General features: G+C 39.8%; 2 protein-coding genes and 1 long non-coding RNA gene across 4 annotated transcripts; 1 reads left to right on the top strand and 2 right to left on the bottom strand.

The window, feature by feature from the left end:
* Window positions 1-82,957: 82,957 nt before the first annotated feature.
* XKR9 (XK related 9) lies at window positions 82,958-240,651 on the bottom strand. Of its 2 annotated transcripts, none has more exons than XM_053715115.1 (4): window positions 240,539-240,651; window positions 220,335-221,133; window positions 128,012-128,217; window positions 82,958-83,654 (listed from the first exon to the last, which is right to left on the bottom strand). In XM_053715115.1, the coding sequence occupies exons 2-4, from the start codon at window positions 220,598-220,600 to the stop codon at window positions 83,020-83,022; spliced, it is 1,107 nt and encodes a 368-aa protein (XP_053571090.1). In that variant the 5' UTR covers window positions 220,601-221,133; window positions 240,539-240,651; the 3' UTR covers window positions 82,958-83,019. The 2 variants fall into 2 exon arrangements, with proteins under 2 accessions (XP_053571090.1, XP_053571091.1); XM_053715116.1 differs by lacking the exon at window positions 240,539-240,651 and adding an exon at window positions 231,000-231,106.
* Window positions 211,348-211,711, bottom strand: LOC128660991 (uncharacterized). The gene is made up of 2 exons (XR_008402599.1): window positions 211,539-211,711; window positions 211,348-211,461 (listed from the first exon to the last, which is right to left on the bottom strand). It is a non-coding gene; the product is annotated as an uncharacterized LOC128660991 (long non-coding RNA).
* A 21-nt stretch (window positions 240,652-240,672) lies between the features above and the next one.
* LACTB2 (lactamase beta 2) lies at window positions 240,673-275,793 on the top strand. The gene is made up of 7 exons (XM_053715117.1): window positions 240,673-240,873; window positions 246,736-246,899; window positions 254,514-254,640; window positions 256,678-256,856; window positions 264,912-265,060; window positions 266,881-266,962; window positions 275,431-275,793. Exons 1-7 carry the CDS (start codon window positions 240,749-240,751, stop codon window positions 275,472-275,474), a joined length of 870 nt encoding a protein of 289 aa, XP_053571092.1. The 5' UTR covers window positions 240,673-240,748; the 3' UTR covers window positions 275,475-275,793.
* Window positions 275,794-288,358: the final 12,565 nt, after the last annotated feature.

The following is a 288,358-nucleotide window of genomic DNA, read 5'->3' as shown; positions in this document are numbered from 1 at the left end:
CTCATTTCCTGCACACCCTCTTATGGCCAGACGGGTGTACATCATCCGTGTGAGACAGGTTGAAGTCTCAGAATTGTGATGTCATCAGTTATTATTTAAAGTGCCTCTGTTCAGTATGCTTTGCCCTTGCGTTGTCTCAGACTTGTTTGTGAGGTACAGTTCCTGTGTATTACCTGGCTGTCTGACGTCCCTTCTGGTTCCTGATCCCTGGTTTGTTCCTGACTCTGCTGTTCTCCTTGTTCCTGATTCCGGCTCGTCTGACAGAATCACCGCCTAGATCAATTTGCACTAGCCCTGCAAAGCCTGCTGACTTGCACTGCACATTTGGACCAAAGTGTCCCGCAAGTTATGGCTGCTCCTGTTTCCGCTGCTGCACCTAGTCCTACCAGGAGCATGTCTGGTTCTGCACCTCTACCTCAGTGATATGGAGGTGATCCTATTCAGTGCAGAGGGTTTTTGAACCAGGTGGGTATTTACTTTGAGAGGTTACCTCAGGCGTTTCCCTCTGACAGAGCTAAGGTGGGATTTCTCATCTCGTTACTCTCTGACATAGCTCTTGCCTGGGCTAATCCCTTATAGTAGACTAATAAACCTGTGATTTCTAGGAGCGCTTGTGGAAGCCTCCTGTTCTGTTGTCTCCTACATGTTCTTTCCCACCCATGCCTTCCGCTCCTCCCATACCTCCTGTTCCTGAGTCATCAGGTACTGCTGAGCCGATGCAGTTGGGAGTCACGCGTTTCTCCACGGCGGAGAGTGTCTTTTGGAGGAGAGAGGGGCTCTGCCTCTCTTGTGGGTTACAGGGCCACCTTTTAAAGTCTTGTCTTACATGGCCGGGAAGCGCTCACACCTAAGGTCCTATCCTCATCCCCGGAACCGCTAAAGGAGAAACCTTTGGTCATGGTTGTTCTTTACTGGGTGGACTCCTCCATAGTCACCCAGGCTCTTGTTGACTCTGGTGCTGCAAGCTATTTCATTGACAGTGCTTTTGTATCAAAGCACTCCATTCTTGTTTTGCCTTGGTCCATTCCGCTTGCTATAGAGGCCATTGATGGCAGTCCCCTTCAGCCCACACTTGTTACTCACAAAACCATTTCATTATCCATGGCTGTTGGGGCTCTCCATTTTGAAACCTTCCAGTTCCAGGTGATAAACTCTCCGCATTTTCCAGTTGTACTGGGTTATCCCTGGCTCCAAACGCACAATCCCAGTCTCGACTGGCGCAGGTCCGAAATTTTGTCATGGTCTCCGCAATGTATTTCCACTTGTTTTCGGAAACCAGTTAAAGTCTTGTGCACTTCTTCGGTATCTCAATTGCCAGAGGAGTACTGAGAGTTCCTAGACATTTTTGACAAGGTGCGTGCCAGTACGTTGCCTCCTCACCGGTCTTACGATTGTGCCATAGACCTGCAACCCCCCGGAGGCATTCCTCCTCAGGGCTGGGTTTACCCTCTGTCTGAAAATTGTGCTATGGAGGAGTATGTTGCCAATGCTCTGTCACGGGGGATCATCCGCAAATCCTGCTCTCCTGCAGGGGCTGGCTTCTTCTTTGTGAGTAAAGACCATGCATCGATTATAGGGTCTTAATCATCTCACAATTAAGAATGCTTACCCTATTCCACTCATTACGGAACTCTTTGCCTCAAGGGAGCTACGGTATTTTCTAAACTTGATTTGAGAGGAGTGTACAATCTTGTTAGGATCAAGGAGGGCCACGAATGGAAAACAGCATTTAGCACCAGGAGCGGGCATTATGAGTATCTTGTAATGCCCTTTGGCCTATGTGATGCTCCTGCTGTTTTCCAGGAATTTATTAATGATGTCCTACGAGATATGTTGCAACAGTGTGTTGTGGTGTACTGAGACAACATCCTCATACACTCACCCACACTTGAGGCTCATCGTTCTGATGTTACACGGGTTCTTCAGAGACTATGTGAAAATGGCCTGTTTTGTAAACTCGAGAAATGTGAGTTCCATCTGACTCAATTAACCTTCCTAGGTTATGTTATCTCCATTGCAGGGTTCTCCATGGATCCTGACAAGTTGTCTGCAGTTCTGCAGTGGCCTCGCCCAGTTGGTCTTTAGTCTATTGAATGTTTTTTGGGGTTCGCCAATTACTATAGAAAGTTTAATAAAAACTTTTCTTCCTTGGTCAAACCTATCACAGACATGACCCCTAAAGAGAATGATCCACTCCATTGGACACCTACTGCCATTAAGGCCTTTGATAGTCTTAAGACTGCCTTTGCTGCCGCTCCAGTTCTGGCTCATCCTAACCCTGTCCTGCCTTTCGTTCTTGAGGTTGCATCTGAGACTGGAGTAGGTGCCCTATTGTCTCAACGTCAGTTCCTTGCATCCGTGCGGTTTCTTCTCTAAGAAATTGTCTCCAGCGGAATGAAATTATGAAATTGGCGACAGGGAATTACTGGCCATAATTTTGGCACTGTCCAAGTGGTACAGCACTAAGATAGCAAGGTGGTGCAAGCTGTAAGGGTACCACACAAAACCCTTAAAATAGTAACACAGTCCAAAGAATTCAGCAGCACTCACCACTATGCAAAAAATTCCATCTTTTATTGGGATATTCAAAGCAGAAAAGACAACGTTTCGGACCTCTAGTCCTTAGTCATGTCAGTACATAAATGCAGGTAACACACCTTAATATAGGGATGGGGGTTAAAAAAAACCACACCTACTTAATTAACATTTCACATGTGAAGTGCAGAGCTACATTACATATAAAAATATGGGATGTTACCCATGTTTAGGCTGTGCTAGTTGTAATAGTATGGTGAAGGGTAAATTCTTCTATCATCCACGCACAGGCAAGAAATATAACATCAGGGGTTTATTTACATGTAAAACCACATTTGCCATTTATATGATTAAATGCCCATGTGGGCGGAGCTACATCGGAGAGGCCACTAGGATGGTCCGTGATAGGATATGTGAACACAAATCTGATATCAGAAATGGCAAAATAAAAAATCCAAGGTTTTACAAAACAAAACTTTCTTACCTCAGATTGCTCCTCTCCTTAGTAAGTTCTTCCAAGAAGTACTATCAGGTAACCCTCTTGCAGCTGAATTTCTAGAAGCTACTATAGTCATCATTTTAAAACCTGGTAAACCGCCTGATCTTTGCAGCAGCTATCGGCCAATCTCATTGATTAACATCGACACAAAAATATATGCCAAACTCCTTGCTAATAGGGTCTCAAGAGTTATTCCCCCCCTTATAGCGAACGACCAAGTTGGTTTTATCCCGAATAAAGAAGGAATTGATGCAACCAGGCGAATCCTAGATGTCCTCCATCTTGCAGATTGCCGAAAAATCCCCTTCCTGGCCCTGTCACTAGACGCAGAAAAGGCGTTTGACAGGGTCAGGTGGGAGTTCCTATGGGAGGCTATGACCATCTTTGGCTTTCCTACCTCCTTTGTAGGTGCAGTTCAAGCCCTCTATAATCATCCAACGGCCACTGTTCGTGGGGTGGGGTTCCAATCTCCCAAATTCACAATTGTAAATGGCACCCGACAGGGGTGTCCCCTCTCCCCACTATTGTTTGCCCTCACTATAGAGCCCTTAGCTCAATCTATCAGATTAGACCCTCAGTCCATAGGATTGACCATAGGACCACATGCCCATAAAATCTCCCTCTATGCAGATGACATCACTCTCTTCCTCACCTCTCCTGACACTTCTCTCCCTGCAGTCTTCGCTCTTAAGGAGAAATTCGGCTCACTATGTTTTTATAAACTGAATGTAACCAAAACTGAGGCCCTCCCCATAAACATTCCTCCACAAACTCTCTCCATACTACAGTCCACATATCATTTCCAATGGAAATCTTCCTCGCTCAAGATTCTAGAAGTTCACCTTAGCCCAGATCCCCTGACCACCATATCGCAGAATTATACCGATAGACTCCCGGAGTTTGGGAGGCTTCTTGATTTGTGGGAATTTCGGGAGATCTCTTGAACAGGCCGCATTGCCGCGATAAAGATGTCCTTTCTTCCCAAGGTTACATATCTCTTTAGATCTATCCCTTACAACATCCCGAGACCACTCCTTAACAGATTCCAAAGTCTAATCACTTCATATGTCTGGAGAGACCGCCGACCGAGGACATCGGGTCGCACACTTGAAAAACCGATCTTACAGGGAGGCCTCGCTCTCCCGAATATGATCTCATATTACAATGCCGCAAGACTCTCACACATTCTTCGTTGGAATGATCCTGAGAGACATCTTAGCTGGTACTCTATAGAGTCCTCACTCCTGCCCTCAAACTTAACCCTCTCCGACATAATCTGGATCCCCCCCACCATAGACGAGACGTTGACGGCCTACACCCCATATTCAGGCATACACTTCGATTTTGGGATCAGATCAGACACCACCCAGACATATCCCCCCATCCCTCTCCCGCCATGACAATCCCTGCTGCTCTTTTCTGCCTCCCAGATTCCCACTATGACCTATGGCCACAGGCGCACACACTACAGGTCTCCGACCTCTATGAAGAGGACATATGGCTCTCGCACCCAGCAATGTGCGCGAAATTACAACTCCCACCCAGGTTGCACTTTGAGGGATTCCGACTGAGCACCCGCTTACGTACATGGGGTTACCCCAAACAAACACTACGCCCTTTAACCACTTGGGAGAGAGCGTGGCGGGGAGCTCACGCTCTCCGACATCTCCTGTCCCTTCACTACAATATACTTATCAACCCGACTCCCTCACACAAAATCTCACAACACCAGGTTTGGGAGAGAGAAATTGGTCTCACTCTTACTCTAGAGGATTGGCATGCCAGAATCAAAATAACCAAAAAGATCCTCCATTGTGCCACACTCTGGGAACTACATTATAAGATAGACCTATTAATCATCTCCCACTCTCTTGTTCCTGCACCCCTTTTCCCTTTTTTTTTTTTTTTTCTCTTCTCTCTTACCCTTTATCTCCGTCTTATATAAATCCCCACATGTCATATCTGAATGATGTTGAGTACCAATTGCATCTTTAGACACAGACTCAATATCTAAACCCGTATCTGCAATACGTTACTTCCAGAAAAGAGACCCATCTAATACATAGACTTGCTCTCATCCTTATTTTCATTTATCTTCGCTCACTTTTTTATAAAAGTATTCAATTCCTTGCATTTAATTGTATATCTCAATGACATTTCAATGTACCTTTAATTCTGTATTTGTTGGCAATATTGTTGTAAGTTGTCTCAATAAAAAAAATTAAAAAAAATAAAAAAAAAATAAAAAAATCCAGTAGCAGAACACTTTGTTCAGGCAGGACACAGGGTATGTAAACTTAGGTTTCAAATAATTGACCAGATTAGTTCACCCAGAAGGGGTGGTAACAGAGAGCTCTTGTTAAAACAGAAGGAAGTATTCTGGATTAATAAATTGGAAACCATGGCACCTGTTGGCATGAATAAAGAATATGATTTATCTGTTTTTCTGTAAATATTTTAATAGGATTAGTCTCTGTATCTAATACTCTGTAATTGTTGCTATTTTTTGCAACAATATGTAATAGTTATTTTTTTAACATGTATTATTATATATCTACCACTAGATGGCGCATCCTCCTCTAGGACAAGTAACACTGTAGAAATGTTTGTGTATTCACAGGTGAATTGTTAATTAAGTAGGTGTGTTTTTTTAACCCCCATCCCTATATTAAGGTGTGTTACCTGCATTTATGTACTGACATGACTAAGGACTAGAGGTCCGAAACGTTGTCTTTTCTGCTTTGAATATCCCAATAGAAGATGGAATTTTTTGCATAGTGGTGAGTGCTGCTGAATTCTTTGGACTGTGTTACTATTTTAAGGGTTTTGTGTGGTACCCTTACAGCTTGCACCTCCTTGTTATCTTAGTGCAGTACCACTTGGACTGTGTTATATTGTTACCACACTGGTAATTTGCACTTGATACTATGGATACAGTGACAAATACAGTCACAAATCATGGAGATATACATTCAAAGATGTTTGCCTACACTGAGATGGAGGCTGCACGAATCACCACCCTTGCCCGTGGTTCCAGAGATTTTTAAAAAATTCTGCCTGTGGAAGTTTCCTCTAAACAGTTTGATAAGGTGTCTAGAAAAAAGCTTGCCTGAGAATTACATTCTACTACACTGGCCGAATATCACAGAGTGGGGCGCATTCCCCGTGGCCTAAGGATGAATGTGAGACCAACCCTCATGCTTAACAATGCTGAATACTGTGAGAAATTTGAGTATATCTTGAACAAATGTTCATTTGATCTGATGGTCTTAACTGTGGACTGTTTACAAAAAGAAATTGACACACAGCAGTCTGAATTGTTAAAACTTGAGTTGGAATTAAAGGCAAGCTTGAAGATGGACGATCTAAATAAATTGATGGAGACAACTAATAAAGCTGTGGCTGTGGAAGCACGGAAACCTACCAAGTTCCTTCGCGATGAGGAAGATTATTCACTGGGGACAGTTTATCGCTGGAGATCGTAACGGACCGGAAATGACGTCAGAGGAACTTCCGGTTATCGGAGACGGAGATACAACAGAGCCGACATGGCGGAACATTGAATACAAGCCAGGATTTGGGGCGCTCAACGGGGGACTCGGAGACAGACGCAGGATCAGACGTGGGGGCCGGAGACACAGGCATGGTACCCCGAAGGAGCAATCGGAACAGACGGGGAGCAAGGGTGAATCATTAGTTTTAAATTTATCAAAGGTACAGATTACAGAGACTGAATCTTCATTATTACAACGTGGACTTTCTTTTTGCCCTTTTTCCAAATGTGATTTTTTTGAGATAGAGAAAGATTTATTTAAATTTTTTAGAACATTTAAATTAAAATCTATGTTTTCCAATGATGGTTACGGTGATAAAGCTGATAATGCTGTAGTAAATTCGAGTGAGTTACACCTTAAAAATCTTGGTCTTAAGGTTAAAAGTAAATACATGCCAGAAAATTATGATAGTAGTATTGACATCTTTTCCAAACTGGTATTAGATGATGTGAAAAATCTACAACATAAGGTACTTAAAAAGACAAAGGTTAATAAATATGCAGCCCCTCAGGGTCAGAATAAGAATCATTTGGATAATAGGTCTATAGAAGCTTTAAAATCTTTACAAATGAACAAAAATGTCATTTTGAAATCTGCAGATAAGGGCGGAGCAACAGTTCTTCTTGATAAAGATTACTATGTGAAAGAAATCAAGTCCCAATTATCTGATAACGAGGTTTACCAATGCTTACCATATAATCCTATCTTTAATATTGAAAAAGAAATTAATCAAAAGGTTTTATTTGCCTTTAAAAATGGCATCATTGGTAAAAAGGAAATTATGTTCCTATCTCGTGAACATGCACAAACACCAGTACTATATACCTTACCTAAGGTCCATAAAAATTTACAGGCCCCCCCCAGGGCGACCTATTATTTCCAGCATGAATTCAGTGTGTTCTAATATCTCTATCTATCTCGATCACATTTTAAGACCTTTTGTAGAACTATCTAGCTCTTATATTAAAGATACCAGTAATTTTTGGTTAAATTAAATGATTTAAACATTGCAACTGAGAAAAGTATCTTATATACTCTAGATGTATCAAGTCTATACACCTCTATAACACATGCATCTGGCATAGGAGCAGTAAAAAAAGTTTTGCAACAATTCAGCACGTTCAATAGTTGTCAAATTGATTTTGTTCTGGAACTTCTTGAAATTGTGCTTAGGTGTAATTATTTTCTATTTCAAGATGAATTTTATATTCAGAGACAGGGTACGGCCATGGGATCCAATGCCGCCCCAACATACGCAAATATATTTATGAACACCTTTGAGGAGAGATTTTTCTTTGAGAACAATCTCTTCATTCTATGTGGCGCCACCTGGTGGCGCTACATAGATTATATATTTGGAGTGTGGTTGGGCGACATTGGATCTCTATGGGAGTTTGTCAATCAGTTGAATAGTGCAACTACACACATTAAGTTTACACTAAAGCACAGTGAGGAAAGTATTGAATTTCTTGACACCAAAGTCTATAAATTAGGCAATAGTTTTGGAACAGATCTGTTTACTAAGTCTACTGACAAAAACAGCCTGCTTCACTTTGATAGTTTTCACCCAGAATCCCTTAAAAGGTCCTTACCTCGGAGTCAACTCTTGAGAGTAAGAAGAATTGTGTCAGAGGACAAACTGGTAAGACAGAGGTTGAACCAGATGGGTGACAAATTTAAGGTGAGGGGTTACCCTACTGATTTAGTTAACAAAGAAATTGAAGAAGTGGCAACAGTGTCACGTAATAGCTTGCTTGAGACAACAAAACCTAAAGTTAAGATGAAGCAGAACCATGTTGTCTTTGTTACTAAGTTTAACTCATTAAGCAGTAACATTAATTCTATTCTTAGGAGACACTGGCACATATTGAGCCAATGTAACCCTCATGTAACTGAGTTTCAGTCAGGATTTATGCCGGCCTATAAGAGAAGTAAGAATCTTAGAGATAGGCTAATTAAGACCGATATAGGGACTTCTAAAACTAAAGTGCAGAGCTACATTACAGATAAAAATATGGGATGTTACCCATGTTTAGGTTGTGCTAGTTGTAATAGTATGGTGAATGGTAAATTCTTCTATCATCCACGCACAGGCAAGAAATATAACATCAGGGGTTTATTTACATGTAAAACCACATTTGCCATTTATATGATTAAATGCCCATGTGGGCGGAGCTACATCGGAGAGACCACTAGGATGGTCCGTGATAGGATATGTGAACACAAATCTGATATCAGAAATGGCATAATAAAAAATCCAGTAGCAGAACACTTTGTTCAGGCAGGACACAGGGTATGTCAACTTAGGTTTTAAATAATTGACCAGATTAGTTCACCCAGAAGGGGTGGTAACAGAGAGCTCTTGTTAAAACAGAAGGAAGTATTCTGGATTAATAAATTGGATACCATGGCACCTGTTGGCATGAATAAAGAATATGATTTATCTGTTTTTCTGTAAATATTTTAATAGGATTAGTCTCTGTATCTAATACTCTGTAATTGTTGCTATTTTTTGCAACAATATGTAATAGTTAATTTTTTAACATGTATTATTATATATCTACCACTAGATGGCGCATCCTCCTCTAGGACAAGTAACACTGTAGAAATGTTTGTGTATTCACAGGTGAATTGTTAATTAAGTAGGTGTGGTTTTTTAACCCCCATCCCTATATTAAGGTGTGTTACCTGCATTTATGTACTGACATGACTAAGGACTAGAAATCATAATTTTGGCACTCAAGGAATGGAGGCATCTTCTCGAGCGTACTAGTGTACCAGTGCTCATTCTTACTGACCACAAGAATTTAACTTATCTATCAGAAGCAAAACGTTTGTCACCCTGACAGGCCAGATGGGCGCTATTTTTGTTTCGGTTTATTTATGTGGTCTCCTACCTGCCTGGTAGTAAGAATGTTAGGGCTGATGCCCTCTCTCGACAATTTTCGCCTCTTTCCAAGGAAGAGTCTGTACCTACTCCAGTTATACTTCCTGACCATATTTTGGTTACCATACGTACTAATTTGACTTCTCCCTTGGGGGAGGAGATCCTGGCTGCACAAACCAATGCACCTCCTTACAAACCTAGGGGTAAGTATTTTTTTCCTGAGAATCTTCGAACTAAACTTTTGCACACTTACCACTATCCTAAAGTCGCAGGTCACCCGGGCAAGAACCAAATTATTTGGTCTGTCACTCGACAATTCTGGTGGCCATGTCTTTGTTTTGATGTTGCTGCGTATGTTGCCTCCTGCTCAGTTTGTGCACCGTCTTCCTGTGGGTCTTCTTCAACCTATTCCATGGACTTCATTGTCGAGCTCCCTGTTTCCAATGGCAATACTGTTATCCTTTTCTAAAATGTCACATTGCATTCCCTTGAAGAAGCTGCCTACCGCTCAGGAGCTTGCTTCAATTTTTGCCCGGGAGGTCTTCCGTTTACATAGGTTACCCAAGGAGATAGTGTCGGACAAGGGTAGCCAGTTTGTCTCCAGATTTTGGCGTTCATTTTGTGCTCAAATGGGAATCCAGCTTTCCTTCTCCTCTGCATATCACCCTCAATCCAATGGGGCTACGGAACGGTCTAATCAAGCTCTGGAACAGTTCCTCCGTTGCTATGTCTCAGATCACCACAATCATTGGTCTGAACTGTTACCTTGGGCAGAGTTTGCTCGTAATAGTGCTATTAATGCTTCCTCACAGTTATCCTCATTCATGGCGAATTATGGGTTTTAACCATCCTTGTTGCCTGATTCATTCATGTCTCAGGGTATAGGCTTTGGAGGAGCATCTCCGGCAACTCCGTTCCACGTGGGTGCAGATTCAGGATTGCCTTCATCATTCTATACAGCGCCAAAAGTTCCAGGCTGATCATAGGCATCTGCCTGCACCTTCCTACCAGGTTGGTGAGAGGGTTTGGCTGTCTTTCCGCAACTTGAACCTTTGTGTGCCTTCCAATAAACTGGGTCCCCGTTATATTGGTCCTTTTCAAATACTCTGACGGGTAAATCATGTGGCCTACGCTCTTGACCTTCCTCCTGCAATGCTCATCTCCAATGTTTTTCATATCTCCCTCTTGAAACCATTGGTTTGTAATCTTTACCACTGTGTTGCCTCATCCCTGTCCTATCTCTGTTGACAACCATTAAGAATATGTATGTCCAGGGGCCGCGTACAGTATTTGGTTCACTGGAGGGGCTATGGTCCGGAGGAGCGTTCATGGGTCCCCTCCTCTGATGTTCATGCTCCCACCCTCCTCCGTGCCTTCCATGCCCATTTCCCCAATAAGCCTTTTGTCCTCCCACAAGGGAGGGGTCATTGAGGGGAGGGTACTGTCAGAGTTTTTTCCCTGATTTGTTTGTCATGTGCTGCTGGCAGCCATTTTACTCACCTCTCTTGCTGAGTCTGGTGCAGAGTGTGTAATGCTGCTCATTTCCTGCACGTCCTCTTATGGCCAGACTGGTGTACATCATCCGTGTGAGACAGGTTGCAGTCTCAGAATTGTGATGTCATCACTTATTATTTAAAGGGCCTCTGTTCAGTATGCTTTGCCCTTGCGTTGTCTCAGACCTTTTTTTGAATTCCAGTTCCTTTGTATTACCTGGCCGTCTGACATCCCTCCTGGTTCCTGATCCCTGGCTTATTCTTGACTCTGCTGTTCTCCTTGTTCCTGATTCCAGCTCGTCTGACTACTCGCTTTGGCTCCTGACTCAGCTCGTCTGACTATTCACTTTGGCTCATGACTCGGCTCGTCTGACAATCAGCTCTGGCTTTGACTCCTGGCTTGTTGTTTGACTTGTGGACTTTTTATTATTTTTTGTTATTAATAAAGGTATGATTATTTTTGCACTTCTCATCTAAGTCTGATTCCTTGACAATTACTAATTGGCAGTGATCTAGGGAGTTGTTCTGACTAGTGTGTGCCATTCATACTCAACGTTTTAATATAAATATATATATATATATATATATTTAAAAATATATACACACACATAAATCAGCATATCTACATGTATGGCAGCCATTCCAGCGTTTGTGAATTCCAACACAGGCACACCTCATTCTTCTTAACAAGGTACTGGTTAGGTGATCACCTGAACCAGATCTTATTTAATGAGGAAAAGAATAAAAATCACTGCAGTGGTCATCACTATCCTCTTGCAATAGGACCCGCTGGTTGTACCTCATGCTAAAAGAGTTGAAAAGAAATATTTTCAGTGAGGAAAATAATAGTTAAATTCTGGCTTTTCTGGCAGAGGTATACAGTGAGCACCAGGTTGCTTCCATTCTTAAAATTTCGAACACGGCAGTTCATGAGAACAAGGTCAAGCAGCAGACATTGGGGACAACAAAGCTACAGACCAGCATAGGGCGAAAACGACTCTCCACTGATCGGGATGACTGCCAACTCATTTGAATGTCACTCAACAACTGTAGGATGACATCAAGTGACCTACATCATGAATGGCAAATGGCAGCTGGGGTGAAGTGCACAGCAAGGACGGTTCAAAACAGGCTCCTAGGGGCAGGTCTAAAGTCATGCAAAGCTAGAAAAAAATCTCTTCATCAATGTTAAGCAAAGAAGAGCCTGGCTGACGTTTGCAAAATACCATAAGGATTGGGCCGTAGAGGACTGGAGTAAGGCTATCTACTCTGATGAGTACACTTTTCAGCTTTTCCCAACACCTGGTCCTCTAATAGTTAGACAGAGACCTTGAGAGCCTACAAGCCACAGTGTCTCATACCCACTGTGAAACTTGGTGGAGTATCAGAAATGATCTGGGGGTGCTTCAGTAAGGCTGGGATCAGGCAAATTTGCTTCCTTCTGCTCTGACAATGTTCCCCAACTCTGAGGATTGATTTTTCCAGCAAGACAATGCTTCATGCCTCACAGTCAGGTCAATCAACGTGTGGATGGAGAACCACCAGGTCAAGAACCTGTCATGGCCAGCCCAATCTTCAGACCTGAAACCTATTGAAAACCTCAGGAATGTGATCAAAGGAATATGGATGGTCACAAGCCATTACACAAAACTGAGCTGTTTAAATATTAGCCCCAGGAGTGGCATAAATTCACTCAACAGCAATGTAAAAGAATCTAGTGGAGAGCATGCCAAAATCAGGTTTATTCCACCAAATATTGATTTCTGAACTCTTTTACTAAACCATTAGTCTTGTGCTGTTTAAAATTTATATAAAATTGTTTTGTTTGCATTATTTGAGGACTGAAAACACTGCATCTTTTTTGTTATTTTGACAAGTTGTCATTTTCTGCAAATAAATGCTCTAAATGACAATATCTTTATTTGGAATTTAGGAGAAATGTTGTCAGTAGTTTATAGAATAAAACAAAAAATGTATTTTACTCAAACACATACCTATAAATAGTAAAACCAGAGAAAGTGATACATTTGCAGTCGTCTCTATATACAGTATATAGAAAAAGAAAAGTACCCAAGCAATGCCATCAGTATGGGAGTGTTTATAAAAAATTAACCAATACACTTAGAAAAGTAGCATGCATCACTAGGTGCCATTCGGGTAATCTGCTATAGTTTGCAGCTCCCGAGCTAGCTGAAGCTCTAAGTATGAGGTAAGGGGAATATCTAAAGCCAAAGCAAACAGATACACTCAAATGGTGCTGTTTACATTTATTTCAGCAATTTCCCGCCTAGTCTTTTTTCTCACAGTATTATAAGCAGGTCAAAGTTTTGTTCCTTTCATAGATTCCTATAATTAATTAGTAGACGTGCACAGAGAAAAAATAAATAAATAACAGACAAATCATGTCAGAAAATCCTATATAATAAATGGCCAAGTATGTTTGTCAGATGCAGTCATGCGCAGTAGAGACTGCACGTGACAAACATACCTGGCCGTTTGGATCCTGACACTCAGCACTCAGCACAGAGCAAGGCTGAAGCGGAGTGTCAGGGAGCGTGGCCCACGGGAGCGTCACGATAGGGGCGTGGCCGGGCGTTGCGAGGGGGCGTGGTCGGGGCGTCGCAAGGGCATGATCGGGTGGGGCTATGGGCGTGGTCGGGCGGATGTCGTCGCGATGGGGCGTGGCCGGATGGGGTGCCATGATGGGGAGCACGAGAGGGGGGGAGAAGGGCCAAAGAGGGGGAGAGAACCAAAGGGGGGGAGAGAACCAAAGTGGGGGGGAGAGAACCAAAGGGGGGTAGGAGCCAAAGGGGGGGGGAGAGCAAAAGAGGGGGGGGAGAGAGAGACAAAGAGGAAAAAGAGCCAAAGAGGAGAGAGAGCCAAAGAGGAGAGAGAGTCAAAGAGGAGAGAGAGCAAAAGAGGAGAGAGAGCAAAAGAGGGGAGAGAGCCAAAGAGGGGGACAGAGAGAGCCAAAGAGGGGGGGAAGAAAGTCAAAGGGGGGGGGGGAGAGAGCCAAAGGGGGGGAGAGCCAAAGAGGGGGGGAGAGCCAAAGAGGAGGGAGAGCCAAAGAGGGGGGAGAGAGAGAGCCAAAGAGGAAAGAGAGCCAAAGAGGAGAGAGAGCAAAAGAGGGGAGAGAGCCAAAGAGGGGGGAGAGAGAGCCAAAGAGGGGAGAGAGAGAGCAAAATAGGGGGGGAGAGCCAAAGAGGGGGGGAGAGCCAAAGGGGGGGGAGAGCCAAAGGGGGGGGGAGCCAAAGAGGGGGGAGAGAGAGAGCCAAAGAGGAGAGAGAGCCAAAGAGGAGAGAGAGCAAAAGAGGAGAGAGAGCAAGAGAGGGGAGAGAGCCAAAGAGGGGCAAGAGCCAAAGAGGAGGGAGAGCCAAAGAGGGGGGGAGAGAGCCAAAGAGGGGGGGAGAGAGGCAAAGAGGGGGGGAGGGAGCCAAAGAGGGGGGAGAGCCAAAGAGGGGGGAGAGAGAGAGCCAAAGAAGAAAGAGAGCCAAAGAGGAGAGAGAGCCAAAGAGGAGAGAGAGAAAATGAGGGGAGAGAGCCAAAGAGGGGGGAGAGAGAGCCAAAGAGGGGGGGAGAGAGCCAAAGAGGGGGGAGAGAGCCAAAGATGGGAGGAGAGAGTCAAAGGGGGGGAGAGAGCCAAAGGGAGGGGGGAGAGAGAGCCAAAGGAGGGGGGGAGAGAGCCAAAGGGGGGGAGAGTGAGCCAAAGAGGGGGAAGAGAGAGAGCCAAAGAGGAGAGAGAACAAAAGAGGGAAGAGAGACAAAGAGGGGGGAGAGAGAGCCAAAGAGGGGGGGAGAGCCAAAGAGGGGGGGGGGGGAGAGCCAAAGAGGGGTGAGAGAACAAAAGAGGCATGAGAGAACAAAAGAGGGGGGAGAGAGAGCAAAAGAAAGGAGGGAGAGAGCCAAAGAGGGGAGAGAGAGAGCAAAAGAGGGGGGGGGAGAGAGCCAAAGAGGGTGGGGAGAGAGCCAAAGAGGGGGGGAGAGAGCCAAAGGGGGGGAGAGAGCCAAAGGGGGGGAGAGAGCCAAAGGGGGGGAGAGAGCCAAAGAGGGGGGAGCCAAAGGGGGGGAGAGCCAAAGAGGGGGGAGAGAGAGAGTCAAAGAGGAAAGAGAGCGAAAGAGGAGAGAAGCCAAAGAGGAGAGAGAGCAAAAGAGGGGAGAGAGCCAAAGAGGGGGGAGAGAGAGCCAAAGAGGGGGGAGGAGAGAGCCAAAGAGGGGGGGAGAGAGCCAATGGGGGGGAGAGAGCCAAAGGGGGGGAGAGCCAAAGAGGGGGGAGAGAGAGAGCCAAAGAGGAAAGAGAGCCAAAGAGGAGAGAGAGCCAAAGAGGAGAGAGAGCAAAAGAGGGGAGAGAGACAAAGAGGGGGGAGAGAGAGTCAAAGAGAGGGGAGAGAGAGCGAAAAAGAGGGGGGGAGAGAGCGAAAAAGAGGGGGGGAGAGAACCAAATAGGGGGGAGAGAACAAAAGAGGGGGGAGAGAACAAAAGAGGGGGGAGAGAGAGCAAAAGAAAGGAGGGAGAGAGCCAAAGAGGGGAGAGAGAGAGCAAAAGAGGGGAGAGAGAGAACAAAAGAGGGGGGAGAGAGAGCAAAAGAAAGGAGGGAGAGAGCCAAAGAGTGGAGAGAGAGAGCAAAAGAGGGGAGAGAGAGAGCAAAAGAGGGGAGAGAGAGAGCAAAGGAGAGGGGGGAGAGAAAGCAAAAGAAAGGGGGGAGAGAAAGCAAAAGAGAGGGGGGAAGAGAGAGCAAAAGAGAGGGGGGAGAGAACAAGGAGTGGGACCGCTGTACTGCAAAAAATGGCACGTGTACACAGGCTTTAGTACTAGTATATAAATATTTTGATTCTTCTGATATTCGCTCTTGGGGTTGTCTGAAAATGCTAACAAAAATCTGCAGCAGAGGAGCAGCTGGACAGAAACTTAAATTAAAAGTAGTAGCTGGTGCTACTGCTAAAAAACAGACATATTAAAAAAATATAGAAAATTTTATAATGTCTAGAAAATGCCCACGTATAGTTATTAGCCAATCAGAATTAATGTGGAAGGTCTTATTGACATACCTGAGCATCATTCCTTTCTGCTGATTAGTTATTTAGTTGAGTAAACTTATTGAAGAAAGATCAGATAAAAATGATCCACCTCACTAAGGGCAAGATTACAAGTCACACAGTAAATCTGTTTTTCGCAATTGCAAAAACTGCGTACGTTAAAGTTTTTCACATTTGGTTGCGCAGGTATTAGAAGTTGCAAAGTAACTTATTTTGCACGTGCCTTAACCTGCATAATCCAAAAAGCCAGATCGTGTGCGCGTTCATATATTTCCCTATAGAAGCCAATGGAGAAGACAAAAAGAAAAAAAAATACCCTAATCTGTTGCGCAAAGCCCATGACGTAGTCTCCTCGAAAAATGTACATGAAAATGCGAATATTTTATATTGCAAGAATGTTTTGATTTACGGAATATGTTCTATTTATTTGTAAATAAATATTTATATATATATATGATGATTTTGGACAGATATATATATTTATAGCAAGATATGTACTGTGTATATATATATATATATATATATATATATATATATATGTCTAGATATCTCTAGATTTATATGTGAATATATCTTTGAAAATACTTGTGAGATATAGTTTAATGTGCATAAGATTGTAATGTTAAATCTTTTCATTATCTCCATAGTTAAACATATCTCTATACATATAAATCCATGTTTCTCTATATATGTGTATGCATGTCAATGTAAAATCTCATCTGCATTTTTTTTTCTAACACCCGAGATCTTTGAGCTCTTATAACTTTTCTGTGCAATATATTTTTAAAATGATTTTTACCAGACAGTTGGCTAGATTACGAGTCTTGCGTTAGGCTTAAAAAGCAGAGTTGGCCGGTCCCAAAGCTGCTTTTTAACGCCCGCTGGTATTACGAGTCTTGAAATGACAGGCTCACCGCTCACTTTTTTGGCCAGACTCGGAAATACAGCAAATCCACTTACGTCAATTGCATATCCTATATTTTCAATGGAACTTGCATAGCGCCGGTATTACGAGTCTGACAAAAAGTGAGCGGTAGACCCTCTCCTGTCAAGCCTGGTACCGCATTTTAAAGTCAGTAGTTAAAGGGACAGTCTAGGCCAAAATAAACTTTCATGATTCAGATAGAGCATGTAATTTTAAACAATTTTCCAATTTACTTTTATCACCAATTTTGCTTTGTTCTCTTGGTATTCTTAGTTGAAAGCTTAAACTAGGAGGTTCACATGCTAATTTCTTAGACCTTGAAGGCCACCTCTTTTCAGAATGCATTTGAACAGTTTTTCACCACTAGAGGGTGCTAGTTCACGTATTTCATATAGATAACACTGTGCTCGTGCAGGTGAAGTTATCTGGGAGCAGGCAGTGATTGGCTAAACTGCAAGTCTGTCAAAAGAACGGAAATAAAGGGGCAGTTTGCAGAGGCTTAGATACAAGATAATCACAGAGGTTAAAAGTATATTATTATAAATGTGTTGGTTATGCAAAACTGGGGAATGGGTAATAAAGGGATTATCTATCTTTTAAAACAATAAAAATTCTGGTGTAGAATGTCCCTTTAAGAGTTTTACACTACAACGCTGTAGCATAAAACTCTTAACTAAAGTGCTAAAAACTACACTAACACCCATAAACTACCTATTAACCCCTAAACCAAGGCCCCAACACATAGCAAACACTAAAATAATTTTTTTAACCCCTAATCTGCCGAACCGGACATCGTCGCCACTATAAAAAATATATTAACCCCTAAACCGCCGCACTCCCGCACTGCAAACATTAGTTAAATATTATTAACCCCTAATCTGCCGTCCCTAACATCACCGCCACTATAATAAAGTTATTAACGATTAAACCTAAGTCTAACCCTAACCCCTCTAATTTAAATATAATTAAAATAAATCTAAATAAAATTACTACAATTAACTAAATTATTCCTATTTAAAACTAAATACTTACCTATAAAATAAACCCTAAGCTAGCTACAATATAACTAATAGTTACATTGTAGCTATCTTACGGCTAGATTTAGCGTTTGGCGGCCAAAGGGGTGCGTTAGCTACGCGTGCTTTTTTTCCCCCGCACCTTTTAAATACCGCTGGTATTTAGAGTTCACAGAATGGCTGGGTTTTCAGTGCGTTAGGCTCCAAAAAGGGAGCGTAGAGCATAATTTAACGCCACTGCAACTCTAGATACCAGCGGTGCTTACGGACGCGGCCAGCTTCAAAAACGTGCTCGTGCACGATTCCCCCATAGAAAACAATGGGGCCATTTGAGCTGAAAAAAAAACTAACACTAGCAAAAAAGCAGCGTTCAGCTCCTAACGCAGCCCCATTGTTTTCTATGGGGAAACACTTCCTACGTCTGCACCTAACACCCTAACATGAACCCCGAGTCTAAACACCCCTAACCTTACACTTATTAACCCCTAATCTGCCACCCCCGCTATCGCTGACACCTGCATATTTTTTTAACCCCTAATCTGCCGCTCCGTAAACCGCCGCTACCTACATTATCCCTATGTACCCCTAATCTGCTGCCCCTAACACCGCTGACCCCTATATTATATTTATTAACCCCTAATCTGCCCCCCTCAACGTCGCCTCCACCTGCCTACACTTATTAACCCCTAATCTGCCGAGCGGACCGCACCACTACTATAATAAAGTTATTAACCCCTAATCCGCCTCACTCCCGCCTCAATAACCCTATAATAAATAGTATTAACCCCTAATCTGCCCTCCCTAACATTGCCGACACCTAACTTCAATTATTAACCCCTAATCTGCCGACCGAATCTCGCCGCTACTGTAATAAATGGATTAACCCCTAAAGCTAAGTCTAACCCTAACCCTAACACCCCCCTAAGTTAAATATAATTTAAATCTAACAAAATAAATTAACTCTTATTAAATAAATTATTCCTATTTAAAGCTAAATACTTACATGTAAAATAAACCCTAATATAGCTACAATATAAATTATAATTATATTATAGCTATTTTAGGATTTATATTTATTTTACAGGTAACTTTGTATTTATATTAACCAGGTACAATAGCTATTAAATAGTTAAGAACTATTTAATAGATAAAATAGTTAAAATAATTACAAAATTACCTGTAAAATAAATCCTAACCTAAGTTACAATTAAACCTAACACTACACTATCAATAAATAAATTAAATAAAATACCTCCAATTATCTACAATTAAACCTAACACTACACTATCAATAAATTAATTAAATACAATATCTACAAATAAATACAATTAAATAAACTAACTAAAGTACAAAAAATAAAAAAGAACTAAGTTACAAAAAATAAAAAAATATTTACAAACATTAGAAAAATTTACAACAATTTTAAACTAATTACACCTACTGTAAGCCCCCTAATAAAATAACAAAGACCCCCAAAATAAAAAAATGCCCTACCCTATTCTAAATTAAAAAAGTTCAAAGCTCTTTTACCTTACCAGCCCTTAAAAGGACCTTTTGTGGGGCATGCCCCAAAGAATTCAGCTCTTTTGCCTGTAAAAAAAAAACATACAATACCCCCCCAACATTACAACCCACCACCCACATACCCCTAATCTAACCCAAAACCCCTTAAATAAACCTAACACTAAGCCCCTGAAGATCTTCCTACCTTATCTTCACCTCGCCGGGTATCACCGTTCGGTCCTGGCTCCGAAATCTTCATCCAACCCAAGCGGGGGCTGGCGATCCATAATCCTGTGGCTGAAGAGGTCCAGAAGAGGCTCCAAAGTCTTCATCCTATCCGGGAAGAAGAGGCGATCCAGACCGGCAACCATCTTGATCCAAGCGGCATCTTCTATCTTCATCCGATGAGGAACGGCTCCATCGTGAAGACCTCCAGCGCGGATCAATCTTCTTCCTCCGACGTCCAACTGAAGAATGAAGGTTCCTTTAAGGGACGTCATCCAAGATGGCGTCCCTCGAATTCCGATTGGCTGATAGGATTCTATCAGCCAATCGGAATTAAGGTAGGAAAATTCTGATTGGCTGATGGAATCAGCCAATCAGAATCAAGTTCAATCCGATTGGCTGATCCGATCAGCCAATCAGATTGAGCTCGCATTCTATTGGCTGATCGGAACAGCCAATAGAATGCGAGCTCAATCTGATTGGCTGATCGGATCAGCCAATCGGATTGAACTTGATTCTGATTGGCTGATTCCATCAGCCAATCAGAATTTTCCTACCTTAATTCCGATTGGCTGATAGAATCCTATCAGCCAATCGGAATTCAAGGGATGCCATCTTGGATGACGTCCCTTAAAGGAACCGTCATTCGTCGGGAAGTCGTCGGAAGAAGAAGATGGGTCCGCGGTGGAGGTCTTCAAGATGGAGCTGGTCCTCATCGGATGAAGATAGAAGATGCCGCTTGGAAGAAGATGGTTGCTGGTCCGGATCTACTCTTCTTCCCGGATAGGATGAAGACTTTGGACCCTCTTCTAGACTTCTTCAGCCGTCGGATGATGGATGTCTAGCCCCCGCTTGGGCTTGGATGAAGATTTTGGAGCCTGGAACGATCGGTGATACCTGGCATGGTGAAGACAAGTTAGGAAGATCTTCAGGGGCTTAGTGTTAGGTTTATTTAAGGGGGGTTTGGGTTAGATTAGGGGTATGTGGGTGGTGGGTTGTATTGTTGGGGGTGGGGTATTGTATGTTTTTTTTTACAGGCAAAAGAGCTGAATTCTTTGGGGCATGCCCCGCAAATGGCCCTTTTCAGGGCTGGTAAGGTAAAAGAGCTTTGAACTTTTGTAATTTAGAATAGGGTAGGGCATTTTTTTATTTTGGGGGTCTTTGTTATTTTATTAGGGGGCTTAGAGTAGGTGTAATTAGTTTAAAATTGTTGTAATTTTTTTCTAATGTTTGTAAATATTTTTTTATTTTTTGTAACTTAGTTCTTTTTTATTTTTTGTACTTTAGTTAGTTTATTTAATGGTATTTATTTGTAGGAATTGTATTTAATTAATTTATTTATTGATAGTGTAGTGTTAGGTTTAATTGTAGATAATTGTAGGTAGTTTATTTAATTTATTTATTGATAGTGTAGTGTTAGATTTAATTGTAACTTAGGTTAGGATTTATTTTACAGATAATTTTGTAATTATTTTAACTAGGTAGCTATTAAATAGTTATTAACTATTTAATAGCTATTGTACCTGGTTAAAATAAATACAAAGTTACCTGTAAAATAAATATAAATCCTAAAATAGCTATAATATAATTATAATTTATATTGTAGCTATATTAGGGTTTATTTTACAGGTAAGTATTTAGCTTTAAATAGGAATAATTTATTTAATAAGAGTTAATTTATTTCGTTAGATAAAAATTATATTTAACTTAGGGGGGTGTTAGTGTTAGGGTTAGAATTAGCTTAAGGGGTTAAACAATTTATTAGAGTAGCGGTGAGCTCCGATCGGCAGATTAGGGGTTAATACTTGAAGTTAGCTGTCGGCGATGTTGGGGAGGGCAGATTAGGGGTTAATACTATTTATTATAGGGTTATTGAGGTGGGAGTGAGGCGGATTTGGGGTTAATACATTTATTATACTAGCGGTGAGCTCCGGTCGGCAGATTAGGGGTTAATAATTGTAGGTAGCTGGCGTCGACGTTGTGGGGGGCAGATTAGGGGTTAATAAATATAATATAGGGGTCGGCAGTGTTAGGGACAGCAGATTAGGGGTACATAGGGATAACGTAGTTGGCGACGGTATACGGAGCGGCAGATTAGGGGTTAAAAAATTTAAATATAGTGGCGGCGATGTGGGGGGACCTCGGTTTAGGGGTACATAGGTAGTTTATGGGTGTTAGTGTACTTTAGAGCACAGTAGTTAAGAGCTTTATGAACCGGCGTTAGCCCAGAAAGCTCTTAACTACTGACTTTTTTCTGCGACTGGAGTTTTGTCGTTAGAGTTCTAACGCTCACTTCAGCCACGACTCTAAATACCAGCGTTAGAAAGATCCCATTGAAAAGATAGGATACGCAATTGATGTAAGAGGATCTGCGGTATGGAAAAGTCGTGGCTGAAAAGTGAGCGTTAGACCTTTTAATGACTGGCTCCAAATACCAGAGGGCGGTAAAAACCAGCGTTAGGAGCCTCTAACGCTGGTTTTGACGGCTACCGCCCAACTCTAAAAGTAGGCCTTAGGGTTTATTTTTATTTTACAGGCAACTTTGTATTTATTTTAACTAGGTAGAATAGTTATTAAATAGTTATTAACTATTTAATAACTTCCTAGTTAAAATAAATACAAATTTACCTGTAAAATAAAACCTAACCTAAGTTACAATTACACCTAACACTACGCTATAATTAAATTAAATAAATAAATTAAATACAATTAATTACAATTAAATAAAATTATCTAAAGTACAAAAAAACACTAAATTAAAGAAAATAATAAAATAATTACAAGATTTTTAAACTAATAACACCTAATCTAATCCTCCTAACAAAATAATAAAGCCCCCAAAATAAAAAAAGCCCTACCCTACACTAAATTACAAATAGCCCTTAAAGGACCTTTTGCGGGGCATTGCCCCAAAGTAAACAGCTCTTTTACCTGTAAAAAAAAGTACAAATCCCCCCCCCAACATTAAAACCCACCACCCACACAACCAACCCTACTCTAAAACCCACCCTATCCCCCCTTAAAAAAAACTAACACTAAACCCCTGAAGATCACCCTACCATGAGACAACAACATATTTATCAGAGATATTAGCAAAGGGCTACAGGGGAAAGTATGTATGTTTGTAGATGATACAAAAATTTGTAATAGAGTAGTTGTTCCAGAGACAAAATGAGAAGTGATATACAACAATTGGAGGATTGGACAAATGACTGGGATCTAAAGTTTAAAACTGCAAAGTGTAAAATTATGCATTTAGGGAAGAAAAATCCAAACGTAGGACACTTTACTAACTGCTACAAATGAGGAACGGGACTTGGGAATTGTTATTTCAGATGATTTAAAATTTAGTAAACAATGTAGTACTGCAGCGAGTAAGGCCAGCAGAATTCTTGGATGTATTGGTAGAGGTATTTGCAGCAGAAATAGTAAGGTTCTTATGCCACTTTACAGATCATTAGTTAGTCCTCATCTTGAGTACTGTGTGTCGTTCTGGAGGCCATATCTTTAGAAGGATATAAACATACTTGGATCTGTGCAAAGGAGGGCTTCCAAAATGGTACATGGTTTAAAAAAATAAAACGTACCAGGAGAGGCTCAATTACCTAAATATGTATAGCTTAGAGCAGGGGTGGGCAGACTTTTGTAAGGCAAGGGCTACCTGTAATTTTATTCCAAGTGACGTGGTCACCTAACTAAAAAAAAAAAACAGTCGCTGGCTAAAAATTGTATTTTTGCCACAAATAGGACCTGTTGGCTGAAAATTGTATTTTTGTCACAAATAATACAGCTTTAAAAATCAGCTACGCTCTTTAATAATAAATACAGCCGCTCTCTTTACTTATTGCGAGAGCTCTTTCTTTACGTCACGCTGGGACCATCATGCAACCTTATCTGTGTACCGCACAATCAAGACGGCTCAAGTCTAGGGCTAGCGGAGTAGTCAAGCCTAGAACACATTGGAAACCCACAGCTCATGTACAATGATGACAATGAACTATTCTCAGCCAATCATAGACAGACTCATTCTACAAAATAATTTTATTGGCTGGACGCCATGTCAGGTTGATTAGGGGGCAGGTCCTGTTAGTTGCTCTCCATCCGTCCTCTACTAGCTGAAGACTATTGCAAATAGTTGGGACAGTGAAAGCAGCAGGACCTGCAGGCTCTGTACCGCCTTACACAGCAACCAGAGACTGGTATAACAGCAACAGCACTGACCTGCACAATTTGGTGACAAATTCTAGGGACAGAAAGCTGCAGAAACTAGCACAAAGTATAGCTAATATTAGTGTGTCAGAGAAAATATCAGAGAGCAGCATCAAAGCCTGGTACAGAGTAAGTAAAAGAACCTGAGGGGGAGTAACAGACCCTGGGGAAAAAAGCACTACCAGACCATTCACCCAGCAGAGCCTGCTGACAAGTAACGGAGGACAGAACTAGAAAGTAGCAGCAGAATATCAGACAGAGCAGGAACTGGAACGGCCAAACCCAGGGATACCAAGCAGAATCTCAGCCTGGCGCATGAAGAGTCTGTACTATGGACTGACCGCTCTTGAGACGAAAAGTAGGAGAGTTTGGGACAGGCAGTAAAAAAAGCTGGGGCAGCGAATTCAGCTACAGCCGCATCCCGCATGCTTAAGTTCACATACCCCTGAGAATAGAATGGAAAGAGGTGATATGATAGCCATTTTAAAGTATATTAAAGGGCTTAGTAAAGCTGAGGCTGTGATTATTTTACATAAAAAGAAAAATTCAAGAACAAGGGGTCATAATCTCAAGCTGAAGGGTAGTATATTCAGGAGTAATTTGAGGAAGCACTTCTTTACAGAAAGGGTAACTGATTCATGGAATAAACTTCCACAAGAGGTAGTAATGACAAACACTGTGGTGGACTTTAAGAATGCCTGGGATAAGCATAAGGCTATCCTACAAACTTGAAAAGTTTATACTTTTAGGAAATATCAGGCAGACTTGCTGGGCCTATGGCTCTTATCTGCCGTCAATATCTATGTTTCTATGTTTCTCACCAACAGTACCCGCTGGGTATCCGGTGCCTGCTGAGTTTTCTGTATCCTGCTGTACCAGTAGCAGCTTACCTGTATCCCACTGTACCTGCTGCATTCACATGGTATCCCGTGAAAGCCACACCAACAGTACCCAAGGGATATTCTGTGCCTGCTGAGCCTCCTGTGCTTGCTGTACCAGTGGCAGCTTACCTAAATCGTGCTGTACCCGCTGCACCTACCTATAATCCTGTGGCAGCCTCACCAACAGTACCCACTGGGTATCCTTGGCCTTCTGAGACGCATGTACATGCTGTACCAGTGGCAGCTTACCTGAATAATTTTTTCACTTCTGCATCTATCTGGTATCCTGTGCCAGCCTGTCCACCTTTACCTTCTGGAATTTGCTCTTGTTTGTTCATTTGTACCTACATGCTGGACTGATCTCACAGTACCTGACCTTTCATCTGTTCCTGAAATCTGCTCTTGTTTGCCCCTTGGTACCTAGTTGTTGGACTGATCTCAGGGTACCCAACCTTTGTCCTGTTCCTGGACTCTGCTCTTTTTTGATTTGCCGCTAGTAGGGGGTGTCAATCAACCCGATATTCGACCGGGTTGATTTCTGGGGATGTCTGTCCGCCGCCTCAGAGCAGGCGGACAGGTTATGGAGCAGCGGTCTTTAGACCGCTGCATCGTAACTTGTGTTTCCAGCGAGCCTGAAGGCTCGCCGGAAATATGCCCCATTATCTCTTAAAAGGTTATATAACAAATAAACATACATATAATCACAATGAAGTAAATTATGGAATACAAACTTAAAGGGACACTGTACCCAAAATATTTCTTTCATGATTCAGATTGAGCATGAAATTTTAAGCAACTTTCTAATTTACTCCTATTATCAATTTTTCTTCGTTCTCTTGCAATCATTATTTGAAAAAGAAGGCATCTAAGCTTTTTTTTGGTTTCAGTACTCTGGACAGCACTTTTTTATTGGTGGATGAATTTATCCACCAATCAGCAAAGACAACCCAGGTTGTTCACCAAAAATGGGCCGGCATTTAAACTTACATTCTTGCATTTCAAATAAAAATATCAAGACAATGAAGACAATTTGATAATAGGAGTAAGTTAGAAAGTTGCTTAAAATTTCATGCTCAATCTGAATCCCGAAAGAAAAATTTTGGGTACAGTGTCCCTTTAATATAATAAGATATTAGTAAGCAAAAAATAATAGTAATGAATATAGCTAAATAACATGATGACACAAACATGAAGTACTTTTTTTTTTTTTTGGCCCTAGCAAATGTAACAGTGTCAAAGAGCAAAATAACTGCTAATACATAACCATTCCCCAATGGAACCTAATAAGGGAAGAATATAATACTAATATTAAAAGTATCAATGTTCAAAATTATTATAACCAAGGTTTGGATATCTGAACATAACAAAAAAAGAGGTCCTTGTAACCACAAAAAGAAGGGTAATAGATAAAAGAGGTAAGAGGTAAGACCAAACTCAACTGGGAGTAAGAAAAAGGTATTAAGGGTGTACCTGAATCAGTGAGAGTATGAGTATATAGCAAACGTAAGAAGAGACTAATATAAGTTTCTGCTGTCTCCCATAACTCACTCTTTCACAGCAATGCAGGTAAGAAAACAAGGGCTTATCATTCATTTATCTGAATCTAATCTACTTTACCAAACAAACTCAATATTTTAAAAATTAAAAAAAAAACACATTTCCCATTATAGCAGTTTACTAACCATTCGAGGGATATTGTGTGTTCTACTTGGTTGAGCCAATTAGTATAAGTAGGGATTGTGCACAGGTACATTTAGACATTAATCAGCAAGCACTACTCAGGTGCTGAACCAAAAATAGACCGGCTCCTGAGCTTACATTCCTGCTTTTTCTTCTTTTAATCCAAATTCTTTTTATTGAAGAAACATTTGTCAGTACATTGTAATACAGAATACAACACCTGAAATTGAATCCAAGCACTTTTGTCAATGCAACTGAAGATTCTCAATTTTATAATATCAAAATAAACTTTAAACATATAAACATAAAATAAAAGAACAAGGCTTGCTCCTGCTTTGCCCACACAGGCATATGGGTTAATTCTATGAATATGAGATGTGTTCGTCATGTATATACGGTGTTTGAGCAGAGTACGTCTAAGCACACCTAAGACAAACTAAGTGCTCTCTCCCTAGTAAAAAGACAGTAATCCTTGGGTCCTGATTGAGGTTATATGAAAAATGTATCTGTCTAATGTTGGCTTTGCCTTAGGTATGTTTCCCAGATAGCTTGAGATTCAATGAAAGTGTCCCTTGTGTCTAATTTGATCTATATTCTTCTAGCTCTATCAAGTCCAGTTTTTAGCTATGAGTGTTTTTGCACTATTTGTAAAGATTCAGAATAAAATTTTGTGGGCCTTGGAGGGGAGTTTTGTGTGTTTATTAAGCAACATTATTAGTGGGTCCAGGGGAATGATCACTTGGAAAGCTTTTTCAATGTCCTTGATTATGTTCCTCCAGAACTGATTTAGGCTATTACACCACCACCACATGTGTCCCATCCCACTACCCACATGACCCCACCTCCAACACTTGTTATTGGTTGAAGGGTATAATTTATGTATTTGCCTGGACGTTAGGTACCAATTGTGGATTATTTTGAAATTTAATTCCAAGATGGAGGCTGAGACAGAGGATGATTTGGTATTATTAAATATGTTGGTAGCTGTTTGAGGAAGTATAATAACCCCTAATTCCTTTTTCCATGATTCTATAGATTGTGGTAGATTACCTGGTGGGGGTGCGGTAATGAGTCAGTGGAGTTTAGATAACGTATGTTTAAATGTTTTTTTTTAAACAAATAGTCTCTCTAAGTTGGTAAGGGGTCTGAACATATTGTTTCTGTGTTTGTGTGTCGTCAAGTAGTGATGCATTTTTCTATATGTAAACCAACTCTGGGCCCATGTGTATCCCTTTTCTTGGAGTTGTGCCTGGGAACAAATGCGTTCTTCACTTATTAATTCATGAATGACCACCTCTGTATTTGTCCCTTTCGGCTCACAAGGCACTCCCAAGTGTGGTAGAGAAAATTTGTTATTATGAAGCAGGGAAGTCAAAGGGGATGGTCTTGAGGAGATATAAGGATTTCGCCTATTTGCTTTCTCCCATTGAAATGCCATTTCTTTTGTGATAGGATTCGCTATCGATTTAACTATTTGACTAAAATTTGGGTGCCAGCATAAGGTGGCTAGATTTGTCCCTAAATTAAGGTTTTCTTCAAGTTCAATCCATCGCTTCTGGTTCTATGTATTTTCCAGTCCAGAATACGCTGGAGAAATATAGCTGTCCTATAGGAATTTATATTGGGTACTCAGACCTCCTTGGCTTTACATTCCTGCTTTTTCAAATAAAGAAACCAAGAGAATGAAGTAAAAAGTATAATAGGAGTAAATTATAAATGTTATGCTCTATCCAGGGGCGTATTAAGGCATAGGCCAACAAGGCCGGTGCCTAGGGAGACAGATTTTTAAGGGGCAGCAGAATTTTGAGTCCCTAGGGCTACTCTACTGAACTCAGGGCCGGGTGGCTAAATCAACCAATTACAAATGACTTAAATGGCTGGCCCAGCTATTGCTATCCTATGGGATTGTATGTGGATGCGCATGTCGTGGTGACAGTGGAGGCGGAGCTCACTTGCGCAGCCTGGCCAGGACTGAGAGGGAATGTGGTATTCTTCCTGGCTCCACCGCGTGATTGAGACTCACACAGACTACACAGTGCAGTGTGCACTACACCGTGACCACTGTGAAACAGCGTATGCCTTTCTCCCTTCAATACATCTTCATTAGGCATTAAAATACTTAAACGGATTAGTCACTAAATACTTGTACATTTACTGTTTGTCTATCTGTCATACATGCAAAGAAAAAGTATTTATTACTGAATCTATACAACTATGTGACTTAAAACACAACTGAAAATATGTTGTATGCATTTAATACATTCAGAAACAATACAAGTATATACTTTATTATGATTGTATCATTTGACTTTATCCCCTAGGATAAAATTCCTAAACCTATCATAACTACTGTTGTATTTTTAAAGTACTTTTAAAGGCCAGTTTGTATATTCATTACACATTTATCCAAGCAGATATTTTGCTTAAATAACGGTCAATCACCAAAGAAGATGTTTAAGGTTAAACAACTACCTACTGACAAACTATCATACAGTGAAGGATATTTTTTTCTGATATAAACACTTTAATCATCTGACTTGCAAAATAATGTCTTTATATATATATATATATATATATATATATATATATATATATATATATATATATATATATATATATGTGTGTGTGTGTGTGTGTGTGTGTGTGTGTGTGACCAGAGTGAATGCAAGCCCTGATGAACATCTACTTATAAAGACATTATTTTTTTAAATTTTTTACACCCTGCCCCAAAAATATTATGTCTAAAAAAAGGCCTTAAACTGGGGTGGGGGGCAGCAGAATTTTGAGTGCCTAGGGCAGCACAAAACCTAAATACGCCCCTGGCTCTATCTGAATCATAAACGTTTAATTTTGGCTAGATTATTCCTTTAAGTAGTTTGCATCCGCAAATAAAGTAAAGTGTGCCTACATTAGTGAACTTGTTAATTGGAATTAACATTCGTTAACGTGAGTTGTTGAAAAAGTGACTTGAAAATATATTGTGATTGCTGAGAACATGTGCCATCAGCTAATAACAGACTCATATACATATACACTGTTGGCTCAGCACACTGATAATTTAAGTAAAATAAAAATTGTTGTTTAAAAATTGCATGATCTCTCTGAATTACAAAAGTTTAATTTTGAATTTATTGCCCCTTTAAGACGGCAAATGTAGGAGTTAGTTTTGACAAAGCCTCTTGGATTTCAAGTAAAAAGCATAAAAGACTTTTTCCTCTCCCAGCTTGCCAAATCTCATTTAAACTGTCTTGGATTATATGGTGTGTATGTTTGGTAACTGCGTAGACTACAATGATTCAGGCTGGTTCAGCAAACCTGGTTGATTACTTTCATCTTGGATTATTGCAACACTGTATATTTGTTCAGGAAAGAACTGGTATGATAGTGTAACACTCTCATAAAGACAGCAATGAATAAATGTGTTTTGTTGCTCTTTTGTATCAATGACTCAGAATTTATAAGCTGATACCGTGAGCTAATTTATAAGAGTAGTTAAGCAAATGTGAATTGAGAACTCAGAATAATGTAATACAACTGAGTGGTTCAATTCAGCAATGAGAATCAGGTCAGTTAATGCAGCTGGCAGAAAAATGATACAGAGTTTTGGATCAGGAACGCTACTGAGTAAATGCACAGTTTATGCAGCTTGCCTGAATAAAGTTTGTCTGATCAATTTCACTTCACACACTCACACAGTTAAAATCTATTTACATTATGAACCGTAAGGTTAAAAGTAAAGATTTCTCCCTTGCGGCATATCCACAGTGAACAGGAATTCAAAGTAAAGTCACAGACAGTAAATTCGATGGAAGTGTACAGTTCTACGTTGAGAAAACAAACTTACCGCTAAACAGGTTGAGCACAGCTTTTCTTAGATAGCAAAAGTAGAAAGCGCTGCTTTGCTTCTTACCAGAGCGGAATCTGAGAGTCAGAGGTGCTGGGCTGTGTGAGCATGACTTACTTCCGGTCTTCGGTAGGGGTTCCGTCACAGATGAAATCTACTGGAGGTGAGATCGGTTGCACAGAGAATGAAAAAGGCAGAACTGGTTTCCGATATTTCCTGAAAACAAGTATAAGCTGAAGGCAAAGTATTTTAACTTTATCTGCAAATACAGAATAAAGGATTAGGTTGAATTGACCTGAACAATCTAACGAAGTATATACCACACTTGGTTTGAGCAGTAGGTTAGTTTACTTCAATTAACAGGCAGTTTGTGACTGTAGAAAGAGCGCTTAAATAGAAAAAGGATGTAGATGGGAGGGTTCCTCCTTAAAGGTATATTACATCTCCCCCCCCCCCCCCCCCGTCAAGGGAGCACCCCAGGAGAACCGGGATGAGGTTTGAGGGGGTAGCGACGATGAAACTTCCTCAAGATGTCAGGAGCATGAATCTCGGATGCAAACTGCCAGGAATCCTCCTCAGGACCATAACCTTTCCACTTTATGAGGTATTCCAGTCTTCTTCTCTTGATTCGGGAGTCCAGAATTCTGTCTATCTCAAACTCCTCATGATCTTCTAGAATGGTTGGAGGAGGTGAGGTTATATGAAATCTGCCTAGATCTGATGTGTAAGGTTTAATAAGAGATACATGAAAAGTATTATGTATTTTGTATTGCTGTGGAAGCTGAAGTCTGTCTGCATTAGGATTTATGACTTTATCAATGCTGAAAGGTCCTATATACTGATTTGCTAGTTTTTTGCTGGGTATTTGTAATCGTAAGTGTTTAGTAGAAAGAAGTACTTGATCACCTATCTTATAATCTGGTGAAGGTCGTCGTCTTTGGTCGTAGTAAAACTTTTGTCTGTCTTTCGCTTCAGCTAGGTGGGATTTTAATGTTTTTAATTGGTCCTGTAGGTTATTGAGGTAAGTAGAAGCACTTGGAGAGTTAACTGCTGTATTAGCTAAAGAGATGGAGATCGGGTGGTAGCCATAAGTGGTGAAAAACGGGGTCATCTTTGTAGAAGATGATTCAGAATTGTTATAAGAAAATTCTGCCATAGGGAGATAGGAAACCCAGTCATCCTGTAAGTGTGTAATGTAGCATCTGAGGTACTGCTCTAACGTCTGGTTAAGACGTTCAGTCAAACCGTTAGTTTGGGGGTGAAATGAGGTGGAATACCTACTATCAATTCTTAATAATTTACATAGTGATCTCCAGAAAGCGGAGGTGAATTGGGTCCCCCTGTCTGTAATAATGGTAGTTGGTAACCCATGTAGTCGGACAATGGATCTTATGAAAGCTTTAGCTGTTACCATAGCACTTGGTAAAGATTTAAGAGGGGTAAAGTGGGCAAGTTTGGTCAACTGATCAACAACTACAAATATAGTGTTATAGTGTTGTGAGTCAGGAAGTTCTACAATGAAGTCCATGGAGATGGTTGTCCAAGGTTTATCAGGAATTGGCAGGGATGTTAATAATCCAATAGGCTTTTTGTGTTCAATTTTGTTTCTAGCACAAACGTCACAGCCCATGACATATTCCTTAATGGAGTGATCCATCTGTGGCCACCAGAAGTAGCGTCTTGTCAATTCAATTGTTTTTTGGATACCGGTATGACCAGATAGTATGCTGTCATGGGTGTGAGATAAGATGAGTGCTCTTAAAGAGTGTGGGATGAATAGTCTTCCCTTATGATACAACAGTCCCGAAACAGTGTCCTTTATACAATTGGGAGGTACATTGTCTTCTTTGTTCAAGGTTGAAAGGATTTGTGTCTCCAAATTTGTGAGAAGTCCCAGGAATTTCTCTTCAGGTATTATAGGTCTCAAGTTTGTGGAGCTTTGATGGTGTTCATGTTGCCTAGATAAGGCGTCAGCTTTTACATTAGCGCTTCCTGGTCTGTAGGTAATTTGAAAATTAAACCGATCCATAAAAAGGGCCCATCGGACTTGACGGGAAGAGAGGGTCTTGTTATTTTTTAGGTATTCTAAATTTTTATGATCGGTATAAACCAAAAAAGGTTCGTATGTTCCCTCTAAAAGATGTCTCCAGTGCTCTAGAGCTCTTTTTATTGCTAACAATTCCTTATCACCAACAGAGTAATTTTCTTCTGCTGGTAGGAAGGTTTTTGAATAGAAAGCGATTGGATGTATTTGTTTTGTGGTGCAGTTTGGTTGGGATAACACAGCACCAATGCCGGAATTAGAAGCATCAACCTCTAGGATGAAGGTTTGAGTATAATCTGGTAATGCTAGAACTGGTGCTGTGGAAAAAAGACTTTTCAAGTTTGTAAAAGCTTCCTGTGTCTCTTTTGTCCATAGAAATCTTCGTTTGTTACTAGTTAACTGAGTTAGAGGTCTTACAACAGAGGAGAAATCCTTTATTAATCTCCTGTAAAAATTCGCAAACCCCAGAAACCTCTGGAGTGTGCGTACGGTGGTGGGTTTTGGCCACTCCATAACAGCTTTGATTTTTTGAGGATCCATTTCAATTTGATTGGGTGATAGAATATAACCCAAGAACTTGATTTCTGATACATGAAACAAGCATTTTTCTAATTTGGCATATAATCTGTGTTGTCTTAATCTTGTTAATACCCAACGGACATGTTTCTGGTGGTCTATTAAATTCTTAGAGTAAATTAGAATATCATCTAGATAGATGATTACACATATATCTATGAGATCCTGAAAAATCTCATTCACAAAATGCTGAAATGTTGCCGGAGCATTGCATAGTCCAAAAGGCATGACATTGTATTGGAATAGACCATACCTGGTGCGGAATGCAGTCTTCCACTCGTCACCCTTTTTTATGCGGATGAGATTGTAGGCACCCTTTAAGTCTAGTTTCGTGAATATTGTAGCTCCGGTTAATCTTTCCAGTAATTCGGGGATTAAAGGCAGTGGATACCGATTTTTTATTGTTATTTTGTTTAAGGCTCGATAATCAATTATTGGACGCAAAGTCCCGTCTTTGTTTTTGACAAAGAACATCCCAGCTGCTGCTGGGGAGGTGGAATGTGAGATGAAACCTTTCCTAAGATTTTCATCCAGATAAGATCGTAAGTCTTGTAACTCTTTTTGATTCATGGGGTATATCTTCCCATGTGGAATTTGTGAATTGGGGATTATGTCTATAGGACAATCAAACACCCTATGTGGTGGTAGATTCTCTGCATCTTTTAGATTAAACACGTCAACCAGGTCCTGATAAACTTCTGGAACCCCTTGATCTAGTGCTGCTATTGTACAGTGTGGGTAACAAGTATTGGTACAGTATGTTGACTTGAGTTTAACTGTTTGGTTTTTCCAATCAATCTCAGGGTTATGTGTTTCCAACCATAAATACAACAATTGAATGGTGGACTATAGGTAATATATCAAAAGATAGATATTCAGTGTGTCCCCCTGATGTAGTTATTAACAACGGTATGGTGTTATGAGTGATTGGTCCTTTCTGTGTGAATGTACCATCAATGAACCTCACAAAAACTGGGTTTGGTTTACACACCGTGGGAATTTTATTAGTCAAAACAAAATCAGTGTCAATATATATACCCGTCGCCCCAGAATCTATGAGTCCTTCAGTCTGTAGGTTGTATTGATCCCACTGTAAAGAGAAAGGTAGAATTAGCTGATGGGTCTTGTGGGTGTTATGCGTTTGTGTAATTGAAAGTATCTTACCCTTTTTCTGTTTGGCTAGAAGAGGGTGGGCACTCACTGAATGTTCCTTATGTGCACAGTATAAACATAGGTTTGAGAGTTTCCTCCTTATCTTTTCTTCAGGAGTGAGAGGTCCTCGAATAGTACCTATCTCCATGGGAGTAGAATGAGATGAAGGTTTTTCTTGAGAAACTTGGATAGGGTAAATGCGTCTTGGGGCACTTTCAAACGCCATCCTCTCAGCCTTTCGCTCTCTCAATCTTCTATCTAGTGTGATACATAATTTAGTGAGTGATGATAGAGTTTCAGGCATGTCAAGCCTTGATAGTTCATCCTTGAGGCTTTCTGATAATCCAAGCCTGAACTGGTTTCTCAGGCTAACCTCGTTCCATAATGAGTCTGAGGCCCACATCTGGAAGTCAGTGATGTACTCCTCGACTGTTCACTTCCCTTGTTTGAGGGCACGTAATTTTGATTCAGCAATAATCTGAGTATTTGTGTCCTCGTATAAGGTAGACATGGCGGGAAAAAAATCTTGTAGCAAATCCAGTATTGGATCGTTTGCTTCGAACAATCTGTTGGCCCAGGTCCTGGGTTCCCCTAAGAGGTAGGAAATGGTGGTACAAACCTTTATTCTCTCACAATGGTAAGTCCTGGGCCTGAGGGAATAAAGCAAGTTGCAAGCATTCTTAAAATCTCTGAATGTTGCACGTTTGCCTGAAATAGGAGCAGGAGGCTGAATCTGGGGTTCAGGTATATCCTGCTCTTTTGGTGACAGGCATTCTTTGATGAGTGCTTTTAAAGCAGTATTCTCTGCACGTACTTCACTTAACCCATGTGCCAAGTAATCCAATTTTTGGTGTATATTTGAGATTTCATTTTTAATCTCTTGTGGATCCATGGCTGGTTAAATTCTTATGCAGAGCCAGGGCCTGTTAATTCTGTAACACTCTCATAAAGACAGCAATGAATAAATGTGTTTTGTTGCTCTTTTGTATCAATGACTCAGAATCTATGAGCTGAAACAGAGTGCAGATACGGTGAGCTAATTTATAAGAGTAGTTAAGCAGAATGTGAATTGAGAACTCAGAATAATGTAATACAACTGAGTGGTTCAATTCAGCAATGAGAATCAGGTCAGTTAATGCAGCTGGCAGAAAAATGATACAGAGTTTTGGATCAGGAACGCTACTGAGTAAATGCACAGTTTATGCAGCTTGCCTGAATAAAGTTTGTCTGATCAATTTCACTTCACACACTCACACAGTTAAAATCTATTTACAATATGAACCGTAAGGTTAAAAGTAAAGATTTCTCCCTTGCGGCATATCCACAGTGAACAGGAATTCAAAGTAAAGTCATAGACAGTAAATTCGATGGAAGTGTACAGTTCTACGTTGAGAAAACAAACTTACCGCTAAACAGGTTGAGCACAGCTTTTCTTAGATAGCAAAAGTAGAAAGCGCTGCTTTGCTTCTTACCAGAGCGGAATCTGAGAGTCAGAGGTGCTGGGCTGTGTGAGCGTGACTTACTTCCGGTCTTCGGTAGAGGTTCCGTCACAGCTGAAATCTACTGGAGGTGAGATTGGTTGCACAGAGAATGAAAAAGGCAGAACTGGTTTCCGATATTTCCTGAAAACAAGTATAAGCTGAAGGCAAAGTATTTGAACTTTATCTGCAAATACAGAATAAAGGATTAGGTTGAATTGACCTGAACAATCTAACGAAGTATATACCACACTTGGTTTGAGCAGTAGGTTAGTTTACTTCAATTAACAGGCAGTTTGTGACTGTAGAAAGAGCTCTTACATAGAGAAAGGATGTAGATGGGAGGGTTCCTCCTTAAAGGTATATTACAGATAGCTGGGATAGGACAGTGTGAGTATTGGAGGAATATAAGGAATGGTGTGGATGAACTGATGCTATATTAGATAAATTGCATTCTTTCTTGTTTGAAATTAAATACAGTTAATTAGGCTTTTATTAAATTTTTAAATCTCAGACTGGTATTTTTTATTTATTTTCTACAGGAAGTCAGTAATATAACCATAAAAGAACATTAAACACCTCTATTTTGTTTAAAAAAAATGTGCTTGCCCCACACTCCCTAGAGAGGTTAAAGGGCAAAATCTCTAACAGTGCGACTCTCGGCAGGGCCCTCTACCCATTTGATCCCTATAAATGCTACCTTGTATACCGCCTTTTGCACTCTACAAATAACCGATAATAATAATAAATGATAAAAATAATAGGATTTCAAAAGTTGCTGAAACCAGCTATTTGATTTGTAGCTTTTGTAGGTTACAGAATATGTTTTGTCCTTTCCAGGGAGGGTAAGAAAATTACAATCTTCATTGGACCAATATATTCGCAAATTATTTTGTGCGCAAAGGACCAGAGCTTTTTTGCTAACTTTGACATGTTTATAGTCAACCATGATTCTCTGCTTTTATATTTAGTGCACCCAAATATATTATATGTTGTTTTTTAAGGACTGATAGGGCTTTCTTATAATAGTTGTTATACATTTACAGTCATGGCCAAAAATGTTGGCACCCCTGCATTTCTGTCAGATAATGCACCACTTTGCCCAGAAAATTGTTGCAATTACAAATGTTTAGGCATCCTCATGTTTACTTCTTTTGTTTGTATTAGTATGACACAAAAAAGTGGAGAAATAAAATCTGTAATCTGACACATTCCACGCAAAACTCAAAAAATAGACTGGACTAAATTTTTGGCACCTTCTCAAAATTGTAAGAAATAATTGCATTCCAAGTTTGTGAAGCTTCTGTAATTTGTAATTAAACTCACCTGTATCAATTAACAGATGCTGACAATATAGAAATCACAGTTAAAATGGTGAAAAATAAACTCAACCTTTCTGTTGTGTGTCTCTGTGGGCCACACCGACCATGGAGAAAAGAAAGAGCAGCAAAAAATTGTCTGAGGAGTTGAGAATAAAAATTGTGGAAAAACATGGACAATCTCAAGGTTACAAGTCCATCTACAGAGATCTTGATGTTCCTGTGTCCACTGTGCGCAACATTGTCAAAAGGTTTACAGCCCATTGCACTGCAGCTAATCTCCCTGGACATGGACGAAAGAGAAAAATGTATCAAAGATTGCAACAAAAGATTGTTCGAATGGTGGATAAAGAACCTTGATCAACTTCCAGAAAAACTCAATTTGACCTTCAGGGACAGGGTACAAATGTATCAGCTTGCACTATACGTCGCCATATGAATGAAAAAGGACGCTATGGTAGAAGGACCCCACTGCTGACACAGAAACATAAAAAAGCCAGATTGGAGTTTGCCAAAACTTACCTGAGAAAGCCAAAATCATTTTGGGAAAATTTGCTGTGGACAGGCAAAACAAAATTACAGCTTTTTGGTAAAGCCCATTATTCTACTGTTTTCATAAAAAGAAATTAGGCTTTTAAAGAGAGAAAGGTTCACTGATGTTTTGGGGTTGCTTTGCTGCTTCAGGCACTGGATGTCTTGACTGTGTGCATGGCATTATGAAATCTGAAGACTACCAAAGAAAGTTGGATCTCCGTCAGAGGTCATGGGTCTTACAGCAGGACAATGACCCAAAGCACATAGCATATGATTAAGGGCTTGCAGGCCTGAAACGTCATGTTTTTTGTCCTCTGGAAACAATAAAAGATATATGAGATATCATAATTGATGGTGCTGCTGATTACTCAATTTAATATATGGTAGCACACCCCTTGGAAAAAATTACGGAAATCAATCGCTTCCTGTAACATCAATGAGTGCTTCTGATTTTTCTATAGATTGGATATTTGTGGGGCCTTGGCAGTGGCTCTAAAAGCTTGCACATCACTATCTGCAGGAGCTGATGAGACTTTATATTGCATGTAAATATTAAATTGAGGGTGCCAATAATTTTGTCCAGTCCATTTTTGGAGTTTTGCGTGGAATGTGTCAGATTTGGCTTTTTTTTCTCCACATTCTTTGTGTCAGGTCATACAAACAAAAGAGACAGACTTGAGAATGCTTACACATTTGTAATTGCAACAATTTTCTAGGCAAAGTGGTGCATTATCTGACAGAAATGCAGGGGTGCCAATAGTTTTGGCCATGACTGTATGTCATCATTTACTGTGAAAAAAATGTAAATAAATGCGAAGAAAAAAAAATATACACAAGTAGTGCAGCTTTTGAAAAAAAATACCTCAAAATAAATGCATTTATTTATCCTGATTTTGGGAATACTCACATGTGTAGGATTATCATCTATTTTTGGCACTTAAAGGTCACCTACCACAAGAAGTACATTACTGTTTCAAAACTACAATTTTTCAAAATGTAATATGCTGGCATTGTAATTAAACTTTTACACAATGAAAATTGCTACACAAGAGTATATATTGTTTTTAAAGAAAACATCTCAGAGGTTTTACATTTGAGGGGTTTGACACATTTCATATGGTCGTTTGCTTAGCAATATCTGCCAGAATATGGGATAATATTTTTTTTTATTTTTTTTGTGTTTTACCCACAAACTCACACAATATTTTATTTTCATTGTGAATATTGAAATCCTGATATGTACCACTGCAGACAAATTCCTCAATTTTTGTTTAGCTATATATTCTGAGTCAGGCAGTATCCCACATGTATAACTGTTTGGGAAGTTATAGTTATAAGTTATTAGGAACTTGCCCCTTTCTGTTTTCAAAGCAGGAATTTTTACAGATGCATTTCTTAGGCCCATGTTGCATTTAGAGTAGTGCAGTAGCCTACCAGCTCAAGATACTCCCACAATGCATAACATTTTCAAATATAGACACCTCAGGGAATCTGAATGTTTAGCACACAAGTTAGATATAAGTAAAGTTACAGGGTTAAATTAGGGACCAGACTTTTTTATTTTTGAAATTTGAAATTTGGATGCTAGGCCTCTCTGTGATTTTGGGGAATTTAGAGAAGCTCAGAAAGACCAAATACACCCACATATTGGATTCAGTTTACTGGAGTTTATTTTTTTCATCAGTTTCTTTCACATGCTGCCATTCTTAGACAATTTTAATAGGTAGTACTCCGTTGTAATTTAATGGCTCTGTGTCTGATATTGTCAGATTCACGAAATCTCCTTCCTCAATGGATCTAGTAGCAGAGGAAATTATATCTAAGAATCATGTTCCTTTCATTTTTAGTACAAAAATAGTTTCCTAGAGCACAATATATGCTAGTCATTAGCACTCAAGATGAGGTTAATAGATTTTGTTGCTGGAAGTGTCAAGCTTGTGATGAAGACAAGCGACACTTTAAGCAATTGGTTTCCTGTTATAGCAGCAAACATTAGTACATATAGTTAAATGTACCAACTACTCTGCAAACATAGTTGCAACATAAAAGGAGATACTAATTAGAGAATATGTTTCCAGTAATTTATACTAAGATTAACTATAGATAAATGTAGTATAAGGTAATGCGCTAAAACAAGATCAGGTACTTGACACACGGAGATGTTGATTTTCAGCATTCCGGTTTAGGCAGAGAGGAGTTACTGGAGTGGTAAGTACTTCGGAGTAACAGCTGAGAATGCTCCTTGCTCTCTGACACTATCCATCCTAGTTGCACGTTGTAACCTGTTTGGTCTCGTAGTGAGCCGATCAAGTGTTGGGCCGGATCACCTCTTACCCGTGCTGGATGTGGCGTAGGATGGTGGAAGGAGTAAAGGTAAGAGCCGGAGCTTAAGTGTGTGGAACGCTGTAGAGATACGGACTAGAAGGGGTCCGCAAGGTATAAGAGCCTGATGGTAAGAGGTCTTAGTACTGTTACGAGAAGGAAGTCTGAAATTAGAACTTGATTAGACAGCATGTAGAGAGGCTAATCTCTGGAAGACTGAACTCCATGAATCAGTGCAATGTGAGCATGACACAAAAGATACCAAGTACTGAAAAGAAAGTGGGTTGTCCTTAAATACGCAGAGAGCCATAACGAGGATGTATATAACTGCAGGCAGGATGTATTCATTACAGATATTGGGGTATTTAAAATTAAAAATTAAAAAACTTAAAGGAAGCTTTGGGTGTTTTTTGGAGTTTTTTAAACTCTAATATCTGAGGTGTGAGTATGATCTGAGTAGTTGACAACGGTTTGGTAGTCTCTTTATTTGCTGCAGACTCTGCAGTGTTTTTTGGGGGCTTGTTTGCATGAAGAGGGAGGATCCTACTTGGGAAATGCCTTACAGAAAGTCTCGGGTTGAAGACACTGGGTGTTTGGGGGCTTCTGCTCAAATAAAATGTTTGAGACTATATTTATTAAGTTGTGTAGGTAAGTTACTTTGTGGTCTGTGCCTGACTGCTTGTATAATACATAGGAGTTAAAGACTGCCATTTGTGTGAAGTATATGGCAACTTTTTTATACCAAATGGTGGTTTTGCTATGTACCAGGTATGGCTTCAAACAATGATCAGACAGGTCAACTCCCCACATTTATCTATTGTAATCAAGGACCCCCTTTGGTTTGCTGATTGGCTCATGCCCTCCACTTTTACGATGCTGGCTCTGTGGCTTCAGTTTGCATCAAGGATAAAAAAATGACATCTTTCTTGTCCTTAAATCTGAGTGCCAAAAGTTCACCATTTTAGATTGTGCCACAAGCACAAGTGTCAAAATAAAAAAAATGTTTAACTCAGAACTTGTATAAAAATTGTCCAGGTATTAATGGTAGCCTTTGTTAAGGTACGGTCGGATAAGGTCCCATACTATCTTTCCACTTGTGCTAATAGATTCTGGACAACTTGGTGGATCTAACATGCTGTCTCTTCCTGTATATATTCTGAAGTCACAAGTATATCCTGTTGTACCTTCACACAATTTGTAAAATTTCACCCCATAACGAACCCTTTTTGAGGGTATGTACCATAACTCTAATCCAAACCCACCAAAACCCAAACCCTTCTAGCAACCCTAAATACCTTAGGACTGTGACAGGCTGCAATCAGGCTTAACACTCGTCAAAACCCTCAAATTGCCCCCAAATAATTATTACATTAAAGCAAAATGCGAAATAAATTTTAAAATTAGTTTTAAAAAGTCAGGCCTGATCACAGTGAAGGTTCTGTGATCAAAGGGTTAACGCTACTCTTAAACCCTGAACCGTTACCCTAACACTAAATCAAGTATTATTAACTATTTACGGTATTATTAAAAGTATTATTAACTATTTAAAAAAAAAATGATCACCACAGATCACAATGCTGGCTGTAATGATCACAGTGAAGGGTCTGTAATCAAAGGTTTAGCATAAAACCCCAAATCCTTACGCTCACAATAAATAAAATATTATTAATTATTTAAGGTATTATTAAATGTATTTTTAACTATTTCAAGCACTGTTCACCACAGATCCCAATGATGATTGAAATGATCACAGTGAAGGGTCTGTGATCAAGGGTTAGTGTTACTATAAAACCCCAAAGCCTTACCCTTACACTAAATAAAGAATAATTAACTATCAAATTTGTTATTAAAATTAACTATTAAAAAAGTGAGCCCGGATCAGCACAGATCACTTTAATAACCACAGTGGTAGGGCTGTTGTTAAGGGGTTAATTATTTTTTAGGTATTTTTTGTACATGTATGAGACACTTTATGTAGCAACAGCTTTGCCTCTTTCAACTCTCTCTAGAAAACTGAGATTGAGAGAGGCGGAGCTGCACTTCTAATGTTAATGTTATGGATATAGTAACATTGTGATCAATATAATGTTATGGATATAGTAACATTGTGATCAATATAATATGATTCGCTATTACAGCAATCACATGACCACCTGAGCTGTGACTGACCCCGGACACATTGCCTCAGTTGCGATGCATGTTCTGGGGCTGAGGGCGGGCAGGATAAGCCAACAATCTCTTAGAATACGGAGCAAAAGGAAGGACATAACATTATGTCACGAGGGTCTTTAAGAGCCGGTATTTTCATGACCAAATGGTACATCTGATAATCCAAAGGGGTTAATGTCCTTTTGAATATGTTTTTGCTATTTCAGAAATTATAACAAACAGCTTAAAGATGGGCCAATTGCATAAGCACTGCAGTTTTTATTATTAAACCACTTTTTGACACTCCAGGGCATTATGAGGTATTACACACAACTGTCAAGAGTCTATAGATTCCCTCACCAATCTTGAAAAAGTTATAGCTTAATTCCTGCCTTGTTACCAAAACCCTTGAATGATTTTCTTCACTCTCTAAGCACAAAATGCCTGACTGTTGTAAAGTCATACTTTGCAACCAATTTACAAAATCCAAGTCAGTTGGCCCTTGTTTAATTTTTATATATATATATATATATATATATATATATATATATATATATATATACAGTATATATATATACTGTATATATATATATATATATATATATGTACTGTATATATATATATATATATATATATATATGTATATATATAAAACATGGAAGGGAACTGCACTCCAAGACCGGACCAGGTACACATCCAGTGACTCAGCAACATCCAGGCCTGGGTGCTAAATAGCACTCCAAAAAAGCTGTGATGTCACCAGAGCCACAGGCAGTTAACCCCAGTCCGGAATGGGTGCAAGAAAGGGAGATTACAAACAAAAAGTAATACAACACATAGAAACACCCAGCACTCACCAGCTAGCGCACAGCTAAGATAAAATCACAACTGGAAAGGTTAGTTACCGCATCTGGCCAAATGGGAAAAGCTCAGGCACCACGTCAAGGTCCTTTCCACTGCCTGAGTCCCTAACACAGCCACACCATGCGAGCTCACAAAGCCAAACAAACTGAGAACAAAGGAGGGGTGCACAGGTGGATGTAATCACCCAGAGAAATACAAAACATGGATGGGAACTGCACTCCAAAACCGGACCAGGTACACATCCAGTGACTCAGCAACATCCAGCCCTGGGTGCTAAATAGCACTCTAAAAAAGCTGTGATGTCTTCAGAGCCACAGGAAGTTAACCCCAGTCCAGAATGGGTGCAATCAACAAGGGGGATTACAAACAAAAAGTAATACAACACGGGGGCGTGTCCAAGCAGCGATCCTGGATGGTCGCATCTTCTTGAGCTCTGATAGAGACACTGAGAATCTGCCGATTATCGGAGTAATTTTACAGCAAGATACATCAGATTATATAATAACCCACAGCTCTCATCTGTGGGAAACTTTACTTAACCATCTGAGCTGTGTTATTGACATCAGAGCCCAGAATCGGACAATAGAGGCCTAGAGCGGCAGCTCACAATAGGCAGCGCTTCCCCCTCGGATTACCGAGGTTTTTGCCATAACTGGCTGCTACGCAGTACTCTACAAAGTACACCTCTTCATCCTAAGCATAAAACCTAACATAGCAAATAATGGCTTTTGCAGGAGAACACAATTTACAGGATCGTCATGATCAGCAATTTGCAAAAATAGAAGGCCTGCTGCATCGCATGATGGAAAAAGCCCCTTATGACAATCTAATAGGCTTCTTTACCTGCAGAGGCGCAATATCGGAGACGCCTAAAAGACCGGCAGAGCCAGGCACTTATGTGGGTGATAATACCTCTCCATATACGGCTGGTTTACCTTCTCAGCAGAAGAGATCTCGAGCTACGGACCCGACTCCCGGCCACATACCGGACCCACAGGACAAGTCTGTCGCAACAGCTATACAACTGCAGCCAGGGGGCCTGAAAATTGCTGAAGCGGACGTGCAGAAACTGGCTGATTGCAACATAAGGAGGGCTCCTGAACATCCCGTATTGAATGGAAGGGGCCTTGTGGGGCCGAGATCAGGGCAGGACTCACATGTGTATATGGCGATCCAGCTGCCTAGCTTGCGTGAAGCCACAGTGGTATCAACAGACTTAACAGACGCATTGTGCAAGCTGGTCGACAACGCAACACCTGGTGGTTCCATTGCCTCCCAGCCCGATAACATGTTTGCTACGAACGAGACGACCAAGAGTAAAAAACTTGTACGCCGCCATTCCAAACCGGCTTTTGCTCGGACGCCATCTTTGCAGCTGGACCCTGTTGATTATTCATGCAGCTGGAGTGGAGGAATTTACAACTGCCTGACGGACAATAAGGGAGCCCCATGGTACCACAACATAATGTCTTATATAGCAAGCACTGGCAAGCATGGTATAGCTGAAATGAACTCTTACAGCTATCATTATAGTGGACCTAGCCTTGTATCAATAAAGGTTTGAATCACGCTGATATACCAGTATAATTTGCATTACCTTTGCTAGAAGCACACGCTCTGATAGCTATAGTTGAGTATATTGTTCACATGTTTATTTGTAATTATGTTCACTCTTAGATGGTCTCCCCCCCATATTAGATATCTAAAATTACCTAATCCCACATCCCATATGTAACCCATACATAATATACAATACCAAGGGGACGTAGGACTTCATAACCATGAAGCCATAGAAATTGATGTCATGTTCTACCTATATGTGGGAGATTTCCAAAGCCTAACTATGCTAGTGGAACAACGAATACTCGCCTTCCTTACTAACACCTACCTATAAATATTAATAAGTCCTTATATGAAGGTAACCCCTAAAGTCAACTAACATATGGGCGCTGGCTTAGCTGCCTGAGGCCGAGACAGCGGCCAAGGGCCTAACATTTTTATCTTTCTTAGGTAGCAAATTACATCCCAGTTTATATGAAAATAACCGCTTGTTAAACATGTATAATACCCAAGCGTTAATCATTGGGATGATGGCGCTTTCCTGCGCTAAACCCTCTTAATATATCAACAAGACTTGTTAGTTGAAACAAATATGGAAGTCTAATTTTCAATTTCATCTGCATAATTGTGCTATATCTAATGATATTGTACTGTATTATTGTATATGCCACCTTTGTGATCAGTTATGGTTCACGGCACCCTTTTTGTTTTTTTTGTTTTTCCTAACCCTGTTTTCACAAAGCTGCTATCTCCTAAGATGCATTTTGTTATGTTTAGCTTATCTTGTTCTTTTTTAACCCCTGGATACAACTCAACATTGTTTCATGGGCCCAAAAGTGACCCATCATGTCAAGGAAAAGGGGAAGAAAAATGAGGACTGTAATATTGTTATGGACAATTTGGTCAATCAGTTATGATGTGAATGTTTGATATAATGACTGTACTATGTGCTGATTGTGAAAACACTGTTATGCCCTCAATAAAAAGAGTTTTTAAAAAAAAAAAAAAGTAATACAACACATAGAAACACCCAGCACTCACCAGCTAGCTTACAGCTAAGATAAAATCACAACTGGAAAGGTTAGTTACCGCATCTGGCCAAATGGGAAAAGCTCAGGCACCACATCAAGGTCCTTTCCACTGCCTGAGTCCCTAACACAGCCACATCATGCGAGCTCACAAAGCCAAACAAACTGAGAACAAAGGAGGGGTGCACAGGTGGATGTAATCACCCAGAGAAATACAAAACATGGAAGGGAACTGCACTCCAAGACCGGACCAAGTACACATCCAGTGATTCAGCAACATCCAGCCCTGGGTGCTAAATAGCACTCCAAAAAAGCTGTGATGTCACCAGAGCCACAGGCAGTTAACCCCAGTCCGGAATGGGTGCAAGAAACAAGGGGGATTACAAACAAAAAGTAATACAACACATAGAAACACCCAGCACTCACCAGATAGCTCACAGCTAAAATAAAATCACAACTGGAAAGGTTAGTTACCGCATCTGGCCAAATGGGAAAAGCTCAGGCACCACGTCAAGGTCCTTTCCACTGCCTGAGTCCCTAACACAGCCACACCATGCGAGCTCACAAAGCCAAACAAACTGAGAACAAAGGAGGGGTGCACAGGTGGATGTAATCCCCTACAGAAATACAAAACATGGAAGGGAACTGCACTCCAAGACCGGACCAGGTACACATCCAGTAACTCAGCAACATCCAGCCCTGGGTGCTAAATAGCACTCCAAAAATGCTGTGATGTCTTCAGAGCCACAGGCAGTTAACCCCAGTCCGGAATGGGTGCAAGAAACAAGGGGGATTACAAACAAAAAGTTATATAACACATAGAAACACCCAGCACTCACCAGCTAGCTCACAGCTAAGATAAAATCACAACTTGAAAGGTTAGTTACCGCATCTGGACAAATGGGAAAAGCTCAGGCACCACGTCAAGGTCCTTTCCACTGCCTGAGTCCCTAACACAGCCACACCATGCAAGCTCACAAAGCCAAACAAACTGAGAACAAAGTAGGGGTGCACAGGTGGATGTAATCAGCCAGAGAAATACAAAACATGGAAGGGAACTGCACGCCAAGACCGGACCAGGTACACATCCAGTGACTCAGCAACATCCAGCCCTGGGTGCTAAATAGCACTCCAAAAAAGCTGTGATGTCACCAGAGCCACAGGCAGTTAACCCCAGTCCGGAATGGGTGCAAGAAACAAGGGGGATTACAAACAAAAAGTAATACAACACATAGAAACAGCCAGCATTCACCAGCTAGCTCACAGCTAAGATAAAATCACAACTGGAAAGGTTAGTTACCGCATCTGGCCAAATGGGAAAAGCTCAGGCACCACGTCAAGGTCCTTTCCACTGCCTGAGTCCCTAACACAGCCACACCATGCGAGCTCACAAAGCCAAACAAACTGAGAACAAAAGAGGGGTGCACAGGTGGATGTAATCACCTAGAGAAATACAAAACATGGAAGGGAACTGCACTCCAAGACCGGACCATTATAGCACCCTGGCAGTTGTCACTAACGGTGAGAGTGCATACACCATTTTGACTTTATATATATATATATATATATATATACACACACACACGCGCGCACACACACAGCTTGAAATTTTCACTAGCCCACTAGTCACAAACGAGTATTAAATTGCAGTAGACTAGAAACTTTCTCCCTCTGAGCTAGTAACTTTAAACCCCTGACTAGTAAACTACAGTATTATATATACTGACTTGCAAGTGTAAGCATAGCAAGTTAACTATCCACAAAGCACAGATTTACATTCAAACTGATTTAGAGTTTGGCGTTAGCCGTCAAAACCAGCGTTAGAGGCTCCTAACGCTGGTTTTGGGCTACCGCTAGTATTTAGAGTCAGTCATGAAAGGGTCTAACGCTCACTTTGCAGCCGCAACTTTTCCATACCGCAGATCCCCTTACGTCAATTGCGTATCCTATCTTTTCAATGGGATCTTTCTAACGCCGGTATTTAGAGTCGTGGCTGAAGTGAGCATTAGAAATCTAATGACAAAACTCCAGCCGCAGAAAAAAGTCAGTAGTTAAGAGCTTTCTGGGCTAACGTTGGTTTATAAAGCTCTTAACTACTGTGCTCTAAAGTACACTAACACCCATAAACTACCTGTGTACCCCTAAACAGAGGTCCCCCCACATCGCCGCCACTCTATTAAAAAATTTTAACCCCTAATCTGCCGACCGCACACCGCCGACACCTACGTTATCCCTATGTACCCCTAATCTGCTGCCCCTAATACCGCCGACACCTACATAATATTTATTAACCCATAATCTGCTGCCCCCGCTATCGCTGACACCTGCATATTTTTTTAACTCCTAATCTGCCGCTCCGTACACCGCCGCAACCTACATTATACCTATGTACCCCTAATCTGCTGCCCCTAACACAGCCGACCCCTATATTATATTTATTAACCCCTAATCTGCTGCCCCTAACTTCGCCTCCACCTACCTACAATTATTAACCCCTAATCTGCCAACCAGACCACACCGCTACTATAATAAATGTATTAACCCCTAAAGCTAACCCTAACACTAACACCCCCCTAACTTAAATATAATTTAAATCTAACGAAATAAATTAACTCTTATTAAATAAATTATTCCTATTTAAAGCTAAATACTTACCTGTAAAATAAACCCTAATATAGCTACAATATAAATTATAATTATATTGTAGCTATTTTAGGATTAATATTTATTTTACAGGCATCTTTGTATTTATTTTAACCAGGTACAATAGCTATTAAATAGTTATTTACTATTTAATAGCTACCTAGTTAAAATAATTACAAAATTACCTGTAAAATAAATCCTAACCTAAGTTATAATTAAACCTAACACTACACTATCAATAAATTAATTAATTAAATACAATACCTACAATTATCTACAATTAAACCTAACACTACACTATCAATAAATTAATTAAATACAATACCTACAAACAAATACAATTAAATATAAAGTACAAAAAATAAAAAATAACTAAGTTACAAAAAATAAAAAAATATTTACAAACATTAGAAAAATATTACAACAATTTTAAACTAATTACACCTACTCTAAGCCCCCTAATAAAATAGCAAAGCCTCCCAAATAAAAAAATGCCCTGATCCAATCAGCCAATCAGATTGAGCTCGCATTCTATTGGCTGTTCCGAACAGCCAATAGAATGCGAGCTCAATCTGATTGGCTGATCCAATCAGCCAATCGGATTGAACTTGAATCTGATTGGCTGATTCCATCAGCCAATCAGAATTTTCCTACCTTAATTCCGATTGGCTGATAGAATCCTATCAGCCAATCGGAATTCGAGGGATGCCATCTTGGATGACGTCCCTTAAAGGAACCTTCATTCTTCAGTTGGACGTCGAACAAAGAGGATGGATCCGTGCCGGAGGTCTTCAAGATCAGCCGCTCTTCATCGCATGGAACAACATAGAAGATGCGGCTTGGATGAAGATGTTTGCCGGTCCGGATGTCCTCTTCTGCCCGGATAGGATGAAGATTTCTTCCCAAAGATGGACTTCTTCATTTGCCGCTTGGATCAAGACTTCAGCCGGAGGATGGACATCACTCTTCCGCCCCCGCTTGGGCTTGGATGAAGACATCGGAGGCTCTTCTGGACCGATCGGTGAACCCGGTGTGGTGAATACAAGGTAGGGAGATCTTCAAGGGCTTAGTGTTAGGTTTATTTAAGGGGGGTTTGGGTTAGATTAGGGGTATGTGGGTGGTGGGTTGTAATGTTGGGGGGGTATTGTATGTGTTTTTTTACAGGCAAAAGAGCTGAATTCTTTGGGGCATGCCCCGCAAATGGCCCTTTTCAGGGCTGGTAAGGTAAAAGAGCTTTAAACTTTTTTAATTTAGAATAGGGTAGGGCATTTTTTTATTTTGGGGGGCTTTGTTATTTTATTAGGGGGCTTAGAGTAGGTGTAATTAGTTTAAAATTGTTGTAATATTTTTCTAATGTTTGTAAATATTTTTTTATTTTTTGTAACTTAGTTCTTTTTTATTTTTTGTACTTTAGTTAGTTTATTTAATTGTATTTATTTGTAGGTATTGTATTTAATTAATTTATTGATAGTGTAGTGTTAGGTTTAATTGTAGATAATTGTAGGTATTGTATTTAATTAATTTATTGATAGTGTAGTGTTAGGTTTAATTGTAACTTAGGTTAGGATTTATTTTACAGGTAATTTTGTAATTATTTTAACTAGGTAGCTATTAAATAGTAAATAACTATTTAATAGCTATTGTACCTGGTTAAAATAAATACAAAGTTGCCTGTAAAATAAATATTAATCCTAAAATAGCTACAATATAATTATTCGTTATATTGTAGCTATATTAGGGTTTATTTTACAGGTAAGTATTTAGCTTTAAATAGGAATAATTTATTTAATAAGAGTTAATTTATTTTGTTAGATTTAAATTATATTTAATTTAGGGGGGTGTTAGTGTTAGGGTTAGACTTAGCTTTAGGGGTTAATACATTTATTATAGTAGCGGTGAGTTCCGGTCGGCAGATTAGGGGTTAATAAGTGAAGTTAAGTGTCGGCGATGTTAGGGAGGACAGATTAGGGGTTAATAATATTTCTTATAGGGTTATTGAGGCGGGAGTGAGGCGGATTAGGGGTTAATACATTTATTATAGTATCGGTGAGGTCCGGTCGGCAGATTAGGGGTTAATAATTGTAGGTAGGTGGAGGTGACGTTGGGGGCGGCAGATTAGGGGTTAATAAATATAATATAGGGGTCGGCGGTGTTAGGGGCAGCAGATTAGGGGTTCATAGGGATAACGTAGGTTGCGGCGGTGTACGGAGCGGCAGATTAGGGGTTAAAAAAAATATACAGGTGTCAGCGATAGCGGGGGCGGCAGATTAGGGGTTAATAAGTGTAATGCTAGGGGTGTTTAGACTCGGGGTACATGTTAGGGTGTTAGGTGCAGACATAGGAAGTGTTTCCCCATAGGAAACTATGGGGCTGCGTTAGGAGCTGAACGCTGCTTTTTTGCACGTGTTAGGTTTTTTTTCAGCTCAAACTGCCCCATTGTTTTCTATGGGGGAATCGTGCACGAGCACGTTTTTTAAGCTGGCGGTAAATTATGCTCTACACTCCCTTTTTGGAGCATAACGCACTGAAAATGCAGCCATAAAATGATAAATTGTGTATATAGAAAAAACTCTGCAATTTACTATATATCATTATTTATTTTGTCCTCTTTTCCTGTAATTCCATTTTAAAATTGTGAGCTTTTCAGTTCCTGTTAGAAATGGAAATGCAGAACACTGTTATATTCTACACAGCCATTGGCTGCACACCCTTGTGACCTATTTCTAACTGTCCCTAATTGGCCACAGCAGAGAACGTACCGTAAGTTACAACATGGCAGCTTCCATTGTTTTATAGACACATAGAAGCCTATTTATCAAAGGTCTTGCGGACCTGATCCGACAATGCGGATCAGGTCCGCAAGACCCCGCTGAATGCGGAGAGCAATACGCTCTCCATATTCAGCATTGCACCAGCAGCTCACAAGAGCTGCTGGTGCCACGCTGCCCCCTGTAGACTCGCGGCCGCAAGCAGGGGGGTGTCAATCCACCCGATCGTACTCGATCGGGTTGAATTGTGGCGATTCCTGTCCACCTCATCAGAGCAGGTCGGACAGGGATATGGAGCAGCGGTCTAAAGACTCGCCAGAATGGGCTCCTAAACCTTGACACTTATTTTGTCAATGTTTAAACAGCTAATGAAACCTAAACAATAGATCTACATGTTATTCCCAGACTAATCTTTTCATTGAATGCATCATTCTATCTAACATTTATTTGGTGTCTAATGTCCCTTTAAACACATTATAATATTACATTTATATTGTAATAAAATTAAATAATAATATATATTGAAGCAATTAAAAATATTTAAAAGTATATATTTACTTTAATATTATTTATATTTAATATATAACTGGATAATATTACTTTTTTACTGTAATATTATTATTGTATTTGAATTTTGCTAAATGTTATAATTGATGATACAAAATGGAAAAAAATAGATGTTATAGATGTCATTTTAATTAACAAACTGGGTATGTCATCCTAAATTGTCGTGTTTTAAGGTGTATGAATACTAAATGTAGAACTGAAAACATGAGCACTCAGCATGATACCTCATATTTATTGGAGTTAACAAATCTTCAAAATCTACTTAGTAAGTCAAAAGTATCTTGGACTAACCAAAACAATGAACTTACTTTGTACTGAGTCTTTGATTAATGACTATACTAGAATTTGGCAAACAATTGAAGTATAATTCATAAGTAATCACTTGGTTTTTAAGGTTACTAAATGTCACTCACATTTATTAAAATCAATTAATTCAGATGGCATTTTAATACTAGGTAGTAGAAGCCAAAAAATGAAATACCTTGAAATAAATGGTCATTCAAATTCCATACAAAAGTATGCACAGCGCAAGCAAAGAGATTTAAATGATAAATAGACAGGATTTTTTTTTATTCATTAGTTTGTTCTAAGTAAAACCTATATTTTATTGAACTGGAAGCTGGGATATGTTTGCTTATTTTTGTTATTTGTAGTAATTTTTTATTTCTTTATTATTGTTAGTAACAATATAAATAGTTTATTAAGATTTGAAAGTCACTTGTGTTTATATTATCAATGAAAAATGTATATTTTAGTTTTTTTATATATAGAAAATAAAATTGTTCAAATGAACATAATAATTATTTTTTCTATTTTAAACAATAGTATTTATAATATGTATTACAGTATTTTGTTTTTAGAAAAATAGATGGTGTTATGGTGAGCAAACCGACGCTTAGTATGTGAATTCTTGTCCCTCTCACCAAGTTGCTTTGTTTACACTGTTCCTAAGGACAAATCTTTATTTTCCTCCTTATCTCTGTACATGTTCCCTTTTGGACAATTTACTAACAATTGGAAAGTTCAGTGCAACATGGTTCCATAATAAAATAAACTATAAATCCATAATTATAGTTCAGAAGTTGGACCCACAAGGGCTGAGATTCAGCAGCAGAAATGAAAGCAAGAATGTAACAGAAAATAGAAATAGTAGCGTAGGGTTGATAGCTGAGAACATGTAATGAACAGAACTGGAAGAGCTAACAGACTCAGAGCCCACAAAGTTGTAGCTATCCAGAAGTGTGTCCAATAACAAGCCTGGTCATACAATTGAGGTCAGGATCAATGGCAAAATCAAAATCCCACTAAGAGACCAGGAACCGACTCCAGGTCATACGCTTGAGATCAGGGGCAAGGGCAAAATCTAATTTCAGCACACAACCCAGGAATAAAATTCATATCATACTTCTGAGGACAAAGACAAAAAATGCAATGGCAAAAAAGTGAAAGAATGCAGACATGTTATGATACGCTATGTAAACACAGTTTTTCATAGGCCATGAATTGGATATATGTTCATTTTCATAAGCATTAGAATTTTTACAGCAACTGTGAATTTCAGAGTATCTGTAATAATGGCAAATAATGTGACTGACTTCAAAAAGTCTGTGCCCCTCTTACAATGCTGAGAAGAATTCTACTTTACAAGAGAATGAAAAATGGCCGCTTATTGGATATAAACCTTGACTCCAACTTCAACTAAATAAATGTCATATACCTAAGAAATTACTAATCTTTGAAATAAATACATCTATGATGTAAATTAATTTTAGCTTTAGTTAAATGTGTCAATGAAGAGTTAGAAAATAAGTAAATGTTAAAAGTAAAAAAAATAAAATGTATTAGGACTTAAAGGGACAGTTAAGTCCAAAAAAAACTTTCATGATTTAAATAGGAAATGTAATTTTAAACAGCTTTCCAATTTACTTTTATCACCAATTTTGCTTTGTTCTCTTGGTATTCTTAGTTGAAAGCTAAACCTAGGAGGTTGATATGCTAATTTCTTAGACCCAGAAGACTGCCTCTAATCTGAATGCATTTTGACCACTGGAGGGCATTAGTTCATGTGTTTTATATAGATAATATTTAGCTCATGCACGTGAAGTTACCCTGGAGTGAGCACTGATTGGCTAAAATGCAAGTCTGTCAAAATAACTGAAATAAGGGGGCAGTTTGCAGAAGCTTAGATACAAGGTAATCACAGAGGTAACAAGTGTATTTCTATAACAGTGTTGGTTATGCAAAACTGGGGAATGGGTGGGTAATAAAGGGATTATCTTTCTTTTTAAACAACAAAAATTGTGGTGTTGACTGTCCCTTTAAGGCTAGCAGATCATTTTTTTTAGTCTTGTTTCATTGATTCATTTCATATTGTGGCCTACAAGTCCCAGATATCACTGGGTTGCTGTAACCTCAGAAGGCAACCAAATCCATAACTGCAAATAAACTACTTTACAAAGGAATCTTTAAAATAATGGAAGTCTTAGGCAAAAAAAAAGAATATTTTTCTGAGCTTTTCATTATTGTAATGATTTATAAATATTGTTGTAGTTTGTTTCTTGCTTTTTTTAAATGTATAATCAACTAATACTGCCATTTTTGTGGAACTACTAAGCATAGCATATCTGATTTTATTTATTATTATCACCCTTTATTTGTAGTGCATTAACATAATTTTGCAGCACAATAAAGGGTATAATCTAGATATAAAAATAAAAATAGACCACAACTGTTCCTTAACTTTAAACATTTACCGTGATAGCCCTTTTGGTTCTTATCTGCCTCAAACTCTATGTTTCCATGTTTACCACCTAACTTGTCTTATCCTCATTACGTATTAAAATAAACTGAAATAGGTAAGCAGTGTTGCAATGCTTTAAGTTATGTTTTGGCAAGCTATGGGGATTACTGATAGGGAAAACAAGCACAGACACATCACTCACTGAGTAGGCAGTGACCATTAAAAGTGATACATAGTAGTTAGTATGGGGTACTTTCCAGGTCGGTGACATAAAACCCAAAATAAAGCATTGGAAACCCAAATCAAATAATACTCTAATTTTAGCTGAGGAATAACATAGGCCTGAAGTTTAAACAAGGAAAATGTAAAACACTTAACATGTAGAATTCATTAGAATTCTCATTAGAAGTGTGTGGGCTATAAAATTAGCTTAGTGGGTGAACAAATTGTGTTGGAACATATAGCTCTAGCTTAAAAAATGACAGTTGTTTTATGACTATAAAAACAGGAAAGTTAATCAGAATAGGTAGTATAATAATCACAGAATATGTTTGTGCTTTTTTGGAAACTAAAACAAGTGAATTTCAAACTATTTTTTGTAACTTAAACAATTCTATTTTGAGTTGATATTAAAGGGATAGGAAAGTCAAAATTAAACGCATGATTCCGATAGAGCATGTCATTTTAAGACACTTAAATTCACTTCTATTTTCAAATGTGTTTTGTTCTCTTGGTATCACTTGTTGAAAAAGAATACTCACATAGGCCTCTAGTTATCAAGCCGTCAACCGCAAATACGCTGGAATTTTGCAGCGTATTTGTGGCGAGGCTGATTCGCCATAGTTATCAAAGGCTAGAGACCGGCAAAAGTAGAATATAGTGACGTAAGCTACGATCCGCCGGTCTCAGTCCGACACAGATCGATTCTTACGTCACTCCAGATGTGCCGAACGCAAGTTCGGCACAATCTGACTACTTTTGCTAGTTATCAAATAACTAGTAGGTACGCTCGGCACTATTCCGGCCCAGCGTACCTGGTTTTCAATGGGCGGCGGATCCCATAGGAATCAATGGGAGTCTGACAGCAGCGAAAGCTCATGTTCGCTGCTGCCCGATATCCCATTGATTTCTATGGGAGATGTCTGCACCTAACACCTACTTTATACTTATTAACCCCTAAACCGCCGCTCCCGGACCCCGTCGCCACTATAATAAATATATGAACCCCTAAACTGCTGCTCCCGGACCCCGCCGCCACCTACATTATACCTATTAACCCCTAATCTGCCGCCCCCTATACCGCCGCCACCTATATTAAAGTTATTAACCCCTATCCTGCGGATCCCGGACCCCTCCGCAACTAAATAAATTGTTTAACCCCTAAACCGCCGCCCCCGGACCCCGCCGCAACTAAATTAAATGTTTAACCCCTAAACCGCCGCTCCCGGACCTCACCGCCACCTATATTAAACTTATTAACCCCTAAACCTAAGTCTAACACTTACACCCCCTAACTTAAATATTATTTAAATAAATCTAAATACATATTACAATTATTAACTAAATTATTCCTATTTAAAACTAAATACTTACCTGTAAAATAAACCCTAATATAGCTACAATATAACTAATAATTACATTATAGCTATTTTAGGATTTATTTTTATTTTACAGGCAACTTTGTATTTATTTTAACTAGGTACAATAGTTATTAAATAGTTATTAACTATTTAATAACTTCCTGGTTAAAATAACTACAAAATTACCTGTAAAATAAAATCTAACCTAAGTTACAAATACACCTAACACTACACTATCATTAAATTATTTTAAAAAAATAACTACAATTACCTAAAATTAAATACAATTAAATAAACTAAACTATAGTACAAAAAACAAACACTAAATTACAGAAAATTAAAAAAATTACAAGAACTTTAAACTAATTACACCTAATCTAAGCCCCCTAATAAAATAAAAAAGCCCCCCAAAATAATAAAATGCCCTACCCTATACTAAATTTCAAAGTAATCAGCTCTTTTACCAGCCCTTAAAAGGGCTTTTTGCGGGGCATTGCCCCAAAGTAGTCAGCTCTTTTACCTGTAAAAAAAATACAACCCCCCCCCCAACATTACAACCCACCACTACTCTAAAACCCACCCAAACCCCCCTTAAAAAAACCTAACACTAACCCCTTGAAGATCACCCTACCTTGAGCCGTGTTCACCCAGCCGGGCCAAATTCTTCATTCATGCGGGGCAGAAGAGGTCCTCCATCCGGCCGAAGTCTTCATCCATGCGGCGTCTTCTATCTTCAATCATCCGGAGCGGAGCCATCTTCCAATCGGATTCAGCCAATCGGAATTAAGGTAGGAAAAATCTGATTGGTGGATTTAATCAGCCAATCGGATTGAAGTTCAATCCGATTGGCTCATTGGATCAGCCAATAGAATGTGAGGTCAATTCTATTGGCTGATCCAATCAGCCAATCAGATTGAACTTCAATCCGATTGGCTGATTAAATCAACCAATCTGATTTTTCCTACCTTAATTCCGATTGGCTGATAGAATCCTATCAGCCGATTGGAATTCGAGGGACGCCATCTTGGATGACGTCATTTAAAGGACCAGGCATTCGGTGTTAGGACGTTGTTGGAAGAAGATGGCTCTGCGTCGGCTGGATGGAAGATGGCTCCGCTCCGGATGATTGAAGATAGAAGACGAAACTTGGATGAAAACTTCGGCCGGATGGAGGACCTCTTCGGCCCCGCATGGATGAAGAATTCAACCCGGCTGGGTGAACACGGCTCAAGGTAGGGTGATCTTCAGGGGGTTAGTGTTAGTTTTTTTTAAGGGGGGTTTGGATGGGTTTTAGAGTAGGGGTGTGTGGGTTGTATTGTTGGGGGGTTGTATTTTTTTTACAGGTAAAAGAGCTGATTACTTTGGGGCAATGCCCCACAAAAAGCCCTCTTAAGGGCTGGTAAAAGAGCTGATTACTTTGTAATTTAGTATAGGGTAGGGCATTTTATTATTTTGGGTGGCTTTTTTATTTTATTAGGGGGCTTAGATTAGGTGTAATTAGCTTAAAGTTCTTGTAAAAATGTTTTATTTTCTGTAATTTAATGTTTGTTTTTTTGTACTATAGTTTAGTTTATTTAATTGTATTTAATTTTAGGTAATTGTAGTTATTTTTTTAAATTAATTTAATGATAGTGTAGTGTTAGGTGTATTTGTAACTTAGGTTAGGTTTTATTTTGCAGGTAATTTTGTAGTTATTTTAACTAGGTAGCTATTAAATAGTTAATAACTATTTAATAGCTATTGTACCTAGTTAAAATAAATACAAAGTTGCCTGTAAAATAAAAATAAACCCTAAAATAGCTACAATGTAATTATTAGTTATATTGTAGCTATATTAAGGTTTATTTTACAGGTAAGTATTTAGTTTTAAATAGGAATAATTTAGTTAATAATTGTAATATGTATTTAGATTTATTTAAATAATATTTAAGTTAGGGGATGTTAGTGTTAGACTTAGGTTTAGGGGTTAATAAGTTTAATAAAGGTGGCGGTGGGGTCCGGGAGCGGCGGTTTAGGGGTTAAACATTTAAATTAGTTGCGGAGGGGTCCGGGATCCGCAGGATAGGGGTTAATAACTTTAATATAGGTGGCGGCGGTATAGGGGGCGGCAGATTAGGGGTTAATAGGTATAATGTAGGTGACGGTGGGGTCCGGGAGCGGTGATTTAGGGGTTAATATATTTATTATAGTTGCGGCGGGGTCCGGGAGCGGCGGTTTAGGGGGTAATAACTTTATTTAGATGCGGGGGGCTCCGTGAGCGGCGGTTTAGGGGTTAATATATGTATTATAGTTGAGGCGGGGTCCGGGAACGGCGGATTAAGGGTTAATAACTTTATTTAGGTGCGGGGGTCTCCGGGACTGGCGGTTTAGGGGGTAAAACAGTATAGTATAGTTTGGGCGCTTAGTGACAGGGTAGCAAGAAAGCTGCGAAGAAGCCGATGAGCAGCGAGATCGATGACTGTAAGTTAACAACAGTCCGCTGCTCATTGCTCCGTACTTGGTGCGCGGCTTCTTGACAGCTTTCTTGATAACTTTGGTGAACACATTCAGGTCTGCGGCAGCGATGTTAGGCGAGCTTAAGTGAGCGTATTGGGCCGGCGAATGCAGCAAAATACGGAGCTTAATAACTAGAGGCCATAGTCTACACTAGTGTGACTTGTTGCTAATTGGTGCCTGCACATATTTGTCTTTTGTGATTGGCTAACTAGATGTGTTCAGCTAGCTGGCAGTAGTGCAATGCAGTTCCTCAGCAAAGGATAACAAGAAAACAAAGCAAATTTGATAATGGAACTAAATTGGAAAGTTATTTAAAATTGTATGTTATATCCAAATTATGAAAGAAAATGTTGGTGTGTCCTGTCCCTTTAAGTTTAAAAATTGAAATATAAAATAATTATTTGAATATAAATGTTCAGCTAAGTGATACATTAACAAAACACTATAAAACTATCTAATGGTATAGTTAATAGAATCAAAATAAATATTCCACACAGAAGTCCACACAAAAAGGTAAAGAAAAAGCATAAAAAATAATTTCTGAATTTAAAACAGCTATACATCTTATACGTTTCTTTAAATGTAAAATGGCCTAGCTGTGTACATTATTTAGAAATGTCTTTCTGACCTTTCAAACACTAGTTCTTGTATACAAAATGCTGAGTTTGAAAAACTGTCAGATAAAATATAGAGATGACATAATAGCTAGAGATATTAAATAGGCTCCTAGTAAGCTAACATTATCAGGTTTCAGAAAAATACTGTGTGAATTTATCCCGTTCTTACATCCCTTTGTTTTGTAAAATATCCGTGCAGACGTACTGCCCTCTTCTGGTAGACATTCGCTATATCATTTTCTAAATGAAATGTGTGCAGTACAAAACATTGCTAGATTGTTTAATATCAATGAAATCTTGTATTTAAGGCAGAAAGCTTGTGTTTTAACTCTTTCAATGCAAAGCCATTTTTTAACTTTGAATTGAAGCAGTATTTAGACTGTGAAAATTATTTAAATCAGGCCTCAATTTCCCAGGTGCCTGAGCACCATGAGCACCCTACAATTTGGGCCAGGAACCTACATTATGGGGACCTGGAGTCCCTTACATTGGCCCTTTGTCTGCTGAACAGATGGTCAAATCTGCTAGTTTTTGTGGTTTATGGCCTAGCAGTACGTGTTTTTGTGAACTGGGAAACTACAATTCGCATAAATTACGTTCCTGAGATATTTGCGCATTCTCACACGTATGTATTAGGTGCTGAACTCTCTTTGGTTCAGTAGTTGGACCAGGAGTTGCACATTTATGTATTAACAGAATACTTCTGGAGTGCATATTTAATTCAGTGTGTGTGCTAACAACATACTGCTCAAAGGTAACAACACGTCAGCCACTATGAGGACTTTGTTAAAAAGGTGTTTGCATTTTGTAATATCATATTCCTGCATCATGTAATAACAAGGTAACTCATATACCTCCATCATTTTGTAAAGGGACAGTGTACAGTAAAATGTGTTTCCCATTAATATTTTTAGTGACTTGTTATACACTCTGCAGAAAATAAAATTCACTGAAAATTGTTCATTTAGGTTATTTTTTGTATATTAAATAGCTACTTTTGTTAACTAAAACCACAACCTGTTTAAATGAGCTGAGCTCAAGGGAGAGCAGAGCCCCTTATATTATATTTCTTTCTAAAACAAAGTCCTTCTTAGCTTATCTCTGTCTGTATAAACAAACGGTCAATATTTAGAAAGAGCTATTGAAAATGAACATTTTAGCACCTATCTAAAATGTGATTTATTTTGCTGCTTCTTGCTCATGTACAAAAAAAATTACAGTACATTGCCCCTTAAAAAAATAAGCGAGAATTGGTTGTTAACTAATGCAGGCATATAGTTTAGCAATTAACGCTGGGACATAGCTTACTTTTTTAACAAATGATGCCCTGGTGATGAAAACATAGCTAAATCCACAAGAAATTGCTTTTTTGGCCTTCTCAGTCTCCATGAGTCTGGTGTTATATTCCAAAAAAGTGGGCTGCACCTCTCTGTTCTGACGAGTGGCGATGTGTCTCTTATAGGAAATAATAGGGATCGCAGCTTTAGCAAAAGTTGGCCCATATCGCCACTTATCTGCAATCTCGGCGGGGTAGGGGGCTGTATTTATAGTATGTTTACACAACATAGATTGTGCATTCACTAAAACAAATAATGGTTTTGGTTTAGTAACACTTCAAATTATGCATATTTCAATTAAGTTTGACTGTAAATTCACTATATTTCTTGCAATGGAAATTCTCGCCACTGAAAAGCTGGCGAGACTGATATGTTTGAAAAGGTGCTTCCAAGACGGAGGACAGTGCTTTGAATATTAGAAACTCACAGCGATGTTTCCCAATTAAAACAAGTTACTCCCATGAAATGTCCATCAAACTCCCATGGAATGCCTATATATTCCTTATGTCTGCAATCTCCATTGTTAATAAAGTACTAATAAACAAATAGAAGCAGTGGCATTGTGGGTATATTATACATGCATATACAAGGTTTTATTTATAGGTATTTTATTCAGTAATGCTATAATATAGTATTTAAACTATTGTTGTCGTTTTAAAAATAATGTATTTTTGCTTTTGGAATGTTTTTGGGTTTTTTTTAGAAGAAGATTTAATGTTCATGATATTGATATTTCATAGAAGACAGTAGCCGTGACTTTCTAGTTTTATTGTGTTCGCAATACTATAAATATAACACGTTCAGAACAGTGAGAACTTATATCGGAAATAAAGAAATAACTAGAATTTTGTGGCTTCCGTCTTGTATGAAATATTAATATCACAAAATCTTCTTCCTAAAAAAAGATAAAAACACACCAAAAGCAAAAAACACAATTTTTAAAAACACAACAATAATTTAAATACATATAATAGGATTATACAATAGAATACATATAAATAAAACATTGTATACATATGTACAATATATCCACAATCCTTTAGCTCCTATAGGTGTATTATTGATGTTCTAGTTTCACTATTGTAATGTAAAAAAGGGGGTTAAGTTTCGGCTGACACATGTAAATTATATTGTCATACAATACTGTGTAAAGGGATCATTTACATTACACCTTTACCGTAGGTGACAATGCTGCTTTGAATATATCTCCAGCATCGCCACTCATTGAGATGTTGCTTCATAACATGAAAATGCATATTGTGAAATAAATAATATTACATTTTAATTATCTTAAATTAATGGATTAAATATTCACCTTTTTTTATCAACAATACAAGATTTTGGGGATGAGGTGATCATTTATTTAAAAGGGGAGTATCATCTTGGGGATTAAAAAGATATATAATTTATTTTTACAGAGGAAGTCAGTTTGATACCCATACAGAGCAAGTAGATTAGGACAGGTTAACCTTTACAATATTTCCCTATTCCTCAATCATTGAAACATAACACTTTGATTGAAGCATAATTCTCTGCACCTTAGGGAAATAACAGCATTCCCCTGCCTTGATTTTACCTTCTATCTAAGGATGGATTGCCCATTTATACTGACCTGCCCTCTCTCAAAACTGTGCACTGGCCCAAACTCTCTGAATGGATTTGTATCTCTCACCCATTAACAAAAGACTTTAAAGTTCCACACTTTTTCTTAGAAAAATTAGTGAGTTCAGCCCTTGTGAAGTCTACACTATAATTTCTCTCCAAAATAGATAATCTTTGCTTATCTGGCCCATAGAAAGTAGTGAAGTTCTCTGGAAAACTGAAGCTGTCAGTTTTTTGTTTTATTTTAAATAGAACAAATACAAAGTGCAATGCAATTTTTAAAAGATACACAAAAATATACAAAGTATGATCGTAATTTGTTACAGTTACGCAGAAACTGTCAAAGCACAATAAGAATTTGTAAAGTCACAATCCTAAATACACTGCTGTATATAGTGCATTGCAAAGTAAAATACAAAATAGAAAGTGTAAAGTGTAAATTTATTAAAACATAATCTGAACTTTAAAGCAATATAAAATACAAAGCACAAACTGTAAATGCAGCAGAACTTTCATGTTATGTAGTGCTTTATTGCACTGGATTTGTCTCTCTTTCACATACAGAAATGCAGGGAATGCCCCTTGGAGAAGTATAGCAAAATCTTGCAATACTGGAAGATCATTTTTTATTTTTTTTTATATTTGATATTTATTGACTTTGAGAATTGTACAAATCCAAATATTTCTGAAAAGATACAGGAGTTAATAAGTACAATTAATGGTATACAAGAGTCAAATGTCCAAGAAATAAGAACTCTGTAGATTCAGGATGTTGCTGAGTCTTTCAATGTTCTCAGTCTCTTTCTGTTCTTCTCATAGTCAACTTTTATAAAAAAAAAAAAATAAGGGTTGCAGCTCTTTATTTGTTTTCTTTGAAATTATGAAACAAACAAATTTACTCAAGAGAGGAAAGAGGGGAAGGGAAGGAGGTAGGTTGGGGTTCCAGTATTAGCTCTCCTTTTTCTGCTAGGGTGTCTGATTGGTGTCTAAGTGTTATGTTGGGAATACAAATGATCTTCCCAAATGAATTTTAGTTCAGGGAAGGGAGTGTGTTTGTTGAGTCTTTTGTGGCCATACTCTTCTAGAGAGATTAAGTCCTGTGTTCTGTCTATCCACATTGATTCTGTGGGGGTGAATATTGATTTCCAATGTCTTGCTATGATGAATTTTGCTGTGTTAATACCTATCGGTAGTAGAAGCAATCTTAATTTCCACGGAAATTTCGGAAGGTCATTTAATAGGATGTTTTTAGGAGTTAAGTTAAGGTTTATGTTCATTATTGTTCTAAAATGTTGTTCTAGTGTCCGCCAAAGTGTTTGAATTTTGTTGCATTCCTACCACATGTGTATTAAAATTCCCTTTTTCAGTTTGTGGAGGTTCCTGGATAGATGCTATTTAATCTAGTAGGTGTGAGGTACCACCTAAGAAGGATTTAATAGTTTAGCTCTAATATCTGGGGGAAGAAGAGGATTGTTGTGTTGATTTTGTGATTCTGTCCCAGTCTTTTTTTTCAAGTTGTATACCTAGATCCTTTTTGCCATCTGTCAAAGTATTCGGGAAGATTACTGTGCCTATTAATTTGTGTCACCCGGAGAGGGAGAGGTGGTGTTTTATAGGGGTTTGTTTGTAACACAGTGATTCAAACATCATCAGGGATCTAAGAAAGTATTTTTGTGTGGGCTTAAGGCAAGAAAGTGTGAGATTTGAGCATATTTGAGCCAGTTTTTGGCATAGTATTCAGTTTGGTTAGGTAAATTTTCCCTTTCCATTAATTTGCCTTCCATTAGGAAGTTAGCCAGAGGGGTGGTGATACCACTCTAGCAGTCTCTGGTAGCCCCTATCCAGGCCTCCCACAAGTTCCACGTTCAAGGGTATAGGAAACATAGGGGAACGTTTGGTAGCTATATTATTGTCTGTTTTATTGATATGGTCCCATAGCTGGAAAATATGCTTATGGATGTCTAAGCAGTAGCATTGTGGTGGCCTAGAGTCTTTGGGGACCAAACACAAAGCTCCTACTCTAGGGGCTTTTAGTATGTTTGAGTCTATGGCGGTCCATGCTTTGATATCTGTAGAGGTATGGAGGATCATTTTATACCATCTCATGCAGAGTTCTATATCATTCATCATGCCCTAAGGCATCACTCTCATCTTATCTTTACTCCCACTGGCTGAACATCTCTCACCTGACTTATAATAGCCCATCCCTTCTAACTGAATACATCTCAGTCCTCTCTTGGAATTGGCTAACTGACTAACCCATTTTGAACTAGATTACGAGTGGAGCACTATCTTAACATGCACCCGTAAAGGGGATATTGATACCGCACCCTGCGCTATCGATAGCACTTCACGTGTAATCTAGGCCACAATGTCCTAAACTTTAGGAATGTATTACAAAATCCTTATTGGTCTTTCAACCACTAGATGACTCACAACAGACAGTAAAATTCTCCAGCACAGCATTAACCAGTTTAACAAACAACATGTAACTTGTTTTTCTGATTAACAACAGCTGTTCCAGTTCATTCTTTATGTGTTAGATAGGATCAAAAGAGTTATGATCTGCTGGCCTTTTTTATTGTTGCAGGTTTATTCCCAAGAATCATCAAGTAACTACAGGTGAGGTATGGCCCAATGAAACAACCTGAGTTATACACACAAAAAAAAAAATCTGTAGTGTAAAAGGAAGCATACTAATGTTAAGAAAGACTTACAAATGCTGTAATGCACGTCATACCATAATAAATAATTGTGCCCTTTATATCTAATCAAACCTTTTCCCAGCATGCACCACACCCATATTACAAAACCGTCTAGTGAAATGTATCTCCAGAATCTATCTAAGGTCATTTATAGCATTCTTTTAAGCATGCAAGTTGAGAATGTTAATTGTGATTAGAAAAAGTGAGAATCTTGCCATTTTATAAATCACTGATTATTAGGTATAGTTGAATATTTATAGTTGAATATTGTGTACAGTTTTGAAACCCAACATATCTACAGAATGATACAAATACATTGGAAAGTGTTTAAAGGAGAACTATTAAAATGATGCATGGGGCTCCATTTATCAAAGATTAAACTGTTAAATTGCAGAAAATATGCGTCAAATTACTGTAACATACACTCCAGCGATATACATTTGATGTAAATTAATAGCAATTTTATTTGAGCATAATGATACTAATCCGCCCGTACATACGACTTTATTCAACAAAATTTAAATTTTTTAACTGTCAACTGATACATTTGCGTCTCAATTGTTACTAGGCTATAAAAGGGTGTGAAAAAATGTACTAGATATTATCATATTATAAAGTAGATCGATAAATACAAGTACATAATAAGATAATGTAACAAATAGTGACGCTTCATAGTAATATATATATATATATATATATATATATATATATATATATATATATATATACACAAGTATATATGCTAATAAAATACATTTTTGAGACATTGATTAATCAAATTTTCTAAATAAAATATTTTAAGGACGCACCAAGTACTCAAAATTAAAATTACCCTTTAGAACTGTACTTATTCATGAACAAGAATAAAATTAATTTGTAAAAAAACGGTATAAAAAAAGAAGATGGTCATGTGATTGAAATCGAACTAAATTCGTGGTAGATTAAATGGTAAATACGTGACATTGATAATTCATATTTATCATCGACACAATGCTCTTCACATCATAAATGACACGCGTGTGTTAGGACTTTTTATAAATTGTGGCAGCGATGTACAGTGAGCGTACTTAACCTAGCAAATTTTACCAGGTTGTCTCTTTGATAAATTGAGCCCTTGGTTTTAATATGTATAGCTTAGAAAAGAGAAGGAGTCGAGTGATATAAAATAATATAAAACTTGAAATATGTAAATGGGTGTAATAAAGCATATAATAAAAATCTTTTTCACAAAAAAGCAATCATAGAACAAAGAGTCATGATCTCAAATTGGAAAATATTAGGTTCTGGAGTAATTGCATAACCACTTCATTATAGAAAGGGTCATTGCTTCAAGGAATTGCCTCCAGTTGAGGTGGCAAGGACAAATAGCATAAGGGAATTTAAAGATGACTGAGATATGTATATGGCTAGAATTAGGCTTACCAGAAGTCCCACTTTTACTGGGATTGTCCCGGTTTGGAGGCGCTGTCCCAGTGTCCCACCCGGTTGTTCATTCTGTCCCAGTAGGGTTGCCAGCTCCAGGTTTCAAATCATGTGTCCGGGTTTCGGACCACCTGAAACCCAGACACATTATTCAAAATGACTGGACTATGGCTCTCCAGCATAGTTGGATGCTGGTACTTTGTTTCATACAGCCCTGCTTAGCTTAACGTTCGTGTCCTTCAAAGTTTACATTTAGTAATACAGGCTGAGTGAGCAGCATAGGGTTTTTTTTAATTTTGTAGTACTACTTGGTTTATTTTTCTAAGAATTTAACACTCCCCCGACCCCTGGTGACATTGCCGGTAATACACCTTTAGGGGAATCATATGGGTATGACTAGGAAGTACAGACAGGAAGGATTTTTGGCCTGGATCTTGCTTTACTTCATGCAGGATAGCATTTTGGCTATAATCTTCCTGCATTATGGTATAGAGTAGCCTCTTAAACAGCTTTAGCAGGTACGTGTTTCTTTTTTACTTTCATTCAATGTTGTGTTTATGCCTTATCAGTATTTGGCTCTGTTCCTTAATTAGACACATAAAACACATATTACACTGCAGATATTAAATTGTGAAATTGATAATTATGAAAGTGATAATTATGCTTGATGTTTGGCATTATTTAGAATCTGAGATTTAGATTTTTAGATTTAATGATTTATTTGCCATGACAACGTAATGGTGCCTTTTTTACTAGGGGGTGGTGTTATGGTCTATTTAAACTGTGTGATTCACTTGTTTGACTGAGGAAGGGTAGAGTATCCACGAAACATTATACACATGAAAGCTACTACTTTAAAAGGACTGGTAAAAGGACTGGTAATTGCCACGCCCCTTGACCACGCTCCTGACCACACCCCCACTGGCACCGCACCAGGTGGTCCCAGTTTCACCTCTAAAAATTATAGTAAGCCTAGCTAGAATAAATCAGGCAAACTCAATAAGCCCTAGTTCTGCCGCCAAACTCTGTCTTCTATATTAAAACATTGCCTCCTACCCAGAAAAACTGTGATCATATAGAGCTCAATTTATCAATCAATGGTGGACAGAGGCATACATATTTGTGCAAACCTGCAGTCAAAGTGGAGAAAAGGGCTTGATAAATCTTGCCCATATTGTGGTTTTGAGGTCTACTTACATGCAAACTATGTTGGTGCTTTAAGATAGTGATTTATTGTTATAGATTATTATTATTACTGTTATTATTAGTAGTAGTAGTTCTATTTTGTTTGTACTTATTTGTATATTATTTATAAGGACTAAATAATACAGAGTCTGCAGACCTTCTATAAATATAACTTAAGAGAAATCATTCAATTGCTCTCAGATTTTTATAAATTTCTAGAAACATTTTTAGGTGCTTTTAAATTAGATTTTGGGCATCTTCATCATAAGTCCTACCTCAAATTGCAAGAGACAGATCTACATTTCATAAACTAATTTTACATAAACAGAACACTAGGGAAAGGCTCCTAAAGTTATAATCCATTGTAAAATGATTATATATTCTTACGTGAAAGCCTTAAAGAACAATCTAAAGTATGTATATGTACAATTGCCCTAGGTACAGTTGTTGATCTAATTTGATCTAAAAGTGTTTAGTAATAATTTTCACTGCTTTCTTGTAGCTGTAAAATAATTCCTGGTAAAAATAAACAGAAGAGTGAAATAGCCAGCATTATCTGTATATTTATCATTCCACTCTAGCAGGAAGTATGATAAATCAATCATAGCTTTAAAGCTGACAATAAAGATTATAGCTGCCGATCAATGAGTCAAAATTGTATTTTCTCTTTCAGCTTGTAAAAAATTGCAAGGTTTTTACATGTTTCCTGCCATATTCACTGCTAGCTGCATTATATGTGCTATTTATTTTAATATTAGTGACTTTTCTTAAAGGGATATGAAACCCAAATTTTTTCTTTCATGATTCAGATAGAGCATGCAATTTCAAGCAACTTTCTTATTTAATTTTACTATGATTTATTTTTGTTCTCTTGGTATCTTTGTTGAAAAGCAGAGACGTATGCTCAGGAGCTTGCACATGTCTGGAGCATTATGTGGCAGCAATTATGCAAGAATATTATCCATTTTCAAAACACTATAAGGCAGCACTATTTCCTGCCACTTAGGGATCGATTTTTCAAGCTGGAAATGGCAAAACACATGTTTCTTTATTTTTCAAGGAGACTCTAAATATACATTTTCATGTCTGTAACATCTATGTTTTTTTTTAGATATAAGTATCCCCCCTCTTGTGACCCCCCCTTAAGTGGATTTTGGGGAATTAGTAAAACACGTGTTTCTTTATTTTTTAAGGAGAATCTAAATACAAATGTTCACATCTGTAACATCTTTGTTTTTTGAGACATAGGTATCCTCATAAATCAGCCCCCCCCTTTTGACCCCCCTTAAGTGGATTTTGGGGAAATGGTAAAATACGTTTCTTTATTTTTCAAGGAGAATCTAAATATCAATTTTCACGTCTGTAACATCTATATAGGTATCCTCATAAATCAGACCCCCCTCTTTTGACCCCCCATAAGACTATTTTAGGGAAATGGTAAAAGGAGAATCTAAATACCAATTTTCACGTCTGTAACATCGTCGTTTTTTGAGATATAGATATCCTCATAAAAAAGTTCACCCCCCTTTTTCACCCCCTTAGGGATGTAATTTCCAAAAATCCTTCCTTAGTGGGTACCTACGTCATAAAAACAACGTAAGTTCCAAATTTCACGTTTCTAGGTTAAATGGTTCCGCAGCACAGTCCATGGGTACAATTCATTTAGATAAAACAATGTTATAAAACTTGTAAGAGACAAGACAAAATTTTACAAACTGATACAGGAGGAATTAGGGACCATATTCCCGTGGGAACTTACAATCTAGAAGGGTAGGAGGTTGAGAAGCAGGAGGTGAGGACTGCAAGATTGAGAAAGATGTTAATGCAGAGTTAGATGAGGGAAATGTTGTTAGGTAAATAAAATTAATTTATTATTGAGTTGGGTAGTATGCTTCTCTGAACAAAAAAGTATTCAGGGAGCATTTTAAAAAAGAAAGATTAGGGGAAAGCCTGGCAGGACGAGGGAGAGTGTTGCAGAGGGTAGGTGCTGCACGACAGAAGTCCTGCAATCTAGCATGGGAAGAGGTGATAGTTGAAGATGCAAGGAGCAGGTCATTACTGGATCTTAGTGGGTGGGCTGGAGTATACTTGTTGATTAGAGAGGATAGGTAGTGGGAAGCAGCATTGGTGAGAGCTTTGTATGAAAGGGTGAGAATTTTGAATTTAATTCTGCTGTGAATGAGGAGCCAATGAAGGGACTCGCAGGGAGGTGCAGCAGATACAGAGCGACAGGAAAGGTGGATTAGCCTGGCAGAGGCATTTAGGAGGGATTGAAGGGGGGAGAGGCGGGAAAAAGGAAGGCCAGTGAGTAGGTTATTGCAGTAGTCAAGTCGGGAAATAACATGGGAGTTGATTATTTGCTTTGTGGTGTTAGCGCTCAGAAAAGGGCGAATCTTGGAAATATTGCATAGGTGGTTGCAGCAGGATGAAGAAAGCGATTGGATGTGGGGGACGAAGGATACATTTGAGTCAAGTGTAACTCTGAGGCACCGGACATGGGGCGATAGGGAGATGGTGATGCCGTCAACAGAGATAGAAAAGTCATACGTTGGCATAGAGCTTGAGGGGGGGATTAGGAGTCCAGTCTTGGACATGTTAATCTTTCGGTGGTGAGAGGCCATCTAGGAAGAAATACCAGATAAGCAGTCGCTGACATGAGAAAGGAAAGAGGGAGAGAGAGCGTGGGTGGACAGGTAGATCTGGGTGTCATCAGCATAGAGGTGGTATTTGAAGTCATAACTGTTGATAAGTTTACCTAGTGAAGAAGTATAAATGGAGAAGAGTAGAGGACCCAGAACAGATTCTTGAGGTACTCCAACAGACAGAGGCATTGGAGAGGAGGAGTCACCAGCAAATGACACAGAAAAAGACCTGTGAGAAAGATAAGAGTAAAACCAAGAAAGAGCAGTGTCACAGAGGCCAAAAGAGCTAAGGGTCTGTAGGAGGAGGGGGTGGTCAACTGTGTCGAAGGCAGCTGAGAGGTCAAGTATGATGAGTATGAAGTAGTGGCCATTACTTTTAGCAGAAAGAAGATCGTTATTAACCTTGGTAAGGGCAGTCTCAGTTGAGTGTTTGGGGCGGCATCCAGATTGTAGGGGGTCAAGCAAGGAGTTAGTGGACAGGAAGTGGGTTAGGCGATTGTAAACTAGTTTTTCAAGGAGTTTTGATGTTAGTGGAAGCAGTGATATGGGGCGGTAGCTTTCAGAAAGTGTTAGGGTCAAGGGAGGGTTTTTTGAGTATGGGAGTGACCTTTGCATGTTTGAAAGAAGATGAGAATGAACCGGTAGATAGAGATAGGTTGAAGATGTGAGTAAGAGCAGGAGTGAGGGTGGAAGACAGGGGTGGTATTAGATGGGAAGGGATAGGGTAGAGCGGGCAGGTAGTGAGGCGTGAGAAAGATAGTAGCGAAGAGTTCTCATTCTCAGCGGTTGGATGGAAAATGCAGAAAGTGGCAGAGGGAGTAACTGGGCCTGTTATTGGAAGTTTGCAGGTTGGTGTTGGGGTGTTGTTTCAATGGATGAATGGGGGGAAATTAACTGGTGTCTTCAGTGCACGAAAATCCTTAATAAGTGTTATTAAAAGAAAACGTGATATTACACAGTGGTAAACAGTCAACTGTCCCAACTTTTTTGGAGTGTGTTGCAGTCATCAGATTTGAAATTTTCAAAAATACATTAATTTTACAAAGTAAAACATCAAATAATGTTTTAATAATGTGTTTTCAATATAATACAGGGTGAATTGAATTTTCAAATGACTCTTTTTGTTTTTGCATTTTCCATACTGTCCCAACTTTTTTGGAATTGGGGTTGTATAAAGAGTACAGTTCCTTAAGTCAGTAGCCAGGTAATCAGTCCACAGTTCAAGGCATAGGCAAAGGTGAAACAAAGAGCATAAGCCAGGAAACATCTCAGGATCAGGATCAATGGTACAGGCCATAATGAGGAATGCCAGGAAGGACATCCATGAAGAGCAACCTAGTGCAGATGTTAGCGAGGGCCTTTTAACACCTCCACCATAGGTCTTGGTGCCAAAACACCTGCAGGGTCACTTCTGACATCTGGATCACAAATATTGCTAGCCTTAGCATAGGGGACACAGGAAGCATAGTTAAAAGACGAAGACTAAGGATCCTGTGCATTACTTTCAGCACGCCTTGCTGAGACCAGCTTCAATAGGGTAAGGTATATAGCACAACCTGCAATCTTAACTGCACTAACCCAAAGCCTCTTAGACTGGCCCGGTCTTCAGCAGTTAAAGTATCTCCCAGCTTAGTCTGGCCTCAACATCTCCTTATTCCCTGGCCGCCAGACTTAGTATGGTCTCTAGTGTGCAAATAACAACATAAATGCAATACTGATTGTATTCATTGCATACAACATGAGTTGTGATGTTCATATCTGCTCTCCAATAGCTATCTTTCCCTTATATAAAAAAAAAAGTAAGTTTGAGGACAATATTATTCTCATTCATTCTATTAACATCATGCAAACAATAATGTATTGTCATGTTTCTTCATATTTAGCAATGATAAAAAAGGTTCATATTTTAATGATGTTTATTTTTATGTGGAATTATTCTCAATTACCTAAATTACGAGTGGTGCGCTAACTGTAGCGCAAGTGCAATTTCCTTTTTTTTTTAGGCTCCCTAGAGCGTCTTCAGTCTCTCTAGCCTCACCAGTCCTTATGTTATTAAATACTATTTAAGAACATAAGGACTGGTGAGGCAAGAGAGGCTGAAGACGCTATAGGGAACCTAAAAAACTAAATCGCACTTGCGCTACAGTTAGCGCACCACTCGTAATCTAGGCAATTGTCATTTATATATGCAAAGGTATTAACCATGCATTAAAAAATTAAGTCAAGTATATCTATAGATTAAAAAACACAGAGCTACAAAAAAGTAAAGCAGTTTTTTTTTTTTAGGATTTTCTTTACATTATACAATGTATATGTTTAGTGACATTATACCTTGTAAGAACTCCCATTATTACGTGGCTGTCCTATCATCGGTCCGGTCATTCAGACTCATCCCTATTATCAAGTCAAAATACAGGTTTCTTCTAGTAGGCTATTGCTTTGTGCCATGTCTGTAAACTGCAAGACACCAAGATGATATTTCTGACCTTCTGAGTGAAGCACTATAAGGTTCTACCTGAATAGTGCAGGCACCAGAACCATGATAAAAATACCAAATGTGCACTCTAAAGTATCTGGTCCTAGTATGTAACATGGTGTGTTTAATTCAAACATTGTAGAATTGTTTCAGTGTTATATGTTTAAGTAGATTGTGTTTCTGTATTCTTGCGACTTAGTTGAAGATCATATACAATTTTGGCAAAATCTGAGGTTAGAGTTATAAATTATTTTCTATTGGGAGCTAGCTGCTATTGGTGGCTCTTTTCATTGGGTCACCTGATGTGTTCAGGTAGCCCTTAGGAGTGCATTGCTGCTCCATCAACAAAGGACACAAAAATAATGAAACAAATTGATTTTATTTATGCTTTCCTGATCAATTATTTTCTTTCAGAATGATGATGGTCCATAGTCCTCTAAAACATATGGGATATATTTCCCGCCACTAGGAGGAAGTCAAGAACCCATTTCAGAGTTTAAAATCCCTCCACCTCCTATCTCTCTCTTAGTTTGACATATAGCTGAGTAGAGAATAGGAAACATATAGGTAGGAAAGACAAAGCAGGGTCTATAGAGGTGTCATTAGAACTGTCACCCAAAAATTGAACCGGGCGGGGTGTGTCGACCATCATCATTCCGAAATAATTTATCAGGTAAGCATACATTATGTTTTCATTCGCAAAATGATGATGGTCCACAGTCCTCTATAACAAATGGGATTAATACCCAAGCACATGGTCTATGTTACAGAATGGGTGGGACAATTTTTCTTGCAATTCCTATTTAGCCAACACTGCGGCCTGAAGGATTTTCCTGCCAAAAGCTGCTTGCGAAGAAACGAAAACATCAAAGCGATAAAATTTGGAAAAAGTAAGTAGAGAAGACCATGTTGCAGCTTTTCAAATCTGCCCCAAAGATGCATCATTTTTAAAAGCCCACAATGCTGCAACTGATTTTGTAGAAAGAGCTGTAATACACATAGGAGGTGACTTTCCCACCACCAAATAAGTCTTGTGAATCATTTGTTTGAGCCAAGAGGCCAACGCTACCTTAGTAGCTTTCTGCACCTTACGAGTCCCAGAGTAGTGAACAAACAGACTAGAAGTTTGCCTGAAATCTTTAGTAGCCTGGAGATAGAAGCCCTGACTACATCAAGATTATGTAATAGTCGGTCTTTAGATTTAGAAGGATCTGAACACAATGAAGAAACAAAAAATTATTCATTGATATTTTCCACAGAAACTACCTTAGGAAGAAAATCATATTTAGTACGAAGCACAGCCTTATTCTTGTAAATAAAGACAAATGGAGACAAGACAAGGTTAACAACTAGAAACTTTCCTGACAAATATGTTTAGGGCTGTTAAATTTAGGACCGGATTGTAAATCCCTTTGGACAATGAACAGATTAGGGTAAAACCCTTGACCCTGAGGTGACACTGGTACTGGGATTAATTATTCCCATATCCTCCAAATCCTTTTATAAAGGCTGCCACCTTTGAAATATTTTTGGCAACATGAGATAGAAGCGCTGGTCAATAAGGAGGACTCTGCTTCAAAGAGAACAAAACTCTCTATCTCTTGAAGTACAAAAAGAATCAGTCCGGATATCCAAACTACTTTTCCTGATGAATCCTAAAGTATGTAAATTTATACATAAGTTTATACAAAGCAAATTTGCCTCTGTACAGGCACATGTTAAAATAGCGGTCCACTTGTAATCTAGCCCTAAATGTTAAATAATTTAATGAAACCATAGTTAATATTATTTAAATTTACATGTTTTTTTAGAATGTTAGAGTCTATGAGGCCGAATGATCAAACCGTCAAATATGCTGCATTCGGCGGCACCAATACACTCGCCTAACATCGCCTAACATCGCGGCCGCGGACCTGAATACGATCTCCATATTTATAAAAAAAAAAGGCATCAAAAAGCCGTGCACCAAGTACGGGGCGATGAGCTGCTGACTGTTGTTAACTAACAGTCATCGATCTCGCTGCTATTCTGCTTTTTCCCAACTTTATTTATACCCTGTCACTAAACAACACCACTATACTAAAATGTTTAACCCCTATCCCGCCGCTCCCGGACCCCGCCGCAACTTTAATAAAGTTATTAACCCCTATCCCGCCGCTCCCGGACCCCTCCGCAACTAAATAAATGTATTAACCCCTATCCCACCGCTCCCAGACCCCGTTGCCACTAAATAAATGTATTAACTCCTATCCCGCCGCTCCCGGACCCCACCGCCACTAAATAAATGTATTAACCCCTAAACCCTTGGCCTCCCACATCACTACCACTAACTAAACCTATTAACCCCTAAACCGCCAGCCCCCCACATCACCATAAACTAAATTAAGCTATTAACCCCTAAACCTAACAACCCGTTAACTTTACATTATAATTACCTCATCCCAATCTTATAATAAATTTAAACTTACTTTTAGAATTAAAATAAACTATATTAAACTATTAATTAACCTACCCTAACTATTATACTAAAATTACATTAAACTATATTAAACTATTAATTAACCTACCCTATTATACTAAAATTACATTAAACTATATTAAACTATTAATTAACCTACCCTAACTAGTATACTAAAATTACATTAAACTAACAATTAAATTAACTATATTACATATTTAAAAACCTAACCCTACTCAAATTATTTAAAACTACTATTAAAAATTACTAAATTACAAAAAATAACAACTAAGTTACAAAAAATAAAAAACAATAAGTTACAAAAAATAAAAAACCACAGTATCAAAAATAAAAAAGAATTACACCTAATCTAAGAGCCCTATCAAAATAAAAAAGACCCCCCCAAAAATAAAAAAACCCTAGCCTACACTAAACTACCAATGGCCCATAAAAGGGCCTGTTGTGGGGCATTGCCCCAAAGAAATAAGCTCTTTTACCTGCAAAAAAAAAAACAAACACCCCCCAACAGTAAAACCCACCACCCACACAACCAACCGCCCCAATTAAAACCCTATCTAAAAAACTTAAGCTCCCCATTGCCCTGAAAAGGGCATTTGTATGGGCATTGCCCTTAAAAGGGCATTTAGCTCTTTTACTGCCCAAAGTCCCTAACCTAAAATTAAAACCCACCCAATAAACCCTTAAAAAAATCTAACACTAACCACCGACGAGCCACTTACAGTTTTCGAAGACCAGACATCCATCCTCATCCAAGCGGCAGAAGTCCTCAGCGAAGCCGGCAGAAGTCTCATCCAAGTAGGCCGAAGTCTTCATCCAAGTGGGCAGAAGTCTTCATCCAGACGATCCACTTACAGTTTTCGAAGACCAGACATCCATCCTCATCCAAGCGGCAGAAGTCCTCAGTGAAGTCGGCAGAAGTCTTCATCCAAGCGTGCCGAAGTCTTCATCCAAGCGGGCAGAAGTCTTCATCCAGACGGCATCTTCTATCTTCATCCATCCGGTGCGGAGCGGCTCCATCTTCAAGACATCCGGTGCGGAGCATCCTCTTCTTCCGATGGTCAACGACGAATGAAGTTTACCTTTAAGGTACGTCATCCAAGATGGCATCCCTTACATTCCGAAAGGCTGATATAATTCTATCAGCCAATAGGAATTAAAGTGGAAAAAATCATATTGGCTGTTGCAATCAGCCAATAAGATTGAGCTTCCATCCTATTGGCTGATCCAATCAGCCAATATGATTGAGCTTGCATTCTATTGGCTATTCCAATCTGCCAATAGAATGCAAGCTCAATCCTATTGGCTGATTGCAACTGATAGAATTCCATCAGCCAATCGGAATGTAAGGGACGCCATCTTGGATGACGTATCTTAGGGAAACTTGACCATCGGAAGAAGAGGATGCTCCGCGCTGGATGTCTTGAAGATGGAGCCACTCCGTGCCGGATAGGTGAAGATAGAAGATGCCGTCTGAATGAAGACTTCTGCCCGCTTGGATGAAGACTTCGGCCCGCTTGGATGAAGACTTCTGCCGGCTTTGCTGAGGGCTCTTAGATTAGGTGTAATTCTTTTTATTTTTGATACTGGTGTTTTTTATTTTTTGTAACTTAGTTGTTATTTTTTGTAATTTAGTACTTTTTAATAGTATATTTAAATAACTTGAGTAGGGTTAGGTTTTTAAATATGTAATATAGTTAATTGAATTGTTAGTTTAATGTAATTTTAGTATAATAGTTAGGGTAGGTTAATTAATAGTTTAATATAGTTTAATGTAATTTTAGTATAATAGGGTAGGTTAATTATTAGTTTAATATAGGTTATTTTAATTCTAAAGGTAATTTTTTATTTATTATAAGATAGGGATGAGTTAACATTTAATGTAAAGTTAGCGGGTTGTTAGGTTTAGGGGTTAATAGCTTAATTTAGTTTATGGCGATGTGGGGGGCTGGTGGTTTAGGGGTTAATAGGTTTAGTTAGTGGTAGTGATGTGGGAGGCCAGGGGTTTAGGGGTTATTCATTTTATTACAGTTGCGGTGGGCTCCGGGAGTGGCGGGATAAGGGTTAATACTTTTATTTAGTTGTGGTGGGGTCTGGGAGCGGCTGGATAGGGGATAATACTTTTTTTTAGTTGCGGTGGGGTCCGGGAGCGGTGGGATAAGGGTTAATATATTTATTTAGTTGTGGTGGGGTCCGGGAGCGGTGGGATAGAGGTTAATATATTTATTTAGTTGCGGTGGGGTCCGGGAGCGGAGGGATAGGGGTTAATACATTTATTTAGTTGTGGTGGGGTCTGGGAGCGGAGGGATAGGGGTTAATAACTTTATTTAGGGGCGGCGGGGTCCGGGAGCGGCGGAATAGGGGTTAATAATATTATGTAGGTGGCAGCGATGTTGTGGCGGCAGATTAGGGGTGTTTAGACTCAGGGTTTATGTTAGGGTGTTAGGTGTAAACTTTACTGGTTTTCTAGCATAGAAATCAATGGGATATCTGGCAGCATTGAACATGAGCTTTCGCTGCTTTCAAACTCCCATTGATTCCTATGGCATCCGCGGCCTCCAGGGTGGCGATTGAAAACCAGGTACGCTGGGCCGGAATAGTGGCGAGCGTACCTGTTAGAAATTTGATAACTTGCAAAAGTTGTCAGATAGCGCCAAATTTGTATTCGGAACATCTGTAATGACGTAAGCATCGATCTGCTGTGTCGGATTGAGACCGGTGGATCGTATGTTATGTCACAGATTTAAACTTTTGCCGGTCTTTAGGCTTTGATAACTAGGTCGAATCAGGCTCGCAACAACGTTTTTTCACCCTACAGGATATCACACACTGTCGCAGTTGAATATTATGTCTGTTAAGGAAATAACCTTATGGACTACTACTGTCTGAAAAGTCCACATGAGTGTACATCATCTACGTGGCTACTATATTATTTTAAATCTATTGAATATTTTGGTTTTGGGACTAGTATGTTGGTTACTTCAATACTGGAACTAATTATATTGAGGATTGGTAAATTGCAGTCACATTTTTACATTTGTATAATACAAAATTCAATATTTATCAACATAAAAACAGAGAGATATATCAGGATATAATCCTAATCCCAAAACGGAAACCCTTTTTGGATATTGTACATGCTTTATTAGCCAATTAAATATATACAGTATATATCTTGTAAAAAAAAATAACATAACAGGGGTAAGGACAAAAGAGACAGCTAAATATGTTATTGTGGAATTTTCAAACTATTTGGAATGGGTTCAAATTCGAGAAGCTGATGTAATGCCCTTTGCCTAAGAATTCTGATTGTGTTTCGTAATAAAATATATTTACACTGCAATGTCCTTTTAACCTCAAGTCTAGAAAAATAACTCTTGCAGCAGTTTATCTAAAACTATATCATTGATGGGGAAAACCCAGATCAACTTCCACAAACTATTGATATGGCATCAAAATGATCTGCCTACAATATGACAAGTCTGGTCATACTAAGATTAAAAATAATCATAGGTGGTTTCCATTTAATATTCAAGTAACATTTTATTACAACTCACCCACACATCACTTCATTCCTTTTTATATGAAAAGTGGACAACATCCTAAACTGAACAGAAATTATTTAAAGTAATAAAAGGTTGTTAGAGAAAAAAAAAAAATATATATATATACTAGGTTGTCCTTTAGTGTTTAAAACTACTTTTGAATTTCTGTTTGGACAATTCCTATTCCCCTAAAGTACAAGCAAATATAACAATTGATATAACCTACTCATCAGTTTGTTTGAGATCTATACAAAGAAGCAATAGCGGCTTGTCTACTGGGTTGTTGAGTGCTATACCCATGATGTACCTTCTCAAAACTACAGTATATAAGCAATATAGATGATAATTTTAATGCTTCTATTTTATTAAATTAAATAGTATGTTTTCTTCAGCTAATTAGAAGCTTCATCAGTTGCTGTATACTATTTTATTAAATAAAGACACTGATCCATTCCAATCTATTGCCTAGAAAGCATGCTGAGATTCTGGACTCTCCTCTTCAACGGAAAAGCTTTAAAGTGACTGAGTTATACAAGGTGTTACATAAAAGATTTGAGCAAAGTACTAAACTATTCACTGTTGGCTGTTGGTAAGAATTCTACTAATAGGAACGCACTTCTTTGTCAAACTCATAGCCCCATCCTTACCATGTTCCAACCTAAACAGCACTTGGGTTTTACCAACTTTACTATCCTCAGTTCCTCACCTACATTCAGCTTATTTTACCTCCTTTGCCATCTCATATTTATTAATTCAGACAAATTAAAACCAATGGCTACACAAAAACAATCAAGGAAAATATCTCCATCTACTTTCACTAAGCATTATACTAGTCTTAGTAGCTGGAAATGTCTTCCCTAATCCTAGTTTTGCACAAACTTCTACTCACAACCTCACATCATCAAACAAACATATCTGGGAAAACCAAACTTTTCCTCACTTTCTCTCATACAACAAGCATTCTAGCAGATGAAAATATTCCAGTTGACAACCCTATGACTCCTGCAGCCTTCAACCTACTTTCTCTATCCACCTCATTCAGCCTTTCTAAAGTAAAGTGAAGTGAGTTTGTGTTATTCTCATCATGACTTTGCGCTAAGAATAGCTCACAATCTCGTATGACAAGTGAATGGTAAACATTTTTTACTGGAAAATCTTAACTCAGACATTTATTTAGAACACTTAGCGCACCCTTTACTTTTATTAGATAGGATAGGGTGCGTTATTCTCTGTAAGCTCTGTTCCTACTAAAATACAAACCGCATGGTAGGGACATCACTGGTGATACCTTCCTGGGATTGAACCATGGACTCCAGGTTCAGAGTCTAGTTTGTTCTGCCTGTGCCACTGGAGGATATTTACTTGCAGAGGTTTATGCAGGAATATTATCAGCAGTAAGTGTGTCTCTCAGCTTCACCTTCCATGGATGCTACCCAATCAGGGAAGTGCTCTCTGACTACATATTGAGCAACCTATGCCTTCACTCTTTGTTTTGGAATTAAAGTTTATCCTGTTCCTGCTTCCTGTTTGTTTTTTTACTTCCTGCTGGTAAAAAAATTTTTTACCAGAGACTTAACTCAGAGATTTATTTAGCAGACTTAGCTCACCCTTTACTTTTATTAGATAGGATAGGGTGTGTTATTCTTCCTCATATTACAAATGGTGAGTTAACAAGCTCAAGAGCAACACAAGATAGAGCAGGAAGCTTTAGCACTTTTGGAGACCTGAAGTAAAGTGTCAGTGCTTGTATACATGCATAACAAAACACATATATAATATATTCAAATAAAGTATTTTACTCATATGTATACATTATAAATACAAAATTATGGTTTAATATTAAAAAAGGGATATGGTATATGACAAGGTGTTGTACTGGTGTGTGTATGTGCGTGTGTATGTATATATATATATATATTAGGGCTGGGCAGGCGATATGGGCAAAAATGAAAATTGCCATTTTGTACCCAAAAAAATTGCGATTGCGATTTAATCGTGATTTTCTTATAAATGACTATAACACCTTAATTTTTCAATAAAAAATAATTTAAGGACTACAGAATCTTAATGTACATGTTTCTAAATGTCCAATACACTCTGGGAGCATAAAAATACAAACCACATATCATTTTTTCTTCTTTTTTTAAACATTTTATCTTGACTGAAAATTAGCCCTGCTCCTGTTCAGGAATCCAATACAGGCATATAGCAGTAGAGGTGGGGGGTTGCTCCTTTTAGAAATGCTGTTCCTTGCTGATATCAAATACATTGTAGATGCAGTTAACCCAGCAGCTAGCTAGTAGAGGGGACTGCAGTTTTAGCCATTTTGGCAGCTGTGGGATTAACTGTATCCGCTATGTATTTGAGCCGTTTCTCAGAGAGCAGGAGATTGTGTGGGAGGTTCCATAATGCTTACATACCCTAAAGGGACAGTCTAGTCCAAAATAAACTTTCATGATTAAGATAGGGCATGTAATTTTAAACAATTTTGCAATTTACTTTTATCACCAATTTTTCTTTGTTCTCTTGGTATTCTTAGTTGAAAGCTTAACCTAGGAGGTTCATATGCAAATTTCTTAGACCTTGAAGGCCACCTCTTTTCAGAATGCATTTTAACAGTTTTTCACCACTAGAGGGTGTTAGTTCATGTGTTTCATATAGATAACACTGTGCTCATGCACGTGAAGTTATCTGGAAGCAGGCACTGATTGGCTAAACTGCAAGTCTGTCAAAAGAACTGAAATAAAGGGGCAGTTTGCAGAGGCTTAGATAAAAGATAATCACAGAGGTAAAAAGTATATTAATATAACTGTGTTGGTTATGCAAAACTGGGGAATGGGTAATAAAGGGATTATCTATCTTTTAAAACAATAAAAATTCTGGTGTAGACTGTCCCTTAAGTTTCAGACTGCAGACGTCCCTAGGGGGAAATATAAGTAAGTGGCTTTCCCTCCTCTTCACATCTCCTGCAAGGGCTCTGCTTTTAGACTTCTATAGATTGATCGGCTGCTACTGAGATCACAAACAGAAAGTGAAAGTAAAACAGCCATTTTACAAATTTGTGCTAACAGCAACTACTAGATGGAGCTGGTTTGCAAGAAATCACATACAAATCAATGCAGTACAGCCACATCTGAGAATTTTTTCTAACAAAAAAATCGCTTACTCTCGTGTTTTTTAAATTGCGGCGATTAATTGTGCAGCCCTAATATATATATATATATATATATATATATATATATATATATATATATATATATATATATATATATATATATATATATATATATATATATGTGTGTGTGTGCGCGCATGTATGAGTAAGTGTATACATATTTATTTATGTATGTGTATGTATGTATGTATGTGTGTTTATGAATGTGTGTATGTATGAGTATGTATACATATTTATGTATGTGTATGTATGTATATGTGCAACGTTTTAAACATATATTTCAATAAAATAACATAGTTTAATGGTTGGTGAAGAACGTGACTATTTGACTGTCTTAGCAGACTTTAAACGTATTGCTCTAGCGTTAATCAACATGAGGTTCTCAGCACACCCCATAGAAGTCTATGTTGTGAGGGATTTAACGCACATATGCTATCCAATATCCAGATGTTAGCATGTCTCAGACTTTCACTCAAGTGCCTATATATTACTTTCAACTTGTAATATGAACGCTATTGATTTTACTTGAGCGGTGTTAGCACACAATATTGTTCCACTTATAATCTAACCCTTGTAATTACAACATATCAGAAGAGTTTAAACATTATTAGAATAGATTAACAGCTTGCTTGGTGCAACAGTTTTTCGATGGTCAAACTCCACCAACCACTTTGCTTATTTGAAGGAGCCAATCAAGACTAGAGTCTGGAGAAGACAAGGCCATTGCCATTGGGGTAACAAAATCTACATTTTATCGCAGTAGCATCAAAGCTAAGATAATAAACTGCAAATTAGGGATAGATATGTAGCAAGGCTAGCCTTTTAAAAATCTGTCATGTGTTTATGGATGTATCTTGCAAAGTTATTCCACTATGCATAATTAAGCACTTTATATTACAATCTGAAAGTAATTACTGTCCCTTCTAACATCTTTTTAATGTACCTCTCATGACCCTTTTAAGCGTGCACTGCACTTATCACACCCACCCTAAAGAAGCAGTCCCTTTTTCTCATCCAACATCAACCAATCTCCTTACTACCCTTTCCATCCCCAAACTATTTGAAAGTGTGGTGGGCAATTATAGATTAACCATTTTCTCATCCAGCTCCTTGTTTGACCCCTATCAGTCTGGCTTCCTTTCTAAACAATCCCCAGAAATGAAACTAAAAAGGAAATACGTTTCTTGTAAAGTAACCTTTGGTTTCTTTGTATTCTTGTATCTGATATAAACAGTGACATTTATTTCCTGTCTCATAAAACAACTGGAGGGTCCAGTACATCTGCTTTTATAACGTTCCTTTCTTTTGCAATTTATTGTTGGCTGCTCTGGCACTATATGCCTCAATCTGACGTTATTGGAAGTCTTTTAAAACGTGAGAACACATTAAAGGGACAATTAAGTCAACATTCAGCTATCTCCCAGTAGTGCATTGCTGCTCCTTCAACAAAGGGAACCAGGTGAATGAAGCAAAGTTGATAATAGAAGTAAATTGGAAAGTGGTTTAAAAGTATATGCTCTATCTAAATCATGAAAGAGAAATGTTGGGTTTCATGGCCCTTTAAGTAATATAAACGCAATCTAAAACAGATAAATATAATGTTATAAATAATGCATGAAATTAAATATTTCAATATGTTTCTGTCAAATAACTGATCTACAACTCTTAATATTGATTTAAATATTCAAATGATTTAATGCATTTTAACTATGAATATTTACAGATTTTCTTTGTTAAGGCATAATAAAATAGTTTATCCTTTGCCTTTCTTCACACTTTAATCCATCAGCCACATCTTGTAGATTCTGTTCTTTGCTGTTAAGTGTTGGGTGGAAAAACCCATAATAAAGGATCAATGAAATGATTCCTAATCCCAAAGAAAGAACTACAACAATACTAAATATAGTAAACAAAATAGTTTGAGTGAATGGAGGTTTAAAATAAAAGCACAAAAAAAGAATACAAGCTGTTAAAAAAGCCCTGAGACTATAATAAATAGAAATGTGGATTTGTGTACTTTGTCCTTTTACATTGAAAAAAGTAAATGAAAGAATGAGTCCAACAACAATTCTGTACAATATCTCCAAGCGGTTTGTTGTACAAAAGTCTGTGTGCTGCTTCCATGTCCAACCAATGCCTGCTGAGCACAGAATTATAAGAGCCACAGTCAATATGTATACATTATAGACCAGAAGAAAGACTAGGCTTAATATCCATGAGGTCAACGTGAAAAGTTTGTAAAATAGATAAGTGAACATAGGTAATCCAACACTAATTCCTTTTTTTCCAGGCAGAGATTTTCTTAAGGACATTTGATAGTCAACGGTAGACCATGATACACTGCCAAATGATAACATAATGGATGCATCTAAAAATAAACAAAGCCATATTGTTAGACATGCATGATTACTTAAGTAAAGGGACATTAAACTCAAAATGTAATCCCCCCATATGCTGTTTAATTATGCATAGTATAATCACCCCCAAGATAATATGTAGTGCATTCCGTAGAAAGCAGAACATTGACCCCATATAACTGCTGCCCTGTGATTGATTGAATTGTGCAAGAGCTCATTTATATGTGTCACTAACTGCCCAAAGCAATCTTAGTTTTTATGTCTATTTAGAGTTTTTATGTCTATGCCTTTCATTTTGCTTGCAAACTTTCAGTATATGGGTATCAAAAGAGGAGTGCAAGTAAACGCCAACTACTGCATTTCAAGAATCTGATCTTGGTAAAAGGGAGCAAAATCATCTTTAACCTCCTCACACGTGCAACTTAGAAGATCACATGACAAGATCACATGACACCTCCTTGGAACAACAGCCATCTCTTCTTGTGGCACATTTGGTTAGCTGTCAGTTTTTTAAACTTTTAGACACCAGGTCTAGAGTAGTAACGTGAGAGGGCTCTGAAACTGCTCATTTATAGTAATAAACGGGGAAGGTGCTGGCTGGGGGTATATAATAATGCCTTATTCATGTTACAGATTCATATGGTGGCATAACATTTATTGTGGTGTTTGGTGTGTTCAGTGGGGCAACCTTTTATTGTAATGTTGGTAAATGGCAACAAAATGCTCCAGTACAAAATTAATTTTGTGTGCTATATGTGCCAGTGATGGAGGATAATGCCACTAGAGCAGGGTTTTGGTTCAGTGCTGGTCATTGATCTCGGTGACACTGGTAATCTCTTATAGGATGAGATCAGTCTAATTTTTTAGTGTAGCATACACATTACTAAAAAGTGCCAGTTGCCCTAAATTTGCAAGTTAGTGCATTTTAGATATTGAGTGCTCCACATAAGACAAGGAAGAGGTGTAAAGAAGAAAAGAGAGGGGTTTTAAAAAAAAAAAAATATCGGCATGAATATAAAGTAGAAAAAACATAATTTATGCTTACCTGATAAATTTATTTCTCTTGTAGTGTATCCAGTCCACGGATCATCCATTACTTATGGAATATATTCTCCTTCCCAACAGGAAGCTGCAAGAGTCCACCCACAGCAAAGCTGCTATATAGCTCCTCCCCTAACTGCCATATTCAGTCATTCGACCGAAAACATGCAGAGAAAGGAAAAACCATAGGGTGCAGTGGTGACTGTAGTTCAAATGAAAAAATTACCTGCCTTAAAGTGACAGGGCGGGCCGTGGACTGGATACACTACAAGAGAAATAAATTTATCAGGTAAGCATAAATTATGTTTTCTCTTGTTAAGTGTATCCAGTCCACGGATCATCCATTACTTATGGAATACGAATACCAAAGCTAAAGTACACGGATGATGGGAGGGACAAGGCAGGTACTTAAACGGAAGTTACCACTGCCTGTAAAAAACCCTTTCTCCCAAAAATAGCCTCCGAAGAAGCAAGGTATCAAATTTGTTAAATTTGAAAAGTATGAAGCGCAGACCAAGACTCCGTCTTGTAAATCTGTTCAACAGAAGCCACATTTAAAAAAGGCCCAAGTGAAAACCACAGCTCTAGTAGAATGAGCTGTAATCCCTTCAGGAGGCTGCTGTCCAGCAGTCTCATAAGCTAAATGAATTATGCTTTTTAACCAAAAAGACAGAGAGGCTGCTGAAGTCTTTTGACCTCTCCTCTGTCCAGAATAGACAACAAACAAGGTGAACGTTTGATGAAAACTGTAGTAGCTTGTAAGTAAAACTTTAAAGCACAAACCACGTCCAATATTGTGTAATAGACGTTCCTTCTTTGAGGAAGGATTAGGATACAAGCATGGAACAACTATCTCTTGAGTGATGTACTTGTTAGATACCACCTTAGGAAAAAACCCAGGTTGGTACGCAGGACTACCTTATCCGTACGAAGGACCAGATAAGGAGAATCACATTGTAACACAGATAACTTGGAGACTCTACGAGTCGAGGAATTAGCTACCCAAAAGGAACTTTCCAAGATAAAGATTGATATCTATGGAACAAAAAAGGTTCAAACGGAACTTCTTGAAGAGCCTTAAGAATCAGGTTTAAGCTCCATGGCGGAGCAACAGTTTTAAACACAGGCTTGGATCTAACCAAAGCCTGACCAAATGCCTGAACGTCTAGAATACCTGCCAGACGCTTGTGCAAAAAAACAGACAGAGTAAAAATCTGTCCCCTTTTAAGGAATTAGCTGACAACCCTTTTCTCAAAAACATCTTGGAGAAAAGATAATATCCTGGGAATCCAGACTTTACTCCATGAGTAACCCTTGGATTCATAACAATCAGATATTTGCACCATATCTATGTTCAATTTTCCTAGAGACAGGCTTTCATGTCTGTATTAAGGTATCAATGACTGACTCGGAGAAGCCATGCTTTGATAACATCAAGCGTTCAGTCTCCAGGCAGTCCATCTCAGATTGATTCTATTTAGATGGTTGAAAGGACCCTGAGGTAGAGGGACCTGTCTCAGAAGCAGAGACCGTGATGGAAAGGATGACATGTCCACCAGATCTGCATACCAGGTCCTGCGTGGCTACGCAGGCACTGTCAAAAACACCAAAGCCCTCTCCTGCTTGGTCTTGACCTCCGGAGGAAATCCCACTCCCCCGGAAGAAAAGTCTGACGACTTAGAAAATCCACCTCCCAGTTCTCAACACCTGGGATATGGATAGCTGATAGACAAGAGTGAGTCTCTGTCCAGTGAATTATTGTAAGACTTCTAACATCGCTAGGGAACTTCTGTTCCCCCTTGATGGCTGATGTAAGCCACAGTCGTGTATATTGTCCGACTGAGTATGATGTACCTCAGAGTTGCTAACTGAGGCCAAGTCTGAAGAGCATGGAATATCACTCCCAGTTCCAGAATATTTATTAGAAGGAGGGTCTCCTCCTAAGTCCACTATCCCTGAGCCTTCAGGGAGTTCCAGACTGCATCCCAACCTAAAAGGCTGGCATCTATTGTAACAATTGTCCCATCTGACCTGCGGAAGGTCATACCCTTGGACAGATGGACCCGACATAGTCACCAGAGAAGAGAATCTCTGGTCTCTTGGTCCAGGTTTAACAGGGGGACAAATCTGTGTAATCCCCGTTCCTCTGACTGAGCATGCATAGTTGCAGCGGTCTGAAATGTAGACGTGCAAACGGTACTATGTCCCTTGCCGCTACCATTAAGCCGATTTCATTCATGTACTGAGCCACCGAAGGGCGCGGATGGGATGAAAAAACACGGCAGAAATTTAGAAACTTTGACAACCTGGACTCCGTCAGGTAAATTTTCATTTCTACAGAATCTATCAGAGTCCCTAGGAGGGAAACCCTTGAGATTGGGGATAGAGAACTCTTTCCTTGTTCACTTTCCACCCATGTGATCTCAGAAATGCCAGTACTACGTCCGTATGAGACTGGGCAATTTGGATGTTTGACGCCTGTATCAGGATGTCGTCTAAATAAGGGGCCACTTCTATGCCCCGCGGTCTAAGGACCGCCAAAGCGACCCCAGAACCTCCATAAAGATTCTTGGGGCTGTAGATATCCCAAAGGAAAGAGCTACAAACTGGTAATGCCTGTCTAGAAAGGCAAACCTGAAAAACGATGGTGATCTTTATGCATCACAATGTGAGGATAAGCATCCTTCAAATCCATTGTAGTCCTCTATTGACTCTCCTGGATCATAGTTAAGATGGTACGAATAGTTTCCATCTTAAATGACGGAATTCTGAGGAATTTGTTTAAGATCTTTAGATCCAAAATAGGTCTGAAGGTTCCCTCTCCTTGGGAACCACAAACAGATTTGAGTAAAAACTCTGTCCCTGTTCCTCTCTTGGAACTGGATGGATCTCGTACACAATGTAAGAATGCCTCCTTCTTTATCTGGTTTGCAGATAATTGTGAAAGGCGAAATCTCCCCTTTTTTTGGGGGGGAATCTTTGAAATCCAGAAGATATCTCTGGGATATAAATTCCAATGCCTAGGGATCCTGGGCATCTCTTGCCCACGCCTGGGCAAAGAATGAAAGTCTGCCCCCTATAGGATCCGTTACCGGATAGGGGTCCGTTCCTTCATGCTGCCTTAGAGGCAGCAGCAGGCTCCTTGGCCTGCTTATCTTTGTTCCAGGTCCGATTGTCTCCAGACCGCCTTGGACTGAGCAAAAATTCCCTCTTGTTTTGCCTTAGAGGAAGAGGATGCCACACCTGCCCTGAAGTTTTTAAAAGGTACGAAAATTAGATTTTTTTTATTTTATTTTTTTTTTTTTGCCCTTGATTTAGACCTATCCTGAGGGGGCTGACCTTTTCCTCCAGTGATATAAGCAATAATCTCCTTCAAACCAGGCCCGAATAGGGTCTGCCCCTTGAAGGGAAGTTAAGTAGCTTATTTATTAAAGTCACGACAGCCGACCATGATATAAGCCATAGCGCTCTGCGTGCCAGTATAGTAAAAAACAGAATTCTTAGCCGTTAGTCTAGTCAAATGAACAAGGCATCAGAAAACAAAGGAATTGGCTAGCATAAGCTTGTCAAATATATTCATCCAATGGAGTCGCTTAACTGTAAAGCCTCATCAAGAGACTCAACCCAGAACGCCGCAGCAGCAGTGACAGAAGCAATGTATGCAAGGGGCTGCAGGATAAAACCCTGTTGAATAAACATTTTTTATCCATTGGATCTAAAAAGCACAACTGTCCTCGTCAGAGGTAGTGGTACGCTTAGCTAGAGTAGAAACTCTTCTCTCCACCTTAGGAACTGTCTGCCAGAAGTCCTGTGTGGTGGTAACTATTAGAAAACATTCTTCTAAAAAATAGGAGGGGAAGAGAACGGCACACCTGGTCTATCCCATTCCTTATTAAAAATTTTTTAGTAAACCTCTTTAGGTATTGGAAAAACATCAGTACACACCGGCACTGCATATTATTTATCCAGTCTACACAATTTCTCTGGCCCTGCGATTGTACACATTCATTCAGAGCAGCCAAAGCCTCCCTGAGCAACAAGTGGAGGTTCTCAAGCATAAATTTTAAATGTAGAAATATCAGAATCAGGTTAAATCATCTTCCCTGAGTCAAAAAAAAAAAAAAAAAAAATCACCCACAGACTAAGCATATTGTGAGGTAGTATCATACATGGTTCTTAAAGCGTCTGTATGCTCTGTATCTACCCCCAGAGCTAACTGCTTTCCTTTAATTTCAGGTAGTCTGACTAATACTGCTGCCAGAATATTATTCACCACCTTTGCCATGTCTTGTAAAATAAACGCTATGGGCGCCCTTGATGTACTTGGCGCCATTTGAGCATGAGTCCCTGAAGCGGGAGTCGAAGGGTCTGACACGTGGGGAGAGTTAGTCAGCATAACTTTCCCCTCGACAGAATCCCCTGGTAAAAGAAACGCTATGGGTGCCCTTGATGTACTTGGCGCCATTTGAGCGTGAGTCCCTAAAGCGGGAGTCAAAAGGTCTGACACGTGGGGAGAGTTAGTCGGCATAACTACCCCCACGACAGAATCCTCTGGTGATAATGTTTTTAAAGACAAAAAATGATCTTTATTGTTTAACATGAAATCAGTACATCTGGTACACATTCTAAGATGGGGTTCCACCATGGCTTTAAAACATAATGAACACAGAGCTTCCTCTATGTCAGGCATGTTAGAACAGACTAATAATGAGACTAGTAAGCTTGGAAAACACTTTAAATCAAGTTAACAAGCAAATATATAAAATGTTACTGTGCCTTTAAGAGAAACAAATTTTGTCAAAATTTGAAAAACAGTGGAAAAAAAAAGGCAGTAAAACAAACGAAATTTTTACAGTACAAGTAATAAGGTAACAGAGCATTGCACCCACTTGCAAATGGATGATTAACCCCTTAATGCAAAAAACAGATAAAAAAAAAAAAAAGACATAGACGTTTTTAAAAACAGACACAACAAACTGCCACAGCCAACAGTGGGAAGCTTCAGTTAACTGTTTCTATGCAAAATTTAAGCCAGCCATGTGGAAAAAACTTAGGCCCCAATAAGTTTTATCACCAAACATATGTTAAAAAACGATTAAACATGCCAGCAAACGTTTTAAAACACATTTTTACAAGAGTATGTATCTCTATTAATAAGCCTGATACCAGTCGCTATCGCTGCATTTAAGGCTTTACTTACATTACTTCGGTATCAGCAGTATTTTCTTAGTCAATTCCATTCCTAGAAAAATATTTTACTGAACATACCTTATCTGCAGGAAAACCTGCACGCCATTCCCCCTCTGAAGTACCTCACTCCTCAGAATGTGTGAGAACAGCAAATGGATCTTAGTTACGTCTGCTAAGATCATAGAAAAACGCAGGCAGATTCTTCTTCCAAATACTGCCTGAGATAAACAGCACACTCCGGTGCCATTTAAAAATAACAAACTTTTGATTGAAGAATAAACTAAGTAGAAAGCACCACAGACTCTCACGACCTCCTATCTATGTTGAGGCTTGCAAGAGAATGACTGAATATGGCAGTTAGGGGAGGAGCTATATAGCAGCTTTGCTGTGGGTGGACTCTTGCAGCTTCCTGTTGGGAAGGAGAATATATTCCATAAGTAATGGATGATCCGTGGACTGGATACACTTAACAAGAGAAAGAGGTCCACCACCATTATCAAAGTGCATCTTGATTTTACATTTCTTATCACCTTTGTTAGCTCACCCACATTGTATGGTCTAAAACCATCTGACTAAGAGCAAGGTAAAAAATTTAGGGTGACTTAACAACTTTAAAACATTTAAGGAAAAACTACATTGTGTGGCTTAAAGTAATATTGTAGTACAATGGATTATTTTTTATTTCTTTAAAATATGCATGTTTCTGACTTGAATGGACTACATTTGTCATTATGGTTGAGTTATGTTCCTCTCCAGTAAATATCAGCCTGTGAACAAAAATACAACAGTATCAGTTGTTGTCCTGCTAGCTCCAGATTACATTTAAACAGCTTTTACTTACCTTTTTAATTTAAAAATATTTTATCATGAAGCATAAAAGAAAATATTTCATCAAGAACATAGCAAAAGATTTTGCTTTTAATAATAAATAGTAAAGTCGTTGGAAGACTTTAATTTGTTTTATGTCTCAGTCTACAACTTTTATATAGTTCAGCTCTCTTATGCACACCTTCAACAATGACCAGGAAACAATAGGAAAGATTACAAGTGAGATGCAACGGACTTTCGCCATTGAGCTAGTGCAATAGTCTTTTCCGCTACAATCCATACCGCGATCTAAGAGCTCTGGTAAAGTGTGTTCAGTAATAAAAAAGTTGCACAAAACACAACAAAAATACATTACAAAGTACACTTACACCCATAAACTACACTATTAACCCCTAAACCGCTATCCCTCCACATCGCAAACACTAAATAAAAGTATTAATCCCTAAACCGCCATCCCCCCACAACCCAAAACTATTTAAATAAATTATTAACCCCTAAACCGCCATTCCCCCACAACAAAATCAATCTAAATAAATTATTAAACCCTAAACCACCATCCCCTCACAATGCAAAGTAATAAACTAACAACTAAACCCCCTAACCTAACACCCCTAGCTTAACCCCAATTAAAATACCTGTAAATTAATTAAAAACTATACTAAGTACATAAAAAACTTACCTGTAAAATTAGATTAAAATCTAAGCTTACCCTAAAAAAAATACATTACAAAAAATAAAAAACCTAACATTACCCAAAAAAACTACCCTTTACAAAAAATTAAAAAACCTAACATTTACACCAAAAAAACAACAACCAACCATTACAAAAAATAACAAAAGCTCCCCTTACAAAAAAATAACAAACGAAATTACCAAAAAGAAAAAAAATATTCCTATTCTAATACCCTACAAAAAAATTTAAAAAAACTAATCTCAAAAAAAAAACTAAGTCTAATCCCAAAATTGGTACTCACCAATAATGATGGGCACTGAGAGTAGCACAGCACTTCTGTCAGGTGCATGCCAATGTAAGGGTGCTGTAACCACTTATTGGTCTACAGTTCACAGACGGCAGCACCTTCCAATATATAAAAGTCTTTTTATTTCATCATACCAGGATTACAAGAAATGTGACGTTTCGGGTATATAACCCTTAATCATACATAGCTACAAACTAACAAGTGCGCTCTTATATAGGCCCACTTACACTCAGGTGTTCAATTAACACCTCAGTACAACACCACCTAGTGGTTACATCTTGTTACAAAGATATAAATCCCAAACACTTGTTACATTTAAAGTACACAGTGCAGATCAAACATTAAAAACAATATACAAATATCATAGCAAATGTGTATACAGATATGTTAATATACGCTGTCAATTTTAAAGACACTCAGCAATGGAACACATTCATAGGAAAAGAGTTACAAAAATAAAGAAAAATCTAATTCTTTATTTAAACCCTGGGGTTGCATGTCATTTAGTTTGTATATTCAAAATGCCTCTTTCCTTTTAAGCAGTAACTCTCTGTCACCTCCCCGCCTAATTTACTTCTATTGTCTAATTTGTTTCATTCTCTTGGTATGCTTTGTTGAAGGAGCAGCAATGCATTAATGGGTTCTAAATGAACGAAAGGGTGAGCCAATGACAATCGGTATATATATGCAGCCACCAATCAGCAGCTAGAACCTAGGTTATCTGCTGCTCCTGAACTTGCCTAGATAAACCTTTCAGCAAAGGATAACAAGAGAAGTAAGCAAATTAAATAATAGAAGTAAATTGGAAAGTTGTTTAAAGTTGTATTCTCTATATTAATCATAAAAGAAACATTTTGGGTTTCATGTCCCTTTAAAGGGACAGTCAACACCAGAATTATTTTTGATTTAAAAGACAGATAATCCCTTAATTACCCATTCCCTAGATTTACATAACCAACACAGTTATAATAATACACGTTTTACCTCTGTAATTACCTTGTATCTAAGCCGCTGCAGACTGCCCCCTTATTTCAGTTCTTTTGACAGACTTGCATATTAGCAAATCAGTGCTCACTCCTTGGTAAATTCACGTGCATGAGCTGAATGTTATCTATATGGCACACATGAACTAATGCCCTCTAGTGGTGGAAAACTGTCAAAATGCATTTAGATTAGAGGTGGCCTTCAAGGTCTAAGAAATTAGCATATGAACCTCCAAGGTTTAGATTTCAATTAAGAATACGAAGAGAACAAAGCAAAATTGGTGCTAAAAGTAAATTGGAAAGTTGTTTAAAATTACATGCCCTATTTGAATCATGAAAGATTTTTTTTGGACTTGACTGTCCCTTTAAAAGTGCATTCAGGTTTTTTACAAGACCATTTAATCCCTAATTTAAAAAAATATAAAAAAATAAAAAAAATCCTAAAACTAACCCCCAAATAGGTACTCACCGTTCCTGAAGTCCGACGGAGGTGTTCTTCCAGGCGGCTCCATCATCTTCTATCTTCATCCGGAGCGAAGGCGGCTCGGAGCGGAGTTGTGGAGCTGGCTTCCCCGATGCACAGATCCTCAGCAGCGGTCCTCAGCAGCGGTGGTCCAAAGCTGCATGGAGGCTCCTCTTTATGCGATCGTCCACCGCACACTGAAGATTAAATGCAAGGTACCCCATATTTATTGGGGTACTTTGCATATCTATTGGCTGAAATTTTGAAATCAGCCAATAGGATGAGAGCTACTAAAATCTTATTGGCTGATTTGAACAGCCAATAGGATTTCAGTAGCTCTAATCCTATTGGCTGATTTCAAAATTTCAGCCAATAGGAATGCAAGTTACCCCAAATTGACTGCGGTACCTTGCACTCAATTTTCAGTGTACGCCGGAGATCAGATGAAGAGGAGTCTCCACGCCACCGAGAATCGCCGCTGCTAAAGACCGCCGCTCAGGACCGCCGCTGAGAACCACCACTGAGGACCGCCGCTCTGTATCCGCGAATCGGGGAAGACCGCTCCGCACCTCCGCTCCACGCCACCTTCACTCCGGATGAAGATAGAAGATGATGGAGCCAACTGGAAGAAGACCTCCGTCAGACTTCAGGAACGGTGAGTATCTATTTGGGGCTTAGTTTTAGGATATTTTTTATTTTTAAGATTAGGGATTTAATGGTCTGTAAAAGAGCTGAATGCCCTTTCTCCAACATAGGTGTGTCCGGTCCACGGCGTCATCCTTACTTGTGGGATATTCTCTTCCCCAACAGGAAATGGCAAAGAGCCCAGCAAAGCTGGTCACATGATCCCTCCTAGGCTCCGCCTACCCCAGTCATTCTCTTTGCCGTTGTACAGGCAACATCTCCACGGAGATGGCTTAGAGTTTTTTAGTGTTTAACTGTAGTTTTTATTATTCAATCAAGAGTTTGTTATTTTGAAATAGTGCTGGCATGTACTATTTACTCAGAAACAGAAAAGAGATGAAGATTTCTGTTTGTATGAGGAAAATGATTTTAGCAACCGTCACTAAAATCCATGGCTGTTCCACACAGGACTGTTGAGAGCAATTAACTTCAGTTGGGGGAACAGTGAGCAGTCTCTTGCTGCTTGAGGTATGACACATTCTAACAAGACGATGTAATGCTGGAAGTTGTCATTTTCCCTATGGGATCCGGTAAGCCATGTTTATTACGATCGTAAATAAGGGCTTCACAAGGGCTTATTAAGACTGTAGACTCTTTCTGGGCTAAATCGATTCATTATTAACACATATTTAGCCTTGAGGAATCATTTTATCTGGGTATTTTGATATAATAATATCGGCAGGCACTGTTTTAGACACCTTATTCTTAGGGGCTTTCCCAAAGCATAGGCAGAGCTTCATTTTCGCGCCGGTGTGGCGCACTTGTTTTTGAGAGGCATGGCATGCAGTCGCATGTGAGAGGAGCTCTGATACTTAGAAAAGGCTTTCTGAAGGCGTCATTTGGTATCGTATTCCCCTTTGGGCTTGGTTGGGTCTCAGCAAAGCAGATACCAGGGACTGTAAAGGGGTTAAAGTTCAAAACGGCTCCGGTTCCGTTATTTTAAGGGTTAAAGCTTCCAAATTTGGTGTGCAATACTTTTAAGGCTTTAAGACACTGTGGTGAAAATTTGGTGAATTTTGAACAATTCCTTCATGTTTTTTCGCAATTGCAGTAATAAAGTGTGTTCAGTTTAAAATTTAAAGTGACAGTAACGGTTTTATTTTAAAACGTTTTTTGTACTTTGTTATCAAGTTTATGCCTGTTTAACATGTCTGAACTACCAGATAGACTGTGTTCTGAATGTGGGGAAGCCAGAATTCCTATTCATTTAAATAAATGTGATTTATGTGACAATGACAATGATGCCCAAGATGATTCCTCAAGTGAGGGGAGTAAGCATGGTACTGCATCATTCCCTCCTTCGTCTACACGAGTCTTGCCCACTCAGGAGGCCCCTAGTACATCTAGCGCGCCAATACTCCTTACTATGCAACAATTAACGGCTGTAATGGATAATTCTGTCAAAAACATTTTAGCCAAAATGAACACTTATCAGCGTAAGCGCGATTGCTCTGTTTTAGATACTGAAGAGCATGACGACGCTGATAATAATATTTCTGAAGGGCCCCTAACCCAGTCTGATGGGGCCAGGGAGGTTTTGTCTGAGGGAGAAATTACTGATTCAGGGAACATTTCTCAACAAGCTGAACCTGATGTGATTGCATTTAAATTTAAGTTGGAACATCTCCGCATTCTGCTTAAGGAGGTATTATCCACTCTGGATGATTGTGACAAGTTGGTCATCCCAGAGAAACTATGTAAAATGGACAAGTTCCTAGAGGTGCCGGGGCTCCCAGAAGCTTTTCCTATACCCAAGCGGGTGGCGGACATTGTTAATAAAGAATGGGAAAGGCCCGGTATTCCTTTCGTTCCTCCCCCCATATTTAAAAAATTGTTTCCTATGGTCGACCCCAGAAAGGACTTATGGCAGACAGTCCCCAAGGTCGAGGGAGCGGTTTCCACTTTAAACAAACGCACCACTATACCCATAGAGGATAGTTGTGCTTTCAAAGATCCTATGGATAAAAAATTAGAAGGTTTGCTTAAAAAAATGTTTGTTCAGCAGGGTTACCTTCTACAACCAATTTCATGCATTGTCCCTGTCGCTACAGCCGCATGTTTCTGGTTCGATGAGCTGATAAAGGCGGTCGATAGTGATTCTCCTCCTTATGAGGAGATTATGGACAGAATCAATGCTCTCAAATTGGCTAATTCTTTCACCCTAGACGCCACTTTGCAATTGGCTAGGTTAGCGGCTAAGAATTCAGGGTTTGCTATTGTGGCGCGCAGAGCGCTTTGGTTGAAATCTTGGTCGGCTGATGCGTCTTCCAAGAACAAGCTACTTCACATTCCTTTCAAGGGGAAAACGCTGTTTGGCCCTGACTTGAAAGAGATTATCTCTGATATCACTGGGGGTAAGGGCCACGCCCTTCCTCAGGATCGGCCTTTCAAGGCAAAAAATAAACCTAATTTTCGTCCCTTTTGTAGAAACGGACCAACCCAAAGTGCTACGTCCTCTAAGCAAGAGGGTAATACTTCTCAAGCCAAGCCAGCTTGGAGACCAATGCAAGGCTGGAACAAGGGAAAGCAGGCCAAGAAACCTGCCACTGCTACCAAGACAGCATGAAATGTTGGCCCCCGATCCGGGACCGGATCTGGTGGGGGGCAGACTCTCTCTCTTCGCTCAGGCTTGGGCAAGAGATGTTCTGGATCCTTGGGCGCTAGAAATAGTCTCCCAAGGTTATCTTCTGGAATTCAAGGGACTTCCCCCAAGGGGGAGGTTCCACAGGTCTCAGTTGTCTTCAGACCACATAAAAAGACAGGCATTCTTACATTGTGTAGAAGACCTGTTAAAAATGGGAGTGATTCATCCTGTTCCATTAAGAGAACAAGGGATGGGGTTCTACTCCAATCTGTTCATAGTTCCCAAAAAAGAGGGAACGTTCAGACCAATCTTAGATCTCAAGATCTTAAACAAGTTTCTCAAGGTTCCATCGTTCAAGATGGAAACCATTCGAACTATTCTTCCTTCCATCCAGGAAGGTCAATTCATGACCACGGTGGATTTAAAGGATGCGTATCTACATATTCCTATCCACAAGGAACATCATCGGTTCCTAAGGTTCGCATTCCTGGACAAACATTACCAGTTCGTGGCGCTTCCTTTCGGATTAGCCACTGCTCCAAGGATTTTCACAAAGGTACTAGGGTCCCTTCTAGCTGTGCTAAGACCAAGGGGCATTGCTGTAGTACCTTACTTGGACGACATTCTGATTCAAGCGTCGTCCCTTCCTCAAGCAAAGGCTCACACGGACATTGTCCTGGCCTTTCTCAGATCTCACGGATGGAAAGTGAACGTGGAAAAGAGTTCTCTATCTCCGTCAACAAGGGTTCCCTTCTTGGGAACAATAATAGACTCCTTAGAAATGAGGATTTTCCTGACAGAGGCCAGAAAAACAAAACTTCTAGACTCTTGTCGGATACTTCGTTCCGTTCCTCTTCCTTCCATAGCTCAGTGCATGGAAGTGATCGGGTTGATGGTAGCGGCAATGGACATAGTTCCTTTTGCGCGCATTCATCTAAGACCATTACAACTGTGCATGCTCAGTCAGTGGAATGGGGACTATACAGACTTGTCTCCGAAGATACAAGTAAATCAGAGGACCAGAGACTCACTCCGTTGGTGGCTGTCCCTGGACAACCTGTCACAAGGGATGACATTCCGCAGACCAGAGTGGGTCATTGTCACGACCGACGCCAGTCTGATGGGCTGGGGCGCGGTCTGGGGATCCCTGAAAGCTCAGGGTCTTTGGTCTCGGGATCTCTTCTACCGATAAATATTCTGGAACTGAGAGCGATATTCAATGCTCTCAAGGCTTGGCCTCAGCTAGCGAGGGCCAAGTTCATACGGTTTCAATCAGACAACATGACAACTGTTGCGTACATCAACCATCAGGGGGGAACAAGGAGTTCCCTAGCGATGGAAGAAGTGACCAAAATCATTCTATGGGCGGAGTCTCACTCCTGCCACCTGTCTGCTATCCACATCCCAGGAGTGGAAAATTGGGAAGCGGATTTTCTGAGTCGTCAGACGTTGCATCCGGGGGAGTGGGAACTCCATCCGGAAATCTTTGCCCAAGTCACTCAGCTGTGGGGCATTCCAGACATGGAACTGATGGCCTCTCGTCAGAACTTCAAAGTTCCTTGCTACGGGTCCAGATCCAGGGATCCCAAGGCGGCTCTAGTGGATGCACTAGTAGCACCTTGGACCTTCAAACTAGCTTATGTGTTCCCGCCGTTTCCTCTCATCCCCAGGCTGGTAGCCAGGATCAATCAGGAGAGGGCGTCGGTGATCTTGATAGCTCCTGCGTGGCCACGCAGGACTTGGTATGCAGATCTGGTGAATATGTCATCGGCTCCACCTTGGAAGCTACCTTTGAGACGAGACCTTCTTGTTCAGGGTCCGTTCGAACATCCGAATCTGGTTTCACTCCAGCTGACTGCTTGGAGATTGAACGCTTGATCTTATCGAAGCGAGGGTTCTCAGATTCTGTTATCGATACTCTTGTTCAGGCCAGAAAGCCTGTAACTAGAAAGATTTACCACAAAATTTGGAAAAAATATATCTGTTGGTGTGAATCTAAAGGATTCCCTTGGGACAAGGTTAAGATTCCTAGGATTCTATCCTTCCTTCAAGAAGGATTGGAAAAAGGATTATCTGCAAGTTCCCTGAAGGGACAGATTTCTGCCTTGTCTGTGTTACTTCACAAAAAGCTGGCAGCTGTGCCAGATGTTCAAGCCTTTGTTCAGGCTCTGGTTAGAATTAAGCCTGTTTACAAATCTTTGACTCCTCCTTGGAGTCTCAATTTGGTTCTTTCAGTTCTTCAGGGGGTTCCGTTTGAACCCTTACATTCCGTTGATATTAAGTTATTATCTTGGAAAGTTTTGTTTTTAGTTGCAATTTCTTCTGCTAGAAGAGTTTCAGAATTATCTGCTCTGCAGTGTTCTCCTCCTTATCTGGTGTTCCATGCAGATAAGGTGGTTTTACGTACTAAACCTGGTTTTCTTCCAAAAGTTGTTTCTAACAAAAACATTAACCAGGAGATTATCGTACCTTCTCTGTGTCCGAAACCAGTTTCAAAGAAGGAACGATTGTTGCACAATTTGGATGTTGTTCGCGCTCTAAAATTCTATTTAGATGCTACAAAGGATTTTAGACAAACATCTTCCTTGTTTGTGGTTTATTCCGGTGAAAGGAGAGGTCAAAAAGCAACTTCTACCTCTCTTTCTTTTTGGATTAAAAGCATCATCAGATTGGCTTACGAGACTGCCGGACGGCAGCCTCCCGAAAGAATCACAGCTCATTCCACTAGGGCTGTGGCTTCCACATGGGCCTTCAAGAACGAGGCTTCTGTTGATCAGATATGTAGGGCAGCGACTTGGTCTTCACTGCACACTTTTACCAAATTTTACAAGTTTGATACTTTTGCTTCTTCTGAGGCTATTTTTGGGAGAAAGGTTTTGCAAGCCGTGGTGCCTTCCATTTAGGTGACCTGATTTGCTCCCTCCCTTCATCCGTGTCCTAAAGCTTTGGTATTGGTTCCCACAAGTAAGGATGACGCCGTGGACCGGACACACCTATGTTGGAGAAAACAGAATTTATGTTTACCTGATAAATTACTTTCTCCAACGGTGTGTCCGGTCCACGGCCCGCCCTGGTTTTTTTAATCAGGTCTGATAATTTATTTTCTTTAACTACAGTCACCACGGTACCATATGGTTTCTCCTATGCAAATATTCCTCCTTAACGTCGGTCGAATGACTGGGGTAGGCGGAGCCTAGGAGGGATCATGTGACCAGCTTTGCTGGGCTCTTTGCCATTTCCTGTTGGGGAAGAGAATATCCCACAAGTAAGGATGACGCCGTGGACCGGACACACCGTTGGAGAAAGTAATTTATCAGGTAAACATAAATTCTGTTTTTAAGGGTAGTAAAGTATCTGTATGCCGTTTTAAGGGCAATGCCCATAGATATGCCCCTTTAGGGGCAATGGGTAGCTTAGGTTATTTTAGTGTTAGTTTTTTTTTATTGGGGGGGCGTTGGTTGGGTGAGGTTTTTTTTACAGTTAGGGGGTAATTGGTAATTTTTGTTTAAGTAAAAGAGCTGTTTAACTTGCATTGGTAGTTTGGTATTTGATTAGGGGGTGTTTTTATTTTGGGTTTTTTTTAATTTGTATAGGGATATTAGTTTAAGTTTAAATGTTTTATTTTGTATGGCTTTGTTTATTTTTTTCTGTAAAATTACTTTTTTTATTTTTTGTAACATTAGCTTGGGGGTTTGTATTTTTTAAACATAGACTGCTCTCTGGGCAGGCTTATCGCCTAGTAAACACATGAATACATATGAACACACATATACATACATATAAATACAGTACATATACATATTTAGACATGTATATGTATGTATATCTATGTTAAAGCCCTTTGCCGGTCTTTTTTTTCTAACACACAAACAGACATGCATGAGCATTGGAGCCCTTTACAGTCAAGTAGAGGAAACCACGAAAGATCATATGTATGCAATATTTATATTTAATAATGTCACAGTGTGTATTTACTGTAAATATTTTACATTTCAATGTTCTGCACATAGCAGAATATGCTCAAAGTATTTATAAATAGATATTCTTATATATATATATCTGTATATATCTATATCTATATATATAATCATGTTTATATATAGGTATACTGTAGATATATATTTTAGGAAAATACCATCAGATATATTTCTTTAAATTTAAAAAGATAGGCACTAAATATATGAGTCTTAGTGTAAAAGACAGGGAATTCAGCACTCTTTTTGATAAATCTATCATTTATTATATGTATATTATACAACTGAGGAATATCCTGTCATCTTAGCAAACATACACATATCCCTACATGCAAAGTGCAAGAAAGTGCTTAGACATAAAGTGCTTAGACATTTATAAATAAATATACACAAAAATATATACAACAAATATGGACAGATCACGTCTGATGTACAAAAGAATCACATATCATGCAACACCCTGCTGAATCAAACGCTATGCATAATAGGACTTGTCTGGCCTGGTAAACTTGGGGATCTATGCATGCACAGTTATCACAGAGATGGCGTTAATATTGCTATTATACAGCGCAGATAATAGTATGCTCAGTTTCCATGTTTAACAGTTGGCGTGGCTACATGATCTGATGTCGAAAGACTTTGACACTGATGGCGCTTAAGCAGAGTCTCTCTTTCCAAGCACGCATGTTTTTTCCATGAAAAGTCGATGGTAGCTGTTGACTAATACTGGTGCAAGCACAGGATCCATGCTTCATCATAGAGTATGATGACACGCAGTCATAAGGAGAGGTATCATTCGAGTCATAAACGGAACCGCTAAATGTGGAGCCTGTCTGTCTGTATGATTGGCAGGTGTTCCGGAATACACTATTTGCCTCCTGTCTGTACTTCTTATGTTTGCATGGACCTTTTCAAGTCTTTTAAAGTGGAACATTTATATGTATGCTTGCTTCTACACCTCATGCTACTAATTACATTTCCTGGCTACTTGCTGGATATTTAACCACTTGCTTAATGCTTTTTGCTGACTTGGCATGGATATGTGCGTTTCCTATAGTTTACTAACAAATGACATTAACAACGGAACTGTTAAACATGAAAATTGGGCATACTATCATCTGCGCTGTATAATAGCAATATTAACGCCATCTCTGTGATAACTGTGCATGCATAGATCCCCAAGTTTGCCTGGCCAGACAGGTCCTATTACGCATAGGGTTTGGTTCAGCAGGGTGTTGTATGCTATGTGATTCTTTTGTACATCCATATTTGTTGTATATATTTTTGTATATAAATGTCCAAGCACTTTATGTCTAAGCACTTTCTTGCACTTTGCATGTAGTGATATGTGTATGTTTGCTACGATGACAGGATATTCCTCAGTTGTATTATATACATATAATAAATGATAGATTTATCAAAAAGAGTGCTGAATTCCCTTTCTTTTGCACTAAGACTCTCATATTTTAGTGCCTATCTTTTTAAATTTAAAGAAATATACAGCCAGATTACGAGTTTTGCGTTAGGAGTTATGCGGTGCTAACGAGCAGTTTGGCTCACCGCTCACTTACCTGCAGCGCTGGTATTACAGGTTTTTACAAACCCGGCGTTAAAAGGCAAGAAGTGAACGTAGAGCAAAATTGTGCTCCATACCACACTCCAATACCAGTGCTGCTTAAGTCAGTGGTGAGCTGGTTATACGTGCTTGTGCACGATTTCCCTATAGACATCAAAGGGGAGAGCCGGCTGAGAAAAAGTCTAACACCTGCAAAAAAGCAGCGTAAAACTCAGTAACGCAACCCCATTGATTCCTATGGGGAAACACATTTTATGTTTACACCTAACACCCTAACATGAACCCCGAGTCTAAACACCCCTAATCTTACACTTATTAACCCCTAAACTGCTGCCCCCGATATCGCAGACACTTGCATTATATTTATTAACCCCTAATCTGCCGCTCTGGACACTGCCGCCACCTACATTAACCACTAAACTGCTGCCCCCAACATCGCTGACACCTACATTATATTTATTAACCCCTAATCTTCAGCCCCAATGTTGCCGCAACCTGCCTACACTTATAAACCCCTAATCTGCCGCCCCCAATGTCACCGCCCCTATATTAAATGTAACTAAGTCTAACCCTAACTCTTATACCCCATAACTTAAATATATTTTAAATAAATCTAAATAAAATTACTATCATTAACTAAATTATTCCTATTTAAAACTAAATACTTACCTATAAAATAAACCCTAAGCTAGCTACAATATAACTAATAGTTACATTGTATCTAGCTTAGGGTTTATTTTTATTTTACAGGCAAGTTTGTATTTATTTTAACTAGGTAGAATAATTTAATAAGTACCTAGCTAAAATAAATAAAAAATGTACCTGTAAAATAAAACCTAACCTAAGTAACAATAACACCTAACACTACACTATAATTAAATCAATTCCCTAAATTAAATGCAATTAAATAAATTAAATTAAATTAGCAAAATCACAAAAAAAACACTAAATTACAGAAAATAAAAAACAAATTACAGATCTTTAAACTAATTACACCTAATCTAATAGCCCTATCAAAATAAAAAAGCCCCCCCAAATAAAAAAAAAACCCTAGCCTAAACTAAACTACCAATAGCCCTTAAAAGGGCCTTTTGCGGGGCATTGCCCCAAAGAAATCAGCTCTTTTACCTGTAAAAAAAAATACAAACACCCCCCAACAGTAAAACCCACCACCCACACAACCAGCCCCCCCAAATAAAATACTAACTAAAAAAACCTAAGTTCCCCATTGCCCTGAAAAGGGCATTTGGATAGGCATTGCCCTTAAAAGGGCATTTAGCTCTATTGCGGCCCAAAGTCCCTAATCTAAAAAATAAACCCACCTAATACACCCTTAAAAAAATCCTAACACTAACCCCCGAAGATTCACTTACCGGGAGAAGTCTTCATCCAAGCAGCAAGATGTCCTCAACGAAGCCGGCAGACGTGGTCCTCCAGACGGGCAGAAGTGGTCCTCCAGACGGGCAGAAGTCTTCATCCAGACGGCATCTTCTATCTTCATTCTTCTGGCGCGAAGCGGGTCCATCTTCAAGACATCCTACGTGGAGCATCCTCTTCAAACGACGTCTTCTTCGTAATGAATATCACTTTAAGTGACGTCATCCAAGATGGCGTTGCTTAGATTCCGATTGGCTGATAGAATTCTATCAGCCAATCGGAATTAAGGTAGAAAAAATCCTATTGGCTGATGCAATCAGCCAATAGGATTGAGCTGGCATTCTATTGGCTGTTCCAATAAGCCAATAGAATGCAAGCTCAATCATATTGGCTGATTGGATTAGCCAATAGGACTGAAGTTCAATCCTATTGGCTGATTGCATCAGCCAATAGGATTTTTTTCTGCCTTAATTCCGATTGGCTGATAGAATTCTATCAGCCAATCGGAATCTAAGGGACGCCATCTTGGATGACGTCACTTAAAGTGATATTCATTACGAAGGAGACGTTGTTTGAAAAGGATGCTCCGCGTCGGATGTCTTGAAGATGGACCAGCTCCACGCCAGAAGGATGAAGATAGAAGATGCCGTCTGGATGAAGACTTCTGCCCGTCTGGAGGACCACTTCTGCCCGTCTGGAGGACCACTTCTGCCGGCTTCGTTGAGGACATCTTGCTACTTGGATGAAGACTTCTCTCGGTAAGTGAATCTTCGGGGGGTTAGTGTTAGGATTTTTTAGATTAAGGACTTTGGGCCGCAATAGAACTAAATGCCCTTTTAAGGGCAATGCCCATCCAAATGCCCTTTTTCAGGGCAATGGGAAGCTTAGGTTTTTTTAGTTAGTATTTTATTTGGGGGGTTGGTTGTGTGGGTGGTGGGTTTTACTGTTGGGGGGGTGTTTGTATTTTTTTTACAAGGAAAAATAGCTGATTTCTTTGGGGCAATGCCCCGCAAAAGGCCCTTTTAAGGGCTATTGGTAGTTTAGTTTAGGCTAGGGTTTTTTTTATTTTGGGGGGCTTTTTTTATTTTGATAGGGCTATTAGATTAGGTGTAATTAGTTTAAAGATCTGTAATTTGTTTTTTATTTTCTGTAATTAAGTGTTTTTTTGTGATTTAGCTAATTTAATTTAATTAATTGTATTTAATTTAGGGAATTGGTTTAATTATAGTGTAGTGTTAGTGTAGTGTAACTTAGGTTAGGTTTTATTTTACAGGTAAATTTGTATTTATTTTAGCTAGGTAGTTATTAAATAGTTAATAACTATTTAATAACTATTCTACCTAGTTAAAATAAATACAAACTTGCCTGTAAAATAAAAATAAAGCCTAAGCTAGATACAATGTAACTATTAGTTATATTGTAGCTATCTTAGGGTTTATTTTACAGGTAAGTATTTAGTTTTAAATAGGAATAATTTAGTTAATGATAGTAATTTGATTTAGATTTATTTAAATTATATTTAAGTTAGGGGGTGTTAGGGTTAGACTTAGGTTTAGGGGTTAATAAATTTAATATAGTGGCGGCAATGTTGGGGGCGGCAGATTAGGGGTTAATAAATATAATGTAGGTGGCGGCAATGTTAGGGGCGGCAGATTAGGGGTTAATAATATTTAACTATTGTTTGTGATGCGGGAGCGCGGCGGTTTAGGGGTTAATATGTTTATTATAGTGGCGGCGATATCGGGAGCAGCAGATTAGGGGTTAATAAGTAATTTGCTCTGTTTAGACATCAAAAACGTGTGAATACAGTGAGCAATCAGCTGACAGGACTACCTATCACTGTGCTGCAGATGCCAAAGGTCTTGACAGTTTATTCTGTGTCAGTTATTGTGAATCACAGAGTGAGTGGTACCATTTGCAGGCACATTGCTCTGTATTGCTGCTGATTGCTGCACGCTTAAGAATCTCTGACACTGAGGTCTGTAACACACAATAGTGGCTTTAGAGTCTACACTAAACCATATAATTTAAAGGTACAAAAAGTTCACCAGAAAGAAAAATGTTACGGGTGCAGGGTACTGGAAGACAAGTAATCTTCTACAGTTTTTTTATTTGTAAGATTAGGAGGTACACTATCCCCCCAATACCCCCTAGAACTGTCACTGGTGCCATATGACTGTGACCCTGCTTAGCACAATGCTGCTGGGTCTTCAGACTCCCTGAGCACTTTTTGGAACGGATGGTTCTAATTGTATTTGGGTGAGTGAGCAAGGCAAAGTATAATGCAGCATAAAAACAAGTGACGCCTTGGGGGCCAATTTATCATGCCCCGTATGCATCTTAATGGTTCCATTTCCGCGCGAGCCCTCAGGCTTGGCGGAAACAGGAGTTAAGAAGCAGCAGTCTTAAGACCGCTGCTCCTTAACTCGTCCGCCACCTCTGAGGCGGTGGACAGCAATCAGCCCGTTGGGATTTAATTGAGTTGATTGACACCACCTGATAGCGGCCGATTGGCTGCGATAGTGCAGGGGGTGGCATTGCACAAGCATTTCACTAAAAATGCTTGTGGAATGATAAATGCCGACCGTATATGCTGTCGGCATTTTTCGATGTGCTGCAGACATGATCTGCTACACATTGTTAAATATTAGCTGACTTAGCCTTGAAGTGCAACTGCGCACGCGCAGCTCGCTATGCTAGATTACCTGTTTACAGTAAGCAGCCTCACTGTTTCAGTTGCGCAAATAGCGTAGTGAGCTGCGCATGCGCAGTTGCACTTCAAGGCTAAGTCAGCTGATAGTTAGAAGCACAGGAGCGTGCTGTAAGTAAATTATATAGGGCGCATTGTGAGGCTCCTATTGGCTGGAAGAGCTGCCAGTCAAATACCACACTAAGAAAATCTATGACAGAGACTGCATTAAAGCAGGTAACGGAGCCTCACAATAATGGTGTTTTATAGAAGTTGTATTCGTTTTTGAAGAAAATAAGAACCTCAATATGCTTATAATTACCAGAGCTTTCAATATATCTAAAGTTAGTGAGATGAATTTACCATCACTTTAAAGGGACAGTCTACACCAGAATTTGTATTGTTTTAAAAGATAGATAATCCCTTTATTACCCATTTCCGAGTTTTGCATAACCAACACAGTTATAATAATATACTTTTAACCTCTGTGATTATCTTGTATCTAAGCCTCTGCAAACTGCCCCTTTTTCAGTTCTTTTGACAGACTTGCAGTCTAGCCAATCAGTGCCTGCTCCCAGATTTCTTTACGTGCATGAGCACAGTGTTATCTATATGAAATATGTGAACTAACACCCTCTAGTGGTGAAAAACTGTTAAAATGCAATCTGAAAGAGGTGGGCTTCAAGGTCTAAGAAAATAGCATATGAACCTCCTAGGTTAAGCTTTCAACTAAGAATACCAAGAGAACAAAGCAAAATTGGTGATAAAAGTAAATTGGAAAATTGTTTAAAATTACATGCTCTATCTGAATCATGAAAGTTTATTTTGGCCTAGACTGTCCCTTTAAAGGGACACTGTACCCAAAAATGTTCTTTCGTGATTCAAATTGAGCATGAAATTTTAAGCAACTTTCTAATTTACTCCTATCATCAAATTTTCTTCATTCTCTTGGTATCTTTATTTGAAATGCAAGAATATAAGTTTAGATGCCGGCCCATTTTTGGTGAACAACCTGGGTTGTCCTTGCTGATTGGTGGATAAATTCATCCACCAATAAAAAAGTGCTGTCCAGAGTACTAAAACCAAAAAAAAGCTTAAATGCCTTCTTTTTCAAATGATAGCAAGAGAACGAAGAAAAATGATAATAGGAGTAAATTAGAAAGTTGCTTAAAATTGCATGCTCTTTCGGAATTACAAAAGAAAAAAATTGGGTACAGTGTCCCTTTAAGTAGTTCAGTGCTTTAGACACGGCAATAGGAAGTGTTGTCGGGGGAGGGAATATTCTACGTGCTACGCACAGCTAAATAAACCGGCTATGAGGGACAGTAGCTGACGGTGCTCCTGTCAGAGCTTAGTGCAGGCAGATTTCCCAGTGAACTATCCCACTCAATGGCAAAAAACTAGCAGTTAGTAAGTTACATGTAATTAATATTTTTATGTTTATTATGTCTTACAGTCTTATTGCTTAATTTTCCTCTTAAAATATTAGGATGTCAGCAAGTGAATTAAACTTGTTTGTTTTGTTAAAGGGACACAAGTATTACAAAACCCATTTTTAGTAAAATAAAAGTAGTTTTGTTTTTAATTTTTACTTTAAAAAGGAGTCAAAAGTGAAGTTAAATTATGTACACTTTCTGTGTTACAAGTTCTGTTTAAATTTTTATTTTGCTTGCTAAAGAGCTTCCCACCAATACCATAGAATAACATAGAGTAAATTTAACCTCACTGTTTAGCGTCATGTCTATCTCTTTTAACACATTGTGCATATAAACTGGAAATAACATTTCAGAACAGAGATTGACAAATATGTATTAAAAGAGAATGATATGAGGCCCCTACACAGACATCAGGTGGAGAGAAAGAACATACAAGATAGAGAGCTGGGCAGAAAGGTCATTAACCCCAAAACAACTCCCTTACTACACATAACAGCAGAAGATACGAAGGGGGGTGCAACACAGCAAGGGGATTGGGCCCTGAGAAAGGAAAAATTAATTATTGGAAAGGAGGTAATCAATTCACATTCAGAAATGATGACGCCATGTGAGGAGTAAAACCCAATGGCCTGAACCCCCCCCCAATGCCCCAATACACCCTCGCCTGAACAAGCACAGCGACATTCCTATAATGGTGAAGACCAAGACCTCATTGAGAGACTAACATAACCTACCAGGACTACAGATACTCCTATAGGGCCAATTACACAAGGGGTGCAGCCGAGCAAAGGGGCATACATATCTCCCTTAGAACTCTCACTAACCCGATTCATGGTTTAATAAGAAGCTCAATTGTCAGACAACTGTATGCAAAAATATTATCATAGCTTCAAAAAAAGAACAGAAACCATGACATCCAGGAACAAAACTGCAGAGCGCAAAACAAGGCATTTGGCAGAAATACATGCGGAACCCAACAATGAAGACGCAACATTTGACTCTCAATTACATGACACTCACCCCATAGTCTCTCAGTTGTCAGCGTTGTTCCTCCCAAAGATTGAACAGCTCCAAAATGGGATGGACTCACTCTCGTCTGAATTCAAACACTTCTCAACAAGATTGACACAAGTTGAACAAAGAATCTCAGACACAGAGATCAGACAACGGGATACCAACACGAACGTCACACAACTTCAGAGACAAAATTCCATACTGCTAGCAAAAGTGGATGACCTGGAAAACAGGTCGAGGAGGAACAACTTGAGGGTTGTGGGGTTGCCAGAGTCAGTTCCAGGCACAGATCTGATACATTTTGCAGAGGTTATATTACCACAAACACTACAAATTCCAGAAGCCAACATACCGTGTGTAGTGGAAAGGGCTCACAGAGTAGGTAGGATGAGAGAAATGGACAATAAAGAAGCACCACCTCGGCAAGTTATGATAAAATATTTAAATTTTAAAGACAAAGTACAACTGTTGAGAGCATACAGACAAGTTGGACCCATCCAATATGAGGGCAAAAAACTACACATCTTTCAAGACTACTCAGCGGATGTGACCAGGAAGAGGAGAGAGTTTTCCCCATATTGTCGACAATTCATAGAAAAAGGAATCCCAGTGGCATTATTATACCCAGCAAAACTCAGGATTCAAACACCTCAGGGCCCAAGACTCTTTGACTCAACGGGCCAAATACAGAAGTATCTCAGACAAGCTGCAGGAGGTGGAAACCAGCAGGAAGAAGAAGAGCACGACCTACCGGTAGAGCAGTAAAAATGACACTGTATCAACATCCCTATAGGTCAGGTTTCATACAAGCAAGGCAAGACCCGCTATAGGACTGGTAGAAACACCAAGAGCAAAAGGAGAAGAAAGACCAAAGGTCTTCACCTAAGGACTTAAATAAGACACAGCAATGAACAGTTATTATAAGTATCACAGTTCAAGTTATTGGGGGGGGGAGGGGCTTGTTACTTAATTGTTATTTAATAGATACATCGTTTTCTGTAAAGTATATGAAGGTTGGGTGTTGGGAGACTAAGGTAATCAAGACAAGCTATTATTTAAACTGTTTTTCTCTTATCCTCGACAAGCAGGTTGGAATCAGCTCACGGACTCCCCTGGGACTCAGCTACAATTCATAGAAAAGGAAAATAAGTAGGCCATAAACATCTTTAAATACTTCTGGTGAACACAACAAGGGTAAGCGCTTACTAGACGAACACACATACCATACAAACATACATAAAAGATACATTTCATTCATAGCACAATGGCACTAAATCAGATCAAGATAGTAGCATGGAATGTGGGTGGGGTCACGTCACCCGTTAAGAGAAAAGCAATTCTTAAATACCTTAAAAAACAAAGAGCAGACATTGCAGTGTTGGAGGAGACACATTTATCCCAAGGAGAACACAGGAAACTCCAACAAGATTGGGTGGGGGAGGTCACCTTCACACTATATGAAGCTAGAAGAGCAAGAGGGGTAGCCATTCTATTCAGAAAACAATTACCATACAAGATAACACACAAGGAAATAGACAACGAGGGTAGATATATCATTCTAAATATAGAAGTGGAACAAACGACATTTACTCTATGTGGACTGTATGGCCCCCTACACAGGAAGGCTGAATTTTGGCAAACATTACAAAGAAAACTATTGACTTATACAGGGACACAACTAATAGTGGTAGGTGACTTTAATATCGCACCACAGGTACCAGCGGACAGATTCCCCAACCCAGACATTCTAGGGAACAAAAAACAGCCAGCCATATACTGCAAGAGAGACACAAGGATACTGAACAAATTTAAGAGGGCATTGAAAGTGACAGACATCTGGAGGGCAAGGTACCCAGACAGTAGAGACTACACATGCATATCCCCATCTAAGCAGACACTATCCAGGATAGACTTCTTTCTCACATCATACACTTTGGGCACACAGATTATGGACACTAAAATTGATACAGTCACAATCTCAGACCACGCACCAATTTCCATGACCATGACGATAGGGCCCAGGCGACCCAAAAGAGAGGGTTGGAAATTCCCATACTATTTGTACAGAGACGCTAATCTGCTAAATCACCTCAAAGGAGAATGGCTGCATTATGCAGAAGCTAACAAAGCACATATGACAACACCGGCCCTATTCTGGGACACAGCTAAGGCGGTTTTAAGAGGAGTCATAATGTCATACGCATCAGGGGTTAACAAGAAATACAAACAAAGGGAGGACATACTACTACGACAAATCACGAACGCATACAATAAATATCTTAGAGCCCCGAACACAGAGAACAGGCAAAAATATACTGAAGTTAAATTACAAAGGGACACATTTTTGATGCAAAATGCTAAAGGCACCATAACCAGAGCCAGGGCACGTTTTTACAGATATGGCAATAAGATAAGCAGCACCCTAGCCAACATCACAAGGTTAGTGAGAAAACCTAACGTAATACAGACACTGAAGATCCAGGGCAAAACTTTAATCACGGAAGATGAAAAGCAGCAGGCATTCAGCGAATACTACTCAGAACTATATACACCACATTCAGTAGACAGAAGACACAGAGATCAGTTTTGGGAAAACATTAAATTACCCCAAATCACGGAGGAGAACCTCCAACTATTAAACGCACCAATCACAATACAGGAAATACATAAGACAATAGGACAATTACCCCTAAATAAGACAGCAGGACCTGACGGCTTACCCAATGAATTCTACAAACTGATGAAAGAGGAAATATTGGCACCACTAGTCACGCTATTTGATAAGATAACAGGAGGGGAGGAGCTAAGTGACAGATTCACAGAGGCACATATCTGTGTCCTCCCAAAACCAGGTAGGGACCCCACAGCCAGGGAATCATATAGACCCATATCACTATTAAATAGTGACTATAAAATTTTCACAAAAATTTTGGCCAACAGGCTAGCTATAATACTACCATCCTTGATCCACAACGACCAAACAGGGTTCATCAAGGGCAGATCATCAGTCCTCAACATCAGGAAAGTACAATTAGTTTTACAACATTACTGGAACACTAGAAAGGGAGGAAAAACAGACACTCCATCACAAAAAGCATGTATGCTGGCGATCGACGCGGAGAAGGCTTTTGACAAGGTGCTGTGGGAACATTTATTCCACACGTTGACTAGATATGGAATTAAGGGCTCCTTCTTCGGGTCGGTCGCCAGCATTTATAGATCAGCTCAGGCAGCAGTAATCATAAATGGCACACTCTCTCCAAGATTCCGACTGGGAAGGGGGACGAGGCAGGGCTGCCCTCTGTCCCCTCTCCTTTTTGACTTGGCCATGGAGCCGCTAGCATTCAGAATTAGGGCTGACACACAAGGAATAAGGGTGGGGAAGGCGACATTGCACCTATCCCTGTACGCAGACGATATGATAGTATTCATATCAGACCCAGAAAGGGACACACCACGACTAATGTCTATTATTGAGGACTTTAGCAAAATCTCGGGGTACCAAATTAACAAAGATAAGAGTGAGATCTTGTGGCTATCTCCATCTGGCTATAAAGAAGACCTAGGATTTAACTTTAAAATACTAGAGGACACTATTAAATACCTGGGGATTAGTTTATCAAAGGACCCAGCCAGATGGTATGCACTTAACTATAAACCGATAATTAACAAAATTATAGAGGATCTAGAAAATTGGAAGGCATTACCGATATCAATGTCAGGTAGAATTAGCCTGATAAAAATGATCCTGTTTCCTAGACTTATGTATCCCTTCCAGATGCTCCCCATGCTAATGCATAAGAAAGATCTGAAACATTTAAACACACAATGGGCGAAGTTTATATGGTCAGGGAAAAAAACACAGGCTTAGCCTGGAGAAGATCATGTGCTCGGTTCATGCAGGAGGCTTTGGTCTACCAAACCTGGAACTATACAATTGGGCCACAACTAGCAAATACGTCTTGGACTGGCTAAGCAACACAAACCATTTCACACACAAGGAAATAGAAAGCAGTATGGTTCAGCCATGGGCATTAGCTATGTTACCACACATGGAAAATCACAAATTACACACATGGTCCAAGGACTTTCCAATCTTTGGGGAGTCAGTAAGGGCCTGGACGAAAATGTGTAAGTGGATGGGGGTATCACATACACACACGAAATTTATACCCATGGGGGGGAATCTGACGACAAAGCCATTTCAACAATGGAAAGACAAAGGCTTACACACTGCTAAACAGTTGGTATCGGAGTCCACAGGACTGATCCATACATTCCAAGACCTACAAAAAGAATACACACTACCTAGACAACACCATTTTGCATACTTGCAAGTCAAACACTACGTTACACAGTTACAGAAACACATAGATTTCACAGATCATACTGACCCGATATCAAAACTGGTTGCTCGAACATCCCAAGGGGGTCACTCTGTTTCCCCAATATACAAAATGCTGATAGAAAAGCCAAACCAAAAGCACAAGGCAAGCCTGGGCGACAAATGGTCAGACATACTGCAGACACCAATTTCGGAGGAACAAATTACAGAGAGCATAGAAAAAGTCAGGAGAGCCACCATAGGAGCAGACATAAGGGAGATGCACATCAAAACGATTCATAGGGCACATATCACCCCCAGATTATACAGTAAATGGGCGAAGGACACAGAAAATGTATGTGTCAAATGCAGACAGCCAGACCCTGAATATATACACTTACTTGAGACTTGCCCAAGACTGACAAAATTTTGGGCCATGACGGAAAGATGGATAAACAAGATGTGCTCCACACAGATTAAACTAGATGGGAAAGCTATAGTACTTCTTGACATCACAGCTAAACTAGGCACACAGAAAAGACTTATACATAACATAATCCTTACAGCAAGGAAATTAATCCTCAAGGAGTGGAGGAAGAGGGAACCGCCAACACTAAGACAGCTCAAAAGTGCGCTACGGCAACAAATGATAATAGAACAGTTTGATACCATGAGTGATGTAAAAGATAGGGTAAAGGTTTTCATGAGGAAATGGGAGAGGCTGATCCTACAACAGTCAACAGAGATACAAAAACAGATATTGCACCCTTTCCGCAACTCAGAATACATTTTAACTGCACAACTGAGAGGGGAATGGACCATACTGTAAACACTACAAATTGAAAAAGCGAGTCCCAGGGGGGAAAGGAGTCCACTGCTGAACATTAAAGTGAGGAGGTAATTAACTGCAGAATACTAACAGCAAAGAATCATAATGGGCAAGAACTTTTACCAACCTGAAAGACACAAAACGTTATACATGCAGAAATGATAGGAGAAGAAGGGGAGAGGAGTATAAGGAGCCTCAGAAAAGGAGGGGCAGAGATAGAGAGGATAATTGAATAGGGGAGATGGTTGAAGTTAAATAGGGGAAGGGGCGAGATATAATGAAGAGGGGAGGGCAATTCAGCAGCAAAAATGGATCATAAGTACTGTTGTTGAAAGTATAACATGTTTTTCGATTTTATTGTTATCACGTGACTAAAAGTTTGTGAATGCGAATGCTGTTGGAATTGTCACCCAATAAAAATCTTATTTAAAAAAAAAAAAATAGTTACAAATGATTCAAATATATGGGCAAAAATGCAGGATAACTGGGTTTCTTAGAACACCAGCCCCAGGCTTGGCAAATAATTGCAAGCTAATAAATAATAGCTAAGGTACTCAATTTATCAACCTGAGGAGGATGGAAGTCTCAGTTGACCCTTTCAGGACAGGAACATGTAATAATGAGACTTTGAACAGGAACTGTAGTTGGTTAATTAAGGGGACACTGAACCCAAGTTTTTTCTTTTGTGGTTAGGGTTGGGCATGCAATTTTGGGCGGCTTTCTAGTTTACTCCTGTTGTCGATTTGTCTTCGTTCTCTTGCTGTCTTTATTTGAAAAAGAAAGTCCAGAACCTTGGACAGCACTTGTTTATTGGTGGATGAATTTATCCACCAGTCAGCAAGAACAACCCAGGTTGTTCACCAAAATGGGCCGGCATTTAAACTTACATTCTTGATTTTCAGGTGGGGATACCAGGGGAATGAGGAACATTTGCTAATGGGAGTGAATTACAAAGTTGCTTGAGATATCGTGCTCAATCTGGATCACAGGGGAGGAGGGTTGGGTTCAGTGTCCCTTTAAGCAAATATGCTATTTCATCTGTTTACATGAACTTTACTGGTATAAAACTTTTTTTAAAAAAAACTATCATATTTTCTTAGAGGGACATGAAACCCACATTCATGGTTCGGAAAGAGCATTTGATTTTAAACAACTTTCCAATTTACTTATATTATTTGGTTTGCTTCCTTCTCTTGTTATTAATATTATTATTATTATTTTTTATTTATGAAGCGCCAACAGATTCCGCAGCGCTGCCCATGGGTACAAGGATAAAAGTACAACGGAGAAACAATATAATAAAAGACAAAATTTTACAGACAAATACAGGGGGAATTGAGGGCCCCATTCCCGTAGGAATTTACAATCTAGATGGGTAGGAGGATGTTATACTTTACTGAAAGGTTTATCTAGGTAAGCTCAGGAGCAGCAGAGAACCTATGTTCTAGCTGCTGATTGGTGGCTGCATATATATACCGATTGTCACCCATGTGTTCAGTTAGAAACCAGTAGAGCATTGCTGCTCCTTCAACAAAGGATACCAAGAGAATAAAGCAAATTTGATGATAGAAATTTTATGTTCTACCTAAATCCTGAAATAATGTTTTTGGGTTTCATGTCCCATTAACTACAGAATAATAAACTATTTGAAAAATATGGGCAACTGAATTTGTGAAAGACTTGTTATACTATAGCTATATTTTCTGTCTAATGTGAATGATTGATGGGGGAGAACAATTCCCTATGCACTTTATATGACTTTCAATGGCTTGAAGAGACAGTAAGCACTTTGAAATTGTAAAATAAAATGTTTTATTATACACAGTAAAAAAAAAAAAAAAAAAAAAAAAAAAAAAAGAATGATATAGCTTGCTTAATTGGTTAAAAAGAAAAAAAATTAACAGGAATGATGACCTATGCATCTTAAAGTACTTATTTGGTTTCCATTGTAAATTGTATAGTTCGCTCTCACCTAGATTACAAGTTTTGCGTTCGTGTTTTAACGCTGAAAAAAAATGGCCATTTCAGTGTTAAAACAGCACCGCAGCCATTACAAGTCTTGTCGGTATAGCTGTACAGCAAGCCTTTTAGCCTGTAACGCAACGTCAGTCCCGCACACGTAAAAATTATGTTTTTTCATGGGACTTCCATTGCACTGCCATTACGAGTTTTGCAGTGAGGCTAAAAAGCTAGCGTTGCAGCTTATACCAACATGATCCGTTTCGCAATCTAAAAGCAGTAGTTATGAGTTTTATGCTACAAAACTGTAACATAAAACTCATAACTAAAGTGTTATAAAGTACACTAAATACCAATAAATTATTAACCCTTAAACTGAGGCCCTCCCACATTGCAAATACTATTCTAAACTTATTAACCCCTAATCTGCCGCTCCCGACATCGCCGCCACTAAAAATAATTATTAATCCCTATTCTGCCACTCCCCGACATCGTCAACACTATAATAAAGTTATTAGCCCCTAAACCGCTGCGCTTCTGCATAGCAAACACTATGTAAATATTATGAACCCCTAATCTGCCATCTGCCCACATTGCCCCCACTGTACTAAAGTTATTAAGTCTGTTACGGTTACCCTTAGTCTCGCTGAGAGATGGACCGCTTAGTAGCCTGGATCCCTATTGCTAAAGAGGGGAGAAGCTGCTTTCCATAGTATTCTATATGAGTCTCGCAAATATAGAATAATCTCCCTTAGCTGCAGTACAGCTAGGATACCCTTCTGCCCACAAAAACGAGTCAACGCTGCGATTGAGGGTCAAACAAGAACTCAGGACTGGGATGCCCAGCCTGCTTTTTATTAAGGTTACATGCACACAGGGCACTCCCAGGGGGAGAGGGGGGGAAGCACAAAATCCCCCATCACACATTTAGATAGAGAGCACTGTCCTTTGACAGGCCACAATAGGATTACAGTACTTAAGATAACAAGTTTACAAGTTCATCTTATCAATTAGCAGTCTGGCTCCAGAGGTGATTAGACAATAGTTTCTAAAAGCTGAACAAAAAAAAGAGTTAACTCTTTATGAAATTATACTTGTTACGGTTTTCTTGGAGCCCTTCTTAGGCGCTGGCTTGCTGGTTCAGGCATTGCTGCTGGGAAAAAAGCTCTTCACAACAAAATAACTAATGCTTCTGTAACAGTGCTCCCTTTCTGTGGAACACTCTGGCAGACACGGTCTGACCCCTTTTCGGGGCAGACTAAGGCTGTCCAGACCGCTGGTTATGCGGGGCTGAGGTCGGTTTGTCTGGACAACCCGTCGGCGTTGCCATTCTGTTTCCCAGGTCTGTAAGTAATGGTGAAATTGAAGGGTTGCAACGATAAGCTCCAACGTAATAGCCTGCCGTTATCTCCAGAGACCCGGTTCAGCCACACCAACGGGTTATGGTCGGTGACCAGAGTGAACTCCTGACCATATAAATAGGGAGTCAATTTCTTTAATGCCCACACCAAAGCCAAACACTCCTTTTCGACCGCTGCATAGCTGACTTCGCGGGGCAGGAGCTTCCGGCTGATGTAGGCAACTGGATGCTCCCCTCCATCTTCGCCTACTTGGCTGAGGACGGCTCCCAGCCCGAACATGGAAGCATCTGTATGGACGATAAAACGTTTGTTAAGGGCTGGGGCCGCCAAGACAGGAGCGTTAATTAGAGCATTTTTGAGAGCCTGGAAAGCCGTTTCACAGTGGGGAGACCACAGGACCTGTCGAGGTAAGTTCTTCTTGGTCAAGTCAGTCAGGGGTTTGGCAAGTGTGCTGTAGTCTGGTACGAACCGTCTATAGTACCCTGCCGTGCCCAGGAAGGCTAGGACCTGAGTCTTAGTGATGGGGGTGGGCCAATTGGCGACAGCTTCTATTTTGGCCGGCTCTGGTCGCTGCTTTCCACACCCCACCCGGTGACCCAGGTACTGTACCTCGGCCATCCCAAAGTGGCATTTTTCTGGCTTCAGAGTCAGGCCAGCAGCCCGGATCTGATCCAGAACCATTCCCACATGAGCTAAGTGGTCCTCCCAGGACTCACTGTGGATCGCTATGTCGTCCAGGTAGGCGCAAGCAAAACTCTGGAAGCCATCCAGGAGCCTATCCACCAAGCGCTGGAATGTAGCTGGGGCATTCTTCATCCCAAACGGCATTACCCTAAACTGATATAAGCCGAATGGAGTGACGAATGCCGACTTGGGGATAGCCTCCGGGGCCAGGGGAATCTGCCAGTAACCTTTGCAGAGGTCAATAGTGGTCAGGTAATTTCCCCTGGCTATACGATCGAGTAGCTCGTCTACCCTGGGCATAGGGTAAGCGTCCGTCACGGTCTTTTCATTGAGCCTCCGATAGTCTACGCAGAACCGGGTGGTCCCATCTTTCTTGGGCACCAAGACAACTGGGGAGGCCCAGGGACTATCGGAGGGCTCAATTACCCTGAGCTGGAGCATCTCATCGATCTCCTTCTTCATTCCTGTCCTAACTGCTTCGGGGATTCGGTACGGAGCCTGGCGCAAGGGAGCTTGTCCCGGAGTATCTACCTGGTGGGTGGTTAAAGTAGTGTACCCTGGCTTCGGGGAGAAGGTGAGGTGTTTGGACTGGAGGAGTTGGTTGAGCTGCTCCCTTTCAGTGGGGCTAAGTCGGTCCCCTATCTGAACCTGCGCCACTATACCTGTGGGGAGGCTCTTTTCTAATAGGTCTGGAATGGGTAAACTGTCGGGGTCTTCCTGAGGGGAACAACATACGGCCGTCACGTTCTCTGGTCGCTCAAAATATTCCTTGAGCATGTTTACATGGAATGTCTTTCTAAGATTGTTGTCGTGGCAGCTAGCTATCACATAAGTGGTGTCTCCCCTTTTCTCTACGATCTGGTAGGGACCCTGCCAGGACGCCTGCAATTTGTCTGTCTTCACCGGCTTAAGTACTAACACCTTTTGTCCTATGGTGAAGATTCTCTTTCGGGCCCCCCGATCGTACCATACTTTCTGTCTTCTCTGGGCCAACTGGAGATTAGCCCGCACGGATTTGGCTAATTGCTCCATTCGGTCCCTGAGTTCCAGCACGTATGGCACAATTGGGACACCGTCAGCCTCCATCTCTCCCTCCCAGTGCTCCCGGATCAGGTTTAGGGGTCCCCGTACCTTTCTTCCGTAGAGCAACTCGAAGGGAGAGAACCCTGTCGTTTCCTGGGGCACCTCCCGATAAGCAAATAGGAGGTGCGGCAGGAAGCGTTCCCAGTCTCGGTATTCCTGAGTGAACGTCTTGAGCATTTGCTTGAGGGTCCCATTGAACCTCTCACACAGCCCGTTCGTCTGGGGGTGGTATGGGGAGCTCAGGAGGGACTTAATTTTGCAAACCTGCCAGAGTTGTTGGGTCAATTCAGCCGTAAATTGGGTGCCTCGGTCGGATAGGATTTCTTTTGGAAATCCTACCCGGGAGAACACCTGTACTAGTGCATTCGCTACCGTATCCGCTTGTATGTTGGATAGGGCGACAGCCTCTGGGTACCTGGTAGCGTAGTCCACTACGGTAAGAATGTATCGCTTACCGGAGGGACTAGGGGTAGCCAGTGGTCCCACTAGGTCAATAGCAACCCGGCTGAAGGGTTCCTCTACAATGGGCATATTTACTAGCTGGGCTTTAGGGTGATCGCCTCGCCTTCCTACTCGTTGACACACATCGCAGGTGTTACAGTAAGTTCTAACGTCAGCGTGCACCCCTGGCCAAAAGAACGTGTGAGTAATGCGGTGTAGGGTACGGGTAACGGCTAGGTGGCCTGCTAAGGGGATGTCGTGGCCTATTTTGAGGATTTCTTGACGGTATTTGTGGGGCACTACCAGCTGTCGCCTACGCTGTCCCCTTTTCTCTGTCCAGCGGTATAGTTTCCCTTTTTCCCATAAGAATGTTTCGTTATCTGCCCCGCCCCCTCCGGTCTCTGCTCGTTCCCGGTACTTTTGTAAGGTCGGGTCAGTCTTAGACTCTGCCTCGAAAGCATCTGGGGTGTCCCAGGGTATGGGGCCTAACCTGTCAGGCAAGGTCGGGGTAGGTCTTACCTGTGTCTCCCGCACTGGTGAGAGCTCTCGCTCCGTCCGGGCTTGGGCCCGTGTAGTCACTGGGTCCGCCTCGTTGTTGCATACTGGAGCATAGGCAGAAGTCATGGGGCCCAAATCGTTGCCCAGTAGTACTTCGGCAGGTAAATTATCCATTAGGCCCACGTTCACAGCCCCCTTTCCCGCTCCCCAATCAAGATGCACTTTAGCTGTTGGAATTTTGTACACATCCCCCCCCGCCACTCTAATGGCCACAGTCTGTCCGGATCGCTTGTGCTCTGGCACCAAATGACTCTGTACCAGCGTGATAGTAGCCCCTGTGTCTCGCAATCCCTCGGTAGATCGCCCCTCGAGCCATACCCTCTGCCGATGGTGCTGGCGGTTATCTGAGGCAGCATATACAGGGTCTGCCTCGTGAAGCGGCCCCACATATCCCTCCATAGGGGCCTCTTGGTTAACACAGAGGGCCCGGGCCGGACGATAGGACCCAGAGGGGTAATTGTAATTCCTGGGTGTCTGGTGCGTATTAAGGGGGCAGCTAGCCATGAAATGCCCTGGTTGCTTGCATCGGTGGCAAGTCGGTCTGGGACGCTCAGAGCTGTTATTGGGTGGTCCTGAGTGTCGGACGGGCCCTGTGGGCACCGGGGCTCGGAATTCAGCACGAGGGGGTGCACGGTAAACCTCTCTGGGTTCGACCCGTGCTGGAGCTCGGTAGTTCATGGGTTCGTGAAGACGGGAGTCATAATGTTCATCGGCCAATTTGGCTGCTTCTTCTAAGGTAGAAGGCCGCCTGTCTCGCAGCCATTCCTTCCCTTGCTGTTCCATGCCATTATAAAAATGTTCTAAGAGAAACAATTGTAAAATTTCCTCCCCAGTCACCGCTTTACTTTCGCTCAGCCAGTGATTTGCCGCTCTCCGCATTCGGTGCGCCCATTCCATATGGGTATCGTTAGGCTTCTTTTCCGTGCCCCGAAACTGTCGGCGATACGTGTCCGGAGTTACAGCGTACCGTCGCAACAGTGTCTCCTTAACTAGCTCATACTGTGTCACTTCCTCAGCACCCAGAGTACGAAAGGCTTCCAGGGCTCGCCCGGATAGTTTCCCAGACAATATCGTGGGCCACTCTCTGTTGGGAATCTGGTGCAGGGCACATTGCCTTTCGAAGTCCGCCAAATATTCATCAATCCCTGTCTCGCTCTCTAGGAAGGGTCGAAATGCCGCATAGGGTATCTTGGGCCTCCCAGCATTTTCGACAGGGATGATTACCTGCGGGGCTTCAGCATTGCGGTGTGCGTTCGCTAGGTTGAGTTCGTGGGCTCGAGTCTCTCGTATATCCTCGTCCGCCTCCGCCATCAACTGCTGTACCAATTCCATGGAGGGGTTCGGCCCGTATAATGAGAGCCTTTCTCGAACAATCCTGGTTTTTTCGTCACTAATCGTGGTCGGTGTTTCCGCCATTGTGAAGCTCTGATCCAGTTCGGTCAATTCTGCGATCAGCTCTCTCCTCGGCCGGTTGCTGGCGTACCCCCCTCTGCTTTCAAGTAAATCTTTTAGGGTTGTACGCTTCAATTTTTCGTAAGCGCTCTCCATCCGTTCTGTACCTCTCCTAGGAAATCCAGGAAAATCCCGCCGCTGCCGCCAAATGTTACGGTTACCCTTAGTCTCGCTGAGAGATGGACCGCTTAGTAGCCTGGATCCCTATTGCTAAAGAGGGGAGAAGCTGCTTTCCATAGTATTCTATATGAGTCTCGCAAATATAGAATAATCTCCCTTAGCTGCAGTACAGCTAGGATACCCTTCTGCCCACAAAAACGAGTCAACGCTGCGATTGAGGGTCAAACAAGAACTCAGGACTGGGATGCCCAGCCTGCTTTTTATTAAGGTTACATGCACACAGGGCACTCCCAGGGGGAGAGGGGGGAAGCACAAAATCCCCCATCACACATTTAGATAGAGAGCACTGTCCTTTGACAGGCCACAATAGGATTACAGTACTTAAGATAACAAGTTTACAAGTTCATCTTATCAATTAGCAGTCTGGCTCCAGAGGTGATTAGACAATAGTTTCTAAAAGCTGAACAAAAAAAAGAGTTAACTCTTTATGAAATTATACTTGTTACGGTTTTCTTGGAGCCCTTCTTAGGCGCTGGCTTGCTGGTTCAGGCATTGCTGCTGGGAAATAAGCTCTTCACAACAAAATAACTAATGCTTCTGTAACAAAGTCCTACACCACCGCCACTATAATAAACCTATTAAGCCCTAAACCGCAAGCCCCCCACAACGAAATATACTAAAGTAAACTATTAACCCCTAAACCGAAGCCCCCCACATCGCAATAAACTAGTAACCCCTAAACCTAACGACCCCCTAACTTTATATTAAAATTACAATTTTCCTATCTTAAATTAAATTAAAATTTACCTGTCAAATTAAAGGAACTAAGTTTAAACTAACAATTAAACTAATATAATTATTAAACTAAAATTAACTAACTACCAATTAAATAAAACTAAACTACACATTAAAAAAATCCTAACACTACTTACAAAGTATCTAATTACAAAAAATAAAAAAGACTAAATTACAAAAAATAACAAGCACTAAATTACAACAAATAACAAACGAAATTATCCAAAAAAAATTACACCTATTCTAATAGCCCTATAAAAATAAAAAAGCTCATCCAAAATAAAAAAAAAAAACCTAGCCTACAATAAACTACCAATAGCCCTCAAAAGGGCATTTAGCTCTTTTGCTACCTAAACCCTAATCTAAAGAAAAAAAAACACCCAAAAAAACCTTAAAAAAAAAACTAACACTAACCCCCGATGATCCACTTACACTTTTTGAAGTCCCACTTGAACAATCTTCATCCAGGCAGCTACAAGTCACACACACATATACGTTTAAAACTTGCTCAGATAGTGAAATTGTCTAGAATGCACCTGTTCAATATTAATTTGTTACTCCCAAGTGATACATATAACATCTGTGTTTATACAAATAATTAACCCTTGGGGGTAAACAGATTGTTGTAAGCAATAGTGGCGTGAGGTGTCTAATATATTTGTAAGCTTTTTACTGAAAAGCACCGCCCTGTTGTGAACAATACCTAATAAGATGTATATATTCGTACCTTATAGTGTAAATCTCTTGAATAATCCAAAAGACACACCGTGTGAATATATAGATAATTCACTTCCATGTAAGAGTAATAGTTTCAATATTTTTTGGGCTTTTCTTATTTACAAATATTACCAACTGTAGTAATCTTTAGAGAACCTTAATTGTTGTTTAAGCAACACCTGTGATAATCATACTATGTGGTCTATGCCTTTAAGGTCAAAAGGGGTTATGAGCTGTGTATTACAAAATTTGCACAAATTGTATCAGACAACATTTAGTCTATGTATATCTATTGTTGCAAAGATTATCGATACAATAACATGCGCCAACCCAATAGTATAAGACAGCAATATTGTGTTTGTATATTGGTAAAAGATTTAAATAATATATTAATTAAACACCTGCAAACATTTCTTGCATGGATCAATACTCTATATCATAAGAGCATAAGAATTTGACAGTTTTGAGTAGTTCAAATATCTCAATACCGCTTATGCCCATTAAATGTGCGCTTGACCAAAAAGACAGAAATAAATATCGATTCCTGTATCAAACTAGCCCTAACCCTCAGTGGAGGCTCCTCTATAGGAGAACTTGAGCACGTGAACCCCCCAAAAAAGAGTGAGAAATAAAAAAAAAAAATTAGAAATTAAAAAAACGAATTACATTTTTAAACTTTATTTGCTAACTAAATAAAAAAAGCCTCCAGGCTCCACTGCAGTTTTGACATAAAAACCATTAAAATTTCAGTTTTTAATTCTTTAGGCTGAAGTGGAATGGGCTTTTGCCTAATACTTCTATCTATCGCACATGCTGTGCAGTGCGATAGATAGAAGTATAGGCATTGACTGCAGCGCCACCTACAGGCCAGCCCATAGCTTTCCTAATCTCAGAGCTCTTAGTGTGCGAGAGCCAGATGTCATGTGACATTCGCACACTAAGAGCTGTGTGTGTGTGGGAGCCGGAGGAGGAGCATCGTGGGCTTCAGGGCGGAAGTGGAACTAACTAATGGTGATGTAATGCAAAGGTCGCCATTGCGACCGGGCTCAACTCCTCGAGTGGCAGCCGCAGAGAAGAGACTGAGTCTGACTGAGTCTGTGAACAGTGTGAAGGCGCACAACGGTGAGCTCAGGGTGGCTGAGGGAGGCTGAGGGAGGCCGGGGGGCAGCAGCCGTGTGACCATGTCGGCTGAGGCTCTGGCTGGACTACTCGAGACGGAGTCAGTGTAGCACTGCAGCTGCTCGAATCATGGTGTAAGCGTCGGAACTACCCGGCCGTAAGGAACACTACTTGACAGACTATTAGGTATTGGAATCGCTTTAACAAATTAACTGATAATTCTACTTATAAGTTATCTGTGGCTTTTTTCCTGGCATTAGATACTGTGAACTGTGAAAATGAATGTTCTTGCAGAGAAAGGGAACACAGAACTAGTATAGCCTTACAAGCTCAGTGCATTAAATATTGAATGACACCAGATGAAAAGTAGCTTGTTGAGGAGCGCTCAACCTCAAAGTCTTTCTTCAACTTTGTCTTCTGCGTATGTTGAACTGTTTGGGATTGTGTTAATTAAGTCTGTGATTTCACTAACCTCAAGCTTTGTATAAATCTATGATGTTGTCAAAAGTCAAAAGAATGTTGAACCCAGAGGCTTCTTCAGTTATTGGTTCTTTATTTTATATATACTGTGCATATTTAAAATGCCTTGCTTGTTGTTTTTTTTAAATTGTGATTATACAATTGAAAAGGGTGGAGTTGCTGTACCTGGGCTATCTATCTATCTATATATATATAGAGAGAGAGAGCCATCTGAGGGGAGGGGTCTTATTTCAAGGGGTGTGACCAGGGGTGGGGCCAAGTGCACCTCCATTTTCATAATTCACCAGCCGCCACTGCTAACCCTATACCTAACATGACACCAAACCCTAATTTTAGACCTAACCCTCTCTCTCTCTATATATATATATATATATATATATATATATATACTGTATATATATATGTGTGTGTGTGTGTGTGTGCACACACTTTGCAAAAACAATTGTATAACAGTGTAAATTTGCTGTCCCCTCAAAATAACTCAACACACAGCCATTAATGTATAAACCATTGGCAACAAAAGTGAGTACACCCCTAAGTGGAAATGTCCAAATTGGGCCCAAAGTGTCAATATTTTGTGTGGCCACCATTATTTTCCAGCACTGCCTTAACCCTCTTGGGCATGGAGTTCACCAGAGCTTCACAGGTTGCTACTGTAGTCCTCTTCCAGTCCTCCATGACAACATCACGAAGCTGGTGGATGTTAGAGACCTTGCGCTCCCCCACATTCCATTTGAGGATGCCCCACAGATGCTCAATAGGGTTTAGGTCTGGAGACATGCTTGGCCAATCCATCGCCTTTACCCTCAGCTTCTTTAGCAACACAGTGATCATCTTGGAGGTGTGTTTGGGGTCGTTATCATGTTGGAATACTGCCCTACAGCCCAGTCTTCGAAGAGAGGGGATCATGCTCTGCTTCAGTATGTCACAGTACATGTTGGCATTCATGGATCCCTCAATGAACTGTAGCTCCCCAGTGCCGGCAGCACTCATGCAGGTCCAGACCATGACACTCCCATTACCATGCTTGACTGTAGGCAAGACACACTTGTCTTTGTACTCCTCATCTGGTTGCCGCCACACACGCTTGACACCATCTGAACCAAATAAGTTTATCTTGGTCTCATCGGACTACAGAACATGGTTCCAGTAATCCATGTCCTTAGTCTGCTTGTCTTCAGTAAACTTTCTTGTGCATCATCTTTAGAAGAGGCTTCCTTCTGGGACGACAACCATGCAGACCAATTTGATGCAGTGTGCTGCGTATGGTCTGAGCACTGACCGGCTGACCCCCCACCCGTTCAACTCTGCAGCAATGCATCTATTTCCCAAAGACAACCTCTGGATATGACGCTGAGCACGTGCACTCAAGCACGTGCACTTCTGAGTGGAACCTGTCCTGTGAAACCGCTGTATGGTCTTGCCCACTATGCTGCAGCTCAGTTTCAGGGTCTTGGCAATCTTCTTATAGCCTAGGCCATCTTTATGTAGATCAACAATTCTTTTTTTCAGATCCTCAGAGAGTTCTTTGCCATGAGGTGCCATGTTGAACTTCCAGTGACCAGTATGAGAGTGTGAGAGCGATAACACCAAATTTAACACACCTTCTCCCCATTCATACCTGAGATCTTGTAACACTAACTAGTGCCAACGGTTTAGAAATTAATGGCTGTGTTTGAGTTATTTTGAAGGGACAGCACATTTACACTGTTATACAGGCTGTACACTCACTACTTTACATTGTAGCAAAGTGTCATTTCTTCAGTGTTGTCACATGAAAAGATATAATAACATTTTTACACAAATATGAGGGGTGTACTCACTTTTGTGAGATACTGTATATATATATATATATATACACTAGCATACATAGCTTTTATGGGTTAAAAAACAATTTGGGTGGAGTCATCTGGGGGTGGGGCTTTTTCAAGGGGCGGGTTCTAGTGCCCCACCAGTTTCAAAATTCACCAGCCGTCACTGATCCACCAGTGTTATAGTTAACTGGGTTAGAAACTCCCTGAAATGTTGTTTACTATGACCAGCCGTCAGATACGGCTACTATTTAGAGAGTGTAAATATAGTATGTCGCTAAAATAAATACACTAAAACAGAGATAGTATGGGATATAGGTCTGAATGCTTCTTTCTGTTAGGGTGTTTTCATGTCTGTGAGTCTGTGCCAGTAACTTATGTGTTTGTATGTCAGTGTGTTTGTTTGGTTTTTGTTTCTGTTGGTGAGTTTGTGTGTGAATGGCATTATATCAGCTGTCATTTTGCAAGTTGGCCATAGGCGTGCGCACAGAGTGTGCCAAGTATTCCCTGGCACACCCTAATCGTGCTGTGTGCAACAGCAGTAGCGCAATGGCAGTGACTTTAAATCAGGGCCATTTAAAAGGCAAACAGGGATCCTAGGCAGGAAAAAGTATATACTGAACTGTGTACTGACCGTGGGACTAAAGCAGCATTTGAGAGGAGCGGTGCAGTCACACTACTGCAGCTGCATAGTTTACAAGTTACTGTAACACTAGAGCAGTTGCACACAGTTCATGCATGTGATAAGAAGCAGCCAGCAACTATACAGTATTTCCATGCAGGTGGGCTGGTTCAGCTCTGTGTGCTACGCTGCCTGCTTTCTTTATTTACTCCTCTAAACAGTGCAGCACACAGAGCCAATCAGCTCCTGTTTAGCTTCAGCTAAGATATGTGTCTCACTTCTGATCTGTTCTCCGTGTGACAGTGATTTTGTGTCTTTGTGTCAGTTGCCTGTGAGTGTGAGTCTATGTATTTTGTCTGAGAGGTAATGTCTATGATTGTAAAATAAAATGTAAGTATTCCCTTAGCTTATTCCTAAAAGCAAATGTCTCATCTACATAAACGTTTGCATGTTTCACATTACATAAAATAATTCAGCTATTACTGGTAGTTTGTGTAAAATGAGATTAAAAACATTTAAACAAAAAATAAATACTGGAAAGTACTGGCTGGGAAATTGGAGCAGCAAGAAATCCGAGGTGATATTAGATACCTCCCAACTGTCCTGATTTTATGTGGGACATTCCCGAATTCAGAGGTCTGTCCCACTGAGACAGCCAGAGAAGTGTCCCTTTTGGCTCTTTCAAATGTTAGGAGGTATGCAGAGAGGCAGCATTGAAGGAGGGAAGCGTCATTTTGTTGTCGGACCCAGGCAGCACAATGACTTGAGCCAAACCTGCGAGTGATTCCTGACGCTCGCAAAAAACGTACTTCTAGCAGAGTTAGCGCTGGAGCATTAAATACCGCTCCACTTGTAATCCGGCCCTAAATATATTAAATCAAAATACAAGAGGTAAAGAAATACCTTCTAGCATATATATTGCTTTTCACCACAGTGATACAATAGTTCTCCAAACCATCTCAGAATAGGAGATCTATTGCTAGTGTACCTTTTCTATTAATGCCCTGAGTTTACAAACCTGCAAAAAAAAATGCCCAACCATTCATCTGCACTGCCCAACCAAGCCTCTTGACTCCCATATACAAGCTGCAGAAAGTTATTAAAGTAATATAATATAATATGATTTAATTGAGAAATGTGTAAATAAGCAGTTGACTACACCCCTATTATTATGAAGAAATATATTGTACTTACATTGAATTAGACTTATCTGTCCATGCTCCATTAGAATGTAAAGCTGAAGAATAAGCTGCGGTGTGCTCTCGAGGTAGGTCTTAAAGCATCTCAGCATACTCAAGTCTGTCATAACATATACTGCTTTTTTGTTAACACCGTCATCACTTTTTCTTTTGGCAGTAGATAATGTCGCTTGATATCCATAGTAAACAGCATACCAATACCTTTATGTATAAAAAAAATATATATATAAGTTAAAAAACTGAACTGTTTTATAAAATATTAGACAGCTGGCAACCCTATGCCTTAATCGATAGTATTTTAAACATGCGAAATGTCCTGTAGTTCTGAAATATCCCACAATTATGAGTGCTTCTCCAAATATAAATATAGTGTGCACTTACCTTTTTTTAACTGTTCATTTTTCCAGATAGAAAAACTAGAAATATTTTCAGAGTAAACTTACTGCTTATTAAACTTAGTGCAGAGTCAAATAGACAGATATGATGTTGGAAGTATCTTAAAAAAAATACCTCTGTTCCTGAAATCAGTTTACATCTCACACAAGAAGATGATGTATCATCTTAAATAGTCACAACCAAGTAGGATACCATGTTAAACATAATATGAGTGTGTCATCACACCTCTCCACGAAATTACAAAGCTAAAATGATTGCAGTTTACTTGCCCTTATATTCGGTACAACTGATTTTATATATATATATATATATGTATATATATATATATATATATATATATATATATATACTGTATGTATATATATATATATATATATATATATATATATATATATATATATATATATATATATGTTGTTGCCATGGACTACAATTAGCCACCAATCAGCAAGTGCTACCCAGGTGCTAAAAAACAAATAATGGGCCGGCTCCTAAACTTACAGTCCTACTTTTTCAAATAAAGATACCAAGAGAATAAAGAAAAATTGATAATAGGAGTAAATTAGAAAGTTTCTTAAAATGGCGTGCTCTATCTGAATTATGGAAGAAAAATTATGGGTTTCATATCCCTTTAATGAAACAACTTGTGCAATATATTTTGATTGTTTATTTTGCCTCCTCATCACATAATGTAGCTCTCAAAATTGAGCAATTTCTAATTCCCAGAATTTAAACTGCATCCTGCTGACTTCTGGAGACTAATTCTGCTAAACATCTTTCACTAATTGGCTTCATGAGATAACAACTGCAGAACGATGCACTCCATACTAACATTATAGCCAGGGCTAACCTTGTTGTCTGTGGACTAAAGCCCAGATTGGCTCTTCCAAATAAGCTAAATGGAGGGTGGAGCTGGGCTATTGAAAACTAATTGCAGTAAAAAGGATGTTAATTTGTTTTAAAAAAAACTTTACGGCTTGGCTGATATGTTATTCTATAGCAACACAAAAGAAATGTCTTGTAATCGCAAGGTGTTTACTGTCCCTATAAACACATAGCTAAAACCCGCTTGGCAGCCACAACACATTGCCTATTCAGTGTAGGACATGGCCAGTAACTGGCGACTACATGTGTCTGTTGCTCTAATTGGCTGTCTCTAGCCCAGGGGCTGCTGTGTGTTGCATCTCCCGAGCTGGACTTTACCTAATGTTTACTTAAACTTTGTGGGTTGTTACAGCAGCCGGGTTTACCTTTGGTCTTCAGTGCATGATATTAATACTCAAAGCTATCAAACTGTATGCAACATGAGACACTGACACTGCTCAAATAGGAGCCAGGGGTGGACTGAGCAGTCGAGCAAATAGGACCTGGACCAAGGGCCCAGCATGTAATGGGGGGCTCATCTGTGGTGTCATCAAGGGGGGCGCCCAGAGTGCTGTGCTGCTTATGCTCACAAATTTTTGCCCTAGGGCCCTGGTTGGTCTCAGTCTGCTACTAATGGGAGCTTAGTTTTGTGTTGGTGTAATAATCATCATAAGTAAGACTTTATTCCATTGCGCATTAAAACACAAGTAAAGCTATTAAACATCTTAGGTAATGCGCTCAGTTTTAGACTTATTATACTTATACATATGCAAAACCATTATTTAATTAAAAAACATATTACTCGGTACTCGTTAAGTTGAAATGTGCAAAATTCAATAAGCGAAAAATGGCAAGTAAATGTGTAGTTTATTATTGAGAATTTGAATTATGATCACAAAAACAGGACTGGCACATGTTAAAGGGACATTATACACTCAAAATGTATAGTTTTCCTTATTTTTAAATAATATTGCTCTGATTTTCAGACTCCTAACCAAGCCCCAACGTTTTATGAGAATACCGTCAGCTACCTACTCCAGCTTGCTCCTGTTTGTGTAAAGGATCTTTTCATATGCAAAAGAAGGGTGAGAGGGGGGAGTATCTTATTCCCCACTTGCAATGGGATTTCCAGCTACATTTTCAATAGAACAAAACTGAGAGCTTCTAAGTAAGTTTTTAAACAGTTTTATACTGGATTTTTATATCAGTTTCTGTGCATCTTATTCTTTATAGTAGGGTCTATTACATACAGTTATATGAAAATGAGTGTATACTGTCACTTTAAGTATAGGCTGAAACAATAATAAAAAAAGTGCTGCCAATAAAATATGAGAATGGCAGATTATGACTTTGTCAACATGCAATATGGCTTATCAGCAGCAGAGAATTATCAAACAACAGATCCACCCGATATTTAGTAAGGACACAACAAATTAAATTACAGCATTTTATTTTTGCATTAGATTGCTCCATTAAGGTCTAGCCCCACCTGTGGTAGTATGTTACCTAGCATTTTTGTGACTACCAAAGAGTAATTTTCCTTAGCTTATTACTGATATCTTAGCAAATATGAACATGATAAAGGTCAATAGTGCTTAGCATTTTATAGAGATGAAAATATATAATACCGCAACAGTTCAATTGTCGTTATAATACCATCAAATGCAACTGATGTGAAGGTTGTCACAGGTATAAAATAACACTCTATAGCCACCTATATAAAAAAAACAGGAATGCTATACTCCAAATGCTCCACTAGATGGCAAAATATTAAACCTAAGGATGTTGCCTGTTTAAATGGACAGTAAAGTCAAAATTAATCCTAAATGAATTGGTAAATCATGAGATTTTAAACAACTTCCAATTTACTTAAATTATTAATTGTGCTTAGATCTCTTGGCATTCATTCATAAAAGTTAATCTTAGGTGTCTTTAGCCAGCTGGCAGCAGTGTTTTGAAACAATGCTTGTATGCACAATTGCAAATGACACACACACACTCCTAAACTATGCTTACTCTTCAACAAAGGACACCAAGAGAATAACAAAAAATGTGAAAATAGAATAGGGTGAACAAACGTCCCTTTATTTTAACACACTGTTCCTTTGTTCCCATAACTTTTTGAAGGGATGCCAAAACATCACAACACGAAAGAGAGAGAGAAAGAGAGAGAGAAAGAGAGAGAGAGAGAGAGAGAGAGAGAGAGAGAGAGAGAGAGAGAAACAGCAGAGATTACTCTATGAGTTTGTAGTAAATAACTACTAATGTACTTTATTGTAAAGCAATATTTGTTGTTAAAGGGGCAATAAACACCAATTTTAATTTAACTGCATGTAATAGACACTAATATAAAGAATAAGATTCACAGATACTGCTATAAAAATCCAGTATAAAACCTTTTAAAAAACGTACTTAGACACTCCCAATTTAGCACTGTTGCAATATTTCGTGTGAAGTTTTTCATTAATAACAGTTAGCTAGATTACGAGTTATGCTCGCTATAGGGAAATTAACGAACGCAACAAAAGTTGCGTTATTTAACCCCCTATAGCGCAGCCTATACAAGTTTTCAAACAGCCGGCTTGTGCGGGCGATATGGTTGCGTTGAGCTCCATACCGCACAAAATACAAGCACTGTTTTGACGTGCTCGTGCACGCTTCCCCCACAGACATCAATGGGGAGAGCGGGACAGAAAAAAGCCTAACACCTGCGATCGCGGAATAAAAAGCTCCGTAACTCAGCCCCATTGATGTTTATGGGGAAAATAAAAGTTAAGTTTAAACCTAACACCTTAAAATAAACCCAGAGTCTAAACACCCCTAATCTGCCGCCCCAACATCGCCGCCAACTACCTACAGTTATTAACCCCTAATCTGTCACTCCCGATAGCGCCGCCACCTAAATAAAGTTATTAACCCCTAATCTGCCACTCCTGATATTGCCATCACCTAAATAAAGTTATTAACCCCTAATCTGCCGCCACTATATAAAAGTTATTAACCCCTATTCCGCCGCACCCCAACATCGCCGCCACTATATTAAAGTTATTAACCCCTATTCCGCCATTCCCCGACATCGCCGCCACTAAATAAAGGTATTAACCCCTAAACCTATTCTAATCTCCCTGACTCCTACCTTGAAAGTTATGCCTGTGATCTTTAGCAATTATTTAAATGCATCATTTTCATTTCCCATTTTTGGTTTACAGTACGGTTTATATTAGCATTTTACTGTGACTGAAAATTGTATTACTTGCTGGGACTTTTCTGCTCACTTGATTGAACTACAAGTTACACATCTTAGCCTTACACAAAAAAAAGTGTGTTTAAAGGGCCCTCGTGCTCTGCAAATTACTAATGCTGATATATACAGTTAAAGGGATATGGAAATGACTAAAATAAATGCGTCAAATAGAGTGCATTAAAGGGACATGCAACACATTTTTCTTCTTTCATGATTTAGACAGAAGATACCATTTTAAAAGTGTCCAGCTTACTTCTACTGTCAAAGTTCTCTTGGTATACTTTGTTGAAAAGGTACTTAGGCTCATTAGTGTGCACGTATCTGGAGCACTATATAGCAGCAATTTTGTAGGAATACTTTTAACAATATTATAGATTTGCAAGAGCACTAGATAGCAGCAGTATTTCCTGCCATGTAGTTCTCCAGACACGTGCACAGTGACTACCTAGGTATACTCTAACAATAAATACCATGAGAACAAAGCAAATTTGATAAAAAAGTAAACTGAAAACTATTTTAAAAAAATAGTGTGCACTCTATGAGTAACAGAAGAAGAAGTGTGGGTTTCATGTCCATTGAAAGCAAGCAGTCTATGGGATATATGAGATGGTGCATGAGATCTTTGCTCCAGCAGTTGCATTGTTAATTTTACTACTATTGTTATTCTCTCTTACGTCTTTTAACATAGGGACCCACTAGGTTCCCATAGGTTGTGTGATACATTATTGTTACTTATTTATTCTCACACATTCTAAACCATAGGTGGTGAATCTATATCACTAGTGACCAATTTGGCAGTAAAACAATTTTCCTGGCACTCTGCTTCTGGCTACCAGCACTGTTATATTAATTTATAAGTGCACATAGCTTCTGGTCACTGGTTCAGGATTGGAAAGCACAAATGGTCTGAGGTTAACGCAATGGATTTGATTCTATACATACTCTAAATCCACTAATACCAACATTATACTGACTCCTCAAAATCTATGAAAAAAATAATGCTTACCAGATAAATTCCTTTCTTTTCTGGCAGGGAGAGTCTACAACTTTGTTCATTACTGTTGGGAATATCAAATCCTGGCCACCAGGAGGAGGCAAAGACACCCCAGCCAAAGGCTATAAATATCCCTCTCACTTCCCCTATCCCCCAAGTCATTCGGCCAAGGGAACAAGGAAAAGCAGGAGAAATATTAGGGTATAGAGGTGCCAGAAGAAGAAAAAAAACAGGGAAGCCGCCTAAAAAATATTACAGACGGGGTTGTGGACTCTCCCTGCCAGGAAAGAAATCTTATCAGGTAAGCATACATTTTGTTTTCTTTCCAAAGGCAGGGAGAGTCCACAACTTCATTCATTACTGTTGGGAACCAATACCCAAGCTCTAGAGGACACTGAATGATAAAACGGGAGGGCAAAAAAGAAAAGGCAGGCCCTAATCTGAGGGCACCACAGCCTGTGACACTTTTCCCCCAAAAGCTGCCTCCACAGAAGTAAAAACATCAAATTTATAGAACTTTGAAAAAGAATTTAAGGAAGACCAGGTAGCCGCATTACAAATCTGATCCATAGAAGCTTTGTTCTTAAAATGCCAAGAAGAAGAAACTGCTCTAGTGGAATGAGCCGTTATCCTCTCAGGAGGCTGTTGTCCAGCCTTCTCATATGCCAAACGGATGATACTTCTCAGCCAGAAAGATAATGAAGTCGCAGTGGCCTTCTGTCCCCTGCGCTTACCAGAGTACAACACAAACAAGGATTGCCTGAAATCCTTAGTAGTCTGAAGATAGAATTTTAAGGCACTTACAACATCTAGATTGTGGAGCAAATGTTCCTTCGAGGAAGAAGGATTAGGACAAAGGGAAGGAACAACAATCTCCTGATTGATGTTGCGATTCGAGACTACCTTAGGTAGGAAACCTAACTTAGTACGTAAATCCGCCTTATCAGCATGGAAAATAAGGTAAGGCGGATCACACTGTAAAGCAGAAATCTCAGAGACTTTGCAAGCTGAGGTGATAGCCAACAAAAACAAAACCTTCCAGGATAGAAGCTTAAGATCAACAGAATGCATAGGCTCAAAAGGAGCCTGCTGCAAAACATGAAGAACAAGGTTGAGGCTCCAAGGAGGAGCAACAGGTTTAAACACAGGCCTGATTCTAGCCAGAGCCTGAACAAAGGACTGCACATCAGGAAGATGTGCAGTAAGACCGACAGGGCAGTAAGACCGACAGGGCTGAGATCTGACCCTTCAGAGAACTGGCGGATAGACCCTTTTCCAAACCATCTTGGAGAAAGGATAGAATCCGGGTGCCCTTCACCTTGTGCCATGGAAGACTGCGTTCCTCACACCAATGAAGGTAAACAACGGCATACATTGTGGTAAATACGGTGAAAGACCGGCTTGCGAGCCTGGTTTAAGTGTTTATCACACTATCCGAAAAACCTTTCTTGTATAAGACTAAACGTTCATTTTAAACGCAGTCAGTCTCAGAGAATTGAGATTTTGATGTAGGAACGAACCCTGAGTCAGACAAGGTAACCTCCACGGAGGGGAGGAGGACATTCTTATTAGATCCGCAAACCAAGTCCTTTGTGGCCACAATGGAGCTATAAGTACCACTATTCGAGGAAGAAGGGCCAATGGAGGAAAAAGATATGAGATTGAACCTCCATGGAACCGCTAATGCGTCTACCAATTCTCGACCCGTATCTGGGTAGCTTGGAGTTGTGACAAGAAGCCATGAGGTCTATCTCTGGAACCCCCCCCCATCTGAGAGTTATCTCTGAGAACACTTCAGGTTGGAGCGCCCACTCCCCCGATTGAAAGGATTGTCTAGTGAGGAAGTCTGCTTCCCAGTTGTCCACCCCCGGGATGTGAATCGCGGATAGAAGACCACTGGGAAGTTGTGATATTCCGCCCATTGAAGAATTTGAAACACCTCTATCATTGCTAGGGAACTTCTTGTTCCTCCCTGGTGGTTGATGTAAGCCACCAAGGTCATATTGTCTGATTGGAATCTTATATACTGGGCAGAACAGAGCAGGGGCCATGCCCTTAGAGCATTGTAAATCACCCGAAGCTCCAAGATATTGATCGGAAGAGCTGATTCTTCTCGAGACCACGTCCCCTGAGCCCTCTTGGGACCCCAGCCTGAGAGGCTGGCATCCATAGTCACAATCTCCCAGGATGGTCTCAAGAAGCATGTGTCTAGGGCCAGGTGATCTGGAGAGAGCCACCAAGAGAGAGAGTCTCTCGTTAGATTGTCCAGACCAATTTGTTGAAACAGGTTTGTGTAATCTCCGTTCCACTGCCTCAACATGCATAGTTGTAGAGGTCTGAGATGGAATTGAGCAAAAGGAATAATGTCCATGGAGGACACCATGAAACCAATTACCTCCATGCACTGAGCCACAGAAGGATTTAGCGTGGTCTGAAGGGATAGGCATGCTGCCACCAGCTTGGAGTGTCTCTGATCTGTCATAAAGATCTTTATGGACAATGAGTCTATGATAGTTCAGAGAAAAAACCACCCTGGTACTCGGAAACAGGGAACTCTTTTCTAGATTTATCTTCCATCCGTGAGTTCGGAGAAGAAAGAGAAGGGACTCCGTCTGATATCTTGATAAAGGAAAAGATGGCGCTTGCACCAAGATATCATCCAGGTACGGGGCTACAGCGATACCCTGAGACCTGGCCACAGCTAGAAGAGCTCCCAAAACCTTTGTGAAAATTCTGGGAGCAGTAGCTAAGCCAAATAGCAAGGCTATGAACTGGAAGTGTTGGTCCAGGAATCCGAACCTCAGAAACTGAAAATGATCCTTGTGGATCAGGACATGAAGGTATGCATCCTTTAAGTCGATTGTGGTCATGAACTGCCCTTCATGGATCAAGGGAAGGATGGACCTGATAGTCTTGATTTTGAAGGAGGGGAACCTGAGAAACCTGTTGAGACATTTTAGAATAGGGAGATAAGTTCCCTTGGGAACTACAAAGAGGTTTGAGTAAAACCCCTGACCCCTTTCTGATGAGGGCACCAGGACGATTACTCTCAAGGAGAGGAGATCTCAAACGCAGTCTAAAAAGGCTGCTCTTTTCTCTGGTCTTGTAGATAATCTTGAGAGAAGAAACCTGCCCCTTGGGGGATGAGATTTAAACCCTCTCTTGTAACCCTGGAAAAACAACGTCTAATACCCAGTGTCAGATTTAAAGGAATATGGTAAAGTAATCCTATGAATAAACAAAATGTTTGGTTTGTAGCTAAAGTATGCTAGGACCCAAAATAAGACTGAAACAGAATTTGGGATAATCAACATTCAGCAATTAATACAGAAAAGTATTATTCTTATACAGAGAGTAATGAATCTGAGTATAAGATTTAAGATTGTATAATGTCCAGGGTAATTAGTACTCGTAGAAACCTGCAGAATGCTTTATAGAGGATAAGTTGAAAAAGAGGCTATGCTCAGCATTACAGGCGGATGGTAGTAAATGCAGCAAAAAGAAAAAGGTAACAAAGTACTTGCAGTTAACTTGATACTTACAACAAACAGGTGGTTAATGGTATAACAGAAGGAAACAATGTATCAGCTTGTTACCGGTATCAGAGGTAAAAAGTACTTGCGGTTTCTTAAGCAGTTAAGGCTGGAAGGCTTTGTGCTGCAGTCGAGTACAGGGAAATCCGTAGGGATATCGTAGCCAGGGAGAGAGGATTTGTGAGAGGCAACCTGTGTCCTGAGGATAATGGATTAGCAAAGACTTCCGGAAAAAGCAGCTTCACGGACAGGTAGGAAAAGGCACTGTAGTAATTACACAAGGAAAGACGACAGAGACCGTGTCTGACAGAGTACAAAATGAAAATTTAGCTTGAGGATCCACAATTCAGAGTAGTGCTCAGAGGTATTCCAGCTGTAGGCAATATGACCAGAATAATCAAGCAAAGTTACTAGGGGGAAGTGAGGTTAAATAGGCTGGTGAGTGAAAAAGGGAGGACCCATTTTAAAGGGATATTACACCCAGGGATCCTGAACGTCTTGGACCCTAGCCTCTATGAAAAAAGACAGTCTGCCCCCTACTGGATCTGGTCCCAGTTCGGGGGCTGGCACTTCATGCAGATTTGTTATCTGTAGTCTTCTTGACCTGTTTGGAATTGTTCCAGGAGTGGTTGGGCTTCCAAGTACTCTTGGACTGTTCAGGCTTGGAGGAGGACTGAGTCCGCTGAGGTTTGTCTGAGCGAAAGGAAAGAAAATTGGAGATTGACGACGCTTAGTTCTCGACTACTTATCCTGGGGAATGAAAGCTCATTTTCCTCCTGTAACAGTGAAGATGATGGAGAATAGGCCTGGCCCGAACAAAATCTTCCCTTTGAAAACTTGAAGCCTTAGCATTCAGACGGACAATTTGCATATTAGCATCACAAATAAAGGAGTTAGCTATCTTGAGAGCCTTAATTCTGTCCTGTATATCCTCCATGGGGGATTCGACTTAAATTAGTTCTGATAATGAATCACACCAGTAGGTGGCAGCACCTGCGACTGCTGCAACAGCGGCCACTGGCTGAAATAAGATACACATATGTTAAAACATCTTTCTGAGATAGCTTTCAACTTCCTATCCATGGGATCTCTAAAAGAGAAGCTATCCTCTAGAGGGATAGTAGTATGCTTGGCGAGAGTAGAAATGGCCCTGTCTACTTTAGGGATAGAGTTCCATAACTCTAAATGTGATTCAGGGACCGGAAACATCTTCTTAAAAGGTAGAAGAAGGGGAGAAAGGAGTTCCAATCTTTTCCCATTCTCTAGAAATAATTTTTGCCATTCGCACTGGTACCGGGAAGGTTTCAGACCCTATCTATGTTATGGATAATAGGTTCCTCAGGAAGCTTAGCATCCGGAACCTCAAGGGTAGACAATACTTCCTTTAGAAAAAAGTGAAGGTGTTCAAACTTAAACCTAAAAGTTGGTTCCTCAGGAGTAGGAGGTTTAATTTCAGATACCTCTGACTCCGAAAGATCTTCTTCAGGTGCAACCGAGGTTAGATCATCCTCAGAAAGGTGAGACAAACTAGTCAACTCAGACTAAATAGAGGAGTTAACCCCCAAGACAGTGGAACTATGCTTAAACTTTCTCTTACGTTTCCCAGAGATAGGCAAGGCGTTTAATGCAGCTGATACTGCAGATTGAAGCTGTGAAGAAAAATCTGCTGCCAAAATATTACATCCAGCCGGAGATAAAGTTGTGCCACGGGGCACTGTCTATATCATAGGGTTAAAGGGGGACTGCAGATGAAGAATAGGCATCTTATGGACAATGGAGTCCTGAGAGGTAGAAGGCTCAAAGCGCATAAAAATACCAGGGGATAAACCAGATTTAGACACCTTCTTGGCCTTTAACACAGAACATAAGCAGACAGAACAAAATTGTGCAGGCGGGCAAACCATAGTATCCTCACAATATAAACATGCATTTGTTACACTGATCGCTGAAACAGAACCCTCTGAGGGGTTAATATCAGTATCCTTCGTAGCGGGTTTAAGGTCTCAATATCGTTAGTGCAACAAAAATAAATTTTAACTTTAGTGTAGCACCCCTACCCTCAGCCTTGGCTGAGGTACTTACCACCTCCTAGCTATATAGGGGTGACCGGAATGAAGTTGGATCTTTTCCAATGCCTGCTGCGAACTCTGTATGCTGATCGCTACCCAGGAGCAAACTTCCATCCAGCCTCAGCAAAAAACTACGCCCTTGTCACATGGTGCGCATCTAGAGACTGCCTCCAGCTAGAAGAAAAAACACGCGAAGAAGAATATTAGCTGCGTAGCGGTATAATGGCCCCAGTGGGAACTCTTCCCCAAACTGTCCTGCATTCTATCTGCGTTCCGTATGAGCCCAAAAAAAAACTTACACACGTGCTCCGGTTGGCAAGGAACAAAGAAACACACATAGCTTGGCCCCAACTGCTCAATAAAATAACCTTCTATTATAAAAGGTATTAAATGTTCCCATATCCGGAAGAGAAATAAAAGTATCACACAGTGAACTGTTTACTTGAATGTCCCCATAACCTCAGGGAATTTGCAGCCCTACTAGGCATACTCCCTCAAGTAATATAAAGGACTTACCCTCCGGTATCAAAGCTGTGGAGCAGGCACAGCGTCTCAATTTCTGACAGTCTCACCAAACACATCTGACAGGGACCTGAAGAGAAGGAGAAAACAGTGTAAAACGGTAACACTGATTTCCCAGGAGGTGATAGCTTTAAATCTAGATAGTGGTCAGAGAACGTTCCCTGCGACATCTAGAGCCAGCTTTCACAACAGCTCTCACTGAGAGGATTACATGGTTACTCCGACACCACAGCCCACAATTGAAGGGAAAGTGCCCATTAATGGACTAAAATTTTCTTTTTACACTTCTCTGCCATCCTCCTATTGTGACGAAAGGCAAAGAATGACGGTGGGGAAGGGGAAGTGGGAGGGATATTTATAGCCTTTGGCTGGGGTGTCTTTGCCTCCTCCTGGTGGCCAGGTGTTGATATTCCCAACAGTAATGAATTAAGTTGTGGACTCTCCCTGCCTTTGGAAAAAAATCTAAATATCTTTCAGTTACCTCTAAAAGTAGTGATGTAATAACACATTTAACACTGCTCTCACTGTTGACATAGTAACCTCGCTCGTTTGGATATGATGGCATATGTGCAGTCTTAAACCACACACAAGAGGTGGTGAGGGAGATTGTGGTCAATGATTGAATATTCTCCTCACCCTTTTCAGCAATGATGCGGGATGGGGGATAGAGAATGGTCGGTGGGTAGACCACTTTTATATATTTATGAGTAGCCCTTCCAGTCTCTACATGTATTACATTTGCCCCGTTATGTGTATATCCCTGGGGTAAATATTTAATTGTTGTTGATAAAGTTTATAAGATTATAATATTTTTTTAAAAATATACTGCTTATTTTCCTGTGATCTTTGTACTTATTTGTAATCATGATAATTTGTAATCCTGATTACTCTCCTGGGATCCTTGAACTCATTTGTAATCCTTGATGAACAATATCCTTTGTAATTGCTTTATGTTCTGTAACTATGTCTGTGTTACCAAGTTTTGATTTCAGGTAATTGGCTAGTGATGCCTGTGCAGCATTGGCTAGTAAAGCCTGAAGAGTAATTATTGCAAATAATGTAGTCTAGATGCTCTGAATAAAAAATATACAGGGTAACATTATGCAGAGCCATATATTGAATGATTATGCCATAATCGGCTAGTGATGCCTGCACAATACTAACTGCACAGTATTACATTCCCTGAATATGGATTATAGTAGTAATGTGCAGCGCTTTTATATAGTATTTAGAAGGCGCCATTACGAATCAAACATTGAGAATAAAAGTTTGATTTTATAATTAGGTTTGGATTATGTATTTTTTTAAAGGAATACTGGTTTTAATTGGTGATTGGATGAAGTCACTGTTTTATAGTATATAATTGTGGTATTAGTTCGTTTAGGATTGGTCTGAGGAAGAAGCTGGTTAGCTCCGAAATGTTACCGTTTTTCTAAGCAGTTTTTGCAAATAAACATTTTTGCTATATGAAGAACCAGTGCTTTTATTTATTGTTTAATATTGCACGCTGGCACTGAGTGTATATATACCACAGTACTGTGCAAAAGTTTTATACAGGTGTGAAAAATGTTGTATATTAAGAATGCTTTAAAAAATAAAAATGTTAATAGAGTATTTTTATCAATTGACAAAAACATAAATTATGCTTACCTGATAATTTTATTTCCATCGTGGGGAGGAGAGTCTATAGCTTCATTCATTACTTGTGGGAATTAAGAACTTGGCCACCAGGAGGATGCAAAGACACCCCAGCCAAAGGCTTAAATACCTCCCCCACTCCCCTCATCCCCCAGTCATTCTGCAGAGGGAACGAGGAACAGTAGGAGAAATATTAGGGTATAAATGGTGCCAGAAGAATATATTAAATTTAGGTCCGCCCATCGAAGATACGGGCGGAGGCCGTGGACTCTCCTCCCCATGATGGAAAATAAATTATCAGGTGCGCAAAATTTATGTTTTCCATCTAAAGGGGAGGAGAGTCCACGGCTTCATTCATTACTTGTGGGAAAAATATACCCAAGCTCTTAGAGGACACTGAATGAAACCCGGAGGGTAAAAGGCAGACCCCTACTCTGATGGCACCACAGCCTGTAGAACCTTTCTCCCAAAAACAAAGCAAAAACGTCAAATTTGTAAAACTTAGTGAAGGTATGCAAGGAGGACCAGGTAGCCGCCTTGCAAATCTGCTCCATAGAAGCCTTTTTTGAAGGCCCAAGATAAAGCTACCCCTCTAGTGGAATGAGCCATAATCCTCTGGGGAGGCTTATGTCCCGCTGTCTCATAGGCCAAACGGATCAAGCTCCTCAGACAAAAAGACAAAGAAGTAGCAGAAGCCCTCTGACCCCTGCGCTTCCCTGAATACACGACAAAAAGAGACTTAGATTGTCTGAAATCCTTTGTGGCCTGAAGATAGAATTTCAAAGCACGAACCACGCCCAGATTATGAAGTAACCTCTCCTTAGGAGAAGAAGGGTTAGGACATAAAGAAGGAACAACTATCTCCTTATTGATGTTACAGTTAAGACACCACCTTGGGGATAAACCCCAAGCCTGTGCGATGAACAGCCTTATCCGCATGAAACACCAGATAAGGGGGCTCATATTGCAAGGCCACCAGCTCAGAAACTCTGCGTGCCGAAGCAATGGCCAACAGAAAGAGAACCTTCCATGAGAGAATTTTTATGTCAGGAGAATGCATAGATTCAAACAGAACCTTCTGCAAGACCCTAAGTACCAAGTTTAAGCTCCAAGGGGGAGCAGTCTGCCTAAAAACAGGCCTGATTCGAGACAGAGCCTGAACAAAAGATTAGATGTTAGGGAGATAAGTGAGTCTCCTGTGCAACAGAACTGATAAAGTCGAAATTTGTACTTTTAGGGAACTAGCGATGAGACCCTTCTCCAAATCCTCTTGGAGAAAAGACAAAATCCTGGATATCCTCACCCTGTGCCAAGGGTAGCCATGACTCTCACACCAGGACAAGTAAGTCCTCCACACCTAATGATAGATGCGTTGAGTGACCGACTTTCTTGCCTGAACTAGAGTGTCAATCACATTTTCAGAAAAAAAACTTTTTGCCAAGACTAAACGTTCAATCTCCATGCAGTCAGCCTCAGAGAATCGAGATTTTGATGTTGAAAAGGACCCTGTTCCAGTAGATCCCTGCGACAGGGTAACTTCCACGGCAGAGAGGATGACATCCCCACCAGATCCGCAAACCACGTCCTCCTCGGCCATGAAGGAGCAATCAGAATGGAGGATGCTCTCTCCTGCATTATACGAGCCACTACACAAGGAAGAAGCGGTAACGGAGGAAATATGTATACTAGACCGAACCCCCAAGGCATCGCCAATGCGTCTATGAGCTCTGCCTGGGGGTCCTTTGACCTTGATCCATATCGGAGAAGCTTTCAATTCAACCTTGATGCCATGAGATCGATCTCTGGCCTCCCCTATCTGAGACAGATCTCGAAAACACTTCGGGGTGAAGAGACCATTCCCCCAGTTGAAAAGTCTGCCTGCTGAGAAAATCCGCTTCCCAGTTGTCTACACCCGGGATGTGGATCACAGAGAGCGAACAATTGTGGGTCTCTGCCCACTACAGGATCGGAGACACCTCCCTTATGCTCCTCGTGCCCCCCTGGTGGTTGATGTAAGCCATTGAGGTAATATTGTCCGTCTGGAACCTGATAAAGCTGAAGTCCCCCAGATGAGGCCACGCCTTCAGAGCATTGAAGATCGCTCAAAGCTCCAGAATATTTATCGGAAGAAGAGCCTCTAAGTGAGACCACTTCCCCTGTGCCATCCTGGCACCCCAAACAGCTCCTCTGTGTTATCATTATATAAAAATGAAACAATCTTACCAGAATCTACGCCGTGGAACAGGAACATGGCCCTTTAAGTGTGACAGGTGATAGCTGCACTCCTGACATGGACTTGAGAGAAGAACGCAATCTGCAAAACTCGTCAACGCTGATTGCTATAGGAGCTGTTAATATGAGTCGGGATGGTGTCGCAAAGGGAAGTTCCCTCTGCATCTCTGGACTCTAACATTCACCCAGGCCCTCAACTGAGAAGCTTGAAGGGCTACTTAAACTCCTGTCCCATAGTGAAGGGTAGAACCCCTCATAAGAGACCTGTGATTTTCCGGCACCTCTCTGCCACCTCCTGTGACAAAAGGCAAAGAATGACTGGGGGATGAGGGGAGTGGGGGAGGTATTTAAGCCTTTGGCTGGGGTGTCTTTGCCTCCTCCTGGTGGCCAGGTTCTCAATTCCCAAATTAAGAAATTAAGAAATGAATGAAGCCGTGGACTCTCCGTCCCTTTAGATGGAAATGCAAAGTAAGTGAGCAGAAGAAAATCTCAATCAAATCAATATTTGGTGTGACCACCTTTCACCTTCAAAATAGCACCAATTCTTCTAGACGCACTTGCACAAAATCAGGGATATTGTCAGCATATAATCAGAAGCATTATTAAACAATTATACCAAACAGGTACTAATGATAATCTATTTAATATGTAGGTTAAAACACAATCATTAACTAAAATAGAAACAGCTGTGTCGGAGGAATAAAACTGGGTGAGGAACAGCCAAACTCTGCTGATGAGGCTGTTGAAGGCAGTTTAATGTCAAGTCATACAGCATGCAAGACTGATCACAGACGCAAGACACAAGGTAGATAGATATACTGCATCAGCAAGATCTCTCTAGGGCAGAAATGTTAAGGCATGCAGAGGTCTACAAATGTGCTGTCCAAGATCTTCTGAAGAAACAGAAAGAAACAAGTAAAAACCAATGGGACCCTGGTACACCCATCTACTGTTCAGAGAAATCTAAAGTGGCCTTGTGGATCAATTGTGGCCAAAAAGCCATACCTCCAACGTGGAAACAAGACCAAGCAACTCAACTCCACTAGAAGGAACCATGCATATTACATGTTGAAAGAAAAAAGTTTTCGATCGCGCGCTAACCTGATGCACAAAAAAATGCCTGAAGTTAGAATATCGCAACCACGTTAACGTACTCCCCCACATGGGCGTCCACAGAAAATTCTCTAGAGGGGGCAAACCAAAATTAAATGGACGATTATCTACAGCACTTATTTCATATTTGCAACAAAAAAAAGTGAAACAAAAAACACATACAGTAAGAGAAATAATAAATTAAATATATTTATAATAGTACACTACACTTTATAAAACTCTAGAACTTGTGATGTCAGATCTGACAGGTGTATATGTTTTTCACTGGTTTATGTGAGGTCAAGGAAAGTAGTCCTGAGCATGGGCAGTCATTGCCACGCACAGCTAAATAAGCTATAACAGGGACATTAAATAATCTGTGGAGTGAATAATTGTGAAAGAAAGCAGAGAACTGTAAAATGCAGGTGCAATTTCTATAAGCTTGTGAGATAAGAGAATGTTGTCATTCAATTGTGAGAAAAAGCACATTACAAAAAACCCAGTCATCAGATTGTCACACAATTGCAAAGTCACATTGTCACACACACTCTCACACGGTAACACATAGGCCCCGATAATCGAAAGTGCTACAAGATGACAAAATATTCAAAGGGATCTGCTGTTATGTTGAGTGAGTCTGTCGAAATATATCAAGCTCCCAACATAGTGGCATCGCCGAGAGGCATTTACTATACATGCTATTAGTCGGTGATGCTAGCTATAGACAACACCCAGCATCGCCAACCATATTGGCAATTTATAGTAAAGGGATCACTGGAATATAACTGCCATGCCTAACCACTAATCCTAATACCCCTAAACCGAAGTACCCCACGATTGCAAACTAACACTACACTAACAAAGATCAAAACCATCACATACCTACCGCAAGTACTAAAATATTAACCAATATGCCGTCACATTCATACCCATCGCAAGCCGCTATGTATTAACCCCTATGCCGCCACATACCCACCGCAAGTGGCTCGTAACCCCTATGCCGCCACATACCACCCGCAAGTCGCTAATTATTAACCCATATCCAGCCACTTACCCAACGCAAACAAAAATTTAAGGGCTAGATTACAAGTGGAGCGCTATTTTAACATGCTCCCGTAAAGGTCTGTCAATGCTTTGAATATCAGGCTATAGTCTCACACTGTCACATACACTCTCATACAGTGTCGAATTTGCCTCTTTACGGGCACACGTTAAATAACCAGCCATTACAAGTGGCTTGTTAATGCTCCTGCAAGCTCACGGTTTCACTTTGCCCCAATTGTCCCCCAAATACAAAGGACAGTAGTTCAAAATAAAATAAAAATATGTGCATCTTTATTTTAAAAATGAAAAACTGCACAAAGCAGTTATAAGGGGTTAAAGTGAGGGGATGTAGGGTGTTAGAAAAAAAGCTCCTGCAATCTTCATTAACATTTTAATGCATCATTTTAAATATTGAATATTTATGTTTAGGGACTTATCTTCTTCAGTTTGTTTTAGGTTATGGCAGTTTAGGTTCAATATTTTAATTATATTTATAGTCATGTGCAATGCATATTGTTTAAAGTATTGTATATCTTAAAAGGGATTTAATGGTTGATTGCTATTATTTTAACATAAACATATATTTTGAAATATATATTTATGTTTGAAATAATATCAAGGAATTAAATCCCTTTTAAGATATCTACAATACTTTAAACAATCTACTTTGGATAATCTACATTATACACGACAATGCATATTTTGTCAAGGTGATGAAGTAAACGCAGGAGGGCCTGCAAAAACCTCACCGGCCTAGCGGGCTTCTGGAGCTCAACGCCGGACCAGAATCGAGCCCCGGTCCACTGCTTCTTAAAAGGGGTGTTGATCGAGTAGGGAGAACCTCCCAGAAGGTAGCACCCCCAAACAAGTGGTAGGTGCCTCATCAAATTGCATACAGCATATGAAAAGGGCAATTTGATCCCCTGTACCCTACTCAATCAGCACGCCTTTAACAAAGCGGTGGCCTGGGGCTCAATTCCGGTCCGGCGCTGAGTTTCAGGAGCCCATCTAGGCCGGCGAGGTTTTGCCGGCCCTCCTTTACTTCATCTACTTGACAAAATATGCAGCGGTTGGCTGCCGCCGTTTTAGCGCATCTATTTGACACATTATTTATACATTGATTATAACTTTAGTAACATAGCTTCATAGTTATAATAGGGAGGTTTATTATTTATAGTATAGTTTATTATAGTGAGTTATTTTTTGACAGTAGGCTGTATGTGGGACTTATGCATAGTATGTACTTAGCTCAGGATAATATAGTGGTTAGGACAAAAGTTAAACAATCAGTACCGGTGCTTAGATCTAAACATGTAATATAAAAAAAAAATGAAAGAAAGAGATCTCACCAAAGCACTCTTGTCCAATTATTTAAAATGTAATCACAACCTCTGAACAATTACAGCATTAGCAGAAAAGGGGATAATTTACATAACAATCAAATTATTCTCTTGTACATAAAAAATACAGCAAAGTACTTTATAACTGTGCCTGATAATAATGCAGTAAAGATAGGGCACTTGGAAATTACCCACTAACACGACATATCAAAGACATAGATACTTAAGCTCAGGAACTGAGCTCACTGGAACAATACGCCCTTAATAAAAAGGCAACAGTCCAGGCTCAGTCCTCCTTGAGAATCTTGCTTGTAGGTCCTCCCTTGGTACGGCTCACGTTCCTCAGGTGCCGAACACAGCAGGTCACTGCAACTGATGGGTAAGCCCTAGGGGAGTGTGCTAAACCTCATTCGCGGTTGATAGCTGGTATGAGTCAGCCAATCCTAGCCGCGGAGATATCAGGTAAGTAACCGATACCTTCTCCCACAGTGGGCTCACCCGTAGGCGGCTGATGTAAACAGCTGAATAAGAATATACGCTAGCTCTGTTAATGAAAGGGAGGGCACGGTATAGCTCAATGTTAACAGCCAAAAGGGAATTACCCCTACTGGGCTAGAATAACAAATGAGAGCAGTGTTAGGCCGTGAGCATTCTCCCAAACCAGGCTAAATGCTTTAACTGCTAAGAGCTGTAAGCTGTAAGCAATCAGCTATCAGCCGAGTATAGTAGGTACTTGGTGTAGGAAAAACTTGCCTACATACATTTCACCTAATTAAAAGCTTATTCCGGGTGTATCTATATAGACAGGCCTCCTCCTTATAAAGGGATGCCTCTTTTATGTCCTCCAGAATATGTTGCCAGTGAATATTGGTCCCAAGTAAGTTCTGAGCACTCAATTAGCCCCAGAATATTCATAATTAATATAGGTAATTTCTTACAGTTATGTACAGAAAATTAAAAAAATGTAATGCACGCTCAACTGGCACAGCAGGATAAAGATTCATCTCTTAATTAGATTGGAATATTTTATAAACTATAAAATAGAACTTTTGCATTTCATTAATTCATTGTTTTGTTTGCAACCTTTTATGCTAAAAAGCTACATTTTTACCAAGCAATCTGTATCACATTTTGGCAATAGATTAACACTTAATACAGTTGATAATATTACAATGGAGAATTTTCACTGTTATAATCAGTTTCCAATCAAAATATTGGGATAAAATACTGGCTTGAAATATTTAGCTTTTACAGAACGTTTCTGTTATGACTCCAGGTTGCCATGACACTATTTTGATGCTAAGTTGCTCCGTCTTGCGTCACCTGTGGCGTATTGCATCACCTGTGGCGTATCAAGTAACCTGTGGCGTATTGCATCACCTTTGGCGCACTTTTTCCTTTAAATGCCATTCAGTTTCTCTATTTCATTGCCCTTGTATTGAATTTATCTCTGGGTGTATTTTGTGCTATATATTTGGATATCGCACTTTGGCATGTGACCTGGACCTCCTTTGACTATTCTTCTACCTGCTGATTTCACCTTGTTTGTTGTCCGATTGGTTCTGACCTTGGATTTCCCTGACTACTCTTTTGGATTCTGATTCTGCTTCCTGTGACTGTTTGGTTTGACCCCTGGCTTGTCGACTCCGCTTTGGCCTTTCCGGTCTCTTCCTGGTATTCAGTTCCTTATTATACTCCTGTACAATAGTCATCTTCCTCCTGGGTCCTGTTGCTACTATCCTAATAGATTTTTCGTTACCACTTGACACCGGGATAACAAGACTACCGGCCCGGATTGGTTTGATAGCAAAATATCTGAAAGGATCCTAACAGAATACAAGGGACATGACTAGCCCAAAAACAGAATTTATGTTTACCTGATAAATTTCTTTCTCCAACGGTGTGTCCGGTCCACGGCGTCATCCTTACTTGTGGGATATTCTCTTCCCCAACAGGAAATGGCAAAGAGCCCAGCAAAGCTGGTCACATGATCCCTCCTAGGCTCCGCCTACCCCAGTCATTCGACCGACGTTAAGGAGGAATATTTGCATAGGAGAAACCATATGGTACCGTGGTGACTGTAGTTAAAGAAAATAAATTATCAGACCTGATTAAAAAACCAGGGCGGGCCGTGGACCGGACACACCGTTGGAGAAAGAAATTTATCAGGTAAACATAAATTCTGTTTTCTCCAACATAGGTGTGTCCGGTCCACGGCGTCATCCTTACTTGTGGGAACCAATACCAAAGCTTTAGGACACGGATGAAGGGAGGGAGCAAATCAGGTCACCTAAATGGAAGGCACCACGGCTTGCAAAACCTTTCTCCCAAAAATAGCCTCAGAAGAAGCAAAAGTATCAAACTTGTAAAATTTGGTAAAAGTGTGCAGTGAAGACCAAGTCGCTGCCCTACATATCTGATCAACAGAAGCCTCGTTCTTGAAGGCCCATGTGGAAGCCACAGCCCTAGTGGAATGAGCTGTGATTCTTTCGGGAGGCTGCCGTCCGGCAGTCTCGTAAGCCAATCTGATGATGCTTTTAATCCAAAAAGAGAGAGAGGTAGAAGTTGCTTTTTGACCTCTCCTTTTACCTGAATAAACAACAAACAAGGAAGATGTTTGTCTAAAATCCTTTGTAGCATCTAAATAGAATTTTAGAGCGCGAACAACATCCAAATTGTGCAACAAACGTTCCTTCTTTGAAACTGGTTTTGGACACAGAGAAGGTACGATAATCTCCTGGTTAATGTTTTTGTTAGAAACAACTTTTGGAAGAAAACCAGGTTTAGTACGTAAAACCACCTTATCTGCATGGAACACCAGATAAGGAGGAGAACACTGCAGAGCAGATAATTCTGAGACTCTTCTAGCAGAAGAAATCGCAACTAAAAACAAAACTTTCCAAGATAATAACTTAATATCAACGGAATGTAAGGGCTCAAACGGAACCCCCTGAAGAACTGAAAGAACTAAATTGAGACTCCAAGGAGGAGTCAAAGGTTTGTAAACAGGCTTGATTCTAACCAGAGCCTGAACAAAGGCTTGAACATCTGGCACAGCTGCCAGCTTTTTGTGAAGTAATACCGACAAGGCAGAAATCTGTCCCTTCAGGGAACTAGCAGATAATCCTTTTTCCAATCCTTCTTGAAGGAAGGATAGAATCCTAGGAATCTTAACCTTGTCCCAAGGGAATCCTTTAGATTCACACCAACAGATATATTTTTTCCAAATTTTGTGGTAAATCTTTCTAGTTACAGGCTTTCTGGCCTGAACAAGAGTATCGATAACAGAATCTGAGAATCCTCGCTTCGATAAAATCAAGCGTTCAATCTCCAAGCAGTCAGCTGGAGTGAAACCAGATTCGGATGTTCGAACGGACCCTGAACAAGAAGGTCTCGTCTCAAAGGTAGCTTCCAAGGTGGAGCCGATGACATATTCACCAGATCTGCATACCAAGTCCTGCGTGGCCACGCAGGAGCTATCAAGATCACCGACGCCCTCTCCTGATTGATCCTGGCTACCAGCCTGGGGATGAGAGGAAATGGCGGGAACACATAAGCTAGTTTGAAGGTCCAAGGTGCTACTAGTGCATCCACTAGAGCCGCCTTGGGATCCCTGGATCTGGCCCCGTAGCAAGGAACTTTGAAGTTCTGACGAGAGGCCATCAGATCCATGTCTGGAATGCCCCACAGGTGAGTGACTTGGGCAAAGATTTCCGGATGGAGTTCCCACTCCCCCGGATGCAATGTCTGACGACTCAGAAAATCCGCTTCCCAATTTTCCACTCCTGGGATGTGGATAGCAGACAGGTGGCAGGAGTGAGACTCCGCCCATAGAATGATTTTGGTCACTTCTTCCATCGCTAGGGAACTCCTTGTTCCCCCCTGATGGTTGATGTACGCAACAGTTGTCATGTTGTCTGATTGAAACCGTATGAACTTGGTCCTCGCTAGCCGAGGCCAGGCCTTGAGAGCATTGAATATCGCTCTTAGTTCCAGAATATTTATCGGTAGAAGAGATTCTTCCCGAGACCAAAGACCCTGAGCTTTCAGGGATCCCCAGACCGCGCCCCAGCCCATCCGACTGGCGTCGGTCGTGACAATGACCCACTCTGGTCTGCGGAACGTCATCCCTTGAGACAGATTGTCCAGGGACAGCCACCAACGGAGTGAGTCTCTGGTCCTCTGATTTACTTGTATCTTCGGAGACAAGTCTGTATAGTCCCCATTCCACTGACTGAGCATGCACAGTTGTAATGGTCTTAGATGAATGCGCGCAAAAGGAACTATGTCCATCGCCGCTACCATCAACCCGATCACTTCCATGCACTGAGCTATGGAAGGAAGAGGAACGGAATGAAGTATCCGACAAGAGTCTAGAAGTTTTGTTTTTCTGGCCTCTGTTAGAAAGATCCTCATTTCTAAAGAGTCTATAATTGTTCCCAAGAAGGGAACCCTTGTTGACGGGGATAGAGAACTCTTTTCCACGTTCACTTTCCAGCCGTGAGATCTGAGAAAGGCCAGGACAATGTCCGTGTGAGCCTTTGCTTGAGGAAGTGACGACGCTTGAATCAGAATGTCGTCCAGGTAAGGTACTACTGCAATGCCCCTTGGTCTTAGCACCGCTAGAAGGGAGCCTAGTACCTTTGTGAAAATCCTTGGAGCAGTGGCTAATCCGAAAGGAAGCGCCACGAACTGGTAATGTTTGTCCAGGAATGCAAACCTTAGGAACCGATGATGTTCCTTGTGGATAGGAATATGTAGATACGCATCCTTTAAATCCACCGTGGTCATAAATTGACCCTCCTGGATGGAAGGAAGAATAGTTCGAATGGTTTCCATCTTGAAAGATGGAACCTTGAGAAACTTGTTTAAGATCTTGAGATCTAAGATTGGTCTGAACGTTCCCTCTTTTTTGGGAACTATGAACAGATTGGAGTAGAACCCCATCCCTTGTTCTCTTAGTGGAACAGGATGAATCACTCCCATTTTTAACAGGTCTTCTACACAATGTAAGAACGCCTGTCTTTTTATGTGGTCTGAAGACAACTGAGACCTGTGGAACCTCCCCCTTGGGGGAAGTCCCTTGAATTCCAGAAGATAACCCTGGGAGACTATTTCTAGCGCCCAAGGATCCAGAACATCTCTTGCCCAAGCCTGAGCGAAGAGAGAGAGTCTGCCCCCCACCAGATCCGGTCCCGGATCGGGGGCCAATATTTCATGCTGTCTTGGTAGCAGTGGCAGGCTTCTTGGCCTGCTTTCCCTTGTTCCAGCCTTGCATTGGTCTCCAAGCTGGCTTGGCTTGAGAAGTATTACCCTCTTGCTTAGAGGACGTAGCACTTTGGGCTGGTCCGTTTTTACGAAAGGGACGAAAATTAGGTCTATTTTTCGCCTTGAAAGGCCGATCCTGAGGAAGGGCGTGGCCCTTACCCCCAGTGATATCCGAGATAATCTCTTTCAAGTCAGGGCCAAACAGCGTTTTCCCCTTGAAAGGAATGTTTAGTAGCTTGTTCTTGGAAGACGCGTCAGCCGACCAAGATTTCAACCAAAGCGCTCTGCGCGCCACAATAGCAAACCCAGAATTCTTAGCCGCTAACCTAGCCAATTGCAAAGTGGCGTCTAGGGTGAAAGAATTAGCCAATTTGAGAGCATTGATTCTGTCCATAATCTCCTCATAAGGAGGAGAATCACTATCGAGCGCCTTTATCAGTTCATCAAACCAGAAACATGCGGCTGTAGTGACAGGGACAATGCATGAAATTGGTTGTAGAAGGTAACCCTGCTGAACAAACATCTTTTTAAGCAAACCTTCTAATTTTTTATCCATAGGATCTTTGAAAGCGCAACTATCCTCTATGGGTATAGTGGTGCGTTTGTTTAAAGTAGAAACCGCTCCCTCGACCTTGGGGACTGTCTGCCATAAGTCCTTTCTGGGGTCGACCATAGGAAACAATTTTTTAAATATGGGGGGAGGGACGAAAGGAATACCGGGCCTTTCCCATTCTTTATTAACAATGTCCGCCACCCGCTTGGGTATAGGAAAAGCTTCTGGGAGCTCCGGCACCTCTAGGAACTTGTCCATTTTACATAGTTTCTCTGGGATGACCAACTTTTCACAATCATCCAGAGTGGATAATACCTCCTTAAGCAGAATGCGGAGATGTTCCAACTTAAATTTAAATGCAATTACATCAGGTTCAGCCTGTTGAGAAATGTTCCCTGAATCAGTAATTTCTCCCTCAGACAAAACCTCCCTGGCCCCCTCAGATTGGGTTAGGGGCCCTTCAGAGATATTAATATCAGCGTCGTCATGCTCTTCAGTAACTAAAACAGAGCAGCCACGCTTACGCTGACAAGGGTTCATTTTGGCTAAAATGTTTTTGACAGAATTATCCATTACAGCCGTTAATTGTTGCATAGTAAGCAGTATTGGCGCGCTAGATGTACTAGGGGCCTCCTGAGTGGGCAAGACTCGTGTAGACGAAGGAGGGAATGATGCAGTACCATGCTTACTCCCCTCACTTGAGGAATCATCTTGGGCATCATTGTCATTATCACATAAATCACATTTATTTAAATGAACAGGAATTCTGGCTTCCCCACATTCAGAACACAGTCTATCTGGTAGTTCAGACATGTTAAACAGGCATAAACTTGATAATAAAGTACAAAAAACGTTTTAAAATAAAACCGTTACTGTCACTTTAAATTTTAAACTGAACACACTTTATTACTGCAATTGCGAAAAAACATGAAGGAATTGTACAAAATTCACCAAATTTTCACCACAGTGTCTTAAAGCCTTAAAAGTATTGCACCCCAAATTTGGAAGCTTTAACCCTTAAAATAACTGAACCGGAGCCGTTTTAACACGTTAACCCCTTTACAGTCCCTGGTATCTGCTTTGCTGAGACCCAACCAAGCCCAAAGGGGAATACGATACCAAATGACGCCTTCAGAAAGTCTTTTCTAAGTATCAGAGCTCCTCTCACATGCGACTGCATGCCATGCCTCTCAAAAACAAGTGCGCCACACCGGCGCGAAAATCAGGCTCTGCTTATGCTTTGGGAAAGCCCCAGAGAAATAAGGTGTCTAATACAGTGCCTGCCGATATTATAATATCAATAAAACCCAGATAAAATGATTCCTCAAAGCTAAATATGTTTTAAAACTGAATCGATTTAGCCCAGAAAAGTCTACAATCTTAATAAGCCCTTGTGAAGCCCTTATTTACCATCGTAATAAACATGGCTTACCGGATCCCATAGGGAAAAATGACAGCTTCCAGCATTACATCGTCTTGTTAGAATGTGTCATACCTCAAGCAGCAAGAGACTGCACACTGTTCCCCCAACTGAAGTTAATTGCTCTCAACAGTCCTGTGTGGAACAGCCATGGATTTTAGTTACGGTGCTAAAATCATTTTCCTCATACAAACAGAAATCTTCATCTCTTTTCTGTTTCTGAGTAAATAGTACATACCAGCACTATTTTAAAATAACAAACTCTTGATTGAATAATAAAAACTACAGTTAAACACTAAAAAACTCTAAGCCATCTCCGTGGAGATGTTGCCTGTACAACGGCAAAGAGAATGACTGGGGTAGGCGGAGCCTAGGAGGGATCATGTGACCAGCTTTGCTGGGCTCTTTGCCATTTCCTGTTGGGGAAGAGAATATCCCACAAGTAAGGATGACGCCGTGGACCGGACACACCTATGTTGGAGAAAGAAGTGGCTAAAGCTGTAACACACCAAGGTCAGTTGCTTGGTGCTCATGCTGCACAATTACAACATCTGGATTCCAAGTTGGACCTGAGTTCCACCTTCTGCACCTGTACCTCCAGGGAGAGAGTCTGTCTCTGCTACTGAGTCTACTTCTCTCAAAATTCCTTTGCCAGAGAAATTCAATGGGAATCCAGTGAACTGCAGAGGTTTCCTCAATCAATGCCTGCTACACTTCAAATGTAATCCTTCAGTGTTTTCATCCTCTTCAACTAAAGTCTCTTTCATAATCTCTCTTCTGAAAGGCAAGGCTCTGACCTGGGTATCTCCTCTTATTGAGAAAGATGATCCAGTACTTAACCACTTTGAGACTTTTCTTTCTACCATAAAGAGTGTCTTTGATATACCTGGAAGAACAGTCATTGCTGAATTATCTATTCTGGATCTTCAACAGGGTAACTGTCCAATATCCCAATATTCTATTGAATTCCGGACCCTTGCTGCTGAGACAGGTTGGGATAACAAAGCACTAATATCTGCATTTCGGAAGGGGTTATCTGACACAGGTGACACAAGAGAGAGCAACCTGGCATCAAAATAGTGTCATGGCAACCTGGAGTCATAACAGTACCCCACCCTCAAGATACTTAGAAAGAGGACCCAGGGCTATTGGGATGGGAACGGTGAAAGGAACGAACCAACCTAGGAGCATGAACATTGGTAGCAGGTATCCAGGTACGATCCACCACAAATAACCTTTCCAGTCTACCAGATACCACAACTTGGAGCCACGGAGTTTGGAGTCCAGAATACGAGACACTTTGTATTCCTAAAGACCATCAAACACAAGAGGAGGAGAACGATGGACTGGACGGAAGTACTGTGAGGATACTGCAGGTTTGAGTAACAAGACATGAAAAACAGGGTGTATTCGGAAGGCAGAGGACAAGGCTAGTTTAAAGGAAACAGGACCCACTTTCTGTAAGACATGGAATGGTTCAAAAAACCATGGACCGAGCTTGGCTTAGGATTGCTTCAACTTCAAATGTCGGGTAAAGAGCCATACTTTACTGCTAACTCGAGGAAGGACACAAATAGATCTGTGACGATCAGAAAAAGTCTTGGCTTTAGTAAGGGAATGGAGTAAAGACTGACAAATGTTTCGCCAAGTGTCTGATGAGAGAGCTTACTCTTTGGGAAGCAGTAGGAACCTTTGAATCCAAAGACACCAGGGGAAAGGTTTGAGTTAGATATCCCAAAGCTGCTTGGGCTGGAGTAGTTTTTAGGGAGGCATTGGGTGTTGTGGGCTAATTCAGCCAGAGGTAACAAGGAGGACCAATTATCTTGATGAACATTTACATAGTGTCGGAGGTAAACTTCCAAAGACTGAATGGTATGCTCAATGAGTCTATTTGTCTGCGGATGGAATGCTGTGGAATAGACACAAACTGAGTTCCCCGATCAGAAACAATATCAGTGGGAAGACCATGGTGACGGAGGATATGTTGGATGAAGAGGCCGGATAGTTTCTGTGCAGTAGGTAGACCAGGTAACGCAATGAAGTGGGCCATACGGGAGAACCGGTCAACAACTACCCATACAGTAGTATCATCTGAAGGAGGCAAATCAGTGATAAAGTCCATAGATATAGGCGTCCAAGGAAGATGAGGAACAGGAAGTGGATGGAGAAGACCTGGAGGTGGTTTTCTGGAGGTCTTATTAGAGTTGCAGACAGAACAAGAAGAAACATATTTTTAGCATCATTTTGTAACATCGGCCACCATACATGCCTTCTCAGCCTCTTCAGGGTATATTTGATTCCAGGATGTCCAGAGATTTTTTTGTCATGTGCTAGAGGAAGAAGTTTGACACATAGCTTCTTAGGTATATAAAGATAATTGGTAGGTAGATAAATGTTAGAGGGAATTCGAGTTTGTGCAGACCTAAGACTCTTGAGAGCAGAAACATCAATATGAGCGATTATTATTATCTGGAAAGATGATGGTCTCGGAAGAAGACATTACTTTAGAAGGGAATTGTATGGATAATGCATCGGCTTTGACATTTTTAGTACCTGGAACAAAAGACAACACAAAATTGAATCGTGAAAAAAATAACGACCATCTGGCTTGTCGGGCAATTGAGACTTTTGGCAGATTGGACATAAAAAAGGTTTTTGTGATCAGTGAGAATCACAAAAGGAACATGAGTCCCCTCTAATAAGTATCACCATTCTTTCAATGCCAATCACATCATAGTGTTGTTCGTAAAGGGAGAATTTTCGAAAAAAGAAAGCAGCTGGATGTATTCGAGAGGTTTTTGGATCTCTTTGGGAAAGGATTGCACCAGCTCTAACATCAGATGCATCCACTTCTAAGATAAACTGGTTTAAGATGATGAAGTACTGGGATGGAACAAGAGGCCTCTTTAAGGAGTTTGAAAGCTTGGATGGCAGTCTCAGACCAATTCTTTACATTGGCACCCTTACATGTTAGATTGGTAAGAGGGGTACAAATCGAAGCAAACTTCTTGATGAAATTTTGGTAGTAATTGGCAAATCCCAAGAACCTCTGTAACTCTTTCAAAGTAGTGGGTTGCGGCCAGTCAAGAATGGCAGATAATTTACCAAAATGCATCTTAAATACTAGTTTGGATATGATGTAACCCAGGAAAGGTATTTTCATTTGATTAAAGGAACATTTCTTGAACTTGGCAAAAAGATGATTATCCTTGAGTTGATGAAGGACCAAACGAACATGCTTAATGTGATCCTCTGGGTTTGCAGAAATGATCAGGATATCATCTAAATAGATGATCACAAATTGATTCAAATAGTCTCTGAATACCTCATTCACAAAATTTTGAAAGACTGCTGGGGCATTACATAGCCCAAAAGGCATCACAAGATACTCAATGTCCAAACTTGGTATTTAAAGCAGTCTTCCACTCATCTCCTTCTCGGACACGGATCAAGTTATAGGCTACCCTAAGGTCCAATTTTGTGAAGATAGTAGAACCTTTCAGATAGTCAAACAATTCAGGTATGAGGGGTAGGGGATAACTATTCTTGATGATAATCTTAAAGGGACACTGAACCCAATTTTTTTTCTTTTGTGATTCAGATAGAACATTCAATTTTAAGCAACTTTCTAATTTACTCCTATTATCATTTTTTATTCATTCTTTTGCTATATTTAATTGAAAAAGAAGGCATCTAAGCTTTTTTCTTAGTTCAGAACTCTGGACAGCACTTTTAGTTGATACATGGACGTAATCGTTCATCTTGTTTAGAGACGAAAAAGAATCCTGCCCCTGCCGGTAAATAGGATGGACGAATAAAGCCTCTCTCAAGGTTTTCCGAAATATATTGCTCAAGGGCTTTAGTCTCAGGAACAGATAATAAATAAGTCTTACCCTTAGGTAAAGGGGAGCCAGGGAGGAGATCAATAGGACAGTCAAATACCCAATGAGGAGGTAATTCTTCGGCTTTAGATTTGGAGAACACATCAGCAAAATCTTTGTACTATGGAAGTAATTCTGGATGTACGTAGACAGAGGCTATATTGCAGGAAGGTCTTTTGAGTGAAACAGGACTACAGTGGTCAATGCACTGAGCACCCCAGAACAGAAGACCAACAGAAAATAGGATCATGATACTTGAGCCAAGGTAAACCCAAGATTAGTGGGTATTGGGAAGAAGAGACCAGGTTGAAACTCAAGAATTCTTTATGAAGTACTCCTACGGTAAAATGCAAAGGTTTGGTTTCATATTGGATGATGCCAGTACCCAATGGTTGACCACTAATAGTGGATACTCAGAGAGGAACAGTCCTGAAGATAGTAGGAACCCTATTCCTAAAGGCAAATTCTTCATCCATGAAGACTCCTGCAGCTCCTGAATCAATCATGGCTTGTAAGTGAAGGGTAGTAGCATTAAAGTGCAGGGTTATAGGAACAGAAAACATTGTTTGGGAAGAGATAGAAGATTTGGTATGACTTAATTCAGCTCCTTCCACCTTAAATGAGCTTTGTCTTTTACTGGACAGGTTGGACAATTACGTAAAAGGTGACCCTTTTGTCCACAATATAAGCATAACCCCAAGCTATGCCTTCTAAGTTGCTCAGAGTTAAAAAGGTGAAGAGAGCCGACTTCCATAGGTTCTTCAGTCTTTTCACCAGATGAGCTGGGGTATGTAGGTGGTTGAAGGAACAGGGTTGAAGGAACAGGGTTCTATTGGATTGTCTGCTGGGCCTTTAAGATCTTTTGTGTTCTTTAATCCTTTCTAGATGCCGATTATCTAATCGGATACACATCTCGATGAAGGAGTTAAGCAATTTGGGAATCTCTCTATAGACCAATTCATCTTTCAGATGGTCAGATAACCCCTTGCGAAATGAAGATTTTAGTGCTTTGTTATCCCAACCTGTCTCAGCAGCAAGGATGCGGATATCAATAGCATATTGGGATACTATAATTCAGCAATGACTGTTCTTCCAGGTATATCAAAGACACTCTTTATGGTAGAAAGAAAAGTCTCAAAGTGGTTAAGTACCGAATCATGTTTCTCAATAAGAGGAGATACCCAGGTCACAGCCTTGCCTTTCAGAAGAGATATTATGAAAGAGACTTTAGTTGAAGAGGGTGAAAACACTGAAGGATTACATTTGAAGTATAGCAGACATTGAGGAAACCTCAGCAGTTCTCTGGATCCCCATCTAATTTCTCTGGCAAAGGAAGTTTCAGAGAAGTAGACTCAGTAGCAAAGACAGACTCTCTCCCTGGAAGTTGAGGTGCAGAAGTTTGACCTCCAGCTGAAATGAGGGTCTGAGATAGATTCTGAAACATAGCAATAACTTGGTCCAACTTGGAATCCAGATGTTGTAATTGTGCAGCATGAGCACCAAGCAACTGACCTTAATGTGTTACAGCTTTAGTCACTTCTTCTGGGCTAGTCATGGCCCTTATATTCTGTTAGGATCTTTTCAGATATTTTGCTATCAAACCAATCTTGGCCGGTAGTCTTGTTATCCCGGCATCAAGTGGAGTGATAACGAAAAATCTATTAGGATAGTAACGATAGGACCCAGGAGGAAGATGACTATTGTATAAGAGTATAATAAGGAGCTGAATACCAGGAGTCGACAAGCCAGGGGTCAAACCAAACAGTCACAGGAAGCAGAATCAGAATCCAAAAGAGTAGTCAGGGAAATCAAAGGTCAGAACCAATGGGGCAACAAACAAGGTGAAATCAGTAGGCAGAAGAATAGTCAAAGGAGGTCCAGGTCACAAGCCAAAGTTCGATATCCAAATAACATAATTTATGCTTACCTGATAAATTTATTTCTCTTGTAGTGTATCCAGTCCACGGATCATCCATTACTTATGGGATATTCTCCTTCCCAACAGGAAGTTGCAAGAGGATCACCCACAGCAGAGCTGCTATATAGCTCCTCCCCTCACTGCCATATCCAGTCATTCCACCGAAAACAAACAGAGAAAGGAGAAACCATAGGGTGCAGTGGTGACTGTAGTTTAATTAAAATTTAGACCTGCCTTAAAAGGACAGGGCGGGCCGTGGACTGGATACACTACAAGAGAAATAAATTTATCAGGTAAGCATAAATTATGTTTTCTCTTGTTAAGTGTATCCAGTCCACGGATCATCCATTACTTATGGGATACCAATACCAAAGCTAAAGTACACGGATGATGGGAGGGACAAGGCAGGATTAAGCGGAAGGAACCACTGCCTGAAGAACCTTTCTCCCCAAAACAGCCTCCGAAGAAGCAAAAGTATCAAATTTGGAAAATTTGGAAAAAGTGTGAAGCGAAGACCAAGTCGCGGCCTTGCAAATCTGTTCAACAGAAGGCTCATTTCTAAAGGCCCAGGTGGAAGCCACAGCTCTAGTAGAATGAGCTGTAATCCATTCAGGGGGCTGCTGTCCAGCAGTCTTATAGGCTAGGCGTATTATGCTCCGAAGCCAAAAGGAAAGAGAGGTTGCCGAAGCTTTTTGACCTCTCCTCTGTCCAGAGTAAACGACAAACAAGGTAGATGTTTGACGAAAATCTTTAGTAGCTTGTAAGTAAAACTTCAAGGCACGGACTACGGCCAGATTATGTAAAAGACGTTCCTTCTTTGAAGAAGGATTAGGACACAATGATGGAACAACAATCTCTTGATTGATATTCTTGTTAGAAACCACCTTAGGTAAAAACCCAGGTTTGGTACGCAGGACTATCTTATCTGCATGAAAAATCAGATAAGGAGAATCACATTGTAAGGCAGATAGCTCAGAGACTCTCCGAGCCGAGGAAATAGCCATCAAAAACAGAACTTTCCAAGATAAAAGTTTAATATCAATGGAATGAAGGGGTTCAAACGGAACTCCTTGAAGAACTTTGAGAACCAAGTTTAAGCTCACGGGGGAGCAACAGGTTTAAACACAGGCTTAATTCTAACCAAAGCCTGGCAAAATGCCTGGACGTCTGGAACCTCTGCCAGACGCTTGTGCAAAAGAATAGACAGAGCAGAAATCTGTCCCTTTAAGGAACTAGCTGATAATCCTTTGTCCAAGCCCTCTTGGAGAAAAGACAATATTCTAGGAATCCTAACCTTACTCCATGAGTAATTCTTGGATTCACACCAATAAAGATATTTACTCCATATCTTGTGGTAGATTTTCCTGGTAACAGGCTTTCGTGCCTGTATTAAAGTATCAATGACTGAGTCGGAGAAGCCACGCTTTGATAGAATCAAGCGTTCAATCTCCATGCAGTCAGTCTCAGAGAAATTAGATTTGGATGATTGAAAGGACCTTGTATCAGAAGGTCCTGTCTTAGAGGCAGAGTCCATGGTGGAAAGGATGACATGTCCACTAGGTCTGCATACCAAGTCCTGCGTGGCCACGCAGGTGCTATCAGAATCACAGATGCTCTCTCCTGTTTGATTTTGGCAATCAGTCGAGGGAGCAGAGGAAACGGTGGAAACACATAAGCCAGGTTGAAGAACCAAGGCGCTGCAAGAGCATCTATCAGCGTCGCTTCGGGGTCCCTGGACCTGGATCCGTAACAAGAAAGCTTGGCGTTCTGGCGAGACGCCATGAGATCCAACTCTGGTTTGCCCCAACGATGAATCAACTGAGCAAACACCTCCGGATGGAGTTCCCACTCCCCCGGATGGAAAGTCTGAAGACTTAGAAAATCCGCCTCCCAGTTCTCCACGCCTGGGATATGGATTGCTGACAGGTGGCAAGAGTGGTACTCTGCCCAGCGAATTATTTTTGAGACTTCTAACATCGCTAGGGAACTCCTGGTTCCCCCTTGATGGTTGATGTAAGCCACAGTCGTGATGTTGTCCGACTGAAATCTGATGAACCTCAGAGTTGCTAACTGAGGCCAAGCCAGAAGAGCATTGAATATCGCTCTTAACTCCAGAATATTTATTGGAAGGAGTTTCTCCTCCTGAGTCCACGATCCCTGTGCCTTCAGGGAATTCCAGACTGCACCCCAACCTAGAAGGCTGGCATCTGTTGTTACAATTGTCCAATCTGGCCTGCGAAAGGTCATACCCTTGGACAGGTATACCCGAGACAACCACCAGAGAAGAGAATCTCTGGTCTCTTGATCCAGATTTAGCAGAGGGGACAAATCTGTGTAATCCCCATTCCACTGACTCAGCATGCATAATTGCAGCGGTCTGAGATAAAGGCGTGCAAATGGCACTATGTCCATTGCCGCTACCATTAAGCCGATTACCTCCATACACTGAGCTACCGAAGGGCACGGAATGGAATGAAGAACACGGCAAGCATTTAGAAGTTTTGATAACCTGGACTCCGTCAGGTAAATTTTCATTTCTACAGAATCTATAAGAGTCCCTAAGAAGGAGACTCTTGAGAGTGGGGATAGAGAACTCTTTTCCTCGTTCATTTTCCACCCGTGCGACCTCAGAAATGCCAGAACTATCTCTGTATGAGACTTGGCAACTTGAAAGCTTGACGCCTGTATCAGGATGTCGTCTAGATACGGAGCCACCGTTATGCCTCGCGGTCTTAGAACCGCCAGAAGTGAGCACAGAGCCTTTGTAAAGATTCTCGGGGCTGTAGCCAACCCGAAGGGAAGAGCTACAAATTGGTAATGCCTGTCTAGAAAGGCAAACCTTAGAAACCGATGATGATCTTTGTGAATCGGTATGTGAAGGTAGGCATCCTTTAAGTCCACTGTGGTCATGTACTGACCTTCTTGGATCATGGGTAAGATGGTCCGAATAGTTTCCATTTTGAAAGATGGAACTCTGAGGAATTTGTTTAAGATCTAAATTGGTCTGAAGGTTCCCTCTTTTTTGGGAACCACAACCAGATTCGAATAAAAACCCTGTCCTTGTTCCGTCCGCGGAACTGGATAGATCACTCCCATAACTAGGAGGTCTTGCACACAACGTAGGAATGCCTCTTTCTTATCTGATTTGCAGATAGCCTTGAAAGATGAAATCTCCCTTGTGGAGGGGAAGCTTTGAAGTCCAGAAGATATCCCTGAGATATGATCTCCAACGCCCAGGGATCCTGAACATCTCTTGCCCACGCCTGGGCGAAGAGAGAAAGTCTGCCCCCTACTAGATCCGTCGCCGGATAGGGGGCCGTTCCTTCATGCTGTCTTAGAGGCAGCAGCAGGCTTTCTGGCCTGCTTGCCTTTGTTCCAGGACTGGTTAGGTTTCCAGGCCTGCTTAGATTGAGCAAAAGTTCCCTCTTGTTTTGAAGCGGAGGAAGTTGATGCTGCACCTGCCTTGAAATTTCGAAAGGCACGAAAATTAGACTGTTTGGCCTTTGCTTTGGCCCTGTCCTGAGGAAGGGTGTGACCCTTACCTCCAGTAATGTCAGCAATAATTTCCTTCAAACCAGGCTCGAATAAGGTCTGCCCCTTGAAAGGAATGTTGAGTAATTTAGACTTCGAAGTCACGTCAGCTGACCAGGATTTAAGCCATAGCACCCTACGCGCTTGGATGGCGAATCCGGAATTCTTAGCCGTTAGTTTAGTCAAATGAACAATGGCATCAGAAACAAATGAGTTAGCTAGCTTAAGTGTTCTAAGCTTGTCAATAATTTCAGTCAATGGAGCTGTATGGATGGCCTCTTCCAGGGCCTCAAACCAGAATGCCGCCACGGCCGTGACAGGCGCAATGCATGCAAGGGGCTGTAAAATAAAACCTTGTTGAATAAACATTTTCTTAAGGTAACCCTCCAATTTTTTATCCATTGGATCTGAAAAAGCACAACTGTCCTCAACTGGGATAGTAGTACGCTTTGCTAAAGTAGAAACTGCTCCCTCCACCTTAGGGACCGTCTGCCATAAGTCCCGTGTAGTGGCGTCTATTGGAAACATTTTTCTAAATATAGGAGGTGGGGAAAAAGGCACACCCGGTCTATCCCACTCCTTGCTAATAATTTCTGTAAGCCTTTTAGGTATAGGAAAAACATCAGTACACACCGGTACCGCATAGTATTTATCCAGCCTACACAATTTCTCTGGTAATGCAACTGTGTTACAGTCATTCAGAGCAGCTAATACCTCCCCAAGCAACACACGGAGGTTCTCAAGCTTAAATTTAAAATTAGAAATCTCTGAATCAGGTTTCCCCGAATCAGAGATGTCACCCACAGACTGAAGCTCTCCGTCCTCATGATCTGCATATTTTGACACAGTATCAGACATGGCCCTTACAGCATCTGCGAGCTCTGTATTTCTCCTAACCCCAGAGCAATTGCGCTTGCCTCTTAATTCAGGCAACCTGGATAATACCTTTGACAGGGTATTATTCATGATTGCAGCCATGTCCTGCAAGGTAATCGCTATGGGCGTCCCTGATGTAATTGGCGCCATATTAGCGTGCATCCCCTGAGCGGGAGGCGAAGGGTCTGACACGTGGGGAGAGTTAGTCGGCATAACTTCCCCCTTGTCAGAATCTTCTGGTGATATTTCTTTTATAGTTAAAGACTGATCTTTACTGTTTAAGGTGAAATCAATACATTTAGTACACATTCTCCTATGGGGCTTCACCATGGCTTTCAAACATAATGAACAAGTAGTTTCCTCTGTCTCAGACATGTTTAAACAGACTAGCAATGAGACTAACAAGCTTGGAAAACACTTTAAACAAGTTTACAAGCAATATAAAAAACGTTACCGCACCTTTAAGAAACACAAATTTTGTCAAAATTTGAAATAACAGTGAAAAAAGGCAGTTACACTAACAAAATGTTTACAGTGTATGTAGCAAGATAGCAGAGCATTGCACCCACTTGCAAATGGATGATTAACCCCTTAATACCCAAAACGGAATAATAAAAGACAAAAACTTTGGGTTTTTTTGTTTGTTTTTAAACAGTCACAACAACTGCCACAGCTCTACTGTGGCTTTTTACCTCCCTCAAAAACGACTTTGAAGCCTTTTGAGCCCTCCAGAGAAGTCCTGGATCATGCAGGAAGAAGCTGGATGTCTGTGTCTGTAATTTTTGCTGTGCAAAAAAACGGCAAAATAGGCCCCTCCCACTCATATTACAACAATGGAAAGCCTAAGGAAACTGTTTCTAGGCAAAATTCAAGCCAGCCATGTGGAAAAAAACTAGGCCCCAATAAGTTTTATCACCAAATACATATAAAAACGATTAAACATGCCAGCAAACGTTTTATATTACATTTTTATAAGAGTATGCATCTCTATAAATAAGCCTGATACCAGTAGCTCTCACTGCATTTAAGGCTTTACTTACATTAGTTCGGTATCAGCAGCATTTTCTAGCAAATTCCATCCCTAGAAAAATATTAACTGCACATACCTTATTGCAGGAAAACCTGCACGCCATTCCCTCTCTAAAGTTACCTCACTCCTCAGAATATGTGAGAACAGCCATGGATCTTAGTTACTTCTGCTAAGATCATAAAAAACACAGGCAGATTCTTCTTCTAAATACTGCCTGAGATAAACAGTACACTCCGGCACCATTTAAAAATAACAAACCTTTGATTGAAGAATAAACTAAGTATAAAACACCACACTCCTCTTACGACCTCCATCTTGGTTGAGGCTTGCAAGAGAATGACTGGGTATGGCAGTGAGGGGAGGAGCTATATAGCAGCTCTGCTGTGGGTGATCCTCTTGCAACGTCCTGTTGGGAAGGAGAATATCCCATAAGTAATGGATGATCCGTGGACTGGATACACTTAACAAGAGAAATATAGCACAAAACACACCCAGAGATAAACTCAATACAAGGGCAATGAAATAGAGAAATTGAATGGCATTTAAAGGAAAAAGTGCGCCAAAGGTAACGCAATAGTCCACAGGTGACGCGATATGCCACAGGTGTCACGAAATGGAGCAACCTGGCATCAAAATAGTGTCATGGCAACCTGGAGTCATAACAGCCACTTTCTGTAAAACCTAAATATTTCAAGCCAGTATGTTATTCCAATATTTTGATTGGAAACTGATTATAACAGTGAAAATCCTCCATTGTAATATTATCAACTGTATTTAGTGTTAATATATTGCCAAAATATGATAGCTGATTGCTTACAGCTTACAGCTCTTAGCAGTTAAAGCATTTAGCCTGGTCTGGGAGAAGGCTCACGGCCTAACACTGCTCTCTTGTTTTTCAAGCCCAGTAGGGGTAATTCCCTTTTGGCTGTTAACATTGAGCTATACCATGCCCTCCCTTTCATTAACAGAGCTAGCGTATATTCTTATTCAGCTGTTTTCATCAGCCGCCTATGGGTGAGCCCGCTGTGGGAGAAGGTATCGGTTACTTACCTGATATCTCCGCGGCTAGTATTGGCTGACTTACATCAGTTACCGACTGCGCATGACATTTAGCACACTCCTCTAGGGCTTACCCGTCAGTTGCAGTGACCTGCTGTGTTCGGCACCGGAGGACCTACAAGCAAGATTCTCGAGGAGGAAAAAGTACCTACAAGCAAGATTCTGGAGGAGGACAGAGCCTGGACTGTTGCCTTTTTTTCACTATAACAGATATATTTATTGTTTTATTATTTTTATTGAGGTTCAGTAAATGGCATACATAGAAATACAAGACACTAGAATATTACAAAGATAATTTGATGAAGATCATACAACTAACATACATTTTAAACAAGAAATATAAGAACGTATGACAAATTTTAAGAGCAATTTTAAACAACTTTCCAATTTACTTTTATCACCAATTTTGCTTTGTTCTCTTGGTATTATTAGTTGAAAGCTAAACCTAGGAGGATCATATGCTAATTTCTTAGACCTTGAAGGCCGCCTCTAATCTGAAAGCATTTTGACAGTTTTTCACTACTAGAGGGCATTAGCTCATATGTTTCACATAGATAACATTGAGCTCACACACGTGAATTTACAAAGCAGTGAGCACTGATTGGCTAAAATGCAAGTCTGTCAAATAAACTGAAATAAGGGGGCAGTCTACAGAGGCTTAGATACAAGGTAATTACAGAGGTAAAACATGTATTATTATAACTGTGTTGGTTATGCAAAACTAGGGAATGGGTAATAAAGGGATTATCTATCTTTTTAAACAACAAAAATTATGGTGTTGACTGTACCTTTAATTATATTTGTCACTTGCCTATATACCTGCATACCTTCTAACCAGATTATAATGCCACTTTTGGACCTCTTAGAGTTATAGAAGATGTTAATTAACAGAAGGTAATTTTTTAAAAAGAGGAGACCTCATTTGGGTCTTGGGTGGTGAACCTCTTTTTTATTTTTCTTTAGTAAGTAAGCTTTAAAAAGAGATGTTTGATATATCATCACTAAGTGTAAGCAAGTTTTCAATTGCATAAAACAAGATAAACAATATTGGGGTAATATATGTGATTATAAATAATAATTTGTAGATTTTAAGCGGTATTTGCAAGATGAACCGCACTGTAATTCTCTGGGTTCACTTGGAAGGTACCAGAGAAATATAATTTGGTGGGGGGAAGGAGTTAAGAGTCAGCCTTACATGACCTGATATAGAGCTAAGCACAGTGGTGACGGACTGCAATCTCCGGCCTTTATTAGGGGTTGGCAGGCGTTGGTATGGGTTTAGAGATTGTAGTGGGCTTGAGTGTCGATCACACAATTTTGTTTGCTTATGTAACATATGGGCATTTTCCATGAATTTTAGTGCCAGAGGAATCCATATAGTCTGACTATGTCAGTAGGATATTGTGTCTTTACTAGGACTGTGGGTAAATGTAAATTATATGAAGAGATCTATGTCTGAGGACAGTGTGTTTTAAATATTTCTCAGTTTTCAGACTCTATATTTATGTTGTGAAACAAAACATAACAAAAACATAATTTATGCTTACCTGATAAATTTATTTCTCTTGTAGTGTGTTCAGTCCACGGGTCATCCATTACTTATGGGATATATTCTCCTTCCCAACAGGAAGTTGCAAGAGGATCACCCAAGCAGAGCTGCTATATAGCTCCTCCACTCACATGTCATATCCAGTCATTCGACCGAAACAAGACGAGAAAGGAGAAACTATAGGGTGCAGTGGTGACTGGAGTTATAATTTAAAATTTAGAACCTGCCTCAAAAAAGACAGGGCGGGCCGTGGACTGAACACACTACAAGAGAAATAAATTTATCAGGTAAGCATAAATTATGTTTTCTCTTGTTAAGTGTGTTCAGTCGACAGGTCATCCATTACTTATGGGATACCAATACCAAAGCTAAAGTACACGGATGATGGGAGGGACAAGGCAGGAACATTAAACAGAAGGAACCACTGCCTGTAGAACCTTTCTCACAAAAACAGCCTCCGAAGAAGCAAAAGTGTCAAATTTGTAAAATTTGGAAAAAGTATGAAGCGAAGACCAAGTTGCAGCCTTGCAAATCTGTTCAACAGAGGCCTCATTCTTAAAGGCCCAGGTGGAAGCCACAGATCTAGTGGAATGAGCTGTAATTCTTTCAGGAGGCTGCTGTCCAGCAGTCTCATAGGCTAAACGTATTATGCTACGAAGCCATAAAGAGAGAGAGGTAGCCAAAGCCTTTTGACCTCTCCTCTGTCCAGAGTAAACGACAAACAGAGAAGAAGTTTGTCGAAAATCTTTAGTTGCCTGTAAGTAGAACTTCAGGGCACGGACCACGTCTAGATTATGCAAAAGACGTTCCTTCTTTGAAGAAGGATTAGGACACAATGATGGAACAACAATCTCTTGATTGATATTCCTGTTAGAAACAACCTTAGGTAAAAACCCAGGTTTAGTACGCAGGACTACCTTGTCTGAATGAAAGATCAGATAAGGGGAATCGCAATGTAAGGCAGATAACTCAGAGACTCTTCGAGCCGAGGAAATAGCCATCAAAAACAGAACTTTCCAAGATAAAAGTTTAATATCAATGGAATGAAGGGGTTCAAACGGAACACCCTGAAGAACTTTAAGAACCAAGTTTAAGCTCCAAGGAGGAGCAACAGTTTTAAACACAGGCTTAATTCTAGTCAAAGCCTGACAAAAGGCCTGGACGTCTGGATTCTCTGCCAGACGCTTGTGTAAAAGAATAGACAGAGCAGAAATCTGTCCCTTTAGTGAACTAGCGGATAAGTCCTTTTCTAAACCCTCTTGTAGAAAGGACAATATCCTAGGAATCCTAACCCTACTCCATGAGTAACTCTTGGATTCACACCAATATAAATATTTACGCCATATTTTATGGTAAATTTTTATGGTAACAGGTTTCCGAGCCTGTATTAATGTATCAATAACCGAATCCGAAAACCCACGCTTTGATAGAATCAAGCGTTCAATTTCCAAGCAGTCAGCCTCAGAGAAATTAGGTTTGGATGGTTGAAAGGACCCTGAATTAGAAGGTCCTGCCTCAGGGGTAGAGACCATGGTGGACAGGACGACATGTCCACTAGGTCTGCATACCAGGTCCTGCGTGGCCACGCAGGCGCTATCAGAATCACAGATGCTCTCTCCTGTTTGATCCTGGCAATCAGTCGAGGTAGCAACGGAAAAGGTGGAAACACATAAGCTATGTTGAAAACCCAAGGGGCTGCTAGTGCATCTACCAGCACCGCACCCGGGTCCCTGGACCTGGATCCGTAACAAGGAAGCTTGGCGTTCTGGCGAGATGCCATGAGATCCAGATCCGGTTTGCCCCAACGATGAATCAGTTGAGCAAATACCTCCGGGTGAAGTTCCCACTCCCCCGGATGAAAAGTCTGGCGACTCAGAAAATCCGCCTCCCAGTTCTCCACGCCTGGGATGTAGATCGCTGACAGGTGGCAAGAGTGAGACTCTGCCCAGCGAATTATCTTCGAGACTTCCAACATCGCTAGGGAACTCCTGGTTCCCCCTTGATGATTGATGTAAGCCACAGTCGTGATGTTGTCCGACTGAAATCTGATGAACCTCAGTGTTGCTAACTGAGGCCAAGCTAGAAGAGCATTGAATATTGCTCTTAATTCTAGAATGTTTATCGGGAGGAGTTTCTCCTCCTGAGTCCATGATCCCTGAGCCTTCAGGGAGTTCCAGACTGCTCCCCAGCCTAGTAGGCTGGCATCTGTTGTTACAATCGTCCAATCTGGTCTGCGAAAAGTCATTCCTTTGGACAGATGAACCCGTGATAACCACCAGAGAAGAGAATCTCTGGTCTTCTGGTCCAGATTTAGCAAAGGGGACAGATCTGAGTAATCCCCGTTCCATTGACTTAGCATGCATAGTTGCAGCGGTCTGAGATGTAGGCGCGCAAATGGCACTATGTCCATTGCCGCGACCATTAAGCCGATTACTTCCATGCACTGAGCTACTGATGGGCTTGGAATGGAGTGAAGGACACGGTAAGCATTGAGAATCTTTAATAACCTGGACTCCGTCAGGTAAATCTTCATCTCTACAGAATCTATAAGAGTCCCTAGAAAAGGGACCCTTGTGAGTGGTAACAGAGAACTCTTTTCCACGTTCACTTTCCACCCATGCGACCTCAGAAATACTAGAACTATCTCTGTATGAGACTTTGCATTTTGAAAACTTGACGCTTGTATCAGAATGTCGTCTAGGTACGGAGCCACCGCTATGCCTCGTGGTCTTAGTAGCGCCAGAAGTGAGCCCAGAACCTTTGTAAAAATTCTCTGGGCCGTAGCCAACCCGAAGGGAAGAGCTACAAACTGGTAATGCCTGTCTAGAAAGGCAAACCTTAGGTACCGATAATGATCTCTGTGAATCGGTATGTGAAGGTAGGCATCCTTTAAGTCCACTGTGGTCATATATTGACCCTCTTGGATCATGGGTAGGATGGTCCGAATGGTTTCCATCTTGAACGATGGAACCCTTAGGAATTTGTTTAAGATCTTTAAGTCTAAGATTGGTCTGAAGGTTCCCTCTTTTTTGGGAACCACAAACAGATTTGAATAAAACCCTTGCCCCTGTTCCGTTCGCGGAACTGGGTGGATCACTCCCATCACTAAGAGGTCTTGTACACATTGTAGAAATGCCTCTTTCTTTACTAGGTTTGTTGATAACCTTGACAGATGGAACCTCCCTTGTGGAGGAGAAGTTTTGAAATCCAGAAGGTATCCCTGAGATATAATCTCCAACGTCCAGGGATCCTGTACATCTCTTGCCCAAGCCTGGGCGAAGAGAGAAAGTCTGCCCCCCACTAGATCCGTCTCCGGAAAGGGGGCCCTGTGTTCATGCTGTCTTAGGGGCGGAAGTAGGCTTTCTGGCCTGCTTGCCCTTGTTCCATGACTGGTTGCCTTTCCAACCCTGTCTGTAAGGAGCAGTAGTTCCTTCCTGTTTTGGAGCGGAGGAAGTTGATGCTGCTCCTGCCTTGAAATTACGAAAGGCACGAAAATTAGACTGTTTGGCCTTTGATTTGGCCCTGTCCTGAGGAAGGGTGTGGCCCTTACCTCCAGTAATGTCAGCAATAATTTCCTTCAAGCCGGGCCCGAATAAGGTCTGCCCTTTGAAAGGAATGTTCAGTAGTTTAGACTTAGAAGTTACATCTGCTGACCAGGATTTAAGCCATAGCGCTCTGCGCGCCTGTATGGCGAATCCGGCATTCTTAGCCGTAAGTTTGGTTAAATGCACTACGGCATCCGAAACAAACGCATTAGCCAGCTTAAGGGTTCTAAGCTTGCTCAAAGACTCATCCAATGGTGCTGTGCGAATCGCCTCTTCCAGAGACTCAAACCAGAATGACGCTGCAGCAGTGACAGGTGCAATGCATGCAAGAGGCTGTAATATAAAACCTTGTTGAACAAACATTTTCTTAAGGTAACCCTCTAATTTTTTATCCATTGGATCTGAGAAAGCACAGCTATCCTCCACCGGGATAGTGGTACGCTTGGCTAAAGTAGAAACTGCTCCCTCCACCTTAGGGACCGTCTGCCATAAGTCTCGTGTGGTGGCGTCTATAGGGAACATTTTTCTAAATATCGGAGGAGGGGAAAAAGGCACACCGGGTCTATCCCACTCCTTGCTAATAATCTCTGTAAGCCTCTTTGGTATAGGAAAAACGTCAGTACACACCGGTACCGCATAGTATTTATCCAGCCTACATAATTTCTCTGGGATTGCCACCATGTCACAATCATTCAGAGCCGCTAACACCTCCCCTAGCAACACGCGGAGGTTCTCAAGCTTAAATTTAAAATTTGAAATTTCTGAATCCGGTCTCCCCGAATCAGAACCGTCATCCACAGAATGAAGCTCTCCGTCCTCATGTTCTGCAAATTGTGACGCAGTATCAGACATGGCTCTCGTGTCATCGGCGCGCTCTGTCCTTAACCCAGAGCTGTCGCGCTTGCCTCTTAACTCGGGCATATTGTATAATACTTCTTTCATAACATTAGCCATATCATGTAAAGTGATTTGTAAGGGCCTTGATGTACTTGGCGCCTCAATCTCACGCACCTCCCGAGCGGGAGACGAAGGTACTGACACGTGAGGAGAGTTAGACGGCATAACTTCCCCCTCGTTGTCTGGTGATAATTTCTTTATCGGTACAGATTGACTTTTATTCAAAGTAATATCAATACAATTAGTACACATATTTCTATTGGGCTCCGCATCGGCTTTTAAACATAATGAACAAGCAGATTCCTCTGTATCAGACATGTTTAAACAGACTAGAAATGAAGCTAGCAAGCTTGGAAATTACTTTCAATAAGTTTACAAGCAATATAAAAAAACGCTGCAGCGCTTTTTTAAAAACACAGTTGAATAACAAAGAACTTATTCAGTTATAGTCAACCATTCTTTAAATGTATTAATTAGCAGAGGATTGCACCCATTAGCAAAAGGATGATTAACCCCTCAGTACCCAAAAAAACGGATATCAAATTAAGATTTAACGTTTTTATCACAGTCAAACACACTGTCACAGGTCTGCTGTGACTGATTACCTCCCTCAAAAACGAATTTTGAAGACCCCTGAGCTCTCTAGAGACGTCCTGGATCAAGGAGGAAGAAGCAGGAAGACTGTGCTAGAATTTTAACTGCGCAACAAGGCGCTAAAAAAGGCCCCTCCCACTCATTTACAACAGTGGGAGATCTGATATAACGGTTTCTATACAGAAATATACGTTAGCCATGTGGAAAAAAAGAAAAAAACTCATGCCCAAAAGGATTTATCACCAAAGTACCTCACAAAACGAATAACATGCCAGTAAACGTTTTAAAAACAAACTTCTTTTAATGTCATGCAAAGTTATCACTAAGCCTGCTACCAGTCGCTTCCACTGCAGATAAGGCTTAAGCATTATTTCAGTATTAACAGTATTTTCTCAGTCAAATTCTAGTCCCTAGAAAATAACTCTACTGTGCATACATTTATCAGCCTGATACCAGTCACTACTACTGCATTTAAGGCTGTACTTACATCATACAGGTAACAGCAGTGTTTTCTTAGTCAATTCCATTCCCAGAAAATATTGTACTGCACATACCTCATTTGCGGGGGACCCCGCATGCTATTCCCATGTTCTGAAGTTACCCCACTCCTCAGAATGTCGAGAACAGCCAGTGGATCTTAGTTACGCCTGCTAAGATCATAGAAAACGCAGGCAGTTTCTTCTTCCAAATACTGCCTGAGATAGAAAAAACAGCACACTCCGGTGCCATTTAAAATAACAAACTTTTGATTGAAGAATAATTAAGTAAAAACTCCAACTCCTCCCGCGACCTCCTTCTTTGTTGAGGGTTGCAAGAGAATGACTGGATATGACATGTGAGGGGAGGAGCTATATAGCAGCTCTGCTTGGGTGATCCTCTTGCAACTTCCTGTTGGGAAGGAGAATATATCCCATAAGTAATGGATGACCCGTGGACTGAACACACTTAACAAGAGAAAGTGTAATTTGCAACTCTGAATTATATCAGGTCCTCGGGGGCAGACTCATAATTAATGTGTGAACTTATAATGTATTGCTCTTATTACTACAAAGCTACAGTTATCTTTGAACATATACAAATAGAATATTGTGTGCAGTGCAGTAATATAATAAATCAGAAGGCTTATGGGATAACAGATACAATCATGAACCATAAGAAAAATGTCTAACTGTGGTTGCTGTGGAGTAATAGAAGTAAAGTTTTAGTCTGCTCTTTAATAGGTTTACAAGGTTGTGTTAGCATCTCCATCAACTTTATTTTATTTTTTATGTTCCTTATAATTTGTTTGCCTTTCTCTTGTATTAGCTACACTGTCCGGGGCCATAGACAGCACAGCATAATTACTTATTGTAGACAACCAATATCTCAAGGAAATAAGATGTTAACTATATAAACTGTTAGTACTAGGTTTAAAAAACGGCACTAACATGTACCCCAGATGGTGTATAAACGGCGAAGACTACTAGATGTCTCAGAAGTATAAATATATAAACAAGTAGAGCGACATTTTATCTTATCCCTACAGTGGTTTGAGAAATGCATTCTGTCTATGAGGGTTCAAAACTAAGATAATGCTTATTTGGTTGCTCAATATAAGTATACTAAGACACAGATTTGCAGAACAGTCAAAACGAGTGGTATATAACATCAAAAAGGGTAAACAACAGAACTAACATGCAAAAAGATAGTGATGCAGAGACCATGTTCAACATAGTTAACCTGATGAACTGATTAGTCTAACATAACATTAATGTTATGTGCTCTAAAGGTTTTGCCTACACCTGAGCGTCCCTGAGCTTTCTGAAGTCTTATCAAAGGTGACCTGCCTTTAAAGCCTCGTGAGCCAACACAGTTCATCAGAAACTTGGGGTAGAGGGCTTTTGCCAAGGATCTTACATTCCCTTGGTTATCTATATCAATTTTCTGCACCCCATAAATGAATTGCCAAGCTTTTACACCATCTATCTTTCCACGTCTCTTTTTTCCATTTCGCTGTGTTGAAGCTGCACCAAGGGAAAAGTGTTTTCTGCTGAGCTGTAGTTGTTGGCGGGTAACCAACCTTGTTCGCTCATCTGAGTGTGATATTTCCACCATGTGGTAAGACTCCATACCGCGTGAGGTAGGGCTTGTCATTGTAAAGTGCCCCTGGGAAGATAAGCTCATTAAACATTCCTGCTGTGGGTCTTCACTTAATGACACATGCCATTTCTTCAAAGCATTAGCTGATGCCTGTTCTTTCTGTGCAGTGACAGAGTTGACAAATAGTGGACTCATGGCACTAGTTTTAAGAGCTTTCTTATTATTCAGTTCTCGTCTAATATTAGCTGGCAGTTTAGAGTCTGAATGCAAGAGAGCCAAGATCGATCAAAGTTCTCTCCTGAGATCTCTAAAGTGTTGGGTTATCAGCCCCTGCATATTCTGTTCCCATACCTCTACGGCTCTCATTATATTAAGTCTTCTGCTGCTAGTTTTCAGAGTAGACATTATTCATTCTATATATTGAGCCACTGATTAGAGTCACCTCAGCTGTTTTTTGCATCCGTTTTGGGGCTTTATCCTATGTAATGTAGCGGAGTTATGTTTGAGTATTGAATGCCGGAGGGAGGAGTTCAATTAGTTGTAAGGCATGTGCGGCTCGTTAGCTGTAGGCCTTTTACCTAGTATGCATTTTAATAAGCCTTATGTAGGGTGTAGTGTCTTACTCTGCATGGGAGATCAGATGAGGAAAGCTTTTCTCTAAGACTTGGTGTGTCCTCTTTGTTCCCTGTCGGAGTAGTTGAGCTGGGTTGATTGCCAGTTAGGCTGAGAGGTGTTGTGAGTTAGAAACTGCCGTTGCATATTCTCAACACTCGGCTGATGTACAGGTCGCTGCCCAAATATGAATGCGAGAGGGGTGTCTCCGTGTTGGTAGTAGGTTTAGAAGGTTACCGCTCAACTTTTTAGCATGATTGTGTGCTATAAAGGTGCGCATTAAGATCTTTTTGGATTCTCCTTGCACAAAGCCTCTCTGTTAAGCGGCCATTCCTGACGGCGCACGCCTCCTCCCCTCTCAACTGTTGCCTTTTTATTAAGGGCATATTGTTCCAGTGAGCTCAGTTCCTGAGCTAAGCATCTATGTATTTGATATCTCGTGTTAGTGGGTCATTTCCCAGTGCTCTATCTTTACTGCATTATTATCAGGCACTGTTATTAAGTACTTTGGTGTATTTTTTATGTACAAGAGAATAATTTAATTGTTATGTAAATCATCCCCTTTTCTGCTAATGCTGTAATTGTTCATCACTTACAGGTTATAAATGCCTGTAGTGATTAAATTTGGAATTATTGGACAAGAGTGCTTTTGTGAGATCTCTTTCTTTCTTTAAGGTTTTTTTTTCATAGTATGTTGGAGTTAGCTGGGGAGTAGGTTAGGTGTGATGTAGGTGTAGGCGGTCAGGGAGAGTTAGCTGGGCGGTGCAGAGGGAGTGTAGGTTAGATGTGAAGTAGGTGTAGGCGGTCGGTGAAAGGTAGCGAGGCGATGCAGGGGTAGAGCAACTTAGGCGTGAAATAGTTATAGGTGTTCAGGGGGAGTTAGCGGGGTGTGCTAGTGGGTGTAGCCTGCACTTTGATTTGGATACATCGACACAAGATCAATATGTTTGAAGCAGCAAAGTGCAGGTTGCGAGGAGGGTAGCAGCCATGTTTGTCTCGCCAGCTATGAAACCGCCTGAGCTAGTTAGTGTAGGTGTAGTAAAACTTAGGTCCCTACAACAATATTTTAGTTTCAGTGAATGCACTGTCTGCACCGTATAGTCACACTTCAAATAGGGCTCCTGCCTCAGACAAATGCAGACGAGCGGTGATGTCAGTAGTGTGGGTGGTGACGTCACACTCCGATTGACTTCTATCTCGACAGATCGTCGGATTGCGAGGCCGACGAGGCCAGCGAAGAAGTATTTCCGATGGCCTGTCAATGCTTTGAATATCGGGACCATAGTCTCACACTGTCACATACACTCTCATACAGTTTCATCACACACTCACACTCTCTCTTGCACACTGTCACACACATACTCACAGTCTCACACTCTTTCACACACTCTGTATGCATATGCAAGTGTACTCAATAAAATAAAGCTTACCAATAGTATGGCACATTAACATCTGTATCACCTGTTCTGACAAAAGAAACACATTGCCACAAAACAACATAACCATACTCAATTTAAAAACAATTCACATTACTTAAATACAAAATACAATATTAAAAACTATACTGCTCAAAATATTTTATTTAAGCTCATATAATGCATATGTAGTATTAATTTCCAAATTCTACACACCATTTTCAAAGCCAAAAATTTTTTATCCAACATTTCTCTAATTCTCTCACAATGAAAGGGTTAGGATTGAGCTTTCATCCTATTTGCTGTTCCAATCAGCCAATAGGATGAGCTCTCATTCTATTGGCTGATTGGAACAGCCAATAGGATGAGAGCTCAATTCTATTGGCTGATTGGAATAGCCAATAGGATTTTAGCAGCTGTAATTCCTATTGGCTGATTAAAATCTTTCAGCCAATAGGAATGCAAGAGACGCCATTTTGGATTGCGTCACTTGCATTGAAGAATCAGTGTACGGTGGCGACCATATAAAGAGGATGATCCGCGCCGGATGTCTTCATGATGGACCCGCTCCGCGCCGGCTGGATGAAGCTAGAAGAGGCCGTCTGGATGAAGACTTCTTGCCACCTGGATGAGGACTTCGCCGGATGTATGAAGATAGAATAGGCCGCCTGGATGAAAACTTCTTGCCGCATGGATGAGGACCTTGCCGGCTGGATGGATCCTTCAAGTGGGACTTCAAGAACTGTAAGTGGATCGTCGGGGGTTAGTGTTAAGTTTTTTTAAGGGTTTTTGGGTGGGTTTTATTTTTAGATTAGGGTCTGGGCAGTAAAAGAGCTAAATGCCTTTTTAAAGGCAATGCCCATACAAATGCCCTTTTCAGGGCAATGGGTAGCTTAGGTTTACTGATGGGGGGAGTGTTTGTTTGTTTTTTGCCAGGTAAAAGAGCTGTTATTTTTAGGGCAATGCCCCACAAAAGGCCCTTTTAAGGGTCATTGGTAGTTTATTGTAGGCTAGGGATTTTCTATTTTGGGGGGGGGGGGGCTTTTTATTTTGATAGGGCTATTAGATTAGATGTAAAAAAAATATTTTTGATAATTTGGTTTGTTATTTTTCGTAATTTAGTGTTTGTTTTTGTAACTTAGTTTTTACTTTTTTTTGTAATTTAGGACTTTGTAAGAATGTTTAATTGTATATATTTTTTTAAAAAAAAATATTTATTTATTGAATTTTTAATAAGTTACATAACAACAAAAGAAAAGTGTACATTTACAGATATCAATAACATTTTGCTCATTGGAATGAAATACAGAATTGAGTCTCTTGGTCCCCTGTTAACATTGGAGCATCTGTAATAAACAAACAAACAAATGTAGAAAATGATATTAAATAAGTTTCATGTGTTCAGGGAGAGTACGCTTGCTGTGTCCGACGTTAAAGTATACCTTTGGGGTAACTGCAGTGTACATAGAGAAAACAGTTTGGAAGAGCAATAGGAATTGTTACAGTAGCAATATCTGTATAGGTGTTGAACTTAAATTTGGTCGTAGAACAATAAACAACTTCTTGGCTTTAAATTACCCAATGTCTACCTACATGAATGTACATATAGTCACAGCAAAATATTTTCTGGACCTAGTAAGTGTAGAAGAAGTGAAGGTAGCATTGGGAGAGCAAGTGCAAGTAGATTAAGCACCAGTGTGAGAGGCTAACTTGAGGGGGAGATTCTTGTTATTATGGAGTGTACTATACTGGAAGAAATAGGGTGTAAGGAAAGGCAGAGTAGGGGCTAAGAAGACTGAAGAGAAGAAGACAAGAGTGAGAGAGAAAAAAAAAGGTGGGTGAATCGCGCCCACAGCCCTCCGCTGGCTCGGCCCCTCCCATAGGTTCGTGTTTAGATCCAAAATTAGGACCTCGCTTAGAGTTGCCAGTTTACATCCATCTCTTTGTCTCTGCCAGAAACTACACATTCCCTAGGGTACGGCTCCACAAATCCCAACTCAGACAATAAGTCTCTATTTTATTATAAGTTGCAAAAATTGTGCTTTCCATTGATTCTATGTGAATGAGATTGTTTAACACCTGGCACCACCTAGGGCCCTTAGGCTGTCACCAGGATTTAGCAATAGCCATTTTAACAGCCATAAATAGATAAATGATCAAGTTGAGTATGTACTGTTGTGGTTTGTCTGGGAATATGCAGAATAGCCCTGCCTGAGGCCTTTCTGTAATGGCAATTTCTAAATTTTGAACAGTAGTGAAAATTTCTAGCCCATAGTCGCCTAATTCTAGGGCATTCCCACCACATATGAGCCACTGTTCCTATTTTCCCACATCCCCTCCAACACAATGGCGAGTGGGACAAAGCCCACCTGGTCAGGGTTAACCAAACAAGGAATGACATGTTGTAATCTATTAGCTATAATCTTAGCATACAGCTTGATGTCTATATATAAGAGTAATATGGGCCTAAGGTGTGTGCATGTATCTGGTGTTTTATCCGGTTTGGGTAAGGTGATAATCGTGGCTTGAATTTGGGAAAGATCCTGACTGCCCTGCTTTATTAAGGACCCTCAACAAAATGGGGACTAACTGAGGGGAAAAAGATTTATAAAAAAGGTCAGTATATCCATCCGGACCTGGGAATTTACGAGGTTTCAACTTGGCTATTGCCCTACCAATTTCCTTTGAACTAAAAGGGGCGTTCAATGTGGCAATCTGTTCTTGTGTAAGGCTTGCTAAGTCTAAATATGTGAGAAATGAATTAATTGAATCCTTATGGGGTTGGAGTTGGGCATTGGAGGTATGGAGATTGTATAACTGAGTGTAATAATTTGCAAATTCTTTTCCTATATACTGTGGGCTAGTAACCCTCCGTCCCTTGGTGTAAAAATATGGTATCCTGGTTTGCATAGCGTGGTCTCTTATTTTCCTAGCAAGAAGGTAATCTGCCTTGTTCCCTTTTGAATAGAACAGACATCTAGTTTCTCTTATTTTATCCTGTACTTTCTGGTTTTCTAGGACCTGGAGATCATGTTTGGTCTGTATAATTTGTTGTAAAACATTTGGGTCCAAGGAAGATTTATGTTGGTTCAATAAAAGGCGTAAGGTCTGGTGTAAAGAAGCCACTGAAGACGTGGATCTTTTTCTAGAATGTGCTGAAGCCTTGATAAATACTCCTCTAAGGTAAGCCTTTAAACTTCCCAGAGTGTGAAATCACATACTTCTCCCTTATCATTAGCCTGCAAAAAATGGGCTATTTCCAACGCAATAGTGTCTTTAAAGCCTGGGATAGACAATATAGAATCATGTAGCCTCCAAGGAGGTCTGGTAGTTGGAAAGGTCAGCATTGAGAGTTGTATTGTGATCGGGAAGTGGCCTGACCAAGTGCAGTCACCTATTTTGGCGTCTTTAATCTTGTCCAGCAACCATGGGGCACATAAGAAAAAATCTATCTGAGAATACGAATCGTTTGTTTGGGAGTAGTATGTGTAGTCTTTAGCAGTTGAGTGTATAGAGCGCCACACATCATAAAGGTTAGCCTGGGTTAAAAGTGATTGAAACTTCTAGGAAATGGAAAGAGTGGACCTGTCTATGGTTCTAGTTTTGGGTATGCGTTTATCCATCACAGGGTCAGAGACCATGTTAAAATCACCAGCAACGAGTAAACTGTCTTGTTTAATTTTTTCCAGATGTTTAAGGAATTTTTTGAAGTGTTTAATGTGTTAAATATTAGGGCAATAGTATGATGCCAGAGTGTACAGGTTTCCGTCTTGTTTACAGACCACTATTAAACTATTAAGAAGTATCCCTGCTTGTCAATATAGGAGCTAATTTTCTTGTATGCAATATCCTTATGTATGAGTGTAACTACCCCTCTCGATTATTTAGTATAGGATGCTGTTTCAATTATTGGAAAAAGTGGGGATCGTAATGGGGGAGGATCTTTAGCCAACCAGTGGATTTCCTGTAAAAATATTATTTTCACTTGTAGGTACTTAATGGGGCAAAATAGCAAGCTCCGCTTGGTTGGGGAATTAAGTCCCCTAACATTATGGGAAACACAAGACACTGCCATTAAAGAACCGCAGGCGGGGGAAAGAGGGAGAGATAACACCAAAAGGGCAAGAGGGTAGGGGAAGGGGTTCCTAAATCAATACGGTATCGTACATTTCTAAAGCTCCCCCTCTCTATGTAGATGTCAGGGTTTCAGCCTCCACAACAAAGGCCTCGCTTCCATTGAGTCGCTAAAAATGGAGCCGTAAGCTACCGAAGCGGCCGACAGCTAAAAGTAATTTATGGCTCCATTTTAGTACCAGGTTTCCACTGAAATATTTTGCGGATAGTGTGCAGTCACTCTTTTTGTGTAGCTGTAAGTTAATGCTTCCATCTGATGTCGGATTTCTTGAAAATCAATTAGTTGCTAAGGTAACCCGACCTTACGCTATAGAATTTACGTTTAACGTCCGTGCTCCTTACTGGTGAGCACCTCTCAAGAAAAATAAAGATACACTTATCCATATTTTTAATAATCAAATACTATTTTTTAATATAATTATATTTACCACTTCATAAATATAAGTAATATGTATTGCTGCCCTAGGCATAGGTCTAGTTTGCATTCTGTAGATATGTTCTTGCATATATTATTATATTTAAATATATACTGATATTTCTATTAGAATATAAGTTCAACTATTTCTATACATGAGACAACAATAAATATTACTTATAGCAATTTATTTCTACATTAAAACACTTGCATTATTTGCAAGTTTTATAATTTCAATAGAAAATAGGTCTCAAAAAGCACAATTTTCCTCTTTTACACCTAGTTGAGCTGGGTGTAATATTTCTCAATGTATCGACAGCCTCCGACAGTATATTAACGGTTTGCGCTTTCATTGGAAACCTGGTATCATTTATCGATTAACGGCTTCTATTACTTTCTATGGGACGCAAAGATTTTTTCGGCAGCCGGAGTCCAGCTGCCGACATTGAAGTATAACGCGCCATTGGAAACAGTCGATAAACGATATTGCTTTCGACAGCATATTTAACGGTTTGCGAGTGCACGCAAACTGAATTACGACTCAATGGAAGCGAGCCCAAAGTTGGGTATCGTATAATAAAATGGTGCCGTTAGGAAAATAAGAAGTGTTATAGGAGTATTATTAGTATGTATTAATAGCGGTGTATTTCAAGGTAAATCGAAAAATCAGCCTTTGGCTAGAATTAAATTAGCCAAAGTGCTATATATTCTTGTTGGGGGTGAAGTAAAAGAGCCAGCCAAGGCTCTGCGTACTATGCAAGTGCTGAAGTGAGATAGAAGGAAGAAAAAGAGTAAGGAACAAGAAAAGAAGAAGAAGAGGAAAAAACGTATGAGATGGGCAAGAAATGGCTGTTGAGGGGACTACCAGGTGAGACCAACACACCTAAGGCTGCAAGAGCTTCATGACATGTAAAGGAAACTTAGGTCACTTGCAGCAATCTGTCTGGGTGTGTAGCGTGTAAGAATCTATGTGAGTGCAAAACATCCAAATGAGTCTATTTTGATGATGTGTAAGAGAAACAGACATGAATATAAGTTCAATAACAGTGTATCATACACAACCATATATAACAGATAAAGTGGTTCATTCAAATTTTCATAACATTTTAACTCAAACTGACCATATCTAAAGAAGAAAGCCATATAACCTTGAACTAGCATAGTTACTGTTCTAAATAAGCAAGTACCGGTATTGCAGTAGCTGTTGTTAACACAATATAACCTTGGGACCTTTAGCGAATGACATAAGTTAAAGTGGAGTCGGCCTCCTTGTAAAATAGGCTAACACTGTAAAAGGCCACAATAGTAAGAGCGAAAGTAGGGAAATATCACGTAGGCCTGGTAAACTTAATTGTGCGTATAGGAAACAATTGCTATACATGGGTTGATGTCTAGAGTAGTTGTGAGGCCTATTAAATGTCTGTTATTTTCTACTAAAAATAGGGAGGGTAGGCTGGTAGTCAAAAGTAGGTGGTTCCAACCCAAACTCTGTCTGAATATGTATACCTGTGCCATATGAGTCCTATCCCCCTCCACCGATGTCTATTATATTTGGAACTAACATGAGTGTTGCTCTTGATAAACCAGTGCAAGTACCATAGCAACTGTTATTCATATAATAAAACATTGGAATCTTCAGCAAATGACATAAGTTAGAATGCAGTCAACTTCCTTGTAAGCCAGATTAACACTATATTAGGTCACAGCATTAAGAGCATGGGTAGGTAAATATTGCATAAACCTAGTATCCCCATTTGCACCTATAATAAGTAGTAATTAAGCACGGGATACTGTCTAGTGTAAATGTGAGGCCTATTATGTTTCCGGCATATTCTGCCTCTAAGGGACAAGCTAAGTATTTAAAGCCGTTGGCTCTGCTTTAAGTGCCAACCAGGTATATATATGTGCTATGTGAGTCCTAGCATCCTCCGAATAGTTAAACCTCATTATAGTATCTCTAGCTGTTTTCAGTTCAGCCGAAACTACGTGCAGTGTCATGCGTTTGGTGTAATGCAATGTTTCCATAACAGGGGGGGGAAAGACAGCGCTCGGTTGTAGCATTGTTGTATCTTATAAAAGTTGTGGCAGGGAAAACATAAGTTGGATCACCCATTAGACCCGCCACAGAGTATGCAGAGTTGGATGGGAGTGAACTAAATTGTAATGTGGTTCAGGAATTAGTGTAAGTCATTCTTATAACCTAAAAGGTACCCATAACAGCAGAGCATCAACAAAAATAACAAGTATAACATAGATTTACAAAACCAACTCAGTAGTGAATGAGAACAGGAATAGTGAAACCTTTGAGGTGGCTCTAACCGGTGCTTGTTAAAGCTCGGTCACTCCATCTCGAACTAAAACAAAAAATGTTCAGTGATACTTATCAGTCTATGGTCATCAACTGCATTCCCTCTCTGTGGATGCTTGGCTTCGACGTAGTCCTACACCTTAAGTGGTGGTATCAATCATGCTGGGTTCCGGCATCTGAATCTTGTCTCCTTCTCTGTGGTTTAGGTTCCCAAGCATGTGCCCCAACTCGCAATGGGCTCTTGGGAAAGATGTGAGAGAATGAAGAAATGTCTGCAGATGCATTAGAAATGAAGGACGAAGAACTTGGAAGATGGTGTGGTGACCTGACGGGTCAGTGTCCTTTAGTTTCCAGGACTGTATTTTGAGCCTTGTGCCACATCTGAAACTACATATGTTTGATCTCCCTTCATAATAAAGAGTTTTGTTGGGAAACCCCAACAGTAAAGAATATTGTGGTTTCGCAGCTCCCTTGTGATTTCTCCAAAGGCTCTCCGTTGCTGAAGTGTTCGCGGAGCTAGATCAGGAAACATTTTGAGATCCTTGAATTTCTCTGGTAGAGGTAGATTCTGTGTGCCGGCCTTCTGTATCCGCTCTTTATAGGTATAAAATTGAAGGCGTACTACTACATCCCTGGGCTGGGTAGTAGAGGGTCCTCTAAAACTAGGAACCCTGTGTGGCTGGTCTATCAGATTTTCAGAGTTGGTGAGTGGGGCTGCCAGCAGGGTAAAAAACTCAGTCAGGTATTTTTAGAGGTCTGTAGCTGTAATTTCTTCAAAGATACCCTTGACTTTTAGATTGTTTCAACGGGACCTGTTTTCCAGGTCCGTCAGCTTGTCTTCCAGACATTTGGATTGCAAGGTTTTGTGTGTAGCTAGGAAGGTTAGATTGGTCCACTACCACATCTTCTTGCTTTCTCTTGAGTGTGTCCAACCTCTCATTGGTAGTGGTTAAATCCTTCCTGAGGTCCGCAATGGCTGAGGTTAATTTATCATTAAAGGAATCATGGTGCGTATCCAGAAGTGACTTCAGGGATTGCAATATGAACGTAGGGGTTACAGAGGCCTGATCTGCATTTTGGATATCTTTAATAATCTCCTCAGATAAGGAATGCTGTTCTGGACTTGAGGGATGCGAGTTTCTAACCTCTTGCATATATGTGGGGGAGCTGGAGGTGGTTTTAAAGTGGTATATCACAGTTCGTTTAATAGCATTGGCTGCTTTAGCTCTCTTTTTCTGCGTTTGGGACATGATAACTTGTGTAACTGCAGATAATAGCGTGATAGTGGCTCACAATTATAATAGGGAGGCCTGTATGGAGGAATAAGCGGAGCTCCACCACACCAAATTCAAGATTCCCACTTACAGAAGTGTGTAGGGTCTCCCAATCCGTCCCCTCTCAAGGGTTAAATTATGCTATCATATTGATATAGTACTTTGCAAGTAAAAGCAAGCATGCGTACACAAGAGGAAAGGCCCACTGTAAACTTTCTTAAGGCCCCTTGAGTAGTGGTAGTATATCTGAGCCTTGATGAGAATAAGGCTACAACAAAGGACCTAATATATATTTTTCTCTATATTGGTTAAAAGTCCATCTTCTGTAAAGAGTCCACTAATGCTCAGGTTCCCTTCTACTAAACCGCTGCCAGGGTTTTATATATAGCGTGGGAACTCGCCAGCTCTATGTTATCACAATACTGCTAGGTGGTTCCCCCAGATGAGCTTTCCCTGAATGTATGAGCACTTATTTGGGGTATCAGTGTGCAAGGAGAAGCCCTCCAATTACCTCAAGTGATAGGTTGTTTGGGAGTTTCACTTGTACCCGCTTATGGTCTGCTCCAGCAGTTATGTTTCCTGTGGGTGTAAGTGCGCCACAAGTTAAAATGGCAACCGCACTATCTCTCTATACAATCCAGAGTCCGGTCAGCCCACATATATCACTCACTCTACTCAGTGATTCCACCGTTCCAGAGGTCCCCACAATCTCCTGAAGCTCACCTAGAGGTGTAGACCGGGCCATCAAGAAAAACGGTAAGTTTGCAGCAGCCCAGGGTGACTTGTGCCTTTACTCCCAGGTAAGTCTCTCAGCTGGTACCCGTAACTACTTTAGGTACTTTCCTGTAGATGTAGCAGTGAAAGTTACGCTCCGGAACCTGGACACTTAACTATAAAACGAGTATAAAAAGAGAAAGACTCACAGACCTGATGTGAGATGCGTCTGCTCACTTGCCCGGCTGGCTTCGCCCCCTTTAATTGTATATTTAAATCATTTTAGTAGGGTTAGGTTTTTTTTTAATATGTAATTTAGTTTATTTAATTTGTAGTTTAATTTAATTGTAGTATAATAATTAGGATAGGTTAATTTATAATTTAAAATTATTTATTTTAATTCTACAGGTAAGTTTTAATTTTTTTGACGATAGGAATGTTGTAATTTTAATTTAAAGTTAAGGGGTTGTTAGGTTTAGGGATTAATAGTTTCATTTAGTTTTTTGCGATGTGGGGGGCTGACGGTTTAGGGATTAATAGGTTTAGCTAGTGGTGGTGATGTGGGAGGCCAGATGTTTAGGGGTTAATAAGTTTATTTAGTGGCGGCGGTGGCAGGGAGCGGCGGAATAGGGGTTAATAACATTATGTAGGTGGCGGCGATGTTGGGGGCGGCAGAAAAGGGGTGCTTAGACTTGGGGTTTATGTTAGGGTGTTAGGTGGTAAATGTAACTTTTTTTCTACAGTAGAAATCAATGGGGTATGCTTCATTCTCTTGCAGCATCGAACATAAGCTTTCGGTGCTTTCAGACTCCAATTGATTTCTATGGCATCCGCAACCTCAAGGGTGGCGGATTGAAAACCAGGTACGCTGTGTTGGAAAAGACGCGAGCGTACTTGTTAAATGTTTGATAAATGGGGAAAAGTGTCAAATAGAGCTGAATGTGTATTCGGAACATCTGTAATGACGTAAGCATCAATCTGCGTCGGATTGAGATTGCGGGATCGTATGTTATGTCACAAATTTCAACATTTGACGATCTTGAGGCTTTGATAACTAGGTCGGATCAATCTCGCAACAATTACGATGCGGAATTTCAGCATATTTTTGGTTGACACTTTGATAAATAGGCCCCTTAGATACAAGGTAATAACAAAGGTAAAAAGTATATTAATATAACCATGTTAGCTATGCAAAACTGGGGAATGGGTAATAAAGGGATTATCTATCTTTTTAAAAAATAACATTTTTAGAGTTGACTGTCTTTTTATCATCATTTGCTTACAAACAAACCTTTACCCTTCCACTAGAAGAAGATTTACACTAGCTTTTTAAATAAGCATAATGACAAAGACAGCCCTGTATTTATCCTAGAATCCTCTACTTAATAACACCCTGGGTTCCCTGATGTACTAGAGTTTCCCCTGCCGCATGGCCACCTTCAAGTAGACTGCAGTCATTTCAGACCTCTATGTGGGGCTTGAGTGCGGGGTTTACAGGGAGCTGCAGGGCAGGAGTGTTCTTTTCCTGTCACTCAGACTTAGGCAGCCTGTGAGCTGCACTGTGCACCTTCCCTCTGCCCTGCTGCCCTGTATAATATATCTAATGCAGATATTACAGGCTGCGCTTATTAAAAAAGACAATGTTTTTGAGGAACAAATAATTACACATTACACATGTATTTTTATCTGTAATAATTTATGTGATTTGTTTTACTATGAAGACTCACTAAATACTTTGCTAATAACTACATTAAAGACTTGCACTTCTCCCCAGTACCCCAGCCAATGCTATACTGAATCTGCCAATGAGTTACATGCCTTATCGCATTGAGTGAAAGAAGAGCTGTGACACAGCAAACTGCAGGCTTACATTAGGCATGTTACTCATTGGCAGATTCAGTTTAGCACAGGAAAAAGTAGTTTTGGGATAGTGAATGAGAAATGGTGGAGACAGGGAGAGGAGTGTTATAAATATTGTAGGGGGAACATGGTTTGTACAGAAAATGCAGTTATGTGGGGTTGTATCCTCCATCCATAGCATCTGCAATATCAAAGTACTTACAAAGAAGTTGTGCAGCATTTCCTACTGAGCAGCTAAAAATAATTATGTAGAGGCATAAAAATTGAGGGAAGGGGCACTTGCCCTCCCTTGCCACCCCCCACCCCTGGACACCCATGCTCTCCCTAGAAAAGTGGGGGGGGAATACACCCTACTTGCACGCAAACCTGATCTCATTTTCTCAGGTGCCCTAACCCGACATGAAAATATTATTTTTTACATTCCACTGTTCTTCACATAGCAGAATATGTTCTATTTATTCCTAAATACATACAACCCCAATTCCAAAAAAGTTGGGACAGTATGAAAAATGCAAAAAAACAAACAAAAAGAGTCATTTAAAAATTCAATTCACCCTGCTCTATATTGAAAACACATTATTTCATCTTTTACTTTGTGAATTTAATGTATTTTTTAAAATATACACTCATTTCAAATCTGATGACTGCAACATGCTCCAAAAAAGTTGAGACAGGGGCCATTTAGGACTAATAGCGATGTGACAAGTTGAAATAAGAAGGTGATGTGACACAAGTGAGGCAATCGTGTAATCATACTATATAAGGAGCCTCCAAAAAAAGGCCTAGTCATTCAAGAGCAAGGATGGGTCGAGGCTCGCCAATCTGCCAACAGATGCGTCAGTGAATAAGTCAATAATTTTGAAAACAACATTCCCCAAAGACAAATCGGTAGGATTTTGGGCATTTCACCTTCTACAGTGCACAAAATAATTAAAAGATTCAAGGAATCCGGTCAAATCTCATTGCTTAAAGGGCATGGCAAAAAACCACTTCTGAATGTGCGTGATCTCTGATCCCCCAGATGTCACTGTCTCAAAAACCATCATGAGTCTGTAATGGTTATACTGACATGGGCTTGGGAATACTTTGGTAAACTTTTGTCACTCAACACTAATCACTGCAGCATCCACAGATGCAAGTTAAGGCTTTACTATGCAAAGCAAAAGTCATACATGTCCAGAAGAGCCGCCGACTTCTCTGGGCTTGGTATCATCTGAGATGGACAGTAGCACAGTGGAATCGTGTTTTGTGGTCCGACGAGTCAACATTTCATATAGTTTTTGGAAAAAACATCTGTCATGTTCTCCAGGCCAAAGAGGAAAATGACCATTCAAGCTGTTATCAGCATCAGTTTCAAAAGCCAGCGTGTGTCATGATATGGGGACATCATCTTTTCCGGGATGTCCCTGCATTTTCCAGCAGGACAACACCAAACCATATTCTGCCCGGATTACAAGCGCATGGTTGCGTAAGTAGAGAGTCGGCAGTCTGTCTGCAGCCTTTGATACTGTCGACCACCCTCTTTTGCTCCAAACCCTCCAATCCTTTGGCATTTGCGACACAGCTCTCTTGTGGTTCTCTTCCTATCTACCTAACCGTACCTTTAGTGTAGCCTTCTCTGAAGCATCCTCTGCCCTGTTACCACTTTCTGTTGAGGTACCTCAAGGCTCTATCCTCGGTCCCTTTCTCTTTTCAATCTACACATATCATCATTAGGTTCCTTAATAAAGTTCCATGGGTTTGAATATCATTTGTATGCCGATGACACCCAAATCTATCTCTCTGTACCAAACCTATCTCCTTCCTTGCTAACCCGTGTCACTAACTGTCTTTCTCATATCTCACTACCTTAAGTTAAATCTCTCCAAAACTGAGCTCCTTATTCTTCCTCCTTCTTCCCAAATCTCCACCCCCATTTCTCTATAACTGTTGATAACGCCATCATTACCCCTACCCTGCATGCCCGATGTCTTGGGGTCACACTTGACTCAGAGCTTTCTTTCACACCTCACATTCAGTCCTTGGCTAAAGCCTGCCACTTCCACCTTAAAATCATCTCTAAAATTAGACATTTCCTTACACAAGACACAACTAAGATTTTAATCCACTCTCTCATCCTTTCTCGCCTCAACTACTGGAACTCCTTCCTCTCTGGTCTCCCTAGCTGCCACCTAGCTCCTTTACAATCCATAATGAATGCCTCTGCCAGGCTCATCTTCATTACACAACGCCCTTCATCTGCTGCACCTCTCTGCCAATCCCTTCACTGGCTTCCTCTTGCCTCTAGTTTTAAACACAAAATCCTCACTCTGACATACAAAGCCCTTGGGGCATATTTATCAAAGTGTGAGAGGACATGATACAATGTAGCGTATCATGTCCGCTGCACATTGATAAATGCCAACAGCATACGCTGTCGGCATTTATCATTGCACCAGCAGTTCACCAGAACTGCTTGTGCAATACCGCCTCCTGCAGATTGGCCGCTAGTAGGGGATGTGATTTCTGTCCACCGCCTCAGTGCAGGCGGACAAGTTATGGAGCAGCGGTCTTCAGGCTCGCCGGAAACAAGGGGCATCAAGCTCCATTCGGAGCTTGATAATTCGGTCCCCTTGTCTCCAGATACTCTCCGTCCCGATCTCCTACTCTCCTCCTCTCTTGTTACTTAGTATAATAGTTAGGGTAGATTAATTATTAGTTTAATATAGTTTAATGTCATTTTAGTATAATAGGGTAGATTAATTAATAGTTTAATATAGTTTAATGTAATTTTAGTCTAATAGTTAGGATAGGTTAATTATTAGTTTAATATAGTTTAATTTAAATCTAAAGGTAAGTTTAAATTTATTATAAGATAGGGATGAGTTAATATTTAAAGGGCCACTAAACCCAAAATCTTTATTTCATGATTCAGATAGAACATACAAATTTAAACAACATTACAATTTACTTCTATTATTTATTTTGCTTCATTTTTTAGATATCCTTATTTGAAGAAAAAGCAATGCACATGGGTGAGCCAATCACATGAGGCTTCTATGTGCAGCAACCAATCAGCAGCTACTGAGCATATCTAGATATGCTTTTCAGCAAAGAATATCAAGAGAATAAAACAAATTAGATAATAGAAGTAAATTAGAAAGATGTTTAAAAATGCATTCTCTTTCTAAATCATGAAAGAAAAAATGTGGGTTTCATGTCCCTTTAATATAAAGTTAGCGGGTTGTTAGGTTTATGGGTTAATAGTTTAATTTAGTTTATGGCAATGAGGGGGGCTGGCGGTTTAGGAGTTAATAGATTTAGTAAGTGCTAGTGATGTGGGAGGCCAGGGGTTTAGGGGTTAATACATTTATTTAGTTGCGGTGTGCTCCGCTAGCAGTGGGATAGGGGTTAATAACTTTATGTAGGTGGCGGCGGGGTCCGGGAGCGGCGGAATAGGGGTTAATAACTTTATGTAGGTGGCGGTGGTGTCGGGCAGTAGATTAGGGGTTAATAAGTATAATGTAGGTGGTGGCGGTTTCGGGGCGGAAGATTAGGGGTTAATAAGTATAATGTAGGTGGCGGCGGTGGCGGGGCAGCAGATTAGGGGTTAATAACGGAATTCAAGCGTAATTGCAGTTGACGGCTTGATAAGTAGGCCTCTATATGTGAAGAACATTGGAACATTGGAATGTGAAAATGTGAAATGTTTACAGTAAATACAGTTAACTATGAATATTACAAAAAAACTGAATTTATGCTTACCTGATAAATTACTTTCTCCAACGGTGTGTCCGGTCCACGGCGTCATCCATTACTTGTGGGAAATATTCTCCCCCACAGGGAAAGGCAAGGAGAGCACACAGCAAGAGCTGTCCATATAGCTCCCCCTCTGGCTCCGCCCCCCAGTCATTCGACCGACGGTTAGGAGAAAAAGGAGAAACTATAGGGTGCCGTGGTGACTGTAGTGTATAAAGAAAAAACATTTTCAACCTGATTAGGAAACCAGGGCGGGCCGTGGACCGGACACACCGTTGGAGAAAGTAATTTATCAGGTAAGCATAAATTCTGTTTTCTCCAACATTGGTGTGTCCGGTCCACGGCGTCATCCATTACTTGTGGGAACCAATATCAAAGCTTTAGGACACGGATGAGGGGAGGGAGCAAATCAGGTTACCTAAATGGAAGGCACCACGGCTTGCAAAACCTTTCTCCCAAAAATAGCCTCCGAAGAAGCATAAGTATCAAATTTGTAGAATTTGGCAAAAGTGTGCAGAGAGGACCAAGTCGCTGCCTTACATATCTGATCAACAGAAGCCTCGTTCTTGTAGGCCCATGTGGAAGCCACAGCCCTAGTAGAGTGAGCTGTGATTCGGTCAGGAGGTTGCCGTCCGGCAGTCTCATAAGCCAATCGAATAATGCTTTTCAGCCAGAAAGAGAGAGAGGTAGCAGTAGCTTTTTGACCTCTCCTCTTACCAGAGTAAACGACAAACAAAGATGAGGTTTGTCTAAAATCTTTTGTTGCTTCTAAGTAGAACTTTAAAGCACGAACAACATCTAAATTGTGTAATAAACGTTCCTTCTTTGAAACTGGATTTGGACACAGAGAAGGAACAACTATTTCCTGGTTAATATTCTTGTTGGAAACAACTTTTGGAAGAAAACCAGGCTTAGTACGCAAAACAACCTTATCTGAATGGAAAACCAGATAGGGTGGATTACATTGCAAAGCAGATAATTCAGAAACTCTTCTAGCAGAAGAAATAGCAACCAAAAACAGAACTTTCGAAGATAATAACTTAATATCTATGGAATGTAAAGGTTCAAACGGAACCCCTTGAAGAACTGAATGAACTAAATTTAGACTCCAAGGAGGAGTCATGGGTCTGAAAACAGGCTTGATTCTAACCAAAGCCTGAACAAAAGATTGTACATCTGGCACAGCTGCCAATCGTTTGTGTAACAAGACAGATAAAGCGGAAATCTGTCCTTTTAGAGAACTAGCTGACAACCCTTTATCCAAACCTTCTTGGAGAAAGGAGAGAATCTTTGGAATTTTAATCTTACTCCAGGAGAATCCCTTGGATTCACACCAGCAGATATATTTTTTCCATATTTTATGGTAAATTTCTCTAGTCACAGGTTTTCTGGCTTGGACCAGAGTATCTATCACAGAATTCGAGAACCCACGCTTTGATAAAATCAAGCGTTCAATTTCCAAGCAGTCAGCTGCAGACAAACTAGATTTGGATGTTCGAATGGACCTTGTACTAGAAGGTCCTGTCTCAAAGGTAGCTTCCATGGTGGAGCCGATGACATATTCACCAGGTCTGCATACCAAGTCCTGCGTGGCCACGCAGGAGCTATCAGAATCAACGAGGACTTCTCCTGTTTGATCCTGGCTATGAGCCTGGGAAGGAGAGGAAACGGTGGAAACACATACGCTAGGTTGAACGACCAAGGCGCCACTAATGCATCCACTAGAGTCGCCTTGGGATCCCTGGATCTGTACCCGTAGCAAGGAATCTTGAAGTTCTGACGGGACGCCATTAGATCCATGTCTGGAATGCCCCATAATTGGGTTAACTGAGCAAAGACCTCCGGGTGGAGTTCCCACTCCCCCGGATGGAAAGTCTGACGACTCAAATAGTCCGCCTCCCAGTTGTCTACTCCTGGGATGTGAATAGCGGATAGATGGCAGGAGTGATTCTCTGCCCATTGGATGATCTTGGTTACTTCCTTCATCGCTAGGGAACTCTTTGTTCCCCCCTGATGATTGATGTACGCAACAGTCGTTATGTTGTCCGACTGAAATCTTATGAACCTGGCTTCCGCTAGCTGAGGCCAAGCCAGGAGCACATTGAATATTGCTCTTAGTTCCAAAATGTTTATCGGGAGAAGCGACTCTTCCCGAGACCATAGGCCCTGAGCTGTCAGGGAGTCCCAGACCGCGCCCCACCCCAAGAGGCTGGCGTCGGTCGTGACGATGACCCACTCCGGTCTGCGGAAACTCATTCCCTGAGACAGGTGATCCTGGGTCAACCACCAGAGAAGTGAGTCCCTGGTTACCTGGTCTACTTGAATTTGGGGAGACAAGTCTGTATAGTCCCCATTCCACTGATTGAGCATGCACAGCTGTAATGGTCTTAGATGAATTCGAGCAAAAGGAACCACGTCCATTGCTGCGACCGTTAGTCCTATTACTTCCATGCACTGAGCTATGGAGGGTTGAGGAATAGAATGAAGAACTCGACAAGCGTTTAAAAGCTTTATCTTTCTGACTTCTGTCAGGAAGATCTTCATTTCCACAGAATCTATTATTGTTCCCAGAAAAGGAACCCTTGTGGACGGTGACAGTGAACTCTTTTCTATGTTCACCTTCCACCCGTGAGATCTGAGAAAAGCCAACACAATGTCTGTGTGGGCCCTTGCTTTGGAAAGAGACAACGCTTGGATTAGGATGTCGTCTAGATAAGGTGCTACAGCGATGCCCCTCGGCCTTAGGACCGCTAGAAGGGACCCTAGCACCTTTGTGAAAATTCTGGGAGCAGTGGCTAAACCGAATGGAAGAGCCACGAACTGGTAATGTTTGTCCAGAAAGGCGAACCTCAGGAACTGATGATGAGTTTTGTGGATTGGGATATGCAGATACGCATCCTTTAGATCCACGGAAGTCAAATATTGACCCTGCTGGATTGTCGGCAAGATTGTCCGAATGGTTTCCATTTTGAAGGATGGAACTCTGAGGAACTTGTTTAATATCTTTAAATCCAGAATTGGCCTGAAAGTTCCCTCTTTTTTGGGAACCACAAACAGGTTTGAGTAAAAACCTAGACCTTGTTCCCCGGAGGGGACTGGGTTTATCACTCCCATCTTTGATAGGTCTCTTACACAATGTAAGAATGCCTGTTTCTTTATCTGGTCTGAAGATAAGCGAGACAGGTGGAACCTTCCCCTTGGAGGAAGTCCCTTGAACTCTAGCAGGGATCCCTTGGAGACTATCTCTAGTGCCCAGGGATCCGGAACATCTCTTGCCCAAGTCTGAGCGAAGAGAGATAGTCTGCCCCCTACCAGATCCGGTCCCGGATCGGGGGCTACCCCTTCATGCTGTCTTGGTAGCAGCAGCAGGTTTCTTGGTCTGTTTACCCTTGTTCCAGCCTTGCATGTGCTTCCAAGCGGGTTTGGGCTGGGCCGCGTTACCTTCTTGTCTAGCGGCAGTGGAGTTATTAGCCGGTCCGTTCCTGAAATTGCGAAAGGAACGAAAATTAGACTTGTTCTTAGCCTTAAAAGGCCTATCCTGTGGGAGGGCATGGCCCTTACCCCCAGTGATGTCTGAAATAATTTCCTTCAATTCCGGCCCAAAAAGGGTCTTACCCTTGAAAGGAATATTAAGTAACTTAGTCTTGGACGACACATCTGCCGACCAGGATTTTAGCCAAAGCGCCCTCCGCGCTACTATAGCAAAACCTGAGTTTTTCGCCGCCAATTTCGTTATTTGAAAGGCGGCATCCAATATAAAGGAATTAGCTAATTTTAATGCGTGAATTCTGTCCATGACTTCTTCATAGGAAGTCTCTTTCTGGAGCGACCTTTCTAGTTCCTCGAACCAAAAGGACGCCGCTGAAGTGACAGTAATAACACACGTAGCTGGTTGAAGGATGAACCCTTGCTGAACAAAAATCTTTTTAAGCAATCCTTCCAATTTTTTATCCATAGGATCTTTGAAAGCGCAGCTGTCCTCTATAAGAATAGTGGTGCGCTTCGCTAGTGTTGAAACAGCTCCCTCAACCTTCGGGACCGTCTGCCATGCGTCCCTTCTAGGGTCTACTATGGGAAACATTTTCTTAAATATAGGAGGTGGGGCAAAGGGTACACCTGGTTTCTCCCACTCCTTTTCCACTATGTTCGCTACCCTTTTGGGTATTGGAAAGGCGTCGTCGTGCACTGGGACCTCTAAAAATTTGTCCAATTTGCACAACTTCTCTGGTACTACCATAGAATCACAGTCATCCAGAGTAGCCAATACCTCCTTTAGCAAAGCGCGGAGATGTTCTAGCTTAAACTTAAATGCTACTATATCAGGTTCTGCCTGTTGAGAAATTTTTCCTGAGTCTGAAATTTCACCCTCAGACAGCCCTTCCCTCACAGCCAATTCTGATTGATGTGAGGGTAAAATAGATAAAGCATCGTCAGCGTCTGATTGTTCATCCCTTTTATCTGTATTTAAAACTGAACAATCACGCTTTCTCTGAAATGCTGGCAGTTTGGATAAAAGATTTGCTATAGAATTATCCACTACTGCTGTTAATTGCTGCATAGAAATAAGCACTGGCGCGCTAGGTGTCGCCTGCGCGGGCAAAGCTGGTGTAGACACAGAAGGAGAGGATGTAGAACTATCCCCACTACCTTCATTAGATAAATCATCTAGGGCAACATTATGAAATTTAACAGAGCTGTCCTCATTTTGTTTGGACGCTATGGCACAATTATCACAAACACTCGAAGGGGGAACCACATTTGTCTCTACACACACAGAACATAGGTTATCTGATGGCAAACAATGCAATAAAAACGATTTTAAACAAAAACGTTACTGTCTCTTTAAATAATAAAATGACACACTTTATTTCTGAATGTTCAAAAAACTATGAAGGCAATATCCGATTTTTCTGAAATTTGGACCCCAGTGTCTTAATGCTTAGAAAGTATTGCACAGCAAATATGGAGACTCTAGCTCTTAAAACAAGCAAACCGGAGCTAAATGTTGGATTTAACCGTTTTTATACACCACAATCCCAGCTACAGCATGCTGTAGCTTTTTACCTTCCTTAGGGGTCAACCATCCACAGAAATAAGCCTTCTGGAGTCACTTTCTGAGCCACAGGACCCTCTCACATAAGACTGCATGCACTGCCTTAAAATCTACTGCGTAGCTGAAGTGCTAAAATGAGGCCTCCTCCTTCAGTACACTAGAGTGAAGGGGCCTTCCTGACTAGATTTAGGTGTCTAAAGCAAGCCAGACCAATAAAAAATCATATTGTAATAAAAACCAATCGATTTGGCCCCTAACAGTGTCTACCAGCATAAAAATCAAAAAGGGGAAGCCTGTTATCTTTTTTACTGAGGTGAAAGAAAAAAGGCTTACCGTTTTCCCTGAGGGGAAAAATGACTGTCATCTAGCATTAGCCTGGGTTGTTAGGAGACTAGTCATACCTGAAGCAGATGAGTCTGCAAACTGTTACCCCCAACTGAAGTTCTCTGGTTTCAACAGTCCTGCGAGGTAACAGTAATGGATTTTAGTTACTTGTGCTAAAATCATAGCCCTCTTAAACAGAAATCTTCATCACTTTTCTGTTGTAGAGCAAATAGTACAAGCCAGCACTATTTTAAAATAACAAACTCTTGATAGAAGAATAAAAAACTACAACTAACACCACAAACTCCTCACCATCCCCGTGGAGATGCTACTTGTTCAGAGCGGCAAGGAGAATGACTGGGGGGCGGAGCCAGAGGGGGAGCTATATGGACAGCTCTTGCTGTGTGCTCTCCTTGCCTTTCCCTGTGGGGGAGAATATTTCCCACAAGTAATGGATGACGCCGTGGACCGGACACACCAATGTTGGAGAAATATATTTTTTCATGCTTTCTTCTTGACTGTAAAGGGCTCCAATGCACTTTAAATATATATATATATATATATATATATATATATATATATATACATATACATATATATATATATATATATATACACACGAAAAAAGGGGGAGTAGGTAGTTGCGCCAAAATTGGAGACAAGTTGTTTTACAGTTAGATGCTATATGAAAAAGTCTAATGTATGCTGCTATTAGTGGTGTCTCAACCCTCCTTGGTGAGACTAAAGCAGAAAAATGGTGAACAGGGTTTGTTCTAATAGCGCTTGCAGAAGATGTTCCTCATATGCATATGGTGGGGAGAATACAAGAAGACAAATATCCCAAATGAGTAATAGATCAAATAGATCAAATAAATGCTAATAAGTGCTCACCTGTTGGTTCACAGGGTCCTGCGATCAGCGTTGAATGAATGATATTGGTATTTATAGACACAAAGAAAAAGGGTACATCACATAGGATCAAAAAATTATGAAAGAATATATACAAAGAAAATAGGTGTGTATATATCTTATTGGTAATCTGGGCCCAGAGAGACAACAACTGGAATATGTAGGACTTTCCTATTCTAACCACTCTGTATATTTGGACAGAGGGTAGAGGTTAAGGAAATTCCTATTTAATATAAGCTGATATCCAGAAATATATAGAAAAAATATTTTTTTTTTGAAAAAACAGAAAATATATATATACATAAAAATATATAACAAACTTTTTATTAATAAAATTTAAAAGAATTTATTTAAAAAATGGCAGAGCTGCTCTGTGCAGCAACTCTTTTACTGTTCAATTAGCTTTTTTCTCAGGACTAGACCCCTGCAACCCGCATTGCACTGCACAAGTAAGTCTTCAGCCTCTCGGACGTACCATTTTACTCCGAGCTCTCTGGCTATATATACATTTTATTCTATAGTTCACCGTGATATTTATCACATCCATTACACCTCTTAAACAATACTTCAACCTCCGCACTCAATTGCAATCGGCGGACCCACATTTCCTCATTAGCACTACACTTTATATTGCGCCTTGTCAGTTTTTTATTGTTTATTTTCATCTAGCCCATTCTATCAACTTTTTTATATATTATATATTATATATTTATTTAATACTCAACTTTTATAAATATATATTTTATAACCCTGTGTATACACTACATATTTATTATATAATTCCCCCCATCTATTCTACCTATTTCATATTTTTGTGTTTTTTTTTGTTTTTGTTTTTTAACATATGCACTCTGCCATTTTTTAAATAAATTCTTTTAAATTTTATTAATAAAAAGTTTGTTATATATTTTTATGTATATAGATTTTTTCTGTTTTTTTCAAAAAATATATATTTTTTCCATATATTTCTGGATATCAGCTTATATTAAATAGGAATTTCCTTAACCTCTACCCTCTGTCCAAATATACAGAGTGGTTAGAATAGGAAAGTCCTACATATTCCAGTTGTTGTCTCTCTGGGCCCAGATTACCAATAAGATATATACACACCTATTTTCTTTGTATATATTCTTTCATCATTTTTTGATCCTATGTGATGTACCCTTTTTCTTTGTGTCTATAAATACCAATATCATTCATTCAACGCTGATCGCAGGACCCTGTGAACCAACAGGTGAGCATTTATTAGCATTTATTTGATCTATTACTCATTTGGGATATTTGTCTTCTTGTATTCTCTCCACCATATGCATATGAGGAACATCTTCTGCAAGCGCTATTAGAACAAACCCTGTTCACCATATATATATATATATATATACACAAATTATATATATATATATATATATATATATATATATATATATATATAATATATATATATATATATATATATATTGAATATATATATACACACACACATACATACATATTTATACACACACACATATATATATATATATATATATATATATATATATATACAGTATATATATAAAAATACAAAATACTCAGCACACCAAATGAAATTTTAATACTTTCATGAATACAAATATGCAAATATAGTAAGAGGTACCTAGCCTATCCTCATTCAGACTTGCATACAGCACATACGCGCTACAAACAAACGCACCACACAAATTTATTTTAGGCATCCCTAAAGGGAAAGCAAATATAGTCGTCTTTTCCAAATAGTTCACAGTTCAAATGTGAAAAAATAGAACAGACACAAGGGCTCAAAGATGCTTTGTAATCCACATATAGTGAAACGATACACATAGCTTGATTGAAGCTTGTTACAAAGTCCATTCCCCAGCTGTTCTAGTATCAAGTGAAAAACAGAATTTATGCTTACCTGATAAATTACTTTCTCTTGTGATGTATCGAGTCCACGGATTCATCCTTTACTTGTGGGATATTCTCCTTCCCAACAGGAAGTGGCAAAAAGAGCACACAGCAGAGCTGTCCATATAGCTCCCCCTCTAGCTCCACCCCCCAGTCATTCGACCGAAGGTTAGGAAGAAAAAGGAGAAACCATAGGGTGCAGTGGTGACTGTAGTTTAAACAAAAAAACTACCTGACTTAATAGCCAGGGCGGGCCGTGGACTCGATACATCACAAGAGAAAGTAATTTATCAGGTAAGCATAAATTCTGTTTTCTCTTGTAAGATGTATCGAGTCCACGGATTCATCCTTTACTTGTGGGATACCAATATCAAAGCTTTAGGACACGGATGAAGGGAGGGAACAAGACAGGTACCATAAACGGAAGGCACCACTGCTTGTAAAACCGTTCTCCCAAAAATAGTCTCTGAAGAAGCAAAAGTATCGAATTTGTAAAATTTGGAAAAAGTATGCAGCGAAGACCAAGTCGCTGCCTTACAAATCTGTTCAACAGAAGCCTCATTTTTAAAAGCCCATGTGGAAACCACTGCTCTGGTAGAATGAGCAGTAATTGTTTCAGGAGGCTGCTGGCCAGCAGTCTCATAAGCCAAACGGATGATGCTTTTCAGCCAAAAGGAAAGAGAGGTAGCAGTCGCCTTCTGACCTCTCCTCTTACCAGAATAGATAACAAACAATGAAGTTGTTTGTCTGAAATCCTTAGTTGCTTGTAAATAGAACTTTAAAGCACGAACCACATCAAGATTGTGTAACAGACGTTTCTTCTTCGAAGAAGGATTAGGACACAGAGAAGGAACAACAATTTCCTGGTTAATATTCTTATTAGACACAACCTTAGGAAGAAAACCGGGTTTGGTACGCAAAACTACCTTATCTGCATGGAAAAGCAGGTAAGGTGAATCACACTGTAAAGCAGATAACTCTGAAACTCTTCGAGCAGAAGAGATAGCTACCAAAAACAAAACTTTCCAAGATAAAAGCTTAATATCTATGGAATGTAAAGGTTCAAATGGAACCCCTTGCAGAACTGAAAGAACTAAATTCAGACTCCATGGCGGAGCCACAGGTCTATAAACAGGCTTGATTCTGACTAAAGCCTGACTAAACGCTTGAACGTCTGGTACCTCTGCCAGACGTTTGTGTAAAAGAATAGACAAAGCAGATATCTGTCCTTTTAAGGAACTAGCTGATAAACCTTTCTCCAATCCTTCTTGGAGAAAGGACAATATCCTGGGAATCCTAATCTTACTCCATGAGTAACCCTTGGATTCGCACCAAAAAAGATGTTTTCGCCAAATCTTATGGTAGATTTTCCTGGTGACAGGCTTTCTAGCCTGAATCAGGGTATCAATAACCGACTCAGAGAAACCACGCTTTGATAGAATTATTTGTTCAATCTCCAAGCAGTCAGACGCAGAGAAATTAGATTTGGATGTTTGAAAGGACCTTGTATTAGAAGGTCCTGCCTCATTGGCAGTGTCCATGGTGGAACAGATGACATATCCACTAGGTCTGCATACCAGGTCCTGCGTGGCCACGCAGGCGCTATTAGAATCACCGAAGCCCTCTCCTGCTTGATTCTGGCAACCAGACGAGGAAGGAGAGGAAACGGAGGAAAAACATTTGTAACACTACATTCACTTTACCCTTCCGATTGCTTAGAGCCGGCAAAGAGAATGACTGGGGGGTGGAGCTAGAGGGGGAGCTATATGGACAGCTCTGCTGTGTGCTCTCTTTGCCACTTCCTGTTGGGAAGGAGAATATCCCACAAGTAAAGGATGAATCCGTGGACTCGATACATCTTACAAGAGAAATACTGTGTGTCTAGGTCTAGGGCAATCCTCTCCTCCTGGGCCTCACACCCCACAGATAAAAGGTGTATAACAGAGCCCTGTTGTATATTAGATACTCCCCAGTCCGTATTAGGAGTGGCAGCGCCACAAGACTGTATAACAGCCTCTATTTAAGCTTGTGTGAAACTGGCGTATAGTGCAAAGCTAGTAGTGAGCATGTCGACTACAGTGTATAAACCACCCTTAGGTATCACAGTCCATGTAATAATCAGGGGGTATACTTGCTTATACTCCTGTTGATCCTCTGTACGGGTTCCACTTCTTAGAGTTGGACAATAACCACACTGGTCCCGCTAAGGTACGCTCAGTGAGCGTGATGCTCTGCACCAATCTTCCACTTCCGTCGGCTGGTTCAATCTTTTAAATATAGGAGAAGCCCTGACAAGGAGACCTGTAAACACGGCAAGTTTAGAATGACCACCTAGGTAACACACTCCGACACGCGTTTCTGGACTCCACCCTTTCTCAAGGAGTATACTACGTCATAGTATCCACCTCCTTAATATAGTTCATATGCAGCATTTGATTGGGTAGCAGAAACACACCTTTCTTACGTGCAAACCATTTGCGCAATCTTTAAACCTATACACAGTGAACACCATTGTAAAACACTTTATATACAATGTGAAAATACATAATATTCATCAATGAGCAGAGTGATTACATCTCATGAATATCGCTACTAAGGGTGACTATCAATTCCCAATATATCTCTGCAATCAATACAGAACATGCATGCAGAAATGTTCATATTGAACCTGAACCTGTCTATTTCTGAAACAATAACTGAGCATCCTATTCCCAAATGGAATGCCCCCAATACAATAACAATCGTAATTTGAACGGAAACTAATTTCATATACACATATATGGAATATCTGATTTTAGGAGTACACAAAGTGACTTTATACAACAACAAAAAAACAGAGGATATCTCTGTTCAGCCCCCTAGGTGTAAAAGTATCTAGGTTCCTAATCCATTGGGCTTCCTTACGAAAAATAATCTTTTGCCCATCACCCCCTCTTCTGGGAGGTGGAGCATCATTAACAATTTGAAACCTAAGTTGACTCTTATTGTGTGAATGGGTAAAAAAAATGATGTGCAACAGGGGCGTCAAAATCTTCGCCACCCACATATGCCAGCCCACATGGGCATTTAATGACATATATAACGTAACTCGAGTTACAAGTATATGTATTTTTACTCCCAATCTTACATCCAGTATGAGGTTGTGTCACATAATCACCTTTAATAAGGGAATTGCATTGTGCGTAATTGTAACAAGGGAAGGATTGGGGTCGGATTAGTAGAACCCAAATCTGCCCTCACAAAATCATCCCTAAGGTTCCCATTCCTTTTATATGAAAAAAGTGGGGGATATTTAAATACTTCAGATGTTTGGGGACCCTTTTGCAATAAGTACCAGTGTTTCAATATCATAGATCTTAGTTTCCTACTGTGCAAGCCATATTGAGTGACCAAGGGAACAGAAAATTTAAGATCAGTTCTTTGTCTAGGAGATAACAAAGTTTGTCTATCTGTTGTACTCTTGCAAGATTACCTAGCACAACTGTCTCAGGGTAGCCCCTAGCTTTGAATTTATTGGCCATCTGGTCTAGCCTAAGCTGGGCTTTCATAGGATCTGTAACAATCCGCTTTGTTCTTAATAATTGACTGTAAGGTAGGCTTTTAATCTTTGCTGGCGGGTGAAAGCTATTAAATGACAATAAGTTATTTCTGTCTGTGGCTTTACTAAAAATGTCACATTCCAGTGTGTCACCTTTTTTAATAACCAATGTGTCAAAAAAACTCACTCTCTCTGTGTTATGCTCCATAGTAAACTTAAGAAAGTCAGTTTTATGATTTAAGCTGTCCACAAATTAGTTAAAAGAAAATAAGTCCCCTGTCCATATGAAGAATATGTTGTCTATATATCTGTACCAACCTAGTACACAGTCTCTGTACATATCCTCCATATAGACATTCTGCTCCTCAAATCGTCCCACAAATAAATTTGCATATGTGTGGGCGATATTAGAGCCCATCACGGTGCCCCGAATCTGGACATATAAGGTGTCCTCAAACATGAAATAGTTCTCAGATAGGATGATCTCCAGCAAATCTTTGATCAATCCTCGTTCAGAGGGAGTATATAATCCCTCTTTCTCAATGTAATAGAAGACACCCCCTATGCCCAGATTATGTGGGATACAAGAATACAGGCTGGAAATATCCATTGTGACTACTATACTATTCAGCGATAATCGCAGAGATGCCATTTTAATCAGAAAGTCTGTAGTGTCTTGAAGATACAAAGAGACACTCCTCAATAGGGGTCTGATTAAATTATCTACAAATATCGCAATAGACTGGAATATTGAGTCTGTCCCTGGGACACCTAGGTGGATCACTTAGATTTTTATAAATCTTGGGCAATATGTAAAATAATGGGATTATGGGATACAATTTAATTAAAAATGTTGCTTGTTGTGTTGTAATTAAATCTCTTTCATTTGCTGATTCTACTGTTGCCATAATCTTTTTTTGAATTCTATTGGTGGGATCAAAGGATATCACCTTATAATTTTCCTTATCTCGTAATTGACGTAATATTTCAATTCTGTACTTATCCCTGTCCATGATGACCAGGGCACCGCCGTTGTCCGCTGGTTTCAAAATTATATCTTTATCCGTCTGAATATCTCTAATAAGTGCTCTTTGTGACATTGTCAACTTATGCTGTTGTCTATAATTACATTTTCTTCTCATTTTTTTTAAAATCCCTCTTGACCAGAGTAATAAAAGCCTCTACCGAAGAATTAGTGGGAGGGGGATTAAATTTACTTTTGGGTTTAAGGCATCTCAAATGGAATTGAAAGAGAGAATCTTCCATTATATCCTTATTTATTTGCAATGGATTGTTTACAAAAAAGCTCTTCAGGCGTAATTGCCTGTAGAACCCTTGCAAATTACACTCAATTTAAAAAAAATTGGGCTTACTCGATGGAATATAGGATAAACCTTTGTGTAAGATCTGTAAGGACTCGCCATCAAATTTCTTACTAGAGATATTCACTACAAGTTTATCACCGTCAGTTTTACGACTTTTCTCTTGTTCTTGTTGTTGTCATTCTGTATCTTGAATGACCTGCCTCGCTTATGTTTACACCCCCTCTCGTCTCTGCCTCTTCTCCTGAAGCCCCTGGAGCTTCGGCCCCTGGAGCTTCGGCCCCTGGTAGAAAAATGCTGTGAGGAATATTGAGAAGAGTCACTCCTATCACTGTCTGATGAGGATTCACCCAAAAACTCACTCTGTTTGGGAATTCTTCTATTGTCTCTCCTAAATGGTACAAAATCCGGGTTTCTCCATTTATAAACCCTATTATTCTGATAATCTGTCAAATCTCTTTGGAATTTTTTATATTTCTTACTTTCTAGTTGTCTCTTGAAATTAGTTAAATCTTCCTCCAATTTTGTTTTCAAATTCCTAAATTCATTTTCGGTTTTCTGTGTCTGCATTGTAGCTTCTAATGTATCAATCTCAGCTTGTATCTTAGGTAATTCTTTCTGTATAAATTAAATTGTGAGAATCATGATGTCATATGAGCACTTATTCAAAATGCCTTCAAATTTATCGCAATACTCAATATTCTCTCTAAAAAGGGTGGGATGTAAATGACTCCTAATACCCCTTGGTATTCTCTTCTGTCTGTAATATTAAGGTAATGTGACTGAATGTAAATCATACATAATCCGCTCTTTGCTTATATGTTCCAAAGAGACTGGCTCATTACAACTCTGCTCATTATTAAGGAAATACCTATTTCCAGTACATAAAGTGGCTATTCTTTCTGCATCAAATTCAGAATAAGCAAAAAGCTTAGGACCCTTGACACCTTGTGTCTGTAAAAACATAAATTATGCTTACCTGATAATTTCATTTCCATCGAGGGGAGGAGAGACCACGGCTTCATTCATTACTGTTGGGAATTAAGAACCTGGCCACCAGGAGGGGGCAAAGACACCCTAGCCAAAGGCTTAAATACCTCCCTAACTCCCCTCATCCCCCAGTCATTCTGCCGAGGGAACAAGGAACAGTAGGATAAATATCAGGGTATAAATGGTGCCAGAAGATAAATTAAAATTAGGTCCGCCCATCGGAGATACGGGCGGTAGTCGTGGACTCTACTCCCCTCGATGGAAATTAAATTATCAGGTAAGCAAAAATTATGTTTTCCATCTAAAGGGGAGGAGAGTCCACAGCTTCATTCATTACTGTTGGGAACATATACCCAAGCTCTAGAGGACACTGAATGAAACCGGGAGGGTAAAGGGCGGACCCTAATCTGAGGGCACCACAGCCTGCAAAACCTTTCTCCCAAAAAAAATGTCAAATTTGTAAAACTTTGTAAAAGTATGTAAGGAGGACCAGGTAGCCACCTTACAAATTTGCTCCACAGAGGCCTCATTCTTGAAGGCCCAAGACAGAGCCACAGCTCTAGTTGAATGAGCCATGATCCTTTTGAGGAGGCTTATGTCCCGCTGTCTCATAGGCCAAGTGAAGCAAGCTCCTCAACCAAAAGGACACAGAAGTAGAAGAGGCCTTCTGCCCCTTGCGCTTCCCTCAATACACCACAAAAAGAGATGTAGACTGTCTGAAATCCTTTGTAGCCTGAAGATAGAACTTTAAGGCAAGGACCACATCCAGGTTATGAAATAACCTCTCCTTGGAAGAAGAAGGGTTAGGACATAAAGAAGGAACAAATATTTCCTGATTGATGTTACGGTTAGTCACCACCTTGGGAAGAAACCCCAAACCAGTGCGAAGCACAGCCTTATCCGCATGAAAAACCAGATAAGGAGGCTCACGTTGCAAGGCAGCCAGTTCAGATACTCTCCATGCCGAGGCAATGGCAAACAGGAAGAGAACTTTCCAGGACAGAATCTTAATGTCAATGGAATGCATAGGCTCAAACAGAACCCTCTGCAATACCTTAAGGACCAAGTTTAAGCTCCATTGGGGAGCAGACTGTCTAAAGACAGGCCTTATTCTAGACAGAGCCTGAACAAAAGATTGGATGTCAGGGAGCTCAGCGAGTCTTCTATGCAATAAGACTGATAATGCTGAAATCTGTCCCTTTAAGGAACTGGCGGCAAGACCCTTCTTCAAACCATCTTGGAGAAAGGACAGAATCCTGGATACCTTCACTTTATACCAAGGATATCCATGCTTCTCACACCAGGACAAGTAAGTCCTCCACACCTTATGGTAGATGCGAGGCTTAATTGCCTGAATTAGCATATCAATCACACTTTCAGAAAAGCCTCTCTTGGCCAAGACTAGGCGTTCAATCTCCACGCAGTCAGTCTCAGAGAATCGAGATTTCGATATTGAAAGGGGCCCTGTTCCAGCAGATCCTTGCGACAGGGTAACCTCCATGGTGGAGAGGATGACATTCCCACCAGATCCGCAAACCACGTCCTCCACGGCCATGATGGAGCAATCAGAATGGCCGAAGCTCACTCCTGTGAGAATGTAATGGAATAGGATTTCTGTTCGAAGCTCAACTGCAGATATTGACTGAAAATTATATTACACACAGTGTTTGACTTGTATCACTTCAGTATGTGATTGCACAGAGATGTTGAAGTACAATCAGGATTGTGAGAGTGAATTTATTCTGAGAAACCAATTATGTAAAAGACAGTATGCTACTGAGAGAATGTCTCTGTAAAGGTATCAGTGTCTGAGAAGATTCACTTGTATGATATTATTAGTAATTGCAAAGTTTAGCTGAGAGGTAAAGCTAATTCAAATTCCTTGTAAGCAGTAATTAACACACAGCAGGGTTTTATACAAGCTTCAGGTGACTGAGGTCAGAGCACAAATATGTTAACTAAGAAATTCAGGACAGAACGAGTGATGTTACTTTTACCCTGAATGCTTCTGTGCTCTTTTCACTGCTGCAGAGAAAAAATGACAGGCTACTGAGAGTGAAAGGAATTTGAGGGAGGAGTTCTCCAGATGGCTGTATTGGCTTCTACAGATCTGAGATAACCTTCCAAAGGTCAAATAACATTGCAGTGCAAATATATACAGTGAGATTGTGAAGCAGGAGGTAACGGTTGATTGCAGAGAAAGAGGTTAGAAAGTCACAGTTCAATCAGCTGTCTCCTGGTAGTAGCTGAAATAGCTCAGCGTGGTTGAAACAAACTGAATCCTTTCAATGGAAACAATGTTGCAAAGTTTTCCAAAAACAGACTTAGTTGGGAAATTCACACGTTGTAGATTTAGGCAATAAATCAAGTAGAGGTTTAGTAATAAAGCTCAGTGGTGCTGCTGCTATACTAGTTTAGTATTTATCACCTTGGTAGGCAGGGCTTGATGACTCATGGCAGATAATTAAAGGTACAGAGCAAGCAAGCCAAATCCCTGACATTACCCCCTCCTCAAGCGAGCTGTCCCACAGCTCGAGGCTTAGGTCTTTCAGGATTACGGCGATGAAATAGCGAAATGAGTCTGGGTGCAGTGATGTTAGAAGCTGGTTCCCATGAATCGTCTTCAGGGGGGTAATTTTTCCATCTAATTAGATATTCCAGATTAGATGCACGCCAACGTGAATCCAGTATTGATTCCACTTCGTAATCTTCAGTATCACCACTAGATAAGATAGGGGGAAGAACAGGATCAGTTACCCTAGTGAACAGGTAAGGTTTTACGAGAGAAACGTGGAACGTTGGATGTACGCGTAAGGTTGGGGGTAGTTCCAAAGTGATTGCATTATCATTAATCACTTTAAGGATTGGAAAAGGTCCAATGTATCGATGAGTGAATTTTTTAGAAGGTATTTGTAGCCGTAGATTCTTAGTAAAGAGCCAGACCTTATCGCCCACAGAATAAAGTGGAGGAGTTCTTCTCCTTAGATCATAAAACCGTTTATGGTTGTCTTGTGCTTTTTGGATGTTTTGTTTGATCCTGGAGAAATTGTCGGTTAACTTTCTACTGAAATCTTCCAAAGGTGGAGAGTCGCTTGCAAGATCTGAGTTTAGAAAAAATGATGGATGATAACCATAGTTTTCATAAAACGGTGAAGTCTTGATGGAAGAGTTTGTTAAGCTATTGTAGGCATATTCTGCCATGGGTAGAAATTCTAACCACTGATCCTGCTGTTGACTACAAAAACAACGTAGATATTCCTCCAACCACTGATTTACCCTCTCGGTTTGACCGTTGGTCTGAGGGTGGAAAGAGGTGCTGTATCGGTGGTCAATTTTTAATAGCATGCAAAGTTTTGTCCAGAAGCGAGAGGTAAATTGGGTACCTCTATCACTGATGATCCGTTTTGGTGTTCCATGTAATCTTACGACATTGTCTAAGAAAAGTTTGGCAGTTTCTGAGGAAGTAGGCAGTTTTTGAAAGGGAATGAAATGTCCCATTTTGGTGAAGGTATCAACTACAACCAAAATAGTATTATGTCTTTGAGATGATGGTAACTCAACAATAAAATCCATCGAGACTTGTTCCCATGGTCTGTTTGCTATTGGGAGTGGCATGAGGAGGCCGTATGGTCGGTGTCTTTCTGATTTTGCAGTGGTGCATACTATGCAGGATTTTATGTATCTCTGAACCGTTTGTTTCATTTTAGGCCACCAGTAATTCCTTTGTAGGAGTTCTATCGTGCGATTTACCCCTGGATGTCCTGACATTGGGGAATCATGATGGTATTTTAGAAGTAAAGATCTTAGGCTGTACGGTATATATATCTGATTGTTGTGGTAGTAAATACCATCTTTCTCTGTTAAGTGGGTTTGGGGTATCTCTTTGTCATCCAGTGTAGATCTTTTTATATCGGTTAGGAGTTTTGAGGTGAATCCAATGAATCGATCAGAGGGTATTATAGGAGTTGACTGGTTCATCTGTGGAGGTTTTGTATATAACCTTGATAAAGCGTCAGCCTTCCCATTTTTCCTAGCGGGACGATAAATTATATGGAAATCGAATCTGGCAAAGAAGAGACACCATCGAACCTGTCTTGCTGATAAGGTTTTGTTGTTCTGCAAGTATTGGAGATTTTTATGATCCGTATATATAGTTATGGGGTATTTTGCTCCTTCCAAAAGATGTCTCCAGTTCTCAAGTGCTCTTCGGATGGCTAGAAGCTCCTTGTCACCTATACTGTAGTTCATTTCAGCTGAAGTCATAATCTTTGAATAGAATGATACCGGATGGAGGAGTTCAGTAAGGGATTGTCTTTGTGAAAGAACAGCTCCGATGGCGAAATCAGAGGAATCGACTTCAAGTATAAATTGAATATCCGGATTAGGAAAACGTAAAATGGGAGCTGTAGAAAAGCTGAACTTTAGGAAGTTAAAAGCTGAAGAAGCTTCCTTGGTCCAGGAGAAAGGCTTTGATGCACTGGTGAGTTGTGTGAGGGGTTTAGCTACTTTAGAGAAATCTTTGATAAACTTCCGGTAATAGTTCGAGAAACCAAGGAATCTCTGTAGCTCCTTTTTAGTAGTCGGTTCAGGCCAATCCAAAACGGTCTCTACTTTTTTATGTTGCATACTAATACCAGTTGGAGAGATCTCATATCCCAGAAAGGATATACGGTTACAATGAAATTGACATTTTTCCAATTTTGCGTACAGTTTATGTACTCGTAGTCTGGAGAGGACCCACCGGACATGCTTCTCATGTTCTTCTAGTGTTTTGGAGTATATAAGGATGTCGTCAAGATAGACTACTAAACAGATATCAAGCAAGTCCCGGAAAATGTCATTGACAAAATGTTGGAAGGTGGCAGGGGCATTGCATAGCCCAAATGGCATTACCAGGTATTCAAATAAGCCATATCTCGTCCGAAAAGCAGTGAGCCATTCGTCTCCCTCACGAATACGAACCAGATTGTACGCCCCTCTGAGATCGAGTTTGGTATAAATGGTTGCATCAGACAGTCGTTCTATCATCTCTGGTATCAATGGTAAAGGGTAGCGGTTCTTTATAGTTCTTTTATTGAGCTCCCTATAGTCGATTATGGGACGGAGAGAATCATCTTTGTTCTTCACAAAGAACATACCCGCACCTGCTGGAGAAGTGGATACCCTGATAAAACCTTTTTTCAAATTCTCCTCCAAGTAGGTCTTGAGATGTTCCAATTCAGGTTGGCTGAGAGGGTAAACATGTCCAACGGGAATAGTGGCACCTGGTTGTAACTGGATAGGGCAGTCGTATGGACGATGTGGTGGTAGACAGTCTGCTTCGGTCTTGCTAAAGACGTCTTCGAAATCCTTATAAGTTTCTGGTATAGGCAATGAATCTGTAAGAGAGTGAAGTAGAAACTGCTGTGGAAAACAAGTGCTATGACAATATGCTGAATTAAAACATACCTGTGAGGTAGACCAATTAATAGAAGGTTCATGTTGCTGAAGCCAGGAAATGCCTAGAACAACTGAAAAGTGTGGTGAAGGCAACACATCAAAAGATATATACTCAGTATGGCCTTTTTCTGAAACAACCATAAGTGGTACTGTATGATGTGTGATAGGTCCGTTAGATATGGTAGACCCATCAATAACTCAAATGACCAAGGGTTTTGTTTTCAACACAAGTGGAATTTTATTGGTGGATACAATTTCAGAATCAATGAAGTTCCCGAAAGCTCCTGAGTCAATTATGGCTTCAGTGTGTATCCTTTTGTGATCCCACTGTAATAAGAGAGATAGTTTACAGTAAGTTATTGTTTCTTGAAATAGATGAGTAGAATGAATAAAAGAACACTTACGTTTCTTATTCCTTGAGAGGATGGGACAGTCTGAGACAGTATGGGATGGATCTGCGCAGTACATACACAAACTCTTTGCCTTTCTCCTGAACCGCTCTTCTGCCGTTAAGGGACCTCTAAGTACTCCTATCTCCATAGGTGTAGGTTGACTAGCAGTTGTAGAGGGACTCCGGTTATAGGTAGTAGGTCTTGAGAATGATTCAGTATGAGTACGTTCAGATCTCCTTTCTCGGAGTCTTCTATCTATCTGCGTGGCAACTCTCATTAAGGCCTCTAGGGTTGGAGGAAGGTCGATTCTGGCTAGTTCGTCCTTCAACGATTCAGCCAAGCCAAGTCGGAACTGATTTCGGAGTGCAATTGGGCTCCATAATGAATCTGTTGCATAGAGTTTAAACTCGGTAATATAGTCCTCTACCGGTCTCTTGCCTTGTTTAAGGTCTCTCATTTTGGCTTCTGATGATAATTGAATGTCCTTATCGAGGTATAACTCATCCATATTATCAAAAAAGATCCCTAAAGAAGATATAATAGGATCCTGATGTTCACAGAGGTTATCAGCCCATCCTCTAGGTTCTCCTCTAAGGAAAGAGATGACCGTAAGAACTTTGATTCTATCTGTGGGGTAACTGCGGGGTTTCATGTTGAAAAGAAGATGGCAAGCGTTTTTAAATTGCCTATACAATTTTCTATTCCCGGTAAATGGTTCAGGTAATGACACCAGAGGCTCAGGTGGTGTCTCATGAGTAGCCTTTACGGCGATAGAATCTTTTATAATCTCTCTAAGTGATTGGTTCTCCACTTGTAGATCTCTCACTGCCTGAGCAATCTGATCAACTCTCTGTGTCAGGTTGTAGACAAGTTGAGGTATATCCGCTGGCTCCATGGTTGAAGGCTTAGTATTATGTAATGGAATAGGATTTCTGTTCGAAGCTCAACTGAAGATATTGACTGAAAATGATATTACACACAGTGTTTGACTTGTATCACTTCAGTATGTGATTGCACAGAGATGTTGAAGTACAATCAGGATTGTGAGAGTGAATTTATTCTGAGAAACCAATTATGTAAAAGACAGTATGCTACTGAGAGAATGTCTCTGTAAAGGTATCAGTGTCTGAGAAGATTCACTTGTATGATATTATTATTAATTGCAAAGTTTAGCTGAGAGGTAAAGCTAATTCAAATTCCTTGTAAGCAGTAATTAACACAAAGCAGGGTTTTATACAAGCTTCAGGTGACTGAGGTCAGAGCACAAATATGTTAACTAAGAAATTCAGGACAGAACGAGTGATGTTACTTTTACCCTGAATGCTTCTGTGCTCTTTTCACTGCTGCAGAGAAAAAATGACAGGCTACTGAGAGTGAAAGGAATTTGAGGGAGGAGTTCTCCAGATGGCTGTATCGGCTTCTACGGATCTGAGATAACCTTCCAAAGGTCAAATAACATTGCGGTGCAAATATATACAGTGAGATTGTGAAGCAGGAAGTAACGGTTGATTGCAGAGAAAGAGGTTAGAAAGTCACAGTTCAATCAGCTGTCTCCTGGTAGTAGCTGAAATAGCTCAGCGTGGTTGAAACAAACTGAATCCTTTCGATGGAAACAATGTTGCAAAGTTTTCCATAAACAGACTTAGTTGGGAAATTCACACGTTGTAGATTTAGGCAATAAATCAAGTAGAGGTTTAGTAATAAAGCTCAGTGGTGCTGCTGCTATACTGTTTAGCTAACAAAATACTAAGCACTGATCGTTGTACACACAGCTGATTTATCACCTTGGTAGGCAGGGCTTGATGACTCATGGCAGATAATTAAAGGTACAGAGCAAGCAAGCCAAATCCCTGACATAGAAGTAGTAACGGTGGAAAAATGTAAGCTAGGCTGAACACCCAAGGCACAGCTAAGGCATCTATCAGCTCTGCCTGGGGATCCCCGGACCTCGACCCGTATTGGGGTAGCTTGCAATTGAGTCTGGACGCCATGAGATCTATCTCTGGTGATCCCCACCTGAGACAAATCTCTGCAAACACTTTAGGGTGAAGATTCCATTCCCCGGGATGGAAGGATTGCCTGCTGAGAAAGTCTGCTTCCCAGTTGTCCATACCTGGAATGTGAAATGCTGAGAGTGAGCAGCTGTGGGACTTCACCCACTCCAAGATCCGAGACACCTCCCTCATGGCTAGGGAGCTCCTCGTACCCCCCTGATGGTTGATGTAAGCCACCAAGGTAATGTTGTTGGTCTGGAATCTAATGAAGCTGAACGACCCCAGAGGAGGCCATGCCTTCAGAGCATTGTAGATTGCTCAGAGTTCCAGAATATTTATCGGAAGGAGAGACTCCTTTCAGGACCATTTTCCTTGTGCCATCCTGGCACCCCAAACAGCTCCCCATCCTGCCAGACTTGCGTCCGTGGTCACAATTTCCCAGGACGTTCTCAAGAAGGATTTCCCCATGGACAGTTGCTCTGGACGGATCCACCAAGAGAGGGAGATCCGAGTCCGAGCATCCATGGATATCTGCTGTAATAGATCTGAATGATCGCCGTTCCACTGTCTCAACATGCACAGAGGTCTGAAGAGGTCTGAGATGGAACCTGGCGAATGGAATGACATCTATGCTGGAAACCATTAGTCCGATCACCTCCATACACTGAGCCACTGAGGGGCTTGAGGAGTACTGAAGGGCAAGACAAGAGGTTGCAATCTTCCTGCGTCTATGGTCTGTGATAAATATTTTCATAGAGTCTATTAGTGTGCCCAGGAACTCCACCCTGTTGCTGGGAACCAGGGAACTCTTTCCTGAGTTGATCTTCCAACAGTGAGATTGTAGCAAAAGAAGAAGAGCCCTTGAATGATCTTCTGCGAGACTGAGCGACGGCACCTGGACTAGGATATCATTCAGATAGGGCACCACAGCAATGCCTCTGGCTCTGGCCACCGCAAGTAGCGCCCCCAGAACCTTCATGAAGACTCTTGGGCCATCGCAAGACCAAAGGGGAGGGCCACAAACTGGTCCAGAAACGCAAATCTTAGGAACCTGAAGTGGTCCCTGTGGATTGGCACATGAAGGTAAGCGTCCTTCAAGTCTATGATTGTCATAAACTGTCCCTCTTGAACTAGGGGCAGAATAGCTCTGATTGTTTCAATTTTGAACGATGGAACACTCAGAAACTTGTTTAAACACTTTAGGTCCAGAATTGGGCGGAATGTGCCCTCCTTCTTTGGAACCACAAAAAGATTTGAATAGTACCCTAGACCTCTCTCTGCTAGGGGTACTGGTACAATAACGCTGAGAGAGGAGAGATCCCTCACACACTCTAGCAAGGCCTCTCTCTTTTCTGGTCTTGAAGACTGGTTTGACAGGAGGAATCTGCCCCTGGGCAGATGGGATCTGAACCCTATACTGTAACCCTGGGCGACAACCTCCAGAACCCAAGGGTCCTGAACGTCCTGTAACCAGGCTTCTGAGAAGAGAGATGATCTGCCCCTACTTGGTCCAGAGACTTATTGCAAGAATGAGCCGGCTTCCAAGTTCCCTTGGACTGGTCCGCTTTCATGGTGGGCTGCTGGTGCGGGGCCTTGTCCACACGAAAAGGACGAAAAGTAGATCCCTTAGGCTTAGCCTTCTTATCCTGCGATAGGAAAGCCCCCTTGCCTCCCGTAACCGTGGATATGATCGAATCTAATCCTGGACCGAACAGAATCTTTCCTTGAAAAGGCAGGGACAACAGCCTCGACTTAGAGGTCATGCTCGCAGACCAAGACTTTAGCCACAGAGCCCTGTGAGCAAAAACGGAAAAACCTGACAACTTAGCGTTCAGGCGAATAATTTGCATATTGGCATCACAGATGAAAGAATTGGCGATCTTCAGCGCCTTAATCTTATCCTGTATCTCGTCGATGGAAGTCTCCCCATTGACCATTTCACACAGGGATTCACACCAATATGTCGCAGCTCTGGAAACCGCGGCTGCCGGCTGAAAAGCAAATACTGTGTGTTGAAACATCTTCCTTAACATGTTTTCCAGCTTTCTATCCATGGGCTCTTTAAATGACGAACTATCCACGAGCGTGGAGATAGCACCATCCACCTTAGGGACTGTACCCCATAGCTCAAGCTGAGATTTCGGAACGGGGAACAGTTTCTTAAAGGAAGAAGAAGGGGAAAAGGAAGAAGCTTATCGCTCCCATTCATTCATTTAATAATATTAGCCATCTTAACAGGAACCGGGAAGGCCTGTGGCACCACCCTGTCCTCATATACCTTAACAAGCTTAGGAATCGCAGGTTCCTCTGGAAGCTTCGGTTCCGTAACCTCCAGAGTAGCGGAGGTTTAGATGACATGGACTCCAACCCAGAAGGGGCCTCCTCCGAAGAGTCGGAGTGGGCCTCGTCATTGTATAACACCTCTGATATATCCATAGGCGTAGAAAACCCCTGGGCCGGGCCGCCATAATACACCCTACGCTTGCGCGAGGCAGAACCTGGTAAGACATGGATCACTTTCGATACCGCCGTTTGCAGTTAATCTGCAAAATCTGATGGCCAACGAATCTCTGCCGCAGGCAGGGTAATCTTTGATATTGACAGGACCTTGGGCAAACATTTTCTTGCCCCCCCCCCATGCAATTTCGCTCTCCACCCCAACATCCCAAAAAAACAACTAAACCAATTTATTAAAAAAATATATATATATATTAGCCGAGCAGTGGATCATCATTAAATTGCAATATGTGAAACTGGACCTAAGCAGTACTAATAAGTCAATAAATATATAAATTCCTCCACTGTGGATTTAATATGCTTTTGAATGTGATTCTGGTGTGAGGTTAGCTGGTTAAAGAGATTTAGGGCAGCCAACAGGAGCAAAGCAAGGTAAAGACTGAGGAGGAAGCATGGAGGTGCAGACAAATATAAATTTACTGACTGGAACAGCAGAACTACTATGGGAAGCTGTAAAATCTGAGACAGAGAGAAAAAAAAGACTATAAAAATAAACCTTACCTTAATGTATGAAGTATCAGCATGACACTATACATCAGCCACAGCAGCACATGTCACTTCTTTGCTAGGAACAAGTTCCCTCTCATCCTGCCCTAAACAATGCTGCATGGGGGAGGAGAGTGTGCACACTCACTTATTCTTTCCACTGACACCTTTCTACAAAGCACTGTTCCCCTAACAAACTTCAGTTAGTTGATCTTAGGGCCACAGCAGAAAGAGCAGGGATAAGGGGACCAGCAGACCGGATGCTGTCTGCCCAAGGCTGCATGGATACAGACAAGTCACACAGCCTCAAGACTGAAGAGAGCAGTGTGTGCAGCTGCACAGGTGCTCAAATCCTCACGTGCCTGCCACTCCAGCTTTCTGTTGAATGCGCCTATAGTCAGCCCTACCCAGAAACAAACCCCACCACCAGAGCAGTTACCTAGTAACAATGGTAACCCCAGCAGGACTTTTTCTGATGCAGTGGGATTGGCTGGATGCCAAGTTAGGGCTTAGCATTCAGTGCTGTACAGTGCACATCTAAAACAGCACATGGCACTAGCTTGGAATGTCACATGACACCGGCACGGACTGGCACAGTTTCTCACAAATACTTTTGACTGTGACAGTATTAGGACTGACTGTGTGTGTCCCCCGTGTGTCCCCCATGTCACATGACATCAGCAGTCTGGCTTAAACTTTAAAAAAAAAAAAAAATGTTTAGGGCTCTTGGGCCCCTCAACAAAGACAATAAACACAGGAATGAGACCTTGTTAAAGAGGGAGAACCCTCTAACGCGTCAGAGTCCTCCATAGCTTGCGCTGTTATCACGGAGCACTGGTAAGCCTTATTTCATTACTTCCATTTATTAAGAAACAATCTACACTATGGGGCATATGTATCAAGCTCTGAATGGAGCTTGATGCCCCGTGTTTCTGGCGTCTAAGGGAAATTTGTGTGGTGCGTTTGTTAGTAGCGCATATGTGCTGTATGCAAGTCTGAATGAGGATAGGCTAGGTACCTCTTACTATATTTGCATATTTGTATTCATGACATTATTAAAATTCATTACATTCTTTTGTATCCATTTGGTGTGCTAAATATTTTGTATTATATGTATTTGTGCGTATGTAGGCGATACCTTAAGTAGTGCTGTTACTTTTTGTGTATTTTGAGACACATACTGTATATATGTATATATATATATATATATATATATATTTACACACACACATAAATATACATATTTTGACATGTATATGTATGTTTCTCTATGTTAAGGCCCTTTGCAGCCCTTTTTTTTTTTTTAACACCTGAGACCTCATAGCTTTGAGCACTTATAAGTTTTGTATGCAATATTTTTTTTAAATAATTTTTATTGGTGTTATTATGATTGTAACTGTACTTTTTATGTGCTTTGTGACACTTTTTATTGGAGCATAACAGTTAAGCAGAGCTCTGAAGTCACGCAATAGTCCCATACTCCCCAACTGTTTCGCGGGACAGTCCCGATTTTAGGGGTCTGTGCTGCTGTCCGAGGCATAGTGCTGTCTGTACCGCATTGTCCCCAGGCCCCCGGCTGCTCCACTGTTAACTAAATTTTTTTATTTATTAATTTCTATTGGGTCCGACCTTACCACGTTTGTCATGTGACAAAATCGTACCCAATAGTGTAGCACATCACGTAATGAGTAAGTCAGATCCTGTCATGTGGCTCCAGTCTGAGTAACAACTTTCTAGTGCATTGCACATGTGAGGTGGTGGCAGCAGCTAGTTCAATGTAGCGCTGAACAAAGTCTATGAGATTGTCTGTAGCTGTTAGTCAGTCGTCTGTGACAGAGTGAGGAACCGGGGACGCCGGTCATCAAGGAAAAACAATCCTTGCTTCGTTTGAGTGTAAATTTGTAAATGTTACCTAATACCATACCTCTTACTACTTAGTTAGTCAGAGACACTCACTCTGTCAGTGTGAAATCCAAAGTGGAGGGTACAGGTGCGGTGGCCACCGCAGCAGCAGAACCAGCCAGGTACAACTACTGGTCAGTGCCAGCCATGGGGGGCTCTCTGAGTGGCTGTTGTAAACTATGCAATGGGAAGGCAACTGATCAAGCACAAGACTTGGAGGGTGGAGGCTCAGACTGCCAGTCACAGCCGGTCAGTGTTCTTGCCAGAGGATCTTGTAACTCTGAGCCTGAGATGGGGGCTGGGAGGCTGCCCTATTTGGGAACCACTGCACTACACTAAACAATCACATGGTCTACAACAGGGACTATCCCATTTATAAATATCTACACAGTCTAACCAACTAGATGGTTAGGTAGGTATATTTATGGCAACAATGGGCTCATTTCAATTAATCAGTAATCCCTTGAAAATGGAATGACAGGTTTTCAAATGCAAGCCCATTTAAAATGGTTTGAAATCCAACAATTAACAATCATACAGAAAACAGTTTTTCAAAGGATTCTTTTACTTTTTTTAAATTCTGGAACAGTTGAAAAACCAAAGTTTTCTGTTTAAATGCAATTTCTTGGCAGTGTGCACTGTTTTAATTTTAAGTTAAAGTTCTTACACATATTGACTGCACACATTAATAAACCAAGTTGTGTTTGTTTTTTAATGAAAGTAGAAAAAGTTCAAATAACATTTTGTTTTTTTAATGATGGAAATTAAGACATAAATTTAATGTTCTAAATGTTCATTTAGTGATATAATTAAGTTTTCAAAGGTTTAACCTCTTCACTACTGTGTATTTCACAGAAAAACATGCCAAAATTAGTGGAATTTTTTTTAGAAGTTTTGACACCACTGTATAAACAGAAATTGAGCCTTTGTTTATCTAGGAAAACTATATTTTGTTTGGGGGGGGGGTCATAAAAAAACTTTCAGTGGATGACAAGTTTCAACTAGCTATTATCGCATTCCACAAAAACCTGTTTTCCAACTGTAAAAAAAAAGGTCTTTTATCTGCAGCTATGTCTAAAATGATGCAATGTGATAACTCATTTGGTATAGCAAAACTACCTAAATTCTCAAAATTGACCCCCAATACTATATATTAATTATTAAAGTAGACAACCCAAGGTATTGATCTAGATCCATTGTGGTATATTTCTAGCCACCATTTGACAGTCAAATGCCATTATATTTAAAAAAAAGTTATTTTTTCCCCAAACTTTGGCTTTCAAACTGAAGTTATTTACACTCAAATATTGTAGTCATAAAACAAATGGTTGTAAAAGCTTCTTGGTTCTTTTTCTGTAGTTTAGGGATACCCACCTCACCTCCTTCAAGCAATCATAGTGTAGGACCCACATACCCTAAAATGTTCTCCTTTTTTGTAGTGTAGTGACCGGTCCTTCCCCCTCCCTTACCAAAATGTTTCCCTCCTCCTGCGATGGACTGCTCACTCACCTCCCTCCCAAAACTCTCACAACACCACCGCATCCGACATTGACAAAATCAGTGCTCCCTTACCATATGAAGGCAGATAGCTTCTGTCCCCAGCTGTATGTTTTCACTGTCAAAGCAAACAGCATAGGCTGCAGCATGAGTTAAACATAGCTGCTTAATCCGACCAAAGTTTCTAGCGATCCAGAAAATGAAGTTAAGAAGCAGCAGTCGGAAGACCGTCGCTCCTTAACTTGATTAACACCCCCTGCTAGCAGCCGATTGGCCGCGAATGTGCAGGGGGGTGGCATTGCATAAGCATTTCTTGTGAAATGCATGTGCAATGTTTACGATTAACTGGTAAACAAATAAAAAAAAATAATACAATGCCCCTTTAATAGCCATATAATTTGTGTTAACTTACCTTAATATGGTTCCAGCAAGAAAAAGATGAACAATTAGAACCCATTTCAAACTTCTCTCCTCGGCACAATCATCTTTAAACCACATATAACTAAAAACTTGAACTATAATTGTCGAAAATAACATGAAAAATATGGTGAGCAAACCAAAAAGGTAAAGTTCTTGCTGGAAATATTTCATGGCTATCCAGAAATCTGCTCCGATGTCAAACAAGAAGGTAAAAATTCCAAATATTGTCGTTATAAAATTCCATCTGGTAAAACTCATGCTTTTCTTTTTTCTTTCAGATCACTGGTACCAAAAAGTGTCAATAATTCTGCTTGACATTCTGTTATTACTGCACTGAACATATTTGAAATGTTCAGTGTTTATTTTTTCTTTGAATTCCATATGAATCTTTAATTGATCCATGTTTAACCCGTTTGTGTGAAAGTAATCTGTAAGTTTCTTCACAAAAATAATAAAATCATGTTTTTTTTTAGCTATAGAACATATTCATTTGGTAAATAAAAATATCAACAGTGAAAGATTTAAATAACCCGCATTAGCGTGTATTTTCATTTTTTTCTATTGAAAAACTAGGTTATTTTGCAGCAGAACCAGTTGGTGGCTTCTTAAATTTCACAAAATAATTTTGATTTGTCCAGTCAGTCAGGAAGTTAGACAACAGTTCACTGCGCATTACTTTCACCAGATTGGAGATGTCAAGACCATTATGTTCTGAGACAGGAGAAGCAATGCTGGTAATTAGTTGTTCGTGCAGCAGTATATGAAGTACAAGGGTTGAACTCCCCTTTGTCCTAAAGGAAGAAAAACACTTTTATAACATAAAAAAGCATATCTTTTTTTAAATGCATTATCATATCTGTCAACTTTCAGAATGCTAAATATATGTCAAACTGTATAACTGTAAAAAGTTGACAAGAATATACAGTTGTGCTCATAAGTTTACATACCCTGGCAGAATTTATGATTTCTTGGCCATTTTTCAGAGAATATTAATGATAACACAAAAACTTTTCTTTCACTCATGGTTAGTGTTTGGCTGAAGCCATTTATTATCAATCAACTGTGTTTACTCTTTTTAAATCATAATGACAACAGAAACTACCCAAATGACCCTGATCAAAAGTTTACATACCCTGGTGATTTTGGCCTGATAACATGCACACAAGTTGACACAAAGGGGTTTGAATGGCTATTAAAGGTAACCATCCTCACCTGTGATCTGTTTGCTTGTAATTAGTGTGTGTGTATAAAAGGTCAATGAGTTTCTGTACTCCTGACAGACCCTTGCATCTTTCATCCAGTGCTGCACTGACGTTTCTGGATTCTGAATCATGGGGAAAGAAAAGAATTGTCAAAGGATCTGTGGGAAAAAGGTAGTTGAACTGTATAAAACAGGAAAGGGATATAAAAAGATATCCAAGGAATTGAGAATGCAAATCAGCAGTGTTTAAACTCTAATCAAGAAGTGGAAAATGAGGCGTTCTGTTTGATAACATACTGCATTCATCTTGCCATCAATTCTGACCAAATTTCCGGTGCCTTTGTAGCTCATACATCCCCAAAACATCAGCGATCCACCTCCGTGTTTCACAGTAGGAATGGTGTACCTTTCATCATAGGCCTTGTTGACTCCTCTCCAAATGTAGCGTTTATGGTTGTGGCCAAAAAGCTCAATTTTGGTCTCATCACTCCAAATGACTTTGTGCCAGAAGGTTTGAGGCTTGTCTCTGTGCTGTTTGGCGTATTGTAAGCGGGATACTTTGTGGCATTTGCGTAGTAATGGCTTTCTTCTGGCGACTCGGCCATGCAGCCCATCTTTCTTCAAGTGCCTCCTTATTGTGCATCTTGAAACAGCCACACCACATGTTCTGTATTTCACCTGAAGTTATATGTGGGTTTGTCTTTGCATCCCAAACAATTTTCCTGGCAGTTGTGGCTGAAACTTTAGTCGATTTACCTGACCGTGGTTTGGTTTCAACAGAACCCCTCATTTTCCACTTCTTTATTAGAGTTTGAACACTGCTGATTTGCATTCTCAATTCCTTGGATATCTTTTTATATCCCTTTCCTGTTTTATACAGTTCAACTACCTTTTCCCGCAGATCCTTTGACAATTCATTTGCTTTCCCCATGACTCAGAATCCAGAATCGTCAGTGCAACACTGGATGAAAGATGCAAGGGTCTGTCAGGAGTCCAGAAACTCATTGACCTTTTATACACACACACTAATTACAAGAAAACAGATCACAGGTGAGGATGGTTACCTTTAATAGCCATTCAAACCCCTTTGTGTCAACTTGTGTGCATGTTATCAGGCCAAAATCACCAGGGTATGTAAACTTTTGATCAGGGTCATTTGGGTAGTTTCTGTTGTCATTATGATTTAAAAAGAGTAAACACAGTTGATTGATAATAAATGGCTTCAGCCAAACACTAATCATGAGTGAAAGAAAGGTTTTTGTGTTATCATTCATATTCTCTGAAAAATGGCCAAGAAATCATAAATTCTGCCAGGGTATGTAAACTTATGAGCACAACTGTATCACATAGACATTTATATGTAGAAAAGGAAGGTATTTTACCTCAAAATGTGTTCAGCTCACAATAGTAAGTGTTCAGTGAACAGTTATATTTCAGCTACTGTCTAACTATAGGTTAAAAAAAAAATAACCAATCAGCATCAGCTGAGGTGATGTTTTGCTTTGGTGAAATCTCCAGAGATTTCATAGTAAACTTATTTAAACTGAGTAGGAAAATAAAATGACTGTGCCTGCACATGCCAGATCCATGCTTCCCTGCAAGTGCCGGGACTAGCATTCTGATTAGCTGCTTTAAGTTCCTTTACAATGAGAAGTGGCTACTCAAGATTTGAGGTAAAATATCTTCCTTTTTACATAGAGACAATCAGGTGATATTTTCTGGTCATTTTTTTACAGATATGCTGCATCACTTTTGAATGCTTCAACATTTGGATATCATGTCCCTTTAAGTATTCTTGGGAGGTTGGTAGGGTTGCCACATCAGCCATGTTTTCCTGGACACTTATGAGTTACACATGCTGCAGGGTGTGCAGGGAGGAACATGTATTGTGTTTCTGGACAGCACTATTCATATTCCTCCTTGCACACCCGGCAGGATGTTTAACTTATAAGTGTTCTGTATTTTAAGGGACAGGTGGCAACCCTAGGGGTTGGTGTAGCATGACATGTGGCATGACCTTGGCAGCACACAGATCAGTGATGCTGCCCCTTTTCAGATGCCAGTAGTACATTTAGAACAAAAATTTAATTTTTTAAAAGGATATGAAACCCAAAAATGTTCTTTCGTGATTCAGATGAAGCATGAGAGTTTAAACAACATTCTAATTTACTTCTATTATCAATTTTACTTTGTTCTCTTGGTATCTTTTGCTGAAATGCAGGGACATAAGATCAAGAGCGTGCACATCTGGGGCAATAAATAGCAGCAGTTTTGTAAGAAGATTTTCTATTAGCAACTAAAAATAAATATCAGCACTATTTCCTGCCATGCACTGATCCAGACACCTACCTAGGTATCTCTTCAACAATATCATAGAATATCATGCAAACAAAGCAAATTTGATGATAGAAGTAATTTAGAGACGATTTTACTTGTAGTATAAAATTTGCTTCATTATCTAAGTATCCTTTGTTCAAGAGTAAACCTAAGAGCTCAGGATAGTGCATGTTTATTTAACATTCTATGGCAACATGTTTGTAACAATGTATAGCACAAACATTTTTGCAAACGCTGCTGCCATAAAGTGCTAAAGACACAAGCATGCTCCTAAGCACCAATGAGACTACCTAGGTTTACTCTCGAACAAGGAATACATTAGATCAGACCCCTGGCCTGCAATCCCTCTGTCAGAAACATAAGATTAGCAAATAGATAACATTATTGCAAAACTGCTGCCACATAGTGCTCCAGAAATAAGCAAGCTCCTAAGCATATGTCCCAGCTGTTCAATAAAAGATACCAAGAAAACAAATAAAAAATGAAAATAGGTATAAATTTTTTTTTAAATTACATGCGCTATCTAAATCATGAAAAAAAACTATCCCTTTAAACATGATGCATGGGAGTTTTCAAGAAGGAAAAAAGAAGAGTTAATTGGGCCCAGCTGTCACACTGCATAGCAGTCAGACAAATATTTTATATGCAGCATATTCGTATCCATTGTGAAGGGGAGGGTGGGTTTAATTATTTCCTAAAGACCTGGAGAACAGTTAATTCTGGAGACTCTTAACTAAATTCTGGAAGCCCCATGCTATGACCATGATAGAATAAAATAAAGAAATGTAAATATATACATAATTGTTTTTCCTAGCATACGTCCATAAAAACAAACTGATCATTTCATTTATGTGTTTGAATAATGCAGGAAGTGTCCTCTCATAAAGTGCTTAATGTACAAGAAAAAATAGATATACAGTATTGCTATTCCAGTTGCAAGCGGCTAGATTACGAGTTTTTGTCAGTAAGGCTTGCGGCTCTAACGCTCCTTTTTTTTTCCACCGCTCCCTTAAGCCAACGCTGGTATTACAGGTTTTTTTAAACCTGGAGTTAGCCGCAAAAAGGTCAGCGTAGAGCAGAATTTAGCTCCACATCTCATCTCAATACCAGCGTTGCTTACGGTAGCGGTAAACTGGCTAAACGTGTTCGTGCGCGATTTCCCCATAGGAAATAATGGGGCAGAGCTGGCTGATAAAAAACCTAACACCTGCAAAAAAGCAGTGTTCAGCTCCTAACGCAGCCCCATTGTTTCCTATGGGGAAATAAAAAATATGTCTGCACCTAACACCCTAACATGAACCCTGAGTCTAAACACCCCTAATCTTACACTTATTAACCCCTAATCTGCCGCCCCCGACATTGTCGCCACCTGCATTATACTATTAACCCCTAATCTGCCGCTCCGGACACCGCCGCCACCTACATTATACTTATGAACCCCTAATCTGCTGCCCCCAACATCGCCGAACCCTACATTATAGTTATTAACCCCTAATCTGCCCCCGTCGCCGCAACTATATTAAATTAATTAACCCCTAATCTACCGCCGCCACTATAATAAATTTATTAACCCCTAAACCTAACCCTAATACCCTGCTAATTTAAATATAATTTAAATAAATCTAAATAAAATAACTACAATTAACTAAATTATTCCTATTTAAAACTAAATACTTACCTATATAATAAACCATAAGCTAGCTACAATATAACTAATAGTTACATTGTAGCTAGCTTATGATTTATATTTATTTCACAGGCAACTTTGTGTTTATTTTAACTAGGTACAATAGTTATTAAATAGTTATTAACTATTTAATAACTACCTAGCTAAAATAAGTACAAAATTACCTGTAAAATAAATCCTAGCCTAAATTACAATTACACCTAACACTACACTATCATTAAACTAATTACCTAAACTACCTAAAATGAATTACAATTACATTCAATAAACTAAATTACGGGAAAAGAAACCCACTAAATTACAGAGAAAAAAAAATGACAAGAAGTTTAAACTAATTACACCTAATCTAAGCCCCCTAATAAAATAAAAAAGCCCCCCAACATAATAAAATGCCCTACCCTATACTAAATTACAAATAGCCCTTAAAAGGGCCTTTTGCAGGGCATTGCCCCAAAGTAATCAGCTCTTTTACCTGTAAAATAAAATTACAATACCCCCCCAACATTTACAACCCACCACCCACACACCCCTACTCTAAAACCCACCCAATCCCCCCTTTAAAAAACCTAACACTACCCCATTGAAGATCACCCTACCTTGAGCCGTCTTCACCCAGCCGGGCACAAGTGGTCATCCGATGGGCAGAAGAGGACATCCAGACCGGCAGAAGTCTTCATCCTATCCAGGCAGAAGAGGACATCCAGACCGGCAGAAGGCTTCATCCAAGCGACATGTTCTATCTTCTTCCATCCGACGAGGAGCGACTCCATCTTGAAGACATCCGGCGCGGAGCATCCTTCCAGCACGACGGACTAACGACGAATGACGGTTCCTTTAAATGATGTCATACAAGATGGCGTCCCTCGAATTCCGATTGGCTGATAGGATTCTATCAGCCAATCGGAATTAAGGTAGGAAAATAGAATGCAAGGTCAATTCTATTGGCTGATCCAATCAGCCAATCAGATTGAACTTCAATCCGATTGGCTGATTAAATCAACCAATCGGATTTTTCCTACCTTAATTCCGATTGGCTGATAGAATCCTATCAACCAATCGGAATTCGAGGGACACCATCTTGGATGACGTCATTTAAAGGAACCGTCATTCGTCATTAGTCCATCGTGCTGGAAGGATGCTCCGCGCTGGATGTCTTCAAGATGGAGTCGCTCCTCGTCAGATAGAAGATAGAAGATGGATGAAGCCTTCTGCCGGTCCGGATGTCCTCTTCTGCCCGGATAGGATGAAGACTTCTGCCGGTCTGGATGTCCTCTTCTGCCCCATCGGATGACCACTTGTGCCCGGCTGGGTGAAGACGGCTCAAGGTAGGGTGATCTTCAAAGGGGTAATGTTAGGATTTTTTTAAGGGAGGATTGAGTGCGTTTTAGAATTCGGGGTGTGTGGGTGGTGGGTTGTAATGTTGGGGGTGTATTGTAATTTTATTTTACAGGTAAAAGAGCTGATTACTTTGGGGCAATGCCCCGCAAAAGACCCTTTTAAGGGCTATTTGTAATTTAGTATAGGGTAGGGCATTTTATTATTTTGGGGGCTTTTTTATTTTTTAGGTGTAATTAGATTAAACTTCTTGTAATTTTTTTTTCTGTAATTTAGTGTGGTTTTTTTTCGTAATTTAGTTTATTGAATTTAATTGTAATTAATTGTAGGTAGTTTAGGTAATTAGTTTAATGATAGTGTAGTGTTAGGGGTAATTGTAACTTAGGTTAGGATTTATTTTACAGGTAATTTTGTACTTATTTTAGCTAGGTAGTTATTAAATAGTTAATAACTATTTAATAACTATTGTACCTAGTTAAAATAAATACAAAGTTGCCTGTAAAATAAATATAAATCCTAAGCTAGATACAAATGTAACTATTAGTTATATTGTAGCTATCTTAGGATTTATTTTATCGGTAAGTATTTAGTTTTAAATAGGATTAATTTATTTAATTATGTTAAATTTATTTCGTTAAATTTAAATTATATTTAAGTTAGGGGGGTTAGGGTTAGGTTTAGACTTAGGTTTAGGGGTTAATACCTTTAATATAGTAGCGGCGACGTTGGGGGTGGCAGATTAGGGGTTAATAAATGTAAGTAGGTGTCGGCGATGTTAGGGCAGGCAGATTAGGGGTTAATAAAATGTAACTAGTGTTTGCGAGGCGGGAGTGCGGCGGTTTAGGGGTTAATACATTTATTAAAGTGGCGGCGATGTCCGGTTGGCAGATTAGGGGTTAAATAATTTTATTATAGTGTTTGCGATGTGGGGGGGGGGGCCTCGGTTTAGGGGTTAATAGGTAGTTTATGGGTGTTAGTGTACTTTGTAACACTGTAGTCAAGAGTTTTATGTTCCGGCGTTAGCCCATAAAACACTTAACTACTGACTTTTAAATGCGGTAGAAGTCTTGCCAGGAGAGGGTCTACCGCTCACTTCTTCCAAGACTCGTAATACCAGCGTTAGGCAAATCCCATTAAAAAGATAGGATATGCAATTGACGTAAGGGGATTTGCGGTAGCCTCGAGTCGCGGAAGAAAAGTGATCGGTAGACCCTCGCCTGCCTGACTCGTAATACCAGCGGGCGTTAAAAAGTAGCGTTGAGACCTCTCAACGCTGCTTTTTAAGGCTAACACCAAACTCGGAATCTAGGCGAAGGTTTTTAGTAAGTAAAAAGTGAACGAAGAGTTTTCAGTAAATAAAGTATTTTATTGTAGAGTAAATTTACAAAAATAGTTCTCAAGCACTAACACTTAGAATATATTAAATAAATAACAACATATTTATCCACTATAACCTAGAAGTGGTTATATTTTGTTCTTATAGTCATATACAGTAGCAACATAATATAATCACAGAGCTCATTTTCATATCCATACAAGCCAGAAGACCTGCTTTCTCAAAGCATTCACCAGTGTACACTATGGGGCATATGTATCAATGTGCGAGCGGACATGATACGAAGTAGCATATCATGTCCGCTGCACATCGCTACACATCGATAAATGCCAACAGCATACGCTATCGGTAATTCACATTGCAACAGCAGTTTTTGTAAAATGCTGGTGCAATGCCGCCCCCTGCAAAGCTAGCAGGGGGTGTCAATCAACCCGATCGGGTTGATTACTATCCGCCGCCTCATAGCAGGTGGACAAGTTATGGAGCAGCGGTCTTTAGACTATACGGAGCTTGATAAATATGCCCCTAAGGGGCCGATTTATCAATGTCTGTCCATCATGATACGCTGTAGTGTATCATGTCCGACAGACATCGCTGAATGCCGACAGCATACGCTGTTGGCATTTAACATTGCACAAGCAGTTCTGGTGAACTGCTTGTGCAATGCCGCCCCCTGAAGATTAGTGGCCAATCGACCGCTAGCAGGGTGTTTCAATCAACCTGATCGTATAAGATCGGGCGGATTGATGTCCGCAGCCTCAGAGGCAGATGACCAGTTAAGGATAACTGCTGTTTCCGGAAACAGGAGCATCAGGGGTCATTCGGCTTTGATAAATCGGCCCCTAAATGGCAATTTACAGTGCACCAGTGACTGTACTCACCTTGTTTTTTACATGCAGTCTGCTCTATTGGGTACAAGAATAGAAGCATAGCGTAGTTTAAACAACATATGCAAATTATAAAATGTGATTATATTTGAATTATATTTAGAAGTCTTAGTTTATAAAAAAAAATGTGGCTCTATACAGTGTAATGTTCTCTGAATGGAAGACAGTCATTTAATCCTATCTTTATATCATTCCTAATAAGTTGTGATACCGTTAATAGCCTTGGTATATTCACAGAGTAACGTTGTACTGTGCAATTTGTTTTTTTTGCATGAAGCATTTAAAACACAGTTTTACATCTTACTACATGTATTCTTGGTACACTAAAATGTCTCACAACCTACTATAACTCTAAAGTAATCATTCTGGGACCCCTGCAATTCCTTTTTATTTATATATATATATATATATATATATATATATATATATATATATATATATATATATATATATATATATATATATATATATATATATATATATATATATATATATATATATAATAATAAAGTGATCATGTGTTTTCTTTGACAAAGAGATAATGCTTGTATAATTATGGCAAAAAGCATTAAAGAGATTCAATTGTTTTGCATTAGAATATTTGAATGCAATAACAAATATTAAAGGGACATTCCGGTCAAAATTTAAATGAACATAGTTTAATTACATCTTTGAATAGAAACACATTTGCAATATACTTGTATTGGCAATAATACTTTTTGTAAAAGTTATCACTGTTTTAGTGTTAACATTTTTCTCTGCACGTGCATGTGAAGCATAGCTGGATATTCTCAGTGCACCAGCATTTTAAATACTGCAGCTCCTCAGAGCATAAGTGGGGCTTCTATCATGTGAGCAATGAACAAATTGAGTTATTACCAGATGGTACAAGCATCTTAGGCTCTCTGAGCAAGTTCCATGTTTAAAATGCTGGTGCACAGTGCATATTTAAATACACTTTTGAAACAGCTATAGCTTTTATTAGAAGCATTTTTGCTAATAAATGTATATTACATAAATGCTTCTTTTCAAAACTGAAATGCATCCATGTGGATTCCAATTTTGTCTGGAATGTCCATTTAAGCCTCTGCATTAAGTCTATAGAGGGGTTTTTTTTTTTTTTTTTTTAAATCCCAGTCATATTTAGTCTTCGACTCCAAAACCAATTTGTGAACGTGCACACTCTGAATGGTATAGCTCAAATTTATTTAAATATCAGTTTGACAGTTTTTGAGGCTGACTTAAAAACCCCTTAGGTTAAAAGGGAAGGGACATGAAACCAATGTTTTTCTTTCATGATTCCGATGCAATTTTAAATTACATTAAGTTGTTTAAAATAGTATGCTCTATCTGAATTATGAAAGAAATCATTTAGGTTGCATGTCCCTTAAAAAGATTGTTGTCAATCTGAGCTAATGTTAAGGTTATTTTGAACAACTATTTCAGCTTAACTAAACATATTCTTCAGTATGATTACTTGTGAGTTTGTTCACCTTGAGTTGCAGTAGTGAAATACAGTATAACCTTTTGCACCTTGCAATAAACACGCCCTAGTACGGTAGCGTAGTGCTCATTGTCTTTTCACATGAAAAATGAAACTGTCATTCAATTCAAAAATAATATGTTTTAATGAAGGTCCTTTATGTAATTGTGTTTATTTAATTACAAGTCTAGTCTAATATTTTGTCTAGTTTAATATCTCAATGTTAAAACAGCACAATAACTATTTAATAACTAACCTTGAACCATACAAATTTAATTAAAAAATGTACATATTTCACTCAGCTACTCTTCTTATATTTTAAATCCTTCCTAACTTTTATTTATTACAAAGTAATCTACTGCAACTAGTAAAAGAAAACCGAGATTCTTACCATCAGACTTGCTTGGCGAAAGAATGCAATTGTAAAGTAAACACAAAGCAACACAGCAGGAAGTATTAAGTGGGGAAGTTTCACTGTCAGGTTACTTTCTGCTGTCATTTGTTTCTCTGGTGACCAATATAAAGGTTCACAACTTTTTGTTTGTAAGAAAAAATATGAATTGAATGTCACATGGTATAATTAAGCAAATAGCAACAGGTTGTGTGTATTGTCCTGACCTAGAATCTTAGTGTAGGGCTTGTATAAGAAACTAATTCTGAAGAGAAAGAACATGATTTCTATGTACAATCATTATTAATAAGTTAAAACATAAAATATTAAAAGGACAAAATGTAAGTTCTATAAAGGCATATTATGTATTAACAATGAAGTATAGTGTTCATAAAAAGGCAATGTTTTTAAAACACTATTTGCTATTTCAAAGCAATCCAGGAATACACCCCTTGAGTATGTTTACACAGGGGCGAAACTACAGGGGGTGCAGAGGTCGCAGGTGCGACTGGGCCCCTGAGGGTGGGGGCCCAGCTTAAAAAAAATTATTATTTTTTTTATAATTTTTTTTTTATAAAAAACGTTAACCTACCACTGCCTGCACAGTTGCACTGATATCATGTGAGTGTGGCATGACTACAGGGGTTAGTATTTCTGTTTTACCCATTGGTGTTTATGTGTGTGTGTGTGTGTGTGTATGTATGTGACTGTGTGTATTTATGCATGTATGTGTGTGTATGTGTGGAACCAGCAAATTACAGACCTTGTTACTACAGCATGGGGGGGCAGGGGGTAAACAGTGTCACTATACAGTACCACTATATACAGTATGGGGGGGGCGGACCATGTCACTGACTACTGTAGTCACTTTATAAAGTACTGGGCAGGTAGGGTCAGGCCAGCCATCTCACCGGCAGATTACAGACTGTGTCACTAACTTACTATATACAGTACTGGGGGGGTTAAATAGTGTCACTATATATATACAGTAATAGAGGGTCAGACCATCTCACAGACTGTGGGCACAGGGTACCTCCTTTTGCAGACATGTAATCTGATTCACAATATTTTTCTGTGTTAAATGTAAAAAAAAAATGTATTAAATTCACCTTTTTTGGAGGGGGGAGGGGTGGTGGTGGGGGCCCTTCTTAGATTCTTGCACCTGGGCCCTGTGGTTTCTAGTTATGCCTCTGTGTTTACATAATCTCCTTTGCTACTGCTGTTTATTGCTTTTAAATGATACACATGGATAGTACTGAATAGTGATGTAAGACTTAGTTACCAGCATCTGGGGGAAAAAGGGACACTTTTGCAGCAGAGTCATAAAGTTAATAGGTTATGCATAATGCTCCTTTAACGTTTATAAATCACATCCTTTACTGAATACAGAATAGGAAAGTGCAAAATATTACATCATGTATTAGGTCTAAAGGTGTGACTGGGTGGTTCAAGTATTTTTGATTATGTTTAGCTTGTGACTTATTTCACTATCATGCAAACATGGGACATTAGTATGAAAATTTTAGGGAAATTGGAAGCAGAGAGACTGTGACAATCTAGCTAATACTAGATGATTGGGAGCTCTTGGCTAATCAGAAAATGAGAGACTGTACTGTCTCATTCATTAAATACCATATAAAGCATGATCCTGAGGCTGTTTATTGACATATGAGGATCCTGATCAGAATTTCCCAAGCATACATGACCAGGAGGCAAATGAAACCAGGGTTGTTCCACATGAGATGGGGCTGATTCATCCTTGGGTAGAGGTGGGTGGGCTATTTATGCACTGGGTTGTGGGTATTAATAGAGCATGGAAAGGACATTGTTAGTTGTTACCTTGCTTCACAAAGTGATAAAGTGAAACTGGGACGTTTTTCAGGTAGAGAGAATTGTGGGCGGGACAATACTCCCAAACCAACCTGCTAAATGAGAGTCAAATGGGAGCTCTGCCTGAGAGCACTTAGAGGGACAGTCAAGTCCAAAATAAACTTTCATTTTTCAATTTACTTTAATCACTAATTTTGCTTTGTTCTCTTGGTATTCTTAGTTGAAAGTTAAACATAAATAGGCTCATATGCTAATTTCTTAGACCTTAAAGGGCCACTAAACCCAAAATCTTTCTTTCATGATTCAGATAGAGAATACAAATTTAAACAACATTACAATTTACTTCTATTATTTATTTTGCTTCATTTTTTAGATATCCTTGGTTGAAGAAAAAGCAATGCACATGGTGAGCCAATCACACGAGGCTTCTATGTGCAGCAACCAATCAGCAGCTACTGAGCATATCTAGATATGCTTTTCAGCAAAGAATATCAAAAGAATAAAACAAATTAGATAATATAAGTAAATTAGAAAGATGTTTAAAATTGCATTCTCTTTCTAAATCATGAAATAAAAAATGTGGGTTTCATGGCCCTTTAAAGGCCGCCTCTTATGTGAATGCATTATGACAGTTTTTCACCACTAGAGAGTGTTAGTTCATGTGTGTCATATAAATAACATTGAGCTCACCCACATGAAGTTACCTAGGAGTAAGCACTGATTGGCTAAAATGCAAGTCTGTCAAAAGAACTGAAATAAGGGGGCAGTTTGCAGAGGCTTAGATACAAGGTAATCACAGAATTAAAAAGTATATTATTAGAACCATATTGGTTATGCAAAACTGAATGGAATGGGTAATAACATAAATTATGCTTACCTGATAATTTCATTTTCTTCCGTGGGAAAGAGTACACAGCCGCATTCATTACTTTTTGGGATATAAGAACCTGGCCACCAGGAGGAGGCAAAGACACCCCAGCCAAAGGCTTAAATACTCCTCCCACTTCCCTCATCCCCCAATCATTCTGCCAAGGAACAGTAGAAGAAATATCAGGGTGAAAAGGTGCCAGAAGAACACAACTAAGACGCCACACATAAAAAAATGCGCAGGGGGCTGTAGACTCTTTCCCACGGAAGAAAATAAAATAATCAGGTAAGCATAATTTATGTTTTTCTTCCTAATGGTAAAGAGTCCACAGCAGCATTCATTACTTTTGGGAAAACCATACCCAAGCTAAAGAGGACACTAAATGCCAAAACGGGAGGGTACAATAGGCAGCCCATTCTGAGAGCACCAAGCCTGAAACCACTACCCAACAAAAACCCTGCTTCGTCCGAAGCCGGGAAAACTTTAAAAAGGAAAGGCCCCAAGGACACTGACCAGCAGATAGTCCAGAAGCCTAGCTAGAGACCGCAAAGTCGGACTCAACTGAGCCAGGAGACACCGTCGCCCAACAGTTGGTCCCCCACCGCTCACCCCTCACTAAAGAGGGGAACACCAGCCTAAACTCCCCAAGGGATAGGGGAAGAACCGAGGGGAAACCGAAAGGTCACCACAAAATCCATAAAAGGAAAACCCCCAATAGTGAGCCCAGCTCACAAAGATCCAAATGGATCCTGACACACAAGGGGAGGCTACGCCCAGACCAAGCAGACACCAAAGGTTTAGGACCGGGCATCTAAGCAGAGAAACCCTTCTCTCAATATCGTGCAAAGTACCGAAAGACAACTGAGGACGGAGTCCTCACATCGTCAGAACTAAGAATACTAAAGTATTCAGACAAAAGAGAATGTGTAACAGACCCGGACGAAAAACCCTGAGTCAAGAACACGCAGTCATCATCAGGATGGCACAGAAAAATACTTGCTGAGAAGTAAAAAGCGGCCAGCAAGAGAACAGATTGCAAAAGAAAACTCCCAGACAGAGGGCACACTCTAGGCAATCGAAGCTGACAGACCTACACACAGGGCTCCAAAAGGGGAAGCACATAACCTCAACGAGGCCCACTGCACCCCCAAGAGAGAGAGAGGTTACACCCAAAGGTGTATGGTAACCCTGGACCTTCTGCTTGCAAGCCCAGGGAGATAGCTACTATGCCAACCTAAATCCTAAAGATGACAACACATCTCAGAACCCACTCCCAGCCGGGCCAGCCCAAGCATCGGCAGTTCTGAAACATGGGGAACAGAAGAACCCCAACACCAGCTCAAAAACGAGCAGAAGAATGGCCACAGCCATCCCAACAGAGCACGGGTGTCAACCCAACTCATTAGAAACAGACAACAAGGCCGTAGACCCAACGGAATCTAACAAAAGGCCCACCATAGTCTCGACACGGAGCCAGCAAAACTCAAGATGGAACGTAACAATCCAGAGAAAAACACCCCTCTCTGAAAGGTTTACTCTCAGTTCCAACCTCCTGAATCCAAGAGAATCCCTAGAAAAAGGACCACACTTCCTTAAGAAGGAGAATAAGCCCCCTATCCTAAGAAAAGGGCCCAATGAGCATCAGCACATAGACAACCTGGCCAACCGTGACTAGGTCAAGTAGTCCAAGGAAAAGGACATAGCCCAAGTTCCCAGGAACTGGAGAACCCCAAACCAGCCCTAGAGCCAAAAAGTCTGGCAACAACTCCACAAAGGAAAACACTGAGCGAAGCCTCAGCAACCGGAAGCACCAGGGAGAAAACAGATCCGAGTCCCAATTGTTTAAACAAACAATATCCGAGAACTTAACACCCCGTCTGATATAAAAACCAGACCACAGGGACATATTAATGCAATATCCAGATCAACCCAGATAACGAGGTAACTCGCAAGTCCTGACCCAAGGAAGAGACCACCCCTTGCCAAAGTCCAATGCTCCAAACAAACTAAGGCGTTAAAAAGTGTACAACGACGCTAGAGCCCATAGACTCTCAAACAGCCATACAGTGGGGACATTTCGTTATAAATCAGTTAAACACTTGAATAAGTGGTGAAAACCAATCTGATGGATGGTAAAACACTTGATGGCTGGTACTGTCACATTATGTTTCCCCTGGGCAGAAAGAGGCCAGGGAGTGAATATACAGCCAGGGTGGGCTAGTGGGGAAGGCAGGAGTGTGAATCAGTCAGGAAGTGTGTTTAGAAATAAATTTTAACCCATTAATAGCTGTTGATAACCAATTCTGAAGGCTAGGAACTATCAGAATTGTTTTTTCATGTGCAGCAAGAGAGTGAAAATTCAGCCAAGATGGACTAGCAGGGAAGGCACGTGTGTAAATGAGTCGGGAAGTGTGGTTAGAAATAACTGTAACCCTTGAATAGCTGTTGAAAACCAATTCTGAAGGCAACAAACTATCAGAATTGGGTTTCCTTGTGCAGCAAGAGGCCAGGGAGTGAATATACAGCCAGGATGGGCTAGTGGCTAAGGCATCAGTGTGAATCAGTCAGGAAGTGTGTTTAGAAATCATTTTAACCCTTGAATAGTTGTTAAAAACCAATTCTGATGGCTGGGAACTATCAGAATTGTTTTTTTCTTGTGCAACAAGAGGATAGAAAGTGAAAATTCATCCAAGATGGGCTAGTGGGGAAGGCAGGAAAGTGAATCAGTCGGAAAGTGTGTTTATAAATCATTTTAACCCTTGAATAGTTGTTGAAAATCAATTCTGATGGCTAGGAACTAGCAGAATTGTTTGGGTTTTTGTGTGCAGAAAGAGGCCAGGGAATGAATATACAGCAAGGATGAGCTAGTGGGGAAGGCACGAGTGTGAATCAGTCGGGAAGTGGGGTTAGAAATCATTGTAACCCTTGAATAGCTGTTGAAAACCATTTCTGATGGCTAGGAACTATCAGAATTGGTTTTTATTGTGCAGCAAATGGCCAGGGAGTAAAAAATCAGCCAAGATGGGCTAGTGGGGAAAGCACGAGTGTGAATCAGTCGGGAAGTGGGGTTAGAAACCATTTTAACCCTTGAATAGCTGTTTAAAACCAATTCTAATGGTTAGAATTGTTTGTTCTTGTGCAGCAAAAAGCCAGGGAGTATAAAATCAGCCAAGATGGGCCAGTGGGGAAGGTACGAGTGTGAATCAGTCGGAATGTGTGGTTATACCCTTGAATAAGAAATGACAAGAAGAAAACAGCGCATCCACGAATCACAGCAGCGTTTATTCAGGTAAATGACACACACAGAAAATTGCACACTTACAAGATGACAGTAATGTATGAGCGGTAATGCCCTCTGGCTAGTTGTCTTTCGCCTGTAGCAAATCTCAGCGGGAACACCTCAGACGCCGACCAGCAGTACCAAGAGACCCACTTCCTGTCACATTTTGTGAATCAAATACTCTGTTCAGGTCAGTGTCAATATATCTAATACATGTATTAGATATATTGACACTGACCTGAACAGAGTATTTGATTCACAAAATCTTAGGTATCCTCACGCTGGAGAAAGTTAATACCAGGACAGAAAAAGCACTCCAAGAGGCCAACCACTAACCCACAGGAAGTGTAAGGGATCTATTCACCATCAGAAACACATCCCTGCATACTCCAAGAGGTCAACGAATATCACAAGAGGCACTACAGCTGGATACAAGGAGGAAAGCCAATCATCTATATATACCCCCAGTGCGGCATACTTACCTCATTCGATTGAGGTAATATCTGGTAAGGGTATTATATACCATCTATAACTGTATATCAACTACATCTGGAGATTCACTACGAATTATATCATTTTTAGGACTCATATGAACATTGTTTCTGAGTTCATATATTTTGTATGCAATTTTTAGCTGGACTTTCATTTATTTTATTTTATTTATTTATCTTTTATTATTTTTTAATTTTCTTTTTACCCATTTTTTTACTCTTCACATACCCCAACAGTATATTGGACATATAGGCGCTGTATCCATCTTTGAATATACATTTACTCTTACTGTCTAGGGCTTCACAACCCTCCCAGTATTTGTCCTATATAGCTGCCACTATTTCCTACTCACTTTTTGACTAGCGCCTACTACAGAGTATCACTTGTGTCAACTCAGTCCACTGAGGAGACACATTTTACTTATTCCTATATATATATATATATATATATATATATATATATATATAAATATGCCCCAAACAAAGTTGAACTCTCAGGATATTTTCACAGCAAACAGTCAGCTTTATTGGATAACGTATGAGAGAGTTCACATCTCTGAAACGTCATCCAATAAAGCTGACTGCTGTGAAAATATCCTGAGAGTGCAACTTTGTTTGGGGCATGTTTATAGCGTTGCTGCACCCTATATATATATATATATATATATATATATATATATATATATATATATATATATATTCCCATGTATAAAATAAGATAAAGTTTATTAAAGTAAAGATTAATATATTAGTACAATATAGGTAAGATATATATATATATATATATACACACCTGTATTAAAGTAAAGTAAGGCAAGAGGGGGGCTACCGCTGCTCTCTGTGGGTTCAGATGTCCCATGTCTGTGCAGTGTCTTGTAATTGCCTGGCAGCTGAATTAAACAGCAACTCATTATAACAACTCCTAAATGTTAGGCAAATAGCTTTGTATTGGTGAAAGATAATTATAGATATAATTAAAAAAAATTAAAACAAATCAGAATGTCTATTTGCTCCCTGTTGTTATACTATGTTTTAGGCTGTACACTTTAAGCACATGGATCATATCCACGGCTGCGTTAAACATTTTTGCATTGTATTTGGCAAATAGAGAGTGTTTCAGTGTTGTCATTTTGTCAGTAGTTATTCAAGACTATGTTTCCCCTAATTTATTTTCAAAATTTCCATTCAGCCATTTACTTGGATGCAAGAATATTTTTTTGCTGCACCCTATAAACACACACACACATTGTACTGTTCCCAATGTCAATGTCTTAGTTCCTCTCTGCAATATTTCCTCATACAACCTTCTAACGCAAATGTCAAAATCAAAACGTATCTGAAACTTGTTTCTAGTACAATTTCATAAAATTACTGTATATACTTTCCTCCCTAAACAGGTACATAAAGAACAAAATACTATTAGCTGATGGGATCTAATAATTAGAGGTTAAAAGGACAGTATACACCAATTTTCATTTAACTGCATGTAATAGACACTACTATAAAGAAAAATATGCACAGATGCTGATATAAAAATCTAGTATAAAACAGTTTAAAAACTTACTAGGAAGCTTCCAGTTTAGCTCTGTTAAAAGGATTAGCTAGAACACTCACTGAAAGTGGGAAATATTAAGACACTCCCCCCTCCCCTGCATATGAAAAGACTCTTTACACAAACAGGAGCAAGAGGGAGCGCCTAAAAAAAGGCTAAAGTATCTACATATGCTAAAATATCAAGGTTTAAAAAAAAATAATAATAATCTTAATATTTTAGCATATGTAGATACTTTAGCCTTTTTTAGGCTCTCCCTCCTTCTATTCATATCTATTATCTTTGAGTTTTTAGGGTTCTCATTTTGAGAGCTTGTATTGTGTAATGTTGGCGCTGTATACAAATTAATTTCACAAACAGGAGCAAGCTAGAGAATGTTGTATACGTTAGTATTCTCCTAAAACTTTGGGGCTTGGTTAGGAGTGTGAAAACCAGCGCAATGTAATTTAAAATTGAGCAAAACTATACATTTAAAAAAAAAAAGCGGTATAATCTATATATATGGATCATCTACACAACATGTATGCAAAGAAAAATTTAGTATATAATGTGGGGATAAAATGGGGATTTTTACTTTCAGTGGTGTCTCTCTCTCTCTCCCCCCTATCTCTACTCTCTCTATCCTCCCCTCTGTCTCTCCACATTCAGTTTGTCCCCCTCCTGTTTAGACATGATTTTACATTAGTATGTACATCCCAATAAATTGTTATTAAATAATCAAATAAAAAATACATAGTAATATTTTAACATTTGTAAAAGACTGTTTGGTAATTTCCGCCTATTTCCTGTGACATCACAGAATATGCAAATTAATGAACACTATGAAATATTTTTAAAAGTTGGCAGGTATGGGGAGTGCAGGTGCATTGTTATTTTATTGTATTATTATTTTTCACTGTAGAGCAAGTGCTTAAGGGAAACAAAACCCGCAATTTTTCTTTCATAATTCAGATAGAGAATACAATTTTAAACATTACAATTTACTTATTTTATCTAATTTGATTCATTCTTTAGGTATCCTTTGTTGAAGATATAGCATTGCACAAGGGCGAGCCAATCACACGAGGTATCCATGTGTAGCTACCAATAAGCAGCTCCTGAGCCTATTTTGAGATGCTTTTCAACAAAGTATATAAAGAGAACTAAATAAATTAGATAAACGTAAACTGGAACGTTAGTTAAAAGTGCATTCTCTTTCTAAATAATAAAAAATAAAAACTTAGTTTCATGTACCTTCAATCATCATATTGGCTCCTTATGTAACTGAAACCAAAACGATATAGTAAAGAACAATAACGTTCTAACCCTGAGCTCTAAATCAATTAATTTGATAATAGTAAATACTACTATATGGTTTAATAGTTACCGAATCCCCAATACTTATTTATTAATCTGTGCAGCAAAGTATAATTATATCTGAATACAGAGTAAGAATTTATTAAGAATGGAAATTCGGTGACATGCCAATACTTCCACAAACGCACACAGCGTTCAAATTTTATATATATATATATATACCGTAAATATAGCAAGCAATTAAAATCATACGGCAGCGAATTCGTTAATAGCTCTCGCTAGCTTCTTCTTCCGCTACGCTCTGCGCTCATGCGCTTCAGGACTGTCAGTGACGTAGCATAAGCTGATTGGTCGTCGCCATTTGTCATTTCATTTATTTGGTAGTGACTGTAGAGACATTTCTAGGTTTTCTAGTTTATTCGAAGTGACAAGATGTCTTTATCGCTGCTACCTCGTATCGAGCAGTTGTCCTCTCGTGTGGTGCGTGTGCTCGGCTGTAACCCTGGGCCCATGACGCTACAGGGTACAAATACCTATTTGGTGGGCACTGGTCCGAGGTAAAGCTACATATCTGTAAGCTGCAAATTCATAATGATAGCGCCCTTAGTGGTTGGCTGTTAAATATGCTGGTAACTGGTTTTGTTAATTTATACAAACCCCAAAGAACTTTTCGATAAATTGATGTTTATAAGATATAATTACAAAAGAGAGAATTAAGTAAATATAGGCTTAATAAACAACGTATGTCACGTGCCCCTATAAAATAATGGAACTTTCAAACACTATCAAGTCAAGCACAATAATGCTGAATCTAGAGTTTCGAGGGTAGCTGCTTCTCTCACAAGGAATATGATTCCCTATAGGGACCGTAGAGTCAAATGTCAAATTTAAACAACTTTCTAATTTACTTTTATTATAAAATTATCTTTATTTTCTTGTTATCCTTTATTGAAAAGCATACCTAGGTAGACTCATGTTTGGTGGCTGTACATATATCATAGTTGCCAACATTTGGGGAAAAAAATCCATGGACACTTTGGATCATAGGCACACCCATTTATGGATTTTATAGCCCCACCCACTCCAATCCACCCCAAAACAAGCACATCAAATACTAGTAGTATAATTAGCTATACTGGTTGCTTAAATTGATTGTTAACTTATGCTATACTCTTGACAATATTTGTAATAAAAAAGTAAATTATGGGAACTTTCATTGATCAAAATAATTGTAGACACTAAAACATATAAATAATCACCATTTCATTTTGTTATACATTCCGCCGTTCCTCCGCCCACAACGCATAGTCTATTTCTGTAAAGCGACAAGTCACGCTGTAGCCAATCGTAACGCACCCCCTTTGGCGTCAAAACTAGGTGCGTGATTATTAACTTGCTGGATACCAAAGAGTGGAGGAACGGCGCAAAGAATAACAAAATGAAAGGGTTATATATTTTAGCGTCTACAATGATTTTGATCAATGAAAGTGTCCATTAATTACTTTTTTTATGACAAATATTGTTGAGGGTATAGCTTAAAGTGAATGTAAATTTTGATGCTAAAGTGCCTGTTTTTTTAAAAAAAATTTGATTAAAAACAGGGGCACTTTCACTTTAATTTACATTTCACTTGTGAAAAAATACCTTTTAAACTTTACAGCCGCTCCAGCTTCCCACGGTCGTCGCAAGCCATTTCTGACGTCAGAAATGATTGATCGTCATCCTCCAATCACGTCTTCCCCCCCGGGAGAATCAGTGTCTGATTCAACGCCGTGATCAAAAATACATTTAAAAGTACACTCATAATAACAGAATCTAATAATAAAAAAAAATAGCAATAAAAGTTATGAGGGCTCAAAGATATGAGATCTCAGGCGTTAGAAAAAGAAACTGGCTAAAAGTGCTTTTACATAGGGATCCATAGGAACATGTATACATATGTACAGTATGTATATTAGTATGTATGTATTTCTATACATATGTATAAATGTATTTAGTTTGCTTTTAAACTTAGCTGAGAGCTTGTGAGCGAGTGCTGGACTTTATTTGTGTGTGTATTGTAATGTCTGTTTTATCATTTTCCCTAGGGACATGCTCCCAGGCTGGTCTGGGCCAAGACTGCATGTGACTCTGGAGATATAGCACTCTCAAAGAGCTGCATAGTTTAGGGGTCATGTGATGTGTCGTCCGGTCTGGGAGTACTGTTCCACTTTCCTTGTTTTACTTGCGCTTAAAGGGACACCGAACCCAAATTTTTTCTTTCATGATTCAGATAAAGCATGCAATTTTATGCAACTTTCTAATTTACTCCTAATATCAGTTTTTCTTTGTTCTCTTGCTATCTTTATTTTAAAAGCAGGCATTTTAAAATCTTAGCAGCCAGCCCATTTTATGTTCAGCACCTTGGATAGCGCTTGCTTATTGGAGGGTTACATTTACCCACCAATAAGCAAGCATAACCCAGAATCTCAACCAAAAATGGGCCGGCTCCTATGCATCACATTCCTGCTTTTTAAATAAAGATAGCAAGAGAACGAAAAAAAAATTGATAATGGGAGTAAATTAGAAAGTTGCTTAAAATTGCATGCTCTATTTGAATAATGAAAGAAAAAATTTGGGTTTAGTGTCCCTTTAAGGGTGATTACAAAAGTCTGTGAACCCTGACTAGTTTCCAGTTTGTATGTGAGCCTGCATTTGTGTGGCTGTATTAGGGTCCCAGGTTTAGGAAGAGACCTTGCTATGGTACCTGGGCTTGTCCCATTTGGCCAAATGCGGTAACTGACTCTTCCAGTTTGCTTTTAAACTTAGATGAGAGCTTGTGAGCGAGTGCTGGACTTTATTTGTGTGTTTATTGTACAAATATAAACACATATATACATATGTATAGAAATACATACATATATCTCATCTCCACCCTGACTCTCAAGCACATAACTGGCATAGGAAGAATAACTGCAGCAAGCACCAAAATAATCAAGCAAGGCTTAAATTATTAACCATTCAGCATCTATATAGCAAGACACCACAAAACACCCTAGTTTATATAGATGTTATACAGCCAGAAATTAAACAGTAATATTACCTCAGTATGTTTCTGACTACTGTGTTGTGGCTGCTGGAAAAAAAAACAATATTATTTTTTTTTCTATGTTTTGTGTATTCCAGTCCCAGCGCATGAAGAGCCTGATGTCCCTGTTAATCAAAGACAATGTGCAACACTATTCAGATGTCGTGCTTACTCACACATTGCATTCTTCTAGTCTACCCACCCTGGTATAACAGAAGTGCACACATAAAGAAGACTACAGAAACAAACTTGCATACAATAACTTACAGACTAGAGACAATGAAGTAAAACCATAAACCACAGCACCCTCTGTGGTGGGAGTACTGCACTAAATACAATATTAACTAAATACAGAGTAAATAGACCAATGGACACTGTCCCAGGAAAAATGGGACAGTTGGCAACTATGATATGACTTGTCATTGGCTCATATGAAATGTTCAGTTAGCTCCCAATAGTGCATTGCTGCTCTTAAAACTGTTTAATGCTTTGTTTGCCCTAATGTCAACACTCCGGTTTCCTCCATCACCCCTTGAATGAAATGGTATAATAGCAAGTTTCTTACTATATTTTCTCCAGGATGGTAATATGGATACTACAATTTACAGGTGGCAAATTTAATCTGCAGTAATGTTACCTGCATATAAAATGTCCCAGGTAACATTGCCACAGGGGTTCACATTCACCCCTTAGGTGTCAGAAAAAGCTACAATGCATGTTGTGCTTTGACATCAAAAACATTTAACCTAACTACCAGAATGTCCCCACTCACCTGTAGTCGATAAGGTTTGATTGGCAATGTTCTTGAAGGACAATGTCATGGGTATCAAAATCTTGGACCAGATGGGCTCTCAGCCCTGATATTGTCATAGTTGATGTTTGACTATTATTGGCGAGTACCAATTCTATACATGCTTGAGTGACAGCCAAGAGTGTATATGATGCATACACACCAATCAGAGGGTCTGTAAACTCTGCGGTCAGCTCTGGAGGTGTGAAAGGTGATGGACACTATGTTTAATTCTGATTCAATAGCCCTTTTAAAGTTATGGTATATGGGAAACAAGCATTAAACAATACGTTGTGACACTATAAGGTCCCTTTCTCTTACTCTGCCACTCTGACACATTATTTTCTATAGTAGAAAATTGAACATGGGCTGTGCAACTATGTAAGTTTTCATTTAATGAAAATATCACTTGTTCACTAGGGAGGGGCGAATGTCTCTCAACATTCGAAAAATGAAGCAATTTTAACACGTTCGTTCGGTTCAAATGTTTGTACAAGATTCTAACATTCATTTAATGTAATAGTATTCCTATTGCTTTCTTTAAATGTAATATTTTATTTGAATTTTCTAATAATTCGAATAAAATTATGCAATATTAGAATTAGAAAAAATTGAATTTATAAATGTGTAATAGTATTTCTAATGCTTTCTTTAAATGTAATATTTTAATTATGCAATATTCGAATTTGAAAAATTCAAATTTTTATATTTGTAATAGTATTTCTAATGCTTTCTTTAAATATAATATTCAAATTATGCAATATTCGAAATAGAAACATTCAAATTTATATATTTGTATCTATTATGTATCAATTTACTAAATTCCCTACCACATGAACTATTGAACTTCTGAATAGTATTTGGTTTAATCAAATGTTACATTCGAAATTTCGAACGTAGAAATTCGATTTAATTATAAACATTTGAATTCGAAAGTGACATTCGAAAACTGTAAATAGCATTCTATAATAGGATATTTAAGAATATTGGTTCAACATTCGATTATGTAAATCAAATTTCTACAATAACATTCGTTCTAACATTTAACAAATGTATAAACCGTAAATTCCTTCTTAAAATAAAAATTTAAACATATTTAACAATAAAAACATCTAGGTACTAAAAAGATGGGTAAACCAGTTGTATCCACCCTTAAAGGGCCACTGTAAGTAAATATTTTCTATGCCTGTTACTAACTAACTACCCCAAATACGCTTTTTATCAATAGCATTTCATTAACATATCTCTACCGTATATCAGAAATCTTGTCTGCAAATGTAATTGTTTTTCAAACCCACTCCGTGGGTATCCTTTGCTCTGTACCAATCCGTTTACAATACCTAGGTTTCAAAATGGCGCTTTAAACACAAAGTTATTGGTTTAAGTATTTTGAACACTCAGTGCTGAAAATAGTGGGCAGGATAATGTGACATCATCGGCGAATATAACTTTTAGAACATTATGAAACTTCGTTTTGGAGAAAATATAGGTCAGTAGGTTTTAATTAATGTTTATTAACTTTAATATGTTAGTTGTTTAGCTTAAAAATTATAACAGAAAGTAATCCTTTAATATATGAGAGCAGCTGCCCTGTCTATTCTCCCCCGGCCCAGAAAGATGAAGCTGCTCTCACCCCAAGCTGGTATTTTATCAGCATGGCCGTTAAGTTTAAAGGGACAGTATACTATAACATTGTTTTTACCTTAATGTGTTTTTAATTACTTTTTTTACCAAGTGTATAAAATGTATGATATTTGCTTTTTAAGGTTTATTTGTGTATATAAATTAGCTGATTTTGTGTTTTGAGACCACATCCTGATAAAATGGGTTGAGCTTGTATGTGTAATCAGAGCTCATTACTTTATCACATTGTGTACATACACCTGCTTCTTTATCTTATGTCTATCCGTAAACCAATCACCAATACTTGGAGATAACAATGGAAAATTAACATTTTATTACCATATCTCTTATTTATCCCACTGGGAGTGTAATTTCTTCTGCTGGCTGTGTTTCCACAGCTTGGCCTTAAGGCCAAAAACTTTCAGAATAGGTGGGGTTATCAGCTATTTCAAATGCCAATATAAAGGTAATGGAACAAATTAAAAATTTTTGAGTAAACTGTCCCTTTTAAGGTTTGGGCCAATGTAGAAAATAAAGAATAAATATAGAAATAGAGGCCTTATAATGAACAAACTTATTCTATGTGTGTTGGAATCTATTTATAAAGAATTGGCAATTTAAAATCAGTTCTAAGAGCTTTAGTTTCAGAGTTATGCTGAATAATTATTTATGATAATGGAACCCTACCTCAGCATCCTGTATCTGACTAAACCCCATGACTGCTGACATGAGCTATCATAATATTGCCAGCTGGATGACAGATTTATAAACTGTAATGTTCTATGTTCACTCTTTATAATATTATCATAGTAATTTTTTAGTACTTACCTTTTCTTTAGCAGTAAAAATAAATTTACAAACATTGACACTTTTCCTACATCAATTTACAAATCTTGACTAAATTATGCTTATTCTTTTTATTTATTTATTTTTATATAGGAGAATTCTTATAGATACTGGGGAACCTTCAGTACCAGAATATATCAGCTGTTTGAAGCAAGCACTCTCTGAATTCAGCACAGCCATCCAAGAAATCATAGTTACACACTGGCATCATGACCATACAGGTGGTATCACTGACATATGTAGAGATGTCTCAAATGGTAAGAATCACTTTATCATTTTAGCCTTTATGTTTAGATATAGAATCTATGAATCTAAAAGATTGCGCTAAATAAGCTTGAAGTGTGGATTTTAAAAATAATGATATAACAAGTTATTTGTTCATAAAGAACATTTATCTCATATTATTGGGGTGCTCTTTATGCTAAGAACATTTAGAGTTTCATAAATTGCAGTACTAATTTCCACAAACATATTTCAATGTGCTTTTTATATTATATATTTTATTTATATTTTATATATCACATATCCTGTAGATACTTTTACACATATGTGTGTGCGTGCGTGCTTGCATTTTTTTTCTATGTCCTGCCTTGATTTACTATTTTTATAGTTGTAAGCTCGTCAAGCTTTTGGGGGGATACTCCACAGATTTAAGACTTTTAAATCTCCCTGTCTATGCCAATATGCTTAGCATAACCCACTTTTGTAAATTAAACACTTTAAAAGTTCTTGCAGTGAACTGTTTTACTAAGCAGCTAATATTTCTAGTTTATTTAATGGAGTGGAGAGTTATCTAAATCATGATACTAGGTGTATTGCGAATCAGTTATATTATTTGAGAGCAAATATCACATTTGTACTGGTTCTAATTCCATTGTTTAATGTCTAGTATATGATATGGTATCCTTTCATCTATGATCTATATCAGAAGACGAAAGCCCTATGGCCTCATATATACTTCTAAAAAGATATGATTTAATGTGATCGTATATTCTACTTTGACAAAATTAGTTGTTTTTTTTTTCCATATTTTGTAAACCTGTGAAGATATATTAGATGAATGATTGTTGTAAATTTCATTATGCTGTTTGTACTAATATATATATATATATATATATATATATATATTAGTACAAACAGCATAATAAAATTGACAACAATCATCTAATATATCTTCACAGGTTTACAAAATATATATATATAGACACACACACACACACAAGCACACTTTCAGGAACGAACAACCAGCTCAATAACTTGTATGCTTGGTATATGGTGATTTACCACTTGGGTGCAGCTTCTTTTTAGCCCAGTAATGCTTTTCACAGAGTAGAACTTTCCTGTAGTATATCAGACTGATCCAACCTATTAAGATCAGTCCAGCTTTTTCCCTTAGGGAGATATAATACACACAGAGAGAAGCACACTCTCAGGAATGAATACTAGCTCAATAAGTTGTTAGCTTGTTCTACAGCGATTTAACACCTGGGTGCGACTTATTTTTAGCCCAGTAATTCTTTTTACAGAGCAGAACTTTCCTGTATTATATCAGTTTGATCCCGCCTATTACGGTCTGTCCAGCACAGAAATACCAGCAGTTCCTCTCTGAACGAGGAACATGACAGCCCCAGACAATCGTTTCAGCCTTCATTGGGTCTCGTCAGTGAGGTGCAGCCATATTCCTCTAAGCACACTGGGCAAGGAGTCCACGTCTGGTTTCCCCCATCATCCTTAGGGAGACCTCCCCAGGGTCCTAATACAAATGCATACAGAGAGAGAAGCACTCTACCAGGAATAAACATCAGCTCAGTAGCTTGTTCTATGACGAGTCACCACCCAGGAGCAGCCTCTTTTAGCCTAATTGTGCTTTTCACAAAGGAGAACATTCCTGACGTATATCAGTCTGATCCCACCTAGTAAGATCAGTGCAGCGCTAAAACCAGGAATAAACTCTACCAGGAATAAACATCAGCTCAGTAGCTTGTTCCATGACGAGTCACCACCCAGGAGCAGCCTCTTTTAGCCCAATTGTGCTTTTCACAGAGGAGAACATTCCTGACGTATATCAGTCTGATCCCACCTAGTAAGGTCAGTGCAGCGCTAAAATACCAGGCAATCCTTCTTTGAACATGGAGCACGACAACCCCAGGTGATCATTGTAAACCTGTGAAGCTATATTAGGAACGATTGTTGTCAATTGCATGATGCTGTTTGTTATTTATATTTATATATATATATATATATATATATATATATATATATATATATATATATATATATATTATATATAAAAACAATGATAATGGACAAAGACTTTCACCTATTTATAAATAATGAATATGCAAGAGATTTCTGTTTTAACCCCTTAATGACCAAGGACGTACGCCACACGTCCTCAAAAAAAATACAGTTAATGACCGAGGACGTGTGGTGTACGTCCTTGGTCTGGAAAGCAGCTGGAAGCGATCCTGCACGCTTCCAGCTGCTTTCCGGTTATTGCAGTGATGCCTCGATATCGAGGCATCCTGCAATAACCCCCCTTGGCCATCCGATGCAGAGAGAGCCACTCTGTGGCCCTCCCTGCACCGGACATCGGTGGCCGGTAACGTTGGTGGGTGGGAGCAAGTCTGGGAGGCGGGTGGGCGGCCATCGATGTGCCGAATGGAGTGGAGGGGGGCGGGAGCGGGGGGGGCGGGAGCGCGCATGGGAGCGCGCGCGTGCACGGGGGGCGGCGGGCGGGCGCGTGCACGGGGCGGGAGCGGGAGGGAACCGCTGCACTACAGAAAAATAAACTGGGAAAAGTTAAAAAAAAAAAAAGTTTTAAAAGCTGTAAATAAACAGCTAAGGGACCTGGAAGGGGTGGGGGGTTGATCTTGGGGGGGGGGGGAAGCTACACTACAGAAAAGGGTATTTTTTTTAATAAAAAGGCACATTTTTTTACTAAACTGGGTACTGGCAGACAGCTGCCAGTACCCAAGATGGCGCCCATTAAGGCAGAGGGGGAGGGTTAGAGAGCTGTTTGGTGGGGGATCAGTGAGGCTGGGAACTAAGGGGGATCCTACACAGCAGCATATGTAAATATGCTAAAAAACACACAAAAAAAGCCCAAATATAGCTTTTATTTTAGTACTGGCAGAGTTTCTGCCAGTACTTAAGATGGCAGGGACAATTGTGGGGTGGGGGAGGGAAGAGAGCTGTTTGGGAGGGATCAGGGGTCTCATGTTTCAGGTGGGAGGCTGAGCTCTACACTAAAGCTAAAATTAACCCTACAAGCTACATAATTAACCCCTTCACTGCTAGCCATAATACACGTTTGAAATGCAGCGGCATTTGGCGGCCTTCTAATTACCAAAAAGCAACGCCAAAGCCATATATGTCTGCTATTTCTGAACAAAGGGGATCCCAGAGAAGCATTTACAACCATTTGTGCCATAATTGCATAAGCTGTTTGTAAATAATTTCAGTGAGAAACCTAAAATTGTGAAAAATTTAACGTTTTTTTTAATTTTATCGCATTTGGCGGTGAAATGGTGGCATGAAATATACCAAAATGTGCCTAGATCAATACTTGGGGTTGTCTACTACACTACAGTAAAGCTAAAATTATCCCTAAAAGCTCCCTACATGCTCCATAATTAACCCCTTCACTGCTGGGCATAATACACGTGTAGTGCGCAGTGGCATTTAGCAGCCTTCTAATTACTAAAAAGCAACGCCAAAGCCATATATGTCTGCTATTTCTGAACAAAGGGGATCCCAGAGAAGCATTTACAACCATTTAAGCCATAAATACACAAGCTGTTTGTAAATAATTTCAGTGAGAAACCAAAAGTTTGTGAAAAAATTAGTAAAAAAAAGTGAACGATTTTTTGTATTTAATCGCCTTTGGCGGTGAAATGGTGGCATGAAATATACCAAAATGGGCCTAGATGAATACTTTGGGATGTCTACTAAAAAAAAATATATACATGTCAATGGATATTCAGAGATTCCTGAAAGATATTAGTGTTCTAATGTAACTAGCGCAAATTTTGAAAAATAATGGTTTGGAAATAGCAAAGTGCTACTTGTATTTATGGCCCTATAACTTACAAAAAAGCAAAGATCATGTAAACATTGGGTATTTCTAAACTCAGGACAAAATTTAGAAACTATTTAGCATGGGTGTTTTTTGGTGGTTGTAGATGTGTAACAGATTTTGGGGGTCATAGTTAGAAAAAGTGTGTTTTTTTCCATTTTTTCCTCATATTTTATATTTTTTTTATAGTAAATTATAAGATATGATGAAAATAATGGTATCTTTAGAAAGTCCATTTAATGGTGAGAAAAACGGTATATAATATGTGTGGGTACAGTAAATGAGTAAGAGGAAAATTACAGTTAAACACAAACACCGCAGAAATGTAAAAATAGCCTTGGTCCCAAATGGACAGAAAATGGAAAAGTGCTGTGGTCATTAAGGGGTTAAAAAAACCTTTTAATAAAGTTAATGGTGCAGACCCTTTAAAGAGAAATTTCTAAGAAAATTTAAAGAAAGATACTGTAAGGAGGAAATAACCTCTCTTTTACACAGAAAGGGAATACAGCACTCTTTTATTTATTAAAGCATATTCTTTTATTGATTTATCAAATTCCCATTTAAAGACCTCACCAAGATCATTGTGAAGCATATTCCAAATACACAAATGATGCCTAGTTAAAAAACAAGGCAGCTACGTATATATGACTTATAAGAATATGTAAAAAAAATCTACTATGTATTACATCGCTAAATACATTCATAATCTCTGGCATAATAACATATAATATCTCAACATATAACAACCCCTTGCTCAAAAACTTCTGAAGAGCAAGTAAGGTCAATTCATAATGCCCAGATTAGTGAAAACCCAATTCAAAAAGTTCTCACTCTATAGTGACAAGTTTCACTTATCCTGTAACACAGCATGCTTATGAAAATTAACAGTCGCTGAAAAGTATATATACGTAGTTGCCTTGTGTTTTAACTAGACATAATTTGTGTATTTGGATTTCGGAATATGCTTCACAGTGATATTGGTGAGGTCTTTAAATGGGAATTTGATAAATCAATAAAAGAATATGCTTTAATAAATAAACAAAACGAAAGAAGGAGTCGTCCAAAGGCGAAGTAAAAACAAAACATTTAATTGTAATCCACTTGGGGTAAAAACATGGAGGTACATAGTGCACATAAACACACACACAAATGTATTAGGCTGACATGTTTGGCTTTCTGCCGTAATCGTATCTGATCGCTCAGGAGAACACTCATATAACAAAAGTATATCCATGTACATATGGAGAGCGTCCCAAATAAATTATTCATGAAAGAATAGCATGACCTGGATATTTATGTCAACATCAAGGTCATGCTATTCTTTCATGAATAATTTCTTTGGGATGCTCTCCATATGTACATGGATATACTTTTGTTATATAAGTGTTCTCCAGAGCTAACCCAAAAGATAATATCTTAAATGTTAAATTTGTATCAAATGTTTTATTAACCCCTTGAGTGCTAACGACGGCTCTGAGCTGTTGCAAATTGTCTCAGTCAGGTGCTAACGACGGCTCAGAGCCATCACTAGCACTCTCCAACCTTGAGGGAGATCTGAGGTCTCCCACCCGCTCCTACCCTGGTGATCGGGCCTGTATAGTGACAGGCATCGCCGGGGCTTCACGTTTTGTGCGGTGACGTCACGCACAATCACGTGATGACGTCACTGTGCAACTTTATTTAAAAATTCACAATGACAAGTATAGGGAAAGGGGGCATGCTGTATCTCAGGCATCTAAGCAGCTACAGACCCCCAAGACCCTCCGTTGGAAAGGTAATCGCCTAACCTTTCCAACTGTATAAGTCTTGGGGATCTGAAAAAAAAAAAAAAAAGTTAAAAAATATATATATATTTAAAAAAAAAATCAAATCAGCTTAGCACCCAGGTGGGAAAGTGCTTAGCGCTCAAAGGGTTAAACATCATTATGTATATAATCCATGGGCATTAGGTAATATAACGGTTTAATATGGCAGTTAATTCATAAAGAGCTATTGGTTAGTGGAGAACCAATGAGCAAACAGGTATGCCTTTAAACAAGTGACTCAAATGTATAAGCTACGATTACGGCAGAAGGCCGAAACATGTCAGCCTAATGCATTTGTGTGTATTTTTATGTGCACTATGTACCTCCATATTTTTTATATTTTTTTTGGATTACAATTAAATGTTTTGTTTTTACTTCGCCTTTGGACGACTTCTCCGCAATCCTATCCTCATACAGCATTTTCCCGGAGCAGGTCCCTGTTCATTGGCTGGTGTTCATCAGGTGTTTAGTCACACACACACACCCCTATGTTAGAGCAGGACGCCGCTAACTCCTTACAAGCAAAGAGATCCCGGTGAAACAACTCTTTCAGAGACACATCAAGAGTGGTGAGTGTGCACAGCTATATGCTGTGTTGAGCACGGGCTGCTCTGAAAGGTTCCACAGCCACAATTTTTGTTGTGCAAGTATAGTTGTTACTGGGAAACGAATGTCCCATATTAAAGGGATATACTCTCATTTTATGCTTGTTATTTGGACTCAATATTCCTATAAGGGACTGCAGAGGAAAGAATTTTATTTCTCTTTTTAGACTATGTATAATAATATATGTGCAATTTAGTAAACACCTTACATTTACGTATATATATATATATATATATATATATATATATATATATATAATATAGCACACAGAGAAAGTCCAGCATTGTGTGGCTGTTTAGGGATTCATGTTTTGGAAGAGACCTTGACGCGGTACCTGGGCTTATCCCATTTGGCCAGATGCGGTAACTAATTCTTCCATCTTTGCTTTTAATCTTAGCCGAGAACTTGTAATTGAGTGCTGGACTTTTTCTGTGTTCTGTATTAATATGCTTTGTAATTTTACCTATGGGCCTTGCACCCAGACCTGTCTGGGGTTAACTGCCTGTGACTCTGGGGACAGTGCAGCTTTCTGAGAGTGCTATTGTGCACCCAGGGCTGTGCATGTTGCAGGGTCATGGGATGTGTACCCAGTCTGGTCTGAGAGTGCAGTCCCCTTCCGTGTTTTGTATATGTCTAGGGTTATTACATAAGCATGTGCACCCTTCACTTGTTCACAGTTTGTTGGATTGAGAGCTTGCATTGTGTGTCTGTTTAGGGACTCAGGTTTTGGAAGAGACCTTGACGTGGTACCAGGGCTTATTCCATTTGGCCAGATGCGGTAACAAACTCTTCCATTTTTGCTTTTAATCTTAGCTGAGAGCTTGTGAGTGCTGGACTTTCTCTGTGTGCTGTATTAATTTGTTTTGTAATTTTCCCTATGGGCCTTGTAACTGCCTGTGACTCTGGGGACAGTGCAGCTTCCTGAGAGTGCTATTGTGCACCCAGGGCTGTGCATGTTGCAGGGCCATGGGATGTGTACCCAGTCCGGTCTGAGAGTGCAGTCCCTTTCCGTGTTTTATATATTTATATATAATTTGAGGAAGGGGAGCGTTATCCCCAAACATCACATTAAAAGGCACTGAAAAGTCAAGAGTGCAAGCCTCTTATTTGGTATGTATGTGTGTGTGTATATATATATATATAGATAGATAGATAGATATATGGATATATATAGATAGATAGATAATGTATTAATATTTTATTTTAAAGATTATCACCATCTACATTTATTCAAATGAAAATCATATTCTTCAACACATCAATTAATTTATATTTGCATTCACTTGTTTACACTTTAGTATTGCGTATCATTTTACATTCCTGCAATCTTGTTTGCTTTAGAATTATTAATTGTTTTAAATATTATACATTTTTTTCTGTAGGTCCTAACTTTGCAATTAGTAAACTTCCACGTAATCCGCATAAAGAAGAAGTAATAGGAGCAGGAGAACAAAAGTACAACTATCTTAAAGATGGAGATATGATAAGCACTGAAGGAGCAACACTAAGGTACCTGCAAAGTCAGAAGCCTTGGAGATTCCCTTGAAATTGTGGTTGTTTGTACAGCAGAGCAATCATATTTCTCAGTCATAAACAAGTTGAAAGAGGTTACTTATTAAAACCTGCAGTTAGAAAAATGTCTAACCACTGAGATAAAAATATATATAGACTGCTACAATAAACATTCAGGGTGGATTTTTATTTGCATTTTTAAATGTTGAATACATATTTTGCTTTTCAGGATTAACTTTATCTCTGTTTTATAACAACAGGCACATACTGCTGTTGGTTTTATTTATTGTAACATATTTTATATAGATGTCATTAGAAATTTCTTTTAAAAAAACAAAAGGCCTAGGAAAGCAAATAATATCCCTTTGTGAAATTCTGGCATAATGACGGTTAAAGTATATAGCAAAGGAGGGAACCTTGTTATCTTATTACTTAAAAGCACATTCCATCCAAAATTTTAGATAGAAGTAACTTAGTAGTTCGTAAAAATGCTTCTGGTAAAAGCTATAACTGTTTCAATGGGAGCTTTTATTGTAAAAATGCAAGTGGAGCATATCTAAATATGCTCAGCGCACCCGAATTTTAACCCCTTTACCCATATGGACGTACCGCATAACGTTGATCTACATCCATAATACTGGAAGCCCAAGCAGTCTTGGTTGTCAAATGGCAAATGAGACGTGCTGCTTGTGGGCTTCCAGCATCTGCCTTCTTATGGTAATGGAGCACGATCAGGGTTTCGTTACCATATGAAGCTAGATTGAAAGATTGTTACAGACAGTGATACTGTCTGTAACAATCTTCGTTGGTGACGGTGAGAGGGGTGGGAGGGAAGGCTGGATGAGGGTCAGCGGCCCAGCAGCTGAGAGAAGAGGGAGGGGCAGCTACACTACAGAAAAAATAGGCAAAAAGCATAATATTTTACTTAAAGTACTTAAGATAGCGGTTACAATTGTAAGGTTGGGGAGGGAAAAACTGTTTGACAGGGATCAGGGAGGGAGATGTGTCGGGTAGGAGGCTGATCTCTGCACTAAAGCTAAAATTAACCCTACAAGTTACCTAAATAACCCCAGATATCAGTGTTACAATGTAACTATCACTAATTTTGAAAAAAAAAATGCTTTGGAAATAGCAAAGTGCTACTTGTACTTATTGCCCTATAACTTGCAAAAAAAGTAAAGAAAATGTAAACATTGGGTATTTCTAAACTCAGGACAAAATTTAGAAACTATTTAGCATGGGTGTTTTGGGGTGGTTGTAGATGGGTAACAGATTTTGGAGGTCAAAGTTAGAAAAAGTGTGTTTTTTCAATTTTTTCATCATATTTTATAATTTGTTTTATAGTAAATTATAATATATGTTGAAAATAATGGTATCCATTTAATGGCGCTATATACCGTATATATATATATATATATATATATATATATATATATATATATATAAACGCTATATAATATGTGTGGGTACAGTAAAAAAGTAAAAGGAAAATTACAGCTAAACACAAACACAGCAGAAATGTAAAAATAGCCCTGGTCCTTAACAGTAAGAAAATTGAAAAGTGGTCCGGTCACTAAGGGGTTAAAATGGAATGTCCTATCTGAATCATGAAAGTTTAATTGACTAGACTGTCCCTTTAATGACTTTGAAATTGAAAAGACATCTTTTAGTCCTTTTTTGTACCCAAGGGACATGAAACCCAATTTTTTAAAATCATGATTCAGATAGAGCATAGATTTTTAATATATTTTCCAATTTACTTTTATTTTCAAATTTACTTATGCACATACTTATTTGCATAGTATGACTTGTTGAAGAGAAGACCTAGGTAGGTAGTGTTTCATGGCCCTTTTAAAGCCTTCTATTACCTTGAGTTTCAGATTTGAAATGTTCCCACCCCAAACCCAGCATTAAAATGGTTAAATGCCTGATAAATATATCTCAGGTAATGCAAAGTCCTAGTAATAATAGTGTGGTCAGTTTTATAGTTTTTTTTTGTTTTGCTAATCCTAGATGTTTGTGCGTCTTGTTTAGGGTAATTTATACACCTGGACACACTGATGACCATATGGCTCTGCTGCTGTTGGAAGAAAATGCTGTGTTCTCTGGTGACTGCATTCTGGGAGAAGGCACAGCTGTGTTTGAGGATCTCTATGATTATATGAAATCCCTAGAAAACCTGTTGGACGTTAAGGCTGACAAAATCTATCCTGGTTAGTGAAATCAGCAGCAAGAGAACACTTACAAACATATAAAACACACACACATATAGTGCTTTCCATACAGTTTGTTATATCAGAGCTTTGAAGCGCACCCTGGCAGTTGTTGAATGAGTGCTAAGCCAGATATGATTGCATATTGTTAGTGGTGGGATAAGATAGTCCTAGCTTGCCCAGCATAAAGGGAACACTATTAAGTTCACCAAGTTCTCTTGCGCTCTCTCTCTCCCCCTCTCTCTTGCGCTCTCTCCCCCTCTCTTTTGCGCTCTCTCTCTCTCTCTCTCTCCCCCTCTTTTGTACTCTCTCTCTTCCCCCCTCTCTCTTTTTTTTTTTTAAATGTTTTATCGATTTTTCAAAATAGGAAACAAATAAACAAATGAAGAATAAGTACAGATCACTCACATTTGTCACAAAAATAAACAAAACAAAAAGGGGTTGAAATCGTACACAATAAATAACATGTAACACATTGTCTTATACAGAGAATTATAAGCTTACATATGGCATTGTCAGAGATATTCCAGATTTTAAGCTTTACATTACCCCACTTTACAGGTAAATAGATATAACTCTCACAGGATTTTTTGCTCCAATAAGAAAAAAACATCAGCGAAAAAGTCTTGCTTCCCAATATACTGATAATGTAATCTTTCTAGCGCTAAGACATGATCTACTTCATTTAACCACATAGGTAGTGTAGGGAGCACAGGTTTCTTCCATAGCCTGGGTATTAAACGCTTTGCGCAGTTAAGCATACAGTGAAATAATTGTTTCCTATATATGCAGGATATGTGTGGTGTATCGTTAAGTAGAATAATAGTGGGTGAAAGTGTTATTGAGGTGTCAAGTACAGTGTTAATGCTCCTAGAGATGTCTTCCCAAAAAGTGCTTAGTAGGGGACAGGACCACCAGATATGGGATAGTGTACCTACCCCTCCACAGTGTCTCCAACATAGTGATGAGGAATTCGGAAAGATACTGTGAAGGCGGTGCAGTGTCAAGTACCATCTGGAGAGCAACTTATAATTCATTTTGGCTATATTTATGGAGATGGATGACTTTTTTATCTCATTAAATATGTGGCTCCATTGGGACTCAGGTTGGCTTTTAGCTCGGTTTCCCATTTAGAGACATAGGAGGGCTTCTTATCAGGAAAGGCACCTCTTAGTATTTTGTAAATTATGGAGATATAGGACCTGGTTATAGAGGGGGAAGTACATAAGGTTTCAAAGGGTCTGGTGAGGTCCTGTTTGTGGGGGCTAGTGAGTATGGCATGTCTAATCTGGAAGTAAGGAAACCATAGGTGAAAAGGTGGCCCTAGTAGTTGGGAGAGTGCCAGTTGCGGAAGTACTGTTCCTCTGTCCAACACAGTATAAACTGGGATATTTGTGGGTAAACCCGCAACACATGGAGTCTGAATAGTGTGAGAATCTAACAGACTCGGGTTATTGAGGAGACGGGTTAGGGGGGATATTGAGCTAGATATTGTTTTGTTTTGGGCCACTAGTCTGTCCCAAATTCTCAGGGTAGTCGCTATAAGATAATTTGTATTAGTTCTAGGGGGTCTTGCGTTAGGAGGAATCCAACACAGGTCACCTATGTTGTGGCATCCTATCAGACTGCATTCAAGTTGGACCCATGGCTTATTTGGGAGGGCTTGTGTCCATACAGTGATGCGAGCCAAATGAGCTGCTCTATAATACTCTAAAAGGTTCGGGACACCTAATCCTCCATGTTCCCTACTAAGATTAAGTGTGTTCCTGGTCACCCTGGACCTCTTATGAGCCCATATAAATAGTTTAAATTGTTTTTGCTGTCGGTTTATATATTGTAAGGGAAGATCCAACGGGAGAACTTGAAAAAGGTACAGAAATTTGGGGAGAAGATTCATCTTTATGGCATTGATGCGCCCTAGCCATGAGAGATGGCCATGCTTATGCCAGGTCTCAAGGGAAGATAAAGACTCATTTTGCAAAGGTAAGTAGTTAAGTTCAAAAAGATTTGCTGGAGTAGCAGGAACCTCGATTCCCAAATAGCGCAGTTTGGTCGCAATCTGGAAACTGGTGTGTTTGGAAAGAAACCTGGATTCCACCTCTGAAATATTTAAAGGCATCAGTATTGATTTCCCCATATTTATAGTAAAACTAGAGACCTGCTTATACATGTCTAATTCTGCAAGGAGAGGCGGTATAGAAGAGTTTGGGAATCGAATCGTAAATATAATATCGTCCGCGTAGAGGAGGCACTTTTGGTGCTCCTCCCCGAAGAGGATACCTTGGATGTTGGTGTTACTTCTGATCCTAGCTGCTAATGCCTCTACCGTTAGGGCAAACCACAAGGGAGAAAGGGGGCAGCCCTGCCGTGTACCGTTGTTGATATAAATCTGATGGGATAGTGTATTGTTAGCGGAAATTCTGGAGGTGGGGTTATGATATAGTGCCTTTATCCGAGTGATCAGTATATCTGAGAAACCAAACTTCGACAGCGTGGCCCAGAGGAAATCCCAGTCCACCCTGTGGAAGGTCTTCTCCGCGTCTGTAGACAAAAAGACCATAGGGGTTTTAGTGGAAACAGTAGTAAACAGGGTTTGTAATACACGTATAGAATTGTCTTTGGCTTCCCTATCTGGAATAAATCTGACTTGGTCGGTATGTATGAGTAGGGGGAGGATTCCGTTTATTCTTGTCACCAATAGCTTCGCGTAAAGCTTAATGTCTATATTTATTAAAGATATTGGGGCGATAGTTGGTTACTTGATCAGACTGTTTACCCGGTTTTGGAATGACAGAAATTGTAGCTCCTAGTAGAGACGGCGGGAAACTGGATGCATTATCAATAGAGTTATATAGTTGTAGAAGCTGATTTAAACAGGTGGTAGAACTTGGGTGTAAAGCCATCAGGGCCTGGGGCTTTTCCCTGAGAAAGGTTCTTAATAGCCACTAGGAGTTCCTGCAGCGTAAACTGCGAGTCCAGAGTTTCACAGTGCTCTGCTGTCAGGGAAGGGAGATGTGTCTGTGAAAGGTATTTATTAATCCATGTTTATGGAGCGGGTCTAGGTTTGGTAGGTTATAGAGGGAGGAGTAATAGTCTGTGAATTGGTTGACTACAGTATGTCTGTATTGGAGGTATATAAGGATCCAGAAGAATCCACAATTTTGGGGATAAAGGATTTATAATTCTTTTTTTAAGAGATCTGGCTAAAAGACGTCCTGCCTTGTTACTTTCAATGAAGAACTTGGATTTTGTGGCAAGTGCTCGGAGATGAGCATTTTTAACTAGGTATTGATTAAGAGCTTCCCTGGCTTGCTGGGATTGTAGCGAGAGCTGTGCAGATTTGGGGTTCCGTTTTAGATCTTTCTCTTGAAAGTCAGACGTCAAAGTAGTGTATAGTGCTGCTCTCTGTTTGCGTAATTTATGTGTGTGAGTCATTATCACTCCCCTAATGTAGCACTTGTATGCTTCCCAGTTATTAGTTATTGATGTCTTGGCTGGGTTATTAAAGTTAAAAAACTCAGTTGTTTTTTCAATTATATCAGTGGTTATCAAAGGATCTGAAAAGATCTGGTCATTAAGTCTCCATAGCTGTTGGTGTTGGGGCTTTGTAGACCTTTTAAAAGTGGAGCTAACCATGCTATGGTCGGACCAGGAGGTGTGATGTATGCGCGAATTAGTCAGTGCAGTGAACATCCCCTGGTCACAAAATAAATAATCTAGGCGCGTGTAAGAACGCTGAGGGTTAGAGAAAAAGGTAAAATCCTTGGTCATAGGATGTCTTAATCTCCAGGTATCAAAAAAGGGAATAGCGCAAAGCGTCTGCCAATTGGCTTTGATTTGGCTGCTCCGGATATATGACTTACCCGATGACGTGTCTAAGGCTGGGATAATGGGAAAATTGAAATCCCCTCCCAGGATTATTGGGCCTTTAGAAATATCCAGTAGGTGATTAACAACCTTTCGAAAGAAGGATGAAGGGCGTATTGGGGCGTAGATATTGGCTAATGTGAGTGGCCTACCGTAGTATAACCCCACTAGTATTAGTATCCTGCCCTCTTGGTCTTGGTATTTGTCCAGGAGATGGCAAGGTGTACCCTTTCTAAATGAAATGCTGACCCCATTATGGTTTGTCGGGCCCGAATTATGGAAATGTTGGTCATAATAAAGGCGTGATATTACGGGTTCATTTGACTTTCTAAAGTGTGTTTCTTGGGTCATAATAATATCAATATGCTTTTTGTAGAAGTCGTGGAAAGCTAGTGAGCGTTTCTGTGGGGACAAGAATCCCTTTACATTTTGTGTGGCAATGTTAAAGAAGCTGACTTGGGGATGTGAAAGCATAGGAATCTGAGTGGTAATCTGAACATCAGGCATTATTTGTTAAAATTAAGACAATACGTTACAAATACAACCAAACTATACTCTGTATGCAGTGCAACTGATTCCAAGTAATAAGTAAGTCACCTGGAGGTGAAGTTGGGAACAGATAAGGGAGGGGGAAGAGTTGGAAGAAGGGGATATTAGATACAGAGAGGGGTTAAACAAGAGAGTAAAAATAAAAATGTAAAAAGGGAGGGACAAAAAATGTGACAACAGGGGAAATTACGGCTTAACAGAGCCCACTTCAACGGGAGTTCAATAAGTAAAATATACTTGAGGGTGCATAGCCCCCATTATAGATCAGTAGAGTGCAACATGGTACAGAATATAATAACGAATCGGGAGTGAGACTGACACATCCCGCAGCAAGAGACAGTATGACATGTATATACAGGGTAAGGTTCACAGCTTAGTCTAGGAGTGTCAGTGATGGAGTTCTAAATAAGCAAAACGAATATATCGCAGAACAGCCAGTAGATTAACATATGCTTACAAAAAATAGGTAATAGATCACATCCTAAGCCATGGGTGCCATCTATTGCATTTAAGGCTAAACATTGTAGGACGAGACAGTAAACAAGTTTCATTTCTGTTAACAGGGGTGATTTGAGAGTATACAAGACATCTGCAAACATACAAAAGTGCGTAAAACTAAACATTAAACTGAAGTCCACAGGTAGCTTGCATATATCAAGTGTCCACAAAATATGCAGGAGGCTACATATTGAGATGTCCCTGTGAGGGATGTGATACTTTATTTCCAAACATAAAAAGAAGAAAAACTCAAGTACCATACTCACAGGTCTTTATTGATCACGTGGGACGTGTCTCGAGGTCAGGTAACCTCCTGAGATCTAGGAGATTCAGGCCCCATTTTCTTCTTACTTCGCTTGCTGACAATTTCAGACCACAGTCCTCTTTGTGGTCTAGATGGAAGGGGCGCAGCCTTGGTAACGTGTGAGTCCTGGATTTCTGGGAGAGGAAGGTCTAGTTGCTTGCAGAAGTCAGCCACCTGAGTTGGGCTCAGGCACTCGCATCTTTTCCCATTTTTGATGACTTGCAAGGAGACCGGGAATCCCCACCTGTAGGGGATCTTCAAGGAGCTTAGGTGTGTTGTGAGGAAGGCATATTCTTTCTGTATCTGGAGAGTCCGTACTGATAGATCCTGGAAGATCTGGATTTTAGCACCCATGTAGGAAAAGTTAGGCTGAGTTCTTGCTAGTTGATAAATGTTCTCTATCCCTGTAATTTTGGAAGCATATTATAATGTCCCTGGGAGGTTTATTATCACTGGGTTTAGGGCGTAGGGAGCGGTGAGCTCTTTCCAAAGGCATTGTATCAATCACACGTTAGTCAGCAATGGCTAGGGACTGGAACATGTTTTGGAGGTGGTCTTGAATGTCTTCACCTTTCACAGTTTCGGGCACCCCTCTAATGCAGAGGTTGTTCCTTCGCGCCCTTTTTTCCATATCATCTACCTTATTTTTTAGGTCCTTAATCTGTGACTGTTGGGCTTCTAAGGAGTGAGACATGTCAGAAATTTCTTTAGCCCATTCCTCTCTGTCATCTTCTAGGGCCTCTACACGAAAGCCCAATTCGTTAATGTCTCTTTTCAGATCCGCGCACTCACTTTTAATACAGGTCTTAACTTGATTTATTAGTGCCTCTATGGCTCTCATGGTGAATGGGCCATCTTCACTTTGTGTAAGGTTGTGCGGTGAGGGTGGTGGACCTTGTGAATCATCTGGGTTATCAGATTGACAGTCGTCACTATGTGTCTGAGGAACATCTGCTTTTTTCTTTTTATCAGCAGTTTTAAAAAAGGTATTAATTGCGCTAGGGACAGTATTAGTCTAAGGATTTCTCTCCATTTTGGAGTTTCTGCGGAGCGCCATCTTGTAGGGATCAAACTCACGTGTGGGCATAGTGTAATTGCAACTCAGATTTTTAAATGAAATGGCTATGGAAGGCAGGTGTTTCTGGCAGTGTCTCTATTTGAGTATTTATAGTAAAAAGTAGTAAAAAGTAGGGTGAATAAAACTCCTCAATAAAGCTCCATTACTGAAAAAGGATAGTTCCCAGTTAAGTAGAGATGTTGTGTAGGTAATCAGCTAGTAAGGGAGCTGGTGTTCATTAAAATTGCATATATCTAGTTCATGCTTTGCAGCCCATGAAGTATGATAGTTAGTTTGCCCTGCGGTGGGGATAAATACTTGTATAGCACTTATGATGCTTTGCTATGACCCCATGTGCGTGCACTTTATGTGCTGGAGAACATGTCTGTACACTCTGATAGTTGGGGGGTTAGAGGGTGTATTGGAAAGGCGGCATGTTACCTTACCCCTTATCGGATGTTCCGGAGGTGAGAGGGAGAGAGGAGAAAGCAGTCGTTGCCACCCGCACCAGCGAAGATCCACCAACGGAGTGATGCAAGACTATGTAAGGTACATCTGCTTGTCAGTCACTTCATTGCCGCAGGACCTCCGGAAAACACGACAGAATGCCACACGAGGCAGGCTTTATTGCGGCCTACACCGCGCCTTATCAACAGATCAGCTCAGCAGGGTTCCAGCTCGTAGTTAAAGTCCCAGGGAGCTCCTAACATCTGCCCCTGTAATGCACAAGTTTTTGGACCATGCAGCCCAGGTTTAGCTGTCCCGGGAGTGAGTCTTTGCCGTCGCTGTCTAATGAGCTCTAGTGTGGTGTGGCCATCATGGACGCCCGCACGCTCCGCCCCTCCCCCCCCCCCTCTCTTTTGCTCTCTCTTTCCCCTCCTCTCTTTTGCGCTCTCTCTCTCTCTCCCCTCTCTTTTGCTCTGTCTCTCTCTCCTTTTTTTTGCTCTCTCTCTCCATCCCTCTCTTGTGCTCTCTCCCCCTCTAGTTTTTAGCGCTCCACTCGTAATCTAGCCCACAGTGTTTTATGTAAGATGAAAGAGATGTGCACATGCTTCCATGTTAATATAATGTTAAGGGATGTTGTTACTGTTTCATAACATATATTAATAAATAAGTAGTGCAATTATATTTATAAAAATGGCTTTACCTTTGTTCTACAATACTAAATGTATTACTTATTTTTAACAAAATATTTTTCTTCCAGTGTTTTCTCTCAGGAGCCACATACACTTTCATTTTAGAACGTGTAAAGTCTGGTAACGTTACCTTGCAACCTGTTTCATTTATTAGAAAAGCCGCTAACAAAAACCAAAGTGTAATGCTAAATAGGTTTGCCTACTTTAGCAGATAGCTATTTAAACAGCACAGTAATATGCAGCTTAAAACTAACAAACAGTTCTAGATACCATAAAACAATAATATGAGTTCTAGACCTTCTAAGGGAATCCACACAGGTTTGGGAACTGCAAACATTGCAGCTCCTGAGCAGAAAACAAGCAGGAAACTGCCAGTGATCCAATCAGGAGTGGCATTTACACAATGTGCCGATCACTGACAATGTTTTGCTAGGGAGCTGTAATGCTTGTGTCTCCGGAGTGGGACTTTACATATGTGTTTAACCCAGGTGTCAGTTATACAAAAATGACATACACTAATTAATTAAAATGTCCCTTTATGCCCATTTCCCCTTGGCACATTAGTTGTATTCACTGAGGTCCTTACTGTCTTTGAAGATCACTACAATGCTGGTCTAGTGATATATTCATTTTATTTTTGACAGGTCATGGTCCAGTTGTCCAAAATGCAATAACAAAAATTCAGGAGTACATTTCCCATAGGCAGGCCCGAGAACAGCAAATCCTTCAAGTGCTCCAAGAGAATGCTGGCAAATCACTCGCCTCTATGGAACTCGTCAAAGTTGTATACAAGGTGAGTAATGCAACTTAGAGGTCAATCACAATCCTTTAGAAAAAAAACATATCTAATGATAATTAACAGAAAACACTATTACATTTTATGGGGATTTTCTAAAGGATTGTGATCGACCCATTTAAGTCTAACAGGAAAATGTTTTTTGAGATCTGGGTGTTTTGAAATATAGGTGGGAAATGTTGTGCTCATTTAAATCTGTTTCATTTAAGGGAGATGTAACTAAAGGTTTCTTGGATGTTTATTCTCTTATTTCCATCTTCATTTAGTTAAAGGGACATTAAATTCATAATTAAACTTATATGATTTACAAAGAGCATGCCGTTTTAAACAACTTTTAAAGTTATTTCTATTATCACTTTTACTTTGTTATCTTGGTGTCTTTTGTTGAAAAGCATCCCTGGGTAGGCTCAGGAGCAGAAATGCACTGCTAGGAGCTAGCTGCTGATTGGTGGCTGCACAAATATGCCTCTTGTCATTGGTTATCTTGATGTCTTTATCTAGAGCCCATCAGTGCATTGCTGCTCCTTCACAAAGAGACTATAGTTGATAATGGAAGCACATTGGAAAGTAGTTTAAAATGTTATGTTCTATCTGAATCATTAAAGAAACAAATATGTTTCATGCCCTTTAATGATGTAGACAAAGCTAAATCGCCATAGAACAAGCTAACAAGTTATTGAGCTGGTTGTTCGTTCCTGAGAGTGCGCTTCTCTCCATGTGTATTATGTTTCCCTAAGGGAAAAAGGGGAAACCAGACGTGGACTCCTTGCTCAGTGTGTTTAGAGGAATATGGCTACACCTCACTGACGAGGCCCAATGAAGGCCGAAACGATCGTCTGGGGTTGCTGTGTTCCTTGTTCAGAGAGGAATTGCCTGGTATTTCGGTGCTGGACTGACCGTAATAGGCGGGATCAGACTGATATACTACAGGAAAGGTCTACTTTGTGAAAAGCATTACTGAGCTGAAAAGAAGCTGCACCCCGGTGGAAATTTGACATAGAACAAGCTAACAAGTTAATAAACTTGTTGTTTGTTCCTGAGAGTGCCGTTCTCTTTGTGTATAGACAAAGCTATTGCCAGCTACAAATTAAAAACCTTTTTAGACTTATCTTTGTTTTTACATCATGAAAGTATAAATGACATCACACCATCTTTCCTTATCTCAGTATTGGTTGTTGCTAGGTGTAAAGTGGAATAATACAAATGTAAATAGACATTATAAAAAAAATTGCATGCTCTAGCAAATTCTTTTTGTTCTGCTGACCCTAGATGAGAGCTGCAGGCCTTGCAGTTCCAGAAAAGGATTGGTCGACCAGCCAATCAGGAGCAGCAGAAGTGCAACATTACTGTGGTGTTTTGCTGTACCTTGAAAGCTGCAATGCTTGTGGCTCCTGAGTGGGACTGTTCCTTTGTGCTTAATCTCTTTATGGTCTATGGTCAATAATGCACAAATGACATGCTGTAATGCATCAGATTATGCCATTTGTGCAATAGACCATCCCTTTAAGAAGGGATTTAAATAATATGGGGGGAAATTGTCCACATTACTGGTTTTGTGAAGTTTATTTTTTATTTTATTAAAACATGAAAGGACTAAAGACTGCCACACAATATATATACTCATTGGGTGAAAGGTACTAGGTACAACACCCATACAAACATATAACTAATACAATATGAAATGCTCCTATTTTATAAGCAACAGGGAAAAATACTACATTGTCTCAAGGAATTAAAGCTCTTGACTTTTTTTTAATCTTATTCTGCTTATAAATACACTGATTTTTTTCAAATAACTGTTCCCATTATTTTCTCAGGATACACCTGAACATTTGCACCAAGCTGCAGAATTTAACCTTGTTCATCATTTGCATAAGCTAAAGAAGGAAGGGAAAATAGGTAATTTTTTTGTTTGTTTGAAATTTGACAATGATTCATGGATGTAAATGTAATGTGTTGTAATTACACTATCTCACAAAAGTGAGTACACCCCTCACATTTTTGTAAATATTTTATTATATCTTTTCATGTGACAACACTGAAGAAATGACACTTTGCTACAATGTAAAGTAGTGAGTGTACAGCCTGTGTAACAGAGTAAATTTGCTGCCCCCTCAAAATAACTAAACACACAGCCATTAATGTCTAAACCGTTGGTAACAAAAGTGAGTGCACCCCTAAGTGGAAATGTCCAAATTGGGCCTAATTAGCCATTTTCCTCCCTGGTGTCATGTGACTCGTTAGTGTTACAAGGTCTCAGGTGTGAATGCGGAGCAGGTGTGTTAAATGTGGTGTTATGCCTCTCACACTCTCTCATACTGGTCACTGGAAGTTCAACATGGCACCTCATGGCAAAGAACTCTCTGAGGATCTGAAAAAAAGAATTTTTGCTCTACATAAAGATGGCCTAGGCTATAAGAAGATTGCCAAGACCCTGAAACTGAGCTGCAGCACGGTGAGCAAGACCATACAGCGGTTTCACAGGACAGGTTCCACTCAGAACAGGCCTCGCCATGGTCGACCAAAGAAGTTGAGTACACATGCTCAGCGTCATATCCAGAGGTTGTCTTTGGGAAATAGACGTATTAGTGCTGCCAGCATTGCTGCAGAGGTTGAAGGGGTGGGGGGGGGGGGGGGGGGGTCAGCCTTTCAGTGCTCAGACCATGCGCTGCACACTGCATCAAATTGGTCTGCATGGCTGTTGTCCCAGACGGAAGCCTCTTCTAAAGATGATACACAAGAAAGCCTGCAAACAGTTTGCTGAAGACAAGCAGACTAAGGACATGGATTACTGGAACCATGTCCTGTGGTCCGATGAGACCAAGATAAACGTATTTGGTTGAGATGGTATCAAGCGTGTGCGGTGGCAACCAGGTGAGGAGTACAAAGACAAGTGTGTCTTGCCTACAGTCAAGCATGGTTTGGGCCTGCATGAGTGCAGCCGTCACTGGGGAGCTACAGTTCATTGAGGGAACCATGAATGCCAACATGTACTGTCACATACTGAAGCAGAGCATGATCCCCTCCCTTCGGAGACTGGGCCACAGGGCAGTATTCTAACATAATAAAGATCCTAAACACACCTCCAAGACGACCACTGCCTTACTAAAGAAGCTGAGGGTAAAGGTGATGGACTGGTCTCCAGACCTAAACCCTATTGAGCATCTGTAGGGCATCCTCAAACGGAAGGTGGGGGAGTGCAACAGCCACCAGCTCAGTGATGTTGTCATGGAGGAGTGGAAGAGGACTCCAGTGGCAAACTGTGAAGCTAGATTAAGGCAGTGCTGGAAAATAATGATGGCCACACAAAATATTGACACTTTGGACCCAATTTGGACATTTCCACTTAGGGGTGTACTCACTTTTGTTGCCAACGGTTTAGACATTAATGGCTGTGTGTTGAATTATTTTGAGGGGGCAGCAAATTTACACAGTTTCACAGGCTGTACACTCACTACTTTACATTGTAGCAAAGTGTCATTTCTTCAGTTTTGTCACATGAAAAGATGTAATAAAATATTTACAAAAATGTGAGGGGTGTACTCACTTTTGTGAGATACTGTACATGATGTGTTATGTCCTTTTAAATTCAAGATTTTTTGTTTCCTTACAATAGATTAACATATCATCCAAGACTGAAAGTTTTAAGAACAGAATAACATTTTCTTTTCTGCAGTTGTTTTTCAATGGCCAATCCAGACACTTTACTGGAGTAGACAATGCTTGTCACTGTCATTTTGTTAGTAAAGCCTATGTTATTTTGCAATATCTTTTCTAATCACACCTCTAAAGTCTGCAGTGTGCACTTCTAGTTCTCAGAATTGGAAAACCCATAATTTTCATACTTAAATTACAGGGAGAGAACTACAGACTTAAATTACGTGAATAGGGGCAAATAAAATATTTTATGTATATTGCATAATCATTTTTTATATTCTATTACTACACAAAATATATTTTATTTTACAATCTCAATGTTTTTTGTATGTCCTTTTAACACATCACATCTAACATCCTTATTGTTGTACATAAAAAATCTGCGTATTGGGTTTTTTCAGAATAAAACATAGACCTAGATTTGGAGTTTGGCGTTAGCCGTGAAAACCAGCGTTAGAGGCTCTTAACGCTGGTTTTAGGCTACCGCCGGTATTTGGAGTCACTCAAAATAGGGTCTAACGCTCACTTTTCATCCGCGACTTTTCCATACCGCAGATCCCCTTACGTCAATTGCGTATCCTATCTTTTCAATGTGATCTTTCTAACTCCGGTATTTAGAATCGTTTCTGAAGTGAGCGTTAGACATCTAACGACAAAACTCCAGCCGCAGGAAAAAAGTCAGTAGTTAAGAGCTTTCTGGGCTAACGCCGGTTTATAAAGCTCTTAACTACTGTACTCTAAAGTACACTAACACCCATAAACTACCTATGTACCCCTAAACCGAGGTCCCCCCACATCGCCGACACTCAAATAATTTTTTTTAACCCCTAATCTGCCGACCGCCACCTACGTTATCCTTATGTACCCCTAATCTGCTGCCCCTAACCCCCGCCGACCCCTGTATTATATTTATTAACCCCTAACCTGCCCCCCACAACGTCGCCTCCACCTACCTACACTTATTAACCCCTAATCTGCCGACCGCAAAGCGCCGCCAGCTACATTATCCTTATGTACCCCTATTCTGCTGCCCCTAACACCGCCGACCCCTATATTATATTTATTAACCCCTAATCTGCCCCCCACAACGTCGCAGCCAGCTACCTACAATAATTAACCCCTAATCTGCCGACCGCAAAGCGCCGCCTTTCTACGTTATCCTTATATACCCCTAATCTGCTGCCCCTAACACCGCCGACCCCTATATTATATTTATTAACCCCTAATCTGCCCCCCATAACGTCGCCTCCACCTGCCTACACTTATTAACCCCTAATCTGCCAACCGGAGCTCACCGCTATTCTAATAAATGTATTAACCCCTAAAGCTAAGTCTAACCCTAACACTAACACCCCCCTAACTTAAATATAATTTACATCTAACGAAATAAATTAACTCTTATTAAATAAATTATTCCTATTTAAAGATAAATACTTACCTGTAAAATAAATCCTAATATAGCTACAATATAAATTATAATTATATTATAGCTATTTTAGGATTAATATTTATTTTACAGGCAACTTTGTATTTATTTTAACCAGGTACAATAGCTATTAAATAGTTAAGAACTATTTAATAGCTAAAATAGTTAAAATAATTACAAATTTACCTGTAAAATAAATCCTAACCTAAGTTACAATTAAACCTAACACTACACTATCAATAAATTAATTAAATAAACTACCTACAATTACCTACAATTAACCTAACACTACACTATCAATAAATGAATTAAATAAACTACCTACAATTACCTACAATTAACCTAACACTACACTATCAATAAATGAATTAAATAAACTACCTACAATTACCTACAATTAACCTAACACTACACTATCAATAAATTAATTAAATACAATTCCTACAAATAAATACAACTAAATAAACTAGCTAAAGTACAAAAAATAAAAAAGAACTAAGTTACAAAAAATAAAAAAATATTTACAAACATAAGAAAAATATTACAACAATTTTAAACTAATTACACCTACTCTAAGCCCCCTAATAAAATAACAAAGCCCCCCAAAATAAAAAAATGCCCTACCCTATTCTAAATTACTAAAGTTCAAAGCTCTTTTACCTTACCAGCCCTGAACAGGGCCCTTTGCGGGGCATGCCCCAAGAAGTTCAGCTCTTTTGCCTGAAAAAAAAAAACATACAATCCCCCCCCCAACATTACAACCCACCACCCACATACCCCTAATCTAACCCAAACCCCCCTTAAATAAACCTAACACTAAGCCCCTGAAGATCTTCCTACCTTATCTTCACCCTGCCAGGTTCACCGATCCGTCCTGAAGAGCTCCTCCGATGTCCTGATCCAAGCCCAAGCGGGGGGCTGAAGAGGTCCATGATCCGGCTGAAGTCTTCATCCAAGCGGGAGCTGAAGAGGTCCATGATCCGGCTGAAGTCTTCATCCAAGCGGGAGCTGAAGAGGTCCATGATCCGGATGAAGTCTTCTATCAACGGCATCTTCAATCTTCTTTCTTCCGGATCCATCTTGCAGACCTCCGACGCGGAACATCCTCTTCTCCCGACGCCTACTAGCCGAATGACGGTTCCTTTAAGGGACGTCATCCAAGATGGCGTCCCTCGAATTCCGATTGGCTGATAGGATTCTATCAGCCAATCGGAATTAAGGTAGGAATATTCTGATTGGCTGATGGAATCAGCCAATCAGAATCAAGTTCAATCCGATTGGCTGATCCAATCAGCCAATCAGATTGAGCTTGCATTCTATTGGCTGATCGGAACAGCCAATAGAATGCAAGCTCAATCTGATTGGCTGATTGAATCAGCCAATCGGATTGAACTTGAATCTGATTGGCTGATTCCATCAGCCAATCAGAATTTTCCTACCTTAATTCCGATTGGCTGATAGAATCCTATCAGCCAATCGGAATTCGAGGGACGCCATCTTGGATGACGTCCCTTAAAGGAGCCTTCATTCGTCGTTAGTCCGTCGGGCCAGCAGGATGTTCCGCGTCGGAGGTCTGCAAGATGGATCCGGAAGAAAGAAGATTGAAGATGCCGTTGATAGAAGACTTCATCCGGATCATGGACCTCTTCAGCTCCCGCTTGGATGAAGACTTCAGCCGGATCATGGACCTCTTCAGCTCCCGCTTGGATGAAGACTTCAGCCGGATCATGGACCTCTTCAGCCCCCCGCTTGGGCTTGGATCAGGACATCGGAGGAGCTCTTCAGGATGGATCGGTGAACCTGGCAGGGTGAAGATAAGGTAGGAAGATCTTCAGGGGCTTAGTGTTAGGTTTATTTAAGGGGGGTTTGGGTTAGATTAGGGGTATGTGGGTGGTGGGTTGTAATGTTGGGGGGGTATTGTATGTTTTTTTTTACAGGCAAAAGAGCTGAACTTCTTGGGGCATGCCCCGCAAAGGGCCCTGTTCAGGGCTGGTAAGGTAAAAGAGCTTTGAACTTTAGTAATTTAGAATAGGGTAGGGCATTTTTTATTTTGGGGGTCTTTGTTGTTTTATTAGGGGGCTTAGAGTAGGTGTAATTAGTTTAAAATTGTTGTAATATTTTTCTTATGTTTGTAAATATTTTTTTATTTTTTGTAACTTAGTTCTTTTTTATTTTTTGTACTTTAGCTAGTGTATTTAATTGTATTTATTTGTAGGAATTGTATTTAATTAATTTATTGATAGTGTAGTGTTAGGTTAATTGTAGGTAATTGTAGGTAGTTTATTTAATTAATTTATTGATAGTGTAGTGTTAGGTTAATTGTAACTTAGGTTAGTATTTATTTTATAGGTAATTTTGTAATTATTTTAACTATTTTAGCTATTAAATAGTTCTTAAAGGGACAGTTTACTCAAAAATTTTCTCCCCTTTAATTTGTTCCCAATGATCCACTTTACCTGCTAGAGTGTATTAAATTATTGACAAGTAGCTCCTTTACCCTTATATTGGCATTTGAAATTGTTAATTTAGCATGTGGTATCCCCACCTATTCTGAAAGTTTGTGGCCGCGCGTACCAACTATAGATAAGCTTTGTAAATACAGCCAGCAGAAGAAATTACACTCCCAGTCGGATATAGCAGAGATAAGGTAATACAATGTTGATTTTCCATTGTTCTCTCAAAGTACTGGTGATTGTATTAAGGACAGATATAAGATAAAGAAGCAGGTACATGTGCACAATGTGATACAGTAATGAGATCTGATTATACCTACAAGCTCAACCCATTTTATTAGGTTGTGGCTTCAAAACACAAAATCAGAGCTTTAATATACACAAATAAGCCTTAAAAAGCTAATTTTCAGACATTTTTTACACTGCAGTTGGTAAAAAAAGCAATTGTAAACACATTAAGGGAAAAACTATTTTACAGTATACTGTCCCTTTAACTATTTAATAGCTATTGTACCTGGTTAAAATAAATACAAAGTTACCTGTAAAATAAATATTAATCCTAAAATAGCTATAATATAATTATAATTTATATTGTAGCTATATTAGGATTTATTTTACAGGTAAGTATTTATCTTTAAATAGGAATAATTTATTTAATAAGAGTTAATTAATTTCGTTAGATGTAAATTATATTTAACTTAGGGGGGTGTTAGTGTTAGGGTTAGACTTAGCTTTAGGGGTTAATACATTTATTAGAATAGCGGTGAGCTCCAGTCGGCAGATTAGGGGTTAATAATTGAAGTTAGGTGTCAGCGATGTTAGGGAGGGCAGATTAGGGGTTAATACTATTTATTATAGGGTTAGTGAGGCGGATTAGGGGTTAATAACTTTATTATAGTAGCGCTCAGGTCCGGTCGGCAGATTAGGGGTTAATAAGTGTAGGCAGGTGGAGGCGACATTGTGGGGGGCAGATTAGGGGTTAATAAATATAATATAGGGGTCGGCGATGTTAGGGCAGCAGATTAGGGGTACATAGGGATAATGTAAGTAGCGGCGGTTTACGGAGCGGCAGATTAGGGGTTAATAATAATATGCAGGGGTCAGCGATAGCGGGGGCGGCAGATTAGGGGTTAATAAGTGTAAGGCTAGGGGTGTTTAGACTCGGGGTACATGTTAGAGTGTTAAGTGCAGACGTAGGAAGGGTTACCGCATAGCAAACAATGGGGCTGCGTTAGGAGCTGAACGCGGCTTTTTTGCAGGTGTTTGGGTTTTTTTCAGCTCAAACAGCTCCATTGTTTCCTATGGGGGAATCGTGCACGAGCACGTTTTTGAGGCTGGCCGCTTGCGTAAGCAACTCTGGTATCGAGAGTTGAAGCTGCGTTAAAAATGCTCTACGCTCCTTTTTTGGAGCCTAACGCAGCCATTCTGTGGTCTCTCAATACCAGAGTTATTTTTATGGTGCGGCCAGAAAAAAGCCGGCGTTAGTTTTTCGGGTCGTTACCGACAAAACTCCAAATCTAGCCGATAGAATGGTAAAAAGCACTTGATTGACAGTCTACAATGTGTCAGAGCAAGAAAAAGCTAGGGCCTTCATTATTTACAATTCTATAAAAACCACACAAGAATATTTTTTGTAAAACCGTACAATGCTCTATAATAAGAGGTCTGGCCATCATTCATTAAAATGACTGCATCACTTCCATGCCTCTTTAACAAATCTAGAGATCATCGTTACAAAGTATCTGCATGGAGAAATCTCTGTGGTCATGGAAAGTGAATAGGAAAGCATTATTTACACACAAATCAATCTTTATAGTCTCTTATACCACAACGTTGCAGCTGGCATACTACTGTGGTCACAGTGGTACCATAGACACTTATAGCCAAAGTTTAACTTTAATGCAATGGCAGGTGACCTCTTGGCACACACATTGTGATAAATGTATAGAACTTTTTAGTACTAGCTTAATTTATAAACTGAACTCATTGATTTATTGAATCTACATTAAAGTACAATAATACACACATGTTTTTTAGCAGTAATGTATTATTTGTTTTGGAATCATGATCATATTGATCATCTGGACTTAAAAAAAGGTTTTATATTATATTGTGTTGTGATTTTTTCATATATTGTATAAGGTCATCAAATAATAATAAAGAATCAAAAAATGATTTTATTGATGTTAATATCCTTTATTGCTTAGAGCAGGTTGTTGACACCAACACACCTGTTTTTCTATTTATTTATTTTGCTCCTTTATTATGTAGTTAGAGATAAACACACATTTACATGTAGCTTTCTAAGTATCAATTGCAATCTTACTTTCTCTATAGACAAACAACATGGACACTAAAACCTGCGCTTTTGGAAGTTTCAGATACCTCAGAATGCTGAAGTAGGTGGCCCTTCGTGCCGGTTGGCTATTTTCAGAACCAAATTTATACTTGTGAAGCAGCAACACAAATAAAGATTGTAGTGTGTTGCTGTTTCACAAGTATAAATTCAGCTCCTAAAATAGCCGAACAGCTTAAAGTGCCGCCTTCTTCCGCATTCAGTTGTCCGAAACCTCTGAAAACACAAGTCTAACACACAGTTGTATTTAGAGTTTAAAGGAAGTGAATTGCACAAAAATAAAAGAAAAAATTATTTCCTAATGCAACATTTTATAGGTGTCTGATGATAATAATTGAAATATTTAACAAAACTTCCCTTAATTCATTAGTTTTGTATGTTCTGTGGATACACATTCCTGTTAGTAGATGAATGTTTGTAACTCTTCCTTACTGCGTAATATTTATTCTTGATTTATTTATATTTCCTTTTTCAGTGCAAGATCATTCACCTATTGTCAAATGGAAAAGTAATTTGTGAATCAAAGAAGCTTAAATTACAATATGAGGTTTTATTCAGTAGAAGAAAGTAGATAAGAGAAATAAAATGATACAATCTGCTGGGTAATATGTTTTTGTAATTAAAGTATATACTAATATAAAATGCATATTTTTATAATTGTTAATTTTTGCACATTTTTAATCCCATTGTTTTTGTTAAAAAGTAAGCCTATTGAGTGAAAGTGTATTTTTTGTTGTACAACCATCAGGTATGTATATATGTGATGCCTTGCAAATTCCATTCAAGTATCACACACACAAATACAAATCTGTTAAATAAAAATAAATAAATAGAAATATCTTATTGTAATGGTTGTTTGAGTAACATTATGAATAATACTTTTTTGTTTGTTTGTTTACTTTTGGGGGGGGGTTGGATAGCAAGATTAAATAAATAAATGATTTTCTGGGTAATTACTACTAACATGGAAACCACATTTCAAATAAAATTCCTTCAGTTATTGTGCAATGGGGAGTATATTTACAATAGTTGTCCAATGATTGTGTACCATCCTTAACACAGTAACATGTCCAAAGAGAGGCCCACAGCACTTAAAGGGACATAAAAGTCCAAACTACATTTTAATGGTTCAGATAGAGCATGCAAGTCAATTTACTTCTAGTACCAAATTTGTGTTCTCTTTGTGTCCCTTATATACATAGGTAGGCTCTGGAGCAGCAAATAATTGTTGAGATCTAGCTGCTGATTGGTCGCTATGCACATATATTTGTTTGTTTATTAGATGTGTTCAAGAAGCTCCCAGTTGTGCATTGTTGCTCTGGAACTGACTTTAACCCCTTTATCACATATGACGACATGTGGTCTTCATCCACACTATGGCCTACATTACAAGTGGAGCATAAAAATTGTAGCGCTATGGTGTGCTAACATTTCTAGATCACAATCCATAGAACTCCCATTTGTACTTCCATATAACAAGTTCAAAGTAAAATGTGAGCGCTCAAGTGTAAATCTCAGGCGAGCTAACATCTGGAGGCTGGATAGCCAGGCCAACCCAAATCCCTCACCTAATAGATGCTACAAAACTCAAGTCGGACTTTCATCCGATTACTAATACGTAGGTGCACTAAGCCAAAGATATGCTAAAAAAAAGAAGAAGAAATAGTGTGCAACAGTGATTTAAATTATATGGTATGGTAAATGACAAGGTGTTGGACTGGGTAGGGCTTAAAGGGTGGCGAGTGAAAGTTAGTTAGTGAATATTGAGTCTGAAGTCTGATGGAATGTTGTAAGTAGCAAAGTTAGCACATTGTATATGCAGAATGTACATTTTCCTATTGCAGCACTGACATACACACATTTTGGGCTGTGTGCTAAAACCAATATGTAAAGGGATATCATATAGCCATGATAGTGCAAGGATAGGTTATACCTCTAGGGCTGTAGGGACCCCATTAGTGAGAGGGTAAACGGGCAGAGTGGAAATGGAAAGTGGAGAAGAAGGTGGAGTTAAGTGAGAATTATTGAAAAAAGCATGAAGAGATATGAGATAGGGGAAAGAGAAGATATGGCCTTAGAGAGAAGGGAGAGGGTAAAAAGAGAGATTGAAGAGAGGAAGGAGTCGAGAAAGATATTAAAGAGCGAGAAGGGAGAGATGATAATTATAAAAAAAAATCTCCAGGTCTGCTATGACCTTCCATGACTGTCAGCGCCACTCTCTGCCTTCTCTATGTTCAACAACTTTATTTTTCTATCCAGCTGTTGTCTTCCCCAGAACATCTAGCTGCTATGAACTTATTTTTCTTAATGTATTACTGTATGTAGCATTATTTAATTTATGGTATAAAATAAAAACAATATTACAAAATGGTTCACAATAACTAAACATATGCAAAGAGGGGGTGAAGTAGTGGGTGGGATTAGAAGTGGCGAGCAACATTTTGCCCTGGCTAGTAGCTTAGGACTTGAAATTTTGAGCCCTGGTGAAAGTTAGTTAGTGAATGTTGAGTCTGAAGTCTAATGGCATGTTGGCACATTGTATTTACAGAATGTAAGTTCCTATTGCAGAACTTAAACACACATGTTTTGGGCTATGTGCTAACATTTTTATCTAAAGGGATATTATATATTCAGGAAAGTGCAAGGATAGGTTATTCCTCTAGGGCTGTAGTGACCCCATTAGGGCTTAGACTGTTACCTCTGAGAGGGTAAACAGGGTAGAGAGTGAGTGGAAAGGAAAAGTAAAAGTGGAGAAGAAGGTAACGTTAAGAGAGAATTATAAAAAAAAAAGAGTGAAGATATATGATAGTGGGGAAAGAAAGAGTGGAAAGAGAAAATATGGCCTCAGAGAGTAGTAAGAGGGTAAAAAGAGAGATTTAAGAGAGGAAGGAGTCGGGAAAGATAGTTAAGAACGAGAAGGGAGAGATGATAATTATTGGAAAAAAATCCCCAGATCTCATATGACTTTCCATGACTGTCAGCGCCACTCTCTGCATTCTCTCAGTTCAACAACTTCCTTTTTCTATCCAGCTGTTGTCTTTCCCAGAACCTCTAGCTGCTATGGACTTATTTTTCTTAATTTATTACTGTATGTAGCATTATTTAATTTGTTATGGTATAAAATAAAAACAATATTACAAAATGTTTCACAATAGCTAAACATATGCAAAGAGGGGTTGAACTAGTGGTGTGGCTGGGATTAGAAGTGGCAAGTAACATTTTGTCCTGGCTAGTAGCTTAAGACTTGAAATTTTGAGCCCTATATGTGTATATATATTTATGTGTGTGTATTTGTATGTATATATAAGTATGTGTGAGTACATATCTGTGTATGTATGTGTTCTCTATAAGACCAGTTTTGTGAGTGGCCCACATGCATACACATGCATATCCACACACATACATATTGAGCCCTTTTTAGTCCAACACTTTGTTATATACCATATTCCTTTAAATCACTGGTAAAACATTTATTTTAATAATAATAAATAGATAGATATATACAGTATATATATATATAGTACCTTTAACCCCTTCACTACCAGGCCTTTCAGAAAAGAACTTGCCCAAAATACCGGAGACTTTTTAGCATTCTTGCTATCACTCTATTTAAACAGAAAAAGAGCCTTGTTTTTATTTTTTTATTTACCTGTCAAAAATATATATATTTTTAAGTAGACAAGCCTAAGGCATTGGGTACCTATAAAATATCTTAATATATATATATATATATATATATATATATATATATATATATATATTTATTTATTTATTTTTATTTATTTTTTTTACTTTCTGTAGTGTAGTGATCCCCACAGGATCACTACACTACAAAATCTGGTTGTTCAAAAGCACTTTCTTTTTGTTTGGTTAAATATAGGTGGTTAATACACCAGTTAATTTGTTTTACATATAGTAGCATAATAGCTACAACATGATTGATTTATGTAACCATTATTTTTAGAAATGCATATGTTTGAAATGAGAAATTAACCCCTTTGCTACTGGGAATTTCAGAGAAAAACTTGCCCAAAATACCAGTGAATTTTTAGCATTTTTTTTAAATCACTCCATTTAAACATAAATATAGGCTTGTTTTTGTTTTTTTATTTACCTATCAAACTGCATGTATATTTTTTTATAGGCCCATTTTGGTATATTTTATGGTACTGTTTTGCCACCAAATACAATCATATTAAAACTATTGTTAACTTTTTCACAAACTTTGGGTTTCTCGCTGAAATTTTGTATACACCGCTTGTGCTGTTATAATATAAATGGTTGCAAAATCTTCTCTGGGATCCCCTTTGTTCAGAAATAGCAGACATGCATGGCTTTTCCATTGCTTTTTGCTAATTAGAAGGCAGTTAATTGCAGCGGTCCACCATTCTTCTGAAATTCGGGGCAGTGAAGGCGTTACTTAGATAGAGGGCAAACTCATGCAGATGCTTTTTCGTTGTGTGCTGCGGCCTTTGTTCTGTTTTCTCCATTTCTTACAATGGAGCTCTCCCACTTGCAGATGGAAAACTTTTGTCACATGTTTTGGCATTCACATGTCTGGGGGGAGGGTTCACTTTTTGGAATAGTGATTCCTGATAATGGCCCAGATTACAGGTGGTGGACTTCATGTGTTTATATGTGTAAAAATGTATGTAAGTGTGCGCTTACAATTTTACTCATATAAACACAAATATATAGACATGTATACATACACACAAGACACACACACACACACATTGCCAAATACCATATCCCTTTTTAACCCTTTTAAAAACTTTTTATCAATATTAAAATATTTTTAATGAAAAAGTGTATATATGAGTGTAATAGTTTATTTTAAAAAAAACTATTTTACACTTTACTTCAGTTTTCAAGTTGGGCTAAATATTCTAGTGCAATTTTGGCTTGCATTCGAGCGCAACCTATAACTTTCAACTTGTAATATGAGTGCTATTTAGCATGGTTACAATATTTATTGAAAGCATAGGTTGTGCTATAGCAATTTCAGTTGTGCTAACTATTCTCTGTAATATCAAGTCAGGCGCTAACATTAGCCTTTTCCTATGCTATCATTAGCACGCCACTTGTAATGTAGCTGAATATAGTTGCCTAGGGTGTGAAAACGTGGACACTTCCTATATATTCCCATAGTGTTCACAAATAAAGAGTTCTATACATGAAACAATTAAAATGCAAGTTTGTAGGCAAATAGGAGAAAAATTAATAAACAAAATACAGAGAATAAAAAAGTCAAATGCTCAGTTTGCTTCACAGACAATATTGCTTTTTTCATGCTCATAAATGTGAACACGTTTGTGTACAAATCTATATTTGACGATCGGACGTAAAGGACCTGTTTGTCATATGGTATTTTACCACTAGATGGCGTTGACGTTTTTGGAGAATGCATTGTCATAACATTACTTCAAAATGCTGATAGAAGAAATAGATGGGGGGGTTTCACTTTAAAGAGCCTAAATGTGATATAGAATGTTTGAAGTGTCTAATCTCATAAGGATAGTGACTTCAGTTGATCAATTACTCAAGTCTAATAAGAGTTACATCTTATCTACTAGTACCAGTGATGGCCAAAATAGATTTTACATTTAGAAGATACTACAACAAGAAAGAAAACAAATGTCCACAAATTTGTATTTGACAAATTAAAAATATTTGACATATAAGCTACTCATAAATTTACTTTAGCTGAAGCCTCATTTTCATTTTTTTTATATTTCCAAAGAAATGCTTCTATGATGAGATTTCCTTTTAAATGTTTCTGAGTTGTGTATATTATGTCTATGTATATTGTAGTGAGCCAAGCAGCAGTGTAAAGTGATGAGAGCGCCACATGGCCTCTGTCATAAAAAATTACCCAACTCTGCTGTTTTAGCACAAATACAGCCTTAGACAATAAATAAACACAAGAGAGGGCTGTATTTCAATAAAACTTTATTTACACTGAAATTTATATAAAAACATTTCAGAATTGTGGCACGTCACAAAATAGCCTTTTCACCAAAAAAAAATTAAAAATGTAAAACTCATTCTTTGTTTTTAGACTATACAACACCAGGTGGCATACCTGATTTTGCCTGTCTATCAAGGATGCGGTGGGTGTACTGGTGGTTCCCCCACATTTTATTGCTACTCAACAAACGTATAATTTATTTTTTATGAAAATGTGAAAAAGAAAACTTTTACGATATAATCTTGGTTGTTGTTTTTTTTTTGTTTATGTAAAACTAAGATCAGCTCTCCAGAGCTACGACTGTTTTGAAGATGTTACCATTCAGCTACTTTTTCATTTCATCTGCATGTTGAAAAAATAACAAAAAAGCTAATACGCAACATCAGTACTGAGTTCACATTTTGCTTTTAAGTGATCTTGTGGGATTTCGCTATAATCTCATGATATTTCACTATGATTTTGTGAGATTTTATATTAAACCTCTTTAAATTGAGGGAAATTAAGTTACTGTGCCTGCACTTACCAGATACACGTTACAATGTAAGTCCGGGAACAATTATCCTTATTGGATGTAGTTCCTCTACAGTAGGATGTGGTAACGGGTAAAAGGTAAACAGAGATTTTCATGTGATATTTTCTAGTCAGCTTTTTACAGATTTGTTGTATCAATTACAAGCGATTTTGCATGCGTGTGATATGTCTCTTTGAGTCTGTTTTTCAAGCCTCTTATTGCTTTCCTAGCTCTGCATAACTCACTAGACATATAAAAAGGCACTATCCTGTAAATTCAGTCCAGCTGGCACCTTTAAAGGGACAGAAAACCCGAACATTTTCTTTCATGATTTGGATAGAAAACATTTTAAACAACTTTCCAATTTACTTTTGTAATCAAATTTGCTTCATTCTCTTGTTACTGGCAGCTAGTTGAACACATATATTTAGCCAATCACAAGAGACAAATGTGTGCAGACACTAATCAGAAGCTAGCTAGTATATGTGCCTATTCTTTTTCAACAAGGGATACCAAGAGAATGAAGCACATTTGAAAAAGAAGTGAATTTAAAAGTGTATTAAAATTACATGCAAAATTTGCGCATGCTATGGTAATTAATGACGGTGCATAGCAACCCCAAGCACCCTTTTAGAACTGCCACTGACTTGTACATTGATAAAGTGTTTTTTTTATATAGTGTGACATGGTGCTCCTACTAATGACCCCCTCATTCTAATCTATAAGGGTTTGCCCTTCAAAAACATTATATACAGCTCAGATGATTTTGCCTTTGTTTTTAATCCATTCTAAACTATTTGAATAGCGGTAGTTGAAAGGGATATAAAACCCAAAAATTTTCTTTTGTGATTCAGACAGAGCAACATTAAAAAAAAGTTTACTATTTACTTCTATTATCAAATTTTCTTGTATCCCATAGTATTTTTTGTTAAAGAGATACATAGGTATGCGTCTGTAACACTACATGGCAGGAAATAGCACTGCCATCTAGTGCTCTTGAAAATGGATAACATTATTGAAAACTATTGCCATATAATGCTTCAGACCTGAGCATATGTCACTGCTTTTCAACAAAAGATACCAAGAGAACAAAGACACTTTGATAATATAATGATTAGCAGGTTGTTTAAAATTGCAAGCTCTATTTGAATCATGAAGGGATAGCGGTTTATGGGTTAATAGATTTTATTAGTGATTGTGGTGTGGGGGGATGACGGTTTAGAGGTTTATATAGCATGTTTGTTAAGGCTTTCAGGGAGTTACGTTGCTTTTTTACTGAGCGCAAGGCTTGCTGCGTCTGCCTATGTGTGGCAAGATAAAAATGGAGTAAAATATGCGCTGCATATGTTATACCAACTGGCAACGCCAGTTCAATGTTAGTTTATGGGAGTAAAAAATGCGCCTGACGTGTAAAATAATCGCACGTAACTTGTCTGCTGCGCCGGGTATGTGATCGCTCGATTAGAATAAAAATGGATGATGCTGGGTTTTGCACCCATCGCCAAATATGTGAAAGTGCCCTAGGTGTTTGCAACCCTTTCTTCACTGAAACAGAATGCATTACAGAATACTAAAGTGGACACCATTTTGGATTTTTTTGCTATTTAAACATTTATCATAAGGCAATGGTTTGGCTGACAAAATATTTCAAAAAACTGAATGCGCCACACTTATATCACTAAACAGTGTTAATACTGAAGTGATATAGCGTGTCAACGTGATATAATATAATCAAAATGGATATACTGTATATATATATATATATATACACACATACAGAATATCAACAGCAATATGAACAAGAATGGATTAGTGTCAAAGTCACAGGTATCCAATGGTCGGGAGCTAGGGATGTAATAGATGGCAATCCAAATTGATGACAATCCAAATAGAATCCCCAAAACATCAGATAGATGTGCGGTGTCTTCCAGCGGCTGCTAGCTTCTCCAGACTTGAACAGGACAGGAGCCAAAAGCACTATTATAGCAAAAAAAGAACAAGAGAAGGTGCCACAATGGTGCAATATCATACGGGTGTGTGAGAGGTATATGCAAGATTAATCAAATTATACTCACAGACTCCAAAGCACTTAAAAAGTGCCAGATAGGCATGCTAAACTATCACAAGCTGTTCAGAAAGCTCTCACAGGCGTGTATGCTGCTCCCATGTCTCAGGCAATATCCCAGAAACAGGCACAGGTATATTCAAATGGGTAACAAACAACACTGCTAACACAGCTAAGGATCCCAAAATGAGATTGTTGCAGATAAAGAAATAAGCGTGCCGCTTATGTGTCTAAATACAATAGACTTTATTAAAAGTTTAAAACAATTGATCAGTTCACAACGCGTTTCCCAGTCTACACATGGACTGCTTCCTCAGGTGAATAAAAGACACTAAGCAGCACAGCATTGAGAACCCCCACAAGGGATTCTGATTGGATTGATTTGGATTAAACCTGTTCATGTACCTGATTGACTAAAATGACATGTTTGTTCATGCCCCTAGACTGACAGCCATTCATGCCCCTAGACTGACAGCCATAGTGTTAAACAGTGCTGGCGCTCAAATAAGACAAACTATGCAGCCGCCTTAGTGCACCAACAGCAGGGGGTGCCGGATCTGGTTCCCGGCATTGGAAAATTAGTGTGAAAAATGTATGCACACACACACACTGTTGTGTTCACTGTGACTGTCATTTTGGAATTTTCACGTCACTAACACTTTGCAGAATTGCAGCTGGCAGCATTATTATGATGCGGGGGTCAGAGTGCACTGGGCATGAGTGTGGGCAGTGGGCACTATTATACTGGGCTGCTAAGAGTGGGCACTGTGGGCTGGGGAGGGGCAGGTGGGGCCGCATCACGATGTTGACGTCACTTAAGTTGCGCTGCTGCTGCCTGCAGCTGCTGTGCTTAGTGAGTGACGTGAGGCTGGCTGGGAGGTGGCTCAAGCAGACAGCACAGTGGTGGAGGCGGAGCAGTCTGGAGCTGTTGTGTGCTGTGAGAGGGAAACACACGTGAGGAAATGCTGGTGGCCGCTCTGGCGCTCCTCAATCCTTCCTTGGCGGGCGTTCTTGGCTCTCCTCTGTGACTGTGAGTACCGGGTTGGCAACCTTGAAGCGAAGCAGAGTTTTTTTTTGTCAATAATAGTTTAGCAGTAAAATCATATTGCAGCCACAAAGACTAACCCTGATGCTAATCCTAACCATTGTTAGCCCTAATGCTAAGCCTTACCCTATCTTTAAATATCAATGCCAGCATGATATAGTATATATGTGTGTGTATATATATATATATAGTGTTATATATATATATATATATATATATATATTTTTTTTTATATATATATATAGTGTTATATAGTGTGTGTGTGTATATATATATATATAGTGTGTATATATATATAGTGTGTGTATATATATATATATAATTTTATGGTTTAATGGGAAATTATATTTTCTTTTTTTTAGTACAACTTTGTAAAAACCAGCAATGGTATTGTATGTAAATGGAGGGGGGGGGGGGCACAAAATGTATCCTCGCCTATGTGGCCAAAAATCCTAGCACCGGCCCTGGTTTTAAATATGCAAAAAAGCCTTTCTGAGATGTTCATACAGAGCAACCAAAATATGTGCACAGACAAAAGGATACATATGCTACTATATAGTTATATCTATAATGTTGTAATACATGACACCTGAAATACGTGTACATATAGATAGGACCTTACCTGTTGGTCCTTATGGAAGCCTGCTCCTAATAAAACTTTTTGCATCTACTTACAAGACTCAGCGTCTCCTTTTCCTCATCTTCATACGTGTGCATATATATTGGGCCGTGTAAATCCAATATCTATAATTTCATTGTACGTGACATCTAATAGCTGTGTTAGCAGCATTGTTTTGAATACACCTGTGCCTGTTGCTGGGATATTGCCTGAGACGTGGGAGCAGCATACACGCCTGTGAGAGCTTTCTGAACAGCTTGTGATAGTTCAGCACACCTATCTGGAACTTTTTAAGTGCTTTGGAGTATGTGAGTATAATGTGATTAATCTTCAATATTCCTCTCACACACCCCAATGATATTGCACCATTGTGGAGCCTTCTCTTGTTCTTTTTTTTTTTTGCTACAATGCTTTGGCTGGTTTATGGGCAACCATAATAGTGGATTGGAATGTCCTTTGAATATGAAATCCTATGCACAGTCATGCAAAGAAATTCATATGTTCTTCCAATGCAATTTTTTCCTGTGGATTATAAAGATAACACGGGTGGCAGAGCCAGGAAGTGTCTCTGATCTTAGCATTTTAGAATATTTCGTATAAATAAGTAATGTTAATATAGTGTAATATACACCATTGGGAGTAGAAATATCATATATATCTATAACAATGTGCAAGAGTGGATATTTTGTCTGCAAGTCTGACCTATGCTCTTTGAGAAAGCCACACTCATATATCACTATGCAGGCCTAGGACAGTCTTTTTAATAGAACACTGTGTGGCTGAGGCTGCCACCCTCCAGATTCATGGGTTATGACTACAAAGGATACTTTCATACTTATTTTACAGGAGAATATATGTTTTACTTTTAATCAGTACCTTCAATATTAAGTGTGGTATGCATCTACGTCAGACAACATGGCATTAACGGAACAGGATTTCGAGAGAAAAGTTTGTGCAATACTAGAGGAGCACTTTAGCAGACTGATGGCTAGATTACAAGTTTTGCATTATGGTTCATAACGCTGCTTTTTCACTACCGCTGCTATTACATGTCTTGTCAGAATAGCTGTATCGCACACTTTTTTGGCCGTAACGCAACGTAACTACCGCACCTTTCAAAAAGTCCTTTTTTCAATGGGACTTCCATAGCGCCGGTATTACGAGTTTGTCTATCCGGCCAAAAAGTGAGCGGTACAGCCTATACTACAAGTTCCGTACCGTAAACTGAAAGTCAGTAGTTAAGGGTTTTGCGCTAAAAAGCTGTAGCATAAAACTCATAACTAAAGTGTTACAAAGTACACTAATACCCATAAACTACCTATTAACCCCTAAACCAAGACCCTCCCGCATCGCAAATACTAAAATAAAATTATTTACCCATAATCTGCCGCTCCGGACATCGCCGCCACTATAATAAACATATTAACCCCTAAACCGACTCACTCCCGCATAGCAAACACTAGTTAAATATTATTAACCCCTAATCTGCCGCCCCCAACTTCACCGCTGCCACTATACTAAAGTTATTAACCCCTAAGTCTAACCCTAACACCCCTAACTTTAATATAATTAAAATAAATCTAAATAAAAATTACTATCATTCACTAAATAATTCCTATTTAAAACTAAATACCTATAAAATAAACCCTAAGCTAGCTACAATATAACTAATAGTTACATTGTAGCTATCTTAGGTTTTATATTTTACAGGTAAGTTTGTATTTATTTGAACTAGGTGGACTAGTTAGTAAATAGTTATTAACTATTTGCTAACTATCTAGTTAAAATAAATGCAAATTTACTTGTAAAATAAAACCTAACCTGCCTCACACTAACACCTAACATTACACTACAATTAAATACATTACATTAATTAAATACAATTAACTAAATTACAAAAAAAATAAACCCTAAATTACACAAAATAAAAAAGAAATGATCAAATATTTATACTAATTACACCTAATCTAATAGCCCTATCCAAATAAAAAACAAAACTAGCCTAAACTAAACCGCCAATAGCCCTTAAAATTCCTATCATTAACTAAATTATTCCTATTTAAAACTAAATACTTACCTATAAAATAAACCCTAAGCTAACTACAATATAACTAATAGTTACATCGTATCTAGCTTAGGATTTATTTTTATTTTACAGGCAAGTTTGTATTTATTTTAACTAGGTAGAATAGTTATTAAATAGTTATTAACTATTTAATAACTACCTAGCTAAATAAAATACAAATTGACCTGTAAAATAAAACCTAACCTAAGTTACAATAACACCTAACACTAAACTACAATTAAATCAATTCCCTACATTAAATACAATTAAATAAATTAAATTAGCTAAATTACAAAAAGAAACAAACACTAAATTACAGAAAATAAAAAACAAATTACAAGATTTTTAAACTAATTACAACTAATCTAAAAGCCCTATCAAAATAAAAAGGCCCCCCCCCCCAAATAAAAAAAAAACCCTAGCCTAAACTAAACAACCAATAGCCCTTAAAAAGGCCTTTTGCGGGGCATTTCCCCAAAGAAATCAGCTCTGTTACCTGTAAAAAAAATACAAACAACCCCCCCCAACAGTAAAACCCACCATCCACACAACCAAACCCCCCAAATAAAATCCTATCTAAATAAACCTAAGCTCCCCATTGACCTGAAAAGAGCATTTGGATGGGCATTGCCTTTAAAAGGGCATTTAGCTCTTTTCCATTGCCCAAACCCTAAGCTAAAAATAAAACCTACCCAATAAACCCTCCGCTGATATAATTCTATCAGCCAATCGGAATTCAAGGGACGTCATCTTGGATGACGTCCCTTAAAGGAACCTTCATTCTTCAGTAGCCGTCGACAGAAGAGGATGCTCAATATCATACAAACCAAGTATAATGTTTCACATATAGATACATGATTCTCAGAGGTATTATTCACACATCTATGCTATATGTTGATATCTAGAGAGTGTAACGGCTAGATTACGAGTTTTTGTCGGTAAGGCTTGCGGCTCTAACGCTCTTTTTTTTTTCCACCGCTCCCTTAAGCCAACGCTGTTATTACAGGTTTTTTTAAACCTGGCGTTAGCCGCAAAAAGGTGAGCGTTGAGCAGCATTTAGCTCCACATCTCACCTCAATACCAGCGTTGTTTACGTTAGCGGTAAGCTGGCTAAACGTGCTCGTGCA

The sequence above is a fragment of the Bombina bombina genome, chromosome 5 (assembly GCF_027579735.1).
Source record: "Bombina bombina isolate aBomBom1 chromosome 5, aBomBom1.pri, whole genome shotgun sequence".
Taxonomy (NCBI): domain Eukaryota; kingdom Metazoa; phylum Chordata; class Amphibia; order Anura; family Bombinatoridae; genus Bombina; species Bombina bombina.
The sequence above is the reverse complement of the archived record's forward strand: the minus strand, read 5'-3'. Positions and strand labels throughout refer to the sequence as shown.

Coding starts and splice junctions, on each gene's coding strand:
- XKR9 (XM_053715115.1), bottom strand. CDS start 220,600: ATGAGTTTTACCAGATGGAATTTTATAACGACAATATTTGGAATTTTT. Junction 128,218..220,334: donor CTTGCTGGAACCATATTAAG/GTAAGTTAACAC, acceptor TTATACATAAAG/GTATTGGTATGCTGTTTACT. Junction 83,655..128,011: donor ACAGATAAGTCTAATTCAAT/GTAAGTACAATA, acceptor GTTTATTTTTAG/ATGCATCCATTATGTTATCA.
- LACTB2 (XM_053715117.1), top strand. CDS start 240,749: ATGTCTTTATCGCTGCTACCTCGTATCGAGCAGTTGTCCTCTCGTGTG. Junction 246,900..254,513: donor ATGTAGAGATGTCTCAAATG/GTAAGAATCACT, acceptor TTTTTTCTGTAG/GTCCTAACTTTGCAATTAGT. Junction 254,641..256,677: donor ACTGAAGGAGCAACACTAAG/GTACCTGCAAAG, acceptor CGTCTTGTTTAG/GGTAATTTATACACCTGGAC.